The sequence below is a fragment of the Cynocephalus volans genome, chromosome 11, assembly GCF_027409185.1.
Source record: "Cynocephalus volans isolate mCynVol1 chromosome 11, mCynVol1.pri, whole genome shotgun sequence".
In the NCBI taxonomy this organism is placed as follows: Eukaryota; Metazoa; Chordata; class Mammalia; order Dermoptera; family Cynocephalidae; genus Cynocephalus; species Cynocephalus volans.
Window position 1 is genome coordinate 55996234 of NC_084470.1, and position 243793 is coordinate 56240026.

General features: G+C 42.1%; 1 protein-coding gene and 2 pseudogenes across 1 annotated transcript; 2 read left to right on the forward strand and 1 right to left on the reverse strand.

The window, feature by feature from the left end:
* The first annotated feature begins 54964 nt into the window (after positions 1–54964).
* LARS2 (leucyl-tRNA synthetase 2, mitochondrial) lies at positions 54965–227649 on the forward strand. Its single transcript, XM_063113936.1, has 21 exons — positions 54965–55051; positions 58624–58878; positions 63899–64027; positions 84847–84938; positions 87350–87410; positions 122075–122164; positions 141003–141146; positions 156041–156148; positions 158452–158611; positions 168206–168307; positions 170801–170916; positions 173761–174044; positions 177642–177740; positions 180643–180780; positions 194007–194107; positions 196685–196867; positions 198477–198646; positions 200378–200455; positions 205613–205724; positions 221740–221867; positions 226278–227649. The coding sequence occupies exons 2-21, from the start codon at positions 58645–58647 to the stop codon at positions 226455–226457; spliced, it is 2709 nt and encodes a 902-aa protein (XP_062970006.1). The 5' UTR covers positions 54965–55051; positions 58624–58644; the 3' UTR covers positions 226458–227649.
* Positions 99950–101088, forward strand: LOC134391376 (COP9 signalosome complex subunit 4-like; annotated as a pseudogene).
* A 9000-nt stretch (positions 227650–236649) lies between the features above and the next one.
* Positions 236650–236900, reverse strand: LOC134391343 (cytochrome c oxidase subunit 7A2, mitochondrial-like; annotated as a pseudogene).
* Between the last annotated feature and the right edge of the window lie 6893 nt (positions 236901–243793).

Here is a 243793-nt window from a genome sequence, read left to right on the forward strand (position 1 = left end):
CTGTAGAAAAGTTGGAAACTATAGAAAAAATATATAAAAGAAATGAAAAGTCATCCATAATTTTACCAGCCACAGACAACCCTTATTGACATTTTTTAGTATCTATTTCCATCTGTTTTCAGTGCATGTATACAGTAATGCTTACACAAAATATTCTGTATTTAACTTTGCACTTTAGCGTACCCAACTTATGGTAAATACTTCCAGTGGGCACATATGGAGCATTAGCTATGTACCAGGACAAATTTTCCATGCTCTACTGGTAGTATTTAATCCTCCTAAGTACTAGAGGGGGAACTTTTAACTCTTCCATTTTTACAGATGAGGAAACTGAGGCACAAAGGTGTTAAACAGTTTGCCCGGGATTATTAGCTAATTACACTGTGGAGTTAGGATGCAAATCCTGGCATCCTGGCCACACACCCATGATCTTAGCTGCCACCATGCTGTGATCTGGTTTCTAGTGCTAGCTCCCCCACAAGTGAGCTATTGATCTTAAATCCTTGGTCCTTCTTGTCACAGCCTGTGTAGTCCTGGCACCAAGGCATGTTGTGGGAACATTTTCTGAGCACTTGCTGTGTGCATGGTACTGTGGCTGCAAATTTAACAAAGACAGGATCCTGTTGCCAAGGATCCCAAAACGGTAAGGAGATAGACACCGTTTTCCTAAAGCATGTCCTTGCTTTCATGGCAATAAGCATGGCATGGCCAGGCAATTCACGGACACATCTCCAGGGGGCATCCTGGAGGCAACAGTGAGAGCAGAGACCTGCGCTGGGGTGACCTGGAAGGCTGGCCAGCAGCCCAGCTTTCAACGCCTGAAAGGGGCACGTATTCTGAACCAATCCATGTGGGGTCAACTTGGCCAGGCTGGGGCAGTGGTAGTGCTTGGAATCAGGCAGTGGCAGTACTATGGCTCTGAGAGGTGCAGCAGTTGCCATGGTACCCAGACAGCAGGAGGGGACCATCAGAGAAAGTAGCCTCTGTGCCTTCTGTCCCCTCAGCAGGAAGAAACTTTTGTGGGGAGGGCAAGCCCCAGGCAGGAGTCAGGGCACAACTCCAGCCTCAGAAGGGCAAGGAGGAGAGACGACCATTCTTGGCCATAGTCAGGTCTCATGCAGGGAGGACTCTGGGAGGCTGAGCTCCATGTGGGTACCAAGGATGCCCAGAGCAGCCAGTGCCTGGCCTCACCCTCTGCCACACCGCCAGCCTTGTCCAGGGCACAGCCAAATGACACCTGGGACAGGCTGGGCTGCCACTCCTGTGCCTGCCCTCCTTCATCTGTCCTACAGGCTGATAACGTGAATCCTACTTACCTCACTGGGGAGCTATGAAGGTGAGAGGAAATGTGAGATGTGGCAACACTTTGAACAGCTGAAAGCAGCAGGTCAAGGTAAGATGTCTATAGGTGTGCTTGTGCCTGCAAAAATGTAGGTCACTTCATTAACGCGTGTCCCTTGAACACTAAGCCCGCCCTCTCCACATTGGTGACTGGGCTGTGCCCCTCTCTTGTTGGAGAAGTGTCAGTCTCTGGGAAGCATCTAATGGCCATATTTTCCTGCTAGTAAGAGTCACACCCACAACCCCCAGGCCTTTCCACCGGGCAGGCACTGGGCCAAGAGTCTTGAGTACACTGTTGCACTGAGTCCACACAGCAGGAGGCAGGTTCCAGTGTCACTCTGGTTGTACAGGAGAGGAAATGAGCCTCAGAGAAGCTGGGACCATGACTAAGGCCACATGGTACTGAGTGGCAGAGCCCAGATGCAAACCTGGAGCTGTCCGATCACAAACCACTCACTTGGCCCTGTTGTGTGACTGTATTCACATGCAGCTCCTTTTGTCCAGGAAACATCAAAACGTAAAGTCCTCTGGGCTCATTTGGGATCATTTTTGTTCAGGCAAAGGGTTCCTGGGCCTGGGGAAGTGGTGACTGGAGACGTAGTGGGCACCTTCTGTCTCCTTCAGTCCCAGAGTCTGTGCCTGGCATTCTGGTCACCACTTGAACCCCACCAGTGACTCCAAGGAGAGGCGGGAGCTTTGCCCTGCTCACTGCTGGACTCGCGTCTCCTAGATGAGCACGTGCTCCCAGTGCTCTGTCAGCAGGAGCAGGATGAAGGCTGCGGGCAGGTCTCCTGACCCAGCAGTGAAGCTCATCTCATCTGCCTCAGCCAGCGCTCTCAGCCCCCAAACCCCTGTGCCAATGGAGGTCATCTACAGCCCACCCCAGTTCCACCACCTCACCTTTATGTATGAAATCCCTCCTACCAGGCATGTCTTCTGCTGCCATCTCCGTGGCCCAGCCCAAATTCTCCCTCCTGCACAGACTTCCCGTCAGACAGTGGCTCCCTCCACTCATCTCCTTGCACTCTTGTTTGAGTGTGGCACACCTCCAGAAGAGCCCTTGCACTCCTGCTCTTCCCCATCCCTCTGCCTTTCACACTCGCCATGTCATTGTTGCCATTTCTTTTCTGAAAGGAACTGCTGCATCAAAGCTATTGTGCTGTCACAAGACGTAGGAATTTATAGATGCGACATTTTTGGAATGATGTTTGTAGAATAAAATTAGCATTAAGCATATTTCAGTCCTAGCTTCTTCTTCTTTATTAAAATAAGATCATACTTTCTCAATGCATATAAAGACTGCATTTTCCTGTGGGCCTTCACCACCATTGTCCCCTGCTTTTATTATGAGCTCACATGAGAGCCGTCAACTCATACAGGTTTATTGTATTTGATATGCTGTTTTGTAGAGATATCTCGAAACACACACCTCACCTAAAATCCAATCTCATTTATTTATTCATTCATTCATTCAACAAAGATTTGCTATGTGCCAATCTATAATCTTCTTTGACTCCAAGTCCTGCATCCTGGGCACAATTGGACATTTGGGCCCCCAAAGCATCAGGCAGCCTCACTCCCACAGCTCTGCCAGGCACAGCCCAGTGGGCTGTGCTAGTGCCTACAGCTTTTCCAGGCCTGTGTTGCACGTTATCAGTGGCCCTGCAATTCTGGGGTCCTGGTGGCAGCCCTGCTGCCTTGGCTCTATTAGACACTTCCCTGGTGTGGGTTCTCTGTGGGAACTCTGACCCCACCTTTCTGCTCGGCATTGCTCTAGTAGATGACCTCTGAGGTGGCTCCACCCCTGTGGCAGGTCTCTGCCTGCACTTCCGACTTTTCCATACGTCCTTTGGAATCTGGGTGGAGGCTTCCACGCCTCTACTGCTCTCACATCCTGCTGGCCTTCAGACTTAAAATGACATGGAAGCCACCAAGATTTCAGGTTTCTACTCTCCAGGGCTGCTGCATGAACCACAGTTGGGGCTGCTCTAGCCAGAGCAGCTGTGATGCAGGGAGCTGGTTCCTGAAGGCAGCTGCACCCCGGGACAACTCAGTCCTTCTAGGCCTCAGGGCCTGTAATGGGTGGGGCAAACTTCCAGACTTCTCAAATGCCTTTAGGGCTTTTTTCCCATTGTCCCTGCTCTTAGCATCTGGTTGCCTCACCACCAAGATAATGTTTTTAGCAACCAGTTTATCTGCCTCACCCTTGTATTTTTCTCCGGCTCTCCCCTTCTCTACTACATGGCCAGGATGCAAATTTTCCAAATCTTTACACTCTACTTCCCTTTTAAATTCTGGCTTTATATCATGCTTTTGCTGACATAATTCAGAGTAGGCTGTTAGAAGTAAACATGCAGCTTCCTTAATGCTTCACTGCTTAGAAATTTCTTCTGCCAAATGCTCTGGTTCACAATTCTTAAGTCCCACCTCCCACAAAGTCCAAGGACGTGGACGCAATGCAGCCAAATTCCTTGCTATGGGGTAGCAAGGGTGATCTTTTGTCCAATTTGAAAGGACGAGTCGACACCAGTTGACGATCCACCAGAGAGAGCTCGTTTATTAGGCGGCACACACACACATATATATAGGGCTTTTAGGGAAGGCTGATTGGCTTAAAATACAATCCCTACTTAGCATACCGCATGGGGCTTGGGGTGAACTGATTGGTGTGCCATTCGCGCCAGCAGGAAGGAGAGTACAGAAGAGAAGGGCAACCAGCGCCATGATGGGGTGTGGCCGAGAAGGGCTTATGTGATCAGGGTGTGATCCCTTAGGGCATTTGGGTTCTTACGCAATTCCCAATAAGTTCCTCATTTCTATCTGAGACCTCATCATCCGCAAGGTCTTTACTGTCCACATTTCTGTCAGCATTCTGGTCACAACCATTTAACCAGTCTCTCAAATCTTCCAAACTTTCCCCCATATTTTTCTCTTCTTCTAAGTCCTCCAAACTCCTCCAACCTTTGCCCAACACCCAGTTCCATAGCTGCATCCACATTTTCAGATATCTGTATAGCAATACTCCACTCCTCGGTACCAATTTTCTGTATTAGACAATTTTGTGTTGCTATAACAGAAATACCTGAAACTGGGTAATTTAAAAAGAATAGAGGTTTATCTGGCTTATGATTCTGGGACAGCTGCATCTGGCATGGGCCTCAGGCTGCTTGTACTCATGGTGGAAAGTGGCAGGCAGCCGGCAGCGGGTACAAGCAGATCACATGGTGAGGGGAAGCAAGAGATAGAGAGAGAGAGGAGGTGCCAGGGTCTACTAAACAACCATCTCTCACAGGAACTAATAGAGCAAGAACTCACTCATTAATCCTCCGTCCTCCAAGGAGAGCATTAATCCATTCATGAGGGATCCACCCCCATGATTCAATCAGTTTCCAACACTGCCACATTAGGGATCAAATTTCCACATGAGTTTTGGAGGGGACAACACATCCAAATTCCATCAGTGCCTCTCTATGAGTATCTGCTGTACTCCTCTCTATGAGTATCCGCTGTGCTCCTCTCTATGAGTATCTGCTGTGTGCCTGTTTATGAGTATCTGCTGTGCCTATCTGTGAGTATCTACTGTGTGCCTATCTATGAGTATCTACTGTGCACCGTATCTATGAATATCTACTGTGTGCCTCTTTGTGAGAACTGCTATGTGCCAGGCCCTGCTATTGGGATCTAGCAGTGAACTGATGTTTGTGTAGGAAGCCAGAAGTAAGCAAGCAAGTGGGTAAGCAGATAACACACATTAAGGAGGGAGGAGCCATGAAGAAAACTGAAACTGAGTCAGGGGGATGGAACAGGGAGTGCCTGGAATGGGGCTGCCATGGTGGGGAGGGAAGGCCTTGCTGCAAAGGTGACATTTGAGCAGAGACCTGAGGGAGTCGAGGGAGCCCATCATGGAGATCCAGGCAGGAGGATCGGCAGGAGCAAAGACCCTGAGGTGGGAGGTGCTCAGCACACCAGGCACACCAGAAGGCAGGTGGCCAAGCAAGTGAACCGGGGGAGTCTAGAGCCCTGGTTGGGGCAGGAGGCAGATCAGTAGGGCCTTAGAGATGACTTTAAACACCTTTGGTGTTTTCCTACCTGAGCTGGGGAGCTTTTGAGGAATCTTGACTAATGTTCTAATTTATGTTTTTAAAGAACCACTCTGGCTTCTGGGTGGAACACAGACTTGGGGCAAGGCCAAAAGTGGATGTAGGAAGGCTAGTTTGGAAGCTGTTGCTGGTCTAGTCCTGGATTCTAGGTACATTTTGAAGGTTGAGTTGTCAGGATTTCCTGAAAACTTGGATATGGGGTGTTAAGGAGAAAGAGGAGGCCAGGTGATGCCAAAACAACTTTCTTTCCTTTTTTTTTTTTTTTTTTGGTGACTAGTTAATAATGATGTATGTATTGTATTCCTTAAAAATGCTAAGAGAGTGGACGTTAAGTGTTCTCTCCACAAAAATGATAACTATGTGAGGTAATGCCTCTGTTAATTAGCTATATTTAACCATTTCACAATGTATATATACTTCAAAACATCATGTTGTATGCAATAAATACATGCAATTTTACATGTCAATTTTAAAAGATTTAAAAATTTTTAAAAAATGAAGAAATTATTCTATTTTTGATATTTATTAAAATTTTTGAACATCTGACCACCACTTCTGCATAATCAAATATCTCCTAAAGTTCAAAAAACTTAATATAAATTTGATTACTTACAACCTTAAAGAATTAGAAGAAAATACAGGAGATGAGCATGTGACATTTTATAGCTGTTGCTTTATCTGTTCTATTAGCATTATTTTCAGTTTTGATGTAACTAGTGTTTCATTGAACTTATTTACAGTTATGATGGTACTGTATATCATAATATGTTTAAATAAGCCATAAATATGACCTATTCTACTTAGGTTTTTGTTTTTACGCTATGTATCTGGTAATTTCTTATAGTCTAGAGGAGAATGTTTCTATATTATTCTAAAAGTGTAAAAATTATGATTAAAAAATAGATATTTGGGGCTGGCCCAGTGGCTCACTCGGGAGAGTGCGGCTCTGGGAGCGCAGCAACACTCCTGCCGCGGGTTCGGATCCTATATAGGGATGGCCGGTGCGCTCACTGGCTGAGCGCGGTGCGGATGACACCAAGCCAAGGGTTGCGATCCCCTTACCGGTCACAAAAAAGACAAAAAAAAAAAAAAAATATATATATATATATATGTGTGTGTATATATATATACACATATATATGTATGTATGTATATATATGTGTATATATATATGTAGTTTCTTTTTCTTTTTTTGTTTGTTTTATCATTACACAATGTTAACCTTTTTTTGTGGCCCTTTAACAATTTATCTCTCATCCCTTTCAACCTCCCCCTTTCCCATTTCTTTTTTTTTTTTTTTTAATTTTATTTTGTCGATATACATTACCCCCTTTCCCATTTGTAGTAGCCTCAGTTCTGTTCTGTCATTGTGAAAGTTCAAGGAATTATTGTGATTGTTTTATCTTTCCTTTTTTCTTTCTTTTTTCTTTCCAGCTCCCACTTATGAGTGAGAACATGCAGTATTTCTCTTTTTGTGCCTGCCTTATTTTGCTTAACATAATTTTCTCTAAGTTCATCCATGTTGCTGCAAATGGCAGAATTTTATTCCTTTTTATGGCAGAGTAGTATTCCATTGTCTATATATGCCACATTTTCCTTATCCAGTTATCCAATGATGGACATTTAGGTTGGTTCCAACTCTTAGCTATTGTAAACAGAGCTGCAATAAACATGGGGCTGCAGGTGTCCCTTCAACATGATGATTTCCATGCCTTTGGGTATATACTCAGCAGTGGGCTTCCTGGATCATACAGCAGTTCTATCTGTGGTTGTCTGAGGAACCTCCACACTGTTTTCCATAACAGCTGCCCTAATCTACAGTCCCACCAATAGTGTAGGAGGGTCCCCCTTTCTCCACATCCTCATCAGCATTATTATTCTCTGTCTTTTTATATTGGCCAGTCTAAACTGGTTTGAGATTATATCTCAATGTGGTTTTGATTTGCATTTCCCTGATTCTGAGTGATGTTCAGCATTTTTTTCATGTGTCTGTTGGCCATTTGTATGACTTCCTCTGAGAAATGCCTGTTCAGCTCCTCCGCCCTTTTTAAAATCAGGTTACTTATTTTTTTACTGTTAAGTTGTTTGAATTCCTTGTGTATTTTGGATATTAATCCTTGTTGGATGCAGTTTGTCAATATTTTCTCCCATCCTGTAGGGTGTCTTTTCATTCTGTTAACTGTTTCTTTTGCTGTACAGAAACTTTTTAGTTTGATATAATCCCATTTGCTTATTTTTGTTTTTGTTGCCTGTGCTTTTGGGGTCTTTTTCATAAAGTCCTACTTCCTGAAGTGTTTCCCCTGTGTTTTCTTTTAGAGTTTTATAGTTTTAGGTCTTATATATAAGTATTTAATCCATTTTGAGTTTATTTCAATTCATGACAAAAGGTTTAGGTCTAGTTTCATTCTTCCACATATGAACATCCAGTTTTCTCCACACCACTTATTGAAGAGGCCATCCTTTCCACAGTGTCTGCTCCTATTGTCCTTGTCAAATATAAGTTGGCTATAAGTACGTGGGTTGATTTCTGGGTTCTCTGTTCTGTTCCATTGGTTTGAGTATCTGTTTTTATGTCAGTACCATGTTGTTTTATTGACTATAGCTTCATAGTGTAATTTGAAGTCAGGTAGTGTTATGCCTCTGGCTTTATTTTATTATTTGCTCAAGATTTCTTTGGCTATTCAGGGCCTTTTATCGTTCCATATGAATGTTAGGATTGTTTTTTCTATTTCTGTGAAGAATGTCATTGGTATTTTGATGGGGACTGCATTGAATCTGTAGATCGCTTTGGGTAGTATGGACATTTTCACAATGTTAACTCTTTCAATCCAAGAGCATGGAATGTCTTTCCATCTTTTTGTGTCCTCTTTAATTTCTTTTACAGTGATTTGTAGTTCTCATTTTAGAGATCTTTTACCTCCTTGGTTAAATTGATTCCTAGGTACCTTATTTTTTTTCTTGACTATTGTAAATGAGCTTGCTTTTTGATTTCTTTTTCTGCTAGTTTGTCATTGGAGTATAAAAATGCTACCAATTTTTGCATGTTGATTTTGTATCCTGAAACTTTACTGAAATCATTTATCAACTCTAAGAGTTTCTTGGAAGTCTTTAGGTTTTTCTGTATATAGGATCATGTCATCTGCAAACAGGGACAGTTTGACTTAATCTTTTCTGATCTGGATGCTCTTTATTTCTCTCTTGCCTGATTGCTCTGGCAAGCACTTCCAATACTGTATTAAATAGGAGTGGTGAGAGTGGGCATCCTTGTCTTGTTCCCATTCTTAAGGGATGATATCAACCCATTTGGGATGATATTGGCAGCGGGTTTGTCATATACAGCTTTTACTGTGTTGAGTTAGTTTCTTTCTACACCTAATTTGCCGAGAGTCTTTATCATGAAAGGATGTCAAATTTTGTCAAGTACTTTTTCTGCATGTATTGAGATAATCTATGGTTTTCATCCTTGATTTTGTTGATGCAATTTATTGACTTGCATATGTTGAACCATCCTTGCATTCCTGGGATGAATCTCACTTGATACTTGATATGGTGTATAATTTTTCTGATGTATTGCTGTATTCTGATTGTTGATATATTGTTGAGGATTTTTGAGTCTATGTTCATCAGAAATATTGGTCTGTACTTTTCTTTTTTTGTTGTATTTTTGTCTGATTTTAGTATCAGGGTGATGCTGGCCTCATAGATCGAGTTTGGGAGAATGGCTTCTCAATTTTTTGGAACAATTTGTAGAGAACTGGTATGGATTCCACTTTAAAGGTCTGATAGAATTCAGCAGTAAAGCCTAGGCTTTTCTTTGTTGGGAGACTGATAATTACTGGTTCAATCTTGTTGCTTGTTATTGGCCTGTTCTGGTTTTCTATTTCTTTTCAGTCTTGGTAGTTTTATGTGTCCAAAAATGTATCCATTTCCTCCAGGTTTTCAAATTTGTTGGCATATAGTTGTTTATAATAGTCTCTAATGATTCTTTTTATTTCTGTGGTATTGTTTATAATACCTTTTTCATTTCCGATTTTTGTTATTCGGGCCTTCTCTCTTCATTTTTTAGTTAGCCTAGCTAATGGCTTGTCTATTTTGTTTTTCTTCTCAAAAAACCAACTTTTTGTTTCTTTTATCTTTTGCATTGTTTTGGGGGATCTTTATTTCATTTAGTTCTGCTCTGATCATAATTCTTTCTATCTACTAATTTTGGGACTGGATTGTTCTTGTTTTTCTAGCTCTTTGGGTGGTAGCACAACATCATTTATTTGAACTCTTTCTATTCTTTTGATGTAAGCATTTATTGCAATAAACTTCCCTCTTAGTACTGCTTTTACAGTATCCCACAGGTTTTGGTATGATGTGTCTTTACTTTCATTAGTTCACGAAATTGTTTGATTTCCTGTTTAATTTCTTCTTGGACCCATAGGTCATTCGGAAGCATTTTGTTTAATTTCCATGTATTTGTATAGTTTCCCAAGTGTTGCTTGTTATTGAAAAGAAACTTGAAATTATTTCAGTTTTTGAAAATTTGTTGAGACTTGATTTGTGTCCTAACATGTGGTCTGTCCTGGAGAGTGTTCCATGTGATGATGAGAAGAAAGTGTATTCTGTAGTTGTTGGATGAAATGTTCTGTAGGTATCTGCCAAGTCCAATTGGTCTAAAGTACAGTTTAAATCCTGTGTTTCTCTGTTGATTTGTGGCCTAGATGATCTGTCTAGTGCTGAGAGAGGAGTGTTCAGATCCCCTACGACTATCATATGGGGCCTATCTCTTTCCTTAGTCCTAACAGATTTGCTTTACATATCTGTGTGGTCTGGTGTTGGGTGCATTTATATTTATGATTGTTATGAGTTCTTGTTGGAAAGATCTCTTCATTGTTATATAGCAGCCTTTTTTTGTCTCTTTTTATGGTTTTTGGTTTAAAGTCTATTTTGTCCAATATAAGAATAGCTACTCCTGCTCATTTTTGATTCCCATTTGCATGGTATTTTTTTCCATCCCTTCACTATTAGGCTGTGTGTATCTTTACTGGTGAGGCAAGTCTTTTGAAGACAGCATATAGTTGGGTCTAGCTTTTTAATCCAATCAGCAGTCTGTGTCTTTTGAGTGGGAAGCTTATTCCATTTACATTTAGCATTGTTATTGGAAGGTATTGTCTTACTCCTGGCGTTTTATCAATTTTTGTTTGGATGTTTTAAATATTTTCTATTTCTTTCTTCCCTTTATTGTTCACCCTTGATGTTTGTTGATTTTTTGAGGTGGTTAAGATTTAGCTTCTTTCTCTTTCTCATTCACATTTTTGTTCTACCAGTTGGTTATGTTCTTTCTTGTGTCTTCATGGTAGTGATTATCACTTTTCGTGTTCCAGGTGCAGGACTCCCTTGAGGATTTCTTGCAGGGCTAATTTTGTGGTGGTGAACTCTTATAGTTTTTGTTTGTCTGGAAAATACACTATTCTCCCTCATTTCTGAAGGATAGCCTTACCGGGTGATGGAGTTTGGATGTGTTGTCCCCTCCAAAACTCATGTGGAAATTTGATCTCCAATGTGGCAGTGTTGGAAACTGACTGAGTCATGGGGGCAGATCCCTCATGAATGGATTAATGCTCTCCCTGGGGTAGGGGGGATTAATGAGTGAGTTCTCGCTCTATTAGTTCCTGTGAGAGCTCATTGCTTAAAAAGACCCTGGCACCTTCTCTCTCTCTCACTTCCTCTCGCCATGTGATCTGCTCGTACCTGCTGGCTGCCTGCCACTTTCTGCCATGAGTAGAAGCAGCCTGAGGCCTGTGCCAGATGCTGCTGTCCCAGAATCGTAAGTCAAATAAACCTCTCTTCTTTATAAATTACCTGGTCTCAGGTATTTCTGTTATAGCAACACAAAATGGACTAATACACTGGGTATAATATTCTTGGCTGGCAGTTTTTTTCATTTAGTATTTTGAATATATCATCCCATTTTCTTCTGGCCTGTAGAGTTTCTGTTGAGAAGTCTGCTGTTAGTCTGATAGGAGCTCCCTTATAGGTGACATGATGCTTTTCTCTTGCTGCTTTTAGGAGTCTCTCTTTGTATTTAAGCTTTGCCAGTTTGACTATAGTGTGACTCAGGGAAGGTGTTTTGGGGTTGAATCTGTTTGGGGATCTTTGAGCCTCCAGGATTTGAAGGTCTGTGTCTCTCCCTATACCTGGGCAGTTTTCCATTATTATTTTATTGCATAGACTTTCAATGCTTTTCTTTTTCCTCTCCTTCTGGAACACCCATGATTCGAATGTTTGTGCACTTAAATTCTTTTTCCTGTTTTTGTTTTTTGTCCACCTGGGTTATTTCAGAAAGACTATCCTCAAGATCAGAAATTCTTTTTTCTACTTGTTCTAGCCTGCTGCTTAAGATCTCAGTTGTTTTTTTATTTCATTGAGTGAATCTTTCAGTTCCAGGAGTTCTGCTACATTCTTTTTTAAGGTATTAATCTCTTTGTAAATTTCTCCTTCACATCCTGGATTTTTTTTTTTTTCTCATTTCATTATATTGCCTAACGGAGTCTTCTCATAGCTCAGTGAGTTTCCTTAAAATTGTTGCTTGGAATTCCTTTTCAGTCATTTCAAGAGTTTCCTGCTCTATAGGGTCTGGTATTTGAGAATTACTGTATTCTTTTGGTGGTGTCATATTTTCTTGGTTTTTTGTATGATCTAGTATTGCTATGTTGGTGTCTGGTCATCTGGTAGGGAAGTTGCTTCTTCTATTACTCTGGAGTGGGCTTTGAGGAGAAAGACTTCTTCTTTTTTCCAATCTCTGCTGGTGACTCTCCTTGTGTCAATGTAGTCAAGTGTCTGGTGGACTGCCTGTATGGTGCCTGTGGCTGCTACTATGGCAGCAAGCTGGCTTTGCAGTGCCTGTTGCTGTGGCAGTGGCTGTGGTGGGCCACCCATGTGGAAGTGGTGTTTTGGACATGTTCCTGCCTTCTTCCAGACAGGGGGTGCTGTCCTCACTCCTGACTCAGACCTCATGTATGCTCCTGCGTTTTGCCAGATGTGAGGGCTGCCCACAGCCCAAAACAACTCTCAAAATGCACTTATGCATGTTATTACATTAGAGTCTCTGACAACCTCTGGGAAAAGAGCAGGGCATCTCTTCATAGATGGGGAAACTTAGGCCCAGAGGGAGAAGGGGCTTGTCACACTGCAGATAAGAAAAGGTTGTGTAGGCATCAGATGGAGTTTTCCCAGTGTTATTTCTTAGGCCTGTGTCATTGGCTTATGAGGCATTTTATCTCATTGGCTTGTTTTGAGAGAGTCCCAGGAGGAGGATTGGGTGGGGCAGGAGAAAGAGTACCTGGGACTGAGAAGGGATCTGAGCAGGAGCCAAGAAGAAAGAAATGAGCACACCAGAGGCAGGTCTTGGGGTCTGTGGTTGGAGGCTGTCTCTGCAGCTGCCATCTGTGCTGAAAATGTCCTTCTCCATCAATAGAATAACCATGACATCAGTGCTATCTACTCTGGCACTAGACTATGGAGTCAATTCTACTTGTTGTGGCCCATGGCTCCCTGCTCCAAACCTCCTCCATGGTAGGCACAGCATGATTTGTCCATGACACACAGAAGTCCCACTAGTCTGGAAACAAATGGGAAACCCAGACCCTTTGAGATAATTCAGGGAGGAAATGGGAGAAATGGGATACCTGATGGAGTTCTCCTATGCTGCAAAAAGGTACTTGGCTTTAGACAGCTTGTCAGCCAGCTCATCAGGTGGAGTCCTGGCAGAAACAGAATTCCAGCACATATGGTTCAAGAGACTTCAATGATGGGGATGTTTACAGAGTGTGGGCAAGTTCAGGAAATCCAGAGACTAGCCATAGTAAATGCTATTATCACCCCAGGACCTGAAGACTCCAGAAGAATGAAAAGGTATCCTCAGAGCCCTGAGAGAGCTGGAGCCATGAGGAGGGGCTACTCCATGGGAGCTCTAGTCTCCCATGGGCCAGAGCAAGGACCAAGCAGAGAAGACCTCTCTGGCTCCTCTCTCCCCCCATTGGCTGACAAAACCTGGATCCCTTAGGCAGGGGGACCCCCACAGATGCAGTCCTTGGGATGAACCTTCTGGTGCACAGGGCAGGGCAGAGAATGGATGAGGAGAGAGGCCAAGAGGATAAAAATGGCACACCCAGAGATGCCTTCACCCTGGGGGAGGTGTGTGCTTAAAAATCACATTGATTATTCATTACGGCTTTTTGATAGACCTGTGCTTAAGTTGCGGCTAGAGAAAATCAAGTTCTCTAGAAAGAACATCCTGGTAGGAATAATGATTACATACTAAAAACCAGAGTCTATGAAATTCAGGCTCTGGGGGCTTTCTGAAACAGAATTAAACAATCCTGGGCTTCAAATGTTGGAGATCTTCCAGAAGGCAGAGGGATAGATTGTAAGAACCTTGAAGTCATTTCCAGCTCTAGTATTAACATATATGAGTCAGTATTTCCAAAATGGCCTATATCGTTTTGATATAATGGAAAGATACATCACTTTCCAGGCAAATTATATACTAGAATATCATCTGAGACTACTACTATGTAACCCTTTTCAGGGAAAACACAATCTTGATAATTGGGATGGTATAGATGGGTCTTAAAGTCCCTGTAAATTCTAAATAATTAGGGTTTTAAAAACCAAAAGGAATTCATTGTAAACTCTGAGTAAATACATTGCCTTCTTAATTTGAAATATTATTTTTTTAAAATGAATACTTTTTATTCCTCTTTTTCCCCAACTAAGATCTAGGTTTCCACTAGAGACCAGCTGGCCTTTTGATTTGAACAGACTTTGCAACCAATTATAAAGTCAAAGATCAATGCTTAACAAAAATCAAGTCACCCTGGAAATCTTTTATTTTCCTGAGCTGCATAGGCAGCTTTTCTGATAACACATACTCACTTGGTGTTGGCATTTTGGAGGCGTTCTGCATCTGAAAAGCACCTAGAATCAGCATCTCCACACACTCTTTTTACCAAAGCTCTCAGCCAACCCCCCTTTTCCCAGCTCCCTCTGCTTCCCCAGGCTCCCCCCATACCTCCATTGCTGAGTTATCCCTAGGCCTTGGGTCTGCACACCCCACTCTAGAAGGCAGAGCCCAGTACTTTCTGTGAAAGGCATGTAGTGATGAAAAAAGTGTACTCTCTTAACAGCAGTGACCCAAAACTCTTTAGGGAAGCCAGCCTGTGAAAATACTGTGATAAACGTTGTGAGGGCAGAAGGGGTAGGTTACATGGTAAGAATCCAAAGGTAACCATTAAAAATGAGAGAGGAAAAGGAATTTGTTGTGCCCCTGAGAGGAAGAAGGAATGAGAAACAAGGTAAAGGCACAGGGAAGGAGGTAGGGAAGAGAAGCCAGAGTTACTGAGAGGGTGGGTCCCAGGGTTGAAGGTTGCAGAAATGACCCAGGCTGGTGACCAAAGGGAGTTTCTAAGAATGAGGATGCCTAGTGGCCAGTTGTAAGTTGTAAACCCTTCTTCACATACCCCCCCATCATTCTCCCAACACACACACACACACACACACACACACACACACACACGCACACACACACACCCCGTTTAGAGAAGACACTCGACTCAGTAATACCTTAAAGTCTTTTGGTTGAAATAAAATAGCTGAGCTTCATGCCTGGGTGAATGCCATTGGGCATGGGGCAAGGGAAAGGGGGTGTTAGATGCAGAGGCAGTTCCAAATTTCATAGAACCTGAAGCCCATAATTTGATAAGATTCCCTTAAAAATAAAAGAATATAAAAAATTAAAGTTTTTCAAATCTTACAAAAACAATACAATAATGCAAACACCCTGCTAAGGCCTTCCATGAGTGAGTGGCCCTGGAGTTTAAGCTCCACTGAGTTCCCTGCAAATTATCCTCTGGGCAAATATGACCATTGGAAAGCCAGACCCCACTTGGAAATCTTCAGAAATCTTAGAGGGGGCTTTATGCTTTCACAAGCCGAGCAATGGGGGTGTTTGGGTCAAGCTGATCCGGATAGTAGGGGCTGGCAGGATATGACTGACAGCTCATTATAAACACTTTACTAATCTCAACCACAAAGTATAATCTCAGAGGAAGAGAGACCAGGGGTGAAGGAGAGGCTAAGGCAGTGTGGTCAGAGGTTGGGAGGGCAAGTCTGAGAACTCATATTTATGGAGCGGGTGGGAAAGAAGATGGCCACAAGCCTGCAGGGCGACATGAGTCTGCCTTTTAAAAGCTCTTCAAGTCTTATTAGAAAATTGTGATGGAGAGATCGCCTGCTCTCTCCTCCCTCCCAGCACCCATGGTAAGATCTTTCCTCCCCTCTGATAACCCTCATTTTGGAGCTCAGAAAGAAGCTCCCCTCTGATTGCCCTCATTTTGCAGCTCAGAAAGTAGCTAATCAGAGGGCTAACATTGTACAGACTACTTGAGTGTGACCTAGAATTCAGCATGATGAAGGGAGTCATCGGGTGTGTGATTGTAAAGAAGCATTCCAAAGTAATGAAGGTGTGACAGTCCAGGCTCTGTACCTAGGGGTGGGCAGTGGCTGGGGTGGTCAGGAGAAACAGGGCACAGTTCACCACCACTGGAGGCTCCCACTTCTGCACGCCAACTGTAGGGAAAATATAGGAAAATGGTCAGGGCCCCTCAGATGTTCAGCATCTTGCCGAGCATTTGATGTAAATAGGCACATGTGCCCAGGTGTTCCTTGGCTATTTTCTGATGTAGATGCATGTGGGCACCTCGGTGCTCCTGGGTTGTCTGACTCGCACCCAGGTGTCCTGGGTTATTGATCTTAAGTGTAAAGGATGAGTGGCTCTGATCCACAGGGCCTGCACCTCCGGGATGCCCCTGGGGGGGCCGTGGGGAGGCCACTGCTACTGCTGCTGCTGCTGGATCTGCTGCTGCCGTTGCTAAGGAAGCTGAGGACTGAGCTCATGTCATCTGCCAATGGCTGGTTCCCAGGATCTTTCCCAATTACCTAGCTCACGGACCTGCATGTGAGGGGTCTGGTGGCCCAGGCTGGCATGTGACAGGTCTGTGACCCAGTCTGTAAAACGAGTTTGAAGGATTTGTGAGCCCTAACCCAGCAATGCAATTGGCTATGTTGGCAGGATTCTGACAGTTGCCCTAGCAATACACCAACCAACAAGGATAGCCAGGTTCGTCACATCCTCACAACATGTCCAGCAGCATCTCATAATTCTCAAGATAACCCTATAAAATAGGTGTACTAGTTTCCTATTGCTGCTATAACAAATTACCACAAATTTACTGGCTTAAAAAACAACACAAAATTATTTTCTTAATTCTGTTTGTCAGATGTCCAACCTGAGTCTCACGGGGCTAAACTCAAGATGTCTGCAGTGCTGCATTCTTCTCTGGAGGCTCCAAGAGAGAATTTGTTTTCTTGCCTTATGCAGCTTCTGGAGGCTGCCCACATTCCCCTGTTCATGGCTTTGAAAATGGGCTTAGACCTCCAAAGTCAGCAACAGCCAGTCAAGTCTTTCTCACATCACATCACTGTGATGCTCACTCTCCTGCCTTCTTCCTCCACATATAGGGGCCCTGCAATTACATTGGGCCCCCTGAATAATCCAAAATAATCTCCTTGTATTAACATCAGCTGGTTAGCAACCTTAGTTCTCCATTGCCATATAAAGTAACATACTCATTCCAGGGATTAGGGGGTTAGAATGTGGACATCATTAGGGCCCTCATTCTGCCTACTATGATAGGAAATATTATCTATTTTCCAGTGAGAAAAATGAGGCACAAAGAGGTTGTATGACTTGCCCAAGGTCACATAGTTGGTGAGCAGAAGAGTTGGAATTTACACAGACCATTTGATGCCAGACCCTGTATTTTTAACCTTTAAATTGTACTCCTTCCTTATGTTTCTTGTTCTTTCATTCAGTACTTTGAGGAAGGCCTGTGTTACAGAAACAGAAGGATTTGGGGTGAGGTGAAGGTAGCAAAAGGCCCAGAAGAAAATGGAGTAGCAGGGGTCAGGGACTGCCGGTGGTGCAGACAAGCAGGGTGGGAGAGGCTACTGTGCACCCAGATGGAGCCAAATGGGTGACCAGCTCTCTGTGTTATGTGTGAGAAACTCCCTCACGCATCCAAGGCCAAAGGATGGACATGGAGACACGAGGTGCAGCAAAGCGAGACTTACGGCCTTGCAAGGTTTGGGTGTCTGACGGGCAGGCACACAGAAAAGGACTGTAGCAATTTATTTCCTAGTGTGCAAGTCCCTGCCCCCGCTGCCTCGTTGTCTGAGAGTACTACAGGGTGCATAATCTTCCCGGATGACTATAAGAGTGCCCCAATTTACTACCCCCTTGTAGTAAATTTCTTTGTCTGAGGGATCAGGACAAGCCCACGGAAAAAGGCCCACGCAAAACCCTGTGAAAGGAGAAACATTAGGAAATGAAGAGAACAATAAAGGGCTATTAACTCATTACCATCTCAAGGACAACTGTATCCATTTGAAGTAAACAGTTAAGGGCTAGTAACTTATTAGCATCTGAAGAACTTTATCTATTCAGCGACACCCCCCCCAGGAATGGGCTGGACCAGTCAGGCAACTTTCGGGCTGGGCCTGAATTATTTCTGAAAATGAATCACAGATTATTTCCTTACAATTCCCTCCTTTGTTTCTTTTAAGAGTTACCGATTCATTTTCATTAATAATTTGACATATTTAGTTTTCTTCAAATTGTCTCAGCATTTGTTGGCTCTCCTTGTTATAATCTGGATCAGTTTTTATCAACATGAGGTTATTTGGGGCATAGGTCATGGGCATTTGTCTATTAATTGTGGCTTCTATGAACCTCTGTGTTAAGCCTCTGACACAAGGAACAATGTGGCACCCAATTGCTGTTAAAACTCCAGCCACAATTATAAAGGAAGTTAGGACTGAGGCTACCATTCCTTTCCATTTTCCAAACCATCCTTCTAACCAATCAGTAAATGGATCATTAATGCCTGTACTTTCATCCAGTTCATTAGCCAGTGTTGTGAGTCCTTGTAATGCTTTAGTAATAGTCCCATCTGGGGCAGTACTATTTGGAATAAAAGTGCAGCATTTCCCTCCCAGCATGACATAAACTCCCCTTTTCTCTGTCAGCATCTTGTCCAATGCAATTCGGTTTTCCATTCGGCTAGTGGCATCTAACTGACTAGCTACCCCCTGGAGGGCATCCCTAGTATAATCAATGAACTGTAAGACTGACCCGAAAGTGTGAATCTTACTTGTTGGGAAGGCTCATCTCGCAAAGACCAGGAGACAGAGATTGTTGCAATCAAGCAAGAGGTTTTTTATTCCAGCATGCTGGGGTCACTCCATCTTCAGGACAGAAGCGGCCCCGAGCCCTTAACACAGGCGCATTTTATACAGTTTTTAGACAGACTTTGGCAACAGGATAAGTTGTACATAGCTTATTGGTCATCTGAGGCGACCTTTAAATTCATTGGTAGCTTTTTGGCGGGTTGGCACGCTAACAAGGAACAGTGTATTGCTTAATCGTCTTCCCCTCTGGGTCAGACCCGGTGGCCCCTAGATAAGGAACTGGTCAGTCCTTCCTGGAACTGGGTGTACTTTCGGTGGTTACTCCCTTCCTGGAATCTACTGTGCCTGGGCCCGCCTTGACTATGCTTATCCTCTACATGACCCCTTAGAAGCTGCCTTACTTAAAATGGCTGATGTACTTAAAATGGTGCTAATTATGTTTCCCGTCACAAGCAAGCAGTAGTACAGAAGCAAATTGCGTATGTTAGAGTACTAAAATTTCCTTTACAGAACCTCTGTTGATTGTAATAGATATAGTTAACCCAGTCTACATTTTTGTTACTAGTTGACCACCAGAAGAGTGTTGACTCAAATCTTATAGCTATTTGGTTTCTGGCCTTGAATTCATTGGGAACTCCCCTTGGGACTCCTATTGAATCTATGTATATATTTAAGTTAAATGACCCCTCTAATGCTCTCTGCTTTTGAGAATGGATACTACTATTTTCAGCTGTGGGATGAAATGCCAAGGTGAATGGAATCGCCAATTGGACTACAGCACAACTTCCAGTCCATTTGGGTGGCAACAGAACACGCAGGTTTTTCCTTCCACAGTACCACCAAACATCCACTTGCGGGATGTGGAGGTTGGAATAGGTGTAACTTGATTCACCAGAGACATTTAGGACCTGGGTACAAGTTGATAGATCTCTGATGGGCCTGTTGAATTTTTCCCTCTGCCTGGAGAGGCAAGAAGAGTGATTCATTGCCCTTATGGAGAAAGAGGGAATTACCCACAGATCTGACCTTCGTAATGCGGGAAGGAGTAATGACAGGCTTCTGCAGGTTTCAGTTCCCCACACGTCCTTGTCTCGGTATAGAGCCATCACACAGTGCATCCCCGCAGGGTCTGTATCCCAACAGAGAGGAAATGGAACTACCTGTGCCTATGGCCATCCTGCGGTGCATGCATAGCAATTGCTCTTATTCAAAGCGTGCACAGAAAAGTTAACCCATTCTACCCACTCATTTATATTCCCATATCCTGTTTCAGTCTCCAGAGTCTTTCTCTGATTTTCTAAATTACCACAGGAGAGGACCTGACATGCATCAAATTGGATGGTTTGAGGCATGGAGGTCTTCCTTATGTTTTAATTAACTTAGTTGCTTCAGGTAGTAATTATCTCCTATATGAATCACCTGGAAAGATTGCCCCAAGTTTACCCATGTTAAAATCCACCAGATGTAATCTAAGGAACTTCTTAGTTACCCTTAAAGACTCTCTTGGGGACCCACAGACTTCCAACCAATCTTTAGCTCTTGTTTGTGAGGTCTCTAGTCCCTTGACCCTGGTACAGTGAATCCACCCTTTTTCAGCAGTTCATGCAGCAGTCTCAGTAATGAGCAGCATCTGGTAGGGTGTAAGACTGGCCTGAAAGCACGAATCTTACTTGTTGGGAAGGCTCATCTTGCAAAGACCAGGAGACAGAGATCGCTGCAATCAAGCAAAAGGTTTTTTTATTCCAGCATGCTGGGGTCACTCCATCTTCAGGGCAGAAGCGGCCCCGAGCTCTTAACACAAGCACTTTTTATTCAGTTTGGTGGGCAGACTTTGGCAACAGGATGAGTTGTACACAGCTTATTGGTCATCTGAGGTGACTTTTAATTTCGTTGGTGGCCTTCAGTGGGGTGGTACACATACGAGGAACTGGGAAATTGACCAATAGCCCACCCCTTTTTCGGTTAGGTCCTTCCTGGAACTGGGTGAACTTTGGGCTCTTTGGAAAGTCCCTTCCCCCTGGCAACAGAAAATCCTTATCTTCTGATAACGGAAAGTCTCAATCACCTGGTAGCAGAAAGTCCTAAGTACCTGGTATTGTTTACCCGAAAAGGTTGGGGGTTATCTCTACCTCTACAGGGACCTTCCCAGCTTGGCTGAAGTTTTGTCCTCCTCTCGGGTCTTGGTCAACACCAGGTCACTGGGATGGAAATGATGGTCAGTGAATTTAAGAGACAGGGACTGAACAAGAAGCCCTTTTAACCTGAGGGAAGACAAAGTAGAGGATATGGCCAGTACACAGTTTTTAAGAAATTGATCTTTGGTTTTTCCTGTGTCAAAATGTTGCCTCTTCTTCCTTAGGACCCACCCTTAAGTTTATCAAGAGGTCCTGGAGAGACCTTACCAAAGGGAACCCTTGACCCCCTAATCCTCGTATAAAGCCATGAGAGGTATCACCTGTTCTTCCTTTTCCCATCTGGGGCAATCTCTTTTAAAATGACCAAGTTTCCCACATTTATAGCACCTGTTGCTTGACTGAAGTTTTTCTCTATGAGACCCCTTTGGTCTCTTGACTGGAATCTAGGGTTTGATTCCAGATTCCTTCTAACTACTTTTTCTACTGTGGATACCATGATCTTTGCTTTTTGTTTCGTTTCTCACCTTCCCTCCTCACAAACACCTTTTGGGCCTCTCTGAGAAGTTCTTCAGTTGGTTTTTCATTCCAACCATCTAATTTCTATAACTTTGTAGTAGTATCAGGTCAGCTTTTAGTTACAAAATTAACTTTTAAGAGACCCTGTCCTATTGGGTCTCCCAGATCTAACCCAGAGTATTTCCTCATTTGGTCTCTGAGCCTCTGCAAAAAGGCAGAGGGAGTTTCCTCTTTTTCTTGTTGAATATCACAGGCCTTAGAAACATTTTGTGACCTCAGGGTGGATTCTTTAATTCCTTTGATGATTAACTCTCCGAGGTCTTGCATTTGGGCCCTATCTCTGGGATCATTATTATCCCATTTGGGATCCAAATTTGGGAACTTTTGTTCCGCAGACAGGACCCCCTGTCCGGGAGGGTGTTGTCTCTCCCAGATGGACATAGCTGCTCCCCTAATCATTCTTCTTTCTTCTCCTGTGAAGAGGCTGCTCATTATGGACATCATTTCGACCCAAGCGTAATAGCTGGGCCCTAAGAATTGGTCGAGTTGTTCCACTAAACCAAGGGGATCCTCTAATAATGATTTTATTTCCTTTTTAAAATTTCTCACTTTGGTACTCATGAGGGGGACATTCATGAATCCAATCTCTCCTTGCCCCATGGGGACTTCCTTAAGGGGAAACATTTTAGAGATTTCCCTAGGAGCCCCCAAAGGGAGGGGGAAACTCTCAAGTTCTTACATTGTTCTAATTCCCTCCTCACACCAGGATATGGATCCACAGGGGCTGAGGGCTCAGACTCTGCAGGGGCCGACGATTCAGACTCTGCATAGGGGTCTGAACATTCAGCCTGCCCAGAGTCCTTCTGCCTCCCACTCTGTGAGGCATAAAGGGGAGGAAGACAGGACAAAGGATCCCAGGATTCTTTTTTAGGGTCTTTTCCCTCGATTTTAAGAGGAAACATGGGAGTCTCTCCTGATAACCAGCATAGAGCATAACCTTTTTATCATTAACACAGAGGACAAGGGGCCTGACAGACCCAGTCCTCATTTGAGCCAAACCATGGCCAAAACACTGAAGGTTTATGAATGGGCTTCTTTGGTCCAAATAAAATAACAGTACTTTATCATTTTCTGTTTCTCCTTGTTCCTTGTCTGGGAATTCCTCTCCCAGTCCTCTAACATTCCCCCCAAGGGACTATCTGAGGGAATGTTGGGAAGAATCTCCTTAATTCTTCCCTTCCTTATTTCCCTAGGCCTAGAATTTTTGTTTCTCATTTTCACCTGAGGTCGGTGATCCTTGCGTCTTAGTCTCCCTGAGTACTCAACCCCCGTGACTGGAGGTTTCTTGTACACATCAGAACACGCTTCATCTTTCTCCAGCCGTGTCCCTTGCAGGAAGACGGAACTGTGGATCGAGACTCTGCACTCATTTTGTATCTAGGATACATCTCAGGCACACACTAAACCTCTGAAAATGCCCAACCACCAAGGCAGTACTTAATAGTCCAATTTTCTTACCTTGGCTCATGCATGAGGTTGTCTGGTTGCCGCAGTGCCTACTTTCTTCCCGCCCCAGCATCGCTTCTACCATCCTCAGAATAACAGTCTCAGGTATATCGGTGGTCCTGCGAGAAGCCACGCACCCAAACAGATCAGGCCACCTGAAATCGGGTGGGATGCATCTCCCCCTCTATCAGGGTACCAGTTCCACAGTTGCAGAGATCCCAGATGAGCCCCCAAATTGTGAGAAACGCCCTCACTTGTCCAAGGCCAGAGGATGGACATGGAGACATGAGGTACAGTGAAGCAAGACTTGAATTGCGGCCTTGCAAGGTTTGGGTGTCTGACGGGCAGGTACATGGAAAGGGGCTGTAGCAAACAATTTATTTCCTGGTGTGCAAGTCCCTGCCCCCTCCTCCTCATTGGCTGAGAGTACTACCAGGTTCACAATCTTCCGGATGATGTCTAAAAGTACCCCAATTTACTACCCCTTTGTAGGAAATTGCTTTGTCTGAGGGCTCAGGACAAGCCCACAAAAAAGGCCCACCCAAAACCCTATGAAAGGAGAAACATTAGGAAATGAAGAGAACAATAAAGGGCTATTAACTTATTGCCATCTCAAGGACAACTTTATCCATTTGAAGTAACCAATTAAGGGCTAGTAACTCCTTAGCATCTGAAGGAGAACTTTATCTATTCAGCAACCCCCCCAGGAATAGGCTGGACCAGTCAGACAACTTTTGGGCTGGACCTGAATTATTTCTGAAAATGAATCACTTAGATTATTTTCTTACCTTATGTCACAAAAGACCTGGGTTCAAATCCCAGCCCTGCTGCTGATATTTGTGTGCCTTCCAGCCAGTTGCTTGATCTCTGACATTCCTCATCTGCAAAATAAAGACAGTAATGGAACCCACCCATAGGATTGTGGTGTTAACTAAAACAGCATATATGAAGCTCCCAGCTGTGCCTGGAGCACAGAGGGTGTTCCATAAATGCTGCTGTTACTCCGCATCTCTCAGGGCTCCCTACCTTCCAGGAAACTTAACTTTCTCACGTGCAAGTATTATCACAGAAAATGGTGGCTGAGATTTCTGGATTCTGAGGAAGCAGATCTGGGGGCAGGAGAGGCTCTGGGTATTATTCCACCAGGCTTGATGGGATATATATTCAATATACTTGATTGCTTTTCATGAATCAGAACCTGGTAGCCAGCAATGGGTTATAGGCTGGAGAAAGCTGAAAAGGAACAGGCAAGAGAAGGGTTTACCCAAAAAAGTCCTAACAGATTCAAACAAGAAATTTCTGCTTTCATCTATCTTGGGTAGTCCAAGTTAGATTGAATCAAGGAAAAACGGTTCTGTGGGTAAAACAAAATTTAAATACATTAATGTCATCTCTCCTCCCTCCTTCCCTTCCTTCCTTCCTCTGTTTTTTTAGAAAAGGCTGGAAGAGAGGGAGAGGAGAAATACAACGCCCATTGGAGTTAGAATTCTTTGGTTACAAGCAATGGAATCTGACTTACTAACTTAAGTGAAAAAAATAGGATTTGGTGGAAGGACGTGGGGTAACAAAGAATTGAAGATGGAGGTGAGCATCTCGGTCTCAGGAAGGACAGGAGCGGCAACGAATAAGGGAGTCTCTTTAGGGCAACAGTGCCCTGAGGTGGAGCCCTTCCAGCCTCCTCCCCCAGGTGGCACGGGGCTCACTACCCATCCTCCTGGGAAGAGTCAGACTGGCCTCACCTGGGACACTTGCTGGCTCCTTGTCTGGGAAGGAAGGGAGGGAGCTCAAAGCTGGCAAGCAAACAATAGTTGTGCATCACCCCCACCATCACCTTTTGCCACATTTGTTAAATGCATGTTTCATCCCTGCCCACCCTCATCCAAGACACTCCTCTCCCACCTTCATTCATTCTATTTATACTGCAAAACATTTTTGTGGCTATTGCTGTGAGAAACAAGGCAAAGAAAGCTCATGCTTCTCAGTGCTAGTGAGAGGGAAACACTTTCTCTATATTTTACTATGAAGCCTTCAGAATTTGGTCAAGATGGGACCCTTAACGTGCAGGGTGAGACCCTTAACATGGTGGCCCCTTGCATGTCAGCATCAGTCTGAAGAAAAGAAGCCAGCATGTGCCCACACCTGACCAAAGGCCCATCTGACTTAGCCCTGTTCTGGGTCACACTGCGATGCAGAGACAGGAGCAGGTTAGCACCTTCCACCACACAGACTTTGGAGTTCCAAGTGCCGCGGGGAGAGTGGGGCCTCCACTTCTCTGTCAGGCACAGCATCGATAGACCATAGACGATGAGGAATGGCACCTCCTACAGTGTCTCTGTGGTGACGGAAACCCAGGGCTCTGGGCGGTGGTCCCTCCCAGACAGGGAGTGCGCGTTAACTGCGTCTGAGGTGTGCACACAGGAGAGCCGGCGCCACACTGGGGAGTCCCGAATGAGGCCCAGCTCTCTCCATAGCCAGTAACGTTAGTGTTTAAAAAAGGAAAGAAAGAGAAAAAGAGAAACCCCTTCAACCTTTGATCTTACAGAACAAGGCAAATTCCTCATTTTGATGAAATCAAAGCCCAAATTGGTCTTACCAAGAGACCAAAGAAAGAGACAAAGTTCAATAGATTTTTTTTTTCTTGAACAGTTGGATTCCATTTGAAAGGGAAGATTTCTTTCTCTAGCTGAGAGAGACAAGCAAAATGAGCTTCCCTCTAGCACCAGGAATTCAGAAGCATGGTTTGTCTCACCAGCCCAGAATCTGAGAAAGGAAGGCGGGGAGTGTTTCAGGGTGTGGTTCACAGGTCTCCTGAGCAGGTGCTGCAGAGCTGGAAGAGGGGTGAAGTTTCCAGAAGAGCTGGGAGTCTCCTGATGTCCAGTGACTTCCAAATCACACCCTTCACTTTCAAGGAGGGCAGAACAGAGAAGCAACTCTAATCAAAGCTGGCCCTGCGGTGAGCCTCTGAGCTCTATCTACAGTCGCTGAGCTTAATTATCTTGCTCTCAAGTAGATGGAATCTAAACCCAGACACCTCATTTCACCTGTATTATATTTCTAGACTGTCCTTGCACCCCAGGCTCTTCCTCATGAATAGGCCACTTGAGTCAAAAACAAAACAAAACAAAATAATCCAAGAGCAACCAATAAAACCAAAGAGTGAGCAAAACCAAGAACATATGTCACCACGAATAGAATATTCTGTTGTTTATTTTTAACAAAAATTAAATTCCAGACCCAAATTGCTTTGCTATTGTATATGCCTCATTTTATCTTTCTGATACATTTTGTCATCCATTGATGGGAACTTTCAAATGTCATCTTATCTGAGAGGCTGGCCATCCTATCCCCAACATAATAGGGCCCATCACCTAGAACAGCCACTGGCATATAGTAGGTGTCCAATAAAGATTTGTTGAACGAATGAATGACAAATTCTTTCTGCAGGATGTACCCAGAACTAGTCCTGCTGATGTGTGAGGAGTGAGTTCGTCACTGCACAACATTCCCCGACTTCTCCCTGAGGTGGACACAGGAGCACGCTGTGGGAAGGCAAAGGATAACAGTACCCCAGGTCTCCACCCTGGAGGACTTGACTATAATTTTGGAGGAAAAAAATGCACTTGGGAGTTGCATAAGTTAGTGAACTTATAACAAACAGCAACATGGAGGCAGATGAGGCAGTCCATCTGCAAGTGATTTCATCCATCCGTCAGAAACGTTCTGGATGCTTGCTAAAGCTGGCCACTACTCTCACTGCTGGGGGATGGTGACTCCTGAGGCCATCCCTTCCCTCCCAGAACCTGGAGTCTGGTAAGGTGAAGAGAGAGTGAGAGGAATGCCCAGAGACAGAGAAAGTTTAGGTTTCAGGCTTTTAAAGAAATTAATTATCTTAAAATTAAGGTAGAAATTTAACCAAGAATTAAGGAGTGAAAACTCCCTTTTAAGTCAATTAAACATTTTATGGAACCAACTTTTAGAACAGAGGCAGAGACTGTTGGATATCATCCAACCCCCACCTGCCACCCCCTTTAAATCAGATGTGAAAACTGAAGCTCAGATTAGCCTGTGAGGTGTTTCCCATATAACATAACTCAGTTAGTTAGAGCTTGGTGTTATAACACCAAGGTCAGGGGTTCAGAGCCCTGTACCAGACAGCCACTGGGAAAAAAAAAAGAAAGAGGACCCATATCCCTCAGGTGAGGAAATCACAGCCTACTGACATCTGTGTATAGTGGGAAAAGCACATAATATGAGAACTATTTTAATTGTAATCATAGAATTTTATCTATTTTTTAAATTCCATATATCAAATGTTAGATCTGAATGTTTATCAAAATGAGATCATGTACCTGACCCAGTTTTCTTCAAAAGTATCATGGCCATAAAAGATAAGGAAAGACCAAGAAACTGTGCAGATTGGAAGATATAGGAGACATAATTAATGAATGTGCTATGTAAATGTTCCACATTGATGTAAGAGTGGACATTAGAGTGGACATTGGTGACAGGCATACAGGAATTTTCTGACCCATCTTTACAACTCTTCTATAATTCTAAAATTGTTTGAAAATAAACAGCAGTTTTAAGAAGGAGAGTGTGGTGTAGTAAATTGTATTTTCCAAAAATGGTTGCAACAGTATTTCTGGTCCCACACGCTCTTTCAAAAAGTCTGCCACTCCCTAATGAAGAGATGGAGTTTATGTCCCCTCCCTTGAATGGGGACAGGTTACTTAACTTCTCTATGCCTCATAGAGTTTTACATTTTACAGTTGCCTCTGTAAAATGGGGGAAAAATACTAGTATTATTTTTATTATTAAATAAGATAATACATGCAAAGCACTTAGGCAGTACTTGGAAATGTTGGATGTCATTATTATTGCAGGGTACAAGTTAGGAACCCTGTTATCAGAACTGGGGCCAAAAGGTCAGAGCTGAATGGTTAACCAGAGTAACTTAATACTGAATCCTGACCCCAGATTTCTTTAAATCCCTCCTGCTTCAGGGAGAATCCTTCCTGACGGTGGAGATGCCAAGCTTGCAGGTGGGATCTTGCAGGGATGGGATGGAGAAGACAAACGCAGACACCAGGAATGGACACAACATATAGTGCATTTGTTCAGGGAAGGAGGACATTCCCATAGTCTAGGGTGATCAGGAATGGTGTCAAGGATGGGGTGAGCTATAGTTGTACCTCGAAGGCTGGCTCAGCTAGCAGAAGTGGAACGAAGGCTTCAGCAGGCATGCTCTCAGGATCTGCCTGACCACAGGTGGGGATTCCTGCAGATGAGCTCCAGGAGACACAGTCAGAAAAACAAATTGGGGCCAGGCCTTGAATGGCCTTGAATGATCTGATCAGGAGTTTGAACCATGGAAGCAGAAGCCACATTTCAGGAAGTGAAGTCTGGCCATGGGTGGGCTGGTTTGGAGGAAGAAGAGAGCAGAGATAGGGAAATCAGGTGGACGTGGGAACTGATAGGAAGCTGAGCTGGGGCTGGGAGATGTGGTGATTAATTCCCTGTCTGGTCCACCCGAACAAAGGGCAGGTGGTTGGTAGAGAGGGATGGTAGTGGCGGAGTCTGCTTGGGTACAATTTTAATGTGGTTTGCCTTGAGTTATCCTTCTTCCTTGATTTTTGCCATTAGGAAAAATCAATTTAGGAAATGGTGAAGGATCTGTATATTTCTTCTTTTTAAGGCTGATGGACTATAGCCATGAGCTCAAAATTTCCTGCTAGTTTACATGAACTTCCCAGCTGAGCCCTCTCCCTCCAAGGTCACACAGTTCATCAAATGGCACAGGTTGGAGTTTATACCCGAGACAGGCCGCTTAGGGCACTGAATCCATGTACTGCTGGTGTTTGGTGCAGGGATGGTCCTGGGACTCCAGTGGGGCCAACTCGTGTCCTTTCCTTGGATTATAAGGACTTTGGAAGGAAGAGAGACCCCTCATGGTGGTTTTAACACATGGCCACACATTCTTTGACACCCTCCCTTAGAACTATAGCCCATGTAGTCCAAGATGATCCTCTTGAATCTGGGCAAGATTGTAACTGCTTTGGCCATAGCATGCAATAGAAGTGATGCCATTTGACATCTGAGGCTCTGGTCTAAAAGATCGTGTAGCTTGTGACTTGTTTGCTGAAACACTTGCACCTGGAGCCCTGAGCCATCATGCTGGGGGTGGGGGATGGAGATTGGGAGAGAATTAGAATGGGCCCTCAGTCATTTACATCACCTCACCCCAGATTCCAGACATGAAGTGAAAGAGCACTTAGATGATACCAGCCTCCAGCCATTTGTGTTTTCCCAGACAGCTGTTATGGACTGAATGCTTGTATCCCCCCCAAATTCATATGTTGAACCTGTAACCCCAGTGTGATGGTATTTGGAGGTGGGGTCTTTGGGAGGCAATTAGTGTTAGATGAGCTTGTGAGGGTGGGGCCCTCGTGATGGGATTAGTGCCCTTATAAGAAGAGACAGCAGAGACCTTGCTTTTTCTCTCCACATGCATGCACTGAGGAAAGGCCATGTGAAGACACAGAGAGAAGGCAGCTGTCTACAATCCAGGAAGAGATCCCTCATCAGAACCTGACCATGCTGACATCCTGCTCTCAGACTTCCAGCCTCCAAAACTATGAGAAAACAAATTTCTGTTGTTTAAGTCACCCAGTCTATAGTATGTTGTTATGGCAGCCAGAGCAGACTAAGAACCAGCTGAAACTCCAGACATCACGGAACAGACACCAGCCACCCCCACTGTGCCCTGTATGAATTCTTGACCCACAGAATCCATGAGCATAATATACAGTTGTTTTATGCCACTAAGTTTTGGGGTGATTTGTTGTCTTAGCTCAGGCTTGATAGAGACAAAGCACAATAGATTGGGTATGTTAAACAACAAAAATTTATTTTCTTACAGTTCTGAAGACTGGAAGTTCAAGATCAAAGTCCTGACTGATTCTGTTCCTATGTTGCCTCTCTTCTTGGCTTGCAGACAGCAACTTTCTTGTCATGTCCCCTCATGCCTTCCTCTGTGTTCTTGTGGGGAGCACAAGCTCTCTGGTATCTCTTCTTATAAAGGCACTAATCCCATCATGAGGGCACCACCCCCATGACCTCATTTAACCCTAACTACTTTTCAAAGGCCCCATCTCCAAATACCATCACATTTAGAGGTTAGGGCTTCAATGTATGAATTTGTGGTGGGGAGACACAATTCAGTCTATAGCACTTGTTATGCAGCAGTAGATACTGGAACACCTCCTTCCAGAGCCTGAGTACTGAGCACTATGTAAGCCTCGAGTTGCCAAAGGCCACATCTGCTGAGAGGTGGAGAGAGAGACAGAGCAGGCCTGACAAAAAGTTGGCAGGCAGCTGGCAGCGAAGAGGAGGAGAGAAAGACCCAGACCTCCTTGACGATACTATTCAAACCTTCAGATCAAACTGGACCAAATCTGCCCCTCAACTTTTCAGTTACATGAGTCAAAACATTCCTTTTACAAAAAAAATTCTTACGCCATTTTGATTTGGCTTATGTCCCCTGCAGTTATGACTAGAACAAAAGGATAAAACGGATTAAAAGGAGGAAGAGAGAAATGGAGATGGGGGGACGGGGCCAGACCTGCCCTGTTTTCCATTTAAATGTAAGTGGTATCTGTGGCAGGCACTGATGGTTGCTTACTTAACATCCATCCCCTACCTTCTCCCCTGTTAACAAAACCTCAGTATTTTGCAGGTGCCATCTTCCCCCAATGACTCAGGGGAATGTAACTTAGAGTTAGATCCAGAGTGGTTCTAAGCTAATCAAAGTAGTCCCATTGGTGACTGGCTGAGGAGCAGGCAGGTGACAAAGCTACTCCAATGAGACACGAGGGAAGACCTCTGGGAAAGGCTTCCTCCTCTCAACAAGGAGACTGCAGGAGACATGAGCCCTCTCTGCCTCTGAACAGTATCAACTGGGATGTGACACCTTGAATCTCAGCAGCCACCTCATGATCACCAGCCAGCAGAGAAGGAACCTGGGCCTCTGATGACATCAAGCTGCTGGTTGTACTTTGCCTGAGGCACACCCTCTTCTGCTTCTTGTTACATGAAGTAACAAACTGGTTTGATTTGGGGTTTTCAGCTACTTGCAGCCTTGATACTGCAGAACCTGAAGGAAGCTGACTCACCGTCTTATTTTACTGAGAAAGGAACCAAGACCCAGAGAACAGCCGGGTGTTCAGGTCACACAGCTAACTAATGGCAGAGTGAGATAAGAGACTTAACTCCCTTCTCCTAACACAGGCCTCAGCCTATCATGCCACTGGTCCTAGAATCTTCTGGGTCATTGTACTACCCCCAACTCCACCCCTGCCCCAACAATCAGCCATAGTTTTCTGTAGTGAGACGTGTCTACGCAAGCTCATTTGATTTAATCCAGCAAGCAATATTCCATCTAATTAAGCAATTATGAGCAGGAAGGCTACATCTCCGGAGCATACCTGTGTTTTGTGCTGAGACTTTATAAACCCTCATTGGTTATTGTGACAGATGCTGGGGGCTGCCGAGACCTCTGGAAGCAAGGTCCTGCTGGGCCCCAGTAGGGGCTGTGGCTGTGGCTGTTTATAGAATCTAAAGTCTGAATTTGGGTAATAACCTCCATGTGATAGTCAGATTAATGTCTCTTGGGCCAGAAGGTCTGTTGTTTTTTGCTTAAAAGAAGAAAAACAAAACCCCGTGGAGATGCCCAGCAACTGTGAACTTGGAAAGAGCCTGACTTCTCCTAAAAGTTAGTGAACCAGTGGTGGTGAGGCCAGAGCACAGCCCCATGGTCAAGGCCATGTGTGTGATTGCAGGGATGAGTGTAGACTGGAGGCTGCTTGCCTGCCTGGGACCTTGCCATCTCCCTTTTAAAAAGGTGCCACCATCCTGTGGCAGCCTCTTCCACATTATTCTCTCCCACTTTGAGAGGCCCTCCACAAGAGTAGGGAAGTCCAGAGGGTGCTCAACATGCTACTCCAAGCTCTGTCACCTGGCTTCCTGGAATGCCAGGGATTCTGTGGGGGCATTTCTCAAATCAATGCATGAAAAGCAAAACCAACACATCTGGATGATTCTGGAAACATTGCTAGAAAATGCAGGCATCGGAGAAATTGGGGGCTTGACCTTTCCAGATCTCCACTTCCCTTCTTTGACTGGAGTTGACAGCCTCAAGTGTGTCCTTGCTCTTAAAACCAGCCCCACCCTCCGGGGCCAGTCAGAGGTGGAGGGCTCTAGGACTCCAGACCAGCCCAAAGGGGACATCCTTGCCTCCCCTGCCCTACCCTGCTTCTGACCTACCTTTGCTAATACTGTTCCCACATCTCCTACCCATGCCCCACTCTCAGGGACCCCAGCCCTAACCTCAGCCACTGACTAGGTGGGACAGGAAGACCTGAAGGAGTTGAGGAGCTTTTCCCAAAGAAGGTCTTCACAGGTTCCTGGGATGTTTAAATACCTCAAAAGTAATACTTTTTAAATGGAAGAAAATGCCAAAATTAAAGCTGGTCAAAATGCTGAAAACAGTCCATGCAGAACTCAGAAGCCGACAGAGTAGAGAGGATAGATTCTCCTTAGCAACGCTGTGGCCAATTAACTCCGCTCCCTGTATTCTCCCCCTCGCCGCCGACCATACGCCTTCGCAGTGTCTCTGCTTTGCCCCCACTGCTTAAGGAAGATAATTGGCATCTGAGCAGAGGTCTCCAAGTGACACTCTGTCAGTGCTTCTATCTAGCTCATACTATTTCTGACAATGACTTTCAACATGGGAATAACTTTTAAAATGTAAATATCTTAATTATAAAAGTAAAGCTCCATTTAAGAAACTATTTTAAATAATGAGAAGGAAAAAAAGTCACTCATAATCCCTCACAACCACTGCCATCATATTAATGTTTTTCCTACAGTCTCTGTCCCTATAAATACATTTTATTCTAACGTCGTGGTGTTTGTCTTGGCCCAGATTCCCCAGAAAGCAGAGACTGAGACAAAGGTTTCTGTTCTGTGCAAGCATTTTGTTGAGGAAGGTGATTCCAGGGAGCAAGAATGAGGGATGAGGGAGCAAAGCAGAGAAGGTTATGTTATAGAATCGGCCATAGCTGAGCGTAACTGAGTGCTGGATCCAGAACCATCTGAGGAGCCATATGAAGACCTTCCGTGGGTGGGAAGAGAAAGAAAGAGGCATTTTTCCATTGGCTCCCAGCTCCCATTGGTCAAAGGCTCTGCCCATGGGGTGTTAACTCCCCCACACTTCTGGTCTGCCCTAGCGTGGACGCTAAGTGGGTCTCCTCTAGATCCCAGGCAATGGCATCAACAGAGAAGCCCCAGGGAAAGCGGCAAGAGGCATGGGGCACATATCAGGTTGCACTTGTGAGAAGCTGGCTGGAATTGACCCAGAAGTGGCCACTCCAGGGGTGGCTAGAATAAGAGACAGGTGGGGCCAAGAGGACCTGATGTACAACATCGTCTTCATGGTGCACATGTAATTTAATCCCTGCTATTTCCACTGAACATTATATATCTTCCATATTAATCAATAGTTGTCATAATTTTTAATGGCACTTGTTAATTTCCTAAGTAGAGGGAGAGAGACACATTTTGAATACAACTGATTTCTACACGTGTCATTTGCAAACCAGTGACAAGTCAGTCCACTGAGATGACCTGTGAAGGGTCATTTTATACGTTTGTGGCTTGGAGCAAAGTGCCATTCCTCAACTCAAGTGGATAGTGGGAGGGCATCGATCTTCTTACTAATCACTTCTGCTTCTGTTTCAGATACCTTTGGAACACACTGATGATTGGAAGTTAGGAGAAAAAACCGTACTGATTTCAGGGTTCTAAATAAAAGTCAATCCCTTTGCTTTCTCCCCAGTGGCAATATTTTGTAGGATTGTTAGAGAACTCTGGACAAAGACAGCTTTAGAACTCTACTTCTGTCTCCGCACTCATCCATTCAACAAATATCATCCATTCAACAAACATTGAACAAATATCTGCTATATATCAAATGTGGCACCAGGCACTGGGAACCCAGAGATAAAGGACCATCCCCATCCTCAGGCCATCCAGGGTACAGGCATGTAAACAATCAAATATTGTCATGACAATGCTACGATAGGAAGCATGGGACACAGGAGGAAAAGAGGCGGTCTGACATTCACTCATTTACTGATTGTATTAGTTATTTAATGCTGTGTGACAAATTACCCAAACACTTAGCTACCTAAAACAACAATAAATTTTATCTCACATTGATGCTGGCGGGTCAGGAACTTAGGAGCAGCTTAGCTAGGTGGTTCTGGCTCAGGGCTTCTCACAGTGTTGAATCATGAGGGCAGCCGGAGCAGCAGTCATCTGAGGCTTGACGGGGACTCAAGAATCTGCTCCCATGGCTTCCTCACATGGTTGTTAGCAGGAGGTTTCAGCTTCTCACCATGTAAAACTGGACTTCATGAGTGTCCTTGTGGCATGGCTGCTAGCTGCACCAGAGCAAGTGATTGGTGGTTGAAGCCACAATGTCTTTTATGAGTAGATTCAGAAATCACACACCATCACAGCCACCATATTACATTAGTCCACGGGACTCTATTCTGTACAGGAGGGTACTACCCAAGGGGTGAATGCCAAGAAGTGGAGATCACTGGGGGCTTTCTTGGAGGCTAGCTACCACACTAGCTCATTGATTCATTTAATTGCCATTTCTTAAGCACCTGCCAGGTGCATGCAACACAGAAAGTCTCGATAAATGTTTATTTGTTAGTCAAAAGGAAGCAAAATGTAGTGGTTAGGAGCTGGATTTCTGGAGCCCGTCTGCCTAGGCTCAAATCCAGGCTCCTCCTCCCCACCCTGGTGCTTTCCCAGTAAATCTTATTTAACCAGAGTTGGTTTATGTTACTTACAACCAAGAATCCTAACGGACACACTGTAGGTTTAACGGCTAATGTCCTTTTACTAGTTCGGGACCCCATCCAGGATCCCACATTGCATTTGGTTGTTGTGCCTCCTTATCCTCCTTTAATCTGGGACAGCTCCTCAGTCTTGCCTTACCTTTTGTGGACTTGCCACTTCTGAAGAGGGCTGGTCAGGTATTTTGTAGAACATCCCTCAATTTGGGTTTGTTTCAGGTTTTCTCATGATTAGATTGAGGTAACGTTTTGGTCAAGAACACAACAGAAGTAATATTGTGAATCGTATCGGGGATACATGGTGTCAACATGTCTTATTACTGGTGATGTTGACTTTGATAACTTGGTTAAGGTGGTGTCTGTGCAGTTTCAATTTTCTCCCTTTGTAATTAATCATCATTTTGCAGGGAGATACTTTGAGACTATGCAAATATCTTATTTGTCATCATTCTTTTGCCCACGAATTTTAGCATCCATTGACGATGCTTTCTGACAAGTTACTACTGTGCTGTTCTTCTAGTGCTGATTTCATATTTCCATCATTCCTCCTGCATTTTTTAATTGGAATTCTTCTGTAAAGAAGAGTTGTCCCTTTTCCTCATTTATTCATTCAAGTATTTTTTCACATCCTTAAGGACTCATGGATGCTTATTTTATTCTATGGGTTATAATTCACTATTATCATTATTTGTTTCTCAAATTATCTCAGAGTTGACCACTGGGAACTCTTTCCGGTTGGTTCCTGTGTGTTTAGGAGTATTTTTTAAATATCTCCATTTTTTATTATAAAAGTAATATATTCCCGGGTAAAGGGTATCTGTACTATTTCTTACAAATTCCTGTAAATTTGTAATTATTTTAAAAAAAAAGTAAAAATGTAATATATATTACAAAACAAATTTGGGAAATACAGAAAAGTAAAAAAAATCATCTCAGCTCTTAGATATAATTTCTGTCTGTATTCTGGTGTTTTTCTCTCCAGAACTTTTCCTTTAAAGGTTTATTCTTTAAATGATAAAATAAGTGCATTTTATCATTTTACAGGTATCATAACATAAATGTGGCAACTGTACCAACATTCTAGTTTTGTGACAGAGAGTGCAGGCCAGAGGAATAGGGATTACTAAAACCGTAAGCACACCAGACCTGGCTTCCGTGTGTCTAGCCCATACCTTCAGGCCCTCCTGGTGCACAGCCTCATCTAATCCCTCCCAGAGCCACGGTAGGGAGGGCAGAGTGGGCAGACTGATCAGCACAGGTATTGGAAGGCTCTTGATCTATTTTATCAGGGAGAAAAAAGTATCTAGGTTAGTAGAAACAGAAGTAAGCTAGGAAATTAGTACACAGACTTTGTGGAGGGAGGAAGGGAGACAGAGAGAGAGAGAAAGAGAGACAAATTACCAGAGGGCGAGAAGAGAAAAACAGAAAATGTCAAATTTTTCCATTCTTGCTACCAGGAAACAGAGGGCAGCTGAGAACCCAGTGGATGTTTAACCAAATAGGCTAAGGTTTCGGTCAAGGATGAACTTCCCACCTCCACTCTGGGTTGCCCTGACAACCTTCTCCTCCTGGTATTGACATGATAATGAGAAAGAAGGAAAAACAGGCAGATGAAGAAAACTGTAATCAGAGTGGAACCAGCTGTGGTCTGGCTGCTCCATCTTGGGGGGAGTTCCGGGGAGAAGCCTAGGCAGGGCGGAGAGCTTGTGGGCTGGTGCTGCGGACCTCTGTCTAGAGGCCTGGGGGCTGGAGGGACAGATGGGGTTTCTTGGCCAATGGTGAACTTGCCTCTGTGTGCTAGAGACACCTGAGGCTTCTCTCAGAAATTCTCATCCAGCCAGTCAGTGTACGTGAGATCTCCACGGTTGCATATCCTCATTGATCTCTTTGAGTTAGTCAGGAGGCTTAGAAGGAAACCCCAGAACCCCAGGCTCAGCAAATGGCAGCCACTCACTCTCAGAGTCATCACATCAGCCTGGGGCTTCCCCCTCTCCTTTTCCATCGCCCACAAGGGTCGGAACCATCAGAGGAGGGAGTGGGAATAGGACAGGGCGTCAACAGTAGTTACCACTCTCTTCTCTTTCCAGGTAGGGAAACTGAAGCTGGGACATTATAACTTACCTAAGGTAACAAAACTAAAAAGTGGCCAGGATTCAAACCCGAATGCTGAGACCACAGCACTTGTTTGGTCATGAGCTCAGTCTGTAGCCTGGAGCAGTGGTTCTCCAGCTGTAGCTTGCATTAGAGTCCCTTGAAGGGCTTGCTGGGCCCCAAACCCTGAATTTGTGATTTGGTAGCCCTGGGGTTTGGCTTGAGAATTTGCATTTCTAACAAGTTTCCAGATAGCATTGATTCTGCTAGTCTGGGGACCACATTTAACCTCAGGTATATTCTTCGTAAGACAAAGAATAGGATTAGATTTGTCGTCTTAAATTGTGTTCTGAGGACCCCTACATTTTTTCAGAGGTGCCTTGGCATGCAGCAGGGATAAGAAGTTTGAGGGAGTTCAGATTCCTCATCTTGACTTCAGGCAAAGAAAGCTCCCCTTGGATCTCTATACATACTAGGGTTCCACGTGAGATTTTATTGGAAAAGGGGTTTCTGCTATTATACATAAAACCAAGAACTATAAACTACTGAACTAAAAAGTGTTAAAATACTGTTTGTTCCTGTTATCTAACAACAGCTATTTTAACATATCTCATGATTTCGTGGGTAAGGAATATGGGCAGGTCAGCTGCTCATGGTGCCCATTAAGGTTACTCGGTGGTCATCAGCTGGTGTTCGGGCTGGTCTGGAGGCTCAGACATGGCTTCACTCACATGTCTGGAGTCTTGTTGGGAGTGGTTGAATGACTGAACTCAGCCATGACTGTTGCCTAGAGTACCTACACATGGTCTCTCCAGCATGGTGGTCTCAGGGTTGTTGGACTTCATGGCAGCTCAGGCCAAGAGCAAGTGTTCCAAGAGACAGAACATGAAAAGCATCAGTCTCTACAGGCTAAGACCTGGAAAATGGCACAGTGTCACCCTGATGTCTTGTATTTGTCAACATGGTCAACAGAGGTCCACCTCCCCGTAGTCAAGGGGAGGGCACATAGACCCCACTTCTCAAAGGAAGGAATGTTTTGTGGTCATCTTTGAACTGCACCTGGGAAGCCTCATCCACACCTGAACCTTATTTAGATCATGAGCTCCTGGTCCTCAAGACTGATGTGGTAAAGGGATAAGACTTCTAAGGGTGAGTGTATTTTGCATGTGAGGGAAATGTAAATACTTCGAGGCCGGAGGGTGGGTTGCAATATGTCGTAGAACACCTGCTTTTGAAGTCCAGTCACCTTGCTGGAGGAAGCCTGGGCAGCCCCATGGAGAAGCCTACAGAGAGAGAGAGAAATCAGGCTCCCTATCCCCAGCCCACAGCCATCACTAACGTGCCAGCCATGTGAGTGAGCCAGCCAGGGATGTTGGGCTCCTCCTTAGCCAACACCATGTGGAGTAACATGACACAAAATAGGACACTGTGATGATTAATCTTGTGTCAGCTTGGTTGGGCCATGGTACCCAGATACTTGGTCAAACATTATTCTGGATGTCTCTACGAAGGATTGTTTTGGATGAGATTAACATTTAAATCTGTGGACTTTGACTAAAGCAGATTACTGTCCATAATGTGGAATCCAATCAGTTAAAAGCCTTCATAGAAAAAGACTGACCTCCCCTGAGCAAGAGGGAATTCTGCCCGCAGAACACCTTATGACTCGAACTGCAGCTCTTCCCTGGGTCCGTAGCTTGCTGGCCTACTCTGCTGATTTTGGACTTAGACACACACACACACACACACACACACACACACACACACACACACAGCAAGCTCCATGGAGCACTAGTTTTTGACGAATGCTAGTAACTCCTCAGCTATTCAAAAAAAATGGTTCCATGGTCAATTATGTTTGGGGAACTACTTTGTCAAATCATGCTTAAGAAGACTCTGTGTACAGAACCTCTCGTGACTTGGCCGTGGATCTCTTTCTGCGTAATACATCTGGCACCTTGGAGAAGGCTGGTCTGGGCTATTGCAAGCTTCCTGACATGGAATCTTTATTCTGTCTTGAAAGTTGGCCTCCCTTTTTAGAGGGTCTGTTTTCTAGGAGAAAAGAGGGGTCTCCTTCTTGGGAAAGTGGTGAATCACCTTGACCTCTTCCACCACAGCAGCGCTGTGGGCCCGCGAGGGAAGCTTCTCCAGGACGAGGCTCCATCACGGCCTCCCCCAGCTCCCGAGCCTTGCCCCTTCTGCAAGCCAGTTTGGACCAATTGGTAAGATATTCTAGAGCAGAACCAATGAATATTTATGCACTCTCTTCTAGCAAAGGATGTCAATAAGATGCTAATACATATATTCATGTAATTTCAGTGCCATTCCTGGAGACTTCTTTTGCTCGGGGCCACTGCCTCTGCCTCCTACTGGCGGGGCAAAGGAGCTACCCAACTTCTTAGATCCCATTTGAGGATGAAGAATGAATAGGCAGAAGGATGTTTTGCTATCACAGGAGCAGGATTCAAATCACCTCCTCCGTGATTCCTTTCCTGATCTATCCCTACTCCATATGCCCTCCCCTTCATCTCCAGGCTGAGAGATATGTCCCTCCTCTGTGGTCTGTAGCCCCCGTGCTTACCATCATCATATAGATTATGGGCTTCAGTTGTCTGTCTCCACTAGTAGACCCTGAATTCCTGAGAACATGTTGTGTGGCTACGGCTAATGTGGAGCGAGGGCAAGGGCTAATGTCTGGAATCCTGTCGACATCACCAGTTGTGGAGCTCTTCATCCTGTTCGTGACACCAATTGTAAAGCTACTTGACCACGACTATGCCAGTTGTGGTGCTGTTTTACCTGCTGGTAATCCTGCACTGACTGGGCCAATCGTTGAGCTAAGGCTGGGCCTGGAGCCCATAGACCCCTCAAGCCCATTCACAGACTGGGCCACAAACCCTCCACATGCCAGGCTGGGTCCCCAGACCTCTCACATGCCAGGCTGGGTCAACAGACCCCTTCCCGCAGGTCTATGAGCTAGGAAACCGGCCAAAAGGTCCTTGGAAGCTGTAGGTTTGGAAAGCATGGCTGCTCAAGGTGGACGCCCGATGCCGATGCCCACCCGCCTGCTTCACCAAACTCTCTCTCTCTCTCTCTTTCTCTCTCCCTCTGAAGAACACAAGAATAGCAACAAAACTAAAAAGATACATTGGCACACATGCACACTAACTCCACACACACAATTTGCTTATAATGGATATGCTGAACCACATCCAACTGGACCCGAGGTGAGGGCCCTGGTGAAACTATTCTAGTTCCCCAACGCATGTGTTCAGTGTCTTTCTTCTCTTTATATCCAGGACTGAAGATGGTGCTTAGTAACATACAGGATGTTTAGACACGGTTTGATGGGTTGAATTGTTTATATGTGGTTAGTTCAATTTAGAAGGAAACTAGGTTATTTTGATTGGGATTAATCTTTGCCTTTGGATCTGCTAAGCAAATTTAATACGTAAACAAGACTCAGGTGGAGAGACGTTAAGCACTCAAAAAAAAAAAATCTTTTCCAAGAGCTTTGGCAGCCTCTATTCAATGAACAGTTGGCTAATTTTAAATGATTTAAACATATTTATTCAAGTAGGTTCAATAGACCAATCTCTAATTGGCAAAATTCTCACTCTTCTTGTCTTTCATTCTATGGCCTTAGAAGTAATTTCTTTCATTTCGCTTCCCTTCCTTCCTTTCTTCTTCTTTTTCTTTTTTTAAGTTTTATTATTCAAGCTTCCCATTCATTCTGATGGGACTTTGCCCCCACAATTAACAGAATGAGTGAGCATTGGGAAGTAAATCAGTGGCCGTGTTCTCGGCTTTACTTCTACATTGCTTTGATGGTGCAAACGACTGTCTCACACCTGAGCTATCAGTTGCTCTATGCTACTCTCAGTGTGGTCCATGGGCTGGCAGCAACAGCATCCCCTGAAAGCCTGCTGGGAATGCAGAATCTCAAGCTCACCCCAGACCATCTGATCGCTGAGTGATTCATATGAATGTACATGTTTGAGAAGCAGAAGGTTAACTAACCTGGACAATGACCCTGGTCTGGCCCATGCCATGTAGATGATGCCGGGACTGAACCAGGACCAAAGCATTGAATACATACCTCTTTGCAATTTATCAGCACTAATTAGCCTACACCTAGGCTGGATCTGCACACTAGACAGGTTTCTTTGCCTGCCCCACCCACAGCTCCTGGAAGGGTCAGCCCCACATATGATACCAAGGGCTAGCATTACCTCGTGCAGACACTGCATCAAGTGTTTTACACACATTCTCTTTCTTAATCCTCACAACAAACTCATGAGGTAGGCACCATGCTTATCCCCTTTTACCGATGAGAAGGGGTGAGGATTAGAGAGGTGACACAACTTGCTTGCTTCCACCCAGCTCAGCACAGTGCAGGGTTCTGTAATTGAGGGCTGTTAGAACCCTCCTCCTTTTTCTGGGGGTAGAGTGGTGCAGATCGAAATGGCTACAGAACAGTCCAGTTGACTGTCAGACTGCACTGTAGTGGTCATCTGCTGTTTTCAATCCTTTGTGGCTCTAGTATGGCATTTCCCTACTCTGGGCTGAGGGCCAGGGAGAAAATATCTCATTGCCTGTCCGGTCCCAATGCTGCTGCCTCCTCCTCTTCCGTATTCTTCTCCCTCTACTCCTTCTCCTCTTCCATCTCCTCCTCTTTCTTGTCTTCTTTCTATTCCCCCCTCCTCCCCTTCCCCCTTGGGCTCAGATGATGGTGGTGGTGATGTGGTCTTGTTGTGTCATTGTCTGGCCAGCCAGCATTGTCAGGCCCTTCTCCCCCTGTGTCCTCATCTCCCTGCTGGTAGGAAGGAGGTCATTCAGCATAAGAACCTGAAGTTCTGCTATGAAAGGCAATCAGTCTTAGGAAGAGAAAGGCTGGTTTGTCTTATAGATTTAGAAACTCTGTAGGGGAGAAGAGAGGGACATAAAAGGTTTTTAAAAAAGACTAAGGAAAATGAGGAGGGAGAGGAGAGAGAAGACTAGAAGGAAGGGACTTCAGGGTGCTTCTCAGACACATATTCTGATTGGTTTGAAAGTTGATTAGTAAAACAAGTACAGATATGTTTGGCACCATCCTCTCTACTTGGGGCGTGTTTATCATCGGACCCTGAGAAGCCACTGTCAGGCGAAGGGCATGCCAGCAAGCCCTTGCTGCCACTGGATGACATTATGGGCAGTTACGTTATTGTTATTATTTATATCAGCCTACCAGTTCTCAAGCTCCCTCCATGTGCCTGGCACTTGTTAAATTCTTTACATGCACAATCTCTCCACCCCACACATTGCGCAGAGGGGGAAACTGAAACCTAAGTACTCTCTACTTTGTTGTATAATTTGGGCTAGAAAATGCTAAACCAGATTTTTGGGAGCAACACATAACTTGCTATCCTCTGTATATAAAACTATACTGCTGATCAAAGATCAGAGGAGCATGATCGTTGCCTTAACTAATTTATAGACTATTTGGGAAGGCAAGATACATGCACATAACTTCAAGGGCTAATTAACTCTATAAGAATACAAGAGATGCCAAAAGATGGTATAATTAAATGCCAAATTAATGGCATAAATGTAAGAGCCATAGGATCTTATTAAAATTCATTTATTAAAATTGCAGGTATCACCAAAAGATAGGCAAGGTACATTTAATATGTTTGCAAATGAATGTGTGTCACCTATAGCCCATTCTTTGACTAACAGTAACAGATTCTGAACATCTTCAGGTCAAATGAAATTCGATACTGTTTTATAAATTCAGTGTTTCTTCAAATAGGATTATCCTTTTTCTAGAAGCAATCACAAAGCCTAAGGAGATTTGCAGCAACGGAAAGGACTTTTTCTCTTCTGTAATGAGCAGATTAAAAGCTTAATCCCAAGGTCTGTCTGTGTCCAAGTATAATTATGGTATGAGTCAGTCTGAGTGGGTTTTTTCATATGAACTCAAGAACTGTAAGGCATCTGGGGAAAAACACCAAAGTAGTGAAAGTTAATGAAAGAGATCACTTTTAGCAAACTTTGTAACCCTGGGAGAGTTGCCAAAAATGGGTCCTTTTTAGTATCAGCTTCCTAGGAGAATACTGATTTTACCCCAGGACACTCAAGGCCCAAATTGCTTTGTGGCAGCTTTCAGAAGGGCACAACTCCCATCTTCTTAGTTACTGATCTCTCAGACACTGGCTTTGTGAAGATCATCATGAGTCCTTTGGCCCATCAATGCCAAGCTTAACTTGAAGGTCAGCAAGAGCCAAAGCGAAAAGATGGTCCTTCCAATCCCTGAGCCTGTTTCCCAAGAAGCAGAAGTTATAGATAATGGGAAACTGACTTCTTATCAGTGTATAAAAGAGAATAATTTAAAACTTTCTTGGGGTTCACAAGAATAAACACTTGAAACAGGCCTGTTTGGACAGCACGTGGGTGAATGCTGCTCTAGAGAAGCTGAGGCTCAATTTGAAGAAAACCAGGACAGATGACCTGCAGGACAAGGAACAAAGCTCCCCTTCACCTCTACCTTTGTCTGTGGAAGGGACAGGTTGACTAAATGGGATGATAGCCAGTTGACCAGCTTGTTGCTTTTTCTTTAAGAGACATTTAACTCATATTTGTCAAGCAGGAATGTGCAGCAAGTATTAAGGGAGGCAACCTGGTTAAGTGGTTAAGAGCAGGCTCTGGAGCCAGACTGCCCAGGTTCAAATCTTAGTTCTGGCACTTAGTAACTATGTGGCCTTCAGTGGTCTTAATCTCCCTGTGTCCCAATTTGCTCATCTGCAAAATGATAATTATAGTGCCTACTGTGAGGATTTGTTATGAAGCTGAAATGGGTTAATATTCATTAAATGTTTCACACAGAGCCTGATACATATCAAGTGCTCAACAAATATGAGGGTACTTCAAAAAGTTCATGGAAAGATTAGTATTATCTTTTAATTCTTTTTTTCCACAAACCGTTTAAAGTACCCTTGTATTAGTTTCTAGGATTGCTAGGTGATGGAACAGATAAAAAGTTAAATCCAGGAGGAAGGATGGCTATGTGCAGACCTTGCAAACAAATGAATGTCCAGATAAGATTGTCAGGTTTAAATGGCATTTTTTTCTATCTTGTATCTATGTTCCATTCATAGCAGAGTAACAGAAGAGGAGTTGGGACTCCTCCCTTGAAGTGCCTTCCTTGAGGAGGGTATAGAGAGCTAAGGGGGAGGCTCAGCCCAGCTCCTCCTTAGGGAACTCTTTCTGGCAGGGTCACCCAGGTCAATAAGCCTGAGCCTTGAGGCCCCATCAATTCAAGACACAGCTAAACTGGCAGATGCTTATTGACTACAATCAAGGAAGCTGGTTGTCTGCTGTAGTGATGGGGAAACCAAAATTACTGAAAGCCTCAGGTGCCAGGCATTACACAAGGCATTTACATGAATTACAGTGCTTACTAGTGACACTATCCCTACAAGGTAGGCATCATCATTATTATCGCATTTACAGGTGAGAACATCAAGGGTAGGTGGTTTGTCCAAGTTCACATGTCCAGCAAGTGACTGACCCTCAATTCTGCCTCAGACCTGTCTCTCTCCTGAGGTTATTCATTTGCCATGGTGTCTTCTAGGGTGTGTACAAGACTCAGTTCCCATCCTCGAGGAGCTTGAAATTTGTGGGGACATCATAAATGTACACTCCATGCCATTTTCTCCTCCACTGAATGGGCAATTAATAGAGAGGGAAATCTCTTCCTTTCCTGTACAATCTTGGCACTTTCCAACCAATGAAGTAACAAAAAAAATAACTACCATTTTTTTGAGCATTTACACTGGCACTTGGCCAAGCACTTTATATTGATAATCTCACTTAATCCTCCCTGCACAATAATCTTCATTTTGTGGACAGAGCAACTGAGGCTCAGGGAGGCTGAGAAATTTGCCTGAGATTGCACATCGTGAAAGTGGTAGACCTGGGCTTCAAAACCTAGGCTGTCTCCATCTGGAGCATGAGCTCTCAATGACTAAGCTATGATGTCAGAAGGACCGAGTCACTCCTATTTGCTTTATACGTACAGTCATTTCTCATTGCTTACAGTCATTATGCTCTCTAAAGTCTCCTCCAGCACTGAGTTAGCAAACAATGAACCTTCTTTCCCAGGAAAAATACAGAATTAGGTTCCTTCCAGCCTCTGGTCATAGCATTTTTGCCAGCTGATGAATACATAATCTTCTTTTATGTGTGTTTCTGTTTAAAGATGCCTTATTTAATGTATACTGTTGATTCATTAACACTGAACCTTCAGCCAACAAGACTATAATTCATGCCTGAATGAAGCTTATCTAACACATGTATTTTCTCTGTAAGGCACATCGCAGCCTTCTTGTGTTTAGGAACACCAGACAGCACCTCAGCACTACATTCGGGGCCATTTTAAATAGCAAATTCACCAACAAAAAGCACAAAAATGTAAAAACCATGACACTGAATATACCTTAGAAAGGCCACTGTTTACAGTGTGAGAGCTGAAACAAGAAGACAGAGCATTGCCCTGCTCGACCTCAACTGAGAATCTGCACGTTGGGAAACTCAAATTTTACAGCCCTCTGAATGTCTGTGAATAAACTCAAAAGCACTGGGAGTATCAATTTTGGGGTTGGGCCGACCCCGTGGCTCACTCGGGAGAGTGCGGCGCTGGGAGCGCTGAGGCCGCGGGTTCGGATCCTACATAGGGATGGTCGGTGCGCTCACTGGCTGAGTGCGGTGCCAGCAACACCAAGTCAAGGGTTACGATCACCTTACTGGTCACAAAAAAAAAAAAAAAAAAAAAAAAAAAAAAAAATTGGGGGGGTTACACATCAATTTTAGCAAGTAGATAAATTCACAAATATGGAATCCATGAAAAATGAGAATGGACTATACTTCTCCATTGTAAAATGTTGCATTTAAAAGACATATACCAACTACCTACCGTGTGCCATCTGTGGTGGCAAATGGATGACCAGGAGATGCTAAAGATTAGAGCCTATTACAACAGTTCAGTTGAGAGGGGAGAAAGCCTGAACTGGGGACTGTAATAGGTGCAGGGTGTAGTGGAGGGATGTGAAAGATACCCGAGAGAATAGGAAACAAATCTTGGAGACTGATTCTATGCAGAGACAGGCAGAAGGGCAAAGTCAATGTCAGTTGGGTAGGCAGGTATAGCAGATGCTTTCTGTTGCAATAAACAGAAAACTCAAGTTGAAGTGGTTTGGATAATTAAGAGGCCTCACTGGCTCTTGTGCATGGGAAGTTAATTTGGGCTTCAGGCAGGGCTTGATCTGGCAGATCTTTCCATGGCACCAGGGCCCAATTTGTCTCTTGGCTTCCTGCCTCCAATCTTAGCAGTCTCCCCCATCGTGATGCTGGGATGGCTTCAGCCGCTCCTAAGGTTTTTATTATCACACAGCAGGAAAGAGAATCCAGGATCCGATATTCTCAGCAGAAGTCCTGTGCTTCCCTCTGATTGCTGTGGCTTAGGTCACAGTCACATGCCTGACTGAACTCTCTCTGTATTCATGAGATGGAATGAGCCAATTGGTTTAAGCCAGAACTTAGAACTGGGGGTGGAAGTCAAGTCCACAGACTAAACAGCTCAGAGTTGCATCAAGGGCTGGTTTCCTAAAGGAAAACCCAGGGGCAGTGATCAGGAAAGAGGGACACAGATGCCAGGAAACATAACACTTTAAGTGATTTATCACAGCTAGGGTATTTTTACTGAAAAATAACCTGAATCTTGGAGTCTGCCTTCATCTCCATAACGGAAGAATGAAAGTTGTTCCCAGACAATCTAAATCAGTGTCTGAACCGTGACAGTTCAGATAAGAATTTACCTCTGTTGTGCTGTTGATTTATTTTTGGAAAGGTCACTAAAGTATGGAAGTAAATGTCAAGTTGGAATTATTTATTACTCTTGTACTTGGTCATTTGCTTGGTGAGTTTGCCTTACCTAGTGAGGTAAGCAGGCAAGAATAGTCTTGTTTTTACACTAAGGGGAAGAAATGATCACTGCAATGGAGACTCTCATTCCTGACAACGTTTGACACAAGCTTTCTATTAGACAAAGAGAGTGCAGAGCAAGGAACAAGAGGGAAGGAAAAGGGTCAGAGGGTAGGGAAGCAAAGATGCACTGATTCAAACGACACTCAAGATGTTAATGCAGTTCACAAATAACTCAGCAAATTGGTCATTAAAAATTTTTAAATACTACCCAAATTAATCCAGAATGCCTAAACCTTGGCAGGTTCTAAAAGAATGGGTCAGGCAAGGTGAGGTAGGAAGGTGGTGAGGAAGTGACATGATGGGTACCCAAAAGATTATCTGAGAGGCTGGTTGGGAAGAGAGAAACACACACACACACACACACACACGTGCACACACACAAACTTGGAGCATCAGGGCCCATAATATGGAAGACACATGGATGGGAAGAAAGGCAGGGGTACCCAGGCAGGGGATAGAATTAGAGAGACAGAGACTTGAGTTTGAATCTCCTCGAGGTTGGGGAGCCTGTCCTGTTTGTTGTTGTACACCTGTACACCCATTTCCTGGTATAGGGCCTGGCTGTAAGTGTTTTCAGTACTGGCTAAATGAAAACCAGGCAGAGGAGGCAACCAGAGAAGGAGGACAGGCAGCTGGAGGGGAGACGCCGTGTGGGAGGTGTGCAGTGGTTTAGGCTGAAAAGCAAATGCCGCAGAAGGAAACATGCGTAAACGTGTAGGAAGGAAAGTGAATTGTTCAAGTGTCCATGCTATGGAAGCCTCTTACAGCATGGAAAGAAAGGGAGTATAATTTTTGAAAAAGGACTGATCCTAGAGTTAAAAAATGATAAGTACTTTTTGTTTTTCAATCACAAATATCTGGTGTAAGAAACTTTAAACAATGTCTTAATACAGAGAATAAAATAGTGAAGTTCAGCTCAATGAGCTCAGCATTTTTTCAGAGATTTTTACCTTTTCAGAGACCTCTCTCCTTCAGTTATTCCATGTCCTGTATCATCAATTCTCCTTTTATCTTTCATCTCCACCCCCTTGCAGACATATTCATGCATTTCCTTATTCCTTTTTTAAAAACTACCAAGAAGGGTGCAACCTTTTCAGTGATATTGCTGCCAAATACAAAACCTGATTTAAATCAAGAGAGACATTCTACAAAATACCTAACCAGCCCTCTTCAAAAGTATTAAGGTCACAAAAGGCAAATAGAGATGAAGGAACTGTCCCAGATTGGAGGAAACATAATAAGATGTCCCCTGGACTGGATCCTAGACCAGATAACAGAAGGAAGCTCCCTTAACATGATCAAGAGTGTATATTATTTATCTGTTTCTGAGAAACAAATTATCCCCCAAACATACCAACTTAAAACTACAAACATTTACTATCTCACACAGCATACCCTATGTTTGTCCCACCATTGTATCTTGGAAGTAGGTAACTTGTTTTTGATTTCACAGATGGGACTCTGAACTTTGGACTTTTGAGTTGAAACAAGTTAAGATTTGGGGGATGAAATGAATGTATTTGTATGTAAAAAAGATATGAGTTTTAGGGGATCAGGGGTGTGGTTCTGAGGGTTTTAAAAGAAGAACACATGAGAGGTTAGCCTCTCTCTGTTCTGCCATTTGCTGCCATGTGAGACCCCTGGGTCACTGTTGCCACCACCAAAGCTTTCATCAAAAGTGGTCCCTGGACTTTGGGCTTCCCAGTCTCTGAAACTGTAAGCAATACATTTTGTTTTCTTACAAATTACCCAGTTCCGTATATTTTGTTATAAGCAACAGAAACATACCAATACACACAGCTTCTGGGGACAGCCAAACTGGGTGGATCTGCATCAGGGTCTCCCAGGAGGTTTCAGGCAAGCTGTCAGCTGGGACTGCAGTCTTTGAAAAATGCACGGGATTGGGGGATCCATCATGCACAGACCAGCTGTTAGCAGGTGGCTTTGGTTCCACATTGTATAGCCCTCTCCATATGGATGGTTGCTCATGACATGGCTTCCCCCAGACTAAGTGATGCAAGACACAGAGACAGTGACCAAGATGGAAGCTGCAGTGTCTCTTATAACTGAATCTAGAAAGTGGAATGCCATTACCTCATACTAACCCACCCTGGTACAATGTGGGAAGGAACTACACCAGCGTGTGTACACTAGCAGGTGGAGCTCCTTGAAGGCTATCTTGGAGGTGGGGTACCGCAGAGTATTTACCAAAAACTTAAAGCAAGCATCATATTTAAAAGTAGAATGTTAGAAAGAACCCCATTCAAGTGAGGGACCGATGGAATAAGACAAGGATTCCCACTATCATGGCTATTCACAACTGTCATTTAAATAAGAAGGAAAGCTCTCCTCTTTGAGGACTGTTGTAGTCTCTAGCATTGCTTGACTCTGACCTGCTCTCCATGTTGAGTCCTGGCCATTGGGGACAAATAATGTTATGGGTGTGACTCTGAGAGGTGGACTACTTTAATGAGAGGGTGGTATGTAAAGAATATTTCTGAAGATCCACAAGTTAGAGTGTTAATAACATACTGTAAAGAAATGTAACTTTAATATATGCAGTTTGCTTCTATAACAAATGCTTGCTAAAAACATTTTAAGTAAAGCAGCTTCTAAGGGGCCATGTAGAGGTCAGGCAGTGCCGGAACCAGCTCCAGTCGAGTTGTGGGTACCTGAAAAAGGAGAGGGAGGGTCGGTGAAAATAACAAACACAGACGGAGACCTCAATGCATCAATATGCACGTTCTCTCTCTGCCGGCTGTCAGCGTGTTGCAGCTGGAGCCCAGTAGAGCATGAGACAATGCCTTTTATTTAGATTTTTCTCTGCAGGGGGGTTTTGGGTATTATTTTTATTGTATTAGCAAACTTAAATCAATAGTCCAAAAAGCAGTGAGGAAACTTTTTTAGAGGTCAGCACATCTTAGGTGATCAACTTGTGCTTCTATTTCCTGGAATCAGGTTATCAGATTGGCCATCCCTTCATTGTCTTGAAGTTATCTTGTGACATTTTTCTGTTAGCAAGCTGTGGTTAATATCCACCCTGTTAACAGGGTGGGAGCCAAATGTAAAAGGAACAGTGGATATTTGAGCAGCATTATCATGCACATTTTGAGGTTATGCATTTGCTGTGGCCCTATAATCTTGATCTAAATGTTAAAGTGTCCTTGTGCACAGCACCATCCCTCACAAAGCCAGTTACACTCTCTTATTTTTCTAAGATCTAATTCTGCAGGTTTAATAATTTTATAGCATATATTTTATCCCAACACCTGATTCTTAATGATTTATTTAAAACTGGACACCACCAAGTAAAGGGGGTTCTACAGTTTCGTTCCCATATACTTAATTTGTCCCAATCATATAATTTCTCATTAATGCCAACCATTCTCTTGCCATTAATATAATCTCCAATAAATGATGTTTGCCAACTTACATTGGGCTGCAGCTCATATTTAGTCATGAGCGGTGCTTTTGGAACATATGTTGGTGTGGTCAATTTATCATAAGGGGATAATTTTAAATTGTCCAATTTACTTGGATCCTGTGTGGGAATGTTTAGTTCAATGGCCGCATAATCAATTGTGTTATTTTTATAATCTTTTGGGAATTCAGAGAACTGCCACGCTAACCAAAATATTGAAAGAGAGTAAAAGCAGTACCACGAAGCCGAGGCAGGCAGCCCTTCTGGTTGCAGCAAGTGCTCGTAGCTGCAGCCTTGCCAGCAGCTCTCCCTCCGGCGGTCCTGCCAACTCGGAGAGGGCAGCCCAAGCTGACTCCTTTAGGATCCTGCCATGGCATGGACTGCGCCATCGTGGGCCTGAGCACACTAAAAATTCCAGGAAGGGAGTGACCCCCACCCGGTTCCAGGAACTGACTAGTTCCTTATCTAAAGGCCACCTGGCCAGACCCCAGGGAAGATAAACGATTGAGAAATGCCCTGTTCCTTATCGGGGTACCAGCCTGCTAAAGCCTACCTGTAAATCTAAAGGCACCACAGATAACCAACAACTCATCCTGTCACAAAAGTCTGTCCAGGAAAACTGTATAAAGAGTGCTTGTGTGTAAGCTCAGGGTCGCTTCTGTCCAGGAGACTAAGTGACCCCAGCATGCTGGAATAAAACTCCTCTTGCCTGATTGCAACGGTCTCTGTCTCATGGTCTTTGTGAAGTGAGCCATCCCGGTGTGTGTGGGATTTGTGCGTGGTGCATGGGTCTTACAATAGAACACCCTAAAAGGCATAAAATCAAACACATGGTGATAGGCATCAATTTCTGTATCTAACAAAAAATCTTTATAATCTATTTTTTGTATACAAAGTTATAGAAGTTGTGTTAGTTTCTAATGGCTGCTATGACAAATTACCACACACTTGATGGCTTAAAACAATATATATTTGTTTTCTTACAGTTCTGGATGTCAGAAATCCAAAATCAGTTTCACTGGGCTGAAATCAAGGTATTGACAGGGACTCACTCCCTGTGGAGGCTTCAGGAGAGGATCTGTTTTCTTTCCTTTTAAATTTTGGTTAAATATATAGAACATATAATTTACCATCCTAGCCATTTTAAGTGTACAGTTCAGTGACATTAAGTATATTCACATTGTTGTCCAAACATCACCACCATCCATTTCAAGAACTGTTTTCCTCTTCCCAAACTGACACTCTGCATTGCTTAAACAATAATGACTGCCCAGTTCCTCCCCCGTCCCCCATCATTGGCAACCACCATTCTACTTTCTGTCTCTACCAACTTGACCGCTCTAAGTAACTCGTTTATGATGAATCATACAATAATTGTCCTTTGGTGATGGACTTATTTCATTTAGCAGGAGATTCATCCATGGTTTAGCATGTGTCAAAATTTCCTCCCTTTTTAAGGTTGAATAATATTCCATTGGATGTATATATACCATTTTGTTTATCCATTCATCTGTTGATGGACACTTGGGTTGCTAGCACTATTGTTTTGGCTATTGTGAATAATGCTGCTATGTAAATGGGTATGCAAATAACTTTTCAAGACCCTGCTTTCAATTCTTTTGGGTGTCTACCCAGAAGCGGAGTTGCTGGATCATATGAGAGAATCTGTATTTTTGCTTTTTTCATCTTCTAAGGCTACACTCCTTGCATTCAGTGGCTCGTGGTCCCTTCCTTCATGTTCTAAGTTAGCACCTTTTCATCTTGTTTCAGGGGTCACATTGCCTCTTTTTCTATCTCAAATTTCCCTCTGGTTCCTTCCTATAAGGATGCTTGTGATTGCACTTAGGGCCATCTGGATAATGCAGGATAATCTCCCCACCACAAGATCCTTAATTTAATCACACGCACAAAGTCTCTTTTGCCATATAAAGTGACATTCACAGGTTCCAAGGATTAGGACCTAGATATCTTTGGGGGCCATTATTCAGTCCCACACAGCTAATAGGAAAATTAAAAGAAATACAGAAACATCATACAGAGAAAAGACCATACAATTTCACTGTCCCTAGCAATCACAATAAGAAATAGCTTGGGACATTTTTTTCTAGATTTATTTCTATGCATATGCTAAGAAATGTATTTTTTTTGTTTCCCTTGCTTTTTAAAAAAATCGAAAGTGGGATAACATTCTACATAGCCCAGTAATTTGTCTTTTTTATTTAATAACGTGTCTCTGCAGCAAGCTCTTTAAAAGTGGAAGGGATTTACTTTCATGCTACTGTTGTGTCGTCATTGATGTAATAATAGCAACTTGCCAGTAAAGCAAGTGACTTTTAGAAAAATTCTATTTGAAATAATCTTCTAGAAATGTCAACGTTAACTTTAATTCATAAGGGGAAAGTAAGATTTTGAACCAAAATAGGGTAGAGGTTGTATTTTGGATAAATTAGAGACAGGTGCACTCTAGTTATACATGGACGCAGCATGATGTAACTGAAGGATGTCAAAGGACAAAATTACAGCACATTTAAAGATATCAGTTGGCTTTATTGCAATTCTAGAATCAGGCAACACTTAATTGCCTAAAATAGAATAAGTGTTCCAATGAGCTGAGCAGAGATTGGTTTTATAGGTAGAAAAGGCCGAAGAAAGCAGAAACAAAGAACAAAAAGCAGATTGGTCATTTCAAAATTAATTTTTTTGTAATGTGGGGACAGGGAGATAGAATGATAGAAAAATAACTCATTATTTAACATCAGGCTACTTCAGACTATCCTTTTTGTTTAAGAATTAAAGCAGAGGAAACTTCATTATCATGCCTATCAGATTTAAACTGATCTGTTTGGGAAATTGGCTGTTTTCTCTCTCTCTCCTGATTTTTGGGAAGGTCAGACCACAACTTAGTTTAGGTTTGGTGACTGGAACTTAGGAGGGGTGAGTCTGGACTGTTGGGGCCTAGTGCGGGAACTTAGTCCAGAACAATGGCCACCTAAATTTTTATTTAACAAGGTTAAATTGCATTAAAGGTGGCAGGTTAATATGCCAATCAATGCTTCCATGGTATTAGTTTAAATTGGGCATCTGGTGTTAGGGGTGGGGAAATTGAGACCTGGGTTGGAACCCTGACTCTGCCATCAAATACATGCATCACCTTAGGCAAGCTGTGTCCAATCTCTGGGCCTAGGTGGCCTCATCTCTGAAATAAGACTGGAAGTTCTAAGCTCCTTATGACCTTTCATTCTGCAATTTGGGATGGGTACTACTCTGGCAGACTTGAGACCCAGCTTTGAATACCAAATGTTTACTAACTTGCAAGACAGTCAGTTCTGTCGGGCCTTGGTTTATTCATCTGTAAAATGAACAGGCTGGACTAGAGTGTTCTTCAACTTTCCAATTTTAGGACAGTGAGTCTTAAACTCGAATGCTCCTAGAATCACAGGACAATCTTGTTAAAATTCAGAGTCTGATTCAGCAGGTTCGGGATGCGCCCTGAAATTCTTCCTGTCTAGCAAATTTCCAGGTGATGCTGATGTTGGTCTGGAGACCACATTTTGAGTAAAAAGCTACATGGATTTTGTCAGGAAACTTTGTTAAAGACTTGGAAATGGGCAAGAAATCACTGCGTGTCCCTTGGGTGGGATTATTGATTCTGTAGGTGTGTGCACCTTTGGTTGCCTTCCTATTGAACTATTGTTCAGAAGCTAAGATGTAAAATACGGATAGTAATGTGATGAACTTTGCTTGGTAGAGGTAAAATTGATTTAAGCCCTGTAGAAAAAAATGGCTCCCAAACATTATTTGTTCTTGTCCTATAGCATATCAACCAATTTGGCACAATTAGCAAATTCATTTTATATTCCTGATTGCCCACATATACTAGTACATGTTCTCAAAATTCTCCTTTAAACAGGTTTTACTTTTTTGAAAATTATGTTTTCACACCACGGGTCCTTTGCTCTCTATCTATCTACTTATTTATTTAAAGCAAGAAACACTTGGCGAGGGTGTGTAGTGGGTGGGGGGCATTGGGATACATAAACTCCTCTAGGAAAGGGGTTGGTCAGGCATCGTGGTTTCCTGACTCTCAGCCCACTTTTCAGGTGAGAAAAGCACTTTACTCCCAGTCTAGTCTTGGTCAGGTAATTCCCCTCCCGGGGCGAGAAGTGCACGGAGTACGGTGTAAGATGTCTCAGCCATCGTGTGGTCCATTACGAATCAAGAGGTCGAGACCTGCCCAAGGCCAGGAGGAGGCTGTTGCTACCTGGGATTCGAAGCCGCGCGTCTGGACCACCCCAGCGCTCTTTTCCCCACCTGCCGCCTAGGTTAATCTGGGACCATGAAACTAAGGGGGCTCACACATCTCCTACCAACGCAATCATTCGAAACCCAGACGCCTACAGTTTCGCGGAGGGCAGCCCCGTGGCGAAGGCCGGGGCTGAGGGCGGTGCCCGGGGCCGGGGGGCGGAGCCCAGAGCCGCTGCGCAGGCGCCCCAGCCCCACGGGCTGCTGGAGTCGAGGACCCGGCAGCTCTCTCTCTTCCGCTGGCGCCGCCGTCTCCTGTCTGTGTCTGCGGCAGCCGCTACCAATAAAGTTGTTGTTCTCCCAACATGGCGGCGCCCGTGGTGAAGGTCCGGGCCGTGTTCGCCTAAAGGTGGGAAACGAGTCACAGAGGAGCCGCAGGCCAGAGCCTGTGAGCAGGTAAACCCCTGGCTGGGGCTCAGCCGGACGAGATACGAGGCTTGATCTTTTTTCCCCCAGATCGGAACGACTTGCTGAGGGCAAGAAGGGAAGGTGCGGGCTGGGCTGGGTGCTCCCGGAACCTTGCAATTAACGAACTGGAAAAGTCTCAGAGACCCTTCAGGCTCTTTGACCCATCAACTCCTTTGATAGCTCTGGCCCCTTTCCTAGAAAAATGCACATGTACACATAGGTTTTGTAGTCAAGTTCCCGTCACCACTGCTTCCCTACCCCGGTTCATTGCTTTGCTCCCTGGGCTGGGGTTTGGACCCAGTTAAACGTCATGCATTGCACCTCTGGGGCCCACAGATCATTGCCACGTGTTAGGGCTCGAAAGTCTTCAGAAATCATTTGGGTCTTCTCCCTTAGAGAGAAAATGAGGTTCCAGACAGGAAATAATTTGAGGTCACTCAGGGAATTAGTGCCTGCAAAAACCAAGAGATGTATTTTTTTGGCACAAAACTTTTTTTTTTTTTTGACCGGTAAGGGGATCACAACCCTCGGCACGGTGTTGTCTGCACCACGCTCAGCCAGTGAGCGCACCGGCCATCCCCATATAGGATCCGAACCCGCGGCCTCGGTGCTAGCAGCGCTGCTCTCTCCCGAGTGAGCCACGGGACCAGCCCCAAAACTTGTTTTTTAAACATGAATTTTCCCAGGTATTTTATTGCACTTTCTTTTGGGTGTAGATAGATGACCTTATGTGCTTCTCACGTGTGTTTTGATTCTTTGCCTGCCTCCTACTCTTCTAGGTTTCCCAGTCCATGTATCATCGTCATTTTGGGTCCATTTCTCAGGCCCTTCCTATTCTCAAAAACCTTAACCTTAAGCCCCAAGTGAGGTTGAGGTCAGGGCTGTCTTTAAAGAGGAGCGGAGTAGTGGGGATTGATGCTCGGAAGGATGTGGAAGAAGAGACAAGAGTCCAAGCAGCTAGGGAAGGAACTGGATGAGCTTAAGAAGAAAAGAGCCAAGTTGAAAATATAAGACCTGAGCCACATCTTTCACATTCGTCGTATCCACACAGCTCTCTGATAGAATGGCTGCTCCTTGATGTCAGGGAGAGGCAGTACCCATCAGGGCTTTGGTGGAGGGGTACTTGTAGTGGCCTAGAGCAGGGGGTGGGAAGTAAAGGAAGGGAATAGGGCTGAGCCCAGGAAGTTATATAATAAATTATAGATGTGAGTGCAGCCTATATGCTGATTCCTATGAGTCCTCCTAGCGAATCAGAACCTGAAGGTGGTCTTGGGGATCCCTATCCCGAAGGTGTCAACTTTTCTTGAAAGGTCTTGATGCCATTACAACATTGCTCCCCAGAGAGGTGGAATTAATTTACATTCTCACCAGCAGTGTATAAAAATGCATATTTATTTTCATTTAAATAAGTTTTTGCCAATCTGATAAGCAAAATATTTCATTTGTGTTTTAATGTGCATTTCTTTGATTAGTTGTGAAGTTGATCTTTTTTGTGTATTTATTAATCATTTGTATGTCCTCTTTTTATTTTCCTTTGCCCATTTCTTAAGTTAGGTTTTGAGAGTTTTAGTGTAAGGTCTTTAAAGACTAGGATAACCTTTTGTCATTGTAGTTTTGGCAAACATTTTCTCTGAACTAATTGTTTGCTTTCTAATTTTGTTCATGATATTTTTGATATACAGATATTTTACATGTTTAAAGTCAATTTGTTAATATTTTCCTTTGTGAATTTTTTCTATTTTTAAATGCTCAGGACAGAATATCATGCACCCTGTAAAGATTTAGTAAATACTCATCTGTGTTTTCATCTTGTTTTATGGTACTTTAAAAAACATTCTTTAATCTGTCTCGGATTTACTATGGTTTATGATTTGAGGTAGGGCTGTAATTTGAATTTTCCCCCATTCATTGAATAATCTTTGACTTTCTAACCTGCTTGCACTTTTCTTCTTTATGAACTTTAAATTCTTTTAAATATCCAAATCTGTTTCAGGATTCTCTAGTATATTGGTTTATGAAAAGATTTATGTAAAGGAAACGTTATTAATCAGCCAGGTATTATGTAAACAGTTTTAGAAAGCTTGTTTTTGTTATATAGACAGGGAATGTTATTATGTGTTATTTATATTTTGGTGTGTAGAATAAGTAAGTTATAGAGACAGGATTAGAATTTTAAGTGAAAAAGTATCCATCCTTCATATTGCTCATATTGGTGATCTGTCTGCACTCTTTTGCGTATCATTCATCGCAATGGCTAACCAGCATTGAAACCAAAAACTTGTGAGATTGCAGTTCAGGTCAATTTGTAAATTTGTATTTTTATAATTTTGTTGTTTCCCCCCCTTTTTTTTTGAGTCGATAGTCTGGAGTACCCTCCTTATGTGTTCTTAGTGTATGCTGTCTAGGGAGAAACCACAGGCATCTATCTATGTGCCCTCCACAAAAACAGGCATTCTTTGGCTTGCAAAGGTATGGAAATGTTGTCATAGCAAGAGAAACATAAAGTCTGTGATCCCTGTAGACAGTTCTAATTATATACAAACTTAAGCCGTAAAAATAAATGCAATTGCCTTAATTGTACAAGGTGTATGTGTATTAGGTTGGTCATATTGAATTGCTAATATTTAACCAATTTTATGTAGTTCACGGTAATACCTGTAGACACATCTACACACTTTAAAATAGTCAAGCCCAAATGATAGGGAGGTTTTTTTTTGTTTTTTGTTTTTAGTTTGCTCTAAAGAAGCAAGAGGTGTTAAATGTAGTGAGAATTGGTATGTCAAGAACTTTGGCAGACCAACTTTTGAAATGACAACACTGATGCCATATTATATGAGCATGAAACCCACTTTTATAAGCCCATACTGACCCTCCTGGCAACATTTATCATCCAGTACCTTTGTAAAACAGGCCAAACCGTAGTAGATATGGAAAGAATTTTGAGAGAATATAAGAATTAACACGAGTTTAGTGTGTCAGATTTCTTTATTTTTCTCTTGTTTTTTTGAAAGATCTGTTTTCATCTGGTTTTTTTTTTACTGTAGCACTTTTTGAATGCTATTATTTAAGAAGTCAGAAAGTTTAGGCTATTTAGTCATGAATCTTAAATATTTGATGAAATCTCATCTCAGTTCTTTAAACAACAATAAAATATGAAACTTCTTCAATGAGATCATTTCCAGAATTCACCTGTGGAAGAAACCAATAAGACGTTAAAGTTCAATTTTGAATCACAATTGGATATCCTGGTGGGCTCCAACCTAAAAGTTGTATTCCAAAAAACCATAGCACTCACCATGATTACACTATATATTATATGATTAATATAGTTAATTAGTTAATATAATTAATTAGTGTATGATTATAGTATATATTTGTTTGTTTGTTATCTGCTTCCCTGCTAGTATGTAAGTGCCATGAATGAAAGGAACTTTGTTTTTGTTTACTGCTGTATCCCAGTGCCTAAAATTGATTATATTATATATTTAATATCATATATATCCAGCTCAGGAGAGTGTTTCAGGCAGCTCCTCAGTGTGCTTTCTGCCCTCTTTTTTCAGGGCCTTCCCTCCTTCTGTAGAATGGCTACTGCTTGGCAGAGACTGGGTTTTTATGCCTCTCTTCTTAAAAGGCAGCTAAATGGTGGACCAGATGTCATCAAATGGGAAAGGAGAGTAATTCCAGGATGTACCAGAAGTATTTACAGTGCCACAGGAAAGTGGACAAAAGAGTACACGTTGCAGACAAGAATGGATGTCGAGAAATGGTGGTATCAACGAATAAAAGAACAGGCCTCCAAAATGTCAGAAGCTGATGTGAGTATTCTGAGAGATTCTAAGAGGGTAGGGAAGAGGGGCTTAGGGTTTGGACTCTGGGTTCAGATTGCCTGGATTCAAATGAGTTATTATGTATGTGACCTTGAACCAAATTATTGAATCACTGTGCTTCAGTTTTCTTGTCTAAAATGGAGGGTGATAATAGTGCCCATAGCTTCCTAGGAGGATTGTGAGAAGTAAATGAGATGATACCAGGATAGTGCTGAGAAGAGTTTCCAGTGTGGTACGTGTGTACATGGCAATAGTGGGCACATAGTACATGGCAGATGGCACCACAACAGGCTTTCTGGAGCAACATTTATGGGGAAAGCTCATCAAGACAGAAGCATTGGCAGGTGTCTGGTCCTTCATGGTCCGTTGCATGGTGGGGCAACACACAGGGATCTGCCAGGGCCAAATGCGAGACTGCAGGAGAGGTACCTAGGCCTCTCAGCTGGCTGCATGTTCTGAGAAGAATCTGCCCTTCCCCTGGCATGAACTTGGCCTCCAGCCCTGTTCTGCCACCTCAGCATCCTAGTTTGGGGGGGTACTAGCCCCTCCCCCAGTGTGATCTCTGCTGGGGTCCAACCTTGCAGTAGCAACTATATGAGTTAATGGACCCTTGGCTTCTTGTCTGGATGCACTGGTTCAGCGCTATACCTGAATTAACTGTGTCAAGTACTTGGCTGTAGCAGGTTTCCATGGAGTGCTCTCTGCTCCTTCTCTGTAAGGCCAGCCTGTGGGGATCAGTCTTGGTCGTGTTGACACTCGTGATATTGGTCAAAATGGCAAATGGGAGATGTAATCTGTTACATGAAATGTTTGAATCTGATCAGAGCAAAGCATTTAAGATAAGAGTTTTACTCTTAAATTTGACCATCCCTTTATAATAGTTATAGTCAAATAATATTGACCCTCTACGTTTAATTGAAGAGACAGGCCCGAGGCAAGCAGTGATATCGCTCCACAAGACTGCACTTCACAAGACCTGCCTTTCCCCGTCTCCTGATTCTCACAGTCATTCTTTCTGTGAGATTGGTCGATATGAAAAATGGGCAGGCGCAGGGGGGCTATTCATGTTAAACTGAAAGATGTTTTTTGGCTTTGGTTAGAAGGAAAATCTGGTATTGAGAGATGTAGTGTATAACAAGTAAAACAAAGTGATAAAAAGGAAGGTTTGACTGTAGTGCATAATTGAAAGCTTGACTTTAACCTCATTAGGAAGTCAAAAACTGTTGTGTCCACATCTGAGACTAATGTAACTAATGTGTTTTGGAAACAAACTCTAGGAAGTAGTTTAATTCTGAGTGAGGAGAGTAAAATTAGTTATTTTTTCTTTTGGTTTAGACTGTAGTTTAGTGACTTCCAAACATTTTGAAGTTGTAGCTTATGGAGTTTGTGACATCTCATTCTTCTTAAGTATATGTTTTTTAAAAAATATTAAATGGATCGAAATAAACTATGTTTTGATAGTTGGGGGAATAGCTGGAGGGAGATTGTGTGTCATCCCCTGGTGGCACTCACTCAGGTTTAAACTGAGGAATGGTCGAGTGGACAGAGGAGTCAGAGCCTGGCCTGGAATCATGGCTTTGCCCCCAAGAAATCAATGTGATTTAGGCCATGTCATTTAACCTGTTTGATTCTCAAACTCCTTACATTGTTTATCTCACAGAATTGTTATGAAAATCAAATGAGAAAATGTGGCTGAACACATTTTGCAAACTGAAGTGTTATATAAATAAAAGATACAAGAGGATAAAAACATCTGGTGTGTTTTTATCAGGAGCTGAAAATATGACTGAATGCTGTCGGATTTTGAAGCATTTATAATTGATCTCACTCTGGTATTAGATACATCTGGAATCCACCCAAATTTTATAGAAGTTGAATGTCTTTCCATTGTCACCATAATCATCATTTTAAAAGGACTTTCTTTTTAATGAGCAATTTACCATGTGCCAGTCACCATCTTTCCATTGATTATCTCATTTAATCTTGAAACAACCCTGAGGATACATATTATTATCCCTTTTGGGGTAAGAAAACTGAGGCTCAGAAGGAAGTTTGGTAATTTGCCGAGATATACAACTAGCATATGGAAGAGCCAGGATTCGGAACAAGACATGATTGATTCCTAAGCTCATGCTTTTACCCAGAGCCTTCTTTTGCCTCACTTTTGATTTACAGATAGCAAACTGATCCAGAAAGGCCCAGGAATTTGCCCAGCTCCTCACAGCTATTGCAAAGCTAGGACCAGAACTAGGGCTTTGGACTCCTATTGAGGGGCTACTTCTATTCTGCCATCCTCTGGGCTCAGCGACAGCTTCAGAGAATGATCTATAAAGAGGCAGAAGTCATCTTCTAAAGTCAGAACTGACAAAAATAATAGGACCTACTTATAAAAGCCATCCTTTCCCCATCACTCATAATCTTAATTTTCTTTAAAGGCTTAAATTCTTACACTTTTACATAATTATGAAAATTTCCCTTTCAATCAGGTTCCTGCTCAATTATAACATAAACTCCCATAATTCTTTCTGTCCTTTCCACCCCCAGATGGTAGAACTCATTTCATTGTCACAGAGGAAAATGACTTAATTCATGCAGAAAAGCAAAAGGCAGAGAAAGGCAGTAAGCGGAGTGCCTTTTCTGCAATAAACAAAAATATTCATGAATATTAAAGACTTTTGCTAGCAGTGCTTTTCCATATATCTTTTATAAACTCAGGTTTGGAGTTTGGCTTAGCTAGAATATAAAGAATCATTTGATTTTGCTATTAATTTAATCTTTTTTGAACAAATATACAAAAAGGATGCTAGTGAAGAAGCTGTATGTGGAAAATGTTTGAGGCAAGATTGTTAAGTAACCATAACAAAATAAAGAAATTGGTATAATAAAAACAAGATGATGGTAATAAAAGAAAAAATAGTTTTGTAAAAACTTTAAAATGAAAAACTAGAAATAACTTATATCAAAAGTTTTACTATTTTTCTAGCTTCCAAAGAACTCTAACAACTGTTTTTCCATATCCCCCAAAATTCCCAAAGAAAAGGCAGTAGACTTAATCCACTGCAAGAAGGAGTAAGGTTTGAATAGAGTGGAAGGTTTTCTTCTGTTTCTGCTCTAAGTAAAAGAATGAGGTCTTACACCTCCTTTGAGGGACTTGTTTACAAGCTGGCAGGATTATCTGTCACTTATCTTCTTAAAGGCAGTTATTAAGTTCCTGAATCCCCACCAACCCCTGAATCTCAGGTCCTCTCTCATACTGCTAAGGTTTTCCTAAGGGTTATGAATTTGCAATTTCCAATTAAAGTGCATGACCAGCTTTCTGCTTTCCATCTGTCTATGTAAATCAATCGTAGTTGTCATTTCATCAGTTCCAGATGATTTTCTATTTTGTGTATTATCCAGATTCCTTGTTTACTCTCATTTTCCCTTCAGGCAGCTTTATTTGCCACTCCTGGTAATTTCTAGAGGTTGGGTAGTGCAGTTCCACTCTAGTTTTTTGGGGTTTTTTTTGCCACTTTTTAGTGGTTCTGTTAAAAGTTTATTTAACTTATTTACTGAACGAAGTTTAAGAACTTCTTGGCAAGAATCTGATTTCTGGTTGCTTCTGCTCTCCTGATTATAGTTGACTGTGTCCATTATCAGCCATGCAAATACTTAGCAAAAAATATAAAACCACCCTCCCACACACACATACAAAAGAAGGGTTATGAGTATTCTGTTTTGCATTTGTTTTCATTATTTTGGGAGAAGCAAATCCTTAAAGGACTCTAATAAAGCTCTAGGAAGGAAGAAGGACAGAAAGAGAAAAACAGATGGCAGAAATAGATAAAACAAACAATAATAGATGGCCTGACTCTCAGTGACGAGACAGAAGCAGTTACCTATTGCTCTTCCTTTCTTCAGAGGATAACCCTAGCTCCATGGAAGTATTTAAGGCTGTATGGGGGAACCCTCCTATTACCTGGATAGGACTTGTGAAGTTTGCTGGAGAAAATGTTCTTCGTAAAAAGTGCTCCACAGGGGCCAGTTATCGAGCTTTCGGAGCACAAAGACCAATACATATTTATCCAACGGTTTCTAAACTCCTGCTGGGTCAGGGAGTGAAGAAAGATGATTAAAACATAGTCCTTGCCCTTGAATAACAGGTCTCCCAATAAGGAGTCAATTCAATGTCTACCACCTTTTTTTTTGGAGCCTTCCTTATTCCTGTGTGCACAAACTCAGGACAACATTCATCATTTCCCCAGTGGAAAAACTAAAGTGCCAAAAGTCAGCAACCCATTAAGGACTTCCTGTCCTGTGTTCATTTTGTTCAGACACATGTACAGTTTTCTGTGTTTCTCATGATGAGGTTGCTTCTTTGGAAGCTGGAGAGTTATATAACCTTGGTCTGAGGCTGCCTATTTAGCAGCCCTGGAAGACAATAACCTTTTCCCTTTGTTACTAAGATTTTCTCATTACCTTCCCATTTCAAGTTTTTCTGTTGAAAGATAAGCTCACAATACAGTGGGGAAATTCTGGACCCAAACGTGGACCTTATTTATGATCCTGCTCTTACTGCGAAATCTAAGTCTGAATGCAGCCATAGGGAATTTAGGAAGAGGCTCCATTTTTAGAGATATCACATCTAAGGAGGACTATTATTTTCTTAAATTTAATGGATATGTGTGTTAGAGCTTCATTTGGAAAAACAGAGTTTTTTAAGGTCTAGATAGAAGCTGTCTTAAAAGAGAAGCTTTTAAAAGAAAAAATTAAAAACATAAATGAGTATATTAGCATGTAGGTTGTTTGGCATTATTTTGGACATTCTTCAGCTTAAACAAGGGCTTTGAATTTTGATTTTAGGCATTTTTGTCAATTTACATTATGGGAATAGTTTTTTTTTTTTAAAGGAAACTTTTAAAATGTTTAATTATTACCTTGAATAAAGTGCCAAAATATTATGTACATGCAGAGTTCCCAGAAAATGCTTAATAAATACTCATTGTCATTCTTTGTCCTTCTTTCCCAGAAATCAAAACCCAAGTTTTACGTGCTTTCTATGTTCCCTTATCCTTCTGGCAAGCTGCACATGGGCCATGTGCGTGTCTACACCATCAGTGACACCATTGCACGGTTCCAGAAGATGAGAGGGATGCAGGTAAGGAAAAATGCCTTCTGGAACAGCCCTTGTCTGCCCCACTGAGGACAAGAATGTGGTAATACGTGTTTAAGACAAATGAAGAAAAACAACTTCAGTTAAGATTAGGACAGCTTTGCAGATGAACATGAAAATCTCAGTGTTGCCTTTTATGCATCAGGAGACATTACAGTAAAGCATCTAGTGGAATTGGGCGGCAACCATGTGTTGGGTGTTGTGCTAGGGATGGAGATGGGTGGGGGCAGGGACAAAGAAAGATGCAAATGTGGGTAACTGCTGCTATCTTCCCAGGAGGAGCTCATGCATAAATAGAGGGACTGAAGCCAATAGTACAGATATGGATCAAATGCTGTGAGTGGCAAGTGGGGCCAAAAGAAATTTTTTCTATTTGATATTTTCTGTATTCTCTAATGAGTGTGTGTTTATTTTACAATAGAAAAAATAAAATTTTGTAAGAAAAAAATATTTGGGAGAGGTAAGAACTCCAGGAAGCTGGAACAGGCTCCACTAAACAGGGAACATCTGACATGGGTCTTGAAGAATCAGGTGAAATTTATCGGAAGAGAGGAAGACAAAGACCCTTCTTTGGCTGATGTGGGTCGGTTCCCTTTGCCCATTACCCCAGAGCCTGCTCTTTACTCTTCAGCAACAGATCATCCCTGATGGGGTGGGGGTAATCATTAATACCTTCTTTAACCACCTGTGGAGAGAGGCAGGACCCGACAGAGGCTAAGTGCATGGACCACTGCACCAGACTGCCAGGCTTCACATACAGCTCTAACACTTACTATCTGTGTGACCTTTGAGTAGTTAATTAATTAACCTCTCCAAGACCTGCTTTCCTTTCATCTGTAAAGTGGGGATAAAATAGTACCTGCCCCATTGGCCTGTTACAAGGCTTCAAAGAGGATGATTATGAAGCACTCTGTACATACTCGTATGTAGCACATAGTACATAACCATCAAATCTTAGCGGTTGCCAGCGGTGGCCAGGAACCTGCTCACACCAGCTTCTGAGAGCCATCTGTGTACACTTCTCCCCAGTTTTGTGTTTATTAGTCACCTTGGTAGCTTGAAATCCACGTGGTAGGAGTATTTGCACTATGGAAATCAGCAAACCTACAAGTCAGGGCTTTTCTTCCAGAGAGCCAATTGTTTCTATTTTTCTTTGTGGCTGGCCACTATGAGGATCCAAACCCACCCTTCACCTTGGTGTTGTCAACACCACACTCTAACCAAGTGAGCTAACTGGCAAGCCCCAGAGAACCAGTTGTTAAACACTTATTGGCACCCCACCGGCTGTTGCTATTGTTAACCTGTCAGGGCCTATACAAATGATATCTGTCGCTCCTGTTGTTTATAAAGATTTCTTTTTAAAAAGGTAAGTGCATCTTTTGTCACAATTGCTTTGAAAATTTATGCTGAGCTGACATTGGCAGCAAGAAGTATTCCTAAAAAAGGAGGCTGAGTTGCAGTGTCTCTTTGTCACTTAAAGAGTTAATAAGTTTATGTTGCCAAATTCAGAGATTTCCACTCTACTTTAAGATAGTTAAAGGTGTTTATGTCCCTGATTTATGTCAGATGTTATTTTCCCAGACATTATTTTCCACTATTTGTGCTGTGTATTAGAAAGAGGCAGGACAGAATGAATAGGCTCTTTGCCTGAAGTATAATTCTTTATCTAACTGTGATTCTTCAACTGATTTTACTATTTTTTAAAATAGAGAAAAGATTAAGCTTTTACAGCAAAACTGTACATTTATGAGAGTGCAGGGAGGCCTATTAGTAGCTAGGTGGTTGAGGTGGTGGAGGTGGTATTCTAATTTCCTTGGATGGGATGAGATGTTACAGAGGAAACTTAAGGCGGAGCCCTAGGCCCTGAAGTACTGAAACCCTTGCAGGCAGTTGAGGCCCCCCAAACAAGGGGAAGTCCTTCTACTATAGCTAAAGCCCAAGGTCATGCTGGATCCAGGAACTGGACAACCTAGGTTTGAACCCCATTCTACCACTTTGTAGCTGAGTGACCCTGTGTAGACATTTAATATCTCTGACTCCCATTTTCCTCGTCTTTAAAATAGGGATAATAATTCCTCCCTCACAGGGTTGTTGTGAGGGTTAAATGAGACAGTGCACGTATCTGGCACATCGTAATCCCTTAATAAGCGATAGCTGTAATTATTATTTATACTGACCTGATTTACTCTGAGCTGCTCAGGAAAGTGATTCACCACCATTTAATAAATGAATCCCTGCTCTCTTCTGCCTGGAGGATGCTGCACAGAGCTGCTCACTGAGAAGCAGCTTGACTGCATGTCATTGCCTGTAGTTAGTATTATCTGTCCTATGACTCGGTGTGTGTCTTATGTTTGAAACTACTGTTTGCTATTCTGATATGTTAATTAGAAAGAGGCAGGACAGAATGAATTGACTGTTTGCCTGAAGTACAGTTCTTTAACTATGGTTCTTCAACTAGATTTGTCTTATTTTTTTCCTTATGCCAACTTATTTTGGACAGTTAGTGAATGCGGGCAAATCGCACTCACTGATTGTGAGTGCTGGCACCTAGAATTTTTTATTCCTCAGTTTCAGTTGGTCTGTTTAATGTGACAAGCCATCTTTTTGGGGTGTTGTAGTGGATTGAATTATGTCCCTCCAGAACTCCCTGAATCTTGAATTGTGTCCCCCAAGTTTTATGTATTAGAAACTTAGCCCCACTGTGACTGTTAAGAGGGTGGGAAATCCTATTATGGTAATTGAAAGGTGGAGTCTTGAGGAGGTGATCAGATTGTAGAATGATTGCAGTAGTGAATGGATTAAAAATGGTGGTCAGGGGCATGGTTCTGAGGGCTTTAAAAAGTGAGTGAATGAGGAGGTTACTCTCTCTCTGCTCTCTCTGCTTCCACCGTCTTGCAATGTGAGACCCCTGGGTCACTGTTGCCACCACCAGATAGACTTTGGACTTCCCATCCACAGAAACTGTAAGCAATAAATTTCGTTTTCTTTATAAATCACCCAGTTATAAGTATTTTGTTATAAGCAACAGAAACAGACTGATACAGGTGTCCTCTAGGTTCCCCTGAAATTAATTTCTTATTAATTTTCATAGTTCATATTTAAGTCAGAATCCCACATATAACCACCAAATTTGATGAAAACTTGTTTGGTCATTTTTAAGTGATATGGCAAAAGAGAAACATAAATCTCAGTTTAACTGTCAACAGTGTGAGAGGAAGGCTGGTGAGCTTCTGTGTGATTTTCAGATCTTTCCTGCCCAATGTCAAGACTAGTCCCAGAGATAGACTGATTTTGGACTCAGGTTGAATTTAATGATCCTCACTATAAGGAGGGAAGTAATATCTAATCTGGGACTGTCAAACAGGTTCTGGCATGTATATTGATTAATTCAGTCAATAAATAGCCATTGAGCACCAGCTTTATTCTAAACAGTGGGCTTTCTACTGTATTAAATAGAAATATTGGAGTCTTAGGTCAAAAATCAGGTAGTAGGCCAAAGAAAAATTCAGCAAACTTTGCCTTTTTCTATAGCTTGTTAATTTGTTGGTTTGCTTTGTTCTTGATTGGAGACATGAAATAGTTTTAAGGCACACTAAGAACATTATGGGAAGTAAAAAGTGGAGTGATCAGGCAGTGAGTCTGTTCTCTTGAGGGCCATGGGTGACTTCCATGCATGTGTCTCTGTTCTTATCTTTCTCCACCTCAGCAACATTACAGTGCACCATTTTCTCCTGGAGACACTGTGCTCTATTGACATGAGACTCTACTCTCCAGGATTTTTTCCTGCATCTTGGCTTCTTCCTCCCACTTTACTCCACAAGTTTTCTCCTGCTGTACTCCATATTTGCATACTCTCTATCAGGTTGATAAAGTTCCCCTTTATTCCTAGTTGGCTGAGAATTTTTATCATGGATGAGTGTTGATTTTTGTCAAATGCTTTTTCTGCATTTATTAAGATGATTTTTGTGTATGGTTTTTTTCTCCTTAATCTGTTGATGTGGTGCTGATGGTTTCTGGGCCTAGAGTTTTATTTGTGGGGAGTTTCAACATTACAAATTCTATTTCTCTAATGGATATAAGGCTATTCAGAGCTTCTATTTTTTTCTCTATCAGTTTAAAAAAAATTTTTTTTTTACATTCTATGATGTTGCAGAGCAGTTGGGAGGGAGGAGGAAAGGGGAAAGGGGAAGGAAATGTGATGGAAGAAGGAGGAAGGAGGGGCAGGATTGAGGCCTGTGGCACCCCACACATTCCCACAGGGGAGACGGGGGTCGGGGGTGGGGGCTTCCAGTGGTGGCTTGGTCATTGCTGGGCTGGGGGCAGATGTCAGGGGGTGTGGCAAGGGCCCTTGCCTCCCACCTCCCCAGCTCTGGAGAACCTGGGCACTTCCTGTGGGCAGCTCAGTGGTCATCACTGGGCTGGTCACTCGTGTTGTGACCTAGGCCCGAGGCCCACCACCCACCCTGGCTCAAGAGAGCCCTGGGTGCTTCCTGTGGTGGCTCAGTGGTCATCGCTGGGGTGGTTGTGCTTGTCAGGAGATGTGGCTGAGGCCCTCGGCCCCCACCCTCAGGACTGGTTGCAGGTGTCGGGGGCATGGCTGAGGCCCTCAGCCTTCCTCCCTTTCTGGTTTGGTAGCCCAGGGCACTTCCGATCCTTCTAGGCGTTACAGGTGCTCTTTGGTGAAATGAGACGTTTACTAGTTAATATCAGACTTTGTTTCTGGTTGTGGGTACTTTGTTTTTTCTTTCAGTTCTGTGTTGGGTTATTTGCTGTTCCCACCACTCAAACTCTGTGCTGGAACTAATTTGCTGTCCTTCGCTTACTTCTAAAATGGGGGAACTTCCTGTGATGACCAGTACTTGAGATCCGTGGTTGAGCTAAATTGCTGCTTTGCTGCTGATACCCTGGGGAAGGCTTTTTGTGCAGCTCAGGTTTTAATGGTTGACTTTATAGGTACTGCTGGTTCTAGTGAGATCCAGTGCACCTGGGTTGTGTAGAAACACTGGTCTGGGCCTGAGTCTTTTCATCAAACTTTGCATTGCTCCCCATGCAATTCTATATTCCTGACCAGTCTCCTCTGAGAGGTCCTATGCTGACTCGGGGACAGATCAGCTGCCCTTGCTGTGCCCCAGTGTTCCCGTGGTGGGCCCGTCTCCCCCACCACCCATGCTGCAAACACTTCTCATGGGACAGGCCATGCTCCGGTCCCTTGCAGTGACTCACCAGCCTCTGAGTGGCTCCATTTTTTCAGTTATTGTGGCTCATTGGTCCTATGTGGGTCCAAGGGAACCCTATTAGTGCTCTTGCTGGACTGGGAGCCACCAAGGCCCTTTTCTCTCCTGCTGCCTCCTAGCAACTTCATCCCAAGGGCACAGCTGTGGCTTTTGCCAGCTCCTACTCTGTGCACTTCGCAGCTGCAGCCTGGAAGTGGCCGTGGCATGAAACAGTTGGAGTGGTTTTTTCTTTCCCTCATCATGGCTTCTCCCACCTTCATGCACTCTGTAGGTCTCTCCTCCTCTTCCCCTGAACTCTAGCGGCCCCAATTTGGCTGTCCTTGCTTTTTTATAGTTGTAAGTTGGTTGATTTATGGGAGAGAGTGACGCTGGGGACCATCTATTCTGCCATCTTGACCGGCAGCCTGTATCAGTTTTAAGAAGTTGTGTTTTTCAAGAAATTTATCCATGCTACCTCAAATTCTGTTCTGGACTGCCTTCTCTTTTTTATCTACTCACCCTGCCTCAATGGTCTCATCTATTCACTTTAGTTAAATATGTTACGTTAAAAAATTGTGAATACTTCTGTGATACTGTGAAATATATATGTGGTCTTTATCCCAGTCTCCTGGCATACAACTCCTAAAAATCCTTGGAATCTCCAAAGCAATAAGTGTCTTTTCATATGCTGATGAGTTGACTGAAGGCTGGCAGCCTCTAGGTAGCTTCAGGATGGGAAAGAACAAGGCAGGTCTAGAGGGTTGGCACTTTTAGCCACACTCTTCATCCTGGGGAGAGAGGCTGAATGTTAAGTTGATCACCAGTGGTAAATGGTTTCATCAGTAATGACTATGTAATAAAGCCTCCGTAAAAATACAAAAGGACAGGATTTGAAGAGCTTCCAGAAAGCTGAATCTGTGGAGGTTCCTGGAGGGTGGCACACCTGGGCAGGGCCTGGAAGCTCCGTGCCACTTCCCCCATACCTCGCCCTGTGCATCTCTTCATCTGTTTCATTTGTAATATCCTTTATAATAAACTGGTAAATGTAAGTAAAGTGAATCTCTGAGTTCTGTGAGCTGCTCTAGCAAATTAATCAAATCCAATGAGGGAGTCAGGGGAACCCCAGTTTATAGCTGATCAGTCAGAAGTACAGGCAAAATAACCTGGGGCTTGCGATTGGCATCAGAAGTGGGCCTCTGTCTTGTGGGACTGAGTCCTCAACCTGTGGGATCTGATGCTGTCTCCAGATAGGCAGTGTTGGAGTTGAATTGGAGGAAACCAAGCTGGTGTCTGCTGCAGAGTTGATTGATGGATTGTTGGTGGGAAGGAATCTCCACAGATTTCTTGGTGACCAGAGGTCACAGAAATCTGTGTTGATTGCTGTAGGATGAGAGCAGAGGAAAAACAGTTTGGTTTTTTACAGAATTTCCAACACAGAAGTACAGAGAACATTATCACAAATATCCAGACCTACCATCCTGATGTAACAGTACCATTTAATCATATTAGTCTCAGTCTTTTTTTAAAAAAATAAAATGTTACGGATACAGTTATGCACACAACACTTACATGTAGTTTTGTGTGTTTTTAATTTTATAAAGATGTATTTTGTTATTAATATTCATCCATAATAAATGCTATATCATTAAAACAATACTTAATTACTCATTTGCACATTGATAGATTTTTAAGTTGTTTCCCAATTATTGCTTCAGTGAACATCCTTGTGCCTGACTTGTTAGCCTGTGGAAGAAGTGGCCTTGCTCGGTCACAGAGTGTGCATAACCTCAGCATTCCTATATCTTGCCAAATTGCTTTCCAAAGTGTTGGTGCTGATTTATACTTCCATAGCAATGAACGACAATTTTTACCGTTCTACACTTTTTTTTTTTAAAGATGACTGGTAAGGGGATCTTAACCCTTGACTTGGTGTTGTCAGCACCACGCTCTCCCAGGTGAGCTAACTGGCCATCCCTATATAGGGATCTGAACCCGTGGCCTTGGTGTTATCAGCACCACACTCTCCCAAATGAGCCACGGGCTGGCTTATTGTCCTACATCTTTAACAACACTTAGCAATGTTAGACTTTTTAATCATGGCTGATTTGGTATGTTGTAAATAGCATCTCACTGTGTTTTTAATTTACATTTTCCTGGTTACTATCCCAGTGAAGCTGAGATATTTTTATATGGTTTTTGTCTTTTTAAGCTTCCTCTTCTCTGATTGGCTTGTTCCCATTATTTGCCTACTTTCTCTTGGATTGATTGTCTTTTTCATATTGCTCTATAGGAATTCTTTATATAGTTTGGATTATTACTTGATTCGTTGTTGATGAAATGCATTACAAATATCTTCTCCCATTCTGTAGTTTGCCTTTGCATTTTGTGAGATTGACCAGACCGTGGATTATAGTTTGGGTTTGAGAACAGGCAAGAAGGATGACTTAGAAAGTTCAAGGTTGCTTGTACTTTGGTTTCCTCCCATAACAGCAAATAAGTTGTACAAAGGAAAGAAATGAGACAAGAGCTCCAGTGGTCATTAGAGCCCTGCCCCCACGCCCTCCTGGTAGTTTGTGTAGCTATGCCTGAAAGCTAAGATCATTGCAATTCCTTTGGTGGAAAATGGACCCAACCCTCTCTCCCCCTTTAACTCTCCACCCCCAACCCCCTCCCAAGGGTGGAGGAGCACTGGACTGTGGCTAAGAGCTGTTATAGCCCCAGTGTGCCAGCCGCAGGAACATTGTCATGTTTCATTAAAGGGCAGTGATTCTTCACTTGGGGAAGCTATGTTCCCCTGGCCCAGGTTTCAGGCCTTGACATTTTTACTGTGCCAACAAAAGGGAAATCTTTCTTTATGTGTGCCAGTACTTAGGAAGCCCTGTGTGACTCTCCCTGATTACATCCTTCCAGAGCTAATCTATAGTACCCTTAAACCATAATTTAGTTTGTTTAGCACCTTGACCTTGATGTTATCAACACTGTGCTCTACCCAACTGGGCTAACCAACCAAACTTAACCATAAATATTTTTAACACGAGTTCAAAGTTATTCAAAGTTTTAATTTTCTTTTTGCTGATGTTCTGTCTTAACTGATCCTCCAAGCCTCCTGAATCCATCTTTGACAAGGCACAAGTTTATCTACCTCATTCCCACCTCTGTGGTTTTTACCCATGTATCTCTTTCTCTAGTGCCTCTCACTGTCCTCTATAAGTAAATCCTTGTCATTCTGTAAGGTCCATTTAAATTTCTTCCATAAACTCATCCCTCAGTTCTCCAACCCACATTTATCAAGAAGTAATTTAGTACTGAAACAGAGTAAGGCTAGTAGGCCTGTGAACCAAACGGATTCCATTTCCCTGCAGAGGACACTTTGTTAACTTTTCCACTCTTCAGTCATGAGACCCCCCCCAGGGTAAATGATTACCCAATGGGCCACCCTAATAAAATAGACTGAGATAAGAGAAGAAACGGATATTTACTGAGTTGCAAAACCCCTCTCCAAGGCTTGTTTACCATAATTGTAAGAGCTACAGATTAACCTTAAGACCACTTTAAGAATTCCCACCTGTGCACAAAGCATCAAGGTGTCTGCTACAATGACTTTCCTGACAATGATGAATACTACTGCTATTTTGGACCTACTGAGCATGCACCCATGATGCAACCAGGCAGAACAGAATGGAGGTGTCCAGTGATGCTGCCCTGTACCTCTTAACTCCTTTCCTGTAACAGTCCCTCAACAGCTCCCCTCAGGGGGCTAGCTTTACTGTCGCTACCCGCCTTATGCATAAGTCTATCTCCTCTTTTAATAAAGTGTTGCTTGGTTTACTCCTGGGTACATTGTTCATTTCTATGACTTTGGAATCTAAGAGCTTAATTTAATCACTGGCGAAAATTAGAAAGCTTTAGGCATCAGAGAAGACTCTAGCTACAAGAGGCAAGTGGCCACTGAGACTATTTTGCTCTCATGTCTCTGCTGCTGGTAAATCTCTCCTGGAGTCCCCAGCCTAAATTCTGACAAGGCAATGCTTTATTCTCTTTTACTCTCCTTTTCCCCCTTCTCTTCCTCTTTAAAGTTACTGCCAGACAACTACAGCTTAAACTCCTCTCAACCTGTGAGAAGCATGCTCCTTCTGGCCGGCAGCCCCTTGACCTGACAGGTAACCAGCAGAGGTGGGAAGGCCAGTCCTACACCATGAAGATCTTGCTTGATCAGGTTTCCCCTGACGGGATTCATGATAATGGTGGGGATTCATTCCCATACCATACAGTGACTGGAAGTTCAGAAGCTGCTAAAATTCTCTTTACCTTTCTCTGATTTTCTGAGCCCTCTTCTGCTGTTTGGTTGGAATGTGTCCACTACTATGTAGGTGCACCCTGGAGGGCTCCCAGCTATGCTTTGTTTCTGATTTTCTGAGCCCTCTTCTGTTCTGTATAGGTGCACCCTGGAGGGCTCCTGCCTATGCTTTGTTTCTCTGATTTAATCTAGTCAGTACTTTTCTTCTTTGTGCTGACAACTGTAGAAAGAACTGCTTTTATCAATTACTGTCAGTGGAATAGATTGGCCCCTTGGGACTAGGGTAAACTGGACCCCACTGCTCCCCTTTTCTCTTTGTTTGTTTGCTTGGTTAGACATTTAGTTGAGTGCCAGTAATCTGAATAAACCTTCCAATCCTTGCACCAACTTTTGGTCTTTCAGGTCATTTATTTAGTGCAAGAGGACAAGCTTAGCCTGGTCTGTCAGTAACAGTACTTATAGTCAGAACCACAAACTAATTTTTTAGTTCTCCACATGTGGATTATGTTCTCCATGTGTTGTTTTTATCTGCCCAACAATATATTATAAGGATCTCAGGGGCAGGGAAGTTCTCTCTAATTTCTCTTTTGTTAGTAACATGTCAGGTGTTTAATCACAGTGTCACAAGTCACCATCATTTTTGAATATCTACAGCCTCTAAGGACCTTTGTTCCCAAGGAGTTTACATTCTGGTAAGCCTCAACTATTTGTGAGTTGATTGATTCAATGGCTGTTTTTTAAAATATGTAACTACTTTGTTTAAGTCTAGACTAAGTGTTTATTATGCATATATAGCCCAAATAATGTTTCTCCAACTTGAAAACTCATAAATCTCAATGACAAAATCCTTGGACTTTGTAAATATTGTATTTGTACAGTATTTACGTACAAGTTTGCTAAATATTGTATTAAAAGTTAAGCTCTGTTACTCTAGGTGATTACTTGACATTTAGATGATTATCAACACAAAGGCAATCTCAGATACCCAATTTATGTGGCAGTTCTTGGTGATAATGTATATCAGTTGGGACAGACTAGGTTATGCTGCAGTAATAAACAATCTCAAAATCTCAGTGGCTTAAAAGAACAGATGTGTGTTTCTTTCTTTTTTTTTTTTTTTTTGTCTTTTTCGTGACTGGCACTCAGCCAGTGAGTGCACCGGCCAGTCCTATATAGGATCCGAACCCGCGGCGGGAGCGTCGCCGCGCTCCCAGTGCCACACTCTCCCGAGTGTGTGTTTCTTGCTTTTGCTACATGTCCAGCACAGAAGGGCTGTGTTCAAGGTAGGCAGGACCCAGCTGATGGTAGTTCTTATTTGAGCGAGTGCCTCCCTTATCTCAGGTTGGAGGAAGGGGGTGTGGTAAGTCCCTACTGGCTCTTAAATCTTTCACCTGGACTCAAGTCACTTCCACTGATATGGCCACATCCAACCTAAAGCGGGTAAAGAAGTGTATTCCTACCGTGGGACAGGGTAGTGAGGAGAATCTAAATGTCTGTGAACAGTGCCATTGGCTACCACGTAAGATGATTCAGATAACCCAGAATATTCCTATCTTGAGTAACCTTGTTTAAGATTATTACTGATGTGAAAACAAAAATTTAAAAACCATCAGGGAGAACTAGAAGACTTCTAAATTTGAGCCCATGGAGTACGAGAAACATTGCCCACAACATAAAGTTGTTGCCATTGAGTTTAGCCTCAAGCCATTTATGCTCTGTAAACCTTTCTGTGTATGGCAGGGGTTCTTAGCATTAGCGTACATAATGATCCCATGAGGAGTTTGCTAAAAATGCAGATTATGATTCAGTAGGTCCTGGGTGGGGCTCAAGAATCTGTATTTTAAATAAGCATTCCAGGTCATTCTGATGCAAACACTCCTCCAGGGTTTGGCACTCGATGAATGGGATGGGGTGCTCCACAGAGCCAAATGGATGTGTTTCTCTAGGTTCAAAAACAGATCAAGAAAGCTAAAGGTGGGGCCGAGCCCGTGGCGCACTAGGAAGAGTGCTGCGCTGGGAGCGCGGCGACTCTTCCACTGCGGGTTCGGATCCTATATAGGAATGGCCCCTGCACTCACTGGCTGAGTGCCGGTCACGAAAAAGACAAAAAAAAAAAAAAAAAAAAAAGAAAGCTAAAGGTGACAGACAGCTGATAGCTTAGCATATCATAGGTATGCTAAGATGCCACATAGCTTAGATGTGGGTTGTAAGAGGAGTGGCAGGTGGGTGGTTTGGGGTGATGAATCAGTCAGGACAGGGTCTTTACCCAAAGCACTGATGAGACCTGCCCTGCCCACTCACGGGTTTGTGGTGAACTTTATATAAGATGGTGGATGAGAAAGTCCTCTAAAAACCATAATGCAATTTTCGAGGGTAATCCAATTAATAGTAGCAATAAGAAGGGAGTCCTGGGGTTTGGATGTTGGTGCCATGACCATTTGAAGCCAGAGATAAATTATTCTTAATGTAATCAGAAAAGGCTGCACTGCCAGTTGGTTTCTTTTAAACTCATAGACTGTCTGATGACATATTTAAAACCTAGCTCCATATGGTGATTTTGTTGTGTTTTCATATGTTGTATGCACAGATGGTTGGAAAATAAAATTACCCGCCTCCCACCTCGGCTGATCTTCCCAGCACCTTCTGGTCCAGAATCCTTGGGTGATGAAAGTATCAAGGTGCCAAGTTCCCCTCCCAGAGCTGAGCTTGGACTAATTTGTTCCAGGCATTAAGCCACCAGGCATTGGCCAAGTGGAGTAGTCTGCTTGGGCCTTTTGCTATTCACTGTGGAGGAGGAGGAAAATTGAGGCTATGTGTCTGGCAGCTGCATAATCATAATATCATTACCCACAAATATCAGGAAGCAAGGGAAGTTCTTAGCAAGTGAGCAATAATATACATTTCATCAGTTTTCAGTTTGCTGGTCAGTCAACAGGTGTTTATGAAGTGCCTAGAGAGTGCATAGCATGGCATTTGGTTTTCAAATTTTCAAATCTCTGTAGCATCCAGAGTAGATAGTAGATTTACATGCTTTGTCCTCTCAGTTGTAATTTGAAGGGAGAATGAGGCACTGGTCCAGTGCCTCGATTGGAAACTGGCAGATGTATCTGCCTGTCATGTCCCTCCATATTCCTAGAGGAGGTCTGCCGCTTTGGGCCTAGGTACTATCATTTGGTTTTCTTTACTTGGAAGTATTCACTTGATTTTTATCCCCAACCTGTAATAATGGTGGGTTAGTACACTTGCTGAACAGAATTAAATGTTTCTCATTTCTTAGAAATAAAAACTGTTGCATCTATTCCAAAGAAACCACAGCATTCTCTGAAAATAGTTTTTTGAGAAGCAGTAACCATGGTTGCTGTCAGTTAGAAGTTGGATTGGTTTCAGATAAAAAGTTTTGTTTCATGAGAGGGAGAGAAAGCTGGTCATTCCCAGGGAACTGGTTGGGCCTTTTGTAGTAACAATCGTGCCGTTTCTCCCTGCACTGGGAAGCTTCCCTCCTCTATCTCCTTAACTCTACTTGGTCTTACTTCCTGTGTTGGAGGAACAACTGTCCCTTTGCCTGTTCTTTCTTTCCTTCTCAAAAAAAAAAGGGGGGGGATTTTAAAAAATTGTACATAAAATTCTTTTAAACAAAGAAATACAATGGAGATAAGGCTGTAGTTCCCTTGACTATCCCCTCCCCCACCAGGCCCCTCCAGGTAGTAACCCCTGGCATTCTCCAGGGTATATCCCTCCAGAGCCTTGTCTGTATGTTGTCATGTGGAATTGTGTTCTCTCCTGCATCCCTTTCTCCTAATGTGCTTACCATCCATCCTGCTTGCCTAGCCTGAGACTGTAAGGCTCAGCCCAGAGGAGGGCAAGATGCCCTGGTAGGGTGGGCCATGGCCATTTGACAGTGTTCACTCCGGAGGCTGGCTAAGCCCCGGCTGCTAGGCCTCGCCTCCTGGCCAGCTCTGGTCTGACTTGCCAGGGCTGTAATCCCTGTGTTTGCCCCTCATCTGTAATTCCTGGTCTTTTATTTTAGTAGCTGGTCCTGACTCCTCTTTGAGGTTTTGTAGTCCTGCTGGTGTTCCTGTGCTGGTCCTTGCCCAGTTTGATGTCAGATCTGTCCCCTGCTTTGCTTTGTATGGCTTAAGGACTGACCCGTGCAGGTTGAGTTTCCCATGATCTGATGTCAGCTGGCCTCTGGCTGGGTTTGAACCATAGGAAATCCTGTTAAGATAGGAGGGCAGGAGGAAGGGAGAAGCCAGGGAATTTCTCTCTCTGCCCTGGTTCCTGTCTCCTCTAATAATTCAGTTCCGTCTGGGCAGATCAGCCTGTTTGAGCTTCTGCAGCTGGTGTCAGCCTTTGGGCTTGGTTAAGTCTGCTTCCTTTCTTAGTCTTTTCAGTCTAGAGATTGTGATGGTGTCCTACTCTTCCGAATTTCTGGGTGGTTTCACTGTCCCCTTTTGCTTCTCACTCAATTTTAAATACTTAGAGTATTTATAATAAAAATCAAGTAGAAGTGATGGCTTTTCAGACTTTGGAAGTTTATTTTATGGATTTCTAAGTTATAGCTACTATGACTTTTTCTTGATTCTGTCTCTGAGTAATTTTACATTTATTATTTAATTTTAATTTTTTTTTTTTTTCTTTTTTAAAAGATGACTGGTAAGGGGATCTTAACCCTTGACTTGGTGTTGTCAGCACCCTGCTCTCCCAGGTGAGCTAACCGGCCATCCCGGTTAGCTCCCAGTTAACATAGGGATCCCGGTTAACATAGGAATCCGAACCCGTGGCCTTGGTGTTATGAACACCACACTCTCCCGAGTGAGCCATGGGCCGGCCCCTACATTTATTATTTTAAGATTATCATTAGTAGCCTTCTGCCACCCTCTGCAATGTCACATTCCTATCTTTCCAAGTTGATGTAATATATGTTTCAAAGTATATCTTCAATAAATATAAAAAACATATTAAATATCTGGGGGGAAAAGTTCTGAAGCTGCAGAAAGTAAGTACTCATATCCAAGAAGAGGTTAACTCCTAGGAAACTGAGAGTGCTCAGGTGGGCCCTAGCATATACATCAAGAAGCTAATTTTTCGTAGGGTAAATTACCTAATTAGCCCATATGAGTTGTACATACAGTTACTTCTTCAACTGTGGAAGAATTAAAACAAGTTATGGTGATAGAAAGAAAGGAATTGGAATTTTAAAACCAGAAAGTAAAGTTTAGAGTTCTTCCAGTGAATGGTTTGGACAGTACTGGCTATAGAGAAATCAAGGGCAAGAAACTGCAGCATATACAGAGAATGGAGGTATTTGATCTGAACAGTGCCTGAGAGACCAAGACATGAACAAGGCTGGCAAAGGAAGCATCTGAAACAGTGTCTTTCACAGAAACAGGCCTTAACAACTTGACCAGAAAATAGAAACTGCTGCCTGGGAGAAAGAGACGAGCGTTGGTATTTTGTAGTCATGTGTAGGTCTTCACTTTGTTTCCCTCTTGACAGCAGTGAGTCATCTCATAGCCAAGAATGAGCTCTGCACTTGGTCGCTGAGGCTCTGGGAACCCAGGGTATAGTAACAATGGGACCCTTTCCCGTTTTGTAGAAACTGGCTCACAGGGACATTTATTCCAGTGATCCAGCCCATGATGGAAAGAACTGTCCCAACTTTAGGGTGCCAAAAGGCCTCCCCACGGTCTGTATTATGTTATTCTCTCTGGGGCAGACATTTGTTCTTGTTAATTTTTGGTGAGAATATGAAATATTAAGAAACTTTAAGATCTTTCTAACTTTATTTTTATAGACAGCTTGGATAACATGTGAACTAAGAATATCTTTTCATGTTAATTTCATCCAATAACAAAAATAGAAATGAATAAGTATATTACGTAAATCCAGACTGGTTTCTGTGACAGTCTCTGTGTTGACTTTATTTAAAAAATATGGACGGCCCCTAACAGAATGTTAATAGGCAGAAACATTGAATCGGTGCCATTTTGTCAGTTCTGACAAGAAACCAAGTGGTAATTAAGTTTTCCCCTTTCTTGTGGAACAGTTATACAACGGTTACATTATTCTGCCAGTGAAGCAGCCCTAGGAGAGAGTAAAGCACAGCTGGAAGCTGAGCTCAGGTGTTGTCCATGGAAGTATTGCAGAACTTTCTAGTAATCCAGCACATGTCCCCAGCATTGGGTTTTATTTTATTTTATTTTTAGTTCTTGGAAATTAAAAAGAGAGAAGGAACTGTGAAGCTTAATAGTGAATTCCAGAGAATGTTTATCATCTACAGATCAAGCAATATTCAAGAGAGAGCTGTATCTTATAAGGGTGTTTGTTTTAGTCAGGATTCTTGGCTACCAGGGACTAAAACCCAGCTCAAAGCAGCTTAAGCAAAAATGGAGGTTTGTTTGTTTTTGCAGATCTTGTTGTAACTCACAGACTCAAAGGAAACATTGTTGGAGCTGGTCCTTGAAGCATGTCAGTATCCCCACCTCTCTGCCCCCCATTTCTGCATCTCTCCACATGCTAGCTTTATTTTCTCAGATTTCTCCACAAGATGGGGAGCAGAACCACATGGAGCCCTTGTGGCTCCTAACCAAGGAGAAAAGAGTCCCCTCCTGCTTCAGCACCCTGGAGCTGTCTAGAGAAGGATTGAAGTACATGCCTCCCTCTGTGGCCAGGGGGATGGCTTTTTAAAATTGGTGGTCGACACCAGCACTACGGTTGAAAGAGGAGCAATTAGCAAGAAGGGGAAGATGCTGTTTTGGAGGATGCAGCACTTTGGATCTGCCACATTTAGCAAGAGGAAAAGAGACCTCAGATCTGAAAGGTCAACTGGATTGGGATATGTCTAGTCAGGTTCCTAAAACTGCGTAAAATAGATATACTCAGGGAATGTTAGAATTTTTAATACATACACACGCACGCACGCATACATATGTACATATTTTGTACAGATGTCCATGATAAAATGTTGAATTTTTAAAAGGTAGGTCATAAAATAATGTGTATAATAAGTTCTGTTTCCATAGAAATAAATGAGCTCCTCTGAATGTGTGCATATGTTTGCATACATTTGTTTGAGTGAGGAGAAACATGGGGAAGGATACAAAGGCTTGTGTTGCTGGTTACATCAAGGAATTGAGAAGGAGTAGTGACCAGAGATGAGGATCAACTATGCCTTTATTTATCATTGTGTTATGTAATTTCACTTGTTAAAATGAGCTTGTATTATGTTTGTAATTTGAAAAACAAAAAATAAAGAAAGAAGACTATTTATATTGACATCGGGAGGGATGTGGATGCAGGAATTGAAGGCAGGAGCTTGGGAGTCATCTCATGTGGAATCCAGGCCTTCCTAGACTTCCCAGATTCCCAAGACTGGGAAGTACAGCATAGGATGTGGCAAACCAGCAACAGCGTACTTGAGAGATCCACAGCACTGTTTGTTCACTAAGCGTGTATGCCTCCCAGAGAGCAGATGTGAGTGGGTCAGATCTGCCACCACCTTCAATATGGCAACATCTCCTGTAGGCAGATCCTTGCCCTGGGCAGTCAGAGGCAGGCTCTTGCCTGCCCAGCCACAGATGGCTGCCTTCTGCTGACGGACTGCCCCTGGTCCGGTCAGCTATGGCAAAAACAGTTGAGTGGCTTTCAGTCAAAGCACCTGATGTGAGCCATTAATTATGTAGGAAAGAACTGCTGGGCCCCTTTTACTGAAAAGAGGACCAAGTGCTGGCTGGCCCTTCTAGCCTCTGTGGTCTGTTCAGTTTGGGTAAGAATTTTCAGTGCTTGGCACCTACCTTCTACAGAGGCCTGTTATTAGTAACCCACCCTTAGGAATGTATGTGGTTGAGGGTATGTGTGAGGTTAAGGTGTCTCCCTACCTGTTTTTAAATAGTTCTCATATTAAATGTGGCCAGTGAGACAGAGGCTGAAATAATGGCGTGGGAACCAGTGATGTGCATTGTTGAGATGCTGAAGATCAAGACAGCAGGTGACAGTGGCTGCCATAGCAGCAAGTGCTGCCATTTATTGGGTGCCTCTACTGTGCTGGGAACGATGCTAAGTGCACCACAGACATCATGGAGTATAATCCTCAACAGTTCGAGGTAGCTGCTTTCAGCCACAATTTACAGTTGAGACTCAGAATAAAGTAACGAACCTCAGGTCCTGCTGCTAGTAAAGAGTAGGTTTGGGTTTAGGACTTTTGCCCTTAAATCACACAAGCTCCTGGACAGCAAACCTTTGTTAGCATTTCCTCCTCAGTAGCCAAATGAGTTAGAGTGGATCTGATCTTAGATGGATGGCCTTATTTCTTTAGATGGAATTATTCCATCAGACTACAAGCTGAGCATCCCTAATTTGGAAGTCTGAAATCTGAAATGCTCCAAAATCTGAAACTTTTTGAATGCCGACAGGATGTTAAAAAAAAAAAAAAGATAAAAATGCTCATTGGAGCATTTGGGTTTTGGATCTTCAGAGTAGGTACTCATGTGTAGGTGGAAGTGTAATTTGCTGCAGCCTTTCTAGGGATGCCATGTGGTTGTATGTCAGAAGTCTTAAAATTGTTCATACCCATTTACACTGTAATTCCACTTCTGGAAATTTTTACAAAGGAAATGTTAGATATATGCGCAAAGATTTCTGCCCAAAAATGTTTATCATGGCCTTTTTTTTGTATTTTTATTTGTTCAATTTTATTCATATTTATTTTTGTGGGGTACAGTGTGTTGTTTCAATACATGCATATACTGTACAATGACTCACTTAGGATAGATAGCATAGTTTTGTACCTGTTTTTTTAAATTTTTTAATTTTTTGTGGCTGGCTGGTATGGGGATCTGAACCCTTGACCTTGGTGTTATAACACCATGCTCTAACCAGGTTTCTTTTTTTTAATAGTGAAAAATGGAACAAATTTTAGGAAAACAGTTAAATATAGCAGGCCATTCAAAGCAGTCACTAACAGGATGCACTGATATACTGAATAATGAAAAAAAACAGATAAAAAATACATATATAAATAATATCCCCAAAGTTTACCACGTCTAACTGATTATGTATGGCTGTACGGTAGAATTACAGGTGAGTCTTATTTTCTTCTGAATATTTTTCTCTATTTACCAAATTATCTACAGTGAATATGCATTACTTCCATAATCAGAAAAAAAGTTATCTATAGAAGAAAACAAGACCCATTTCTTTAATTGAAAATGCCTCATTCCGATTTGCATGGGTGATGGGGTGGTTCCAGCAAATGTGCGAGGAAGTGTTTGTGAACATAAGTTCAGGTTGTCTGCATGATTAAAAAGCAAAACAAGACAAAAACCCAGCTCATGGCAGCTGATAGAACAGGAGCTTGACAGGAAGTAAGAGGGTCAACTGGAACGAGCTGTTTGCTAGAAATATTGGAGTCCCCATGGGCAGTCCTCTCCCACAGGCAAGCTTCAGAAATCTGGTTGAGAGAGAAACTGTCTGTGACTTCTGGCTGGAATCAGGTTCAGAGAATGGTAGGGGACTGAGTTTCATAAACAGCAGTCTTTCCCCACAAGGGCAGAGAGCCTGGCCTTCTAAGTTGTCCTCTAATGGCACAACCCATGTTTTGAAGCCATTTTTCCTGTTCATGACATGTAAGTTAGATTGAGAGAACTTGCTATTGAAGCTACCAGCTCAGCTATAATTGGTCATGCATTTGAAGAAAGGAGTGCCTTCCTGGCCTGTCCTTGCTTAAGGTACTTGCTTCTAGGCTGCTCACTCTTGCTGGGCCACAGTAGCTTCAACTGTCAAATAAGGGGGTGAGGGTGAAGGATATATCTCAAAATCTTCTTTGAGCTCTAAGATCTTGTGATTTCCTGTTCTTTATAAGAAAGGAGTAAGCTTTAGGAATAATAATAATAACACTAATAGCCAGCACTATATACAGCACTTCACTGCTTGGCAGGCACTGTTCTTAGCATATTTCTTACCTTTATTCATTTAATCCTCACAATGATCCTATGATATAGTTACTGTTATCATCCCCATTTTATAAATGATGAAACTGAGAAGAAATGAGGAAACTACATTTGGAACATTTTTTATACCAAAAGTATAGCTGGTGGTTTGCAATTAATTTAAATATATAGGATATTTTACAAAATGAGTGTAAATGCTGTATAGAGCTTGGTCAAAAGATTTTGCCATATCCAGTTTCAAAAGTTATTCTGTGGAATATCTTTACAGGCTTATTTTCTGCTGTGTTCTTGTAGCTGTTTGGGTGAGTTGGGGAGTTCCCTTTCCTTCTTGGTAGGGAAGAAAGGGATGGACTTCAGGAAGTGGTAGGCAGTGCAAAGAGTGTGTTGTGTCAGTTAGGGGAGAGAGTGAGAAGAAGGCAGGAGAAGAACAGGACCCTGGTATCTGGGGCAAGCTCGGGCAGGGTGTTGAGTGATATGTGTGTAGGTGGGAATGTATGCTGGATTCAGGTGAGTTTGTGAAAAAGGGAGTGGGCCTGGAGCACTGAGGAAGAGTTGGGATGGACCTTCTTAGGTTGGCATAGAAGTGGGCTGCATAGAGCCACCACTGCGGTCCTCGGCCATGATGCATGCCCAGTGCTGTGCTGTCCAGCAGGACTTGCTGTGGCAATAGAAATGTTCTGTATCTGCACTGTCTGGTCCAGTAGCCACCAGCCACCTGTGGCTATTGCACACTTGAAAGGTAGCCAGTGAGACTGAAGAGCTGAATTTTTTATTTAATTGTAATTAAGTTAAATGTGTGTAGTCACATGTGACTAGTAGCTACTGTATTGGACAGCATAGCTCTTTCACAGGAAAATATTGACATGAGGTGAGCATTTTGGAAGCCTATAAATTTTATGTATGCCTATTTTTGAGATTGAAGGAAACTTTTTATAATTTCAGAAAAACAATTTGGGTTCATTACAGATAATACAGACAAGAAGAAAAAAAAAGTACTCATGAAAACAAATACTCAGAGAGAAAAGCTCAAGTTAGCACTTTGGTGTGTAACCTTTTTTAATTTTTTTATTTTGGGTACTGGCAGGTAATAGGGATCAAACCCTGGTTCTTGTGTTATCAGCACCACGCTCAAACGAACTGAGCTAAATGGCCAGCCCCGATAACCTTCTAAATTCTTTTCTATGCTTATGTCATGCGTAGCCAGCTGGCTCTCAGTGGCATAGTTTGAAATCATCCAGACAGGAATAAGACATGTTAGCAGGAGAGAATGCTGTTTATTGCTGAAAAGAGAATACAGATATAGATTTTAGCAATTTGCCATGCTGATGTTTCTCTTCTTGGTGCTAGGTCATCAACCCTATGGGATGGGATGCGTTTGGATTGCCTGCTGAAAATGCTGCAATCGAAAGGAATCTACATCCAGGTAGTTGGACGCAAAGGTATGTGTTTACAGGCGTATTCAAACACTTGTGTACAAAAACTTTAAAAAGATTGTTTTAACCTGTGCGTGAGAAATTGAAAGCAGAGCAAACAAATCTTTGCAGCCTGCCAAGAGATAAACAAGATTATCTATTAACATGCTATATTCTTATAAGAAATACCAAAGATGGTTTTGGGTATTCTTTCATGTGTTCATTTTGATGCTTTGTTATTTACAAAGTTATTCTTCCTCTGAATATTTGCATTTGGGAGAGAAAAGGAAGAGAGGATCACATTTGTTAAATTTCTATAATCCTTCTTGTCTTCTGGACTGGTAGTTTGATCTATGTCCAAATACTACGTTAATAATTTTCTCTGAAAATTCTGTTGGCTTTTTGCCTTCACCATTCAGGAGCAAGAGGAACTTAGACACTCAGTGTGGAAATATATGGCCACTTTATTATGGATGTGGCTTTTTCCATGGGAGAACACATTCTCAATCCCACCCATGCCTTAGGCTTCCATGTACACATGGGCCAGCAGCGCCCATCCCTCTCCCTCCTGATAATGTCCTGAGGGTCTCATACCAGAAACCAGCAGAATCTTTTGGGCACGTTACATCAGCTCCTTTCATAAGGACCTGGGACCCTTCCTCACCCCACCCATCAGAGATATACAAGGGTAGTTCCAGATGTATAAAGGTGGTTCCCCAGTGTTTTATACCTCCCTTTGCTTTGTCTTGCCCAAGGTGACATGATAAAACATCTACTTCTACTTTACTTTTTTTTTTTTTTTTTTTTTTTTTTTGCTAACCCCTAGTTTCTACTTTTTCAGTTACGGTTAATTCTATATTAATGGGAGTGATGGGAAAAAAGAGGAAATTATGATTCAAATAAAATGAATCAAACATGGTTAAGACCAGAGGTTGGCCAGCTATGGCTTGTGGGTCAAATTTGGCCCTGCCTGTTTTTGTAAATAAAGTTTTATTAGAACACAGTAACATCCATTTGTTTACATATTGTCCATGGCTGCTTTCATGATACAACAGCAGAGTTGAGTAGTTTTGATAGAGACCATATAGCTCACAAAGCTGAAAATATTCACAATCTGGTCCTTTCCAGAGGAAGTTTGCTAGCCCTTCTACTAGAGATAGCAGTTAAGAGGATAGCCACCTACATGCAAGTCCTGCTTTTCCCTCTAGCTAGCTTATCACCTTGAGCAAATTACTTAACCTCTCTGTGCCTCAGTTTACTTATCTGTAAAACAGGGATAGTCACAGTGCCTACCCCATATGATTAGATAAAGGTTAAGCACTTTCCTGCAAAGTGCTTAGCACAGGGACTGGAATTAATTAAGCTATTATTAGCTAATCTGAGGTCACATAGAGGATTTTTTCATGGTTTTTATATTTTCACTCTGCTTGAACTGAAAGAGGATATAGTAGAAATGATTTAGTCCTTTTTTAAAAAAAATAATAATAATTCATTTCCTTATTCCATATTATAAGTTGAGCTCACTTCTCTCCCTATTTCCCAATTGTTAGACTGGTTTAGGTTTTGATTGACAAAACATTGTATGGTTTCTTCGATTTCCACAATCTGTACATTAAGGTGTTGGTTTTCAGTCAGTTTTAAACTTGTAAATGCTTGGCTTACACTTATGCAGAACACAAACATACAGATGGGCTTGGAGTGCACGTATCAAAGGGATTGCCTATCTGAATGCTGGGGGAAGAGTCAGTCCCCAGTGCCAAAGACCGTTGTGGTTTCTAGTAGATGCAGTATGTGTCCAAATAATGGGTGTCTTCTAATATGTTGGTATTTTTACTAACTCTTAGTGATTAATTTTTCTGCCTCAGCAAAACAACGCTTAGCACCCCTTTGAATAATCTAGACCTTTTCAGTTTCCATTCACATTCTCAAAGTGTAGTTTAGGCTTTAACCCCCACCAAAGAAAAAACAAATTTTCTTCCCCTTGTTTCACAGTAACAGTATTATTATTATTTTTTTTTAAATTTTACATTTACTCGTGCATATTTGTGGGGTACGGTGTGTTGTTTCAGTACTGCACAATGATATGCTTAGGGTACATAACACAGCTTTGTACCTGTTAGTCCACCACCTCTCCTCCCCCCAGCCCCTTCCCCTCCCAGCCTCTGGTAACCATTGTTCACTCCTATGAGAACCACTCTTTTTTTTTTTTAGATTCCATATATGAGTGAGATCATGAGGTATTTGTCTTTTTGTGCCTGATTTACTTCACTTAATATGATGGTTTGCAGTTCCATTCATGTTGCTACCAAGGATAGGATATCATTTCTTTTTACAGTTGAATTGTACTCCACTGTGTATATATACCACAGTTTTTTTATCCATTCATCTGTTGATGGGCATTTCAGTTGATTCTGTCTCTTGGCTATTGTGTTTCACAGTAATATTAAACACATGAGGAAACAGCTTGATCGACTGGGCCTGTGTTTCAGCTGGGATAGGGTAAGTCAGTCCTTTTTCCTGGAAGGTCATTATTTTAAGGAAGGTCCTGATTGCATGGAGGACCGTTCCTTCTCTTTGGGTTGGGAGAAGGGAAGAGATGGAGGCAGGAAGTAGGAGGGAAGGATTAGCACTCCACAAATAAAAAAGTATCCTGAATGGATAATTTGCCTGCAAACAAGTAATTTTTTGTGGGTTTAAGAGTTAACTTCTTATTTAACTTCATAGGTGGCTATGGTTTATGTGTGGCAAAAGCTTTGCACAGGGATTTTTCTTGCTGTCAGCAAGAAATTAAAAAGACGAGTAGGATCTATGTAAAAGTGATTACATATCAACCCATCTGGTCCTTTAGGTGATTATGTGTTAAGTTGACTGACCATTCATTTACCTTTTGTTCCTAGTTTGGAATTGAGGCTCATAACCACCCATAATGATTTTGTCACATATATCCTTTCTGTATAAAACATTTTCAAACTGTATATTACCCAGTGGAGAATTCCAGACCCAGAGGGAGTTCATGGAATACCACCTGTGTGTTAGGAACACTGAGTATGAACTGAGTCCTTCAAAGCTCTGGCAAAAGGCCTGCCCCGTAGACATTGAGGAGTGGTCTGTCAGGAGAGACGGACTGTTGTGTGTCCCCTCCACAAAGGGCCCTTCCAGTGCCGTGACCCCACAACAGGATTGGAGTTGTCATTGCTGGGCCTGTCAAGTTTACATCATTTTACTCATGAGAAGCTCTGGAACAAACCCAAACGAAATCTCTTCCCCTTCCCCCAACGATTTTTTAAATGATTGGAATTTGACGAGTACAGTCAACAAGAGCAAGAGTCAAGCATATTTGAATGGGCACTGAATTTTTTTTGTGACTTCGTTAGGTAAGGATGGGCTGAATCAAGTTCTAATCGTACCACTGATGACATTTTTGCCACTGCCTTCCAGGTCACCAGGGTGTCATTTGGTGGAGGTGTATAAAGTGCTGGCACCTCAGTCAAGTTGTCCTGAGGTGCCAATAAGGAGTCCCTGATAGAGAATAAAACACAGTCTAATGCAGAGAGAGCAGAGTAATGCCCAGAGCCCTTCAGGGATAAGATTGTAGATTCCTCGAGGGCAAAGATGGACTCCTTAACCCTCTAGAATGATAACTAGCCTGGTCTTGCACAGGGAAATCAACCATGAATGGCTTACTAATTGTTGGATTGTTTTCCTAATTATCATAGAAGATTAGAAAATGTAGAAAAGTATAAAGAAGAACATAAGTGTGGCTAATTTAACATCCTGGTATGGTTCCTTGCTTTTGTAAACATCTATATAATTTACTTTTACAAAATTCAATTCATAATGCATTTTTAAAATTTCACTTATTTTTTCAACCTAGTATTCATGAAGACGTCATTAAATATTCTTTCAAAAAGTGACATTTTATACCTCTGCAATTTTCTGTTTTATGAATGTATTTAACCTATCCCTTATTATTATGCATTTAGATAGATTCCGTTTCTCTATTTTAAATACAGATTCTCAATCCCTCTTGTGCAAATCTGAAGTCCAGAAAACACTGAAAACTGAAAGTTTTTTTTAAAACTTACTTGACTACAAAAGCTGACTTGAACTGACATTTATCTCACTTAAAATGAATATTTGTGTATTTTACTGTAGGAATAGTAAAAGTTACTGAACACTTACTGCTGCAGGCCAGGTATCTCTTTGGATCCCAGAAAGCTCTAAAGGGCAGGTAATTTTATTGACGTCGTTTTATTGCTGGTCACTCAAGTGGCAAGGCTGGACTAATCTACTAACCAATTCATGACTGCTGTGCTCATCCCCACACTCTGGGCAGAAATCTTAGAACACATATTTTATATGTCCTTGATATGAATTCTCAAAAAAGCCAAGAACAAGTCTCAAGTTTTTATATGGTTGTTTTCATTCATATTTCTTTCATTATTAGTGTTAGTTTTTTTTCATACATTTAATGAATGTTTGAATTTTGGGTGTGTGTGAATGATCTAATTGTGTCTTGCCTGTATATATAGTGAGTGTTTGTCCTTCTCTCGATGATTTTTCTTTTGTTACTATTATTTTTCCTCAGTTTGTTGTCTGCCTTGCATTTTGTTTATAGTGGGACTTTATTGGCAGGCTGATAGTACTTGGAAAGAACTTCTTTGAGATAAGATAAATATATTTATATTTTCTTCTCAATCTTTTGTGATTGAATTTTTATACTTAACTGGAATTATTTTAGTACATAAGACAAGGAATTACTGTTTTTTCTAAGTCAACAATTTTTTCTGTTTTTAATTTTCAAACAGTCCTTTCTCTCCTCATTGATTTAAAAGGCTACCTTTATAGTAGACCAAGTCCTTTTATACTTAAAATGCTACCTTTGTTGTTGACTAAGTTCTTTTAGATTATTATACACTCAATTCTGTTTCAGTTCATTTGATGCATTTATTATGTCATTACTAAACTTTTTAAATTACAGTTGCGTCATAACCTGGTAACAGAAGTTTCTTCTTATTGTCTGATATTAACAATGCTATCCCTGCTTTCTTGTGTTTCTGTTTCCCTGATATGTTTTACCAGTTTTTTAAAACTTTTATCCTTGATGTGTTGACTTCTTTTGGTGCATCATTTGTAGATACAATTAATTAAAAATTTTAAAAGACAGGCAAAGAAGGGAAACCTTCTTTTGGCCAGTCTGGAGACTTTGTGATAATAGAAAAGTGAAAGATATTTGTATTTATTTTCATAACTGGTACTTGTGCTTATTTTCTAATTAGACATTTTAAATGTAGTTTTAGGTGTATTTTGTTTTTTGTTTTCATTGTGTCTTGAATTTTGGATTTTGTTTTCCTTTTTTCTCTAGAGACAATACCAACTCTATTTTCTATTCTATTAAAAGATAGCTTAAGAGTTTTTCTAAATAAAAAACACATGTTTAGTGTCAATATAAAAAATAAAACAGTATGTTTTTCTCACATTTCAAGTAAGATAAGGAAAGTAGCAGGTAGTTAACACTTCCCACTTTCTAAGCCTATTTTCAGGGATTTTTTGTTTGTTTGTTTTGGTATATCCTGAGATTTAAGCCTAATTTACTGTTATATTGCAATTTTCCTGATAATGAATCATTTCTTAAACTTTATATTTATTTGCTTCCAGCTTTATAATCATATTCACAATTACATAAATTTAATACTCTTTAATTTCATTGCTTATCAATTGACTTTTTAGAGCACAACTGTCCATTTTTAAAATTTTGATTTTTGAAAATTTTTTAGATATTATTTTAACTCTTGCTTTGGATCCTCTGACACACATTATTTTCATATCTAAGAATGACTCTCTGCTGCTGTCTCCTGTAAACAGCAATTTATTGGGATGTGGAATTCTTCATTTATTATCTTTTTTCTTTCAGATCTCTGTAGTAGACCTTGATCCACTGTCTTTTTTTTAAAAAAGTACTTATAGGCTCACAGAAAGTTGCCAGGATAGTAGAGAGATCCTGTATATACTTTACCCAACTTCCCCTAATGATAACATTTTACGTAACTATAGTATAATATCAAAACTAGGAAGTTGACACTGGTATAGTACTATTAACTATAATACAGATCTTATTCAGAATTCACCAGTTTCCACTTGCAATCATGTGTGTGTGTGTGTAATAGTAGGAATTCTATGCAACTTAATCATATGAATAGATTTATGTAACAACCACCACCTGATGCATTGTCTTTTGATGGTGAAGTCTGAGGCCAGCCAGAATCATCTCTTTGTATATACTGTAATCTTTCTACCCCCATTTTGATGCTTGTTGGATTCTTTCTTTCTCTACCCCTGCCATTTTAATTTTTTATCAGAGTGTGTCTCAGTATTTATCTGTTCACTTTAATTTTGCCTGGTGCGTAGTCTAAGTCCACTTTTGATCCACAGTTGTGGGTCTTTTGGGGTGCCGTTCCATAGGCCCTCTTGCTTGAGAGCACTGACTTGCCACATGTACTCAGCTTACTGTCCTGCATAGTTAGCACCATCTCTCTAGTGATTTTGGTCTTGTTATTCTTCTCTACTTTCTGGATGAACTTCTCTTGTTTGCTTTCCACATCATTAATTCCATTTCTATAGAATCAATGTTGTTTTGTGTGGTTTCTAATACGGATATTAATTTTGCTGTTGTGTTTTTAGATTTATTATTTTTCCTTATCTTTTTCAGTTTGTATTTTTTTCCTCAAGCCTCTTGGCCAGATGCTTTTTTTTTCGTCTTCTTATTTTGCTATCTTATTCATCTTCACAGACCATATATGTTCAGAAATTTTCATGAACACAAGTAGATGCTCTTGAAAATTTATTTTTTGCTTCTTGTAATAAATCTTTTCCATAAGTTTGTCAGCACCATGCTCACGCAGTGAGCTAACCGGCCATCCCTATATGGGATCCGAACCTGTGGCCTTGGTGTTATCAGCACCGCACTCTCCCAAGTGAGCCACGGGCCAGCCCTTCTTTTCTACAAGTTTGGAATGTTGTGTTCTCCTTGCTTGTTTCAGAATCTTTTTTGTAGACATCTGGTGGATTTGTGCCCTGTTTCCTGAGTGAGGTGGACTAGTATGTCAATTTAGAAATCCAACAGCCTGTGGGGAGCAGAGTGGAAACTCTGTCATAGTCTCTGCATCATTTATTTCTGTCTGGGTTTGGGGAATCCACTGCTCTGGTGCATTGGTGCATCTTTCTCTTTGGACTGATCTTTGCCCAAGCATGAATTGTGGCTACACAGATGCCAAGCTGTGATCGTGACTGTTTGGTGTGCTGGATTCACCATGCCAGAGGTGTCTAGTTTGCGGACTTTTCTTCTGCCTCGTAGCGCCCTGCCCCCTCTAGACCTTGTCCTTTGGAATAGGGATACCAGAGCCCTGCTTCTCAAGAGCCCAGACTGATCTTAGGAGAGGGAGATGCTATTAGGCTACGGTATGTTTCCTCAATCTAGTCCCATGTGCTGAAATTCCTTGGCATTTCTGACTTGCTGATGGCATCTTCTGTTGTTTCCAGTATTGGTGCAGTCCCCTTGATTCTCTTCCCCATGCCGTCTTTATATTCTGTTGGTCATTTTATTTATTTATTTCTATTTTGTTTTGGGGGGCAGTTGGTTGGTACAGGAATCCAAACCCTTGACCATGGTGTTATCAGAACCATGGCTCTGGCTAACTGACAATTAACAGAATATTTAAAAATAAGGTGACTCAGAAATGTTATTTTCCTCCCCCAGAAGGAGAAAGCCAATTTTAAAACCTGGGTTGTAGCATCATTCTTCCTGCCTCTCCCTGAATGGGAAGCACTGTAAGAACAGTCCAGCTCTTGAACTGCATTCTCATCTTTCTTACATAAAATTATGGCTTAATTCTCTGGATTAAAAAAAATGTATACATATGTGGTGCACCAGGATGATAGTCAAATGATGTCTTAGCAATGTACCTTGTTTCACTTTTTCAGATGTTATTCCCCAAAGAGCTTGTATCATCCTGAGGAGAAGAAAAGTAAGAAACTGAAGCAGAATTTGGAAAGCATTGTTTACTGAGGGAAGAATAAAGAGGAAATAAAATTCTAAATTGTGCAATGAGAGAGTGAGAGAGCAAAGAAGAGAGCGAGCGAGCGAGCACGTGCAAGTGTGAAAGTGGGGGTATTTCATTGTGGAGTCTTTCTGAGGAGAAGCTGTAGATGCATTCTCCTCTCATGGGTTCAGGTTATGGCTTTGATGATCACGAACTGGCTCTGGGGTTTATGGCGCCGTGAGTTCCTTGTGACAAGTTACAGAATTAGCTTCTGAGTTGTTTGGTGCAGCCCATTGAGGCTGGTGTATCTCTGACTTCAATCTCTACCTTCTCATCAGTGCTCTAGTGCCTGCGCTGGTTCTGGACCTAGGCCTTGGCTATGAGTCTTGATTGAAATAGACTCTGGGGCCTGATTATCATCAGGAATCATCTGCATAATTGTTGCAGAGGCAGTCCCTAGGAGTTTCCTTCAAAATCAGAAAGTATAAGAAGAAATATAGAAGTCCAAACCAGATAGGATTCAAAGTAATGCCTGTGGCATCTGCCAGCTGCCAGAGGAGAGCTTTATTATTTGTTTCTGGTGCTTGCTGAGCAATCCCCAATACCCATGCTCCAATGAAAAATTAAAACAAAGCACAAAAGAAATATTCCAGGACTGGGCATAGGTGATGTTTGAATTAACTGAATTTGTCTTCTTTTCCCTTAGTGATGTAATCAAGAGTTGACTATTTTCTGAGTTTCTTTATTGTGGAGTTTTTATTTGCACTCATTTTCACTGGGTTGTAAATTCCTGTGTCCAATTTCTTTCTTTCTTTTCTTTGTCTTCTGTACATATTGGTGCCCAGTAATAAGATTGACTGCTTTGCATGTGTTGGAGCCAGAGGAACACAAGAATTGCTTCCCTCTAAGATAGTTGTCCACTGAAACAAACTCAGTATGTGACCTCACACTCTTCCTTGCAGGCCACATGGGCTAAGAGGGATTTACAGCATGGTTATCTGCTGAGTAGTGGAAGAGGTTGCGTGTGAATGAAGCATTCAGCAGCACAGCCGCATAAGAGCCATACTTTTTCAGAATTTTTACTTGAGACAGGCCTTTTGGTGACTTTGAGTGCTTCCTAGTTTGTCCATCAATGCCTCACAGCCTGCATAAAGTAGGGTGGCCACTGAGGGGTTGAGGGCATCCTCACCACAGCACAGATATCTTTGCTTCTGTTTCTCTCACTTTCTCTTCATCATATAATTTTATCTGTGAATTCAGTATATATCATTAAAAGATGAAGGCTCTTGTCTGTCCATCTTGCTTGCCTTCATGTAATCACAATTCCATCATTACACCTAAAACAATTAACAGTAATACCCTAACATCATGGAATACCACTTTTCAAATTTCCCTGGTTGTCCTAAAAGTGTTTTTTAATACCGTGGGTTTGTTTGCCTGCACTTCTGCTGGTCTTTGTTTTAGCCTTTTCTTCCCTGTTGTTGTCGTGGTTTGGGAGCAGTACCCTTTTTCCATCCGAAACATGCAGACTCCTGCCTGAAATTATTTTCAAAGACAGCATGATCTGTATGATTACAAAGTGAAAATTATTATTGCTTTAAGGCCTTTACTACCTTGGCACTATATTTACGTAAAGGACTAGATGTCTGATAGGAAAGACTGAACTGCAAGGAATAATAATGAGGCTTCTAGAATAATAGAAAGATATATTTTTAATGTTTTTATTTTAAAAGAATTTAAAGAATAGCTTAAAACAAAAAGAACTTGGGGGCAAGTGAGTGCCTGAAAACATGGCTGGGAAGATTCCTGTTGTGAGAGCTTGGAGCTGCGGTTGCCTTGACAACGTGTAACAGGCACTGGAAGTGTTTGACTCTCTAAGTTCTCTTTTAAGTCCTCACAGAAGTGAAGCAGTTTGTTTGGCAGATCTCTGGCTCTGGATTACTTATTCTCCCTCACACTCAGAAAATTATTCTTTTCCTAGAGGCTTTTCCTTTGGTTGGGACTGGAAGTTGGGAGGGGCAAGGCAGCACCTTTGATTTGAGGAAATGATTTAGCAGCTTATCTTTCAGTGCTCACCTCTTTATAGGAAGGTTGATGCTGGGGCATAAGGTGAGTGTTCAGTGCTGTGGTCAGTAGTCTTGAGACTGGGACCACATCTCCTAATAGGTGGCACACATGCGGTTGACCTCACGTAGAGCTGTCCAGATCATGCTTGCCAGCCTGAAACTTGCAAAGCATGTTTTTTGTTGCCTCAGCCAAGATGGCATTCTTGGACTCTTCAGTCCTAGTTAAGAGATCTTCTGGGGCTACTCAGTAAATGTGGTTCTTCAAGGAAATCATTTGTTTTGCACCACCTAGCTGGTGGTCATGAGCCCAGTCAGGTCATCCCTATCAAGGATGCACAGTCTGGCTAATGGAATAGAGTTTCCCAGTTTAACGCTTGTTAAGTGCTTTCAGGAGATGGGATCTTGGCTTATCTAGGAAGCCTGGGTTTTGGTGATGGATCTTGCCATTAGCACAGGGTGGGCATGATCTATTGCCCCTCTGAGCCTCAGCTTCTTTCCAAGGAATGCTTCTTGTCATTACTGGGAGAGATTATATCACTCTTTAAATGCCTTAGAAAATAAAAATACAAAACCTGTCTCTCCATGTCTGAATGGCTAAATGAGGCCAACAGACAGTCTTGCACATCAGCCAAGTAGAATCGTTGATAGAATGGGTGATTGACTATAGTTGTATGGATACAATGAGCTGTAAGTGTGTTGGGAAGCAATATCTAAAAGGTCTTGAAGGTGATGTTGTTACTCCATGAAAATTATGAGGATTATTTTTGCATATACTTACACCAGTGGTTCTCAAACTTTGGCAATCATCAGAATCACCAAGAGGGCTTGTTAGAGCATAGATTTCTGGGCCACACATGGACGAGGGTACTTCAAAATATTCATGGAAAAACAGAATTCAAAAATAATTCGAATCTCTTCAGGAATGTTTTGCAGTACCGTCATATATATATATATTCGTTTTTCCCCCTGAATTATTTGAATGTAACTTGTAGACATTGTGACACTTCATCCTTAAGTACCTCAACATTGCTGTCTGAAGAATTAGGACATTCTCCCACATACACAATACCAGTTTGACAACTAAGAAAATTAACAGTAATTTACAATATTTATTAATTAACAGTAATTAACAATAATTCCATAATGTTATCTAATATCCTGTCCATACGTGAATTTCCCATTGTCCCAAGAATGTCTTTTATAGCTGTTTTTCATCTAAACAAGGCTCCTGTATTAGTTTCCTATTGCTACTCTGACAAATTACCACAAACTTAGCATCTTAAAACAACATAAATTTATTATCTCACAGTTTCTGTAGGTCAGAAGTTTGGGTGGGCTTGACAGGGTCCTGTGCTAGAGTCTTACAAGGCCAAAACCAATGTGTCAGCAGAGCTGTGATTCTCTAGGGGAGAAATCCACTTCCAAGCTCACTCGGGGTGTTGGCTGAATTCATTTCCTTGGCAATTGATTGTGGAATGGTCCCCATTTCCTTTCTGGCCATCAACCAGTGGCCAATCTTTGCTTCTAGAGGCTACCAGCATTTCTTCTCAAGCTTCCACACAGCCCTCTCCAGCAGTGCATTCCCTCTCAGGCCTCAAATCTCTCTGACTCCAGCAAAATAAAGATCTGTGCCTTTTACATGTTTATATGATTACATTGGCCTCACCTGGATAATTTAGGACAATCTTCTTATTTTAATTACATCTGCAACAGTCTTTTTGCCACTTAACTAACGTGTTTACAGGTTCAAAGGATTAGGGCATGGACATCTTTGGGGGAGCCATTCTGCCTACTGCATCTCCCTAAAATTTTTATTTTTTAGTGGTTGTTTTGGAATGAATGATTGTGTCCCCCTAAAATTCATGTGTAGAAGCCCTAATCCCTAATGTGATAGTATTAGGAGTTAGAGCTTTTGGGAGATAATTAGCTTTAGGAGAGGTCCTGAGTGAGGGTGGAGTCCTCATTATGGGATTAGTGCCCTTATAAGAAGAGACCAAAGAGCCCACTCCCACCCCTCTACCCCAATCTTTCCCTGCCATGTAAGGAAACAATAAGAAGACAAACTTCTGCAGGTCCTTATCAAGAACCAAATAGCTGGCGGGCTGATTCCGTGGCTCACTTGGGAGAGTGCGGTGCTGGCAGCGCAGCAGCTCTCCCACCACGGGTTCGAATCCTACATAGAGATGGCCACTGCACTCACTGGCTGAGCGCAGATCACGGTGCAGATGATACCAAGCCAAGGGTTATGATCCCCTAACCGGTCACAAAAAAAAAGAAAAAAAAGAAAAAAACAAAGAACCAAATAGCTGGCACCTTGATCTTGGGTTTCCCAGGCTCAAGAACTGTAAAAAATAAATTCTGTTGTTTAAACTATGTAGTCTATACTATTTTGTTATAGCAACCTGAACTGACTAAAACAAATGATTTGTTCCTCCAGTTTTTGTTTTTTACATGACTTAAGAGACTAATATATTTAGAAAAGCACAATTGTTAGTCTAAAAGCTAGTATTATTGTAACTGTAGTTTGTAACTTCACATTTTGTTTTTTTACATAATTTAAGGGAAGGATGCATTATATAAAACAATGATTACTTTATGTTTATGTACACAGTGTAGACAGATATAATTCTGTGACATCAAAAATTGAAATGGGTAGGGATAGAGATGTAGGAGCAGAGTTCATGTATATTACTGAAGTTGAGCTATTATAAATTCAAATTAGAATGTTGTAACTTTTGGATGTTAAGTATATATTAAATATATGTGTATGTTTAACAGACATATATAGGATACTCTACACAACAACAGAATACACATTTTTCTCACGTGCACATGGGATATTCTCCAGGATAAATTATATATTAGGCCACAGATCAAGTCTCAGTAGACTTTAAAAAGCAGATGTCATACAAACTATCTTCTATGATCACAATGGTATGAAGTTAGAAACTGATAACTGAAGGAAAACTGGAAAATTCACAGATTTGTGATAAACAACACACTCTTAAACAACAAACAGGTTAAGGAAGCAATCACAAGAGAAATTAGAAAAAACTTAACAAATGAATGAAAATGAAAACAGAGCATACCAAAACTTATGGCACAGAACAAGAGCAGTGCTAAGGGGGAAATTTATAGCTCTAAATACTTACATTAAAAAAAACAAGAAGGACCTCAAATCAACAATCTAACTTTACACCCTAGGAAAGTAGAAAAGAAGAACAAAATCAATGAAACTAAAAGTTGGTTCTTTGAAAAACTCAACAAAATTGACAAGCCTTTAGCTAAATTGACTAAGAAAAAAAGAGAGAAGACTCAAATTACTAAAAATATAAATGAAAGTAGGGACATGACTACCAATCCCATACAAATAAAAGGAATTATAAAAGAGTATTGTAAACAATTATACACCAACAAATTGGATAGCCTTAATGAAATGGACAGATTCCCAGAAATGCAAAACTAAATCATGAAGAAATAGAAAATCTGAGTAGATCTATAACTAGTAAGTGAATTGAATCAGTAATAAAAAATCTCCTGACAAAGAAAAGCTCTGAACCTGAGAGCTTCAGTGATGAAGTCTACCAAACATTCAAAGATGAACTAAGACCAGTCCTTCCCAACGTTTCCAAAAAGGTGAAAAGGAGCAAACAATTCCTAACTCATTCTATGAGGCCAACTTGCCTGTATACCAAAGCCAGACATACTACAAGAAAACTACAGACCAAATCCCTTATGAACACTGATGCAAAAATCTTCAACAAAATACCAGCAAATTGAATTCAGCAGCATATTAAAAGGATTATACAACACGACCAAGTGAGATTTATCTGTGGAATGCAAGCACGGTTCAACATAGGAAAATAGGTCAATGTGATGTACCATATTAACAAATTGAAGGGAGAAAAACAAATGATTATCTTAATTGACACAGGAAAAGCATTTGACAAAATTCAACACCCATTTATGATCAAAACACTCAACAAACAAGGCATAGAAGGAAACTCCTTCAGCACAATAAAAGCCATATATGAAAAACCCGTAGTGACCTTTTTGGTGGTGAAAGAGAGCTTTTCCTCTAAGGTCAGGAACAAGGCAAGTATAAATGCTTTTGCCACTTACATTTTAAAAATAATGTAAGTTCGACATAGTACTGGAAGTCTTAGCCAGAGCAATTAGGCTAGAAAAAGAAATGAACAGCAGGTGAACTGGAAAGGAAGAAGTAAAATTATCTCTGTAGATGATATGATCTTATATGTAGAAAACCCTAAAGACTGCATCAAAAAAACTGTTAAAACTAATAAATGAATTTGGCAAAGTAGCAGGATACAAAGTCAACCCACAAAAATCAGTTGCATTTATATACACTAACAACGAACAACCTGAAAAGGAAATTAAGCAAATAATTCCCTTTACAATAGAATCAAAAAGAATAAAATGCTTACTAATAAACAAATTTTACTTTCTTATAAATTTAAATAAAATACAATTTTTAGGAATTAACTTACCCAAGGAGGTAAAAAAAACATGTGTAGTGAACACTACAAAACATTGCTGAAAGAAACTAAAGCAGACATAAATAAATGGAAAGATATCCCATGTTCGTGGATTGGAAGACTTACTAATGTTAAACTGCTGATACTATCCAAGTTGATTCACAGATTCAATGCAATTCCTATCAAGACCCTACTGGTGTTTTTACAGAAACAGAGAAATCTCTCCTAAGATTTATATGGAATCTCAAGGGACCCCAAATATCCAAAAACAGTATTGAAAAAGAAGAACAAAGTGGAGGATTCACACTGATTTCAAAACATGCTACAAAGCTACCAAAATCAAACTGATGTAGTATGGCATAAAGATTTATCTATAGACTAATAGACTAAATCAGAGAGGCTAGAGGCCCTGCAGCCATGGCTAAGCTGGAAGAAAGATGGTGGCAGCCATGCAACAGAATTTAGCCCAGCTCATGAATTCGAGCAGCTCTCATGAAGATCTGGTGAGCAAGTATCATCAAATCCTGGAAAAAGCCATTCAGTTATCTGAGGCAGAACAACTAGAACTTTGAAAGCTTTTGTGGAAGCAATGGTAAATGAGAATGTCAGTCTCATGATCTCACAACAGTTGCTGACTGATTTCTGCGCACATCTCCCTAACCTACCTGATAGCATAGCCAAAGAAATTATCATTTCACCTTGGAAAAGATCCAGCCTGGAGTCATTTCATTTGAGGAACAAGTTGCTTCCATAAGACAACATCTTGCATCCATATATGAGAAAGAAGATTGAAGAAATGCACCCCAAGTGTCAGTGGGAATGCCTTTGGAAACAGGACAAAAACAGTACAAGGTAAATTATAAACTGGAGACCTACCTGAAGATTGCTAGGCTATACCTGGAGGATAATGATCTAGTCCAGGCAGAGGCCTACATAAATTGAGCATCACTGCTTCAGAATGAACCAACCAATGAACCATTACAGATATATTGTAAGGTATGCAATGCATGTGTTCTTGATTATAGAACAAAATTCATTGAAGCTGCACAAAGGTTCAGTGAGCTCTTACAAGTCATAGTCCATGAAAGCAAAAGACAAAAGGCCTTAAAACAAAAGGCTTTGCACTGGACCATCTTAGCATCAGCAGGACAGCAGCATTCTCAGATACTAGCTGCTCTTTTAGAGGATGAAAGGTGCCAGCAACTTGCTGCTTATGGGATCCTAGAGAAAATATATCTAGATAAGATCATCAGAGGAAATCAACTTCAAGAATTAGCTGCCATGCTGATGCCTCACAAAAAAGCAACTACAGCTGATGGTTCCAGCATCTTAGACAGAGCTGTTAGTGAACATAATTTGTTGTCTGCAAGCAAATTATGTAATAATATCACTTGTGAAAAACTTGGAGCTCTTCTAGAGATCCCTGCAGCTAAGACAGAAAAGATAGCATCTCAAGTGATAACAGAAGGATGTATAAATGGATTTATTGACCAGATTGATGAAATGCTTCATTTTGAAACACAAGAAGTCCTGCCAACGTGGGACAAGCAGATCCAAACACTTTGTTTCTAAGTGAATAACCTTTTGGAGAAAATTAATCAAACAGCACCAGAATGGACAGCACAAGCCATGGAAGCCCAGATGGCTCAGTGAATCTTTGTAGAACTTCTGTGTACACATCTTTTTTCATGTTGTGCACATTAATTTCACTATTTTTTCAAAGTGTTTGCATCATGTTCTTATACATTTCAGTTCCTTTTATGCTGGTGTATTATTCTGTTTGTGTTGCTATAACAAATACTTGAGACTGGGTAATTTATAAAGAACAGAGGTTTATTTGGCTCATAATTCTGGAACAGCTACATCTGGCACAGGCCTCAGGCTGCTTCTATTCATGGTGGAAAGTGGCAGGCAGCCAGTGGGTACAGGCAGATCACTTGGCAAGAGGAAGCAAGAGACAGAGAGGGGAGGTGCCAGGGTCTTTTAAACAACCAGCTCTCGTGGTAACTAATAGAGCGAGATCCCACTCAGCTCCCCCTCCCACGCCAGGAGGAGCATGAATCCATTCCTGAGGGATCCACCCCCATGACTCAAATAGCTTCCTACACTGTCACATGGGGGATCAGATTTCTGCATGAGTTTGGGGGGACAACACATCCAAACTCTATCAGCTGGATTCCATTTGAATAAGCAATTATTAAAGCAAGAAGTACAAGCATTTAAAAATATGTAGTTCCCATATATTCAAGTTCTCTGTGTATTAAGCAACTAAGATGTTTTGAAAACTTTTTCTTTAAATAGAGTAGGTAAAGTATCTGTGGCTAAAAAGTTTGAGATTTGTAATAACTTTGTAGCATGTAAAATTTAAGCGCTTTGTGCCTCTCCAAATGTATAAGGAGAAATGAGCCAAAGAATAAATAATTATAAAATAAAAAAATAAAACAGAGAGGCTAGTAATACATCCTCACATATATAGTCAGAAGATTTCTTATTAGGGTGCCAAGACCATTTAGTTGGGAAAGGACAGTCTTTTCAACAAATGGTGCTGGGAAAACTGGATATCCATATGCAAAGGAATGAAATTGGACTCATGTGACACCATATACAAAAATTAACTCAAAAATGATAAAAGACCATGATGTAAGATCTAAAACTATAAAACTCTCAGAAGAAAACATAGGGCAAAAGCTTATGACATGTGATTTGAAAATGATGTTTTGGATATAACCCAAAAAGTGCAGGCAACAAAAGAAAAAATAGACAAATTGGACTTCATGAAAATTAAAAGCTTTTGTGCAATCAAGGGATACTATCAACAGTGATAAGGCAACTCATGGAATGGGTGAAAATATTTTCAAACCAGATATCTGATAAGGGATTAATGTCCAGAATATATAAAGAATTCCTGAAACTCAACAGCCAAAAAATAAAAAATAAAAAATAAATCAACTTATTCAAAAGTGATGAAATATCTTGAATAGAATTTTCTCCAAAGAAGATATGTGGATGGCCAATAAAGCCATGAAAAGAGGCTGAACATTACTAATCATTTAGGAGACTGCAAACCCAAACAATAATGAGGTATCACCTCACACCTGTTTTGATATTACTATCAGAAAAAGAAAATAACAAGTGCTGGTTAGGTTGTGGAGAAATTGGAACCTTTGTGTACTATCATTGGGAATGTAAAATGGTATAGCCACTGTGTAAAAAACAATGTGGCATTTCCTAAAAAAAAATTTTTTTTTAAATTGACATATGATACAGCAATTCCACTTCTGGGTATATACCCCCCAAAATTGAAAGCAAGGTCTCAAAACGATACTTGCATATCCATGTTCATAACAGCATTATTTATAGTAGCCAAAAGGTGGAAGAAGCCCAAGTGTCTATCAGTGCAGGAACGTATAAGCAAAGTTTATTTATCTATGGTATATACATAAAATGGAATATCATTCAGCCGTATAAAAGGAAAGAAATTCTGACATATGCTACAACATGGATTAACTTTGAAGGGATTATGCTAAATGAAAAAAGCCAGTCACACAAAGAGAAATACTGTATGATTCTGCTCATATGAAGTACCTATAGTAGTCAATATCAGAAACAGAAATTAGAATGATGGTTGCTAGGGACAGGGGAGGGGAGAATGGGAAATTATTGATTAATAGGTGATGAGTTTCAGTTTTACAAGATGAATGAAAAGAGTTCTGGAGATGGATGATGGTGATAGTTGCACAGCCAACATGAATGTACTCAATATTCGACCTTGCAGAACTCACTAGTTCTAGGGTTTTTGTTTATTTTCTGTGTAGATCATCATGTCATTTACAAATTGGGACAGTTTTATTTCTTTTTCTTCTGCATGCCTTTTTCACTGATTTGAGATTTTTTTCTCCTTTCTAATGTAAGCATTGCTTTAGCTGGGTCCCACAAAATTTGATCTGTTGTATTTTAATTTTCATTCAGTTAAATATATTTTTTTATTTCTCTTGAAACTTACTCTTTGACCCATGGATTATTTAGAAGTGTGTTTAGTTCCCAAATATTTGGAGATGTTTCTGTTATCTTTCTGTTCTTGATTTCTTATTTGATTCAACTATGGTCAGAGAATATACTCTGTATGATTTCAATTCCTGAGGTTTGTTTTATGGCCCAGGATGTGGTCTGTCTTAGTATCTGTCTTGAAAAAAATGTGTATTCTGCTATTGTTGGGTGTGATGTTTTATAAATATCAGTTAGATCCTGTTGGATGATGTTATTTTATTTCCTATCCAGTTGTTCCATCAATTGTTGAGAGAGAACTATTGACATCTTAAACAGTTGTGGATTTGTCTGTTTCTCTTTTCAGTTTTGTCAGCTCTTCCTTCACTTATTTTTCAGTTCTGCCGTTTGGTGCATATACATTTAGGATTACTATGTTTTCTTGGTGATTTACTATTTTATCATTGTGTTATGCTTCTCTTTGTCACTGGTGATTTTCTTTGCTCTGAAGTCTATTTTATTTTTTACTATGAAGTGTGTATGAAGTATATTTTACTTTGAAGTATACATTATGATTTTTTTTGGCATAGCTACTCCTATTAGTCTACTTTACCTTGTATTAATATAGCCACTTTTCCTTTCTTTTGGTTAATTTTTGCATGGTATATCTTTTTCTATCCTCTTACTTTCAACCTACCTATATCATTATATTTGAAGTGAGTTGGGGGGGGTTGTCTGGGGGTTTTTTTTGGTGGATGGCTGTTATGGAGATCTGAACTTGTGACCTTGGTGTTATAAGGCTGTGCTCTATCCAACTGAGCTAACTGGCCAGCCTGAATTGAGTTTCTTACAAAGAGAATATAATTGGGTCATTTAAAAAATCCATTCTGCAAATCTCTGTTTTTTAATTGGTGGGTGTAGGCCATTTACATTTAATGTAATTATTGCTATATTAAGGCTTAAGTCTAGCATTTAATTTCTTTATTTTCTGATTGTTTCTTCTTCTTCTTCTTCTTCTTCTTCTTCTTCTTCTTCTTCTTCTTCTTCTAATTCTTCTTCTAATTCTTCTGTTTCTGTTTTCTTTTTCTGCTCTTCTATGAGTTGCTTACAGTTTTTTTAGAGTTCCATCCTGATTATCTATAGTGTTTTTGAGTATCTCATTGTACAGCTTTTTTATTGTTTGTTTAGGTATTACATTATATATATAATATATCACAGTCTACTGATAATGATCATTTTACCAGTTTGAATGAAGTGTAGAAATATTACTTCCCTTTACATGCCTTTACTTACTCTTCCCCATTTGTAATACAATTGTTTTAAATATTTTCTCTATATTCATTGAAAACCATATTAGACAGTGTTATAATATTTTGCTTCAGCATCAAACATAATTCAGAAAACTAAAGAGAAAGACTATCTATTGTATTTACCCTTTTCTGCTTCTGTCTTTGTTATTTCTTCATTCCCAACATTCCAAGATTTCTTCTTTTATAATTTTCTTCTTGTGTAGAGAGCTTTCTTTAGCTTTTTTTTATAGGGGTAGTTCTTCTAATGGTAAATTCTCTTTGTTTTTCTTCATCTTAGGATGTCTTGATTCCTTCCTTATTCCTGAATGTTATTTTCATGGGATATAGAATTCTGGATTGACAGTTTGGTTTTTTTTTAGCACTTGAAAAATGTTGCGTCACTTTATTCTGGCCTCTGTGGTTTCTGATGACAAATCTGCTGCTTTTTGACTTTTTTTCTCCCTATAGATAATGCATTCCTCTCTGGTTGCTTTCAAGATCTCTTTCTTTATCTTTAATTTTCAGAAGTTGATTATGATGTGTTTTGGAGTGGATTTCTTTGGGTTTATCATTTGGGGGTTTCACTCAGCTTTTTGTATCTGTAGGTTTATGTTGTTTTGCAAAATTTGAGAAAATTTTAGCCATTATTTCCTGAATTATCCTCTCAAGAAATTCTAATGACATGCATGTTAGACCTTTTGTTGTAATCCCACATGTCCCTAAGTTTCTATTCATCTTTTTCCAGTCTGTTTTCTCTCTGTTGTTCAGATTGGGTAATAAGTTCCATTGTTCTTTCTTCAAATTTACTGATTCTTTTCTCTGTCCCCTTTATTCTGCTGGTGAGCCCATCTATTGAGCTTTTTATTTGGGTTATTTTGTTTTTTAGTTCTAAAATTTTCATTTGGTTCTTCTTTATGATATGCTTTTTTTTTGGCCAAGTCTTTCTATTGTCTTATTTGATTCAAGTGTGTTCATAATTGCTTGTTGAAGCATTTTTATGATGGCTATTTTAAAATCCTTATCAGATAATTTTGACATTTGAGTCATAGTGGTGTTGGCATGTGTTGAGATCTTCTTGGTTCTTGGTATGGCTAATAATTTTCTATTGAATCCCAGACATTTGGGGGATTCTTTTAAGACTGTATCTCACTTAAACCTTGTATTTTAGAAGGTCTCCTGTGATAATGCTCCAGAAGGTGAAAGGGGCCTGTCTCTTTACTTCTAGGTGGATGTGGAGGTCCAGAATCTCTACGTGTTCATTGTTGGCACCCAGAGAGAGAGAGGACCTCCTTGATACTGCTGGGCAGAGAGAGGAGTGCAGGCTCCCCATTAGACTTTCACTAATATCATCCTGACTTGGAGTGGAAGGGCCACCTTGTTGCTGTCCCCATGTGGACTGTACTGACACTATGGAGGGGTGGCCCTGTGACCACTGAGCATGGGTGGAATTCCTGACTCTCCTTTAGACCTCCTCTGATACTGTCCCCTCTGGGAGAGGAAGGGACACCTCATTTCTGCTGGTTGGGTGTGGAAGTCCAGACTCTCCTTGTTGTTTCCACTGTTACCACCAAGTTTGCAGGGGAGGTTGTTCATTAATGCCCAATAGGGATAGAAGTCCCAGCTCTCCATTCAGCTTCCTGTGATACAATCCTGGTGGGAGGTTGCCATGCTTTGTTACAGTTTCCCAAGAGTGTAAGTCTAGGCTCTTGACTAAGCTTTTGCTGATGGGGGTGGGGTTGCAGTCATTTCTCTGCTGTTGGCTGGATTAGAGTGATTATTGTATAGAAGTTATCTGTCTTGCTAGGTTGTACTTTCCCTGGTACTTTACCTAGACAGAGTAGGCATTTCTTTCTTTTTCTCTATTTGTCTGCACTTATTGGCATTTCTGGGTTACTGGCTTTATTAGCTCCAATTCGGGCACTTATGAGGCATTAAAAAAAAATCCAAGGTCGGCTGAACCCGTGGCTCACTTGGGAGAGTGCGGCACTGGGAGTGCAGTGGCACTGGGAGTGCAGCGGCGCTGGGAGCGCTGAGGCCGCAGGTTCAGATCCTATATAGGGATGGCCAGTGCGCTCACTGGCTGAGCGCGGTGTGGGTGACACCAAGCCAAGGGTTATGATCCCCTTACTGGTCAAAAAAAAAAAAAAAAATCCAGGGAACTCATCACTGTGTCATTCCTTGGGTGCAGAAGTTCCTAAACAGTCTGCCTTCTCTTCTCCATTTATTAGAGTCTATGTTTCGTGTGTGTGTGTGTGTGTGTGTGTGTGTGTGTGTGTGTGTGTGTGTAGGTTTTAGTTGTACTTAGTAGAAAGAATAGGGAAGAGTACATCTACTGCATCTTCCCAGAAGCAGAAGAGGGCATTATAATTTTTAAAATCCCCTCATCTCTTGTGAGATTCTGATCTGTGCTTCCCCAACCCTCACCCTTCCCCTAAAAATCATTGGACTGTCAAAATGATTTTCTATAACTTTTATAAGTTTATGGTTTTATTTCTTGGTCTGCATCATATATGCAAATCTTCCAGACGGGCAGGTTTCTACTACTCATTGCTTATAGAGTTTACAGACAGGAGAACGGCTCATTTTGGGGACTGCTGTCACTGTTTGTATCCATGGTATTGATGAGTTGGTATTTTTTCTTCCTCTGAATCCATGCCTGTATCTAACAAATAGCCCTTATGTTATTTATTCAGGAAACCTGAGGCACTGGTGTCATGAAAATGTCTTTCAGATGATTCTGTCGTGTTGATCCTGAAATTTTCAAGGATGTTGCAGATAAAATTAATGTTCTTTTTCTTCTAGAAAAGTGGAACAATTGTAGAGTGCTAGTTTGGCGCAGGCAGCTGAAATATTGGCATCTGCCCAACTAGACTGATAACGAATTGTAGCTCAAACCAATTAATCTCATCTGTAGTTTAATGGAGGGTTTTCTGTTCCCAACTGTCTAGTTAGAAAAGCTGTCTATATTGTTAGATTGCCTTGATGAAATTCTTGTCGGCTGGCAAAGAATAATTACCAGGAAATTAAGCAAATTGTTGCTTTGTGTCTGATTATGGATAATTCATAGAATCTTGTGTAGTTTGTAACAGGGGACAGCTTTCAGGTTACCATAAAAATGATAATGCTCAAAAGATATTGGTCAAGAAAAATAGCAGGGCTGGCTGGTTAGCTCAGTTGGTTAGAGCATGGTGCTGATAACACCAAGGTCCAGTGTTTGATCCTTATACCAGTCAGCCACCACTACCTCCCCCCCACCCCCCAAAAAAGAAAGAAAGAAAATAGCAAAAAGGGGAGCTCACTGATCAAGCTGTTTTCATTTAAGAAAGACAGTGTGAGTTTTCTTTAAAACTGCAAAGACCGTGATTTAGCTTCCATGAACACTCATTCTCTAAATTGACTTCAAGAGCACGTAGAACATGAGCCTTTAAATTAAGAATTTAGCATGCAGCCCCAGATTTGATAAACAAGACCTTTAAGAATAAAATACATGCTCTATAAAGTAAGCATCTACATTTTTCATTTTCAATTTTAATTAAATGCAATTTGCAGTCTAGAGTTAGTCCTGAGATAAAGGAACATAATTGCATAAAAGTGAGTTCTTAAACAAATGTAAGGTTCAAAATTAATTAATTACCCTCATAGTAATACTTATTCCCTCAACTCTGCAAAAAAGAGAATGGGGAACGTAAAGAAGGTCAGAGGCAGAAGCTTGGCAAAGGTGGAATTTGACAGATGGTTAAAGGAGGAGGAGTAAGGGGAAGAGGTTGAGAGGAAGCAGCAGCCATGAGGCTGAAGATGCCTGGGCAGTGGGAGTCATGGGGAATCACAGTTCAGGAAGGAGGAAGGGGTAGCCATGTGGTGTAGGATGGGACCCCTGGCTGGGCTTATACATGACAAGGAGTTGTTGGGAAAGATATGAAAGAAATGAAACGAAGCAGAATCTGGAGAGGTAGGAGAGATGGCTCTGGGAGATAAAGGAGGAAGGAATGGAATAGGTTGGGGAAGAAAATTCTCAAATATTTTGCTTAAGAATGGTGAGACTGTGGGCCGAGCCCGTGGCGCACTCGGGAGAGTGCGGCGCTGGGAGTGTGGTGACGCTCCCCCCGCGGGTTCGGATCCTATATGGGAATGGCCGGTGCACTCACTGGCTGAGTACCGGTCACAAAAAAGACAAAAAAAAAAAAAAAAAGAATGGTGAGACTGTGAAAAGCCCTTAATCTTCTCAGTAATGGAGGAGAGGTCATCTACATGTGGTGGTATGTAGTTGGTATTCAATAAATGTCTGTGGCACGACTCAATGAGTGAATGAACTCACAACCAGAGCCTTGAGTTGGGTGGTAAATCCCATCTTTCTGGTCCCTACATCTCCATTTTCTCTCTATCATTCTAGCCTATTGGTGAGTCTCTTAGGATAAGGACTGGGTAGCAGACCCTAAGTCAGTGCTTACTCATTGGGGGATTAAGTGGAGGGGTTATGGTGGATTAACACAGAATGCTGAGCCAGTCTTATACCAGGGCATTGAAAAATTGATCTCAATTGTGTCTCTTTCTGAAAAGTCGTCATTTGTTTTCGGCATTGGAGAAGTTGCTAATGGAGATAATTATTGCCCTTCTTCATTTGCCTTTGGAGGTTTGGAATTTCTGCATGCAGGTTTCTTAGAGCACTGTGAAGTATGAATTGGGGTGACATTTCTTGGGTGAACTCATATTTGACAACCTTTAGTATGTAGAAGCCAGACTGTGGTTACAAGAACAACGGTGCTCTACTTTTTCAGAAAGCCTGTTATATTTAAGAAAATTAGCAAGGGCCCTGTCTCAAGGCTTTCAGTTGTTTTTTATGTATAGTGACAATTGACCACTTGAACTGATATATTTGTTGCTTTAATAAAGATTTATTGAGCACCTCTGTGCACCTGTATGGGATGACAGTGTTGGAAAGGCAAGCTAACCTCCTTCAGATCCCTTGAGCCTCACAACAGTTACAGCATCTTAGTTTCCAGATGAGAAGAGTGAGGCCCAGAGAGATGAATCATTAGCATTGGGTTGCCAGAGAGTTCATGGCAGAGCCAGTGCTCAGAGCCCAGTTTTCAGCCTGCCAACTCTATGCTCCTCCATCAGTTGTCCTCCACCTGCACTCATGAGCCAACAGCCTGTTTGGGAAGGTGAACAAAATTTGGGGGCTTAAGTAACAGTCTGTGTTATTCCCCAAATGAGGGAGGGGTACTTGGCATTTAAGACCCAGCTTGATTGTACAGGGCATGGGGCACCAGGTCTCCCTGTCATTTTCTGTGGCCTGGGCAGCAGACTGGTTCTTCCCCACACGGTAGCCAAGAGAGCCTGGGGATTCTCGGATGCCTTCAGTGCCCCAGCACCCCCATCCTCCTCTCAGTGTGTGCTAGGCATTGGCCAAGTATATTGTCGACATTTTCTCATTTAATCCTCATATCCATCCCTGGATGTGGTCCAATTATTGGCCCCTTTTACTAATGTATCAGTTATCTATTGCTATGTAACAAATTGTCCCAAATTTAGTAGTTTAAGACAATATATGTTTATTATTTTACAGTTTCTGTAGCATAGGAATGCAGGTGTGGCTTAGCTGAGTGTTCTGGCACAGGGTCCCTCATAAAGCTGCCATCAAGGCTGAGGCTGAGGTCTTGTGTGAAGGCTCAGCTTGGATAGGCTTTGCTTCTGAGCTCACTCATGTGGTTCTCAGCTGCTGGACTGAGGGTTTGTTTCTTGCTGGCTGTCGGTTAAAGGCCTGTCTCAGTTCTTTGCCATATGGGCTTCTCCACAGGGCAGCTCACGATAGCTAGCTTTCTTCCAAACAAGAGAGAATGAAAGGAAGAGAAAGAGAATGGCCAAGACAGTCTCTTTGTAACCTAATCTTAGTAGTGACACCAAGCAAGTGACTATCACGTGCTATATTCTATTTATGAGAAGCAAATCTCTAAACCCAGCCCAACTCAAAAGGAAGGGGATTACATAAGGCCATGAATATCAGGAAGCAGGGATTGTTGGGGGCCATTTTACAGGCTGCCTGTCACAACTAATGAGGAAAATAAGGAACAGACATGATCCAGTCACTTGCCCGGTATCATATGGCCTCTAGGTGGGTCTGAGCCTTGGTATCCTGACTCTGGGACCCCCTACTCTTGCTCATTAGTCACAAGGCAAAAGTGTCCACCTGGCCTCTTTCACTCTTATAATAGCAGCCAGGGAGGTGGGTAGGCCAGCCTGGGCCTCTTACGCAGGGATTGTGGACAAGTGGACAGTGACCCCCTCCCCCATTATATCCCCGTGAGAGAGAGAGAGAGAGAGAGTGAGTGAGTGTGTGTGTGTGTGTGTGTGTGTGTGTGTGTGTGTGTATCTGTGTTTAGGCCAGGCCCCTCCCGTCAAGGTCTGGGTCATAAGAACTGGTCATATGGATACACACTAAGGTTACCCAGGGGCCCTGGAAGTGGATGCCACTCCGTGGTAAGCCCAGGACATTTATTTATCTGTGAGGCACAGTCTGTTTCATTTAAATTCCACTGGGTGGGTCTTGAGGTGTATGTTTCAAATGGATTAGAAGGCTTCTCACCAGGGAAAGGCCCTTATCACCATAGATTAAACTCTGGCTTTCTTCTTCCTTTGAATCTAAACTGTTTTCAAGAACCATAAAACTATAAGCTCATTCCCTGAGTAATACAAAGTCACTGTACAAAATCACTGAAGTATGGAAAAATGTTTATAATGAAAAAAAAATCCTCAGGGTCAGTATCATCTTAAGGCAACCCACTGTTTATGTCTTGGCATTTTTTCTAACATTCTTTTCATTTCATATTATATAATTGAAGCATATATATATATATATATATATATATATGTGTAAAATTTTGTATTATCACATTCCCATGTCATTAAAAATTAGATGTAGTGTTTAAGTAATTCAAGGATATAATATTTAAACCATTTCATTTGTTCTTGCTTTAGTACAAACTGTACAAATTTTCAAATGGAAAGACAACTATGTAAACATGTATAATATAAGTTTAACTATATGTAGTATGTATTTGGCTCATATAACTCTTTACCTACTTTGAACAAACCCAGCATGAAAGTCTTACAAAAATTAGGGTGTTTTGTTGTTCTATATGAGTGTTAGGATTGCTTTTTCTATTTCTGTGAAAATGTTATTGGTATTTTGATGGGGATTGCATTGAATCTGTAAATTGCTTTGGGTAGTATGGACATTTTCACAATGGTTAATTCTTTCAAATAGCCAAAGCAATCCTGAGCAAAAAAAATAAAGCCAGAGGCATAACACGACCTGACTTCAAATTATACTACAAGGCTGTAGTAACCAAAACAGCATGGTACTGACATAAAAACATACATTTGGCCCAACGGAACAGAACAGAATCCAGAAATCAACCCACAAACTTACATCCAACTGATCTTTGACAAAGGCAACAAGAACATACATTGGAGAAAAGACTGCCTCTTCAATAAATGGTGCTGGGAAAACTGGACATGCATATGTAGAAGAATGAAACTAGGCCCATACCTCTTGCCATATACCAAAATCAACTCAGAATGGATTAAAGACTTAAATATAAAACCTGAAACTATAAAACTCCTCAAAGAAAACATAGGTGAAACACTTTAGGAAGTAGGACTGGGGCAAAGACTCTATGAATATGACCCCCAAAGCATAGGCAACAAAAGGAAAAATAAACAAATGGGATTGTATCAAACTAGAAAGCTTTCGCACAGCAAAAGAAACAATTAACAGGGTGAAAAGACAACCTACAGAATGGGAGGAAATATTTGTAAACTATGCATCCAAAAAAGGATAAATATCCAGAATATAAAAGGAACTCAAACAACTTAACAGTGAAAAAAAAAGTAACTCAATTAAAAAAAGGGCAAAGGAGCTGAATTGCCATTTCTCAAAGGGAGATATAAAAATGGCCAACAGACACATGAAAAAATGCTCAACATCACTCAGCATCAGCGAAGTGAAAATCAAACCACTCTGATATATCATCTCACCCAGTTACACTCGCTATTATCAAAAAGTCAGAGAATAACAGATGTTGGTGAGGATGTGGAGAAAGGGGAACCCTTTGCACTGTTGGTGGGACCGTAAATTGGTGAAGCCACTATGGAAAATGGTATGGAGGTTCCTCAAACAACTACAGATAGAACAGCAATTCCACTGCTGGGTGTAACTCAAAAGAATGGAAATCATGTCGAAGGGATACTTGCACCCCCATGTTTATTGCCTCTCTATTTACAATAGCCAAAAGTTGGAACTGATCTAAATGTCCATCACTAGATGACTAAATAAGGAAAATGCGGTATATATACACAATGGAATACTACTCTGCAGATAAAAAGAGTGAAATACTGCCATTCACAGTGATGTGGATGAACTTAGAGAAAATCATGTTAAGTGAAATAAGCCAGGCACAGAAAGAGAAATACCACATGTCCTCACTCATAAGCAGGAGCTAAAAAATGAACAAACAGATTTAAAAAAAAAAAAAAAGAAAGGTACAACAATCACAATATATTGGGCTTTCAAAAAGAGAGAACAGAACTGAGGTTACCAGAGGTGGGAAAAGGGGAGCGGGAGGGAGGATAAGGGAGGAATTGGTAAAGGGCCACAAAAAACAGTTAAATTGTATAATTTTGAATATATTAATCATCCTGATTTGAGCATCACATATTGCACACACATAATGATATTCAACTCTGTATCCCACAGATATGTACAATCAACTATGTTACAATAAAAATAAATATAAAATTGTTAAAAAAAAAAAAAGGTAGGGTGATATTGAGGGGAAGAAATCATTTTCAGTGGTACAAACACTGGATCACTCAGACCTGTGTTTGGATCCTAATTTTGCTGCTTACTAGCATTGTGATTGTAAACAAGTTACTTTGAGTCTCAATTCTATGATCTGTGAAATGGTGATTTATTCATTCAGCAACCATTTATTAAGCATCAATTCTACAAGGCACTGTTCTAGGTACTTGGAATACATCAGTAGCAAACAAAAAGACAAAAACCCTTTCTTTCATAGAAGGACCTTATGATTTGCAGTTTTCAGGGGAGAGGACAGAGACAAACAATAAACATAATGAATAAGTAAATAACATAGTGTATTAGAAGGTCATACATGGTATGAAAAGAAAACTGTGTAGAGCAGGAGGGCCAGGGGTGAATTACAATTTTAAACAGGGATGTCAAGGCCACATTTGATAACCATAGTAACTGCCTACTAGGCATGCTTCCTCATTTAGGAATAGAACTAATACAAGATGCTCCTAAATTGCCAAAACTGGACCAAGTACTTGGTCAGCCTCTGGTAAACGTTAGCTATTACTATTATTATGGCTGCTGTTGTTATTCCTAAAGGAATATTCACTCTGCTATTCCTGTATCAAGGAGTGCTCCAGTCCACTCATCTTGCTTGATTTACCCACATGGCTGTGGAGCACATGTGGTTGAGTCAGTCTGGGCACAGCCAGGCTGCACCTCCCAAGGAGCTGTGTTACTGCCATACGCTACTCTGAGTTGAGAGACCTGGGTTCCAGTTTTGCTTTTTCCACTCAAGAGTTAGGCAGCTTTGGATGACCACTCGCTTCCTGAGGTGCAGTTTCCTCTCCTATAAAGCTGCGTTCACAATGCCTGCTTCACAGAGCCACTGCGGGAAATGAAGTGATGAGAGGATGTAGCGAAGAGCAATTTGGGAAGCTTAGAGCTGTGTACAAATGTGTCCTATCATTTGTAAACTGCAAAGGGATTCATTAGACACAGGAAGGGCTCATTCTGACTCAAAGCCAGGGCTGTACTGAGCTGTCTGACCTTCACTTTCTATGTCCCTGACCTGCCTGAGAATCTGAAATTTAGAAGCATCTGAGTGAGGAACTAGCCATCTTCCCCACTTTCTCTTCCCTTGAAACCCCAGGGAGGGCCAGGCAGGCCACTCTTGTTAGGTTTTCTGCAGCTTCACCTTCAAGAATGATTTCTCTTCCAGGAAGAGAACTGAGCTGTCAGAAAGTCTGGCATTTTAAAATAGCTGGTCATTGAGTAAGTTTATGTATCTGTCGCCATGAAGGTGGGCTTAAAGTGGTTATTATTGTTTCTTATGATGTTTGTTTTGTGAAAACAGAGAGGATTGAATGTAAGGACTAAAGAGAATCTGTGGGGTGTTGCTGAGGTATACAGGGAGGATTTAAATCAAAGACATGCTTTTGAGAGATCCCTCTTAGCACAATGTACTGGGTACCTTGTTAGAAATTTCATATGGACTAAATTGTGCTCTTAGCTCCTGTCACAGTTCATTTCACTAAGTTATGTGATGACACAAGGGCAGGACAGGACCCCATCTTTCATACAGTATTAGGGAGAGATATACATTTGGAAGGAACCTTTTTGCAGTGGTTCTCGACCCTGGCCCTGTGTTAAATTTCTGGAGATGGGACCCAGGCATTGGTAACTTTTAAAATTCAATACCAAGATATAACCAAGTTTGAGAACCAGTGCTTTGGAAGCTTTACTGTAGGGTGGCCGTAAAGGTCCTATTCTGGCAGATTTTCTCGTGAGCCTCCCTCTTCCTTCTTCTAACACAGCAGGTGTACAGAGCTGTGGACTAGAACGTTGAACCATCGCCTGTGAGAAGCATCTGATGCAGCCTGAATGGTTCTTTTCATTTTTAAGCTGCACAATATGAATGCTGAGGCCAGTTTCTTTGGCCTTTGGGCTGTGCTATGCTTTCAGAACCCCTCCCCTTTAGAATCAAAGAAGCTGGGAAGGAATAAAAGGCAAGGTCATCACCATACGTCCTTTTTTGATCTGTTACAATAAAGAGCAAACGACAAAAGTGCACATTACAAAAGATCATTTTTTTTAAAAAGTACGTGCATCCCTCTCTCCTGTTTTTCCAAGATCCATTGTTTTGAAGGCAGGAGGCTCACAGTGAGACTGGGGGGAGCGAGAGGCAGTGCCTTGTCGCTAGACACTGTGAAGCATGGTGGCTGCTCACCTTTCTGACTTGTTTATATTCCACTGTTGGGGTTGCCAAATGACTGACTTGATAAACATGTTGCCTTGGGGTTTTTTTGTTTTGTTTTCTTAAATTCCTGATAGCTAACCTAAATATTGTGAGGTTATGATACCAGTGAAATACATAATGGCTTTGAGTGATTTTAGCTGTGCTGTGACCTGGGACCAATCACTGTCAAAGATGCAGCTGGACATGAAACAGAGCCCCAACAAAATGCTGCCTGAGCAGAAGGATGGGGAGCAGAGGGAACCCAGAAGCCTGTGGATGCCACCAGAGCTGAGTGGGAGCAGCCTTGTGTGCATTACTCCCTCTGCTCCGGTGTTTTGGTCTTTGCCTCATAACCACCATCTCTTTTTAGTCAGAAAGCCAATATTTGGTAAGGGATAGTAGGCTCTTTTTACCCTCGTCCTTTCCCCTCCCGTTCACCTTTCTTGTGGCTTAACAGGCCGTCGGCCACCTCTTTGAGTGCTGTGGTGCTGAAGCCAGCCTCACCCCTGCCATGCACACTCTTTGAGTAAAGCCAAGGGAAGTAGGCACTCCTTGGTCTTTTCTGGGTGCCCAGCCTTGAGCTTTACCTACATTATTACATTTTATCCTCACAACAACGCGCTAAGACGGGCTTTATTACCCCTGTTTTCTAGGTAGGGAAATGTGGCATGACCACAAAGCTACTGGTGATGCAAGGACTTGAGCCCAAGTCAGGCGGATCCAAAGTGGATTATCTCCCCCTGAGATCACGCTCTCCCAGATTCCTTTCCTGAAGTAGGGAATGTCAGCCTGAGACCTCAGTCACAGAAGGTGGCTGACTGCTGAGACTCTTCTTCACAGACCAAATATTTTGTATCAGGGACAGTAAGGTAGGGCTCTGTGCCTCAGCCTTCTTGGGCTTCATCACTGCTGAATCTCTGTGCTGCAGGAACTACTGGCCAGGCTGGCTTAGCTATTCATTTGTGCAGCCGTTGAGGTGCGGGTGACAGGTCTCAAAGGATGATGCTTCGAGTCTCACTTGTGTTCTGAGAGAGCTCACCTTTTGTGTTGGGCTCTGTGTTTGCCTGTGACTGCACAAAATATTTTTAATGTTAACAACCAGGTATTGTAGAATGTGAAATTGCAATTTTGGAAGAATGATTCTAGGTGAGATCCCAGATACATAAATTTGGTCTCTTGGCAGGAAGATTGTGCTTTCTAGAGCTCAAGAGGATATGAAAGTTGACATCGGTATGTAGATCTATGTGGAATGTGGCTGAATTGCAGTTGCTTTTTGGAGCTGTAACTTTGAATTACCTGACTTTTTCTATTAAAAACAATGGTGTGTTAACATAGGTGTTGGCTTATTTGAAAAGCAGGGCAAAGGAAAGTACAGGAATGAAGAGGGATTTTGGAACACAGTGAACAGCCTTTGTTTGATTTGTCTGGTGGTCTCACTGAAAAGTCTTACCAAGTTGGTGCTATCACACAGCTTGTAGGCAGATGTGGGCAACAGGAAGCCTCACCCCATAGACACAGGGCGTCCCCTTGGGGTTGCAGGCAGGGTTGGGTCTGGACATTTGGGTACTGTGGGCCAAATTCCAATGGATGATCTCTTAAACGCTTATTTGTGCAATAACTGTTTCATGGAAGGGGATAAACTGATGTTGTCCAGAAACACTGTATGCCTCTCTAAATTCATAATACGAGATTTATTATATGAATGTATTTATGTGAGATTTTCCAAGTCAGACAACTACTTGGAGGCATATTAAATGATTTAAAATTTAAATGGTAATATCAATCACTCATTCCCAGTGAACAGCATTATACATGCATAATAGATTCAGAATTTTTCTGCCTGCATCCCTGGACTTGACCTGTCTCTCCTGGGTGGTCTCTGAGTTGGTGGAAGGGCTGGAGGCTGCTTCATGCAGCATTCCTAGGTGCATTGCAAGTTGTGCTCCACAGAGACGGGGCGCATCTGATGGAGAAGAGAAACTAAGTTAACTGGCTCTATGTCTCCAGTTTTGCCCATTGATGTTTTATCCATTTTATCACTTTTTATGGAATGCCCACCAGAGAGCTGCATGGTCAATTCTCTTTTAAACTGCCTGTGGTTACAGACTCAAACTGAAAAAAAAATCGAACCTCTTAGACCAAGGTTTCTTTACCTTGGCACTATTGACATTTGGGGCTGAATAATTTTTGTTCTGAGGACTGTCATGTGCATTATAGGTTTTTCAGCAGCATCCCTAGCCTCTACCCACTAGATGCAATTAGCACCTGTGCACACACGTGCGTGTACACACACACACAGTTGTGACAGACAAAACTGTTTCCAGTCATTGTCAGATGTTCCCTGGGAACTAAATTTTCCCTGTTGAGAACCCTAGCTTTAGAGAAAGGAAGGAAGGACTGTTAACATCTCTGTGGGTGCTGAACGCCCCCCCCAGAAGACCCTTGTATATAGAACTGGGTTTTGAGTAAGTAGTTCCAGTGAACATGTGAAAAGTGAGTCTTGATGTCTAGCCAGTTAACTAAAAGAAAAGCTTTTAAACAGTTTAATTTCAGAAAGATGCCTTTGAAGATTTTGACTGAGACAAAGCATCAGAAGACTTGTTTTGTTTAATGAGCAAATCAGGAAAGGTTCCAGAAGGGCTCTATGACCTTCAGGAAATAGATTTCTGAGTAGTGTCTATCTATGACCATGATGCTGGTTCTTGTGAGGCTGGACTGCAGGAGAGCCTTGCCAGCATCTGCTTTGTCATTTCTTCATGGAGTGGACGTTTCCGAGGGTCAGTGTGTGGCTGTGTGCAGTGGAGGAAATAGAATGTTCAGGAGCACAGTGCCTTCCTTGCTCAGGGCGTTCCCAGCCTCCTCTGGGCAAGCAAGTCTTGCACTCAGCATGATGAAGCTGTGCGAGTGCTGTAAACATGCCTGGAAATAAAACTGCCAGCGGTTGGAATAATGGTCCTGAAGCAATGTTTTTCAAAACTCTTTTAGTAGCTGACGTTACTTTTCTTCAAATGACACATGTGGAAACGCAATATAAATAAAACAGGTCAGACCCAAATCCGAAGCCAGGGTGAAAGAGGGGGGCCTGAAATCCCTCCCCCACCCCCCACTTCACCTTGGAACTGACACAAAGAAAATGCACTTTCCATTACATGTCTAACTGAAAGTAGGCTAATGCTTGGTTGGATAAAGATAATTTTTTTCTGACTGGATCTATCCTCTTTTTTTGGCTTTAGGTAAAAGTGATTTTCAAAACCATTAAACCTAGATGAAGATAACAATGCTATTTCATTGCTGTGTAATTTTTACCCTCAATCTAGGGAAGCAGGTTCAGGGGTTAAAAAATGCATTCCTTAGATTTAACAGTTGTCATTATTTTCTCATATTTGCTTTATATACTTCTTTAAACTTCTAACAGATAAACTTTTTTTTTTTTTTTTTTTTTCTTTTAAGATACATCCCAAATAACTAGGTCTGGGAATATTTTTGCTATATTCCTTCCACTCCTCACCCCCATCTCCTATTCCAGTTCATCTTATGGACCATAGTGTAATTTGAATTTAGTTGTGAAACCTACATGAGACATGCAAATTTCATTCAACATACAGGCATTCATATATCTATTTAGTGTGTTCTTCAACAACAATTTTGTAGTGCCTCAATGTGCCAGGACCTGAACATACAATGATGAGAAAAACAACACACCAAATAGCTCCTGCCCTGGGTTTTGTTAAAAATGGAAGTTTTTAAGTGTCTAGAAAACTGAGAAGAATGAGTTCTGTGCCATGCCAGTAGAAGGGGTAGCTGGTGATGAAAAGTTGATGGGATGAGGATGAATTTGGAGGTTTGGGGGAGCAAGCCCACCTGCAGTGAGCTGGTCTGAGTCTTGAGCTGGTGAAGTTCTTTGTGCACAAAGCCCCTGCAGAGTTGGTGTCTGTGGAGTCACCAGGAGCTGGTACAGGTTGTGTTATGTGCATGGCTCAGAAATCACAGCTCTGGCATCACATAGGGCTGGCTTGGTGGGGGACAGCCACAGCATGGGCAAAACCATTAGACTGACTGGACCACCTGCCTTGCAATGGGGAGGTGGAGGTGGTGGTCAGAGTTGTTTTCTAGTAGTTATTGCTCTGCTATTTTTATAAAACAGAACATAAAAGGGCCTAGGAATCTTCATAAGAAAAACAGCCCGTTGGGGGCACCAGGAGTTTACCTGGCACCTTGCTCAGTTCCTACCACACACACTCTCCTGTCATGGGTTTAACACTCTCTCTTCACTTATTCATCTTAAGGAAGACTGAGTTGTCTGCACTTTGATGGAAGTGCACAGAGTCTATCAGAAATGGAACCATTTGAAATATCCCCTCCCTTCATCCATTTCTATGTTAGCTATGTTTTGAAGTTAAAGGGCAGTAGAAAAGAAACATGGCAGTGTAGAGGTTTTTATGCTTACTTGACTTTATCAGCTGCAAACCTTATTAGTTGGTTAATCAAGACCTGTTTTTAAAATTCTATAGCAAATGTATTTTTAGAACAGAAAGTAAATTTTGGGAGACTTTGATTTATGCTTGGAAATATAAACCAGATGGTTTCTCACTAAGTTTAATATTTGATCATGTTTTTTAATTGGTCTTCCTGAGTAGACAACAGCCTGACTCAGGTAATGGAATAGATGGATTACAGTGAGTCTAAAGGAGCCACCAGGCCCCAGTTATATGTGAAAACTTAAGGTTTATTTTCAAATGAGAATTGTACCAAAGCAAGCAAATATTTCTCTTGAATTTTGTGATTGCTTTGGAAATGAGTTACATTTGTTACCGACAGACCAGGCTTGGCTTGTCCTCTCTCATTAAACAATTGACCTAAAAGTCCAAAAGTTGGTGCAAGGATTGGAAGATTTATTCAGATTACTGGTACTCAACTAAATGTCTAACCAAGCAAACAAACAAAGAGAAAAGAGGAGCAGTGGGGTCCAGTTTATCCTAGTCCCAATCAGTGGTGCCAACCTATTCCACTGACAGTAACTGATAAAAGCAGTTCTCTCCACTGTTGTCAGCACAAAGAAGAAAAGTACCGGCTAGATTTAAATCAGAGAAAGAAAGCATAGGCAGGAGCCCTCCAGGGTGCACCTACATAGTAGTGGACACAATCCAACCAAACAGCAGAAGAGGGCTCAGAAAATCAGAGAAAGGTAAAGAGAATAAAGCATTGCTTTGTCAGAATTTAGGCTGGGGACTCCAGGAGAGATCTACCAGCAGCAGAGACATGGGAGCAAAATAGTCCCAGTGGCCACTTGCCTTTTGCAGCTAGAGCCTTCTCTGGTTCCCAAAGCTTTCCAATTTTCGCCAGTGATTAAATTAGGCTCTTGGATTCCAAAGTCATACAAATGAGCAATGTACCCAGCAGTAAAGCAAGCAACGCTTTATTAAAAGAGGAGATAGACTTATGCGTAAGGCGGGTAGCAACAGTAAAGCTAGCCCCCTGAGGGGAGTTCAGGGTCTTTTATAGGGAAAGGAGTTAAGGGGTACAGGCCAGCATCACTGGAGGTGGTCCATTTGCCAGTAGGTCCAAAATGGCAGTAGTATTCATCATTGTCACCCCAGGAGAGTCATTGTAGCAGACACCTTGATGTTTTGTGCACAGGTGGAAATTCCTAAAGGGGTCTTAAGGTAATCTGTAACTTTTACAGTTATGGTAAACAAGCATTGGGGAGGGGTTTTGCATCTGAGTAAATATCTGTTTCCTCTCTTACCTCAGTCTATTTTGTCAAGGCAGCCCATGGGGCAATCTGAGGAGTGAAAAATTTAAGAAAGTGTCCTCTGCAGGGAAAATAGAGTAAGTTTGGTTCACAGGCCTAGCCTTACTCTGTTTCACATTTATGAATTAGCTTTGTGGCCCCCAACTTGACATTGTGCTGACAAAAATGTCAATACCAAATTTCATGCAATGCAGTTCACCTGTTTAGTTGCATGGGTGGGTGGGCAGTGTATGTGCAAAAGACTTGAAGTTGAGTTTCTCATCATTGAACATGCCTTAGGGAAGGTGGGGGTGGCATTTCAGTACCATCTCTCTTCCCAGAATAAACTGCTGCTTCCCTCTCTTCATGAAATGGTGAAAATATTATAGGTTAGCAAATATTTTTTCAATTTGATTGCTTTTCAAAATTGAATTGCAAGGCTGATGTATACATTGTGGGAAGAATGTTTACAATGGACTATACATGATTATTCCTCCTTTTTGACAGGAAATAACTACGTGTTTGCCAGATTACTACAAATGGACTCAGTACCTTTTTATCAAACTCTATGAAGCTGGATTGGCCTATCAAAAGGAGGTAAGTTGGGCCAGCCCGTGGCTCACTCGGGAGAGTGTGGTGCTGATAACACCAAGGCCACGGGTTCGGATCCCATATAGGGATGGTCGGTTTGCTCGCTGGGAGAGCATGGTGCTGACAACATCAAGTCAAGGGTTAAGATCCCCTTACTGGTCATCTTTTAAAAAAAAAAAAAGAAAAAAAAAGGAGGTAAGTTAAAGTTAGCTGACTTTCAAAATTTTGTAAATCTTCTCTATCTCCTTAGAATACATCATTGTCAAATAAGAAGCAAATAAACCCTGTTGGCACAGTAGCAGTGAAAATGAACACTACCTCAAGTTTGTGAAATCAGTCACAGCAGACCCAGAAAGTAATACTGCCTGGCTCAGTTTAATGCCTCCAAGATAGGGTCGGGGCTTCTCTCACCCTTGAATTCCCAGCACGTAACATAGTGTTTGGTGCCTGTAATGAGATCGAGGATAGACCATAGGAGGAACACAGGCTTCTCAAATCCTAGCTCTGCTACCTCTCCCAGCTGTGTCACTGGCTGGGTAACTTAACCTCCAGGAAATGTAGTTTCTCATCTGCTAAATGGGGTAGTAACACTTTCCTTGCAGGGTTCTTGGGAAGATTAGAGGTTAAAACAACAGCTATCACAGTGCCTACACATAGTGGTCTCCCAAGAAATGGAGGTGCTTGTTATTACAGGAGCTCAGTAGTAGTAGATAAGGCCTGGAATGGTGGTAGATGAGGCAAGCATGTCATAGTGTGGCCTTGAACTGTACCATCCTGTGTGATAGCCACTAGCCACATGTGGTGGTTTAAATTTGAGGTTAAAGTAACTAAAATGAAATAACATTAAAAAATCAGGTCCTCAGCTATACTAGCCAAACTCCAAGTGCCCAATAACCTCATGAGCTATTTATTAACTAATATTGGACAGCACAGGTGTAGGACATTTCCATCATAACAGACCATTCTATTCTATTAGACAGCACTGGTCTACAGAGTTCAGGAGTAACAAGTAGGAGATCCATTGTACTTTTATGTTGAAACATTCTCCTTTGATTAGAGGATTTAATGACATAGCATTACATTTTACTTTTCTACGCGCCCTTGCTTGGTTTTGCAGTGAATAAAATTTGCATAATCATTTTGTGGTAAGATTTTAAACGTTTAGAATCAATATAAAGACAAATGCAGAAGGCTCAATTAGAATTTCAGAATAAAACAAACATGTCTTAAACCTGATAACATAAAAAATAATATAGCTAACAAAAATCAAGAGGTAAACGCGGAAGAGAAGTAAAAGTAAGTGTGAGGTGATCCCTTCATCTTTCATAACAAGGAGTCATAGATGAGGAATTAGAATTTTACGTCTGTTTATTAAAGCTGGAAAGGTAGCTGTTAAAGCTAAAGATAGCAGAGGAGTGCAGAAGTAGAAGAAATGCTGTATGACCATGCTGAATATCTCTTAACTCATAGTGGAGGGTTAGCAGATACAATCTAAAGATAAAATACCAAAATGAAAGTACAGTAGTTACCCCTTATCTGCAGGGGATACATTCCAAGACCCCCAGTGGATGCCTGAAACCACAGATAATACTAAACCCTATATATACTGTTTTTCCCCATACATACATACATACCTATGGTAAAGTTTAATTTGTAAATTAAGCACAGTAAGAGATTAAAAACAATAACTAATAATAAAATAGAACAATTATAACAATGTATCAGCATCACTGCTCTTTCTGTTTGGGGCCATTATTAAATAAAGTAAGGGTTTCTTGAACACAAACACTATAATAGCTTGACAGATCACATAACCAAGAGAGCTAAGTGACTAACAGGTAGATAGCATCTACCAGACAAAAGGATGATTCATGTCCCAGGTGAAAGAGAGTAAGATGGAGCGAAATTTCATCATGCTACTCAGAACGGCGCACAATTTAAAACTTATGAATTGTTTATTTCTGGAATCTTCCATTTAATGTTTTTGAACTGGGTCGATTGCAGGTAACTAAAACCAGTGAAAGTGAAATTGCAGATAACAGGGGACTACCATATAATTGTGTTACTTGAAGTTATAATGGTATACACCAGAAAAACTAATGAACAGCACATGCTAAAATTGGAGGAGTATTTTAATAATCTCTTCAGGTAATTATGGATATTTTTCTTTGATACTATATCAAAACTAGTTTCTAATGGGTTAGTTATACTGTTGAATCTGAAACAACAGTGATGAACTTTTTGTACTGTTATATTGCAAGGCATTGGTTCACTGAGTTATGCAGATCTTTAAAATGTTGACATTTCATTATACAATATCATCAAGAGTCTTGACGTTTTGGAGAAACTGTCAGCTCATGATGGGTAGATAAAAGTTTTCCAGAATTCTAATTGTCACTTGAAAATTCATTTTGTCATTAACAACAGATACCGTCAGTTGTTTTCCTTGGAGTGACAAGCTCCCTTTGTTATTGAGAAAATGTTTACCAGATTCCTAAGTCTGAATAACCACGGTTTATTGTCAGTCATTCTTTCACATATAAAATAACAGTTTCATAAAAAAAAGTGGCTAATCCAGCTTGCAACTGAAACAGTCACAGGAGTACTTTTTCTGGAGACAGCCTTTGCACTTCACTATGCAGCAGAAGTTGTCTGCCTACTTCCCGTCTCATTACACAAACTATTAGAAAGATGTGTACTCAAGGGTCAAGATTTAATAAAATTACTAAATGATACTACTTCATCAAGGACATTCTTAAGTGAACCTGGCTTCTTTGAGTGCATGGCAGTGAAGAATACAATGACCAATAGTCCAGTTTGGTGCCACTGTCTTGATTTGTGCTGAGGGCCAACAGCCTTACCCATCCACCATTGCTTTTGCACCATCTGTGCAAATGTAAACACAATGAAAAAGGCAAATAACATCTTATTATTATAATGAAAATAGTTTTGGCCTGCAGGCCCTCTGAAAGGGCCTCAGGAACCCCCAGAAGTTTGTGGACCACAGTTTGAGAATGACTACAAAGTACATCACCTCCACCCCTACTCCCATTTTTAAACTAAGAATATTAAAATGTTAGTTGTTTGTGGCTGCCGCACCGTTGTGGCTGTGGAAGCAGGAAGCTGACAGCGTTCTCGGACAGCTATGGGCCACACTGCCCGGGCCCCCCGCCGCCAAGGCCAGGCCCGAGCGGAGACAAACACGCTCTGATCTGGGGACCAGATGCCAACTTAGAGCCTTTGTACCAATCTCAGCCCTCCAGTAGCATTCTTTAAAAGCCAAGTCAGAAAAGGAGGCAGCAGTTCCATGCCTGAGGCTGGTGTAAGTCTTCACCTGGGGAGTGAGTGCAACGACAGACCAGGTCACTTTGAACGCATGGGGAAGTAGCCTTCTGGATCTGGTGTCAGAAGTTCTCCAAATATGAGGGGACTTCAGGTCAAGATGGCGGAATAGACGGTCCCTAGCATCACTCTCTACCACAAATCAACCGATTTAAACTATAAAAACGTAACATCAAGTGCATACGGAATGGGGAGACGTCCAAAGGGGGAGGCAGAAGCTCCGTGGAGACCACATGCCCTGCAGGGCCACCGTCACACGATCCAGCCCATAGGCTTCACTGCCACCACCCGGCTCCATTCCCAGCCCAGCCCAGTGCGCACAGAGTGGGAAGATGTCTGGCAGGGGAAGGGGAAGCTCCGCAGAAACCACACACCCTGTGGGGCTGCCACTGCATGATCCAGCAGGTAGGCTTCACCACAGGCACCCGGCTCCATTCCCAGCCTGGCCTAGTGCACTTGGAGCAGGGAGATGTCTGGCAGGGGAGGCGGGAACTCCACGGGGACCACACTGCTGCCGCACGATCCAGCAGCCCGGCCCAATGCGTACGGAGCACAGAGACGTACAACAGGGAGGTAGAAGCTCCACAGAGTCCACACACCCTGTGGGGGGGCTGCCGCTGCATGATCCAGCAACAGATAGGCTTCACTGCCATCACCCAGCTCCATCCCAAGCCCGGCCTAGCCCACATGGAGCAGGGAGACATCCAGCAGGGGAAGGGGAGGCTCCGCAGAGACCATACGCTCTGTGGTGCCTCTGCGCATCCCAGTAGCCCGGCCCAGAGTGCACAGACAGGGAGAAGTCCAGCACGGGAGGTGGAAGCTCAGCAGACACCACACACCCTGTGGTTCCACCCCGTGATCCGGCAGCTCGGCCAAGTCCAAGCTGACCAGAGAGGTGGCTCCCCGGAGAGGCCCAAGACCCGAGGCAACCACATACGCAAGGCACTAGTGGCCAACTGAGCAGTCACTGAGGTAGCCATACCAAATTGGCAACCCCAGCAACATCTTAGTCAGAAAATACTGTCAAACCTGTGGACTGTGAAACCCCCTGCCACAATGAATAAACATCAAAGAAAAGATACCAGAAATATGAAAAATCAAGAAAGTACACCACCAAAGGATCATAACTCTCAAGCTCTAGATCCTGTAGAACAAGAAGCCCTTCAAATGACTGACAAGGAATTTCAAGTGATAATTCTAAGGAAACTGAATGAGATACAAGAAAACTCAGCTAGACATCATGATGAAACGAGGAAAAGTATACAGGACCTGAAAGAAGAAATGTACAAGGAAATCAATGCCCTGAAAAAAAATGTAGCAGAACTTGCTGAACTGAAGAAGTTATTCAGCAAATTAAAAAACACAATGGAGAGTTTAACCAGCAGGCTTGCGGAAGTTGAAGAGAGAACCTCTGAACTTGAAGATGGGCTGTTTGAAATAACACAAGCAGACAAAAAAAAAGAAAAAAGAATCAAAGGCATAGAAGAAAATCTGAGAGAGATATCAGACAACCTTAAGCGCTCAAATATCTGAATCATGAGTATTCCAGAAGGGGAGGAAAAAGGAGATTGCATTGAAAACATATTCAACAAAATAGTGGCAGAAAACTTCCCAGGTATAGGAAAAATCACAGATCTTCAGATCAAGTAAGCTCAAAGATCTCCAAACATATTCAACCCAAAAAGGTTTTCTCCAAGACATGTTATAGTCAAATGGGCAAAACTCAAGGACAAAGAGAGAATCTTAAAAGCTGCAAGAGAGAAGCATCAAATCACCTATAAGGGAGCCCCAATCAGGCTAACATCAGACTTTTCATCACAAACCCTAAAAGCCAGAAAGGTATGGGATGATATATTCAAAATACTAAAAGACAAAGATTGCCAGCCAAGAATACTCTACCCTGCAAGGCTATCCTTCCGAAATGAAGGCCAAATAGTATATTTCTCAGACAAACAAAAACTGCGGGAGTTCACCACCGCACGACCACCCTTACAAGAAATCCTCAAGGGAGTACTGGGTTTGGTTCCTGAAAAATAACTACCACTGCCATAAAAACCCAAGAAAAATCAAAACCCACTAGTATAATAAAATTGACATTCATGAAGAGAAAACAAACAAACAAAAAGGCTATCTACAACCCACGGAACCAAGAAACACAGAAAACAAACAGTAAATCAAAAAGCAAGGAACCAAAGACACCTAAGACAACCAAACAATAACCAATAAAATGCTAAGAGTAAATCAACACTTTTCAATAACAACTCTTAATGTAAAAGGCTTAAATTCCCCAATTAAAAGACACAGACTGGCTGACTGGATTAAAAAGGAGGACCCAACTATATTCTGCCTTCAAGAGACCCACCTCACCCATAAAGACTCACATAGACTAAGAGTGAAAGGATGGAAAAAGATTTACCATGCAAACAGAAAAGAAAAACGAGCTGGAGTAGCTATTCTTATATCTGGTAAAATAGACTTTAAACTAAAAACTATAAAAAGAGACAAGGAGGGACACTACGTAATGATAAAAGGATTGATCCATCAAGAAGACATAACAATCCTAAATATATATGCACCCAATGTTGGAGCAGCCAGATTTATAAAACTCTATTACGCCTAAGGAAGGAAATAGACACTAATACCATAATAGCAGGGGACCTGAACACCCCACTGTCAATATTGGACAGATCATCTAGGCAAAGAATCAGCAGAGAAACACAAGATCTAAACAATACTCTAGACCAATTGGACTTGGCAGATATCTACAGAACATTCCATCCAACAACCTCAGAATATTCATTCTTCTCATCAGCACATGAATCATTCTCCAGGATAGATCACATGTGAGGTCACAAATCAGGTCTCAACAAATTCAAAAAAATTGGAATTATCACATGTATTTTCTCAGACTACAATGGATTAAAATTAGAAATCAGTAACAAGCGAAATTCTGGAAACTATACAAACACATGGAAATTTGCCGAGCCTGTGGCGCACTCGGGAGAGTGCGGCACTGGGAGCACAGCAACGCTCCCGCCGCAGGTTCGGATCCTATATAGGAATGGCCGGTGCCCTCACTGGCTGAGTCCCGGTCACGTAAAAGACAAAAAAAAAAAAATTTAAAAATAAAGAAAAAACAAATTAAACAGCATTCTACTTAATGACATATGGGGTCCAAGAAGAAATCAAGCAGGAAATCAAAAAATTTATTGAAAATAATGAAAATAATGATACATCATACCAAAACCTGTGGGATACTGCAAAAGCAGTATTAAGGGGGAAATTTATTGCATTAAATGCTCACCTTAGAAGAATGGAAAGATGTCAAGTGAACAACCTAACACTTCACCTTAAAGAACTAGAAAAACAAGAACAATCCAAACCTTAAGTAAGCAGACGGAAAGAAATCATTAAGATCAGAGCCGAACTCAATGAAATTGAAACCCAAAAAACAATACAAAAGATCAATGAATCAAAAAGTTGGTTTTTTGAAAAGATAAATAAAATTGACAAACCATTAGCATGGCTAACAAAAAAAAGAAGAGAGAAGATTCAAATAACAAAAATTAGAAATGAAAAAGGCGATATTACAACTGATTCATCTGAAATACAAGGAATCATTCGAGACTACTTTAAACAACTATACGCCAACAAATGTGAAAATCTGGAGGAAATGGATAAATTTCTGGACACACACAAGCTCCCAAAACTGAGCCATGAAGATGTAGAAAATCTGAACAGACCAATAACAATAAAGGAGATTGAAGCTGTTATCAGAAGGCTCCCAACAAAGAAAAGCCCAGGACCAGATGGATTCACAGCAGAATTTTACCAAACATTCAAAGAGGAATTGACACCAATTCTTTACAAACTATTCCAAAAGATTGAAACGGACGCAAATCTCCCAAACTCATTCTATGAAGCAAACATCATCCTGATACCAAAAACAGATAAAGATATAACCAAAAAAGAAAACTACAGGCCAATTTCCTTGATCAATATAGATGCAAAAATCCTCACTAAAATACTAGCAAACATGCCCGTGGCTCACTCGGGAGAGTGCGGTGCTAATAAAATACTAGCAAACAGAATACAGCAACACATATGTAAAATTATTCATCACAATCAAGTGGGATTCATCCCAGGTATGCAAGGTTGGTTCAACATACGCAAATCAATAAATGTGATACACCATATTAATAAAAATCAAAAACAAGGATCATATCATCTCTATAGATGCTGAAAAAGCATTTGATAAAATTCAACATTCATTCATGACAAAGACCCTCTATAACTTAGGTATAGATGGAAAGTATCTCAACATAATCAAAGCCATATATGATAAACCCACTGCCAATATCATCCTGAATGGGGAAAAGCTGAAAACTTTTCCTTTAAGAACAGGAACTAGACAAGGATGCCCGCTCTCACCACTCCTATTCAACATAGTATTGGAAGTACTAGCCAGAGCAATCAGAGAAGAGAAGGAAATAAAGGGCATCCAGATTGGAAAAGATGAAGTCAAACTGTCCCTGTTTGCAGATGACATGATCCTGTATATCGAACAGCCTAAAGCCTCTACAAAAAAACTCTTGGAGTTGATAAATGATTTCAGCACAGTAGCTGGATGCAAAATCAACACACAAAAATCATTAGTATTTCTATTCTCCAATAGTGAACATGCAGAAAGAGAAATCAAGAAAGCCTGCCTGCCCATTTACAATAGCCACCAAAAAAATAAAATACTTAGCAATTGAGTTAACCAAGGATGTGAAAAATCTCTATAATGAGAACTACAAACCACTTCTGAGAGAAATTAGAGAGGATACAAGAAGATGGAAAGATATCCCGTGCTCTTGGATTGGAAGAATCAACATAGTGAAATGTCCATACTACCCAAAGTGATATACAAATTCAATGCAATCCCCATCAAAATTCCAATGACATTTTTCTCAGAAATGGAAAGAATTATCCAGACATTTATATGGAATAACAAAAGACCACACATAGCCAAAGCAATGCTGAGCAAAAAAAATAAAGCTGGAGGCATAACACTACCTGACTTTAAACTATACTACAAAGCTATAATAACCCAAACAGTATGGTACTGGCATGAAAACAGACACACTGATCATTGTAATAGAATAGAGAATCCAGAAATCAACAAACACACCTAAGACATCTGATCTTTGACAAAGGCACTAAGCCTATAAACTGGGGAAGAGACTGCCTCTTTATGTTGCTGGGAGAACTGGATATCAATATGCAGGAGAATGAAACTAGACCCATACCTTTCACCATACACTAAAGTCAACTCAAAATGGATTAAAGAATTAAATATACACCCTGAAACAATAAAACTTCTTAAAGAAAACATAGGAGAAACACTTCAGGAAGTGGGACTGGGCACAGACTTCATGAATACGACCCCAAAAGCACGGGCAGCCAAAGGAAAAATAAACAAATGGGGTTATATCCAACTAAAGAGCTTCTGCACAGCAAAAGAAACAATTAACAGAGTTAAAAGACAACCAACAGCGTGGGAGAAAATATTTGCAAAATATACATCTGACAAAGGATTAATATCCAGAATATACAAGGAACTCAATCAACTTTACAAGAAAAAAACAAGCAACCCAATTTAAGAATGGGCAAAAGAGCTAAGTAGGCATTTCTCTAAGGAAGATATACAAATGGCCAACAGACATATGAAAAAATGCTCAACATCACTCAGCATCTGTGAAATGCAAATCAAAACTACACTGAGATACCATCTCACCCCACTTAGGATGGCTAAAATCCAAAAGACTCTGAACGACAAATGCTTGTGAGGTTGCAGAGAAAAAGGAACTCTCGTACGTTGTTGGTGGGACTGCAAAATGGTGCAGCCTCTATGGAAAATGGTATGGAGGTTCCTCAAACAATTGCAGATAGATCTACCATACGACCCAGCTATCCCACTGTTGGGGATATACCCAGAGGAATGGAAATCATCAAGTCGAAGGTATACCTGTTCCCCAGTGTTCATCGCAGCACTCTTTACAATAGCCAAGAGTTGGAACCAGCCCAAATGTCCATCATCAGATGAGTGGATACGGAAAATGTGGTATATCTACACAATAGAATACTATTCAGCTATAAAAAAGAATGAAATACTGCCATTTGCAACAACATGGATGGACCTTGAGAGAATTATATTAAGTAAAACAGGTCAGGCACAGAAAGAGAAAAACCACATGTTCTCACTTATTGTTGTGAGATAAAAATAAATAAATAAATTCACACACACACACACACACACACACACACACACACAAAAAAAAAAACCAGGGTAGGGGAGAAGAAGACGTAACAATTACAGTTACCTGAACTTGACACGACAAGCAAACTGGAAGGGACATTGTTGGGTGGGAGGGGGTATAGGGAGGAGGGAAGGAGGTTTTGGTATTGGGCCACAATAATCAACCACATTGTATATCGACAAAATAAAATTAAGATAAAATAAAAAATAAAAATAAAATAAAATGTTAGTTGTTTAAAATATTTTGTTTTTTTTTTAAGTGTTGAGTCCCCATTAACATTTGGGTATAAATTGAGAGTGAGAACTTGATGGAACTGAGTCATACTAATGTTCAATGATTGTAAACTATCCTGAGTCAATTTCATTTCTTAAAAAATAGCTGTTCTTCTGCCCAGAGCCCTGTGAGATGAGGAATATGCATGCAAAGTTCCTGACCACAACACTTTTTTGTATTGTTAAAATGTAATTTTTGAAAAGTTAAAATCGTGACTCCTCTAGAAATATAGGATGAACATGTGTCATAGATTTTATTCAAGTCATTAATTAATGAGGGAGCCAGTTATGCTAAGACTGGTTCAAATGAGATTTCAAGGAACATAGATTTAGAGTCCAAAAGAATGCTGAAATGCATTTGTGAATAGAATCAAAACTGCTTAATGCCTTATAAGGCATTGAACCTAACCTTTGGGGCTGTCTTTTTTGTGAGACAGAATCATTTGCATTGTCAGTAGATGGGAACTATTTGCATACTCTCAGACAGAAAATATTCTCATTGCTGTTAGTTTTCTACAAATTAACCCCTGCAGGATTGTAGAATAAGTTAAACAATAGTAAATAGAAAGTCAAACAAAGGTACATATCCTTAGAAAATCAGATAATCCCCAGGGGATATGAGCCTGATGGACAACCCAATTTACACTGAAAGGAAACCCAGAAATTGCTCTTGCTTATTTCTCAGTTTTGGATAATTTTTTAACAGCATTTTTAATATTCAGAAACAAAAGGCTATGAAGAAAATCCTAATGGGAAAATTGTGGATCCTCTTGCCAGTCAAGATTTCATGCCGATCCAGCCGACTGACAGATACATTTTCATAAGAGCCTCCCTTGCTCTAGGTAGACAATAATTATGTCCAAATGGAGTTCTACATTGGAATCACCTATGGGTGGGTGGGTGAGGGAATACAATGAGCTACAGAATGTATCCCAAGGGACAGTAAGAAGGATAAACACAAATCAGAGTTTTAAGGCATGAAAAAGCAAAGCAGAGGGCACCCTGCAGGTGAAACTGGCATCACAGGAAAGAGTAAGCAATTCTTTGAAGAGTGTAAGTGTAAGAAAATAATCTAAGTGATTCATTTGCAGAAATGACTTATCTGAGGGTGTTTTATTGAGATGGTAATTAGTCCCTAGCCCCTAGTGTTTTCTTCATTTTCCCAGAGGGTCTCTGAACAGTTAAGGCTCTCCTTGAGATGCTAATTAATTACTAGCACCCATTGTTTTCTTCAATTCCTGGTGTTTCTCCCTTCACAGGGCTTAGGTGGGCCTTTTTCGAGGGTTTGTCCTGAGCTCCCAAAGGAATTCCTTGCAAGGGGCTAATAAATTTTAGCCGTCCTTCAGGAAGATTGTGCATCTGGTAGTACTCAGCCAGGGAGGAAGTGGGGGTGGCGGGGGGAGGGACTTGCATACTAGGAAATAAATTGCTTGCTACAGCCCTTTTCCCTGTGCCTGCCTTTCAGACACCTGAACCTTATAAGGCCATATTTAAAGTCTCGCTTCACTGTACCTCATGTCTCTGTGTCCATCCTTTGGCATTGGACAGGTGAGGACATTTCTCACAGTAAGCAATTGTATATAACATCAATAAGATTATCCAATGATACCTATCCTCTATTGCCTGGTAACTATTTATTGTTTTTCATGCATGGGGTATGAAATGATGTGATTGATGTTAACGTAATAGTGTGAACATTTCTCACATGGAGCCCTTATGTGTGCTATGTAATACTCCTTTATGGGACACTTTTTTTTGGTGACAAGGATGGGATTTGAAGACATATTTTAAAAATATATTTGTTATATATTGCCAAAAGATAAAATTACAACAACTATAGTTATGGATCTATTTGACTTACATTCCTAATTCATGAGTTGGGCAGCCTCCATGCTACAAAATAGAATGAGAACTCCCACCGGACAATAGCAGTGGGTTTTGTAAGGTGAGAGCAAAGACACACAATAATAGAAAAAAACTGATAGGTTAACATCAGTTTACTTCAGGTTTCATTTTTGTAAGGGTTAAAGCAGAGGGGACTTCCTTATTATGCTGACTCAGATAGACTGGAATCCCCTGTTTTCAGGAAAAACTGGTCAGTGTTGGGATCTATCTGCTTCCTTAAAGTCTCAGTTTAATTATGTGTCATTTAGCATGAGTGACTCCATTTGGGTTTGGTCTGGTTTGTTAGGGCCTAGTGCAGGAGATCAGTCCAAAACAATCTCTTTCCATAATTTTTGTTTAACAATATTTAATTTTGACTGTATTGCGTATTTATTGTAGTATCCTTTTATAGAACACTTTGTTTTCTCTGTCTGTACACTCAGGATTTGTCCTTGCTGCCTCAATTCTGTGGCACATAAAACCCAAATAGGAAACTTAACCTCATCACTTTTGGGTTGAATTCAAACAGTGTCTTGGAGTGGAGTAACTTTTCTCAAGGTATAAGGGAAGTTGGGGAGGATTCCATTGCACAAGCACAGCCGTCTTGCTGACTCCAGGATCATCTTTTCTTTTCTCCTCAGTTGTTTTTCAAATCACTGTGACACCCTTCCCAACCTTTCCCAACTCCTCAATATGCATGCCCCTGGGGAATATGGTGACTACACTGGGTCCACCTGGATAATCCAGGATAACCTCTCCATTTCAGCATCCTACCTGCAAAGACCCTCTAGCCATGTAGGTAACATACTTGTTGGTTACAGGAATCAGGATGTGGACATTTTGGGGGGATCATTACTCTGCCTCCAAAGCCCCTTCTCCCTATTTCATAGGGTTATTATAAGGACTAAACAAGTGAATGCTTGTGAAGAGCCTGGAATGGTGCCTGGCACAGAGTAGGTGCTCAATAAACGACCACCTGAGCATGCCTACAGAGTTACCTGGAGTCATTCTGGTGTTTAAATTGGAAAAATAAAAAGTTAAAAAAAAAAAAAAAACCATAAGCTTTCCTGCTAATTTTTTTAATTCATTTTTTAATTGACACATAATAATTGTACATTAATATGGCATACAATGTGGTATTTGGATACACGTGTACAATGTGCAATGGTCAAACCAAGATAATTATTACATCTGTCATTTCTTGGTATTGGGAACATTCAACTTTCTCTCTTCTAGCTATTTGAAATTATACAATAAATTGTTGTTAACTATAGTCACCCTACAGTGCTATAGAACGCTACAACTTATTCCTCTTTTCTAGCTTTATTTTTATATCTGTTTGTTGACCAACCTCTCTCTATGTTGTCCTACCCCCTACCCTTCCCACACTCTAGTAACTACTGTTCTACTCTCTACTTCTATGAGACCAACTTTTTTTTTTAGCTTCCACATATGAGTGAGAACATGCAGTATTTCTTTCTGTGCCTGGCTTATTTTACTTCACATAATGTCCTCCAGGCTCATCCATGTTGCTGCAAATTAACAGGATTTTATTCTTTTTTATGGCCATATAGTATTCTATTGTGTGTATATACCACATTTTCTTTATCCAATCATCAGTTGAAGGACACTTAGATTGATTCTATATTTTAGTTATTGTAAATAATGCTGCAAATAAACATGGTGGTATAGGTACCCCTTTGACATTCTGATTTCCTTTTCTTTGGATGTATACCCAGTAGTGAAATTACTGGATCATACAGTAGTTCCATTTGTAGTTTTTTGAGAAATCACCATACCATTTTCCATAATGGCTTTGCTAATTTACATTCCCACCAACAGTGTATAAACATTCCCTTTTCTCCACATGCTCACCAGCATTTGTTGTTTTTTTGTCTTTTTTATAATATCCATTATAACTGGGGTGAGATGATGTCATTGTTGTTTTGATTTGCATTTCCCTGATGATTGGTGGTCCTGAGCATTTTTTCATCTACCTGTTGGCCATTTGTATGTCTTCTTTTGAGAAATGTCTATTCAGTTCATTTGCCCATTTTTAAATTGGATTATTTGTTTTTTGTTGTTGTTGAGTTGTTTGAGTTCCTGTATATTCCGGATTTCCTGTCAGCTGAATAGTCCTGGCTAATTCTGAGGTAGCCTGTCCATGGACAGGTATTAGGGAGGAATAATTTGGATTATTTTATGGATTTTCGTTTTTAAAAAATATTTTTTTTGTATTGCTAGTTGTTGATTTAAGTGTTTTTGGTGTATTCATTTTTAAGTCACCACTAAAATATCATGATCTTAAGAAAAAAATCATAGATAGAATGCAAAAATGCACACTTGGTACATTGTTTGAAGATCAGTTAGCCCTAATTCAAGGTATTTTCTCCAGGTAGATCTCCTTTTATTGGATAGCTGTTTTCAAATTGGCTTTAAAACATAAAACATGTTACTGTCAGTTAGCATTCTATGTCTATGGTTTATTTTAAAATATAAGCTTTTGAAATTAACTTTAGAAAGTTAATTGACTTTAAACAGTCTGCACATAGTATATGTAAAAGCCTATTTTTTGTAGGCCTTTGTAAAGCCTATTTAACCAAAAATAACTTAGGTTTTAGTACCTTTTCTCTAACAGCATTATTATAACTTTCTATTTTTTAATAAAAGACAGCCTTAACCCTTAAATTCAGTTCTGCATACAGCCGTGTAAATGAACATTTAGGGAACATATTTGAGCAGAGGATTACTAAACATAACTGGAGTGTTTAAGTCTTTTGTTCTTAACAAGCACTGTCCATGAAATGTTCAGTTCCATTGCAAAATGGAATCTGCTCTCACTCTCTCAAAACAAAAATATTTTCAGCTATAAATATGATAATAAAGACCTCTACTTGGCTGGCAGAACATTAATTTTACCTCTCTGGTTAAAAAAAAAATTTTTATTCCATCGATGTAGTTATTAGAGAGGATGATGATGCAGTATTATGCTTAGGCATTCCAGGGAACTGTGGAGAGTCACCTAATTTATGAGTTTGTCTTTGGCTATCTCCATTATTTAAGTAGCAGCTGATGATAATGCTAATTCACCCCCCTAAGCTAGGTTTGCAGTGTGGCCTCTGCTTCAGAAACCATACTGAAAGAATCACTGCGCACAGACAAACAGGCACCTCTTCCACCACACCACCTTGTGGCTTTGGAGTGTGGTGGCAGTAACAAATAAAAGGTAGCCTTGGGACTCTCACCCCCACCCCAACTCAGTCCAAATTCAAGCCCATTCTGGATGGAATGGAGCACAATTGATTTTGAGGGCTACATCCTTTAATGAGATCTATGTGGCATTCTTTAGTTAAGCATGCTTTTGTCCAGAAAAAAGCTAATAGATCTTGAGAAAATCAATCCCCTAAAATATATACTTTACCAGCCTTTTGGAACCTGAAGCTGCCTCACTATACTCAGAAAACGTCTTTAGTAATAAAAAGCAGAGCTTGAGAAGTAAGCAAGGAAAGCCATGGAGAGTAGCCCCTTAAGGGCCAGGGGAGTGATGTGTTAGCCAAGAGACCAAAATGTGCTGATGGAGGATGTGATCTAGAAGAGACTGGCACCTTGTGTGAAAGTGAGGCCCAGGGAGGCAAGGGCAAGGTGACCTGAGGGAAGAGGAGGAGAGGTAGTGAGGAGATGAGAGACGGTGAGGATTTGGAACAGGAAGCCTGGCTGGGGCAGCAGACGTCACAGCTGCGGTGTTGCAGAGAGGAGAGCTGATCAATGCAAAATCAGGATGATACTGTCTGGAGAATCCCCAAGGAGCTCAGAGTCACCCACACCTCCAAGAGCCTAACAACAAAGAAAGGTAGAAGGAGGAGACAAAAATGATGTGACAGCCACCATCACTGTGCTGACTTGACCCCTTATGAACATGGCTTCTTTGCGTGCGTAATTGTGTTATGGTGTGCATTTCTAAAATGCTTTCCAAAAGCTTCCCACACTGAAATCACTCAAACAAAAAATGTTAGTCCTAGTGATTAACCCTTGATAAACAGGAAATTCTGTTCTTTGGAATGATTCATTCTGGAATGTTGCCAGGTAACTAACTGTTGTGAAGGAAGCAGTGTGTAAAATTGGGGTTCCGTGTGTTTGCATATGTTTTAATGATTTTGGTATTGATTTAAGATTGATTTCATAATATACATATAGACTGTTTTACAGATAAGCCTAGTTAACCTCAAAGGATCGTGAAGTTGACTTCAGTGGGTGATAGACAACATAAATGTCAAGTAGGGAAATGAATATAGTCAGTGAAGTTGTCTAGAAATTATATCCTATTCTGCAAGACTGCACTTGCTTAAAAATCAGGGTGTCCGTCAAAGAAAATGTTCAAAATGTGAAAATTCAGGAATGCTGGATAAGGGAGGACCTTGGTTTCAAGGGAAGCGGTATGACAGAGACAGTTATGTAAGAGAGGAGACCTGAAAAAAGGATTTGGGAAACTACTCCAGTGCTTCAAGAGACTGCACATGCTGTGCTCCCTGAATCTGGAGCCCTGAATTTTGACCACCCCTCGTCTGACCACTTGTGACTAGCCTGAATCTGCAGCGCTGCAGTTGAGGTGGATTGTGGGCCTGGGAAGAAACACAGATGTGGATTCTCACAGCTGATGCATCTTTGATTGAGATGCTCTTTCCTTTTCTCCCGAGTCTTTCATTGGGGAAAAAAATTGCTTTTGTGTTTTGCTTTTGTTTGCCTTTCATTCAAATCCGGGTTTTATTATAACTTATAAACCTCTTTGGAGCACATCTTCCTCATTGCATTTTGTAACCTAGAGCCTGAGAGATGCCAGGCTGTGTGGGAAATGTTGATAAGAAAATAAAGTCCTATTTGTTTTTGCAATCCACAATACCACGTATTTGCTTCTCCCATAACCTCTGAGGTTTGGAGGGGGCAGGAGGCAGAGGTAGAGGTATATAGGGCTTTCCCCCCCCCTTTTTATATTTTATACAGTTTTAGTTGTGCGTGGGATGGGTTTTTGGTTTTGTTTTTTGGGGGGGCAGTGGAGGGGATTGCCTCTTGAATGAATTGTCTAAATTATTAAGTAATACTTGGCCCTTTCTTTTTACTTGTTATTGTAAGTGGTCTCCTTCGTCCCAGCCCCTAACACAGGCAGTGACAATAGATAAGTAAATTACTTTTGTTTTATTAACCTAAAGTTTTTAGGTCTAAGGTACTTTTGTTCTATATTTTGACTCTGTATATTTATAAACTCAAGGCTTTGGGGTGCCCTATTTTAGAGGAAAAAATTATTCAATGCATGTCTTTCCCACCCCAACTCTAGACTTTACAGGCTTAAATTTTTCAACGGATGGACTGCTTTTAGCTGTAAAATCATAACCCACAATCACCAGCCCATAGATGAGTTAGCCTCTTCCCCACCCCTACTTTTTATATAATTTTTAGATATGTCTCTGGATCAGTCAGTGTCCCAGCAGGAAAAAGAGGGCACACCCGAAAGGAGTCATTGAAGAAAATGTAACAAAGGGACTATTTGTGCAGTGTTCAGGGAAGCTGAGAATGGTGGTGAAGCACCTGGCCCTAGCAACAGAAGGAAGCCGTTGCCACCCACCCTGCACTGAAGGGGCAGTGTCAGGAGCAGTTTCCGGGACCTAGGAGAGCAGTAGCTATGGCAGCAGGAGAGGCCTGCCCATCACAGGCCATGGCCTTCAGTAGAGCCTGTGGCCACTGCCAACCCATGGATCAGCAAGGGCCCGAGTCAGTGCAGGCCACAGAGGTCAGCTTCCTAAGGCATAGAACAAGATGGAAAGAGGGTCTGGAGGGGCAAGTGGACAAGAGTTAGCACAATCTCTTATTAGAATTGCTTATTAAAATTTTAGAAAACAATGTGCATCAAGTCAGGATATTTTAGTGCGCAAATACATTTCTCTGTACTCATTGCCTTCTTTGTGCCAAGTGGTACCTGAATGTCATAAAAGAGTGAAGTAGATGGAAGAGGTATTTGTTTTAAATGAAGACAGAAACTAGCTAGAGCTCTATGGAGAGAATCTTCATAATGGTTAAGACTACATGTTCAATCAGCCAAATTAATCTATGGAGACAGAGCTCAGAAGAGTAGTTATCATTAGGGGTGGGAGTGGGGGGCAGAGGTTGATTGGTAGAAGGTACAACAGAGTTTTCTAGAATGTAAGAAATTTTCTATCTTGATATGAGTGGTAGTTACATGTGTATATACTTACGTAAAAATTCATCGAGGGCTGGCTGGTTAGCTCAGTTAGTTAGAGCGCAGCCTTGTAATCAAGGAAAGTCAAGTGTTCAGATCCCCATACTGGCCAACTGCCCAAAAAGAAAAAAAAAATTATATTTATCCAAATTACTCTATGTATGTTAACTTTAATTTAATTTTAATTTTTTTAAATTGCAAGTAAATTTCATTTCTAGAGCTGAGTTCCTACTCTGACTCCGTCACTAAGTGACCTTAGGTAAGTTATCTAATTTCTCTGTTTCTCAAATTCCTTATCTGCAGTATGAGAATAATAATATACTTACCTCAAAAGGTGGTTGTAAGGATTCAAAGAGCCAACCTTAATAAGCCACTTAGCATAGCAACTAGCACATGTTAATCACTCAATAAAGGTTAGCAATTTTATTAAAATAAATACATTTGTTTCCCCTAAAATAATCCCATTCTGCTAAATTCTAGGTAGGTACCATTTTTTTCTTCTTTTCCTCTGTTTACTAAAATTTACTATTCTGCTGGTTCATCCTTTCATACAAGATACCAAAGTTGAGTTAGACACTTGTGTAAAGGGTTCTTTCCCAAGCATATTCTAATGAAATGAAAGCACAGAGGCAGTTCCCATGTGCTTTTTACAGCTTACTAGTAGTTTCTTGGCCAAGCAGTACTCCAAGGAGATGTCCTCAAGTCTCAGAGAAGAGCTGTTGCATTTACAGACCTTTTCACACGTAAGAAGCCTCAAAATAATCCTATCAAGGTACTAACCAGATTGCATCATTTTGTTTTATGAATTATAACAGGCCTTGGTTAACTGGGACCCAGTGGATCAAACGGTGCTTGCCAATGAGCAGGTGGATGAACACGGCTGTTCTTGGCGTTCCGGAGCAAAGGTGGAACAGAAGTACCTCAGGCAGTGGTTTATTAAGACAACAGCCTACGCAAAGGTGAGTGTCAGCCAGGAGGCTCCCCAGTAGTGCCCTACATGTTGGTAGGCAACACTAAGGTTTTCTGGGTATTGGAGAGCCTCACTATTGGGGTTGAAAAATAGGAAGGGCTCCTAGAGCCATGCATATGCAGACAGGAAGGAGATGAGCCTCAGTGGCACTCTCAGAGAGTGATGAGTTTGGATCTCTCAGTTGTAAGTCAGGAATGACACCTGGAGGTCATTATAAGCCTTTGTTTGCTGACCTTTCAACTCACTGCCAGAGAGGTCAACAAACATCCATGATAGCAGCAATAAAGCTTAAAAAGAGAGAGAGAGAAAAGTGCATTCATCTGTGTAGTTCTAATAAGACCTCCAGAAAGATAGGATGAAATTTCAGAGAGTTCAGAAAAGATCATCTGAAAGAAATGAAGAGGTGGTCGATCTCCATGAAGTAAGGCCCAAGTGAAAATGAACTCAGCCAGGAACCAAAGCTCTAGAATCTAACTCTGCTGTGTCCCTGATTAACAGTGTGAAGTGGTTCCTGGGCCTTATTTTCCTTGTCAGTAAAATAAAGAGGTTGGACCAAGTGGTCTTTAAGGTGCCTTCTGGCACTTCGCATGTTCAGGGATTCAGGGTAAAGCCAACTATTAGAAGCAGGGGCTTGCTTATTAAGTCACCAATAACCTGGGCAAAATGATAATCAGTTCTGTATATACATGGAACCACTCTGTGCAAGGTGTCCTTTGAACTTACCAAGTTTCAGGATACTGGAATTGAGGAGTTACTCCCTGAAACTCCAGAGACAAATGATTAGAGCAAATTAGGGACAGTTCACATGGCAATTTGATGATCTCTGTATTCTTATGTATGCATGAAACTGAACATAACCAGAGTCTGAAAAGTAAAGGCAGCATGAAGGGCTGCTCATGGTATGTCATGGTAGTTCTTTGCCTATGGTAGTCACCATAAGAAGGATAGTTGTACCCTTCCATAGTAGCCCTTGGGTTGCTCTGTCAGAGATAGTGTACGGAACTGAAATGGATTTTGAGTCAGATTCAGTATTGTAGTACTTATATGCAAAGAAAGCACAAATTTCTAAATAATCTCCGATCACTTTGCTGAATTAGAACTGCAGTATACCAATTCACAATAGCAATGCCATATGGAAATATGACCTCCAGTTTTCTCACTCAAAAGACATGTCTTAAATGAGGCTCTTTTCCCATTATAATTTATTCAGAATTCAGCAGAGAATAGCATATGGATTTGGAAAAGTGCTCATTAGAACTTGTTAACACAGTGCCTTGCTCTTTTTAAGCAGAGGAATATTGGAGATTGAATGAGAAGAGCAAAGCTGAGGATGTTGCTTTCTGTGCTCTCCTAAGCAGAGGGAGCCCCTATCTGGTGACAGTTGGGCTCCATTGTGTTACTGGGAGGGATGCCAGGTCACCTCATGAACCTGTTAGATGATTCTGTAATAGGCATTGTTGGAAAGGCCACCTAATTAGCTCTTTTGTTTTGACCTCTGCCTCTAGTTGAAAATGTAATAACCTAACTTAGAGGCATTAGTCTTTAAATTGTCAGCTGTGAATTTTCAACTGTTCAGTGGAAATGGTTAGTTACCATGGTGACTTGCCTGGTTCTTGCTGAACTCCTGTGCAGATTTATTGAAAAAACTGTCTTTGGAGGTCAGCACTTGGTTTGCTTTGAAAATCAGGAGAAGAGGGAGAGTAAGACTCCATGAAGCTTCACAGAGAACAATTGCTATGGGGCTGAAAGCAGAACAGAAATACCAGGGGGCTGTGCAGTACTAGGAGACTGTGGAGTTGTAGCCCAGCCAAGAGTATGCAGCTGAGACTCCAAAAATGCCGTGCATTAGAAGTATGGATGATACCTTAGGACTGGGGACAAAATCAAAATAAACTCATCCAGATGAAAAATAATAGCAACCCCGAGAGGTTCAAAAGGAACTTCTAGAACAAAATTAAACATCCTTAAAGGGGACACCATAATCCAGACTCCCTACAAAGTTTCACCTGCAATGTCTAACATATAATAAAAAATTACTAGAGTTGCAAAAAGCAGAAAATTGTGACCCATAATCAATGTGGGAGGAAAGCAGCCCAATAGAAATGGACCCTGAGATGATACAGATATTGGAATTAGTAGATAAAGCCAAAGGCATCTATTATGTAAATGGCCTGGGATTTAAAAGAAAAGATGGCCACGATGAGTGAACAGATAGGGAATCTCAGGAGACAGTAGAAACTATTTTTAAAAAATGAACCAACTGGAAATTTAGAACAGAAAAGTACAATATCTGGAATGAGAAATTTCTATTTTGGCTGCAGAGAGTTAAGAAAGGGTTAAGTAGACCATAAAACTGGAGGGAAGTTCCCTTCCCTCCATGTAGGAAACAGCATGTGTGGTGGCCCTAAAACAGAAGTGTATATGATGGGTTTAAGAAGCTGAAAGAAGGACACTATAACTTAACTGAGAGAGGGATACTGTAGCTTAACTGAGACATAAGACAGGGCTGGAGAGGTGCTTAGGGGTTAAATCAGGCATTGCCTTTTAGGTCTTAAGGAATTTGGATTTTACCATGGGGACCATAGGAAACCGTTAAAGGTTTCTAAGGAAGGGAGTGACATGGTCAGATTTGTATTTTTATAAGGTCACTGTGGAAAAGGCAAGTGTGGATGCAGAGAGACCACTTACAAGGCTATTGCAATGGTCCTGGCATGCAAAACTTAGACTTAGGTAGGAGTAGTAGAGAGAAGTATGTAGTTAGAAAAACATTCAGGAGGTGAAATTGTAGCACTTGGTGATATATTGGGTGAGAGTATGTAGGAGATGGTGGCATCAAGGAAGACCTGGCTTGAACAGTAAGTGGATGGTCAGGCCACTTACTGGGATAGGAAGTCCTGGAAGAGACATAGTCCTGACCCTTTTGAGTTTGCAGTGGCCATGGGACATTTGAGTAGAGATGTAAAGATAATAGGTGCTTGGAAAATTAGGTCCAAAACTTCAAAGATCAAATGAGATAGGACATCTGCTTTGAAACCTGGTATGATAGAAATAGTCTTGAATTAGTGAAGTGGTCCTGCTCTGTAGATAAGGGGAGATGTTGAATCAATTAGTAATGCTTTCAACTGTGAATATCTGAAAACCTAGGTTATGGTGGCCTAAACAAATAGGAAGTTACTTTTCCCACTTAACTAGTTCTAGTTACTGAGACTGAACAGGGAAGGGGCTCTGAATTGGCATATCAGTGGTTCTGTTGGCCCTTCCTTCCTGCCTGTCATCTTATGGTTGCAGTATGGCTGCTACAGCTCCAGACATCACATCTTCATCCAAGGCAGAAAGAAGCAAAAGGGGAAGTACAAGTGACTGTTCCTTTTATCTGGAAAGCAAGATGTTTTCCAGAAACCCCCAGCAGAATTCCACTGATGTCTGATTAGCTCCAGTTGTGCCATGTGCCCCCAGCTTCAAGGGAAACTAGGAAAGCAGGCTTAGGCTTTTTAGCTTCAGTAGTCGAGGTAGATGGGCGAAAAGAATGGACAGTGGCTGCTGGGATGGCCAGTGAGCTGTGCCCACCACACTTATCTTTAGAGCTTCCTATCTGTGTCTGGTTTTGCAGCTCCGAGGGCTGCCTCTGTGGTGTATGGCTGTAGTCTGCTTGGGAGCATGGCTGTGGAGGAGCCCCCCTTCCATTCACTTAACTTCAAAATTTTAGAGACAACGCCTGATGTGAAAATTACAGGGAACCCTGAAATATAAAAATGCTTTATTAAGACTGTTCTGTGATGTATTTGATTTTTCTCCTCTTATCCCCTACCCAGCCTTCCTAAGATTGTTTGCTTTGTGAAATCTTAAAAGTGATTTCAGCCACTCATTCTGTGAAAAAGAAAACTTGCAGTGGGAGTATCTGAGGAACATGAATTAGTCTTGGCAGAGTGTGTGGGCGGGATCCTGTGGGCAGCACTGCTGAGGTGAGAGCTAGGGGAGGCAGATGGATTGCAGCCTTACATGCAGACAGCAAAAGGGATTCGGAGTCTAATGGAGCGCCTCAGTTCCTGACAGCAGTGTGACAGCTGGAAGGAGAAACAAATAGAGAGAGGGCCTCCCCTTTGAACTTTTCCAACAGATCTGTGGTTTTGATTTCTTCTGCTGCCTCCTGTGGCCCCTTGTGGCTGCACTGCAGGCCCTTGGCCCCTGGGGCTCCAAGCCTGTGCTCCTCTTTGGCATGTGCCCTCATGGTGCTATCTTAGCCCCCAAACCAAATTGTAGTTATGTTTTCCAAGTTTTCAGGAGTTACCTGGCTACTGCTAAACAAAGTCTGTGTTCACCTTCCTTTCCCTACCTGATTATCTGTGATAAGAGCTCAGGCCTTTATTTATACCATCTTATTCAGCCCTCATGTTAATCCTCTGAGGGTAAAATTAATCCCCATTTTTCTGATGAGGAAATTGAGGCTCCCACTAGTAATATGTAACAGCGCTAGGATTCAAACCTGAGTGACTGAGCTCTTAACCAGCAGTCTCTACTACTTCTTTGGTGGTCCAAATTCATTCGTTCTTCCCCCAGATGTTATTGAGTACCTGGCCAGACCCTGGGCTGGATGCCAAGAATACAGACAAGAGAAGCTGAGGTCCCTGCTCTTGAGGAGCTTAGAGGCTAGTGCAACAGACAGTGGTGGACATGAGCTAGCATAGCCCAGCAGGATCACGGTCACACTGCAGGAGAGTGCAAGGGGAGATGAAGCAGATGAGGTACCCCAAGTCTGTCCAGTGGTTTAGGGAGGTATCACCAAGAAGATGAAAGATGGGAAGCACAAAATGTCTGCAAGGGAGCATTTTGTTGCCTTCTAGATGTGCAGGAAGCTTTACTCTTCAGCCAGCATTTCCAGTTAGGTCTTTGCTGGCAAGAAGCAGATCCCAACATCGAGCCCTTATGAAATCGGGGGGGATGGGAGGTACAGGCTCCCCATTTTCCTGCCCTCTTTGTGCCCCTCCCCACTTTGTGTCTCTGGTTTTGACTCTGTCTCACAAAGGTTGTGGGTAAGCTTGCAGGAGAGGGAAGGGAGGTTTGTGCCAGGAACTCTGGGGAAGTTGAGGAGGAGGCTAGAGCAGGGAGACAGATGCAGAGGAGCAGTGATGCAGGGTGTCTGGCCTCCAGCATCCTTCCCTGGCCACTTAAGAGTCACCTGCACTCTGGTATGGAGACCTTGGGGAGACTTGTTTCAATCCCGAGGCCCTGGGTTGCTTATGAAAGCATTCAGCTGCCCCCTGGAAATTGAGCCTGATGCCTGGCTTTTTGCTTCTACCCTTAGATTCTGTCTCGGCCCCAGAACAGAGGCGGCTCACAGGTAGCATCAGGAAATGCCTCTCGGTATCACTACCCAGTCACCCCTGTGCTGCTCAGGAAGCTTTGCAAAGGGATTGGTCAGGGAGGTTTGGTGACTTGGCTCCACCCTGTCCTCTGTCCCCCAAAAAGCTCTTAGGACACAGTGCCTCCTCCTGTTTGTGCATGCTGGGTCTTCATGTGGTGGGGGTGCACACAGATTAGATGCTGGCAGCAGAGGTGAAGTGACTGAGAATCAAGAGGAGCGAGGAAGAAGCATTTAACAAGCTGTCAGCTTCTCTGTAGGGCTCTGAGTACACAGGCCAGGGCTGGGATTTAGTGATGATAATGCCTGGGGTTAGCTACTGCAGGGTTTTCTCTTAAAAGCCCTGCAGCTTCAAAGTTCTTGTTGCATCCATCCCACCAAGCCCCTGTGGTCAGTCAGGGCTGAGGGTAGACCTATCCCTCCCCCACCAAAAAAATACTTTATTAGTTACTGAGTGGTAGGAGGACAGAGTCCCATGTCTCTCGGTCCCTGGACTTTCAAACCAGTGCTCAGGCGTGCCCTCCAAGCACTCCTCCCTGCCGGAGTTCTTCCCCATGCCTGGGCTGTCTCTTCTTTTGGAAGACTCTGCTCCCATCCTGGGATCTGGTTTTGACTCTCTGTCTCGCAAAGCTAATTAAGTGTAAATTCTGCTCCTTCTTACATAATATCTTCTCCTTCTGTTCTCTGTTTCCCTGCCTCTCCAGGATCTTAGTCCTAAGTTGGACTCTATTCTTCTCCACCCTCCGTTCTTTCCTCTTAGCCCTCCTCAGGGGAATTGTTGGCCAGGAAGCCAGTGCCAGGGGGCACAGTTAGGAGTTTTCACAGGGAGAGCTCTCAGCCTCTCAGAAGACCTGTGGGAGTGGGGCTGGGCAGGGGTGGGAAGGGGACAGAGTCCAAAGGAAAGCAGGGGACTTGAGGCTGGCAGTTCCCATGCAAGCAAGAGGCTGCCTAGAGTAGCAGAGCAAGCCCCTTAGTGACGGCTGGGGCGAGGTGAGACTGTTGGGAGCAGACCTCTCGGAGGACTTCTGTCTGGAGAGGTTCATCAGGGTGGTACAGGGCTGGGCCCCAGCTCTGGGATTTAGAAATCTGTGGTGTTTCTAGAAGGCACAGAGAAGATGCAGGCAATTAGGTTTACTCTCCCTAAAGGTAGGGCCTTCCTGCCCACCTCTGGAATGTCACCCACCATTCATGTCCATATGTGGTCTCTATTAGATCTGATCACCTTATTTCCCGTACCCTGAGTTCTTGCTGGCACCCCACTATCCCTCCCTGTCAGGAAAATAAAGACGGTGCCTGCCCCACCCACTCCAGAGTGTGTGAGAACAAAAGAGAACTCTTGTGGGAAACGCAATCTCCAGATGAGCATGCATTCTCTGCAAACAGGAAGGTTTTCATTTTCTGTTTTGTTTTGTTTCTAAAATGGAAGGAATGACTGAAAAGAGAAAATAGAAGAAATAAACTAATACTTCTTATGGTGTATTGACAATAAAATAAATTGTAAATTTGATCAGAAAAAAATAATGACAGAACTAAACTTTAAGTCTTGCTTTTAAACCCTGAGTAGCCTTTCTGAGCTCCTGGCCAGGTCCTTTGGGGGCACATAGGTCTCCTTCCTCCTTGAGGTGTTAGTCTGGATTCCATGGGAAGAAAGAGATGTGTTGGGTTTGCTAGGGAGGGCTGTTGAGTGTCACCAGTAAACCTCTTTAGCTTAGAGAGTCATTTGAATTTTAAACCTAGAAGAACTTGGAAGACATTTAGTATAGGGTCCCCCACATTTAGCTCAGAGTCTCCCACACTTTTTAATCCCTGTCCTGATCTGAAAAAAACATAAAAGCAAGCAAACAAACAAAAAACCCCTCATGTGTGCCTTTACTGCTGCTTGAAATTACAAAATCAGTATGATGTCTAAAAACAAAATAAAGAGATGAAGGCATTACTTTATTTTAAGTAGCCCACGTCCTGCCCCCAACCCTCCTCCCCCCAGTGCAGATTGCCATCCTGAGGTTCCAGCCGTGAAAATTACTGACCCAGCCCACACTTCATTTTATAATTGAGGCATCCAAGCACAGGAAGGAGCCAGCCCCAACTTTGGTCCCCTCAGTCCCAGACCTACATTCTTTCCACCAGTTCTTGAGAACTAGTTCTCAAGCAACCAAGCATTTCTGAGAATCATGTGCAGACAGTAGATAGCATGTGTTGCAGGGAGGCAGGACATTAATAAGTTGGGAAATGTGATAGGTGCAGAGAGAGTGTACAATTGGCAGGGTAATGGAAAGTGCAGTAATTAGAGGTTTTCTGGGTTGTCCTTGATGGAAGTGGCCTGCTGGCCTCTCAGAGCTAGAGCTATGTCACACTTTGCATCATTATTCTCTGTGCAAGTGCCCTGTCCTTACCCTGGGCCTCCTGATCTGGGCTGTTGGGTGAACAGTGGCTGCTGCTGCTATTAAGGAAGCAAACAGCCATGAACAGATACATATATACTGATTTTTATTTCAAAACTGGTATTCTCTTATAGAAAGGGACGGTTTCCACAGTATCTTTTCATTTCTCTGTATATTTTGCTTACTGTTAGGATGGCTAACTCTGAGTGTCACATTTGCTCAAAGGACAGATTTGATCCTTTCTGGGGCTATAATAAGTTGAGAACTCAGGTAAAATGTACTCCAGTAATTTAAAAAGAGTATATTAATAGCATGATCTTAACCATGTAAAAATACATGCACAAGCACACACACTCGTACTTCATTTTTCAGTCCTAATTAGCACACGATTAGTTTTAAATTTAATGCTGTCAATCACTTGTAATACACCATTGATTGTAAGAAATGTTCCAATTAAAGAGTTTATGGAAAAAATGTACATGGGATATAAGTAGGATGGAAGGATATAAACCAAATATTAATAGTCATCTCCCTGGGTGCTTAAATTGTTTATGGGTAACTATTATTTTCTTCACCCCTCTGTCCTTTCCAAATTTTCTATAAAATGATTATTATCATTTGATAATCATAAAACAAAACAGCATGATAACAGGGTTATGTCATCATTTATTTACACATCTTCTTCAGACTTGAGTGTCTTGGAAAGGAATGGTCTTACATTCTTGCAAGTTCTTAATTTATAGGTAAGCTTCCCATTTGAAGGTAATTGAGCAGAACAGAACTGCTGTTACCATTTTGTTTTTCATGATTAGAACAATAAAAGCTTGCCCCCTAGACACACCCCTTTCCTGGAACAAGACTACCTTCTTAGGCAAGCCTGCCTTTTTACCCTGATGCCACAGATTGGGCTGAGGACAATTTTCAAGTTGGGGCTATTTAACTACTCCCTCCCTCTCCTGTGGGGTACAATTCCAGCATCTCTTTTGCCCTGTCAACTCACAGGCAGTGAGGTAACACAGGCGGCCTCTGGGAATCAGAAGCAATCTCATCAGACAGGTGGCTCTGTCTTGGTTGAGTTCAGCCTCAGCCATCTGTATTCTTACGAGTATGGTAGTGACATTTCATGACCTGTAGTCACTGTTTCTTGGAAGTTAGTGGAATTAGAACTGTTATGGTGCTGAAATGGTGGGGTTACCAGGGTCAGTAGGGAAAAAAAAAAAGCCTGATAAGTGTGGCCTGAGTTAAAATATGGATATGAAGAAATTAGCCAAATTGGCTGCCACCATAGCTTTCTGGTTTCCTTTACTGCATCCTTTCCCACAGAGCCTGCACATGGGGCCATGCAATGGAGTCCCAGGGCATTCCCTGATGGTCATACCTAGAAAGCACACCCTTCTTTCCAGTATCACTGGCAATGTTTACATGTGTAAGAGTCCTTTTACTCGAGCTATTTTATAGCCCGGGGTTTGTCCCTCTCTTTTATGTAAGTCTGAGATGTGCACTTGATGTATGTGTTGACTGGTTGGTGCCTCTTTTCCTCTTGCCCCTTCAGTCCTCTGAATCCACACCGTATTGGCAATTCATACATCATTAACAAGATGACTTGCTCAGAAGTGATTATTTCCCTCCTGGGTTAACAGCACCTTCACTGGAATTGAGACTCTTGGACAACACAATTGTATTTTGTAAATAAACATTTTGCCTTGAAATGCCAGAACAGGTGGATTTTGCTAGAAATGCATATCACATTTCAGAGAGAGGTTAAAGTAGGGCTGTAATAGGGAGGCTTTATTATATTTATTTACTTGTCATGTCTTCTCTAAATTCAAACAAGGTAGACATAATGCCAAATGAGTTTTTTAACATATAAATCTTCATGCATAACTTCATGCCAAAGTCAAACAGGAAAGGGGGTCTAAGGTGAGAGAGAAAGTTTATTCCTCTGGAATATTCTAGAGGGAATATCTAGACTTTTAAACATCTTGCTGACTTCAGAATTGGTTTTCCTTTATTAGAACTCAAATATACACTGCATCTTTGAAGTAACTGCATTGACATGATAAAAGAATAAAGAGATCTTGGCAACAAGAATAAGTTTTAGAAAAATATGTACAAATTATAATTTAGAAATAATTGTTATTAAATCACACTGATTCAGAAGTATGCTAAGTGTCAAGCTTTTCAAAATTGTTCATTTTAATTAGATGTCATTAAATCCTGTCTCTTCCATTCTGTCTCAAATCTGTGTCCAACTCTCCCCTTAGTAACTAATAAATCCACCTGTTTTAAAAAAAAGGTCTATACTTCTCAGTATGACTAAACTTTTGTTAGCCAGGTCATCTCAAATGTATCCTGTTACTTAAACCACTTCTGAATTCGTATTTGTGGTCATGTTGTGCTTTGTTCTTAATGCTTTAGCTCATATGCCCTTCCTCTCTCGGGAAGTATGGATTTATTCCTAGCATTATTTCTTCTGCTTCTTTGAAGAGAGGTTCAGATTAGCCATGTTACATTTAATCCTCTATCCCCAGCCTTTTAGTTTAATCTTTTTCTTATTCCTGATTATACGATGTTACTAAAGCCTTTCTGATTGGATGTTGCTTCAGCCCATCTCATATTGGCTCATGTTCTTAAATGTGGCTCATATTCAGACTCAATGTACAGTTCTGTTTCAACTTCTTCAGATGGTTTGCTGTAGAGCAACCTATCCTAATGAAAGTGATTATAAGGCCCCTTTGCAAACCACACTACTTCTGTATAAGCTAAATGATAACCACAGGGAGACTTTGCAATTTTACTTCAGATGAGTATTAACTATAGTAATTCTTTGTAAAAAATTGAATAAGGAGCCAATTTATATTATTAATTTCTAGTTTTTGCATCTGGAGGAATTTGTCTTTTGGCTAATTTTACATGGAGATACCTGAAAACTGAGCACAGTGATCCCAGAACAATCAGGATATCTGGAAAATTCGTTATCTTGGATCTGCTGCTGACTAGTAGTAGTCTAGGGAAATAGTAGTTTATGGGTAGTAATTTAGGGATTTAGTAGTTTAGGGAAATCACTTGACCTCTTGGAACTCCAGTTTTTCATTTATTAAATGTGGGGAGTTGAAAAAATTAGTGGTTTCCAAATTATGCCCAAGCCTTGGGAATTGATGGGAAGAGGTTACAGGAGAGAGGAGGGTGTATTCTTTCAACTCTTACATACTGCGTTCCCTCAGATTTTATTTGAAAAGGGATTTCATAGCACTTTTTAAAAGAGTCTGAAAACCTGCTATTTCCCTATGTTTTGTGGTTCTGTGAGCCAGTAGGATCTCTGCATATTGAGGTTGGCCAGGCTGAGGAAGAGGGCACTGCCAACTCTGCATGCCAGACATAAGGTCATGAAATGAGATGAATACCGTCTGCTATTGCTGTAATTGCAACACCAAAAGAAATAGAAAGGATATAATCTCAACAAAAACACAAAACAAACAAAAACAGCTCTTTAGATTGAATAATTGTCACACTGTAATTACTTACCTCTTTCTTGTTCTGGTGGAGCCTTGGTCTGCCCCAGCCCTGGGATGGAGAGGTTGTTGGGAGCTCTTGGTCAAGGTGCTCTCTAAAGCCTTGTTCATCAAAAACTGTCATGAAAAATGTGTGTATTATATAGTGGGGAATAAAAAGAACTTACTGGGTTGTTCAAGAGGTTGATTTCATTTGGTTAATTTTTAAATTTTCTCTTGGCTTTTAAAAATATTCATAGATTAGGTTAGCTTTTAAGCAAGCATCTTCCCCAGAATTAGCATATGAAAACATTCACATTTCATACTATTTGAATCTTTTGTCCTCACTGAGATCTGAATATTTTAAGCAAAGAACCGTCACAAGTTTTCCAGCCTTGACAATTCAATCTAGAAGAAAAAACACAGTAAGAGAGCTCCTGTACTTGAGGCTCAGTAATGCAGGGGGAGGAAGGGATGGAAAGTGCTGTCAGGATTGGACCTAGTCAACTCCAAATATTCTGTGGCAGGGAAGGATAGCATGAGAGATGGAGCTAATCTTCATGTTTGTGGGTTTTATCTGATAGACACCAGATCCCATCAGACACCTATAGGTTTGCTTGGAAGTTAAATGGAATCTCACTGGTCATTGGAGAGCAAAAGCCATGAGTCATTTTCAGAGTTTATAATGTACGAGTTCTATGCTTGTTGACATGTAAGACCCCCTAAATTGCTTCCCAAATTGAAAAGCATTCTAGAGTACATAATTTTATCAGAAGTTTGATTAATAGTTTATAATTAATATATTCAAGATTTTATACTATTCTATAATGATATCAAGGCAGTAATGTATCAGCTAATATAGATATTTATTAGGGTGTTGAAACTTTTATAATCCACTGATGTTAGTTAGGAAACTTGGTTACAAAAAACATAAAGTTACTCTATTAATTTAAGCCAAAAAGGAATTGGTCAGAAGAGGATCAGGTTATCACAGTTAGATGGAAAGGCTGGAAACCCAAGCTCAGGCCAGAATTAGGAGAGAACAAGGGTACAGCCAAGATCTGTCCCCCAAAATTGTCTGCTTAAGCCATTGCTGCCATGGGTACAGCATCTCCAGCCTCTCAATTCTTGTGTGGCATTTAAGGTAGTTGACCCTATGCGTTTGGGTCCCCCCGCAGTGTTCCAAGATTGTACTGAACCTATGATTGATTACATTTGTTAACTTCAGCATGGAGAGGAATGGGATGTGGGGACAAGTCTATGCCCTTTCACACTTCCATAGTTGGTAGTAGAGCCCTGCCCTGCCACTCACCCATTTTGCAATTCTTCCTCAAGAAAGAAGAGATTTCAGATGCTGGACAGCCCAAACAGTAGAAGTTCATGGTGTCATTGAGGCAGAAAGTTATTAACTAAGTGATGCTGGGCAGATTGCTAAACCTCGCTGGGCCTTTGTGTCCTCATCTGTAGAGAGAGGAGATTCTGACAAACTCAGCCCTATGGCTCTCTAATCAGAGTCTTCCTCCTAGGAATAAAATAAAAATATAAATAAGATAAAAGAGGTAGACAGATCTCTAATAAGTGCCTCTTAGTCAGAGAATGGTAAGCTGAAACTATCTGAAATATGGATATGGGAAAGCTGAATTTAAATACTGCTGTTATAAAGTAGTGAATTACATAGTAGAGAATGGGACTGAGTATGAACTTAGGAGTCAGCTACACCTTGCTTCAAGTACTGCTTCCACAGTTCTAGCCCATACTTGTGGGGTGACTTAGGGAAGATTTCTAAGACTCATTTCCTATCTGGGCGGTGGAGATGCTACTGCTTGACTTGTGCTGTTGTTGCGAAGATTAAATGAGTCAACACAGGTAAAAGTGCCTGGTACTTCGGAAGTATTCTACAAAGGTTATTACTTCCCTTTCCGGATGCCTGGGGATCTGGTTCGGTAGTACAGCTCTCTGATTCTCTCCCTTGAGTAGAGGACATTAAATGGAATTATAATGAGCATTTGCCCAGGACAAGGCACAGTTCTAGGCTCTGGGCCAGGCCCTGTGTGGAATATAAAGAAAATCAGTGTTTGCAGTTGAGCTGTAGAGATCACAAGCCACCATTTCCTTATGCCATACTATCTGAATTCAGATGAGGAGCACTGTGGTAGTAAGAGTTGTGACCTGTACATTACCAAACATGGCAATAAGTTTTTGTTTTTTGGTTTTTTTTTTTTACATTTTTCTCGTAGAATAAAATACACATAACCATATAAAACAAATTTGTAGCTGTTTGAATTATTATAAAGTAACTATATGTATAGGTAGGTGATAGATATGGAAAATGCTCTGTGTTTTTTATCACACAATAAAGTAAGAATCTTTGTGATGTAGCAGAAAGAATACTGTTAGTTAATAAATCTGCCTTCCGTCCTGGCTCATCAGTTCCTGTGACCTTGGATAAGCCAATAACCTCTCTCAACATAAGTTCATTCATTTGGAAATGAGCTACCTTACCTGAGTGTATGAGAAGAGATGTGTGTAAAAGCACTTTATGAATTACAAAACCCTAGACAAATAAAGCATCATTATTGAAAGAAAGTGAACCGAGATGCCAGGTACTGTTCAAGCTTTATTAAACAAAGAAATCTGCTGGACTGTGCTCAAAGTAGCAAGCAACCCAGGGCTGCCCTGAAAATGGTGGACAGCACCAGGTGTGGGGGTGGTAGAGCTTATATTGGTATGTTGGTGCCAAGAGGTAGGTGATACCATCAGGGAGGGTCATTATGCTAATGTGGATCAGGGTGGAGAACTGCCTCCTTGCAGAAGCAAAAGGAGTTTCTTTTTAAGTCAGGAGGCTTCTTGTAAAGGGAAGGGGGGAGGGGAGGGGATGGGTGTCGCCATTTTGTACTTGGGTTTGTCTAAAGTGGTGCTGGTTATGTTGCAGATCTATTAATTACGTTGCCTATATTAACCATAATACAATTAGGAATTCAAAGTTGGAATCTTTGCATTACAAGTATATGATATACTTTTAAACCCATCTGTTGAAGGAACGTGTCTCATCATCAAATAAGGACTAGTATGTGCTTGAAGCCTTAGAGAATAATTTATAGAAAAACTTCTCTTTTATAGGAATTTAGGATTAAAAGTAGACAGATAAAGATGAAAATCCATGTGTGTTTCTAATAGCAAATGTTTATACAAACTAATGTGATATTTCCCTTATGCTAATTTTTATTTTTTAAATGTAAAGATATAGTTTATAATGTTCTACATATGATATAGTTGAGTTGTGGAATATCCATGAATGGCTTATCTTAGAGTTTCAAAATTCATAAACCTGAACTTCTTTTTTTCAGTCCCCAGACTGTGGGAGAGAATACACTAAACACATTCAGCTGTGAATTATGATCTTTGCTTGTTAACTTTCTTCCTTTCATGAAAACTTGGCTCACTGAGAATAGAAAAATTGGTCAAACCCATGTCACTGACTTGAGTCATGGTGAGTGTATCTGTTTCTAACCCTTGCTGGCCTCCTCTGACTTGGCAAGTGAACATGAGTGCTAAATCCTGAACCTCCTTGAGTGTCCCCACCATTCCTACTTCAGCAGGCCCCGAGTCATTTGCTTTGTGTTTCTACTTCTCCATTCTTTCGTTCCCACAGGCCATGCAGGACGCACTGGCAGACCTTCCAGAATGGTATGGAATAAAAGGCATGCAGGCCCACTGGATCGGGGACTGTGTGGGCTGCCATTTGGACTTCACATTAAAGGTGATCAAGTAATAGCATCTCCAGCAATTCGTGCTTACAGATCTCCTTCTGAATTTTAGAACTCATTGAATAAACTAGCAGCTTGAGACTCTACAGCAGAACCGTCCAAAAGAAAGATACTGCGAGTGACATATGTGATTTTAAATTTTCTAGTAGCCACATTTTTTTAAAGTGCAAAGAAACAGATGAAATTAATTTTAATGACTTATTTTTTTTAACCCATTATATCCAAAATATTATTGTTTCAAGATGGGATCAACAAAAAAGGATTTATTGAAGAAATAGTTTACATTCTCGTTTTAGTACAGTCTTCAAAACCCACTACATTCTACACTGTGATAGCACATAATAGCCACATTGCAAGTGCTTCATAGCCGTAGATTGCTACTGGCTACCATACTGGGCAGTGCAGTCATAGAAAGTCTGGGGGCCCATGAACTCTCTGAAATTATTTGCAAAATGTTTGCATGGGCATTTTCCTGAACAATGGGTCCATAGCTCTCGTTGTATTCCCTAAGGAATTCATATCACAAAGCAGGTTAAAAGCCAAGAGAGCAGAGGCAAACTGTAACACCATTTCAAAACCAGACAGAGCTGTTAAGGTTAATGTTCAAAACGGGTGACTTGCTGTGGAAAGACTGCTGAAAAGTCATAACTTAAGGCCCACCTGCTCTGGAAGGTGCCCCTAAAACTTTTCTCTTTGTTTCTAGTAACTAGAAAGTTGTTCTATTTGCTATTTCTTACCTGGGTATTCTTTTCTATACTTCCGCTTTCTTCTCTAATCAATACCTGTGTGCTCTATTCATTTAGCTCCATGCCCTGCTGTCACCTTAGTCCCCATCAAAACCTTTAGAAGGAGGAAGCAGCAGCCAAGAGACAAAATTGGCCTATCTTTCTAGACCCTTCTCTACTGACAGCCATACCTGATATCTCTTGAGCACCTGCCACTTGCCACTGAGCTCATAATTCCCTGTGTAGTCCCCTCACAGAAGTGACCCAACTCACTCCAACTGTAAACATTGGGAGTGAGAAGAAGCCTCCCATAAGGGAGTGTGTGCTTTGGAAACCTTTCAGTAACAAATTCTGAACTGAGCTTTTCCTCTTAATGCATTCCTGAGAAGGTGGCGAGAGTTCTGAAATTCAGTCCAGCCATGACGTTTGTTCAGATTTGCAGGGCCATCTCTTTTGGGGGCTTGTGCGATAGCCTGGCTCTGGTCCCCACCCCAAAGGCCTTTGCTTCTCAACCAGGGGGAAGGATGTTGGTCTCTGAGCTTCTTAGCTTCTGTGCACGGAATGTCGTCTATACTCTCTTCCTTGCCCGACATTTTACTATAAAAATATTTTCATCTCTATTCCTGGATCCACCTGAAAATGAGATGGGGCAACATGATGTCTAAGGGAAGGAAATATTCTCAGTCCTACAGGGCAGGCCATGTGGCTGTGCCTCTGTGGCTCTGTAGGTGATACCTAATTAGCACGCAGGCCCTGTTGTGGACTGTCTTGTAGTTCATCATTGACCTTCTGTCCATGTGTTTGAATAAATGTATGAAGAAAGTAGAACCTGACCTCTCTTTGTCCTCCATGTCTGTCACATAATTGGCACTCAGTTGATGCCTAATGTATGCACCTTCTTTGTAAGGTGTTTTAACCAGCTCTAGGGACGCTCAATTGTGAGCTTAACTCAGGCTATCTTTTCTTTCTTTCTTTCTTCAAAACAGTAATAACTTCAGTGACTGTTTCTCTAGTTAGAAAAGCAGAAAAAGTAGTTTTTTTTCTGTACCCTTAAATCCTTGAGGAAAATGTAGCTCTTTGGATATAACATTAACAGTTAGTTTTTTTTTTTTTTTAAAGATGACTGGTAAGGGGATCTTAACCCTTGACTTGGTGTTGTCAGCACCACACTCACCCAGTGAGCTAACCGGTCATCCCTATATGGGATCCGAACCCGGGGCCTTGGTGTTATCAGCACCACACTCTCCCAAGTGAGCCACAGGCTGGCCCTAGTTTTGCCTTGTGAACAAAGGAGCCAAGAAAGCCAGGAAAAGTCTTTCTGAGCATACTTTGACCACCTTCAGTTTGGGTCTACCAGTGTGCCTGCTGGTGGGCACCGGGCAAGGCTTCCAGAAGGGGAACTCCCATCTTCTTTTCTCCCGCCCTTCTCCTCCCTGCTGGGTACCATCTCAGTCCACCACACCCCTCGTCACCACTGTTTGAGAATGAGGAGGAAAGGAGATGTGGTTGGGGAGCAACACAGCTCAGAGGGAGGACTGAGAAATGAAATGACTCTTCTTTTCTCCTGCCAGGTTGATGGGCAAGTCACAGGAGAAAAACTGACTGCCTACACGGCCACCCCTGAGGCCATTTACGGTACTTCCCACGTGGCCATCTCTCCCAGCCATGGACTCTTACGCGGGCACAGCCCTCTGAAGGAAGCCTTTCAGAAGGCACTTGTCCCTCACAAAGGTAAGTTGGCAAGTTAAGGCTATGGCAGTAGGATTACTGCCTTACATTCGGACAGCACTTCAGAGATCACGGTCCTTTCGCATATATCACCTTCTGTGATTTGTTCTTTACCTTAGCCTTATTTTTTATTTTAAAGCACAAGGATAAAAAAGAGCTCTGAAAACACTGAGTTGCTTGCCCCTGGTTTCACTGTGAGTTACTAGTTTGTCTGCGTCTTGAGCTTCTGACTGAAAGCTCAGCTCCTTCCCTATCAATATAATCTAGATTTAAAGTTCTTTTCTTTCTTTTTTGGAGAGGAGTTGAATATTGCATTCTAGTATTGTTGTTGTTGTGTGTGGGTGTGTGGGTGTGTTTTATTTTTTATTTTTTGTTTGTTTTTAAAAATTTTTATTGAATCATAATTGATTATACATATTTTGGGGGTTCAAAGTTGACATATGTTGATCAAATCAATATTAGTAGCACATATATTGTTACAAATCGTACTTATTCTTTATGCCCCTTGTCCATCTCTCCCCATCCTCCTTCTCCCTCCCCCTTGCCTCCTCTGATAACCCTAGTTTCTTCTCTCCTTCTGAAAGAGAAACGGATACTCTGTTGATTTGTTGCCTAGATGATCTGTCCAATGCTGAGAGGTGTGTTCAGGTCCCCCAATATTATCGTGAGTGGGTGCTTCTTCTGTCACTCTGGAATAAGCTTTCTGGAGAGAGACATCCTCTTCTTTTCCTTGGTCTCTGCTGGTGACTCTCCTTGTGTTGATGCACTCCAGTGACTGGTGGACCATCTGCATGGTGGTTGTGGCATCTAGCCGCTTTTGCGGCAGCCATGGTTATTGTGGTGGCTGTGGTGTGCCACCCACATGAAGGTGATGTTTTTGGCATGTTCCTTACCTAGTTGGTGGTGATGATGGTGGTGTGCCTGGTTGTGGGAGGGGGTTCAGTCACCAGCTCCATTCCTCAGGACCTTAGGACCTCAGGTGGGCCCTGTGGCGCTGGCAGTGTGCCTGGTTGTGGGCAGAGGGTCCAGTCACTGGTTCCGTACCTCACGACCCCAGGTGGGCCCCATGGCACTGGCAGTGTGCCTGGTTGTCCCCCATCTGGCTTGGTAGCCCAGGAGACATCTGGTCCTTCTAGGTGTTATAGGTGTTCTTTGGTGAAATGAGACCTTTACCAGTTAATATAAACTTTTTCTGTTATGGGTACTCTGTTTTTTCTTTCAGTTCTGTGCTGGATTATTTGCTGTTCCCACCACTTAAACTCTGTACTGGAACTAATTTGTCATCCTTTGCTTACTTCTAAAGTGGGGGAACTTCTTGTGGGGACCAGGACTTGAGCTGTGTCATTGAGCCAAATTGCTGCTTTGCTGTTGATTCCCTGAGGGAGGCTTTTTGTGCAGCTCAGGTTTTAATGGTTGACGTTATGGGTTTAGTGAAATCCAGTGCACCTGGGTTGTGTAGAAACACTGGTCTGGGCCTGAGTCTTTTCATCAAACTGCATCCCATGCAATTCTATGTTCCTGACCAGTCTCCTCTGAGTGGTCCTATGCTGATTGGGGGACAGATCAGCTGTCCTTGCTGTGCCCCAGTGTTCTCCCAGTAGATGCGTATCCCCCACCTCCTGTGCTGCAAACACTTCCCTTGTGATGGACTGTGCTGGTTCTTTGTGGTGAGTCACCGGCCTCTGAGTGGCTCCTTGCTCTTATGTGGGTCCATGGGGACCCTATTAGTGATCTTGCTGGCCTGGGGGCCACCAAAGCCCTCTTCTCCCCTGCTGCCTCCAAGCAACTTCATCTGAAGGGCTCAGCTGTGGTTTCTGCTGGCTCCTGCTGTGTGTGCTCAGAAGCTCCAGCCTGGAAGTGGCTGGGGCTCGAAACTGTCAGAGTGGGTTTTTCTTTCTCTCCTTGTGGCTTCTCCTGCCTTCATGCACTCTGTAGGTCTCTTCTCCTCTTCCCCTGAGCTCTAGTGGCCCCAGCTTGGCTGTCATTGCTTTTTAATAGTTGTAAATTAGTTGATTTGTGGGAGAGAGTGATGCTGGGGACTGTCTATTCTGCCATCTTGACTGGAACTCCCTAAAGTTCTTTTCTGATAGGAATAGAATCTTCTCCTTAATTTATAATTCCACCATCAAATAAAACTTTGCTGACAGAAACTAGAGGGAAGCCAGTGAGAATGAGAGAAAACATTTCCAACAACTTAATTTTATTATTTTAAAGAATTCATATGGTCATGTGAGCAGATGAACAGAGTCTTGCTCAGTACAGGTTTTTAACAGATCTGCTTTGTGAATGGATCGAACTGACCTGGAATTGTCATATCAAGTTGTAATTGACCCATGAAGATTTGGGGAGTGCTTTTGCACTAGTTGAGATTCTGTGGATGCAAGCAACAGAATCCATTCTGGCTAACCCAGAGGAAAGGGTAACATATTGCAAGGCTGTGGGAAGCCCATCTGGAAGAGGACTTGGACAGCAGCCGGGGGGAGGGGGTTGGCAGCAGGAACTAACAGACAGTCACGTGAGTGCCACTGCCAAGAGTAAATCTGCTTTAACCCTGCCTTCAGTGATTGGAGCACTGGTTCAAGATTGTAGTCTCAGGGAAAGGTGTCTGATTGGTGTAACTGGGGCCCCTGGCCTTTTTCTTGGCCAAGGTGAGGCCAGACATCTTCCTAGATAGACCACCAAGACTGTAACCAATGAAGGAGAGGTAGCTTTCCAAAACAAACTCAGGGGCTCTAACCAGAATAAGGGGATATGGAAACTGAGCAGGCAAAAGGAAGTCCATTGTCAATCAGAAATAGGTCTCTGGAGTAGTTTTTTTATTTCTATAAAAATCTCATCCCTATTCTCTTTCATATGCTATACACTTCAACCCAAAGTACACAATCTGAATTATTGGAGTTTAAAATGATAAGTATTATTTGACTAAAAATGTCTTGGAAGGTGATATAAAGTTGCCAGTTTTGAAATAACCAGGATGAAACATTTCCTGATAATCAGGTTGGAGAGATAGACACTGTCATCACAACTTCCCTCTGCTTAAGATTTCTAATTGTTTACTTAGAAAGTTAAAGCCAGCATTCGAATCAACGAGCACTTCCAAAGAGCCTGCTGGGTGCTAAGCACTCTTGGGGAGGCCTAGACAGCTATTCACAGTGCTCATTGTGGGTGCTTCTGGGGGTGGGAACAGAGGACAGCCAGGTGCATGCGTCACTCACTCAGCACAAGGCAGGTATCATCACTTGGTTTCACTTCTTTTTTTGTTACACATTAAAATAGAGAAGACTCTTTTGAATTAAAATTTCAGTGTGTGCTTATAAAGCCCAAGGTAGCTGTCTCTCTGAACTTTATTTTCTCTACTTACTCAAAAGAAAAACTGGATCCTTTTCAATTATTTCGCTTAAAGAGAAAATTCAGTTTTTACTGTCATGAACAATTTGAGATTCCTTGAGGGCTATGATAGTTGAATAATATCTGAAATTGAAAAACTAAAAAATGTAAATGTCTATAGTTCACCTTTTTTCTTATGGTTAACTTGAGGACACAAATTAAAATGAGGTAATATTACTAGGTGATTAAAGAGCTAATAAATTATAAAAGATGTAGTTCCTGTATGGAGGTTCCTCAAACAATTTCAGGTAGATCTACCATACGACCCAGCTATCCCACTGCTGGGAATATACCCAGAGGAATGGAAATCATCAAGTCGAAGGTATACCTGTTGTCCAATGTTCATTGCAGCATTCTTTACAGTAGCCAAGAGTTGGAACCAGCCCAAATGTCCATCATCAGATGAGTGGATACGGAAAATGTGGTATATCTACACGATGGAATACTACTCAGCTATAAAAAAGAATGAAATACTGCCATTTGCAACGGCAGGGATGGACCTAGAGAGAATTATATTAAGTGAAACAAGTCAGGCACAGAGAGAGAAATATCACATGTTCTCACTTATTGGTGGGAGCTAAAAATAAATAAATAAATTCACACACACACACACACAAAAAAAAAACCGGGGGGGGGGGGTGAAAAAGACATAACAATTGCTATTCTTTGAAGTTGATAGGACAAGCAAACAGAAAGGACATTGTTGGGAGGGAAGGGGAAGAGAGAGGAGGGAGGGAGGTTTCGGTAATGGGCCACAATAATCAACCACATTATATTGACAAAATAAAATATTTAAAAAAAATTTTTTTTAATGTTTTTAAATGTTAAATTTTTTAAAAAGAGATGGAGATCCTGAGGTGAAAGACACTGTATAAATTCAAAATATTTCATACTTAAGAAGTTGAAAAATTATTTCAGTCCAAATAAACAGCAGTGTTTTTATGACCACTTAGGTATCGGCACAGCTGACATGGCCTGGTCATTTCATTTTGGCAAATTTAGTGCCAAGTGTAATGTTCCGTTTGGAATGGCATTAGCTACTTTCTCCCCTCTTTTTAATAATCTCTGAAATAATTTCAAATGGAACATTACATTTGGCACTAGATTCTTCCAAATCTAATTTTCAGAGTGGAAATATTATTTTTGCAGATGTCAATTTATTTAGAATCCCTAGATTCATTTGCAGTCAAGTCCCTGGATTTTGACATGTGACATTATAGTCATGTAAGGCCAGTATGGTGCATTGAGTGTGATACAATTTTCCCAAAAGGTGAGTTAAAATTACCCAAGAATGTGGATTTATGCCTCCTCTGGCTTTTGGGGTTACATTTTAAACCTGAATGTTGTACCACTGTTGTCATTTACTATTGCCAACTGGCTCGTTTTTCCTTGACTGTCAGGATTTTAGGGTGACTAGTGTTAAAGCAGTGACCACTGAGGCTCATGGCAGCACACAATTGTGACTGAATCAATCATTTGCAAGTATCATTTGCAGGACTTTAAATTCTCAAACATAAATTCCTGCTGTTGCTAAGTTGATTTCTACATATCAGCTCCTGATTTGGCACCAGATGACCAAGGTTCTGGTTCCAGATCCATCTGTATGACTTAAGGAAAGTCACATGTCTTTTGTATTTAGCCTTGCTCAGCAGAGCAAGCAGTGGGGCTGTCAGGTAAGGGGGTCTTGGGGTGTCATGAGCAGAGAAGGAGCGCTGAAGGGCTCTGAGGAAAGAGTGACACACAGGGCCAAGGTGATGCTCAAAGGTAGGGTGAAGTCAGACGAACCAGCTTATCCCCTTAGTTATGGGAAGAGCTGAGGACCTGAGAACAGCGGGAGTCATAGTGAAGAGGAGGGAGAAACTCTAGAGGTACCTGGAAGGCAGCAAGGACTGCGGATTCTTCGATGATTTCATGATTTCTGGCCTAGCCTGCTGAGTTGCTGAGGTTATTGACTAAATGTCCTGCTTTTTGCTTAGCAACCTATAATTTGGCACAGATTCCTTTAAGAGAGAGAGAAAAAAGTAAGGTGCTTCCCTAGAGTTCTTGAGATTTAGTTTATTTCCATAATCATTGATGTTGCCTCCTTTTCTCAACTGACCAACTCTTGTCTTAAGTCAAATTATGTAAGCTCTGACTTGGTAGGAACTAGAAACCATAAAAACCATCAATAAGGAAATGTTATCAGAGTTCTAGAAGCTTTTCTGTCTTTTTCTGGAGTCTGTTCTTGCATTTCTAATATTAAAATATTCAAACCCTGAGGCTTTGGAACCACACTTTCAGCTCTGAGTCACCAGCAGTCTACACAATGCATTTTTTGCCAAAAGGGTTAAATGAGGTCTCTGTAAAGGGTAACTTAGAATCCTGTTGTTATTGACACATTAGAGACACATTAGAGCACAAGAGCCTCTCTGGAAGCCACAGAACATTAAATAATTAATTGCTCACTATTGTTTTGTTTCCACAGTATCAGCATGGGGGCGGGACAACGGGGTGAGGAGCAGATCCACAATCCTGGGGTGATACTTTGGATTTTAACTGAACTATTTCTAGTAGTATTTTTTCAGCACATGTTTAATAGATGTTATATGGAGGGGAAAGCTTCTGGGTTCAAAAAAGCTGGAATAAACAAAAATAAACAGGTTTCCTTGCTCTGGACTTCTCAGAGTCTTTTCTGTGCTGACGTGAGCCGCGTCTGTCTAGGAGAGGAAGTCATATGCAACAGTTGTCACACTCACTCAACCACAGAACCCTGTTTCCGCAGAATGTCCCTGAGAACTAGTTGCATGGAGCACTGCTTTGGGGAACAGAGGACATGAGAAACCTGCCTTCTCTGCAGTGGGTGGAGAGCTGAGGGCACCTTTGTGTCCGGAATGTTTCCTTTGTGATCACTAAAGTGTTTAGCGCTCATCTAACCTCTGTGTGAAATGCTTCAGTACTTCTGATTTCTCTGTCATTTCCTTGGATTCCTATATCACATCACCACAGAAATTACAAGTGTGGAGAGCACTAGACCTGGTCAGGACCTTCAGATTCTAGTTTCGTTCTCCCTGAGAAATAGATTTTGACCAGGTACATACAGCAAGCAAGTTGCATTCATTGCAAATCTGCAAATATTTATTTTCCTAATTGAAAAACTGGCATAATAGGACTTTTATGTAGAATTTTTAAAGAATCCAGCCCTTTAATGCAGTACTGTACATTTTTTTCATATTACTTTCTCTTGTAACTACTTTATTGAGATGTAATTCACATACCATACAATTCGCCCATTTAAAGTGTACAATTCAGTAGATTTTAGTATGTTCACAGAGTTGTACAACCATCACCACAGTCAGTTCTAGAACATTTTTATCATCCCCCACAAAAATCCCAGACTCTCTAGCAGTAACCCCCATCGCTTCCTTCCTGCCTAATTCTCAACTCTAGGAAACCACTAATCTACTTCTGTCTCCATAGGTTTGCCTATTCTGGATATTTCATGTAAATGGAATCATACAATATTTGTCCTTTTGTGTCTGGCTTCTTTCATCTGATATGTTGTCAAAGTTCATCTGTGTTGTAGCATGTAACAGTACTTCATTCCTTTTTATTTCCAAATAATACTCCATTGTATAGATATAACACATTTTATTTATTCATTAGTTGATAGACATTTGGGTCATTTCCGCTTTTTTACTATTATGAATAATGCTGCTGTGAACCTTTATACAGATTTCTGTATGGATATATGTTTTCTTTCCTTGAGTAGAACTTCTGGGCCATATAGTAACTGTTTAACGATTTGAGGCTGCCAAACTATTTTCCAAAGCGGCTTCTCCATTTCACATTTCTACCAGCAGTTCATGAGAGTTCTAATTTTCCACATTCTTGGCAATATCTCATTGCCAAGTGACACCTCATTGTGGTTTTGACTTGTGTTTCCCTGATGGCTAATGATGTTGAGCATCTTTTCCTGTGCTTATTAGACACTTATATATCTTCACTGAAGAAATATCTGTTTAGGTCCTTTGATCATTTTTTAATTATGCTGCCTTTTTATTATTTTAATAGTTCTTTATATAGACTAGATACTAGTTCCTTATCAAATATATGATTTACAAAAATGGTCTCCAGTTCTGGGAGCTGTCTTTTTACCTCCTTGATGTTGGTGCCCTTTGAAGCACAAAAGTTTTTCATTTTGATGAAGTTCAATTTATCTTTTTTTTTATTGCTGTTGCTTTTGCCTTTGGTGTTTTATCTGTGTTTTCTAAGATGCTCTACACTTCATCTGAATTTCAGTAGTAAGAAGTGTAGGAAGAAAGGCATGTTCCTTCCCTTTGATGGCATGACCTGGCAGTTGCTTCTGCACATACCCCATGGCCACACCCCATAGCTACAAGGGAGGCTGAACAGTGCTGCCATTAGCTATGCAGCTATCTGTCCAACTGAATATTCTGTTGCTGAATCAGAAGAGGAAGCAGTACAGGGATCAACTGGTAGTCTGTTCCACAAGCTGTTTCTCTGACATAGACCTTCAGGTCTATGTAATATGCTTGTACTGCTGTCTCTCGAGTCACCAATTCTAGACATTACCTATTGACTTTCACTCTTACTACACCATTCCTCACCTTCCAGCCTCCTAATAACATTATATCATAATTGCAGAATTCGCAAATATATATCTCTTCTTTGAGAATGGACAATATGGGATCAAAAATTTGGGTCTTCACTTTGAAAAGTAAATCTACTCTCTGCCAGCTGGGGCAGCAGGTGTCTCCCAGCTGGTGTATCTGTACAGTGGATGCTGGCTGAACTTCAACCTTGGAGACCTGTCTGGGTTTCATTTCATTCTGTCTCCACTGCACCCCATCCTTTGCTTTCTGACACTCACAGTGAAAGATGATAAGAGCTGGCCTAGATGCCTACAGAGCCTGTCTTTACCCCTTTGAAATATAAATCCTAATTCCTATTCTTATTTTAATTTTGGGATTTGTAAAATATATTTTAGATAATTACATGAAGTCATAAAACATGGTAAGTGTTGTATATAGCAAGAGTTCGTAACTTATAACTGTTGTTGATTGCTTATGTTGTAAATAAATTCAAGTGAACTTACTACTGGTTTGTTTATGAACTCTCATCTCTTCTTCCTTTGGGACTTTGTTTAGGTCTTATATTTCCAACCCTACATATATTCAGTGAAAATATTATGTGCATGTATGGCTTGTCTCCCTGCTTGCAGTAGTTGTAATAAACTTCATTTAAGATGACACAATGTTCAGATAAATCCATATTGTTTTATTATGACCACATAAATGTCATTCACAACTGAGCCAAGTATGCCATGATTATGTTTTCCTTTTTATATATCTTTTTGCTTTTCCAGAAGTTCATAATTTCCTCACTTTTTTTCATTTGCTTTGTGTTCCTTGAATTTCTGATTAATTCTTCCCAACACTCCCCACAGCTCTTTGAAACTCCTCTCAATACAATTTTCTACATATTCCAACCTGCCAGATAATCTGTCAGTTTCCTTATTTTCCTGAAGATGCTTCCTAGTGTCCTGCTCAGATCTGACCTGGTCACTCTCCAGGCCTCTGCTGCACATCCGTCCTCCTAGAACTTCCCTCTGTCTTTGTTCTGTGAATGTCTTTACCCTTTTCTTTGTCAGATCCCCTGTTTCCTGGATCCCATGTCTGTCTGTTTCTTGATTTACCCCTTCATTTTGCTGGAACATATCCTCTAGTATCTTCTAAGGAAAAGGTACATGGGAGGGAAACATTTTGCTTATGGTGTCTGGAAATCTTTCTGCTCAGACTTTTTCTGCTCCCCATCTGTTTCCATCGTTAAGTGTTATGGCTTGGAATTTCAGATGTCTCCTAGTTTCACTACAGATAGATTTTGTGTTTCCCATTCTTTTGTAGATTCGAGGTATTTTTTCAAAAGGGAAAGGCGGCAATGGGCATGTCTTTACTCCACATCTGGAAAGCAAATGCTCTTTTCACTTCTTTGCTTATGAGCATGGATGAACATTTCTCATGTGCTTGTTTAATCTGTTGATTTTCCACTGGTGTGAATTATCTATTAATACTCTCAAAGGATGGATTCTTTAACAATTAGCACAGAACACAGACAGTCTAGTGCTTATCTGTCTCCCTTGCCTCCTCTGGGATTCAGATGGTGTTGGTGCCTCAGTCACTGGCATCCATGAATATTTTCTCTCATTTTCAGATTGCCTCACCCCCGTGATGGCTGTGAACATGCTCACTCAGCAGGAGGTCCCTGTCGTTATTGTGGCCAAAGCCTTTGAAGGCTCTTTGGATTCAAAAATAGGTAAGCAGCTGTTAAAATATAATCACGGTAATATATTTTTCAGGTTTAAAATCCAAATACTTGCCAGTTGCTGCCAACTGAAAGAGCTGACTATTGATTCCATGGTCTGTTTTGCCCACTTGTGAAGATGAATACCCATCATTTAATCATCCCTTATTTAAGAACTACATTTTGAAAACATCCTAAGTATATTGCATCTTTCTGGTTGCTATTGGGAATAATAAAAAATGTCTGGCCCATGAATCTTGCTGGGAAGTTGGTTGGTGAGACTTGTACATATGATGTAGGAACAATACAATTAAGATGAAAATCCAATTTCAAAACTCATAGAACCATCAGCAACTGCTGATGATCGAGGTGGGCTGGGTTTTTGGTGAAGGCTTTGCAGAGGAGGTGAACTTTAGGTATTTGAGAAAAGGATTGTGAAAAAGCAGTAAAATTGAAGGCATATTTAGAACTGTAAACTGGTTATCCTTGGCAGCCTTACTGATTCATGAGCATTCTAAACTCTCGTCATGTAACAGGAAGTCTGAGAATGAACAAAGGTCTGAGAACCTAAACAACCCTGTCCAAATCTCCTTTCTTAGAAGACAGACCTATGCATCTCTTCATCAACATTCCTACTGTGGATTCCAGCCAGTCTCCAAAAAGAGACTGAGAAAGTTGTGTGCACGCTATTTCCTAGCACACAGAAGAAGTTAAAATCGTATTTTTCTTCATAATGCTTAGATCAGCTTTTTGATGAAGGGGTTTGAAGAAACATCAAAGCAAAAAGCTGATATTAAGCCATTCAAGTCATTCTCCTCTGACCATTTAAACCTAGAGGTGTATTGTCTAAAGAAATAATTCCTTCCCATTATTTTTTTGCATTTTATAATTAGTAAAATTTATTACTACAGCCAGCTGGGACAAACAATTAAGGAAGCTCTTAGTGATGTGGATTTTGGGGGGTTTGTTTATTTGTTTGTTCGGTTTCAAGTCAAATCACTGAAACATTATCAGGAGTTCAGAAGTAAAAAAAATCAAATTTTTAGGTGTGCATGAAAAATTGTTTTTCTGTTATCACTGTTTCCCACAGTTGCATAATTAGCATTTTCTAAATTATTGCTTCTTGCCCTCCAAAAAGAACAGAAGCAGAAATAAAGTGGTTTTTTGCCATTCCACCTGCATTGTTACAAATAGTTCACATTCTGCTGAGTTTCACATAACCAACACCATGGCCCAGAGCATTCTTTATATGGCCAAATAAATTTTGTGGTCACAGTGTCTCCTTTCGAACATTACTCCTAGTTTCTCCAAACCATATGCTTTGGAATGTAGTAAATGACTGTTTTCCCTTCTTGACCATGAACATCTTTTGGTAATATATATTGCTTGCCATTTGTCCTTGCCCTTCATGTCCACTCAACATTTATTCACTTCCTTAGATACTTTTTTGTCAATAATCTCAGCAAGAATGCTCTAGAACTTTCCATCATATCACAGAGCTTTCCATCATACCGAAGAGCTTTAGAACATGTCTCCCAAACATTAATCTACCCTTTCAGGGCAACATTCAGAGAGGTCACTGAGATCTGACTTAAGCATTGTGTGTCTCACTCTTAGTTTTATATCTCTGTTTCCACATGGTGCATTGTAATACAAGCATGGCAGCAGTTTTGACAGACAACCCTATAGCGAGTGTTCTCAACCAGGGGCAGTTTTGCCACCAGGAAATATTTGGCAATTTTGGAGGCATTTTTGTTTGTCATAACTCTGGGAGTGCTACCTGGTAAGGGCTGGGGATGCTGTTCGATGTTCTGCAATGCACAGGACAGCCCCTGCAACAGAGTCCATACTGTCAGAGGTACCAAGGTTGAGAAACTCTGTCCTTACAGAACTAGCAACTGAAAAAAACCTGTTTTTATAAATAGATGAAGCTGAAACAACAAGCCTTGGCCCCTGTGGATGAGGGATTTACTTATGCTCAGCTCCATCTCCTTAAGAAGATATGTGTGTTGAAGAATAAATGTCTACTCAGAATGCACTTTTTTTGCCTTCAGGAACAAAACAGTGCCAGGCTTCAGCTTACTGAGTGGGTTTTCTAGGGTGCTAGGAAATGCTGGAGAAGTCAGCCCTGCTTCTCAAGAGAAAGCCACTGTCACTGAGGGAATTCAAAGAGGCCTCTCCATATTCTTGTGATTTACTGTTTGAACAGCAAAAAGCACTCAAGATTGTGTATTTTAGGATTACAGCTACTTAAAAAAAGAAACTAAGCAAAGGAAAAATGCTTAAAAGAAATAATACGTGTATAGTAATCTGGCTGTGTTTGGGTGGTGGGTTTCTCGAAGGCTGTGTTCCATCTTCTCAATGAATGTGATGTGGTTTTATAACTTCTATAACTAAGAGGGATGTCTCCCTTAAGATGCTAAAGCTGAGTGTCAGTGCTGTCAGTTATTTTGTGATTTGGTCACTTGCGAAGGAGGTGTTTTGTGTTTCTTCCCCTCTGAACAGGAATTCCCAGCACCAGCTCAGAGGATGCCATCTTAGCCCAAACCCTGGGCCTGTCCTACTCTGAGGTCATTGAAACTTTGCCGGATGGCACAGAGAGACTGAGCAGCTCTGCTGAGGTTGGTGCCCCATGACATAGGCCTGAGAACTTACTTTTAAAATCATGACCTTGATATGAGCTTGATGGGACACTTTCCTTCAGATGCAAATCACAACCTGCCCTTCACCCATCCCAACACCTAACAACAGTCTTGCAGCCTCATTTCTTCATCTGTGAAAACTAAATAATATTCTTCTTTAAGATCTAGAAGTTTATCAACTCTAATTTGAATCCATTGCTAGAATACTATGGTGTTGAAGTAACTAAACTTTATTTGGGGAATCTTCTGCTTGAGAAAAATTATTTTTGCCAAGGTATCTCTGGTTCCTTGAGAGAGGTGACTGAAATTGACTGTTCTTCCTAGAGAAGGTTTCTCTTCTCTCCACATTACTGACTTTATTTCCACCTAAAGTTTAACTCATTTATAGAAATGAACAGAGAATTTCTGAGTCATGTTTATTTGGTCAATGTAATCCCTTGCTAGCATGAAACAGTAGCACTTGAAGATGGTGTGTCTGGTAGGATTTGAGTCCAGTCCTCTTTGTTGAAGTAAACCAGAAGGTATGGTGGAAGAGATAGGGTGAAGGATGGCACAGAGATGTGGGAAGTGGCTTAGAGCAGTGATTCTCAACCTTGGGCACACATCAGAATCACCTGGTGGCCTTGTTAAACCAGATTGCCTGGCTCCCACCCTAGAGTTTCTGATTCAGTAGTTCTGGGTGGGACCCCAAAATTTCATTTCTAGCAAGTTTTCAGGTGCTGCTGATACTGCTGCTGATCCAGAGATCACATTTTGAGAATCACCAGCTTAGAACCTTGCTGCTCAAAGTCTGATCCAGACGAGCAGCATTGGCATCGCTTATTAGAAATGTGGAATCTCAGACCCCACCCTAGTCTAATAAGATCCATGTGTGATTTGTATGCATTTTAAAGTTTGAAAGTACTGACTTAGAGCACTTTCTTAAACTTGGGTGCACATTAGAAATACCTGGAAAGTTTTTTTTAAATACTGATGCTTGAGTCCCACCCCAGATATTCTGATTTAATGGTTATTGGTGGTGAGGGCATAGATCAGACTTCAAGAGTGTTCAGATCTACCCAGGTGATTCTTATTCTCATGTGCAGCAGATTCTAGGAACTACAGGCTTAACATAGTGATTCCTCACCTGGCCATGTCTCTGAGTCACCTGGGAGGTGTTTACTGGCCCCATCTTAAGTGATCCTGATTCAATTAGACCTGAAGATCAAGGTTTTTCAGGTTTGGGACTACTTGACTATAGGATGTTTTATATATAACTACAGAATAAGGGATAATGGCCAGGTTTTTTCCCTTATAAGGGGTGACATTTTCTGACCTCATGTTTGTGTCTTTGCTTCATAAATTGCATCCCTAGACATGAATCATGCTTAAAGATGTTGAACCTTAAACCTTTTTTTAGACCTTGTTTGAGCAGGCTTCTTGGAGGTGGAGCAGAGCCAGGCCAATCTTGGTGTCTATAAGGGAGCCCCAGTTAACCCTCTGTAGGGCAAGAAAGAGGACACCATGGCCAAAATTAGGCTTCTGAAGAGCCCAGAGAAACACTTATTCCTTAATATAGGACTCTGAGCATTAATTATTCTCCCTGGCTTCTTTCAGATAGTTTCAGATGGTCTGTTCTGGCTCTAGGCTGAGTATCTAAGATAAAGGAATTCCTTCAACAAGTGGAAGGAGAATGGATATGAAAAGCTGCTTTCATCCAGGAGCTTCTAGAATGTAAAGACAGTGAAGAAGATAGAGACGGAGAAGATAGACTTTCAAGAGCACTTGTTACAATTTGCATCCTAACTATATGATCAAGGGAGTGCAGGACATAGAAAATGTCTTCCCAGAGTATAAGTGCTTCCTTGGTAGAGAGCTCTGTACTTCAGAAGACACTTCAGACCATTCATGAATAGGGCTACTTTTGGTAAACATAGCTGTATTTTCTTATTCTTTATGCCTCATGACTGGAAACTCCCTGAAGATATGGCAGATCATATTTATCTTTGTGCCCCTAATGCCTAGCACAAGCCCAGCACATAGTAGGGCATAGTATGCCTTCACTGACCCAGTTCCAGGGTATTGACGACCTGGGTTGTTAACAAGCCACACTGCCTCCATGCCTATCATTAGTTTGGCTCTCTGAAAAGCATCAGGTGAAAGAATTTCCCTTTTGTACTATTAATGTTCTGCCCTGCTGTCTATAAAATGGGAGCATTTAAATATAAAAAAAGTGGTCTGGTTCTTCAAGCTGAGGCTCCAAATTGTTCCCCTGCTTTCCTGAATTCCTTCTGCTGAAAGATAACATTGAAGTTTTCCTTTCTGGATATTTTCCCCCCCAACAAGGGAATAATCATTAAAAAATACATATCATGCAGTTCTTTACTGGCAGCCAAATGCTGATATTTGATTATCTCTATAGGTGTTGCAGCGCTTCAATGAATGATAAGGAGAGCCACAGAACCAGGGCCAACTTACCCATTAGACATAGTAGACATGGTGCCTAGGACCCACAATACTCTTAGAGACCCCCCAAAAATGTTTTAATTTCTTTTAAAATCGGGGAAAAAATGAACTTTTAGGGTCAAAAATTATGTTTATTTTTATATCAACCATAAAATGTAATTTGTAATATCTTAAGGAGGAAAGGACCCACAAAGGGCAAAAGCACCTAGGGCTCATGAAAGTCATAACACAGCCCTGCACAGAGCTGGTCCCATGGGAGAGCCACACCTAAGCACGGCAAGATGGGGTGGTAGCATGGGGGTGGTAGCTTGTCTTCTGCAGGGAGGAACAAGCTCGCTCTCTCTCTCTCTCTCTCCCCCCCTCCCCCTTCTCTCTCAGTTCACAGGTATGACCCGGCAGGATGCTTTTCTAGCCCTGACTCAGAAAGCCCAGGGGAAGAGAGTGGGCGGAGATGTGACAAGTGAGAAACTGAAAGACTGGCTGATCTCGCGGCAGCGGTACTGGGGCACACCAATCCCCATGGTCCACTGCCCAGCCTGTGGCCCTGTGCCTGTGCCTCTGGAGGACCTGCCCGTGACCTTGCCCAACATCACAGCTTTCACTGGCAAGGGAGGCTCCCCACTGGCCATGGTTTCGGAGTGGGTGAACTGCTCCTGCCCGAGGTAAGGAGCCACGTCCCCACAGTGGCGGTGACGGTGCCTGTGGCCCCAGCACCTTCTGGGGTTTCAGACAACCTCCTCTGGGTTTCAGACAACCTTCTCCGTCCTGGTGCTAACTCTGTTCCATGACTTCCAGTGGGCTGGAAAGAATAGCGTAGGTCTTTTGGGATCTTTGAGAGAAGGTCTGGAATCTGTGGTCCAGCCACTGTGATAGGCTCCCTCCCCTCTCTTCTGAGCTGTTGGAAGCAGTGGTGTCAATTCAGATCTGTGCCAGAAATATCTGATCCAACTGATGGGAAAGCTGCAGTTTTTCATCAGAGCTTTGTAAAAGATCACTATCTTCCATTTTATATTCCAAAGAGCTTCTTGGAGATGAGAGAAAATGTTTTCTCTTCTCTGCCTTATGGTTTTCCGATAGAGTGACTGTGATAACAGTGGTGATTTTATCACAAGTAGCAGAGTAGCAGCTAAGACAGTGAGTATGCTCAGGGGACTTCATTCTTTAATATGCTGAGATGCATCGTATTTCCTTTCTTCTCATTTTGGAAATGGGATTGTTTTTCTGTCAATTCACTATCACACCTCTAGTGTGATTTTTATGATGCCATATCAGCTGATTAAACAAATAAATAACAGATATCAAGCTCCATTATTTTCCTTCTTCCTTTTATTGAGAAGCTATTTTTCTTTGCCTTATATTTTTCTTTGCTTTATAGATCATGATGAAGATGTTTTAAGATAGTTTAGTCCTCTGTCAGTATAGAGCTTGGTTCTTAGGTTGGTAATGAGGTAGCCACATAGTACAGTTGAAAGTCTCAGGCTGGCAAGTCAGACAATAATAGATTCAAGACTTAGCTCTACCTCCTAACTAGCTGTCTGGCCTTGGGAAAGTCACTTAACCTCTCTGAGCTTCAATTCCCTTATCATAACCCCCTTGAAGTGCTATTCAGAAGACTAGAACTAACACAGATAATCCTGCACATGGCACCTAGCAGGGTTTCAGTAAATGGAAGCATGACCACCACCCTCCCAGGGACATGCCAGAAATCCTCCTAGGTCCTCAACCAGGTGGTTCTGAAATTTGAGAAGGAGCTTTTAGGAAGCCCTGGGCCATTTTAGGATAGAACTGTGGGCTCCAGGAGGAAAATAGCATACTGTCTTTCTTGATAAGCAGTGACTAAAGGCTTCCCTGCTAGAGACAGTGGCCTGCATACAGCACAGCAGCAGCAACCTTGTTGGTAGGGATAAGTTTTCCTGCCCTGGCTGCAGAATTCCTGGAGGATAGAGCCTAGACCTTGGTATTGGTCAACTCTTAATGAGCATCCAGGGCTGAGAGCCACTGAACCAGTGTGGCCAACCCAGACAGCACAGTGGTAACAGACCACAGGACTCAGAGTCCAACAGATATGGATTCCTAATTATTGAGCTCCAAGACAAGACCTTGGTGGGTTTCTCTACCTCTCTGAACCCTAGTTACTCATCTGCAAAATGGGGACATGAGTAGTATCTATCTCATAATCCCCAGGGTTACTGGAGATGAAATAATACCTGTGAAGTATTTGACTCAGTGCCTGCTCACCAGTACAATATTATTACTATTGGAGCTAAACACTGATAATGTTATCATCATCACCATCATCTGTCCTCTCACTTTCCAGGTAGCCTCTTCCTTACCATCCAGTTTTTAGTACCAGCAATAAAACATGTTAGTTTTCTCCAAGTCCAACAGGACCATTAAGAAGGAAACCAGCATTGCGTTTGTTGGCCAGATGTTATTCCTTCTATAAATCGATACCTGCATTTTCTTCTTCACTTGTACCAGTGCACACATCAGGCAAGGGAGAAAAAGTAACCTTTATCTTCTAATTATTTCCCAAAATAGTATCTGTGTTCTGGTTGATTGCTCTCTAAATAAAAAGACCTGGTTTTAATTTAGAGATGCACTGTTGGGATCAATTTCTTGTAGCAGCCCTGGGTGGTAGGAAACAGGATTCCCTGAGGACTCTCTCTGACAAGCTCCTACCCTTAGGAACCACCACTGTTCCCAATGGGCGGCCCCCTGACTAAAATGCCCCTAAGAGTCCCAGAGCCCTGCCAGATCTGGGGCTCCCACGCTCTCTGCTTAGCCAGTTCCATTTAATCAGCTGGCATGGGGGCAAGGGCAGGGTGTGGAGGGTTGGCTGTTTCCTTTGGTAATATTTGTAAAGCAAGTATAAACTGCTTCACAAGTGCAAGATGTAAATGTAGCCCTTCATTTATTTTTAAATTTAAAACAGACTCAAGCCCTTGCATGCTAACTTAGCAGAAGATTCATCAGTTTCCTCTTGGGACTCCTTATCCCCCCTTACCGAACTCTCCAAGAATCCCCAAGGACCTACACTATCCAAAATATAATATTTGAAGGGGTGATTGGCCCTGCTTCCATACCTCAGAAAGGAGGGCCTGGAGTCTGAGCTATGTGTTCCTGCTGTGGCTTCTAACTGCCACACAGGGTCTCTGTTGATTGCTGCCTCTGTCCATCAGACAGGGGTGCTGTACTGCCACTGATCCAGGCCTTGAGAAGTCTTCAAGGGGGCTAAGCCCTCTCCTGTGCTAGAGTTGACTAAGGGAACTCTCTCTTGAGTTCCTAGATGGTGTGGCTTTTGGCATCTGGTTCTTTCAGCCCCACAGGCCTGCAACTCTAATAATGTTCTTAAAAATTAGTGTAGCAATTGGGTCTTTGTGGGTCTTGGTCCTTCTGGGGCATCTCCATCTCTCAGATAGGGATTGCTTTTTCTTTTAAACCCTTCACACACCAAGGATGTCACTTCATTCTCTGCCTTGAACACTGGGGCTCTCTACCCCCTTCTGTAAGGAGCTTACCTATAGGCAGTGGTGTGGCAGTAAATGTGTCATAACCAGCTCTCTGGAGGGGGGTTCTGATTTGTAATGTTTGCCAGTTTCTGTGGTGTTCATACTCCCACCAGGGCTAATTTCAAGCTACCAACTTGAGGTCACTTGTCATGGAGTTGGGAAGAGAGGCTCACAACTGATTCTCACAGCTGGTGTGAGCTGACTGCAGCACGCCAATGCCTTTGGGGCTTCCAAGGTCATTTATCTTCCTCAGATTATCCTTGTGGATTTCTGCACCACTCGCCCCAGAGCAGAAAAAAAAAAACAAACCCAAGTTCATTTCCAGCACATCTCACTACATTTAGTTTTCAGCTTCTCTTCATGTGTTGATTTGTTTCATAAACATCATAGTCACTGGCTGAAGGCAACTTTGACATGCCTGAAATAGAAGTTAATGCACAAAAGAGACTCTTAATCCTGTCTTGTTCTTTTGGGTGGTTAGATTTCCTACCAGGTTAAATTCAGAGAAATAGAGAACAAGACTTTAAATTGTTGAAGACTGAAATTTTTTGTGTGTAAATTTCTTTAAAACATCATGTACTGTACAATTCTTAAAGAGAGCTGTCTCTGAATTGTCTTTTCATGATGGGGCATTTTTCTTATGATATTTTAAATTCATACTCATTGTCAGATCTTTTTCAAAAGCTAGTGGAAAATCGCATTAAAATTTTAAAAGAAGCCAATTGATGAACTTCATTTATCTCTTAGGTGTAAGGGAGCAGCCAAGAGAGAGACAGACACGATGGATACTTTTGTTGATTCTGCTTGGTACTACTTCCGATACACTGACCCTCAGAATCCTTACAGGTAAAGCCCCTGCCCAAGTCTTTGAGCATGGATCAGTTTGGGTCCTTCAAGAAGCAAACACCAAGACGGAATTAGATGTGCAAGATACTTATTGGGGGAATGCCTGTGCAGGATAAAAGGGAGAGGAGCAGGAGGAGGCAGGGAGAAACCTTAGACCATGATGCAGGTGTGACAGATGTGGGAAGAGGAGGGGAAGGAGGGGGAGCAGATGGAAGAGCCTCGGACTGCAGTGCTGCCGTGAGAAAGCCTCAACCAGGCCGGTGGGGAGCGCTGAGCAAAGCTTGTCCATTGCAGAGTGCCGGGTCAGCAGAAATGGCTCTGCTCTAGTCCCCTCCCTCTAGACTCCTGAGCAGCCTGGGGGAGCATGGGCTGGTGTGAACATAAGAGAGGACCCAAAAATGCAGCAGCCAAGAGCTGCTGCTGCTGCTTGTCACTGTGCTCCTCAAAACAGGCTCTCTTAAAGGGAATATGTTAAATTATTAAATTAGATTATCCACAACCAAGTAAATCCCAAGTACGAGGCAAATAAAACAACAGAATAAGGAAGGAAATGCTATTGTAACGTGCTCTTTGTGACAAACTGCGTTTATATAATTATAAAGATGTAATGTTATTTATTTAACTGAAAGTAATGGTGTAACTACACAGGGAGGTAGGAAGTGGAGAGTATGAGAGAACTAAGAAGTACAGTCAATGGATAATATCCCAAACTGATAAACCAATAAAGAGTATAAACGTATTTTTTAACAATTGCCAGGAGAAACAGCCAAAAGAATTAAAAGTAGCTAAGAGACAGGCCTTGGAAGAAGGGAAAAATTGGGGCTGGAGACCACTGTTTTTCATTATAAACCTTTCAGTACTATTCAAGTTTTCATCCATATTCATGTGATTCTTTGACAAAAAAAGAAGAAAAAAAATTAAGGGAAGGTGAACAGTAGGTAGCCAGTCAAAGAGAGAGAATAAGAGCTAAAGACAACTATCCTGAAGCCCAGGAAAAAATACAAGCACTGTGCTTAAAAGGACCTTGCCAGATTGCTCTAGTCCATGGTAAAAATGTTCTGGATCCCTGTTGTCTACATATAAAAATGCCCCGATTCTTCATTGGTGGTAAAATGATATATTTCTGGTGAGATGGGTGCTCTTGCCCTCCCCCTACATCCTGACCTGCGATGTTGCATTTCTGTAATTTGAGTTCATTTCAGAAATGAGTGGGATCCTGAGTAAACAGTACCCCGCAAAAGGCAGAAAGGATGCGAGGTCCTACCACAGCTGGGACCCACCTAGGTGGCCCTGTCTAACCCATGGAGGGGCTCCTTTTCTGGGCCTTCCTTCTGGAAGGGGCCATAGGTGCATTCCATTTAGTAATAGCTGGCTTGGAATGCCAGGGGAGCCGGGCTATTTGCCTTCACAGAAGAGCCTTCATACAGACGACAGAGGCAAAACCACAGTGACACCTCTGACTGTGCGAGCTGCACCCTGAGACCCGCACAGCCGCCGATCTGCAAAGACCGCAGAGCACTTCATTTCCCTCAGAGCATGCTGCTGTCCTACTCAGCGCCAGCTTGAGTTCTCACAGGATGCTGTCCTGGGTAGATCATAAATCCCAGCCATCACTACTTTCAACATTTCACTCTGTAATTTATCCCAAACCTGTTTTGGAGCTAAATACCGTCCTTCACTTCTCTTTCTTTTCTTTTGCCTGGATTAGCAGTTGAATTTCTTGAGGGAACCATTTTTCACAAAAGAAGAAAATGTTTTTTAATTTTACCAGAATTCTGGCATGGTCACTGGGGCGAAAAACCCAGGCAACATTGAGACACAGTATGTGATGCTTGGCCAGGCAGAAGCGACAAGCTCTAGCTCCCAGCCTCAGGGTTGGAGCCAGCCAAGTCCCTGCTGGGAAAAAAAGGTGCCTTGAGGTGTCGGGGAGAATTCACAAATATTTGAAACTGAGGAGTACAAAGCTTCCAAAGGCAAAGGGTTACTTGATAGACTGACCTCAAGTGAGGGTGCTACCTTGGGAATGGAAAGATCTGTCCCTGGCCAGCTCTGCCGCTTCCCCTAGTGGTCCCAAACAAAAAATAGAGAGAAGTAGAGTTTCCTTTTCTCTCCAGGACCCTGGAGTGTGAGGAAGCCTTTCTTTTAGTATCTTCGTTCATTAAAAAGTAGCTATTAGATAAGAGAGAATTATTGGGCTATTTTATGACAATTTACCCTAAATATTCTTTAGTGCATTCAGTGAGCCATATAGGCTCTTGCGAACTATCTATATTTTAAGGCTACTTTAAAAAATAAGACTAGATTTCTGTTTTAAAATGAACATTTAGTAGCTGCATGTTAATCTCCATTATAAATGCCACATTGCCCTCTGTTGGTGAGCACTTAAAAATCTCAATTATCTAATCATAGTAAAAAGTAAAATAAATCTAGATGTTCTAATATGCATTGTACTGAGATACCTTTTTTTGCTGGTATGTTTTCCTCTTCTTTTTTTTTTTTTCTAAAAAGATGACTGGTAAGGGGATCTTAACACTTGACTTGGTGGTGTCAGCACCATGCTCACCCTTTGAGCTGAGTGGCCATCCCTATATGGGATTCAAACCCATGGCCTTGGTGCTATCAGCACCACACTCTTTCCTCTTCATTTTATATGAAAATCGTATTTGTTAAAATGTCAATAATGTCTTTTTGTAACAGTTTTTTGTAAATTTCATAAATTAACACCAATTTGATTTCTTTCTCCTTTATTATATAAGCTTTTCTCTTTTTATATTTTAAAAAGCAAATCACTGTTTTTCCCTGACGTTATTCATTTCAATGCATATGCTTACAGTAGGTCTGTCTAATTTATGCAGTTGTGTTAAAGCAGGTTTTTTAACATGCTCATTTCACCTTCTTCCAGCCCTTTTAACAAAGCGTTGGCAGATTACTGGATGCCTGTGGATTTGTACATTGGAGGGAAAGAACATGCTGTCATGCACTTGTTCTATGCAAGATTCTTCAGCCATTTTTGCCATGATCAAAAAATGGTCAAACACAGGTGAGCATATACTACTTTACAAAAGAATTCAATTCCATGAACAACAACTTGAAGCAGGTGTTAGTTCTGAAGCAGAGTAAATATAGGTAGCAGAAGAATTCTGTTTTTCAGATGTGCTTCAGAGGTCATTGTCAGCCTTAACCATCTGAGGTACATTTATATTGCTCAGTCAGTTCTAGCATGTTATGATGTATGCTCACGTAGAATCCAGCCTTCAGTGCTTCTCCATTTGTTTTACTGAGTTAAGTAATTTGAGATCTTTACGTATGAGGCAGAGAGAAGTGGTCCATAATGTTATTTGGCTTTTTATAGCATCTCATGTGAGGTTATGCATATCATCTGGTCCCTCTATGTAATTTCTGTTTCTAAGCTTGCCTGAATCCTGCCTTGATATATATCACTCTGATAAATGTGGATAATGGATTAGAAGATGGAGAATCGTATTGTAAATCCATTGACAAATTCTTTTCCTGTTGGCCTGTAATCTGTTCCTCATAATGTTCAGAAAAATATGTGTGTGCTTTTCCCCATGAAATATATATATAAAAGATGTATTTAATGTATTGTACAATTTAAAGAATAAAATGAGAGTACGTGCCCCACTCAGTATAAAAAATAGAATATTACAGGCACCTAGAATACCGAGGGTGCCCCTCTCCAATCATATCACCTCTCTTCCTACACTCTCCACCGCTCCTCCAGCTAACACCTGTCCTTCATTTTGAATTACTCATTTTCTTGCTTTTCTTTATAAATTTATCACTTCTGTATATATTTTAAAACAATATATATTGTTATGTTTTCCTGAACTTTATGTAAATAGAATCATATTTCATGTATTCTGTCTTGCTTTCCTCAATCAAGATCTTTTGAGATTGAGCAGTGTTAGTATATGAAGTTATATTTCATTCCTGTTCCCCTGTTATGTGGTATTCCATTATATGGAATAGAATTTCTGGTACAGATGTCAGTTTATATATCCATACCATCATTAATAGTTATTGGACTGTTTTGCGCAGTTATGAACAAAATTGCCATGAGCATTCTTGCATATGGTTCCTGACATACATGTGTCAGCATTTCTTTAGGGTGTGTACCTAAGAGTAGAATCACTCAATTGTAGGGTATGCACATGTTCAATTCTTCTAGGGAACACCAACTGCTTTCCCATCACCCCACATCTTTATCAACACTTCATATTATCCAACTTTTTAAATTTTGCCAAACCGGTCGGTATATAACAGGTCACTTTGTGTGTTAAATTTGACACTGGAAATTTAGCATGTTTTTAATATGCTTATGGATCTCTGTTTCCTCTTCCATTTAATTCCTGTTTGTGTCCTTTGCCCTTATGTCCTCTGGGTTGTCATTTGTTGATTTGTAGGAGTTCTTTAAGTATTCTGGATACTAATCTTTTTTTCAGCTAAATTTATTGCAAGTATTTTTTCCTAGTTCTTGGCTTGTCTTATGTATATGGTTTCTTTTAATGCGATGAAATTTTTGATATATGTAATAAAACTTAATCTTTTCCTTTATGGCTATTGCTTTTAGTGTCTCAGTACCATTCATGGAACAGTCCACTCTTTTCCCCACTGATCTGTAGTGTCCTCTCCATCACAAATCACATCGTTGTATATGCCAGGGTCTATTTATAGGATCATTATTATTCTGTCCATTGGCATATTTGCTCTCTGCAGTGCTAGTTTACTGCCTTTGTTATTTTAATTTTACAAGTCTGATATCCAGTAAGGAAATCATCCTACTTTGTTCCTTTTCTTCACAAGAATCATGGCTATGATTGGACATTTGTTCTTCCATATAAATTTTAGATTCAACTTGTTAAATTCCCCAAAAGTTTCTATTGGGAGTTTAACTGAATGTCTTTTTTTTTTTCCAGGTAGGTCCATCTATTTCTTATTTGTCTGAAAATATATTTATTTCAAGCTCACTTTTTTAAACCTCACTTTTAAAAGATAGTCTTATTTACAATAGAATTGTAAGTTGACAGTTTTCTCTTGGGCCGTTTTTCTATCTTTCGCTGTTGCTGATTAGAATTCAGCAGGAGCAATGGGTCGGTTTGTCGTTCCTCTTTAGATGATCCATCTTTTCTCTGTTGCTCTTAAGGAATTTTTTTTTTTTTTTTTTTTTTTTCTTTGGTGTTTTAAAATTTATCTGCTCTACCTAGGTATGGATTTCTTTTTATTTATTCTGCCTGGGACTTTGGACTTCTTAAATCTTTAAGATGGTATCTCAAAAGTTGTTTGTTGCTGTCTTTAAGTATTATCATGCCCTCATCCCGTTCTCCCTATTTTCTTCTTTTGTAACTTGGATTAGATGTATTTAGACCACCTCAGTTTACGATCCACATTTCTTAGTTGTCCTTTCACAATATCTATATTTTTTTGTTTCCCCAGTCTGCATTCTGAGTGATTTCTTTATACCTATCTTCCAGTCTCTAATTGTGTCTCTGTATCTAATCTGCTGATTAATCCAACCTTTAAGTTTTTTATTTCAATTATTTTATTCTTCATTTCTAGATGGGTTTTTTAATCTTCTTTTTTGATGTTATAGTCTCTTCTTGATATATTTCAAACCTTGCTTTATTTTCTAAAGTATATTAACCATTTTATATTATCTGTTTTACAGCTGTATATCTAAAGTCATTTGATGTTTCTTCTGTTCTCACTCATGGTGCCTTGTTTCCTTGTTGTGCACGCGTCTGTGTGATTTTTAACTGTACGTTTATATTTGTTGCACCTTTGTTTATGAACCACTGTACTAGAAATGATTTGTGTTAGCTTCACCCTCTTGTCTAGAGATACTACCAACCCAAGACCGCTTTAAATTAAATTTTCTGCTTGAAGTTTTTAGAATTATACAGGTAGCATGACTTTAGTCCCAAGCCTATATAAGGGTCTACTTATGTCTTCAAATTCTCAGGAGAGATATTTTTCTTTCCTTCAAAGATAGTAAAATTTCCTTGCTTTTCTATTCTGAACCACAGGTTTATTTCTAGTTCACCTTTACATGGGCAGTTCCTGGCTTATTTGAAGGTCTTCTCCTAGACTCCCAAGGTTGATCAGGCCCCAGGTTTTATATCCCATCTTTTGTGCTTAACGCCATTCAGAAGTTCATCACTAGGGTGGCTTCAGAAACTGTACCTTCCTCAGTTTTTTGTTGTTGTTTGGTTTAGTTTTGGTTTTATTTTGGTTTGGTTTGGTTTGCTAGCTCAGTGACAAATTTAAAGCAATGTACGAATTTTTTATATCCCATCTGGCTTTTTCATTTGTTTTTCATCAGGACAGTAATTCAGCCTGTCTTATTTGCCAGACTGCCAGAAGCATAATTCCTGGAATTTTTTCTTTCAGTTGTCCTTGTGTTGTTTTTTGTTCGTTTAATACGATATCCTTTAGAATATTTTTTTATTTTTTATTTTTTATTTTTTTATTTATTTATTTTTTTTTTAGAATATTTTTTTAATTACAGAGAAGAAAAGAGCAGGGAGTGGGGGAATGTCTCATTATGTCCTTATTCAGATAATCCATATTGACAGTAAAAAACAAAAACACAAGTAATACACATATAAAATTGAAATTTTTTAACTGCACAGAAAGTGAACATTGAGATCTCCCTTCCTGAACCCCACTCTCCATCTTTTCTCTCAACTTATATTTCTTTTGATCTCTTCCAGAAAAAGGTTTTGCTTATCTCCACACGTTTGTGTTTTTATTGATATACCCATCTTACATGTTTTTTATATATTGCATATTTGCCTTTTGCTTTTTAAATTTAATTATATAGCTTGGTGGTCTTTCTATATCAGGACATACAAATCTCCTATCCTTTTTTATTTGTGCATAGTATTTTATCATACGGATATCTCATAATTTATGTAAGCAGTCACTGATTTTTCCATTTACTATTGCAGAAGAAAAAAAGTCTAATTACTCTCTTTATATTCATAGTAAGTATTTGAGAGCATGTCTGTAGGGTCAAGTCCTAATGCTGGGGAATCCTACATCAAAGGATATGTATTTTTATAGGGAAAAAATATATTACTTTTAGCACTTTTATTACTTCTGTAATACAGACTAAAACCCAGTTTCATTAAAATGAAGCACATGGAAAGCCACCTCCCTTCATCCTACCCTCAGACCAGTTTCCTGTACAGAATACTAATTTAGTTATGAATTACATGCTTAAAATAATTTACTTCTCATTAGTCCTGGAGACCTTCATGTGTAAAAATAAACTTATCTATAACAGAAGAACCCTAAACACATTAACAGCATTAATTCTCAGACAAACAAATTAGTTAAAATGTTTGTACTTTAGGTTATAGAATTTACCAGTTCTGCTTTGCATTTTTTATCTATGGAAACTAATTTGCCTGACTAGATAAAGATTATTGTTGATCATGAGAACAGGAATTGTGTTTCTGCCACAGTCTCATGGATATTATACATTCTTAGTGAATATTTGTTTAAATAAATTGAGTTTAATCTCTCGATATAAATAGATAAAAGTTTATGTTCTTCAAAGGAAATATTCTCCTTAGAATAGTGAGAATTGGACAGAAGTTAAGTTTAAAGACCAAATATAATATGGGAAATATTTCCTTCTTGTGTAGATCTAGAAACAAAGACCATATGTGGGTGACTTCTGGCTTCTTCACAGCAGGGTCTATTTCTGCCAGTTTCTGAATAATAGTTTGTAGAAGTAACCAGTCAACCAATTTTTCCATGGCCAACAATCCTAAGGTATAGGACAGGGTCTGGCTATTTTTATGACTTATTTACAGTGGTTTAAAACTATATTCGAGGAGGAAAAAATGTATGCGGCATTCTGCTATAATTTTAAAATACAGTTTTGGATATGACTTTGTTTCTATTCAAATATGTTTCTAATTTGCAAAGCTTCAAGGTACACTTGGAATTTTCTTTACCATTATCTTTAAGGAACAGATATGGTGTAAATTAAAATAGATCTGCAGTTATTTTGTTTTTTTAATTATTTTCAAGATGGTAAGATTCTATTTCATGCTCCCTTCCCCAGAAAGAGATTTATTTTAAATACTCAAAAGGCTGACTTTTTTAAAGAAGGTACAGAAAGCCATCTTAACCATTTCTCAGCACTGCTGTCAGCTTACTCCTGCTGAGTCACATCAGGGCAGCAACAGCCTCTGAAAACTATCCGTGAGCATTACCTCCTTATCAGAGGTGTTTCGGTAAATCAGCCAGCCACAGATGAAATTATAATCATCCTGTTTCTATGATGAGTAATTCCAAATTCTCCAATTATAATTTTTGAAAGCCTTCAAACAACTTGATCAAGCTAGCCTGGGAAGAAAAATTGAGACCTGTCAACCACATGTGTATTTCTGAAATCTGTATAAACGAGAATTTTACTAGTCTTTTTCTGTATTGCTTTTGATTAGCATAGTCATTTCAGGAAGGATTTGAGGCTACAGCTCTTCCAGATTAGTTTTATGTTTTTCAGCCTCTGCGCCCTTGTCTGAAGTAGGAACTCTGGACTGGGAGTCCAAAGACCTCTGTTTCATGTTCAGTTGTGCTAATGAGTGTGTGCACAAGAGGGTCTCAGTGGCCTCATATGTTAGGAACTCAGTCATCTCTGGTTAAATTTCTTCAAATATAAACACAAAGGTTTGTGTGGATTTAGTAATTTTTCCTGCTTTGTAAAAGAGTCCTGGACATTTCTGTCATTACTTGCACATTTAGGTTTACAGTTTGAACTTTCAGGTCTCCTGACCGTTTATAAAGAAGCTGGCCTCTGGGTTGGGTTTGCACAGGACAACAGGTGCCTAAATTGTGTGGTCTGAAATACCAGGTTAATGGTTAACCTGGAACTAATGTCAGCAGGAAATTCACAAACGACAACATACAAATGGTCCCTAATCCTACTACAAAGAGTTTCCTTTAGACACAAGGAAATACAGATTAATCAGTAGTGAAATGCTATTTTCCATGTAGCAAAGAGGCTAGGATGGGAGCAACACTCATACACTGCAGGATGTAGTTTGGAACCACCTTTCTGAAAAGCAGTTTGGCAATATAGAATGTGAGCCTTAAAAATATTCATTTTGGGGCACACTAACTGCATTTCTAGAAATCTATCCTAAGGAAATAATCAGAAATGCAAATTTATGTACCAAGATGTTTATGTAAGTTTATTTATGTAAGTTTAATTTCAAGTAGTTAAAAATTTGGATACAACTTAAATGCCCCCAAAATGCTGAGAAAGGGTAAATAGCGTAGAGTCCTTCTATGTGGAGGACTCTTGTACATCTCTTTACAATTAAGTTACAAAGAATGTTTAATAACATGGAGAAATGCATCTGTAGTAATGAGAGTTGGAAAAAGTAAAATGCAAAATTGAAGATATAATTTGGTTATTTCTGTCTTTATATATACGAGTACATGTACGTGTATACACATGTTCAAAGCAAGAGAAAACACTAGAAAAAGTTATGCCAACATGTTAACACTAGTTATCTCTGGGTGGTGAACTTATTGATGATTTTATTATTTTTAAATGCACTTTTGATTTTTTCCAGAGTTTTTCCAATGATTATGTAATTTTATCATAGAAAAAGGAACAGTCATTTATTTTTTCTTTTTTGGCGGCTGGGCAGTACAGGGATCGAACCCTGTGTCTTGGTGTTATCAGCACCACACTCTAACCAGCTGAGCTAATGAGCCAGCCACTTACAGGATATATTCTGAAGAAGGGAAATGCATTGAGCCTCCCAGTTTGATTCGTGGGTGTGGGGTAGGATGAAAGCTACAGAGAGGGGCACACTGCGGTGGGAGAATGTGTCATGCTCATCTCCACTGAACTGAGGCAAGGAAGCCTTTTCTCTGTCTTTGTGGGAGATAGCTGTAAACATGGAATCTTGGCAGTTTTGTGTTGTTGCTCTTTCATGCAACTCAGAGAGATACTACGTTCCCTGAACAGAGATTCTCCCTGCAGTTTGCAGTGAATAGAGAGTGGTGGCAGCCAGAGGCTGCTGCTCCCAGAGAGCTCAGCAGGCCCCTGTCTGCAAGCTTTTCTCCTCTGTCTGATCACGCCAGAAACAGGGCTATTGAGAACTGGAGCAGGAAGGGAAGAGAAACTTTCCTTGGGTCTCACTGTACTAATAAGGCTTCCTCCTGTGCTACTGGCTGACTGCTAGGAAATGGAAACGGTGATATTTTAAGGATGAGCCATGGCTAATACTTAGACACTGGTTAATTACATGAACATCATGGCCCTAGGCACAGAGCAAGGAAGAAGAGTATGGTTAACTTAGTCTGATTTCATGAAAAGTCTAGTCTGAGTTAGAGACCATTTTCAGAAGTCCACGGCCTTCTTTTTCTTCTTTTCAGACATGTGTAAGTAGCCACCCAAGGAAGTCAGGAGAGTGGGCAGCAGGCCCTCTGGGGCTTCCGAGGTAGGCAGATGTCATCCACAGAGATGGTTAGGGCTCTGAGATTCTTTTACCCACATCTTGATTAGTACTTTACTTCCATGCAATGATTTTTATAAGGATGCTTAAAATAGCCTATCAATCTATATTCTGACTTTCCTTGTTTATCCTAATAATTAGCAACCCTCCTTACCCTCTCCCTCCCTCACTCTCACCTTTCTCCTTCCTTCCTTCCTTCCTTCCTTCCTTCCTTCCTTCCTTCCTTCCTTCCTTCCTTCCTTCCTTCCTTCCTTCCTTCCTCCCTCCCTCCCTCCCTCCCTCCCTCCCTCCCTCCCTCCCTTCCTCCCTCCCTCCCTCCTTCCCTCCCTCCCTCCCTCCCTCAGTGGTACAAAGGTGGCCTTTAATGCACAATAAAATCAATTATAATTTTTCAATTAGTGGAGTCCAAACTAATGAGGAAATAGTGAAGATTCCATCATTTCTCATCACTCTTGCGTGCAGCTGTGCTTCAGTGCAAGCAAACATGATCTACCTCTAGGGGTAATGCTGAAGAAGAAACCTGACTTAGAAATATCCAGGGCCTTCCTTAAGGCAGAGGCATAATGCCCTGGCCTTTGGTCCCTGAGTCAGAAGGGAGTTGTTGGTCATTAAGAGTGGCAGATTTTTCTCTCTCTTACAAAGGCCCCTGCTGGGGCCGACCCCTCACTAGGGAGAGTGCGGCGCTGGGAGCACAGTGGTGCTCCTGCCGCAGGTTCGGATCCTATATAGGGATGGCCGGTGCACTCACTGGCTGAGCGCGGTGCGGACGACACCAAGCCTAGGGTTGCGATCCCCTTACCAGTCACAAAAAAGACAAAACAAAAAAAAAAAAAAAAAAAAAAAGGCCCCTGCTGTGCACAGTCACTATGATAAATAATAAATAACTGCTTACACAAGTTTGCTCCCAGGTACCATCTGTTGAATGAATGAATGAATGAATGAATAAACAAATGGGAAATAGGTTACACCGGCTGTGAATCTGAATGATGAACTTGGCAACGTGGTGTGATCTCTGGTCCAGCAGAGTGCTTGCTATCCCCTTGCTCCTCATTCCCGTGTACCTTGTGCCTCCATATGACACTTATGCCTCTTCTTTGTGTTGATGGTGTTTATGAGCATGTCTTGGGCCACCTGTTCTACTGTAAGCTCTTCAATTAATTACAGAGTGCTCTATACCCAATTGTCATGCAAACACATGTTGAATGAATAAGCAAGAATGGCTCCTCATTCAGAGCTAAACTACAGATGAGGGTAGATGTGGCTGGCTTCAGCCAAGAGAATGAGAACCAGATTCCAAAGCCCTGTGGAGCATTCCCTAGAGCCCTAGAAGAGTGGAGGGGAAGCACTGAGGAATGAGCAGGATTACAGGAGCTGGGAACCCCCCCCCCCCCCCCCCCCGTGAAACTCCATGTGAACACTCAGGGCACTTCCCCATTCTCATTCCCTTGCTCCTGTGACTTTCCTACGAGCCAGAAGTGGACAGAGTTTGGGATCTTTCAACACGCCCCTCCCCGCAAAAAGGTCGTAGCCCCAACTGGAAACCATAGCATGCAGTGCCTGCCCCTTCATCCACCTTGTGGATGAGGGATCCCCCTCATCCATCCTTCTTACCTCTTGCCTCCAGTTTCCCCCTCCACATTTTCCCCAACCTCTGCTGTTGGTGGGTTCATTTATTGATTCATTGAAACAAGCATGATTTAGTTCAAACCAATTAACATTTATTGAGCATCTGTTATGAACGAGGCACGAGGAAGGGTCTTCAAGGATTTTCCTCCTTCTCCTCCTCCCAGGAGGAAGACAGACAGGTAAGCAACTCACCTAAATACACAATAAAATGTAGTATCTGCCAAATACGTTGCAGGTACCACGCTGGACACATCAACAAGGAAAAGAGCAACTAATTCCAACCAGAAGGGTCCAAGACACCTTCCCAGTGGAGGGAACATATGAGTCAAGCCTGGAGAGAAGGGTAGAATTTTAACAGAGGGACAGTTTTGATAACAGTTGGGGAACAGTGTGAGTGAGGACATGGAAGCGTGTATGGGCAAAGAGTGGAGGAAGTGAAAAGGGAGGGGAGAAGTCCTTTATGGGCAAGCTGAGGAATTTAACTTGACGTGGAAGGAGGTGCTCTTCAATACGACCAGGCTTTTTCTTTTCCTTCCTCACAGCTCTGAGAGTGGTCAGGCATTGCTTGGTTCAGCAATAGCAAAGACGCCACCCTGAGGGCAGGGATTGCTTTGCCCATTGTCATATCCCCAATACCTAGCTCAGTGCTAAGGCTTATAGTAGGCACTCAAGAAATATGTGTTGGATAAATAAATGATAAATTTCCCATTATAACTGTGCTTTCTGATAATGTGGCACTAAGAAACTTTCTGAGGCTCAGTCTGAGTGAGCCAGGAAGTGCTGCTATCATCAGTGATGTCTGGATAGCTATAGTTGAGGGCACTGGGCCCTGAGGCAGTCCTTCCCTCTTCTAGAAGATCCATCTGAGACGACCCCTGCTGTACTGGGACCCCAGGAGAAGATAGAGAGTCCAGCTGAGCTTCAGCTATCAAGTTGCATTGTTGCTAACTTTCAGAAGTTGAAACATATTCATTGAACCCGCAGGCCTTGGTTTAGGTGCACTGCTATTTTGTGAGGCCATACTTACTAGTCTGGGGAAAGCCTCCAATGTGGCCATTCCCTGAGCTCTTTCATTTGGAAATGGTTAGAAGCAGTTTTGAAATAGGCAAAACTAAACGATGGTGTTAGCAATCAGGCCAGTGGTGCCCATGGTGAGGAGGTAGTCCTGGAGGTGGGCAGGAGGTGGTCACATTCTGCTCACTGATTTGGGCGATGGTTACACAGGTGTGTTTATGTTGTGAAAATTCATCCAGTTATACCCCTAGGACTCATACACTTTCCAATATGTGTGCAATACTTTAACAGTTTACTTTTTAAAAAAATAGTTTAAAAATATGCAGGAAGGAACGCAGCCTTAAGCAGAACAGCTGGGGTTAGGGTCAGGTTCTGGTTGTAATTCTGCCCATCCCCAGAAGATGGCAGTGTTGTGCCACCTGATGAAATGCCAGACGTGCTAACAGGATTCCTCGTTTCTTCCCCAGCCCCTTCTGGAGGCTTAATGCTGCTGATTTTAATTAACCTACTTGTCTTTATCTTTGGATCCAGATTATTCCCTCCTTCCTTCCATCCCAAAAACATCTTTTTAAAAATTTCTCTTACAAGTGCCCAGAACCACAGACTCACTGTGAGAGAGGAGAGGGAAAACCTCAAAACCTGGGGCAGGGACACTAGAGCCTGAGGCTGTAACAGCAAATTCATCCCACTACCACCAAGTGCATCAGGGACAAGGTTACAGTCTGTTTCTTTTGTGTTAGGCAGCTGCATATAAAATCATTTAAGGAAAACCCCAATCTAAAAGATAAACTTGTACTTGTGGCACCAAAACCCTGACCCGTCCTGGGAGGGTCTGTGAGGCCTGAACACAAAGGTTCCTCCTGGTGTGTGTGCCAGCATTCCTGAAAAACAGGGACGCACAGACAGCATTGCTTCTCCTTCATTGTGCTTCTGTATTAAAATGCAGTATAAGATCCAAGTGCATTTGATTTTTAAATCATTTTCCATATCCTTCTATATATAAAGGGCTCACATTTCCTGGGAGTCTTGCTGGGACATGAATTGTGGCACAAAAGGACATCATTCTCTGCCAATTGTGACTTTGCCAATAGTGTCTTGAGGCGGAGGTGGGAGACAGCAGTTCTACGATTCAAAAGAGTTTATTAAAAATATTTTAGAGGTTGGACAATGTTGTGATTCCTTTTGTGCACACATGTGGAATTCCCTGCAAATTAACACAGTAGCGTGCTCCATGAGCCCTGTGACATCAAATAATGGATCCGTGCACTGAATGAGGTCTCAAAAATATGTGTGACATTTCCATTTGAATGTTAAATATATCAAATCTTTTCTGGCTTGGAAAATACACCCCCCTCCCACCACCACCACTACTACCAAATACACATATGCAAGCACATATACACACATGCGCTCATAAAAGTTTTTAAAATACAATGAGCAGGAGTCCTTTCCTTCTAGCTGACCCTGTCTTTCTCAATCTCTTTGTTCCACTCTGTCCTCCTGAATGCACTAGAAACTTTACTTTAAATTGCCACCGTCAACATAACTATGATGACAGCGGCTGCACAGTGTGTGTGTCAGGAGCCTTTCCAGAAGCCTCACTCAGTATCAGGGCTCATCTAAACTCGACGGCCTTGGTGTAAAATGAGAAGCCTATTGACAAAGCCAGCTCCTTTTACCTTCCTCACTGGACTTAGGTTTGTTGCCTGTTGGGCCTCTTTGAAGATACCAGGTTTTTGAACTTCTAAATAAAAGCCACCCTTGAAGCACCACAGGGCTTGTGTATTGAAAGGTATGTCACCCGGTCTCCCCTACATGGACGCTCCTGCATGTTGTCTCTAACAACATGAAATACATATGTCATCAGCAGATGTCTCCATGAATCTTCTTGGAGTTCAGAATAGTCCTTGCTGAAATGCTTCGAAACTGAATCAAGTAGATTCTTAAGAATAAACAATTTCACATTTAAATAAAATAATGTCAGTATGAAGGTCAACCTCTACTTGTCCTCTTAAGAGAAAAAATTTATCTCTTACTATTCAGTCTATTATGGTGTGACTAAGACTACTTTTTAAAAACAGCCTCTATAAATAAATTATAATCCATCCATACTGTAGAACACTAGGTAGCTGTTTAAAAAATGAGATAGGGCTGGCAGGTTAGCACAGTTGGTTAGAGAGCGGTGTTAGAACACCAAGTTCAAGGGTTCAGATCCCAATACTGGCCAGCTGGCAAAAAAAAAAAAAAAGAGGTAGATCTATGTGGACTGTGATGGAAAAATTCAGTCATATCAATAAGGGAAATACCGTAAATAATACATATGGTGTGATCCCACTTATTTAAATTTTTTAAATCTACAAAACCATATATGGGTGTGTACATGTTTATGTATGTAAAGGTATTGAAAAAAGTCTACAGACTTTTCCAGGGATATTCACCAAACTATTAACAATAACTGCCATCTCAGAGGAATGTAGGCCTAGAAAGGAGGGGTAGTGTTTGGATGTGAACAAAAAAGATGTATTCATGTACAACTTGTATGACAAAAAATTTAAGAAGAATGTAAGCAGATGCTGTATACAAGGTTAAGGAAAAAAGTAATCTAACTAAATCTCTGTATCCTCTTGAACCCTTCTTAGGCTGAGCTTAGCATATAGCTTACATTTGTGTGGTTCTTTAAAATTTACAAGTATTTTCCTGCAATCATTTCATTAAATCTTCCCAACAATACTTTGAGGCAGGTTTTTCTCACCCCCATTTTACAGATGAGCAAACTGACCAGCAGAGCAAGTAAGTGACTTGCTTTGACTCATAGAATTCATTGAGAAACAGGACTAAGATTCGAGTTCAGGCCTTCCAATCTGAGGCCTGGGGCTCTTTCCACTTCCCCACAGTGGAAAGTAGACAGGTAGTTAATACCTGCTGATTTAACTAAAATTTTCTTGCCACTTATTTATAAGGAGCCATTGTTCAAACTGAGTTTACAAGTGGCCTTGGTCAACTGACCCATTTTCACGAAGGGCAGTTATTTCTGCCCATCAGCAGGTAAGGTTGGTCCTGCTATTCTCTGGATGCTTCGTATCCCTACCTCTAGTTTTCTTTTCCTGTTATCTTTCCTCAGAGAGCCTTTTCATAAGCTGCTGGCCCAAGGCCTTATCAAGGGGCAGACATTCCGCCTACCATCTGGACAGTACCTACAGAGAGAGGAAGTAGATCTCACAGGTAAGAATGGCCCATCCGGTCCTCTCCCGGCCTTGCAGAGAACCAAGGCCAGGCCCGAGAGCTACTGAGCAAGCAGGTGTCTGCCGCTAGGCCCCGGCTGGCTGGAGAATCCAGGGCAGGGAGCCATTGGCCTCGTGGTCTCTAAGCCTCAGCTTGCTCTGGGCCTGCGCCTTCTATGGCTGGTCCTGGGACTGGCTGGCTGCTCCTCTGCCCCAGCCCCATCCAGCTCAAGTGTCACTTGAGCTTCGAACAGTGTTTTCATTTGTGTGTAACGTAGTGTCAACACATGCATCAACTCCTGTCCCAGCCCACATTAGACAGCCCATCTCAAAGACAGAGCCCCCAGGCCCAAGAGACAGTCTTCCAGGACTGGAGTACTCCCAGTGTTTCTCCTCGGTGGTCTAGCACCACACTCCAGAACCTCAGGGCCACCACTCTGCTTTCTCCTGGAGCAAGGGAGCAGCCCCTCTAGCACTTCTCAGTGGAACACCTCCCCCAGTTCCCCTGCATGTCCTTCTTCTCCCAGCTCTCCCAAGCCCTTTCTGTCTACTCTGTATTTTCACCCTTCTTCAAAGATGTTTCCTCCTGCCAGATCTTTAGGTGGCATGATGAGGATGTGTCCTGTGCACCTGGCATACAAATGGAATAAATGACATGCTAGAAAATGGCGGTGGGGGCGGGGGGACACAGCAGGCAGTATGTATAGGGGCAGCTGTGAGGAACCCTCAGTACTCTGGCCACTGAATTTAGAAAACCGAGTGCATAATGGATGAGATTAGGTGTGCCCAACAACCCTTTAAATAGTAGAAAGCCTCTCAGGCCGAACCACTAGAGAGAGGGCTTAGGCGGAAGCAGTGAGTGGAATTACCTACTCAAAGTAATAATACATCAGGGTTTGGAATGGTCATCAAGATCCTTGGGAGAAAAAGAAGCTGGAGAAGGAGAAATTGGCAATGTGTCTTCAGCACAGACCAGAGAGGAAAGGAGCTACATCCAGAGGCACATAAATTCCAGCTGTTAGTAAAGTGTTCTCTGTGTTACGGACAAGGCTACCCATGCACAGCTGTGTGGTTTGTGCACTGCACAAAGGTACCCAGCCAAGGGGATAAGCAAAGCCTAAAATCTAGCCACTTGCCAAACCCTATATTTCAGGGCCACATCTGCCAAAAGGGAGCAACTTTGTCTAACTTCTCAACTTCTCTGTCCAGAATGATGCCTTTTTCCTAATTTGCACAACAGTGTTATAAGGGCTTGACACAGCCCAGGGCTGGGTACAGGGGGCAGAGGTTCCCTTTGCCTCACTACAGCCTGGATGAAACATCATTCAGGACTTAGTTTCCCTTTGCTGTGATGTCATAGGGCCAGGCAGTGTTGTGAACATCTTTTCCCTTCCCTTGCAGACTTGCTAAATATTTTCATCTGCAAGTGCAGGTTTCTGTCTACTTCATGGATGTACACCTCATGAAGTATGAAATTGGCTTTAGGTATATATGTCAGTTCTATGGGAGTTTGGTTACTGTTGGAGTCAGGGATTCTTTGGCTGAAAGGAACAGAAATCCACCCAAAGATGGTTTGCCTCAAGGATAATAGGGGCATCACCCAAATCCAGTTGTGGGAAATACAGCCAGGCCCCACAGCACATAGGAAGTCACCAGCCCCTCCTTTCCCCTTGTCTTTTTCTCAAGCCTCTAATTCCTCTTCTAGCTTCTCTCTGTTCTTCTGCCCTGTTCTCCTTCCTCTGCCAGACTTGGATTCTGCTCTCCCCCACTATCAGTTTACAGAGGGACCTTGGGTAGACACAGTGCCACATCTAACCCCATCTCCTTAGAACCTGAGGCTTCTGGAGCCCAACAACATCAAAACAGTTTCTGTGTCTCTTAGTTCCAGTTCCTGAGAAAGGCTTTGCCTTGTCAGGTGACCTTACTGGTCTTATCCACTAGGGCTTGGCAATAAGGTGACCTTGTTCAAACATGGCCACTGCTATCAGCACCATCTAGAGCAGTGGTGAGAAGACACTTCCAAAGAACAGGGTGTGGGTAGCTCATAACACAAACAGACGGCCACATTTAGCCTGAGCCCAGTGAGTTAGCTCCATGTGCCCTGACAGTACAAGATCATGTTTTGGTGACTATAGTATGAATGGGGGTACCAAGTCCCCAAGTGAGACAGCCTCTCAGGGTGTTTGGCTGCTCCGAGACCATGAATGGTCAGCTGCCAACTTTATGAATCCATAAAGAAAATAGCAATATATGCAAGTTTTTCTTATTCTTTTTTTGTGTATAAATAATTTACTTATAAATGGGGAAATATTTTATAGAAAAAGCTGGCACAGACCATTATAACTGTACTATTTATTCATGAAAGAAAGGTTTGTGAGAGGGAGGTGGGCCTTATTTATTTAAAAACAAAAACATTTTGTATAATATGGAGGGAGAGAAAGGCATGGTAAGTGAGCTTAGTGGAAGTCTTCAAGAGGGCACCTTTCATTGCTCCCCCAGTGTTTTCTTATTGACTGTGTTTCTATAGAACCAATTCAGAGTCACACATACCATGCCTATGTGTTATTTTGTCATCTAGGTTCTGTTCCTGTTCATGCAAAAACAAAAGAGAAGTTAGAGATGACATGGGAGAAGATGAGTAAGTCCAAGCACAACGGGGTGGACCCTGAGGAGGCTGTAGAGCAGTATGGGATCGACACGATTCGGCTCTACATCCTTTTCGCCGCCCCTCCTGAGAAGGATATCTTGTGGGATGTGAAGAGTAAGTCACCTTCCTCTTCCTGGCCTGCTTCCTTTGTGATCTGCCCTGGACTCAAAGGAATCTGGGGAAGGAAATATCGTTGCTGAAGACAGTAGTAGAGAATTCTAGGAGTCAGTTCCATTAAGCAAGTAGCAGTTTGTCCAGCATCCTCTACCATTCTCAGACCAGTGTCCTCAAATGCAAGTGAGTCTCAGAATCATTTGGGGAACTTGTCACAAATGCAGATTCCCAGTCCTCACCCCAGCCCTGCTGACTCAGCATACAGGAGGGAGCCCAGGAATCTGCCTTTTAACAAGCTCTGTGGTGATTCTGACGTATGTTCTACAAGGACCACACTCTGAGAGCTATTTCCATGGAGACAGACTGGCTTCCATGCTGTGGTCCAAAGAGGTCAGTTCCCTCTTGATCCACCCTGAGAGGTTTTTTTCCTAGAACAGTGACATCCTCCCTCACTAATCCAGAAAACCCCAGTTGGGGCCAAGTCCTGGTGTTACCTGTGACCTCTGAGTCACCCCACAACAACCTCCATCTCCCCTCTAAGAGGAGATTTGTCTCTCCAAAGTTATTCAGATCTAAATGATTTGAACTAAATTAATCTTGTGTGTCTGCCTGTCCTGCAATAAAGTGTCCTGCAGTCATTCATTTTTCCTTCGTGTGATCTGCCTCAAGTATTGTAATGGGAAGGTCCTGAGACTTGTGCAGAGTATGAATATTATTTGAGAAATCACTGTTTATTTCAATGGCTATTTTTTTATTTCGTGGCTAGTGGGAAGTGTGGTCTGGAGCAGCAGTCACAGATGCCAGCCCTAGAGCTGGCTGCATCAGAATCACTAGGGGCTTATACAGCACAGATATACAGGCGCAGGTTCTGGCTTCTGCTCCTAACTCATGGGACAGGATCCAGGAAGCTGTTTCTAAGAGCCTCCCAGAAGGTTCTGCTGTGCAGCCAGGCTTGAGAACGCCCAGCAGTGCCAAAGAGTACAAGGACACGGACTGGCCCTGATTTGACTAGCCGTGTGAGCAGGGCTACCAGGTGAAGCCATTGAGCTTCACCAGATCAGATTAACAGTTACATTTGATGAGTATGTTTGAAATATGTAATACACACATACTCAGCAAGCACAGTGATAGTGTTAAAATATGTCACACTGTACAGCCGTGCGGTTGCAAGAGAACCTATGGACCACTGCCACTGTGTATTAACCTGTCCCCGTGAGATAAGGAGCTTGTGCCCATGAATGTCAGCTGTGTCTCCAAGCACATTGTTAGCTCCACAGCATTTTTGTCACAGCAAGCTTGCTTCATCACATCCCAACCAAGCTTCTCACCTCGTCATGGGCTGTGACAGATGGTGGGCAGCATGCCAGGTAGCACTGCTGTGCAGTGCTCTGAAGATCTGGGGCCCTAAGGTTTGATGGAATCAGTCCTGGTCTGACTGGTCAGATTCCGGAAGCCAGGGAGGAGCCTTCACCTGCCCTCAGATGAACCCATCCAGGCACAGGGAAGTGTCTCATCAGTTCACAGGTGCTTTTCTCAGCTTGGTTACAACCAAATCGATCATTCTCATGTTGCTGTCTTTCTCTTTCTCCTTTACTCGCACTGAATTCAGCTGACGCTCTCCCTGGGGTGCTAAGATGGCAGCAACGTCTGTGGTCCTTGGCAACCCGATTTATTGAGGGCAGAGCTTCTGAGAAGGTTCCCCAGCCTCAGCTGCTGAGTAACAAGGAGAAAGCCGAAGCCAGGAAGCTGTGGGAGTACAAGAACTCGGTCATCTCTCAGGTCAGAAACTCCAGCAGATACTGGTTAGTTCTGTAACTCAACACTGTTTGGGAGCCTTTGCCTTGTGGACTGTGCAGCCCACCCTGCCTTGGGGCGGGCCACCACGGGTCTTCTTCTTTCCTTGTTGGTGGCCCTATTTGCCTTGGTTAATAGATCCTACCAAAGTGGAGCAGCAGTACAAACATTCTAATGGAAAGAGATGCTCTCAGGAAAGGGCTGTCTAATGATGTTTTGCATTTGTCCATCCTGGATCTCAGGAAGCTGCCCCTTCCTATATTTCCACACTTAAGATGTCTAGGCAGAGAACCAAACTCACAGTCATGCTGATGACACCCATATTAACAGGCACGCAATTGTAGAGTTAAAAGGGGCATCAAGAGACTGTCTTTTTTAGCCTCCTCATTTTATAGGTAGGGACAGAGATGAGACCCAGAGAGGTTAAATGTCTTACCAAAAGTCACACAGCTGGTGAGGAACTGAGCAGAGGTTAGGCTCCAAGTTTGCTGATGCTCAGCATTGCAGAGACTTTCTCACTTAGTTACTCTGTTGAACAGTATCTGTGTGAGTTATTGTGGGTTAATTTTTACAAATCTAAAGTCATTTTTTTAGAGCCGACCTGGTGGCGCACTCGGGAGAGTGCGGTGCTGGGAGCGCAGCAGTGCTCCTGCCGTGGGTTCAGATCCTATATAAGGATGGCCGGTGCACTCACTGGCTGAGCGCGGTGCGGCCGGTCACAAAAATGACAAAATAAATAAATAAATAAATTAATTAATTAATTAATAAAGTCATTTTTTAATGGGTATCTGATACCTCAAATTCTTAGGCTGTTTTTTTGTTTTGTTTTGCTTTTTTTAAGATGTGCTGATTCAAACTTATAAAGTCAGCCAGGGTCACTTATCTGGACTCTGGTAACTGATGACATTGATGATGTGGCAGGATTTTTCCTCTCTAGTTTGTGTGATCTGAAGAGCCTTGGATCCATCATGGTCTCATTGATTGCACTTCTTCAGCCTTACTTCCGTCCTCTGCACCCTCTCCGTGTGCAGGAACGGAGCTCACTGCATTGAATTTAGTGATCTGAGTGATGCCTGAGTGATTGCTTTCATGCCACATATTTTCTCTCTGTATTTGCCAAATTCTTCTATTCTGTCAGATAATAGAATTGGGTTATTTCAACAATTGGAAACTCTTGACATCTCAAAGATGTGTTATTTTTCTATACTCTTGCCCATGGTCAAAATCAAAAAGCACACAAACATGAAAAAGCTGGTAAATCATATTAGTGTTCTTATGTTGACACTACATTTCAAAGTGTAAAACTAACTTTATCCCATATGCTAATAACCCTCATTGTTAATTGAAGTCAGTAACCAAGGAGAAGTGACATCCTTTGTCCCATCTCCTGATTACTGTTGTTTTGATGTTTGCTCATCGATGGGTCCTGCCTCCTATTCAGATAACTAGCATTTCTTCCTTATCCACGTACTGTGGGAGGCAACACTGTCCCAGATATGGTGCAAGTGGGGTAGCTTGAATATTGGAAATAGCATTAACTTTGAATTAAAAAATCTTGTGCAGATGAAACATAGTGATTATTCAAGACAGCGAATACATCTATAAATAGCTTTGATTTCATTCATTTAATTTCACTTTTTTCTGATGATTCAGTTTCTTTTGTGGAAAGCTTAAAGTAATTTTGAAGAAAATGAGTAATTTAACTTTTACCAATAGGTGACTACACATTTCACAGAGGACTTCTCACTAAATTCTGCAATTTCTCAGCTCATGGGACTCAGCAATGCTCTCTTGGTAAGTGGTATGTCTGTCCTCATTTGCTGGTAGCAGAGGAGGGAGAGTGACATGTGGTGAGGTGGCCTGTCAGGTCCCAGGTTGTGGGGAGAGAGAGCAGTACACAGCATCACTTCCTCAATGTGGATCTGTTGTCTTAAAGAATCATTTTCTCCATAGTCTCAACTTAGTTTTATTGCTGGAGTTTTATTTAAAGATTGCCTGGTCCAAGCACCCTTCTCCTGGGCTGGCCGGTTAGTGTTATAACACTAAGGTCAAGAGTTTGGATCCCCGTACCGGCCAGCCATAAAAGAAAAAAAAAACCCAAACCCCCTTCTCCCCAATATTTTGCAGATGAGGACATTGAGGCCCATGGAAGTTAGATGACATGTCTGGTTGATTAGTGACAAATCCAGGACCAGGCTCAGACCTCTCTCTTTTCTGCCTCTTCATGCACCCACTGTCTGATTTCCTGAATGAATCATGATACTTCCTTGGCATTTTTATATTTTATATTTATTTAACTTACATGGGTCAGAATTATTCTCGATGAAGACAAAAATCACCCTTTTCAGTGCAGACTCATCTTCTTGTACATTTAATTACTATTTCCCTTGCCAGGGGAAAGATTTGTCAACAAATTGTGCTTAGGCAAGTGGTTAGCTAGTAGACAACAAAAAACATGCATTAAAACTATTAACAAATGCTTTTTAAAATGAAGTCCTCTCCAAGCTTTTAAGAACAGTGGAAGAAATGTACAGATGTGACTACATAAAACCTGACCTTTTCAATGTACTAAAACTTGTCATATTAAAAGAAATAAAAACTAGGAAAACCATTTATAACAGATGTCAGAAGGTTACTATCCTTAATATACAAAGCACTCTTACATATTAATGCGAAAATACCTAACCAAAAAACGGTCAAAAGATGTGAAAAGAAGGCTTCCAGTCAAGATGACAGAATAGATGGACCCTAGCATCACTCTCTCCCACAAATCAACCAGTTTACAACTATAAAAAAGCAGCAACAGCCAAGCTGGGGTCGCTAGAGTTCAGGGGAAGAGGAGGAGAGACCTATGGAGTTCATGAAGGTGGGAGAAGCCACAAAGAGAGAAAGAAAAAACTGCTCGGAGCATTTTGGTCCATGGCCACTTTAAGGCTGGAGCTACTGAGCATATGGAGCAGGAGCTGGCAAAAGCCTCAGCTGTGCCCTTTGGATGGAGTTGCTTGAAGGTGGCAGGGTAGAAGAGGGCCTTGGTGGCCCCCAGGACAGCCACACTTCTAATAGGGTTCCTGTGGACCCACCCAGGAGTGAGAAACCACAACAACTGAAAAAAGGAGCCACTCAGAGGACGGTGAGTCATTGCAAGGGACTGGTGCACAGCCTGTCCCACGGGAAGTGTTTGGAGCACGGGTGGTGGGGGAGACAGGCCCAATAGGAGAACAGTGGGACACAGCAATGACAGCCAATCCACCCCCCAGTCAGCACAGGACCACTCAGATGAGACCGGTCAGGAATATAGAATTGCATGGGGTGCAGTTTGATGAAAAAACTTAGGCCCAGATCAGAGTTTCTGCACAACCCCAGTGCACAAGTCTCTGGAGAGCTGGAAGTACCTATACAGTCAATCATCAAAACCTGAGCTGCACAAAAAGCCTTCTCTAGGGAAATAGCTGCAAAGCAACAATTTAGCTCAACCAGAAAAAAGCACTGGAAGTTCCCTCATTTTAGAAGTAAGCAAAGGACAAGAAATTACTTCCAGCCCAGGCACACCACCGGCGCATCATGGCCCGCCGGGGGGCCTGCGGCATGGAGCTGAGGACTAGAACCTTCCCCCCTCCCCACTACCAGGCACACCACCAGCACTTCGGGACCCATTGGGGGTCTGAGGCATGGATATGGGGAACAGACCCCCGCCCCCACACACAACCAGGCACACCGCCTGCATCTTGGGGTCCCACCTGGGTCCTGAGGCATTGAGCCAGGGACCAGACCTCCCCCCAACAACCAGGCACGCCGCCAGCGCCAAGGAGCATGCCAAAAACATCACCTCCATGTGGGTGGCCCACTACAGTCACCACAGTAGCCACGGCTGCCAGGAAAGTGGCTAGACATCACAACCACCATGCAGATGGTCCACCAGCCACTGGAGTGCACTGACACAAGAGTCACCAGCAGAGACCAAAGAAAAGAAGAGGATGTCTCTCTCTACAAAGCCCATTCCAGAGTGACAGAAGCAGCATCTGCTCTATGATAATATTGGGGTACCTGAACACACCTCTCAGCATTGGACAGATCGTCTAGGCAACAAATCAACAGAGTAACCATTACTCTTTCAGAGGGAGAGAAGAAATCTAGGGTTATCAGTGGTGGGAGGGGGGAGGGAGAGGGGACTAGGGAGAGATTGGACAGAGACATAAAGAATAAATACAATTTGTAACAATATATATACTAGTAGTATTGATTCAATCAACATATGTCAACATTGAACCCCCAAAATATGTATAATCAATTATGATTCAATAAAAATTTTTTTTAAAAGATGTGAAAAGGTAATAATTCACAGACAATGATGTGGAAATAGCCAATAAACTTGTAGAGAAAAAAATATTCTGCCTCACTGATAGTCATGAAATGCAAATTAAAAACAAGACAGTATTTTTTACCTATCAAATTTGCAGAGATTCTTTAACTTAACTATTCTCCATGCTGTTACAAAGATGATGAAACAGGTTCTCACACATCAAAGATGGGCATGGTTGGTGTAACCTTGCCAGGAAGCACTCCATGTGTAACGTTGGTAACCCGGTGATGGGGTATATCCTTTGACCCAGAGATGTCCACTGCAGATGATTTATAATCACAGAGACTTGGAACCCAAATGTCCTCTGATGGGGAAATGGTGAAATGGCATATCAGTAAGGACATGTGCCATCACCGTTAACTTCATGTCTTCCAAGAATACTTAATACCAGAAACTGCTCACATGACATTAAGTAAAAGCACATGATACAAAAGTGTGCATATAGTAAAAATCTCAATCATAAAATGTTATGTGTATATATACACATATTTTTGCGTTTCTGGAGACCGAGATAAAATACGCTGACTTTTTTCTGGGCAGTACGGTTGTAAGTGGTTTAGTATTTCCAAAATTTTTATGTGCTGATTGTCATTTTTTATATCAGGGAAAAAAGGCAAATATTAAAAAAAATTAAAATGACATTGCTACTCCCTCGTAGCTAGCTCTGCCCACAGCCTTTCTTGTTGACTCTCCATACCCTTAACAATGAAATTATATTCAAATCTCTTAGGCGATTTTTTTTGTAACATAGTTGATTATACATTTCTGTGGGGTACAGAGTTGAATATCGTTACCCATTACCTATGTGCAATATGTAATGCTCAAATCAGGATAATTAGTATATTCAACATTATAAAATGTAATCATTTTTCGTGGCCCTTTACCAATATCTCTCTTCCCCTTTTCCCCTTTCCAACCTCTGGTAACCTCAGTTCTGTTCTCTTCTTTTGATCTTAGGTGATTCTTAAAAGATCATTTACAGGTACTTAAGAAGGTTCATGGAAAGATTCATAATATCTTTTAATTCTGTTTTTTTAAATACTTGTGTACATACACATTTTAAAAACAGAGACCACGTATAACATTTTTGGCCTCTCTATACCCAGCAGAATACGTCATGTGGGCCCCCACTTTGAAGCCTAACAAATATGCCATAAAGTTAAACCAGAATTGTTTTTGTCACAGGATATTATGACCTCCTTAGGCTAGTTTTTATCATGACTTCCACAGGGTGTCATGAGAACTGCCAGCCTCCACGAAGTCCTTCTGGCAACATTCTTCGGCCACTTCAGGATGGCCCATCTCCCTTCCTGGCTGTTCTCTGTCTCCGCACCCAGTTCACATGAGCTGTGCTGACTGCCCTCCTCCCACCAGCAGCCTGCGGAATCCTGTCACATCCTGATTCCGTTGTGAATTTCCTCCCCACCTGACTGTACACTCCTTGAGGGTAGAGACTATGCCCTGGAGCTCTGTAAATTGAGTGGGTGTGACCAGTTAACTGCTTAGCCACACCTCAGGAAGAAACTGTTTACTGGAACTCACAAAGCTGTTTAAGAGAATGGGATCCCAGAGACGCCTGAAGGGGGCAAAGAGGACCTGTCCTGGGGGTCCAGTGGTCCAAAACCTTTGAGCAGGTCTCTGTGCTTTTCTCACCTGGACCTGCAGCACACAGGAAACCTAGCAGCGTGGATGAGAGCTTGATTAACCTTATGCCCTGGGGCAGATTCCCCCACCTCTCTGATCCTTAGCTTCTTCATCTGTCAGATGGGGAAAGAATATGCCCTTGAAGGGTAGTTGTGAGAACTAAATGAGTTAAAGGGCATGGTAAATACTCGAAATAGTAATGTATTTGTGTTGCTACTGCTGCTGTTTTGTTTTTGGTTTTGTTCTTTTTAAAGAAAATGTAATTTTATTAATATTATTTTTTACATTCTAGGTTGTTGTTGCAGAGCAGTTGGGAGGCATGGGGAGAGGGGAAAGGGGAAGGAAGTGGGATGGAAGGAGGAGGGGCAGGATTGAGGCCTGTGGCACCCCACTCATTCCCACAGGGGGATAGGGGGGCTTCCAGTGGTGGCTTGGTCACTGCCAGGCTGGGTGCAGATGTCAGGGGGGTGTGGCAAAAGCCCCCATCCCCAACAGTCCCAGCTTGGGAACCCAGGGCCTCTCCTGCTGTGGCCTGGTGGTCATCACTGGGCTGGTTGCACATGTGGGGTGATGGCTGAGGCCCGAGGTGCCCCACTGCCCCAGCTGGGGAGAGCCTAGAGCGCTTCCTGCAGCAGCTCAGTGGTTGCAGCTGGTCTGCTGTGGGTGTTGGGGGGCCATGGCCGAGGCCCTCGGACCCCCACCGCCCTGGCTCAGGAGAGCCTGGGGTGCTTCCTGCGTCAGCTTGGTGGTCGCTGCTGGGTGCTATAGCTGTTTTTAATATCATGATTAAATGGGAGAAGTTCTTTGTTCTGAGCAAAAATGGGATAGTAAAGAAGGTTTCTTCCACCTGCTTCTGTCTCTGGACTTTGAATACATTAATGACCTTTCTCACCCTTGCTTATTTTGTCCACCTCAGTCTTCTCACATTGTTCTTTTCTCTTCCTCAGCATGCCTCTCAGAGAGTTGTTCTCCACAGCCCCGAATTTGAGGATGCTCTCTGTGCCCTGATGGTGATGGCTGCACCGATGGCCCCTCATATAACCTCAGAGCTCTGGGCAGGTACGTGGGGGGTCCGCGTTTGACCAGTTACTACTAACCAGAATGTACCCAAGCTGCTTTTTGACCATTATTTGGGATTCAGATGTCCTCAGCTGTGGGGAATGTCCACTGCGGATAATTTATAATCACAGAGACTTGGAACACAAATGTCCTCAGGTGGGGAAATGGTGAAATGACATAACAAGAAGGACATGTGCCATCACCATTAACTTTGTGTCTTCCAAGAATACTGAATACCAAAACTGCTCATATGACATTAAGTAAAAGTACTCAGGAACCTCTGTGTCTTATACTCTGAATGGTGGTACTTCATCCACATGGTCACCCCTACCAAAGGGAAATACACTTCCCTCCTTTGAAATAATATGCCCAGATTAATGTGAATATTGATGTCACCACAGAACATTCTTTCTCATGACTCAGCCTCCTGGTATCCACACATCATGACCCCATATGATCTTTTCAAGATGGAAACTCATGTCTATTCCACTTTATAGATGGAGAAAGGGTCCTGGAATTGAATTACAGATATAAAATTTAATTTATGCTGTGATTCAGTGCTCACTAACAAATGGTTATTCCTAAACTAGGAACCAAAGCAGGTCTGACCACCTGAGGTTCAGCCCCTAGAATTCTCTCCACATGAGAACTGTTGGCCCAGAGAGAATCAGGGACTTCACATAAACCCTGACGTTGGAAGTGCGTCAGACATGTAGGGATGGGCAAAGAGACCATGTAATTGAGCTACTGAGGGAGCATGCACCAGAAAGTCTTCAGATATTTCTAGAAATAGTCCATCTGAAATGTGATTAATTTGGCAATTCCATGTACATGAAAGATCGCTCCTAATTAAATTTACTGATGTGGTGTCACAGAGAAGAAACCCATGTTGACCAGTGAGGAGTCAGAGTCAGAGTGTAAGACTGGGTGATAAGAATTTGAGGATTGTTTGAAATTCCTACGAGTCAGGCAGTTTTATGACTACAGTAGTTGGGTAGAAATCGTGGTAGGACTTACATTTGACAGAGCACGTGTCTATCACAAGGGACTGTGTATTCCCTTCTGCTTTAAAAGATAGTGCTGCTTGTTGATTAAGGGAATCCCTGGAAATCGGGCACTACCATCTCCCTCAGAGCTGCTTCATAATTCCTCGGGAGGAGAGGGAAGCATTAGTTCCTTCTTCTTAGTGGGGATGAGAGAGTTATTTCCCATTGTCCCCTTTTTTATGGTATCAGCAAGTGTCTCTATCAAAAGGAAAGTGTTTTTCATCCCTTGAGGAAAAGCAGGACCTGTTTAATTGCTTTCATTGTAAACCCATGAGCTTAGTTTGGATTTCATCATTTAGGTGTCTAAAGGCACTTCAAGCTGTTCAGCCAAATACTAAAATTCATGTAATGGAATGATTTGCCAGCCAGTTTTTTGTTTATGTACCATATCTACAATTTCTGGCCTTAAAACATCAGCCAAAAAAGTGGAAATGGCATTGGAAATGGCCACTTTAGGAAATAATCCTGAAAACTGTGTAAAGATGCAGATAGGTCTGTTTCTGAAGTTTATGGATTCATTTTCTGCTGCTTGCAAGATGGAATCAAGGTCCAGTTTATGTTAGCATGAAAGAGCTGTGGTATAGCTCCCAGAAGATCCTGTCCTACTTGATATGCTTTGAGATATTCTGATTGAATAAAAATGTGTTTCATTGTGTTTTAAGTCATTTTCTGAGTCTTTCCAATTACCATTTTCTTTTCTTTTTTTTTGTCCTTTTCGTGACCGGTACTCAGCCAGTGAGTGCACCGGCCATTCCTATATAGGATCCGAACCCGCGGCGGGAGCGTCGCTGCGCTCCCAGCGCCGCACTCTCCCGAGTGCACCATGGACTGGGCCCCCAATTACCATTTTCTAACCAAGCCTTTGCGTCTCCTGGCCCCTCCAACAGGTGGCTTAAGAGAGGTCAGAGAGGACTAAGTCTATGTGCCCAAGACAAGTCTGAATTCTGTAATGAATTTCTCTTTCCATTCTGAGATTTGGGAAGTCCGTAACAATAGCACAGCCATCTAAACACAACCAGGGCTTAAAATCTACATACGAGTCAGTGTCAGGATGCCCCTTTCCTAGGAGTTGTAATTTTAAGTGAGGTACAGTTGTCCCCCTTTATCCCTAGGGGATACCTTTCAAGACCCCTAGTAGATGCCTGAAACCACAGATACTACCAAACCCTCTACGTATGAAGGTGTATGTAACCCCATCGCAAGCTGAAAATGCATTTTATGCACCTGACCTACTGAACATCAAGCTTAGCCTAGCCTACCTTAAATGTGCTCAGAATGCTTACATTAGCCTACAATTGGGCAAAATCATCGAACACAAAGCCTATTTTATAATAAAGTGTTAAATATCTCGTGTAATTTACTGAATACTGTACTGAAAGTGAAAAACAGCATGGTTGTACGAGTACTCGAAGTACAGTTTTTACTGAATTTGTATTGCTTTTGCACCATCGTAATGTCAAAAAATCCTAAATCCAGCCATTGTAAGTTGGGGACCGTCTGTATATACTGTTTTATCCTATACATACTTGCACATGCCTATAGTAAAGTTTAATTTAATTCAGATTAAGTTAATCTGGCACAACATGTTGCTGTCAATCAGAACACGTTTTCTGTTTACCCACAAATTTAATGCCTTTCCATCTTAACTAAGCACTTATCGTGCATCATGGCCATAACTTTTGTAGTTTGAAATGTGACAGCAAAACTAAGAACAAATTTCTTTTTCCTTCTGCACAATTTCACGGGTAGAAGATTCCTTCTTGCTGTAGATCTTAGCAACCTCAGCATACAATTTTTTTTCTTTCCTTTTTAAGTCTAAAACTTTCACCTTTTCCCTTAAAGGAGGCACTTCATGACTTCTCTTTGGCATATCCAAATTGCCAGCATCACTATTCTTATGCTTTGAGGCCATTACTAAGTAAAATAAGGGTCACTGGAACACAAGCACTGCTATACCACAACAGACAGTCTGATAAAACCAAGATGGCCACTAAGTGAGTAAGGGCAGATAGCGTGGACAGCATGGAGTTGCTGGACAAAGGGATGATTCACGTACCGGGCAAGGTAGAGGATGACAGCTCGAAACTTCATCACACTAATCAGAAGAAGCATGCAATTTAAAACGTGAAATTTTTGTTTCTGGAATTTTCCATTTGATATTTTTGGACCACAGTTGGCCTTGGGTAACAAGCCACAGAGAGTGAAATGGCAGATAAGAGGGGACTACTGTAGTGCACCTGATTTAGATGGAGGAGGGGGAGAACGAGCAGTAAGAGAAGGCAGGAGTTGTAGGGACTTCATGACGTTGAGCAGGCTTCTAAGAGTGAAGGCAAAACAGGTGAGGAAAGATGGGAGAACTGGAGTGGGTCTCAGTGGATCTGCAAGGGAGAGAGTTGTTTAAATTTCTCACATTTTGTCTTGGCTTTAGCTAAAGATTCTTTAGGGGAGGCAATTTTTGAGTTCAGATTATGTTTAGAAGCCCCATCATGCCAATTAAAGAAGGCATACCATTGGATAGTCAGAATTTTCTATCCTTTTTGTTCTAAGGAACCTCTCAAATGAGCAATTTTGTTTATATCAAAGTTCCCAAGACTGGCCAGTTGGCGCAGTTGGTTAGAGCACAGCATTGGAACACCAAGGTCAAGGGTTCGGTCCTGTACTCCAGCCGCAAAAAGAAAAAAAAAAAGTTCCCCAAAGTGATTGCTGTAAATCCAAACTGTCTTTGATGAAATTTGTGGCAGTTAAAAAGATGTGCAGAGGAGTTAGCATTGTCATGAGAAAACAAAAAGAAAGCCCCATCATCACGCATCAGGAACTGGACAAAACCTCCTGATTCCAGAACAAAACTGAAATAAAAGCAGTTCTCAGGAGCATAAGAATAGTATAGAGGAAGAAGTCATTATAAGAGTGAAGTGGCGACTCAGAGCAAAGTTTGTCCAGAGGATAACAACCTGAGAAGAAACCTACTGAACACTTCCCCTCCAGGGCCAGCTCAAGAACAAACGTATGGGACCCATTCCCTGTCATCTCTCAACAGAAAAACGACATTCAACATACTACACGAGCAGACAGAGTGACAGGACATTAGACAGGCAGGTGTTAGTTGCTAGAAAACAGTTTTACCGGGGAACAATACAATTCTGATCCAAAACCCAAAAGCACAAAGTGGGACCTACTTCTAAAAACAACAGATATACAGCGCTGAAAGGCTTCAGTGGAATCCGGGACCTCAATTCAGCATGAACGTCATTCCCAGCCAGGGGTGGGTGGCACCTCAAACAGATAGGCACAGACACAAGGGAGTCCCAGATGTGCACACTGTTTCTGAGTCAAGCGTTCTGGTCAAAGGCAGTGAGGGTCTCAGCTGAAATTCCATGCACGTGCAATTCTGTCAGGTTCCTCCAGCCAGAGACCACTAGGAACACACCTGCAGTTAACGAGTTGGATTTCTTACCATGGGGAACAATGGGGTGTCTCAGTAAGAGGAAGTTAGGAAAGACCTATTATATAATGTCTTTGGGCTTTGGTTGGGTAATTTGGGGAAGGGTCTAAGGAGGTGGGGATTTGCTCTAGACTGGGTGCTGGCAGAAAGTGAGAACAGTTCTAGTATCATAAAAAATCTTATCTACATGAAGGACAGGTCTGAACGAGAATAAAGTTGTAATTGGTAAAGAAGTAGCAATCACTCATATTTGCCAAGGAAAGGGGATGTTTGATATTTTGTGGGTCCCACAGTGACCTTGTCTTTGTCTGTGCTTGGACAAAATTATGTGTTTTTTGTTGTTGTTTTGTCTTGTTTTTCGGTGGCTGGCTGGTACAGGAATCAAACCCTGGACCTTGGTGTTATGAGCACTACACCTCTAACCAACTGAACTAACTGGCCAGCCCCAGCTTAGGCAAAATTACGATGTGGCCTTGTTTTGTCTCACTTTACCATGATTTCAGTATGTCCTTGTGTGATGGTGTTCTGTGAGATTGTTTATATCTAATGGGAGAATGACGTGGCCTGGCTATGAGCACCAAGCAAATTTCCAATAAAACTGAGGCCTAGCCAGATGTCAAGGACTAAAACTAAAAATCCCCTTACCTGTATACCCTCTAGAAATAAACAACCACTGTCAGCCTCTTAGTGTAGATCAATGGTTAAATCCACTTGTCTAGTTGTTTTTGTTTTGTTTTGTCATGTCTCTTTATAAGATAAAATTTACGCACCATAAAATTCACCCTATTTAAATGTACATCCAGTGATTTAAGTAAATTTATACCCTTGTCTAACCATCAACATAATCCAGTTTTAGAACATTTTCATTACCCCAAAAAGTGCCCTTACACCGTTAGTCAATCCCACACCCACTCCCAACCCTGAGCATGACTGATCTGCTTTCCGTCTCAATAGTTTTGCCTTTTCCAGAAATGCTATGTCAGTGAAATCATACAGTGTGCAGTCCTTTCTGTGTGGCTCCTTTCATTTAGCATAATGCTTTTGACATTCATCCATGTTGTTGTATGTGCAGTAAGTAGTTCCATTCTTTTTATTAATGATCTTGTTTTTATTGTTAATCTAGAGGTCATCTTATAACCTGATTTACTCACTTAAATATTAAATAAACATATTTTCTTTCTGCATCATTAAATATTTTTCTATGACATCATTTTTAACAGTCATAGTTTTTCATTGTTTGGATTTACCTGTTCCCTATTGTTGAACATTAAACTGTTTACAGTTATACATTATTTTTTTTAAAGCTGAATACCAAAAACCTAATTCTTTGTTCACATGAAAAATTATTTCCTTAAAACGCATATCTAAGTGTAATTGCTTGGTCAGAAGAGACACAAAAATATAAAGGCTTTTGATGCACATCCCCAAATCAAGTTCCAGAAATTCTCTGGGTCATCTGTGAATATACTCATACTTGAACAGAAACAAGACTGTCTGTTGTGATTCCAGGTATTATACATAGGCTTTTCAATCCCTTTGTGATAAACTCACCTTGTGAGCTAAAGTAACCCAACCTAGGCCTATTCTATCTCTTTGAAATCCTGAATGATTGCTCACACCTGTGCGACTGTGAGGACTGACAACAGGGACCACACACACCATCTGGGCCCAGAGCAGGTAGACAAGCTCAGGCCTCCTGAGCCCTGGTGTCAGTATCAGGGGCCTAGTGTGTCCTCTTAGACAGACATAGATGGAACACAGAGCAACAGTTTGACCATCTTTGCTTTACATGGAGCTTATGTTGATTTCCCAGGGTTAGCAAAAAATTCAAGTCTGAGTATTTTCCAGTTTAAAAATAAGATGTACTTGTAAATATTTGGGGTTTTGTTTTTGTTTTTACTTGTAGATATTTTTAATGACTACATTAATTGTCCACAAGCACTATGACTTAATGTGTCGTCCATGGACAATTCTGTGCATAAATCTTTGTTCTCACTTCAAATTATTTCCTTGAAGTGGAAAAGAGATCAATCTGTTTCAGACTCTTGATATATATTGCCAAATTATTTTCCTGAGAAGTTTTCCATTTTCCACTCTAAGGTCTGTTTTTGAACTGTACATTCTGTTTCACTGATTTAATTGTTGAATTTCTACAAACAGCTTAATTTTACAACTGGCAAACTAAACTCCATTTCTTTTTAACAATAATTTTAGCTCTTCTCACCTGTTCATTCTTCTCAATGGAACTCTGGTATAATTTTATTATGTTCCTCCACAATCTCCATGAGATTTTGACTGAAACTTGGTTAAACCTAGAATTGATTTGGGAAAGTCTCACATCTTTACCTTACCTAGGCTTTCATTCCAGAACGTGGTCTGTCTCCCCATTTATTCAAGACTTCCCTCATGCTCAGTCAAGTTTGTCATTTTCTTCAGGTAGGTCCTGCACATTTCTTAAGGTTATTCTCAAGTATTTTATTTTGTCATACTTTGTTTTATTTTGCGTTTCTGTGACTAGAATCTTTTTCTGTTATATTTTCTATTTTTTGACTGGTGTATCTTTTTTTTTCTTTCTGTAAAACCACATTGCCACCAACATTTTATTTTTTATTTCAGTTAAGATTTCTTATGAGTTGATAGCCTTCCTAATGGGGTCAAATAAAGCTTGATCCCATGGAAATTTGATTAGTTAAGAAAAATACATGTAGATTGATAAGAACCATAAGAAAGAATTAATCTGTCAGTTCAGTAGATCAATCCAATTTGAATCTTAATAAAATTGATCTTTTTTGATGTCTTTTTAAGCTATAATTGACAAATGGAAGTTGTCTGTATTTACGGTAGACAATGTGATGTTTTGATATATGTCTAGATCTTACTTTGTGGGATGATTAAATCAAGCTAATTAACATATCCATTACCTCACATACTTACCATTTTTTGTGATGAGAATGTTTAAAGTCCACTCTCGGCAATTTCAAGTATACAATGCATTATGATTAACTGTAGTTACTATGCTGTATAATAAATCTCCAGAACTTATTCCAATGACATATAACTTTTTAAAAATGTATTTGCATACTTATTTTCTACCCTGATTCCCTACTGATCTCTCTTAGTTTAAGAGGTAAACTCCTACTAGATTTTTTAGGATTCTATAATCTGCAAATAAGGATAAGTTTTTTCTTTCTAATAGTTACACCTGGTGTCTGTTTATTTCCTTTATTACATATGCTTGTGTGTGTGTGTGTGTGTTTATTTCCTTTATTACATATGCGTGTGTGTGTGTGTGTTTATTTCCTTTATTACATATGCATGTGTGTGTGTGTGTGTGTGTGTGTGTGGTGTGTGGCTGGCCAGTATAAGGATCCAAACCCATGACCATGGTGTGTTGTAAGGCTGCATTCTAACCAACCGAGCTAACAGGGCAGCCCATTTTTTAAAATTTGTATTTATTTATTTTTTTTACTACATATATTTCTTAGAAAACCCTATGCAATGTTAAAGAATGCTGGCTACAGACCATAGTGTCTCATTTCCAGATTTAAATGAAACTAACATTTCCCTGTTAGGTTTGATGTTGGCTGTTGGTTTAGGATGGATATTCCCTGTCATGTTAAGGAAGCAGCCTTCTATCCTTGTTCACCAGAACTTGTATGAGGAATGGGAGTTGTATTTTACTTAATGTCCACGTTAAGTTGTTGAGGTGATGTATCATTTGCTTTGAATTTTCTCCTTTGCCTTTTTGATGTGATCGATGCCCAATTAATTGATTGCCTAATATTAAGATACTCTGTGATGAATTCATTCATTCATGGTGTAGTAGATTTTAAATATACTGTTAAATTTTATTTAGGAAAAAAATCTATTGCTGGTGTTTTATTTAGAATTTTGCACTTATTTTTCTAAGACGTGGTTTTTCTCAATATGCATTGTCAAGCTGGAGAGTGAGGGTTTTGCTTACTTCACAAAGTGAATTGCTTGCCTCTGTCTTTTACTGTGCTTTAGAACAGACTGTAAAGGACAAGACTTTGACCCATTTCTTGATGAATGGACAGAACACCCTTAAGGGAGGGTGTTGGTAGGCGCTGCCAGGCCACAGCCATATTATATTGTATTTTGGAGCCTTTTATTATCTCCCTAAAAGGAAACATGGCTCTTTCATTTAGCATTGGTTATCACACTAAGTTTTTTAAATGGCACTTCATTAATTCTTTCCTGGTCTTCCTTTGCTGTAAAACAATGCTGATCCAATTTGTAGTAAACTCACCTACTCTCATCCTAGAATATGCATGTCTCTCCCTTTCCTTCTTTGTCCTATGTTATCTGTCTACCTCCTTCATTTCATTTCTCCCAGGAAGGACTGATGTAAGTGGGATTTTCAAAAACTCCCTCTTGCGTGCTCCTCCAGTCTCTGAGTCTGTAATACAGTGGGCAGAGGGTCTGTTCTCTCTAAGGCAGTGTCCCTGCCTGGCAGGTATTACAGTATGGGTGCACACTGTGGCGTTGCCCCTGCCAGTCTGTCCTTCATTTCTGTGACAAGATCTCCAGCAAGATGTATACTGAAGCAGTAATAGAAACTAGTCCATTTCAGACTTTGCTCCATGACTTTTTCTATACAAGACACTGTTGGGGCTTTTGTGAGCTCTTTTATAATAAGGAGCCAACTAGATTGAATCTTAGTTTGGCTACAGTGTTTCATTCAGTCACTCAGTCAACATTCATTGGATGTACTATGTGTCAGGCTCTGTTCTAGGCATTTGTAGGAAAACTGGGGAAGGCAGATTCAGCAGTATATATTGTAGTCTGTGTTCAGGTCCATTGAGGTCTTCCCTGAAGCTTTATAAATACATAGCAACTAATTTTTTTTTAATTCAAAGAAGCAATGGGAAACCTCCTTGTCTCCTGCTCTCCACCATGTATGTGTGTATCATTCTTTCTGAAATGAGCAGCTGGGGGCGTAGCCAAGTGAGGAGTCCCATGCGCCAGGAGTGTCACCCTGGTCATTAACTCACAGGTGTTAGTCAGGTGCCGCCAAGAGAGAATGGGGAACGACCTCTTCCTGCCTCTCCCAGCAGGAAGTAGGGGCTAATCTCACAAGTGTCCAGAGTCCTTTGCAAACAGAAGCACTGTACTGTAAGGAGGCATCATTGTACACTGTCAGTCCTTCCCTTCAGAGAGGAGAAGGCTCCGGGGCAGTTTCTACATGTTTCATTTATTCTAAAAAACTTAGCTTTCATATAGTTTCTGGTTTTATTCCAACATCTTAGAAAGATAACCTTAGAATGTAAATCAGGGTGGAATTTTCAGAAATTCTAATTTCCCAGAGAAACCGATTTTCATAGGAGAGAGTCTCCCTGAAGAGAAGCAGAATTGAGATCCGTCTTCCAAGAGAGATTGAAGTCCTGCTGGCACAATGGCCATTATTGCTCTGTGTAAAAAAGAAATGTTTTAGAGAAGCCCAGAGTACTTGGAGCCTAACAGTCCTCTATCCATCACTTAGAGTAAATGGAGACCTTTGGTAAGAAACAGAACGAGCGTCTCGGCAGTTTGCAAGCTTCAACAGGATGAGGAAATCTTTTCTTCCTTCCTGAAGCTTAGGATCTGAGAAACTAAAGACACCACATCCCAATTTACAAAATTATCTTTTGTTTACCACAATAGAATGTTGTTCTATCTAGATAAGAGTGTTAACTGCTTGCTTAGGGAAATTTTGAGTATTTGGAGTCACTGATACTTTTCTCAGATGAAGGGCTCAAGCTTTTCCTTTGTTGGTGGACAGTAAAAGAGCAGAAAATCACTAGAGAGCTCCTTGGTGGGTACTCTTGTTGAAGATGTAGTTTCACTATCATCAAAAATAACCTTTCTAATAGGCAACAGCTTGGATGGGTCTTAGAGGAATGTGCTGATTGAGAAAAGCCAACCTCAAAAGATTATACACAGGGCTGGCTGGTTAGCTCACTTGGGAGAGCGTGGTGCTGATAACACCAAGGTCAAGACTTCAGATCCACGCACTGGCTGGCCATCCAAAAAAAGGGGGGTGGGAGGGCTATATACTGGATAATTCCATTTATAAAACATTCTCAAAATAATGAAATTGTGGAAGTGGAAGACACATTACTCGTTGCCAGCGTTGGGGGGGGGTGGCTATAAAAGGGTAGCACTAGAGAGCCTTGTGGTGATAGAACAGTTCTATATCTTGACTGTGGTGGTTACACAAAGCTATACACACACAAATTAGTTCCTGTAAAACTGATAAATTTGAATAAGTTCTGTGGGTTGTATCAATGTCAACTTCCTCGTTTTGATATTGTGCTATGATTATGCCAGAGTTACCATTGGGGGAGGCTGGGCGAAGGGTACCAGGACCTCCTGAACATTTCTCTGCAACTTCCTCTGAATCTATAATTGTTTCAAAGTGCAGGTTTTTAAAATTGCCTTTCTAAACTCACAAGTCCCATGTGTTGAGATTCTGGTTCTGGAACATAGTAGACCATGAGAGAGGAAGGAAAGGAGGAAGGAATTTATTTCTAGTTGAAGAAAGTTTTAGTAGACACACACTACAGATGTGCTTGCACACACACACACACACACACACCTGACCAGATGCAGCCATCCATCCCACCAGCATTGGAGGCGCACACACACACACACACACACACACACACACACACACACCTACACACACACCTGACCAGATGCAGCCATCCATCCATCCCACCAGCATTGGAGGCGCGCACACACACACACACACACACACACACACACACACACACACACACACACCTACACACACACCTGACCAGATGCAGCCATCCATCCCACCAGCATTGGAGGCAGCCATGTCTCCTGCAGTTGATGCAGCAGAGTGGTGTGAAGTGCCAGCAGGAGCCCTGAGGGACAGGGACGGGCCTGCCCTAAGTGCCCAGGAAGCCCTGTTCTCCGAGAGTGACCTCACTTCTATGCATGCCCACTTTCTGAAGAAAGGTGCTTCAAGCCAGCAGCAGAAAGTAAGTCCAGATTCCAGTGTGCCTCTCTGGGTTTCTCTGGGCTTCTTAAAGCAAAGCAAAAGCTAATTTTATAATTGAAACTCTGTGTAAACACACTCTGCAAAACATTCAGCTGTTACAAAAGGGTTTGTTCTAAACCCATCCCCCTTACCCCCATTGCTCAGTTGCTCTCCCAAGAAATTCTGCTACCAGTTTTATGTTTAATCTGACAGAAGAACTTGATGCACATATGTGAAATGTGTACCTTTCTTATACAAGTGTTAGCATCCTGTGCAAACATTTTCCTCTCTTACTATACTTTAGAGCGGTTCTGTATCAACACTTACAGACCTACCCCATTCTTTTTTAACACGTATGGGGTGTCCCACCCAGTGAATGTTTTGTAAATTATTAAACAATTTCCCGTGGATGGGCATTTGGGGAATTTCCCTTCGTGCGTGTGCGTATGTGTGTGCGTGCGTGCGTGCGTGCGTGTGTGTGTGTTGCTTTGAGATTAGTTTCTTTCCCAAATACATGTTATTTAAAATGTGGTGGTAAGATCTCTGTAGCATTCCTGTTTCTCTGGCCATGTTTATAGTTGTATAGTGACTTTTCTTTCTTGATATTGGCCTCTGGCATCTAACTTGTGATCTCCAAGTATTCCGTCAGTGCTTTAACTTTGAGAGCCATAGCAAGGTGATCCTTCACCTCCCTTAGGCAGTCTGAAGTAACTTTTCATCTTGAAGTATCAGTCTACCTCCACAAATCCATTTTTCTTCATAAAATAATTTGAGATGGCTTTCTTTGTAGCTTTTTATAAAAGGTGGTTCTGAAATATAGCTATAGTGTTTTGTTGTGTATATATATATATACACTGTATTGCTGTGTTCATTAATTTCAACAAAATTCTAAACATAAAAATCATGTAGGGGTGTGTGTATGTGTGATAATTACGAGGAAGAATAAGGTATCTGTTGATGCTCTGATGGTATTTTATACATCGATGTGTGTGCTGTGTAGATGTTGTTGTTTCAAAGTACTATCAATGATACCATTTCTCTGGGTAAAGGCTAAATTGAAGTGGCCTCACTGCCAATTCGTTTCCATGGAATTGCCAAGGCTAGACGAGACACAGTGAGGATCACATGCCACAGAGTCCCCAGGTACTTCCTTCTGGTGTCTGTGAAGGCAGCGGGTGGAGGTAGGCCTGAAGATGGCCACCAGGGCAGGACTGCCATCCACACCAGCGCTCACTGTGGGTTGCCATGGCAGCGTGACAGCCTCACCAGCTCTCAGAGTGGGAGAGGAGGCTTGTTTTGGTTATTGCTTAGGAAAGTCAGTGACACAGCTCTCCCAGAGGAGGGGAAGGAAGCGGGTGGGCTGTGGGACACAGCCAGCCCTGCATGGTGGCCTTGCACTTCCCAGCTTGTGTTCAGACTTTCTCCATGTGCTTCCTAAAGGCCAGCTCTCAACCTGACCTGTCACCTTGGCAATGCCATGTGAAGAAACCATTATATTTGCCATGCAAATGTTAGGTATTTTTACTTATCTGAAAAGAGTAGGCAAGAACACTACTAGGCAAAAACACTACGTGTAAACCATGGTCTGAGTTTCTGTTCCTCACTGCTGAGCAGCAGGATGGCCCCACTCCCATCTATATGGAAATACTGGCAGGGGCCCAGGCCACTATAAATAAGCATCCTGATCACTCCAGGAAGGCTGGGCTTCCTCTTTTTTTTTTTTTGTAAAGTGGAATTTGGAACAGCTTCTGCCCAGAGCATTTGTGTCCAAGGTCCTTTCATCTCCCAGGCGTCCTGTACAACTGCCATACAGAGGCTTTGGAGATCCTCCCACTGCTTCTGGGTCACGAGACCAGCCACGCTGGGCCAGCTCACTAGAATAAAGAAATGATTATCTCCCTTCTGTGACCTCTGTCTCGTATTTGGATATGAGTTTTAATAGGATTCCTTCTGAGGAACAAGCAGGAATCTCCTTTCTGCTTCTGCCAAAAGGCACATCTGTCAGACATGGGATAGGTTTATTATTAAGCGCAGAGTTCCAGGCCACAGAAGCCAGCTGAGCACTAGGAATATGTCTTTAACACCATTTGATCCTCAGATTGACTGACAACACAGGGTCACAACAACAGTACCAGAGAGTAAAACGGATAAAGCTACATAAGTAAATCTGTGATACTAGCACAAGAATCAAGACAGGTCAACAGAATAGAATGGACCAGTGCTGCTGAGAGTAGTCCGTGGACGCACAGTATGGGGACTGTCGGTTTTAGTCTACAACAAGATAAGGAACTTGTGCTAGAATGTAAATCAGCTGCTTCACTAAGCATACAGTTGAGTTAGGCTGACACTTTTTTTTTTTTTTTTGGTAGTAAAATTTTCTCCAACAGGGCTAGCAGATTAGCTCGGTTGGTTAGAGTATGGTTGCTAACACCAAGGTCCACGGTTCAATCCCTGTTACTGACCAGCTGCCAAAGAAAAAAAATAAAATTTAAATAAAGACTTTCTCAATGAAGGAAGCAGTGTGTTGATTACATTCTGGTCCAAGTTCTTTACTTCATTGTGGGCACTTTGAATAGCTCTGAAGTGGATAGTTCTGAAACCATCCCTGGTATAATGTATTTGAAGGAAAAATCACAAACCAATAGGGGAGAGAGGATTTATTCAACAAATTGGGTTTGGAAAGTTAACTATGTAATTTTTGAAATAGAGTTTTTTCACATATATGCAAAATAAATTCTGATAGATTTGAAAGTTAAATAGGGAAGAAAATGAAATCTTAAAGAGCTAGAAGAAAAATCTTGAACTGATCTTAAAGTATGGAAAAACTTTATTTTTAAATATCTTTTTTAATTACAAAAGTAATGTTCCTTGTAAAAAATCTATAAAACATTTTTAAAAAAAGAAAAAAATCACTCGTAGTTCTATTTCCCAGAGATAATCACTGTTACTACTCTGATTTATTCTCTTCCAGTTTTTTATCTGTTCATATAAACATTTAATAAAAGTAGGGTCATATTATATATACAATTGTGTATAATCCTTTTCCATGAAATTAAATATTATTTTAAAACATGGAAAAGAAGAGAATACAAAAAAACTATATATTTTTTGTATAAATACAAAATTTATAACATGATCCTGATGGTGGCAGTTTTTTTTTTTTTTTTTGTGGAGTTGGTTTATGCGAGGTCTTTAAATAGTTCATGGAAAGATTTGTAATATCTTTTAATTCTATTTTTCCACAAACTTTTTGAAGTACGCTCATAAATACAGATAGTCATTAAGTACATTAAATTACTATTTTTTAAAATAAAAATTAAAAAGTGCTATCTGGGTGAACATGATTTTCTTTTTACATGTTGGCCTTTTCCAAATTTTTTTCAAGAAGCTTGCATTACTTTTGTCATCAAGGAAAATAAAACAAAAAGTTGTCATTCACAGCCCGGTGTTCTTGGGGCTGGTAGTGGAATTCATTGCCTCTCTCCCAAACCCGGCCTCAGACCAATACCCTGAGCCATGGGGCCATTTCTCAAATGCATTGTCTTGGTCTCAAGGGTAATAACAAGGTCAAGATGTGGAAGGACCAGCCCTACCTCCACTGCCCCTGGAAAAGCCTATTCACAGGTGAGAGCCGCAGCTGCCAGGGCACTGGCCCAGCATGGACACACCGGCCACATTCACTTGCCCCCTGCCCAGGGCCTGCCTCTGGGAGGATGAGGAGGCAGTGGTGATGTGACTACAGTAGTGCCCAGGGCTCTGCTTTTCTGCTGTTTGTATTTCCTGCATATTCAGGATCAGCAGAGACTTTTAAATCAAACCTTTCCCTGCTAGGAAGCCCCTGGTTGCAGCCTTGGAGCAGTGGCCCCTGCAGTTGCACTTGCACACATGGCCCCATGCAACCCTGTGAGTGCCACCTCTGCTGTGGGGACTGCAGCGTGCAGCACTCTGGGAACAAGACTTGAGAGGGTTCAGGTCCTCAGTGCTTCCCCGTGTTTGGGCCACCCTGTGCCAAGGAAAGCTCCTTGCGATCCAGTAATCAGAGGGAGCCCCTCCTGAGAGGAAGTTTAGGGAGAGGTTAGAATCCCCCTGAGAAGCTTGAGGAGTGTCCTGCTGCTCGCTGCATTGCAGTTCCAGTGACTGTGATTAGAAGGCCTGGGCGAGAGCCTTCTCAACCACAAGCATTCGTGGGCCAGAAAGGAAGCGAGTGCAGCTCAGGACTTCCAGATCAGTCCTCAGGGTAGCTCAAAGGCATTCCCTCACTGACAGCACTGCAGAGAGATGACCCACTAAAACCAGCAGCCTTGTTTTTCCAAATGTATGCTTTAGAACAGCTGCCATTTGCAAAAAAAAAAAAAAAAAGAGCTACCTATAAACCTGGGATGAAAAGCCAGGCCAAAGCAAGCAGTGAGCCCCTCACAGGCTGTGAGAAGCTGCGGTGTGGCTTCCCGTGACCTCGGACTGCTCCCCGCCGGGCCATATCTTCTCATGAGCCTCCCCTTCTGTACGTTGGCACTGCAGGCCTGGCGCTGGTGCCAAGGAAGCTGTGTGCCCACTACGCCTGGGACGCCGGAGTGCTGCTTCAGACCTGGCCAGCTGTGGACCCACAGTTCCTTCAGCAGCCCGACATTGTGCAGATGGCAGTCCTGGTAAGTGACTCCCCTCAGCCCCAGAGCTGGGCGAGAATCTGCCGGGGCAGGGCCCTCTCCTGCCTGCTGGCCTGGTTTTGAGAAGTATGTCATCAGGCCTTTCTGGCCCACCCAGCCCTCCACAGACCAGGAGCAGGGCACAAAAGCCTGTTTGTCCTTTGCTGGAGCTTTCTGTTCTGCAGGTCGTCACATACCAAAAGCAGGTGAACGGGAAGCACTCGTGGCCCTCAAGAGACTGGAAAGGGGAGAAGAGTAAACGTGTCCTGCTTTACAGGTTCAGTTGTCTTCCCAGCTGAGGGCAGAGCTTCAGTCTCTAATCTTTATCCAGCTGCCCTTGGGGGTTTTGCAGTGGGGGAGGGTGATAGTGAGGTGGCTGGCAATGCAGGAATACCTCACTCTGTAAAATATATTTCAGAAAGCCTACGTGAAATTTCCTTTTTTGGTAAATTGGGTCATTTTAAATACATGAGAGTAGTTTGTTGTTTAAATCTTTCATAGAGCAAATAACTCCCTTATAGTCTATCCTTTGTGGAATTTTTATATATTTGATTTGCTTAAAATGAGACATATTTATAGGGAATATCTCTTCAATAAGCTGATGTGGCTGAAGAGGGGAAGAGGGTACAGGGTGGGCTTTTTCCCGTGTCTCCTCTGAACCATGCATGGGGCCAGGTAATTCAGGTCCAAAATGTAATTTCACTCTTATCACCCTATAAGGTAGGCATTACCTTCTCATTTTCTCAGTGGAGGAAACAGGCTCAGAGAAGTTAGTTACTTTGCCCAGGTTTATTCATTGACTCAGTAATTAGCAAGTACCTACTCCACATCAGGCACAGTGCTGGGGATACAAAACGAAACAAGACAGGGTCCCCACCCTCATGGAGCTTAAAGCCTGGTGGGAGAGATAGGCAAGAATAAAAAGGAAAGAGAAAAGTAAGTAAAATAGTTGCAAATGGTGAAAAAAGTGCCATGGACAAACCCACGCAGGGGCTGAGGGAGAGCACAGCCAGCCATGCCCCAGCCTTCTGCCCCTGTGCAAACCCTGGGCTCCTCACAGCCAGTCTCCACCCCCCTCCCCTGGCACTCAGTTCCTGCTGCCCCCACCCCAAGGGCATGTATTCATGTACTCCTAAGAACTTGTCCTCAACACAGTTGAGAAATGCCAACTTGAGAAAACTGAAGTTTCAGTCTATGAAAATATCTATTTTAAATTACACTGCAGAAAAGAAATTGAGTTTTGATCATTGGTAAAATAATTTTAGATGATCATTGGAATGCAATCCCAAAATTAAAAATGTGTGTAGGACTGCCTGCCAGTGCACCTGCTTGAACACTCGATCAGGGCACTGTGCCAGTGGCAGAGCTTCTGTGCACACCTGTGTTCTGACTCCGTGTGATCTCACCTTGTGCCCTGGCCAGAAATAGAAGCTGCAGGCACAGTCCAGTGTAACTCATTTCAGCCATGCCCACGTTCTCTGAGCCCATACATGCCGGGCTCTGCCAAATACTAGGGATACAGATGAGAGGCACTGCTAGGAGCACAGCACCTAGGAGCGAAGATCTGAGGGGCAGATGAGTCATCACACACACAGAGTTTATGTAGCCTCAGGGTTAAGACGTGAGAGCTTGGGAATTGGGCCTCCTTGTGGTAATCTCAGTTTTACAAATTACTTAAATTCCCTAGGCCTCAGTTTCCTTAGTTATAAAATGGTGGCAAACACAATGCCTGCCTTCTCCGATTATTGTTGAGAGTATTAGATGGGATAATGCCAGGAAGTGCTTAGCCTGCTCCTGGACACACTGATGGCAAAAGCCACCAACATGCAGTGAGCACCAACTGGGGGCCAGGCACTGCCCAGAATGTCCCAGATACACACTCATTTACTTTTCACGACCGCCCCTCAAGGCGGGCCTATAGTTATCCCTCTCACACATGATGCAGATGACGAACCCCAACTTACAGGTGAGGAAAGCATGGTGAAACAGGGCTTCATAGCTCACCAGAGGTCACACAGCTAGTCCGGAATTCAGTCAATAAATGGTAACTGCTGCTGGCCTCAGCATTGCTGCTCTTGGCAACTGGGGGATTGGAAAAGATGTCGTGAGGACAGAGATGGGGCCTTGGCTTTCAAAGAGGAGCCGTGTTTCCCCAGTGGGGACGAGGATGCCAGAACATCAGGAGCACAGCATGGGGAAAGCCTGTGGAAGGCTGGAGCAGAGGGCACAGGCAGGGCAGCACTTGAGAGAAGGCTGGGGGCCAGGATCCAACCCTGAGGGGATGGGACCAGCAGGGGTCTGAGCAGGAGAGACACAGGACACATCAGCTCATCCCGTCTCCCCCATTTGCTGGGTGAGGCCTTGAGCAAGGGACTCCACCTCAGCTTCCCCATCTGTAGGATGGGTTAGGGTGGTCATGCATCTACCGCACAGGTACATGCAAGTGAATTGCATAGCACGGTGCCTGGCACAGAGTGAGACTCAGCAAATGGGAGCTTTTGCTGTTAGCCCTCCTGTTGGGACAGGGGGTGGGTTGGGGCAGGAGGAGCACTCATGGCTGGGGCCTGTCAGGGGGCTGTTGGAGAAGTCCAAGGAGCCATGCTTAGGCCTCCTCCAAAGATGAGGGAGCAGAAGCCCAGCAGCATAACAGCCTCTGTTTGATGTGATTTGAAAGTGCCTGTTCCCCCTTGAAAGCCAAGCTTCGTGTTGAGTCCCAACCCGATTTCTCTGCCCATTTAAGTGGAGCCTCATGCCAGGGACAGAGGCCATGATCGAGACCCACTCACCCTGAAGGGGCCACCCTGGATGAGGCAACTCAGGGGAGTCCTGGGGAGCCAGGCTCTGGGAAAGCATGGAAGCTCCCTGGGCTCAGAAGCAGGGGTCACTGTTGTACTGAGACTGTGCACTGAAGAGGATGCCCCTTCCATCCTGGCCAGGACTCTTGACAAAGGCAGAGGGAATGAGGCTCAGTGAGCTGGCAGGTGAAAGAAGAGAAAACCAAGCCCAAGTTCTCATAGCTCGTAACACCAGGCTGAGAGTCAAGCCTGAGTCTGCCCATGTCAGAGCACCTGCTCCCCAGGCCCCCATCATGGGTAATGGCCCAGAGGAGACCTTACTCTGGGCTGCAGTTCCACAGGAAAGGAGAAAAGAGCAGAGGCAAGGAGGGCTGGCACATGAGGCATTAACAAGTGAGAATTCCATGTTGGGAATTCTCAAGGGGCACGGCTTTTAGTGACAGGTGGTAGGTCTCTTCTGAGGTCTCAGTCAAACCAAACATGTGACCTTGAAAGAATGCAGCTTCTAACAACTCGGAAATGCTAGGACAGAGCCACAATCCTTCACATGGCACATCCTAGTTCCACAGCTTCAGAGCACTTTAAAGCCCTGCATCGTGGAGTCTCACATTTTTTTAAAACAATATTTCAGAATATTTCAAGACACAGTGTTTTCTTTTAATTTTTTCCTGCCCAGTGATGTAGGCTAATGCAAACAATAAAAATGCCACTAAATTCTACAAAAATCTGAAAAAATGAAGTGGGTAATTAGGGGATATTCGATAATGTGCTTTGGTTGAAACCTGAGAAATTATTTCTAGTAACTTTTCATAGTACAGTGACTATATTTTCCAAGTGAAAAACAGGAACATTAGTAAAAGAAATGTGAGTACAGATTTGGGAGCAATGGGATTGAGGATTCGGAAGCACAGCTCTTCAGAAGCTGAGCCATGTGGTCACTTTCCTGGCCAGATGTCAGCTCATGCCTGCTGTGAAGTCTGTCCTCATTGAACTAATATCCAGTGAATACCCACTGACGTGTAGAACTGTACTGACCCATATTAAATGAGAAGAGTTGTTAATGTGACAACATGTGGGGCCAGTCTCTAAGTTGTCGCACTTGAGTGCCCCCTTCTGGAGCCAGTCATCAGAGAGAGGATAGCTGCGTTCCCCAGCAGCTGGTCCACTTGAGACCGAGGTAAGGTCTGAGGGGCAGCCTCTTCTAGCCTAGATCTGAACTTAGACTTGATCCCCAGTGACACAGTAATCCCGCTCCTACTGGAAATGGCCAAAGCCGTCTCATGCTGAGGATTTTTTGACATAATTTCACCGCAGCTGTGTATGGGGGCAGTGCTCAGGAAACATAAGGTGGTCCTCACTGCAGGCGTGAGCACTCTTGTGCAGCCTCCCTCCCCCTCCCCCTCCCCCTCCCCCCTCCAGGTTTGGGCTTGAATCCCATCCACCTGGTTGCATTTTATCCTCTTGGGAAGCTGCGTGCTGACTTCCTCCTTCCTTCCCCTGTATTCCCTTCCTCAAACAAATGCAGCAGTCCCCTTTGCGGGCAGTAGGTATTGGCATTGGGCTGACCACTGTTCTGAGGAATTTCCTGATTGTTTGTTTCGGCTTTTTTCCTTCTCAGATCAACAACAAAGCCTGCGGCAAGATCCCTGTGCCCCAGCAGGTCGCACAAGACCAGGACAAAGTACACGAACTTGTTCTCCAGAGTGAGCTGGGCATCAGGCTCTTGCAGGGGCGCAGCATCAAGAAAGCCTTCCTCTCCCCCAGAACTGCCCTCATCAACTTCCTGGTGCAAGAGTGACCATGGGGAGGGCTCTGAGGAACCTCTTCCAGGCCTGGGATGAGGGGAAGAAGTCTGCTGGCCCAGAGGAAGGGAAAACCCAGTGTCTTGAATATTTACCTTGGACTGCAGGCAACAGTGTGCCTCAGTGGTGTGGCCTGGTGTGGGATAAGGGTGGGAGTGGGCAAAGGAGAAATATGAGCCATGGGAGGGTTGTACAGCCTGTCCCCCAGGCTGAAGGAAGCCACCTGACCCTATGTGAAGCCATCAGGGACACTGCTGGGTGGGAGCAGGAAGGAGAAAAGAGAAGCAAGTGAGAAGGACAGTGCCTTCTGAGCAGCCCGGGAGCTCCTAGAACCTAGAAATGTCACTGCCTTCGACATTCCTTGGGAACATGAGGCTGGCTCTGGAACCACATGGGCTCAGGAGCAGTGTGGCAGGAACCGGTAATGAGCCTCTGGATCATGGTGGATGGTCTCTTGCCATCAGACTAGATGAAGAAGCCGTTTGGGTCGTGTTTACATGTCTAGTATGTGGAAATGGAGACTGGGATCTTCAGAAGTTGCTCTGAACCCAAAGGCAACTGGTGCTGGCCCCTCTTCACGTGTTCCCACTGCTTCTTGGCTCTGTCTGCAGGCCTCTTCCCCCCACCCCCTCCGCAGCTGATGCGCCTGCCGGGCCTGCTCTGGGGCGAAGCAGCACATCACAACCACCCCGGCAGGATGTGAGACTGAGATTTGCTGCGTAGTCAAGTGGAACCAGGCTCCAGGCTGCCGGGCCCCAATCTCAGCGCCCCACCACAGCCCCACGGGGATGTGGCCCCAGATGGCTCACGTGGACCCCAGATGGCTATGCTGCCTCTATTAATGTGGCCCCCAGAGCCAGTCGTCAGGAAGAGTGAGCTCACCACAGAGGAGCGGGACTGAAGACCCTGGGCGTCACCTCCTGTGTCCAAGACACTGCCATCTGGCTGCTGCAGAGACAGCCAGAAATGGACCCATGCTGTCAGTATACTAGTCTAATCCCAGTTTCACGTGAAGTCAGCAGTGAGGTACTCTCACCAGAACTGGCCTAAGCCACGGATTAATATTTAATGAGGAAAGGTAGGGGAGAATCTAGCCATTTGGTGAAGCTAAAAATCCGTATTTGTTTTCTGATGCCGTTTTTCTGAAGTAGCCTCAGATGTGGTCCCCTGGAGTTCAGCAGTTAACATATGACTTTTTTTAATGTAATAAAATGTTTATCATCTATCTATGACTTTGGGACATATGTGTGATCTTGGAATAGCTACCATATTCCAATTCTAGGAGTTAATGAGGAACAGATCGAGATATTCCATCAGCATCAGCAGAAGCATTGGCTGTGGGCCTAACTCCACACGGAATGTTATAATGTGAGATGCGTGTGGTCTTTCTTGCTCTGGAACTTACAGTCTGTGGTAGACAACGCTGATGCAGGCACATTAGCGATAGCAATTAAGTTACTGGTTCTCAGTCTTGGCTCAAACTTAAAACTATGCTCGGTCCCCATGCCCAGAAATTCCAATTAAATTGGTCTGGGGTGTGAATTTGGTATCAGGGATCTTAAAAATTCACAGGTGATTCTAATGGGCAGCAAAGTTTGAGAACCACTGCTTTAATTGATGCATTTGAACCCTAACTTCTTTTTTTTTTTTTTTTTTTGTAGTTTTTTCGTGACCGGCACTCAGCCAGTGAGTGCACTGGTCATTCCTATGTAGGATCCGAACCCGCGGCGGGGAGTGTCGCCGCACTCCCAGCGCAGCACTCTACCGAGTGCGCCACGGGCTCGGCCCTGAACCCTAACTTCTGTCTAGTCTTTACTTTCCCTTGTCTTCAGCTTTGCTGGAAAGGCCTTGGTCCAGGACCAAGACATTATGAAGCGGAGTTGGGAAATGAAGAGGCCAGAACTCTAGAGCAGGTATTTAAGATGTTCCCAGTAGCTGACTTGAACGTACACAATCCCATTGCATGTAGTAGCAAATGTAGATTATATATAAGCAAATACATGAAGATATTTGGTAGAAGGAAGGAGGGAGCGTTTTTATTGTCTTCTTTTCCTAGAGTAAACTAAGTAGTCTAAACCAGTCAACAAGATGAGGGTAGGGAGCCTTTTATTTGCACATTACCTGGACAGAGCAATAGGCCAACGAAAAGCCCCAAGGCTATTGGACTGACCAGTTGATTGATACCATCATGACTTTGGAGAACTTTTTCTCCAAAAGGATGAAATTTGAAAACAAGTGTTCATTGGTACTTACTAAACGATTGTAGGTATAATGGAACAATTGAACAGAAAATTGATCCCTGGGTTCTGGGGGGGTGAGGATTATCTCAGTCATTTACTGACTGCCTTGATTAGGTCAAAAACTGGATTCAGCAGTTTCACTTACATTATTTCATTTAATTCCCACAAAAACCCTAGAGGGGAAGAATTATTCTCTCATCAAGAAACCCAGGCTCTGAGGTTCAATAATTTGTTCAGTTTTCACAGCTAATAAGTAGAAGAGCCAGGATCCAAACCCACATCTGGCCTCCACTTGTGCCACCCTGCCATGTCTACCAGTCCCCTCACCTAATTGCCCATCTTGCTTGATGTACAACAGTCAGGTGCGATGTTGACTGAAACCACTAGCATTTTGAGCAAAATCTGGTGGGGGCTCCCCTCCTGGAAAGTCTCACAATCTGTAAACCTGGGAAATCACAGCAGTAGCAGTGGTGCCCTCTGTACAGCGGCAGGTGGTGGGCAAGGAGCTGAGATCGTGGGGTTGGTTCCATAGGGCGGGATGCGGGGAAGGTACCCAGTGGAAGACCCAGGCTTGTGAGTAGATGCTGGGGTTATTTCTGTTGAGGAAAGGAGTGGAGAGAGTTTGTGCACAGGGAAGTGGTGCCTGGGAAGCCCCGTGACATGCTACTGTGGTAGGAGCCAACTGTCTGACAAAATGAGACTAAGCTCTAAAGACCCTAAAACAATAAATGAGCTGGGGAATGGCACGGGCACACTTCACCCAACCTGAACACACACCTGCAGGGAACTGGTGAGGGAAAATAGGCGCATCCAGGCAACGGAAGATGAGAACATGGAAATTTTCTAATGAATAAAGCAAGATACGTGTACAGTGTGATCCCAGTCATACTTTTTTAAAAAATTCCAACCCTTACAAAGAAAAGCAAGAGAAGGAAATTTGCCCACAGATCATTGGATAAGAGTCCTACAAGTTGGTTTTCTTCTGTTTTTTTTTTTTTTAATTTTTTTTTTTTTTTAATTTTTATTGTCTATGAAGTAGTTCTTTACTTTTTTCTTGGCAGCTGGTCGGTTTGGGGATCCAAACCCTAGACCTTGGTGTTATCAGCACCGTGCTCTCCCAGGTGAGCTAACCGGCCAGCCCCGAAGTATTTGAATAATAGTGAAAACATCAAAATGTACAATTTACGAAGACCCACCCACATGAACTAAGGACCTGTTCCCCTTGAGTTTCCTCTAGCTGCCTGTGAGGTTGTGCTCCAGTTGGGAAAACATACTCCTTTCTTTGTGTGAAGTGGAATCTAAAAGAACAAAGAGCAGCCCCTGTGAGGGCCTTGTTTGCATAGTCGGCCAGTCTGGGTAGGAGTGGGAGGCTCCTTCTTGTCTCTCAGCCTTAGGATCCTGCAACTGAAGACAGAACAGAGACGGCATTGCTCTAGTGGAACTCTCCTTTCACTTGCTGCTGGAGGTGGATAAGACCAGACATGAAGGCATCATCATCCCCTTTTGCAGATGACTGGCTCAGAGAACCTGTGACTTGCTTGAGACCACAACAGCAAGTAATGAGCTATTTTGGCTCTCAGTCTGTGTTCTTTCCAGGGTACTTTACAGGAAAAGTCTGGTGCTACCACCAGGCAATATTTAGCTCAGGAGGTAAATTTTCTTTTCTTTTTTTTGGCTGCTGGCCGTTACAGTGGGCCGAACTCGTGACCTTGGTGTTACAAGGCTGCTCTCTAACCAACTGGCCAGCAGGGGGTAAATTTTCTTAGTAGATGAGCCCCACTGCACCCTCTACAGGTCAAGGAAAGGCAGAGGGGTAGACAAAATGAGAAGAGTTTGCTCTCCCCTTTCTTCCTGTGGGAACAGCCAAGTGGAAAACAGCTGTTTCATGGGCTGGGCCCCTGCCTGACACTCAGAGGGTGGGCGGTTAAAGGCTCACATCCAAGCTGATGAGTTTGGAGAATGGAATCTGGAGTGATCAACAATGAGCAAGTGGGGACCCCCCCCCAGGGTAGACAAGTGGGAGACCACAGTGCAGGCAGGGAGGGGAGAGCCTGGAGCAGCCAGGGAAAGGCCAGCCCTGTGGGCAGAGGCCTCACATCCAAGGGTGGGGCCAGTGACTGTCCAGAAGAGTTGACCTCACTCCAGGCCGAGGCCTGCCCACAGGAGGGAGGGGCCTCAGGGATAATGAGGCCCTGGAAGGGAGGTAGCAGCCAGGCCTGCTGGAACCCAGCGCCTCATGACTCATTTCCCTTAAGGCCCAAACTTGAATTCCAGTTCTTGTTCGGCCTCTGGAAGAGCATGTCCATGCCAGACACCCCAACATCAGCAACAATAATCATATCATTTATTGAGCACATGTTATGTGCCAGGCCCTGTTCTAAGTGCTTTCGCACATAAAGGGCCTTACCCAAGACCACACACAAGCAGATGGCAGAGCCATGACTGCAACCCTGCTCCACTGTACTGCTTCCCAGAGACCTTCATGCAAACCAGCCGTTGTACCTCCTGGATTTTTCAAGACAGTCCTGATTTCCAGCTTTCTCTCGAGGTTACCCCAGAGAATCCTAGAACCTGCCAAAAACACACTTCGTGATCTGTGCCTGGAAGGTTGGCTTGCTGTGGGTGCATACCTGGTCGAGCACATCCCTGGTGTTCTGAGGCACCCGATTCATCACGTGCCTGGGAGAAACCTGGGCTCTCTCAGAGCCTGGATCTGAGCCATCACCTCTAGCAGACAGACAGAGCCTCCTTTGGGCACATCATTAGGACCTGGAAGTCAGGAGCCAACTTCGCTCAGCTCCACAGATGAGTGACTATTATTACTAAGACGATTTCTTGGAGGAGGGGGGGAGGGAGACCTGTTCTGGGCCTGACATCATGTGAACACTCCTTGGCCTCACTGCAGCCTCACCCAGTGTCTTCCCCAGATCATCCTTTCCACAAACAATAGAAGAACTCCATCTGGGGTTAATTAAGGATGGCCCAGCCCGGCCCCTCCAAAGGAGGACTCGCCTACCACATCTGCCGCAGCTGCGCATTCATGGCCTGCCCTCAGAACCAGGAGGAGACCTGGGGCCTAGAGGAGGGATCCCCTTCCTTGGGCACCGTCGGGCAGGAGTGGGGTGGGAAGGAGTGTAATGTGTCCATGGCACTGTGGAACCAACAGGAGGCAGGGCTGCCCAAAGGGTGATGTCATCCGTTGGGTCTGGCATCTCATTCATCAGGGTAAAGGCAAGTCCCTTCCACTGGAAACGGAGCCAGCAGTAGCCAGAGGGTTTTTGTTAGGTGGGCTCCACAGGGGACTCACTGTCAGGGAAAGTGCACAAGAGGGCAACCGCTGCATGGAAATAGGCTGAGAGCTGAGAAGAGGGAACACAGCCCAATGTCACCAGTTATCTGCATTAGTAGTTATCAGCTAACTCTTAGCTGTCAGTTAACACCTTAGTTTCCAGGAAATATCTTAGTTTTCTATTAATATTTCTATTAACTGCCAATGTCTTAGTCATCAGCAAACAGTCTAAGATATCGGCAAACATCTTAGGTGTCAGTTCCCCTGAGTGAAAACCGTAGACCTCTTGGTTACTACTACGATACTTTGTTATTACCCGTGATGCTTCTTGGTTGTCTACCAGTCATCTTCAGCAATAAAAATGTTTTGTTTTGTTTTGTTTTAAAGGATGACTGGTAAGGGGATCTTAACCCTTGACTTAGTGTTATCAGCACCACACTCACCCAGTGAGCTAATCGGCCATCCCTATATGGGATCCGAACCCATGGCCTTGGTGTTATCAGCACCACACTCTCCCGAGTGAGCCACGGGCTGGCCCCAATAAAAATGTTTTAATTATCAGCCAACGCTAAGTAATGCAGGTCTAACAAATAAACCCCAAATCTCAGTGGTCTAACTCAGCAAACTTTATTTCTCATTCCCATAAGTCTAATCCTCTGGAGAGGGGCACGGGGAGGAGGGTCTGTTCATTCAGTTGCGGCTGGATGGAGGGACCCAGGTGCATGGAGGCTCCACCATCTCGGCTTTCAGGGTTGCCCTAGACATGGAATCTAGCCTGCAGATAAGGGGAGAGAGAGAGAATGTCACAAGGTGGCTCATATGCCATGTCTGCAAGTGGCACACGTCACTTCTGCCCACTTTCTCTTGACCAGAACCACCCACAGGGCCTCAGCCAACTGCAAAGGGCTGGACAGCCCTTCCCAGGAACAGCTCTGCACAAGGGAAGCAGACTCAAGCCTCTGCCACATGGACAAACTTCGTCTTCAAACTCTTGCTTGTTGGTGTATATCTTAGGTACCTTCTAACTATCTCAGGTATCTGCTAACACCTTGGTTTACAGACACCTCCTAAGTGATAGCTGTTTACCTTCTAAATCTGTGAAGGCTGCTAACTGTGGGTCTAAAATAGCTGTGTAATCATAGACTGTTTTGTCGCCTACCAAACTGGCACGCCCACCCTGCCCTCTGTGCTAGACTCCCGTCTGTACCCCTCACAGATGTGTGAGCTCACAGACCTGGTTTGCGCTGTTCTGTAAAATGCCTATGTTCACTCCAAGGGTTGGTTTGTCGGTCTCCAGACCTCCCCACTCTCCTTCCTCCGTGAGACTCACATGTTGCTTCGTGGAGCCAGTTTAGTGTTTTGTTGGTTTGGAGTATTGGGACAAATTTGAAAGATAGAGAAAGGCAGGCTTCCCAGATGCCCTGCAGGAAAACTGGGAAATTCTTTAGATTGTTGCTCCCAAAGGGTCATGGCTGTCATTCAGGGTGGAAAATGTGACACATTCCTGAGAGCCTGACTGTTTCTGGTCCTGGAGACTTACACCTCAACCGCCCACCCCCCACACACCCACACACATAACACACACACAACACACATACACACCCCCCACACACGCAACACCCACACACCACACACACACACCACAGCCTCCCCACAACACCCATACACCACACATACCACTCCACGCACACACCACACCTACACATACAACACCCACACACCACACACACCACCACCCCCCACACCACACACACACCCTGCACCCGCCACACACGCACCCCCACACACATAACACACACACAACACCCACATCCCACACACAACACCCACACACCCCACATACCACACACACCATACACACACAATACACCTTACACACAAACACCCCCACACACACAACACACTCCTACACACAAACACTATACCACACCCCACACACACCCCACCTACACATCACGCCACATGACCGAGGGCCTGCTTTGGGGGAAGGTACCTGTGATTTACTTTTACATAACAGAGGAACGTGCCTTACACCACTGACTGGGGAGGACAGTTTAGTCCTGAGAATTAGTCAGAGTCACAGCTGTCAGGGAAGTGCCTGGGCCTGGGGCCAAAGGGAGCAGTTAACAGGAAGGCTCCCCCGTGCTCATGGTGCTCAGCCGGCCGCCATCCGCTGAGGCTCCAAGTGCAGGGGCTCCCCTCCGCAGACAGCACCCACCACTGCTGGGCATCCTCCCCCAGTACTGCTAATAAAAGCACAGCACTGACAGTCATAACACCACTCACTGTGGCCACCGCACACTGAGTATCACCTTTATGCCAGAGAGTGAGCACAAGTGGCCTAGCGGATGAGATGGGGGCTCGGGAGCTCATCTTGCTTCTCTCGTTTACTGACCATGAGAGCTTGGCAGGTTACTTAACCTCCCATGCTTCCCTTTGCTTGTCTGTGGAAATAGGGAGAAGCATTCCAACGTCCGCACCATTGTGAGGATTCAGTGAATTACTGTAGGTGCGAGGCACGGAACAGCACAGGCACATGGTGAGCACTATGGCCAGTACTCTTAGGGCTGTGTGCCTTACCCTTTGTTTCTTCACTACCCACACTGTGAAGAGATCAACAAGCTAGAGGCCTGCTTTCCAGATGAGGAAACTGAGGCTTGGAGTTGTCGGGTCACCTGCCTGAGGTCTCCTGGCTTCTCTTCTGTTTCAGCAAAGGGCCCACAGTGGCCTGGATAAGCCTGGGAGCTGATGCCCCATCCTGATGGGCGAGGAAGGCAGCACCTCTGCCCACCAGGGCCCTGCAGAGCCAGCCTCCGGAGGATGAGGAGCAGCCTGGTCTCTAGGGCCTGCCCAGGGAAAGGTGAATCCTGAGACAGGGCCCTGCAGGAGAGAGCCGCCACCCAGAGAGGGAGAGAGAAGGGGGTCAGAGACCTGGCCTGGATTTCCATGGATTTCCCTTCCTGTGGCCCTTCCTCTTCCTATGGCCACTCAAGACTGCTGGGTTTTTGTCCGGGTGCTTATCTTTCCCTGAGACCAAAGAAGGCAGTGCAAGAGCCAGGAAATGTGAGTGGTTGCAGTTACCCCAGGCATGTGTGTGCATGTGTGTATGTGTGCGCATGTGTGTATGTGTGCATGGTGTGTGTGTATGTGCACATGTGTGTGCCTTTCCTTCCAAGCCTGAACACTAGCTCAGGACAGTCTAGGTAAGGACAAAGAGTACTAGGTCACCTAGAGGGTTGCACCTGCTGCCACAGCCCCACAAGCTACCACAAGCCTTTGTCGGCCACACTTTGCTCTGTGCTATGCTAGCAAATTGTTTCTGGAATTTAATAAGACACAGTTCCCACATGTTCTGTCTACCTCCCGCTCACTCGCCGGGCACACCCTGCCTCAGGACCTCACACTTGCTGTCCCTCTGCCGAGAAAGCTCTTCCCGAGATGGTTCATCCTACTGCTCCCTTCTGGCCTCTTCTCCCAGTGAGCTCGTCCCTGACCATCCTACATAAAACACCACCGCACCCCAGCACCCTCAGCATTCCCTACCCTCTCTGGCAAATAACAGTCTGTTTTTCTTATTTGCTCTTTGCGTTGCTTCGCCCCCCACGGATTTGTCACCCCACTTCCCCTGGGTGATGGAGACACAAAGGATTACTCAAAGCCCATCTTTTCTGAGCAGTGAGAAGCCCTGAAGTGGTTAATCTCCTGGAACCCTCAAGAGAGAGGCAGTCCTTCCTTGGGAAATTAACACTGAATTGGGGTTCTCTCCCTGCATTTATTTTCCAGACCAGGAAGTTACAGGAAGAGAACAAAGGTGGGGTTATAGTTTAACAATATAGGCTGGTAACTTTCATTGAAGCAAGCCAGATGACATTCCAGTAAGGCAATTAAGTGGTCCTGTCAACAACAGTTTGATCTTAGCAAACATTCCTTCCTAACAGCAGTTTTTCAGTATCTTTACATAACAATCAGTAACTAGTCTGTCTTCGAGCCAGCAACCTGCTGTGCCACAATCCTTATCTTACAACAGAGACTTATAGCCTGAGGGAAATTTCCAGTCCTCCGCAAGGTCAATATTTGAAACTGCAAGGCTTTGGAAAACCAGGCCCTGTGAAGTACATATGCTTTTTAGTATATTCCGCACTTATTTATCTTGTCTTATGATTTGTCTACCCTTTCAGAATGTCAGCAGCATGAGGACAGGATTTTTGCAGCTTTATTTTATTTATTTATGGCAGTTTTATTGTTTGTTGTATCTCCAGACCTTCAACACCATCAGGCACACAGTAGGTGTTCAATAAATATTTGAATGAGTGAATGAAACCCTGCCCATATGGGTAGTCTGTTATGGGAGTCAGAAAACTCACTCTAGTCCCTCAATATTCACTATGGGGTCCCTGGACCAACAGCATTAGCATCACCTTGGGAGCTTGTTAGGAATACACATTTCTAACCCCAAACCAAACCTGTTGAATCAGAATCTGCATTTTATTTTATTATTTTTTTCTTGCTACAGACTGCTTTATTGGTTGAAGTTAGTACAAGTCAATAAGTATTGATCCCCAAAGAGCTCAGTTATTTTTCAGATTATTGGTCTGTAGAGAGCTGAACGAAGATGGACCAAGTGATTGCTGGGATGACTGAACCAAGTGATGACTGAAGTCAATCCTGCTTCTTGGGAAATGAAGCCATAGCCACCTGATGTGTGGCATATGTTGTTCCACCAACTGTAAGACTCATGGTGGCTCTTACAGGAGGACATCAGCTACCCCACCCTTTAGATGCACTGGAATTCTACTATCCTCCTAAAACAGCTTTTGTTTCTCTGGAACTTTATTTTCAAAATGCCTTTGTGAAGCAGTGCTTATGGTCCTCTGGGCAATCTGACAAAGAACCAGCAGATTCTGCAGCATCTTGGCTCAGCTACTGCCCACCAACCACGACAACCAAACACAAAGAACAAAGACCGCCACAGAATCTGCATTTTAGAAAGAAGAGCAACCCTAATTCATTCTGAAAAATAGCTCCCCTGGGCCTTCCCTATAATGCCCAGCTCACCGTTATGTCTCACAAGACCCTCATGGGTGGTATGGCCCCTGCCCACCTCATCCACTTGATCCCCCAGGCCCTGTCAGCCCTGGACCACGACGCATCCTCTGCTCCCACCACCCGGAGGCACATGCAGGTCCTTGGGGACCGGCACGCAATCTTCCCTCCTGGCCTCTCATGGGCTGGTCTCTCCCCAGAGCACCCTTTCCACTCTGCCTGGCTAGCACCTTGGGTGCTGTGAGCAATCACTAAAGGGGTTTAGGTTACAGAGGGGCATGGTCAGAGTCACATTTTAAGAAAGAACTTGCTGGCAATAGTGTGCCAGTGGACCTGGGGCAAGGAGATGGACCCGGGGGCTTCAGCCACTGCCTGGTGCAAGGTGGTAAGGAGCTCGCCCAGGGCTTGCCACAGAGCTGACCTCAGGGAATAACTGGAGCTCTGGGTGAGGTCATGGCCATGGAATGACAGAGGGTCAGACGAGGGAACATTGCCAGGGAACAGGCCCTTGATAGCATGCCGGAGGGGAGGGAGGCAAGCAGAAGGACTGGGATGTTCAGTGCATCACTAGGGTAGAGTGTGATGCCTTGGAGGAAGAGAAACAAAGTGCCCTTTTTGGAGGTGATTGAATAAAGTTCTGCAGCACCTTGTGACAGTTGTCATGCACAGGGAGGTTTAAGGCTCTACAGCTGGCTGTTCAATTATTGGGAGCACATTTTGTTGCCATGGAGCCTATGGGGGCCACCTGCCCTCCCCAAGGCTGGATAACCTATCTCACCAATTCTGAGATGCACAGCTCTCTGAACTTTAGCGTTTCTGGCATCAAGATGCATTCTTAAAGGCAGGAACTATGATATTGTTGTCACTGCAAATCTTGCAACTTGGAAGAAAATCCCAGAGACAATAGTAAGCAGTGTGTTCGTACATGCCACATGCCCAGTGCTGGTGATGGCACAGAGGACAGTGTAGAAGACATGGACGTCACAACTCTGCACAAAAAAAGTGATTCAGAAGAGTTGGGATCTGAATGTGAACAAGATTTAGCAATGCCTTAACCAACTTATTTTACTTACTTTTCCTTTCTATATATGTGCCAAGGTGATATATAACATTTTTTAAATAAGTATGAAAGACATATTTCAACAAGTATAAAATTAAAAATCAAAGTAATAAGAAAACACCATGCCATAGTTTAATGATGGCATTTTTTGTTGGTGGTGTGTTTTTTTTCTGGTTGCATGCACCTTAAAATTGATGAGATCTTTGATTTGATGAAATATGGATAATTGTCCATCTAAGTCTACTTAATACCTTGAGTTAACCTCTTAAGACATCATTGGCTGCATTGTATTGGAATCATCTTGGTATCCATTTTCACCACTAGGCCATTTCTTTGAGGGCTGAGAGGCAAACTCTGAGTCTCCAGAACCTAGCACAATATACCACAGGGCAGCTTGGTGATGTCCTGACAAGCAGTGAGTCTGGGTAATGGTATGTTCCTATATACCAGCCACAAAGGTTCCTGCACTTTATTTTTTTTCTGGGAGAGCGGGAAGATTATGAAATTCCTAGGCTGTCTCATCAGCAAGGCCATGGCATGATTGTATCGGTTGTACACTGCACAAAGGCGCCTACTCAAGGAGGCTAATGGAACTGAAATTGGTGCCTGACCTATTGGCCAAGCCATGTACCATGGGACTATGACTACCCAAAGCAGGCAGCTTTTCTTAATTGTACAAACATGCTACAGAGGTGATCAGTGGATATGTGTCTCAGCCCCCAAGCAAAATCTTCCCTGCAGTGCCTCTGACCTTAGGAGTCCTAAGCAGCTGGTCAGGATGGGCTAAAAGACTGACTTTCAAAATTGGTCCAAACTCTTGAAGTGATTCAAAGGGTCAAGAAGTGGTTACAGGCTTTTGTGTAAAGCTTGTTGTGGGACAAATTTTAATTCTGACTGTAAAGCTAGGCGACCACGCCAGTTGTCGAGCTCTTTTACCTGCTGGTAATCCTGCCGACTGGGCCAATTGTTGAGCTAGGACTGGTTCTGGAGCTTCCAGACCCCTCAAGCCCATTCACAGACTGGGTCACAAACCCTTCATATGGCAGGCTGGGTCGCCAGACCCCACACACGCAAGTCTATGAGCTAGGTAACCGGCCAAAAGGTCCTTGGAGCCATAGATTGGAAAGCACGACTGTGCGGGGCAGATGCCCGAGGTCAACACCCGCCCACCTGCTTCACTAAACTTTTCTCTCTCTCTCTCTCCCCCTCCCTCCCTCCCTCCCTCCCTCCCTCCCCGAAGAAAACAAGAACAGCAACAAAACTAAAAAGATACATTGGCACACATGTGCACTAACTCCACACACATACACAATTTGCTTACAAAGGATGCTGAACCACACCTAACTGGACCCGAGGTGAGGGCCCTGACCAAACTATTCCATTTTCCCAACACTGACTCTGACCCTAAGTGGGCTCTGTTACCTTGAACAAGTTGTTAAACACAAATGAGATTTCGATTTCCTTAATTACAAAGTTGACCCAGGGATGCCAGCTAGTGAGTTGGGTAGGAGTCCTGGGAGGAAAAACTGCTAAAAATAGTTTGGGAACATTTTGCAAATTGAAAACTGCCAGGCAGCCCTAAATGACAGCCTGGGGATTTCTCTGCAGGGGGAACAAAAGCATCACAATTGGATGGTTTCCTGCCTGGCCCTTCAGTTAGGACTTGGTGCTGGCCCCTCTGCTCTGGCTGCTGCAGAATCACAGATTGTTGGAGGTTAATCACTGGGCATCATCAGAGCACAACAGCCCATTGCAAATATAGTTTGTTTGTATTTTAAAGTCTTGATGGCCAAGATCTGAGCTGACTGCAAGTGCCAGAAGTCCACTGGGGAGGGAGCTGCTGGAAGAAATGCTACGAGTTTATTTTAAGACTGAAAAAGGGGAAAGCTGAGGGAGCACAATGTGCTGCAGTAATCAGGGCCCAGCAGTCCGTGACCTTTACTTGATATTTCCCCTAAGGCAGGATTGAAAAGGAACTGAACTTTTCTATTTACCAAAATGCAGGGGCCAGAGCCCAAGGGAGCCAGGAAGGGGAGAGGGGTGGGGACAACTAGTGTTTAGACCAAATAAAGCTTGTTGGCTATGTTGGTGGCTCTGGGCCCTAGCTGTGGATCAGAATGGCTCTTTCTGGGCCAGAACTGAAAACCACTGGATGATGGAATAATGAAGAGATTGGCAAACTATGGCCCATGGGCCAAATCTGGCCCACCACCTGTTTTCATAAATAAAGTTTTATTGGAACACTGCTTTGCTCAATTGTTTATGTATTGTGTGTAGCTGCTTTTGCAGAGTTGACTAGTTGTAACAGAGACTCTATGCTCTACACAGCCTAAAATATGTATTACCTAGTCCAATGCAGAGGAAGTTTGTCAGCCCTTGGAATGATGGAAGGGGCATTGGGCTTGGGGGTTCAAATACTTGGGTTGAGTCCTGGTGCACCTATTTCCTATCTGGTGACCTCGGGCAAAGCTTTAGCCTTTCCAAGCCCCAGTTTCTTTATCTGTGAATTGAAGTGGTAAGGCCCATCTTACCCAGTTGAGAGTAATAAATGGATAATATATTTATTATACCTCTTTGTAGCACATTTAGTGGTTTAGACATAACAACGTGAAACTTTAACTTATAATAGTCTTCCTTGAGTTAATATTATACCACTTTACAATGTAAAAATTGCACTGTTTTTACAACAGTATCCCCTCTTGTCCTTTGAGTTATAATTGTCAAATGCTTATGTTAGAAATCCCACATAAATTGCTTATTATTTTTGTAATTGTGTTTAAAGAAAAAAATTTTTAAAGAGTCGTTTACATTTACCCAAATACTTACTGTTTCTGGTGTTCTTTATTCTTCCTGCAGCTCTGCCCTTCAATCTGAGATAATTTCCCTTTAGCTAAAAGAATTACCTTTAGTGTTTTGTTGTTGTTTTTGTTTTTGTTTTTGGCAGCTGGTCTGTACAGGGATCTGATCCGTGACCTTAGTGTTATAAGGCTGTGCTCTAACCAACTGAGCTAACAGGCCAGCCCTTTAGTGTTTCTTATAGTGGTTCTACTGGCAGGAAGTTCTCTCACCTTTTGTCCGAAAAAAAATTTTTTCTGTACTTTCACTGGATATAGTCTTCTTGGTTGGCACTTTTTTCTTTTGGCATTTTAGATGCCATTCCATTGACTTCTGGCTTTCATTGGTCGAGATGAAAGTTAACCATCACTCTTTTTGTTGTTCCATTAAAGACAATGTCTTCTTTCCTTTGGCTACTTTTAAGATTTTTCTCTCTCTCTCTCTCTTTTTTTTTTTTTTTTTTAAAGATGACTGGTAAGGGGATCTTAACCCTTGACTTGGTGTTGTCAGCACCACGCTCAGCCAGTGAGCCAACCAGCCATCCCTATATGGGATCCGAACCTGGGGCCTTGGTGTTCTCAGCACCACACTCTCCCGAGTGAGCCAGGGGCCTGCCCCAAGATTTTTCTCTTTAACTCTGAATTTCAGTAGTTTGACTAGCATATACCTAGATGTAGTATTTTTTCTTTGTATTTATTTTTTCTTTGTATTTCTTTGTATTTGTTTGAGTTTTGTGAGATTTATGAATCTGTGGGTTAACACATCTCATCAATTTTGGAAAATTCTCAGCCACTAAATCTTCAAATATTTCTTCTGTCCCATTTTTTACCTCTCTTCTCTTTCTGATATGTCACTTACGTTTAGATTAGACTGTTTGATATTGTCTCACAGTCTTTCAATACTCTATTGTTCTTTGTTTTTCCTTCTCATTCCTTCTTTTTTTAAAAAATAGATTCACATGCAGCTGTTAAGAAACAATGTGGAAATGTGGAAATGCTATGCACCCTTTACCTAGTTTCCCCCAATGGTAACATCTTGCAGAACTATAGTACAATACCACAGCCAGGATATTGACACTGATCCAATCTACCAATCTGATTCGGATTTCCTCAGTTTTACTTGTATTGACCTGGCTGGGATGTGTGTGTATGTGTGTTTAGTCCTGTGCAATTTAATCACAGACGTGGGCTCATGTATGCGCCATCACAGTCCAGATACAGAACGTTCCATCCCTACAAGGATTCCTCATGTCGCCCTTTTATAACCACCCCCACTTCCCTACCACAACCTACCTCCATTCCTCACTCCTGGCAACCACTACTCTGTTCTCCATTTCCATAATTTTGTTATTTGAGGAATATTATGTAAATAGAGTTGTATAGTATATAACCTTTGGGATTGGCTTTTTTAACTCAGCAGAATTCCCTTGAGATTCATCCAAGTTGTTGCATTTATCAGTAGTTTGTTCCTTTTTATTGCTGAGTTCTATTCCATGGTATGAATGTACTATTGTTTGTTTAGACATTCATCAATGGAAGAACATCTCAGTTATTTCAAATTTTTGGCTATTACCAATAAAGCTGCTATGAACATTCATGTACAGGTTCTTGTGTGAACACAAATTTTTATTTCTCTGAGATACACGCCCAAGAGTGCAATTCCCAAGTCACAGAAAAATGGTATATTTGCTGGCATGTTTTTGAGTTTACTAATTTTTCTTTTTCCTGTGTCCACCTAAAGTTAAATTTATAAATGAATTTTTCACTTCAGATACTGTATATTCTAATTCAAAAATTTCCATTTTTGAAAACTTTTATTTGTCTGTTGAATGACCTCATGTTTTCCTATATTTGTCTACCTTTATCTGTAAATCTTTTTTAAGCTTCCCACTGGCCAAACCCATGTAAATAGTTATTTAAAACCCCCTTGTCTGCTAATCCCAACATCTGGGTTATCTGCGAGTCTGCTTCTGCTGATTCTTTCTTTTTTCCTGATGAAGGAACACGTTTTCCTCCTCCTTCATGTGTCATAATTTTTTTAGTGTATGCCAGACATAGGTATAAAAGCATAGAGAGAATGAGATGGGTAATATCCCCCCACAAAGGACTTGCCCTTCTTCTATCAGGAAGCTAGAAAGAGAGGCTGGCCTCTTCACCTGCTCAGTGGCTGCACGCTGTAGGAATTGAGTTGTAGCTTTGGTGGTTTCAGTTTACTTAGTTTCAGATCTGGAGTGTGGTATCAGGCCCCTTCCTCCAGCAGGTCTCTGAACAAGTCCCTAAGGATATTTGGCAACACTAAATGTCATCCCCAAGAAGTCTCCTGGAGTTCTGAAAGACACTCTTCTTTACCAGGCCAACCCCTCTCCATCTACAAGGCTTCCCTCCAGGAACGCTCCCCAGTAGCCCTAGGCTACGTTAGCATCCCTTCCTCCATGCTTTTGCCGCATTTCTTTGGGATGACCTGGGTCTGGACCTCACCATCCCCCCGACACCACATGTGCTCCTTGAGAACAGGGACTGCCCCATCCATCTCTGTTTCCCATTGATACATGGTGGTTGTGAGTGGGGTCAAAACTCAATAAATATTTGTTGAAGGAAGAAACAAATTTCTGGAGAAGGAATGTGTTAACAGAGGGGTGGCAGGTCACCATGGCATTTAGAACAGGGTTTTGTACTGGGTCTGCAGTTGAGCCCAGAGCAGAGTGAGCCCTGACCAGTATGGCCAGCCTTTCTGATAGGTGAGGCTCTATCAAGCAGTTATGAAAATGAGACAGCAGAATGACTGAAGGCATGGGAACCAACACTGAGCTTGCTCCGCAGGTTCTGAGAATGGTTGTTACGGGGCAAGAAGCATATTTGGAGCATC

Excerpts from the sequence above, each read along its gene's own strand:
- LARS2 (XM_063113936.1), top strand. The coding sequence starts at position 58,645 with ATGGCTACTGCTTGGCAGAGACTGGGTTTTTATGCCTCTCTTCTTAAA. Across the intron at positions 156,149-158,451 it reads ATTTGGACTTCACATTAAAG|GTTGATGGGCAAGTCACAGG; the intron begins GTGATCAAGTAA and ends TTCTCCTGCCAG. Across the intron at positions 194,108-196,684 it reads AGAGGAAGTAGATCTCACAG|GTTCTGTTCCTGTTCATGCA; the intron begins GTAAGAATGGCC and ends TTTGTCATCTAG.